Below are 288,358 nucleotides of genomic sequence, written 5' to 3'. Positions count from 1 at the left end.
CTTCACTCAGTTGTTAAGGTGCTATTCTTATTCCCATGCACACAACTACCGAAAAAAAAAGGCCTTATTAACCCTTTCCAAACCACAACTCTTGGCATTATCTGAGATGTCTCTGAACTCTGGTTACATGATTAAATTCATTGTCTAAGTGATGCATGCACAGTGCATGACTGGTTAATGGTCAACTTTCAATTGCCTGGGTCATGTATCATCAATTTCAGTTTAGTCCCTTTAAAAGTAATGGTCATTTTAGTAATTTCACTCCCAATTGTCATTCTTTCATATGTCAGACATCTTACGAGATCAATCTTTTATGAACAGCTTGTTCCTCTTTACATAAGAACATTAATTTATATTTCAACATAGGTTTAACTATTTCCTAGACCTTAACCAGGATGAGATAGCACATTAAGCAATTTGTGTGTCTGTCATGTTGTGTCACCTTCTAGCAATTAATTATCACCCTGAATGTTCCAAATGATACATCCAAAAGGATCAAACAGCTACAAGACTACAGAACTCATGAAGCAAATTCTAAAGTTATGCAAACATAAACATGTCCATAAGTTTGTTATATATTTTGTAACAAACTAAACTATTCAAAAACAAAACTTGTGCATTTAATTAAAAGTTGTCCTCGCTACACAAATCTATGTTTACATTAGCCTGAGCCCTAAAACAATAAAACTATTAACCTTGCTTTTGATCTGAGTTAAGTAATTCCTTTATTACAGAGACATTTTTAACAAGTAACCACACTCAAATAGTCTGTAATGCAATTCCTCACTTGCTTAATCAAGTCAGAATGATTAATTATTGAGAAATGGTTTAGCCCTCCAAAAATCTATCACATTTCTAAATTTGCCCAGTTCTGATGAAAGGTCACACATTTGAAATATTAACCCTGTTTGTCTCTCCACAGACTCGGCCAAACATTTTTCTGTAGTTGTTTACTTTATATGTACAGTATCCACAGTTTTATGCTTTTGTGTCCAGATGGGAATAGCTCCGTCTGTGCAGTAGCACCAGAATATAAAAGCATTTGCATGAAGTTCCTTTGCATGAAGTTTCTTTCTGGAACTAAGGTAGAGCCAGAGTGCTTTTACAGCCAATTAAATGCTTTCAAGTGTGGTCATTGGTGGAAACATGGGAGCAATTTGTGCAGAGTATGAATCTATAGAACAGACGTGTGGAGCTGAATTGGTGTCCCCTTTTCTTTATTCCTATAAAACATTATGAGATAAATGTTTTAGTGATGTTACTGAAGCAGTAAATATTGAACAAGATGTTGCTTGTTTTCTTCAAATAAGGAATAACAAAGCAGCTTAATAAACTCGTGGAGAGGAAGGTTTTACCTTGTCTATAAATCACTGAACACAGCAAGCATTTCAAATTAATTAAAACCATAAGTATATCACAAAAGACATATGAATAGAATTTTAGTAAGTCAGCTGAAATTCTGCAATAGATGGAAACAACTAGTTTTAAAAGAGGCTCTAATTAAACATTGTCCTATATATTTTCACTGCAGTTAGATATATCAACATGTATGGAAGTAAAATAAACCAAAATCAAGAAAGGCAGAAGATATTCTCGGTTAAAGGTTACTTTACTGACATAGAATTTCCTTGCCTGCAAAATGTGCTGTTGTCCTAGTCCTCTTATTTTACCTTCTTTATAAAATGGGCTACTCAGATTTTTGTGGGTGAGACAATGCATAAAGTCAATTCTCAGTTTTCTCTTAACTGGAGTTACCTTTAATTCAGCTACTGATTAAGAAATGTCATAATCAAGTTCTGAAACAATAATTCAAGCTTATTGCCTGTAGAAACCAAATATAAGACTCCTCAGGTAAGCAAGTACAAGCCTGTGACCCAACTTAGCTATTACCCAGTTAATGGTGAAATCTGGTCAGGACTTCAACCAATAGTGGTCTATCACTCAAAGGTGGGGTGGAGGTGGGGTGTTCTCCAGGATTTGATCCTTGCACAGTGTTGTCCTTCAAAGTTTTGCTGTTGAGTTGTTCTGGTGTTCAATTCTTACGCAGATTTTCATCCTTCGGTCTCTGAGGTGATATATTGTTTTTTTCAAAAGTCCTTTCATCCAAATTACTGGAAGCTGCTGCCTTATATAAAGTCATTTCTTTGTTTCGTTACATTTGCCCTTAACTGTCTGCTTGAAGACACAGCTTTCCTGTAGTTAACTCCTTAAATCCTTGTCTTTTGTGGTGATAAAGCATTGAGTTTATCAAACAGGTGTCAGAGCAGTTTTGTTTTGTAATCGCGCCAAGACATGGCTAATTGCCTGAGTCTCTGTGTCACAGCTTGTCTTTGTTCCTTAATCGATTCTTCTCGACAGAGTTATTGCTATATGTAATAGTTTATCTTTTGTTGATTCATTCAGTCCATGAAAATTAATTAAAGTTCTGGAAGTCTACATTAGCATGATTCCACCTCTGTTCATTATTCTTAATATGATGAACAAACACTAGTAATTGGCCATTTCCAACCACATCTCTTCGTAACCAAGTTGACATCGCTACACCATGTCCAATTTAATATGTACCATTTCATTACTTGGTACAGATATATGCAAACTAATTATCAATAAATGAAACACAGAAGAATGATCAGTAAATAAATCAAAACAATAATAAACATGCACAAAACTGGGGCAATAAGTATGCATTAGATTGAAGTTTTAAGATTATGTTTTAACAGATCTACACGATGTGAAATAAAACAAACCCACATGACTGTGGGTTAGATCCTCAAATCCAGCTGTCATCCCACCAAGAATGTTCTTTCATGTTTTTAACATCTTTCTTGATTGACTATTCTGCTGAACTTTAACATGTAGCTTATGTGCTTTTCTCAAAATACCTTTTCTAATAAGACAAGCCATTTCTCTAGCTAAATCCATCTCTTCAAAATTCACAGATTTTCAACATTATTCCTATACGCATGGGCATTTGAGGGTTAATGCAAAATGTCGAATCAGTGATGGGACAAGATAGGTTATGAAAATGATATTCTTTTAAAGATGTTGTGATATCGTATTATCCTTCACCTTCATATCCAACTCTGATTACGTTGTCTTGAGTGGTATTTAAAATTTTGAGAGTAGAATTACCTTAATTACTAGCCATTACAACTGGATTCAAAAATTGTACAGAGGAACCTCGATTATCCGAACACCTTGGGCAGGGAGTATTTTGTTTGGATAATAAAATGTTCGGATAATCGAATGCCGGATAACACAGTTTAGCCAAGCATCAGCATAGTGAGATCTTGTCTGGATAATCCGAAATTCAGATAATCGAATGCCAGATAATCAAGGATCCTCTGTAAATGGCTTGTCCAGTGTCTGAATGAGATAAGGACAAACAATAGTTTTTTTTCAGTCTGTTGGCATTCCTTATGTGCTGTATCTACAAGTCTTCCCCCCTCCCCTGCCCTTTTCTATCATATAAGTTAGAAACTCCTTAACTCTCATCTAGAGTGGTGTTCTGGATCACTCCAATATTTCATACTTGTGTAAAATTTAATGGTTTGTCACCTTTAGATATATCAATAATCCCCAATATAAGACCTATTCTGTTCCCTCCCATATATGAGTCATTTGTCTACACTTTTGTTAATCTCCTTAGCTCACAGGTAGTGATTTTAATTAAAGTTCCTGTCCCATCAGCTAATTTCCTTAATTTAGTGTCATCAACCCAAGTGGGAACTTGTCCCTTTTTCATCTGATTTATATTTTCTCCGTATTGATCCAATATTCAATTGCTATATATATTACAAAAGGTTGCATTTATTTCATGTTAACTGCTCTTTCCTGCTTCCTTTATTAGCTTGTTAATCACACCAGCATGTTATTCTAAGATGTCAACAATAATGAAATGCAGCACTGTTCATGATGTCACCTGCTTGACTACTAGTTTTAGTGTTATCATTCATTGTACCTTTAATTTGAGAAACTAATTGATTTAATCAATCATTTATAACACTGTAGAAATGCCTGCCACAAAGAATGTGTAACTCTCTTGATAAACAAAACTCTAACCAATTCCTTATAAATGCTAGTTAAAAGTATGGACACCATGATGGCAACTGATTACTTGAGAGATTCAGAATAACTGGCATCAATTCATGAGGGACATTTTCATACAATGCTTTACCTGTATTTCATATAAGTATCCCTCCTTGGGTCCTTCTTTTCCTGTGGAACACTCTATAGAGTTTTCAGTCACTTCTGATCTAAGTGCCAGTATGATCTTACATTCTGTGCAAATCATCAGTATAAATGTACGTGACTTCTGGGTTGCATGTCAAATTAAATCTTGATGTTGTAGGCAGAGGGATCTTCCAATCCTGTCAGTCTGCACATATCAATGTTTGGTTATGTATGCACTGGAACCCAAATGCTGCTGACTCCTTACCTCACTTGCAAAAGCGAAGCCACCAATACAATTCCAATAATTAGCTTCATAGTTTATCTAAAGCTCAAAAACAAAAGATCAGGGTAATTCCTGCTCTTATTTATAGTTTCTGTTTGTACAGATCTTTAATCTGAATTTTGTTCTTCCAAAATTTGTACTCATCAAACTTGTTCCCTGTGAAATATTCCATACAGACACTTTGACCAATTTGTTGCTCCAAATAAATTTAACTTGATGCTATTACTTTCTCAAAGAATTGCAGTTCGAACTTAGCTTTATTCCCTTTTCACTCCCTCTCGCTCCGTCTCTCTATCTCTCTCTCGGTCTTTCTCTTTCTCCGCCCGCACATAGCCCCGCTCCCCCCATCTCTGACACTCTCTCTCTCTTTCTAGATTCACAGGGTAATGGAAATCTTTGGGTTTAATGTCTGGCATTCGCTAACTTCCCATTCCAGCCTCTTTAAGTTGAAGATGTATTAGAAAAACATGTCACATTCCTTTGACACTCCAGGAGATAGGCCTTAGCCATTCTTGTGAACAACTCTTGAGTTTACCGACATCCTGAACTAACCCAGCTTCAAGTTCTGCCATTTGTTTGTCTCACCTTTCAGAACACCTTTTTAATCACCAATTGTGTGCTCATTTGTGTTACTGGATCTTCATTAAATCATTATCTTTAATTTGGGCTTGTACCAGACTGGTGTAGCTAGACACAGGGAACCTTTATCTGAGTATAGCAGAGGGGCATCGGGGTCAGGATTATGATCATATTCCCTGACCTGAACTGAACTGAATAACATACAGCTTCACCCTTCACCAATTCCCAATCAGAATCGCACCCTTCTTTTCCTAATTTTGGTATGGATCCCAAAGCACAGAGAAATCGTCTCTGGCTGGAAAGCTGAAACTTCTTTTTGGCATTTCATGTTGACATTTACAGTGATCAGCATTCTGCACTTATTGCTCAGGCTGCGTTTGATGCAGTAATTTTAGCGTTGCCTGGGGACCTTTACATTTACTTTCAAATTTCTTCATCCTGATTTCTGACTTTTGAACTTGTTTCTGTGCCTTCCCAGAATTTCTGTTTGCTGTCTCAAATTCACTTTGATCATTTAAGAAGTAAATTATCCTCGCCTGACCGTCAATCTCTAGGGATTTAACCTTTCCCTTTAACTCTGTGTTTGCCAACTGGAAAACAGCCCACAGCCCTTGCCTGACTAACAGTCTGTAGGGTATCAAGGTTCTGTTTTAGCTCTGCATTTTCTGACTTCAACTCACTTAGCTCAGCATTTCTCTGCTTGAACACATACTTGATATACCATGTTTCTGCAAACAGACAACAAACTCCCATTAGCCTGTCTTCTTGGGTGCACACTTTCCCACGGACTTACTGACTGACATGAACAAATGATCTGGTGTCCCGGGGCTCATAACATTACAAGCTTCCCAATACTGTATCAGATTGATTGTCTGCCATGATTTTAAAGCTATGTTCCAATGCTAAATTCAATAATACAAAAATTTATATGTTCCAATTAAATCTGAAAATTGTTGCTTCTATCCTCATTTGTTCTCTTGATTTCTTGGCTGTCACTTGGGGCAACTGCCCTCTTAATTTGAGCTCAGGCAGGATTTCTGAGAATACAAGGCTGGGAAGTTTGAATTCTGAGCAACTTAAAGTCACTTCCTACCAAAGCCCATCCAGGGATATCAATTGTTGTGGGTAAATGACCACAAGTTATCTTTAATTCAGCTACTTATTAAGAAATCTCACAGATAATCAAGTACTGAAACAATAATTCAAACTTTATTGCATGTAGCAACCAAATATTAGACCCCTCAAGTAAGTATGTATCAGATTGTGACCGAACTTAGCTATTACCTGGTTAATGGTGACATCCAGCCAGGACTTCAACCAATAGTGTTCTGCCACTGGTGGGGAGAGTCTCCAGCATTTGATCATTGCACAGTGTTGTTCTTCAAAGTTCTGTTGTTGAGTTATTCTGGTGTTTGAGTCTTATACACATTTTTGTCCTTTGTCTCTGATGCGATGTACTGATGATTTTTTTAAAATGTCATTTCATCCAATTACTGCAAATCTGCAGCTAGCTCCCGTATCAAGTAGTTCCTTTGTTTCCTGTTAGATCCGGCCTTCATTGTCAGTTCAAAGATGCAGCTTTCCTGTAGTTAACCCCTTAAATTCCTCCTTGCCTTTTGTGGTGATAAAGCATTCAGTTTATCAAGCAGGTGTCAGAACAGTTTAGTTTGCATAATCTTGCCAAGACTGTTTGAGCCTCTGTTACAGCTTGTCTTTGTTCCATAATAATTTCTTCCAAACAGAGTTATTTTATATATGATAGTTTATCTTTTAGTTGATTCATTCAGTCCATGAATAGTTATTAACATTCTGGAAGTCTATAATATCACAATGATCAGGTGCTCTGATTTTCTTTTACCATCTTTAAAACACAAGAGGCACCTTTAAAATGACAAGTCAACGAAATTCACAGAAAAAAATTGCAGGCATGAAATCACATTATAGAATAGTATGCAGAGTATTTTGGAACATTAATTACTCTATTCAATTAACCTTATGTTACTGTATTGGCTAAAGTTTTGGTTATCACTGTAGTTTGACATAAACCACAGAACTGCAGGAGTCCCTCAGGTAAATTGTAATCATTTAGAAATTCTAAGAAACCAAAAGAAAATCTGCTATGTATGACAACAAAGTTTTTATGGGAAAAGATAATTAATAGCATGAATTTTCCAAGGGGAATGACAATTACAGCCAGATTGAGACTGCACTTTTATTTTCTTCCTTGAGTTCTGAGCTCCACATGTCTAGTGAGGAATTCTGATCCTGGCTGATTCTGAAATGTGGAGTGTACTAAAATCATGCGGCAGGATAGTCGGGGGATGTGAGACCATATTCTTTTTTGCAACAGTCAGTGTGCTAGGTTCTGAGATTTCATTGTCCAGCAGCACAACCAGATACTTTAAGGTACTTTGAGGAATTAGGGTGGCAATCGGTTAAGGGGGTTAGATTGCCAAGTAAGCAATGGAGTACTAAGGGTAGGTTAGGATTGGGTGGTTGAGCTATAGATTTTTTCTGGAGGATTGGTGTCAAGTGTCAGAGGGGTGGAAAACATCAGATGCAGTGGGGGAGCCAAGGGTGGGGGTTCGTGAGTTGGGTCTGACTGGAATGTCGGGCTGTTGGGTCAGGCAAGAGTCATGTTTGGCAGTAATGCAGAGGGTTTGTTTCTGATGGGCAGATTGTTGCAAATGTTTGGTCCAACAAAGGGTGTTGTCATGACTGACGGAGGTTGGGCAGGGTGGAGGCACATTGGGCTGGATTGGATGTCAGCTCCGCTGGGGAGTGGGCCTTCGGTGTGACAGGGATGAAGGAGGTGTCAGTTGGGAAGAAGAGGGCTGATGGGTCTTTTCGATCTGGGAGAAATGAGGACTGCAGATGCTGGAGATCAGAATCGAAAAGTGTGGCAGTGGAAAAGCACAGCAGGTTAGGCAGAATCCGAGGAGCAGGAGAATTGATGTTTCGGGCATAATCCCTTTATCAGGAATGTGGGAGGGGAGAAGGGGATTGAGATAAATAGGGGATGGGGGTGGGCATGGGGGAAGGTAGCTGGGAAGATGATAGGTAGACGCGGGTCAGGGATGATAATGATAGGCCAGAGGGGAGGGTGGAGCGGATAGGTGGAAAGGGAGGTGGACAGGTAGGACAGGTCAAGAGGGCGGTGCCGAGTTGGAGGTTTGGATCTGGGATTAGATGGGGAGAGGGGAGATGAGGAAACTGCTGAAATCGATGTTGATGCCATGTGGTTGGAGGGTCCCAAGGTGTAAGATGAGGTGTTCTTCTTCTTGGCATCAGGTGGCTTGGATTTGGTGGTGGAGAAGGCCAGGACTTGCATGTCTTTGACAGAGTGAGAGGGGGATTGAAGTGGTTGACCACAGGGCGGTGGGGTTGTTTGGTGCGTGTGTCCGAGATGTTCCCTGGAATGTTCCACAAGTTGGCATCGTGTCTCCCCAAAGTAGAGGAGACTACATCGAGAACAATGGACACAGCAGGTGAGGTGTTTGGATTTGCAGGCAAATTGCTGCCGGATATAGAAGGATCCTTTGGAGCCTTGGATGGAGGTGAGGTGGATGGTGTGGGCACAGGTTTCACACCTCTTACAGTGGCAAGGGAAGGTGCCAGGAGTGGAGGGTGGGTTGGTGGGTGGCTTGGACCTAATGAGAGAGTCATGAAGGGAATGAAGGAATGCTGATAGCAGTGGGGAGGGAAATATATGTCTGGTGGTGGGGTCAGTTTGTAGGTGGTGGAAATGGTGGAGAATGTTGCACTGCATCTGGAGATTAGTGAGGTGGAAGGTGAGGACTGGGGGATTCTGTCCTTGTTGCACTTGAAGGGGGTTAGGTTCAAGGACAAAGGTGCAGGAACTGGACTAGATGTAATGGAGCGCATTGCTGACCACACGGGAGGGGAAATTGCAGTCCTTGAAATAGGAGGCCATCTGGAATGGAATTGCTCCTCACAGGAGCAGATATGGCAGAGGTGGAGGAATTGGGAGTAAGGGATCACCTTTTTACAGAGGGTTGGTGGGAGGAGGTGTAGTCCAGATAGCTGTGGAAGTCGGTGGGTTTGAAGTACATGTCTGTGTTGAGTCAGTCGCCGGAGATAGAGACAGAGAGGTCCAGGAAGGGGAGGGAGGTGTCCAAGATGGTCCAGGTGAACTTGAGATCAGGGTGGAAGGTGTTCGTGAAGTTGATGAACAATTCAACCTCATCATGCAAGCACAAATTGTCACCGATACAGTCATCAACCTAGCAGAGGAAAGGTTTGGGTGTGGGAGTGGGGTGTTGTTGCATGCTGCATTGGAGATCTCGCATGGTCCAGGCACACAACTCCAATCTGTGCTGCTCTGCTGACCACTGGAATATTTCTGTTTATAATTATTTTCTCACCATGTGAGAAGAAGGCATGGCTGTGTGGCACAATGGATTTACAATCTGACTGTTTCCAGGTGTTCCCTAAATCCCTCCTGAATAATATGTTATTTCCTCCCTCTCTCTACATGTTTGGAAAATAACTGTACAGTGGATTTCCCATGCACAGTACAAATTTTACATCAACCCAACTGATAATATCACCAAAGCAGTAAAAAGAAACAGCATGATATAAATGAATAACATTTGGAACCCAGCCATGTCACCGGTATGTTCAGGGCAGGGGTGGGAGGTGGGGCCCTCCATTTTTGTCAGGTGTGTTGCTTGCTTGTTCAGAGTTGTTTAAAAGACATTCCCTTTACCTCATCAAAATCAGTAAGGGAATCACGGATTATGTGGAAGAGGCAGGGAAATGGAGTTGAGGGTTTTCAGATCAGCCATGATCTCATTCAATGGCAGACTCAATGGGATCTCAATGTGGCCTTTGAGATAGGTCCAGACAGTTTAGAGGGTAAAAATAGGGCTGAAGTTTAAATGTGGTCTGCCGGGGAACACTGGATTACCAATAACATAGGCATCTCTTACTTTCAACTGGAGCTGAGAGAAAGCCCTTGGTTGGCACTGGCAGTGGGGCAGGAATATCAAGGGTGAACCTTTTCACCCACAACATAATTCAGGTGGTGGTGGTAGTGTTCTGACTCACCACTATCCTGCCTAATTAAATTGTCCTCCCACCTCCAAGCGCACTGCCTCAAGAAACCCAGGGTTTCCAATTGATGTTCAAGCCGAGCCTGGACAGATTTAATGTTAAATTATTTGCTAAAATTGGAAGTTTTTGCATGCTGCAAAGGTTTTTCTTGGCGCTGAATGTAGCTAAACCTACTGAGAAAGATGGATATCCAAGTCTTTCAAGAAATGAGCACATTCTCATAATTACTTGTGATCATTGAATTTGCAACGTTATTCAAACAATAAGAATATCTGGCAAAAGAAAGCCTACCTTACGGGAAGAGTTATTCATTTTACAATTTATAATTGAAACAGTGCAATTTGATGCATTCCTTGTATATGGTGCATTTTAATGGAGGAAAAGAAACAGTGAAAAATCATGATAATATGCAAACAAGTAATCTGATGAGAGTTAATTACTTTTCTTCCTGAGCAGTATTCATTAATCTACAAACACATGGGAATTCCAGAACAAAAGAGTGATGGACAGAGCCGGAGTGGTCACGGTTGATAATGACAAACATAATCAGGAGTTAACAACAACAGCTTGTAGCAGCTGAGCAATTAAATGGTTAAGAATCACCATGTGTTTGCTATCATCTAATTGGATATAATGGGACATCTGTCAGAGTATTGGTAATTTTATATCTACTAGGAATAAAGTAAATAAACATAGAAAATAGGAGCAAAAGTAGGCAATTTGACCTTTCAAACATTCAATGGCTGATCATCCAACTCAGCACCCATTCTCACTTTCTCCCAGTCTTTGATATCTAGTCATGGGAACTATTTCGAACTCCTTCTCCGAAACATTCAATGTTTTGGTCTCAACTATTTTCTGTGGCTGAGAATTCCAATGGTCTCACTCTCTAGATGAAGAATATCATAATTGGCCTATTCATTATCCTTAGACTGTAACCTTGGTCATTGGAACCATACTTCCCGAATAAAAAAAAACTGTCCCAAAGGGCTACTCTCTCTTGAGAGAGAGAGAGAAAGAAAAGGAGAGAGAGAGGAGAGAGAGAGAAGGACCTGCACTATTGGCATAACTCTACATTATAAACTAATCGTCCAACCAACTAAGTGAATTAACACCAGAGTATATCCAGGTCCAGTTCTTTTAGAATGTTATAGGTTTCTACGCTATCCCCTCTCATTCTAACAAACTCCAGTGAATACCATCCTCACTGATGCAGTTTCTCTTCATGTGCCAGGACTGCCATCCCAGGAGTCAGTCTGGTAAGTTTTCTTTGCACTCCTTCCTTTATGGTTCTGACGGCTAAAGGGATCAAAGGCTATGGGGAGAAAGCAGGAACCGGGTACGGAGTAGGATGATAAACCATGATCATATTAAATGGCTCGAAGGGGTGAACAACATAATCCCTTTTATTTTCTGTTTCGATGTATCAGAGACAGAACATCATTCCTCAGATAAGGAGACCAAAACTACACTCAATATTTCAGGTCTCACAAAGGTGTACAGTTGTAGTATATCCCTGCTCCTATACTCTTATTCTCTTGACAGGAAAACCAACATATCATTTGCTTTCTTTGCCGTCTGCTGCACCTGCATTCTTACTGTCAGTCACTGGGATACAAGCACACCCAGGTCTTGTTGTGCCTTCCCCTTTCCCAATCAATCAACATTGAGATAATAATCTGCCTTCCTGTTTTTGGTACCAAAATGGATAACCTCACATTTATATACTTCATCTGTCATGTGTTTGCCCATACACTCAAACTTGTCCAAATACATCTTGTTTACCTTTCTCCCTCTAACCAGCTTTGTGTCATCTTGGGGGATATTACAATTAGTTCCCTCATCTAAATCATTAACATATAGTAAATACATATATAAGTATTATTTTGATCAAGTATTAAGAAATGAGTTGAACACTAATAGTGAGAAATAAGGTTTCTCCCTACTCTTTGTAAAAGTAGAATACCAAATCTTTAGAATAACTGAAATACTTTAACTAAAAGTAGTTCTCAAGAAAATGTTCCTACAATGAATGTACAGGTAGGTATAATTGTGTGTATAATTGCTTTGAAGGACAATATGTCTAACCCCATTAGTTAGAAATAATGACTTATTTAATAAATTTTATTTAATCTGATAAATTCAAAAGTAGGTTCCACCATTAAATAGATAGTGTTTCAATTAAATTCATATTTTTAAAATTGTCTGTAGAATGCACAAGCATTGTCCTTTATTTTGTGGTGCTTTCATGTCAATAAATACCATTGCAACTTTGTTAATACTTCCCATCTAAATTTGCAATATCAACTGTCATGAGGTACTTGCAATGCCCAACCACTAGTTCTCTTTGTGGTGCCAAATTTCTGAAGTTTCTATGCGCTTTCCCCTCTCAGTTGCATTGTCACCTTGCCCTTTAAAAATAAACTTAATTAACAGACTGCTGACAGCAGATTAAAAATTCCAATGCTATTAGATTTAGTTTCCAACTTCAGAAGATTTATAAAACTATTACCATATTGGCTTCGAAATACTGCACAAAAATTATTTTAAGTGTAGATCTACTTGAAAATCTAGACCAAAATAATAATTAAAAGTATAGAGCAATAATTTGATAGCAGAAGTTGTGATATTTTCAACAATGCAACAATTTTTAATTTTTTGACTATTCATTCATAAGGAATGTAGGTAAAACTGGAAAGGTCAATATTTATTGACCATCCCTAATTGCTTGAGAAGGAGATGGTGAGTTATATGTGGTAGATGTGGATTTTGGAAGTACAGTCAAGAAGTTACACCATATAAAACAACAAAACAATATTGAAATATATATACTTTACTTAAATATTTTATATTACATTATAATGTAATCAGAGCAAGGTTACAACTGTATTTTCAATTGTCAGAATACTATATCTGGGTTAAATATTGAACATCAGTGTAATGTGACAACTTAATATAAGAAAGGAACTTGAAATACTTACTTATTTCCCAAGACATCTGAATCAATGAACCTGAGCCATGGTCATACAGTTGCTGAACATAATAAATTGTCAGATATACAGAAGTAAAAAAGTACATTGTGCTCCATTTGTGCAGTCCAAATGTTAAATCTTCACTCGAATTATACACTCATCTATCCATTATATAAGTGATCAAGGAAAAAAAAACAATATACACAGTTCTCTTTTTGCTTATATTTGGAAAACTCATCAATTGCCAAGCAAATAAAAGCTAACGAAAGAATTTATAATCTGCATCAAGGCTTTGACTTCTTTCTGGGGGGCAATTTTTTATGCATTTTAGCAATAAAGTTTCTAATAATCACAACCCTTTATTTGCATATATAATTAATATTCAGTTTCAAAAGAAATCACAATAACACTAAATTATTGCTGCTAAGCAAAGTACAGCAACTAAACAAACTGGGTAGATAACACAATATATTGGAAACTGCTTATAGATTAGATATTGTTAGCTTTGTTAGCATTGCTAGTATCAAATTATACACTTTAGGGAAATGAAAGCTAACAAGAAAAAGTTGGCTATTAAGAACATAAGACCTCATGGAGCCCTGAAGGATCCAAGCCTGAAATATAAGCCAGCAAAATATGTTTGCAAAATTTTGTTTCAGCAATAAATTGGAACATGGTGATTAATAACATAGAAGTGATGGTGACAATGGGTTTTATAGTCCCATCCCTATAACTGACTCTATCGCTTTGCTGAGAGAGCAATTGATTAAAAAAAATCAACTAACAAGATGGGAGGAAGGAGTTTCTCAGCTCAATCCAGTTAGTGGAACATTTACTTCAACAATGAATTTTAAATTTCTACATCAAAAGAAATTCAGCCCTCTAGCACGAGAGCTTCTCTTTTATTTTGTCCAATAAAGATTTCATCAGATGCTACAATTGTTCCACTGTCAATGGGATACACATTCCAAAGGCAATTGGTATGCTTCGTGAAAAATATATTCATAAGTTTAAAATAACCTATACTTACTATTTGATAATATTTCCTGTCTGTTTCACTGTGTTGATGACATTTTAAGAAAAATATCTTAAATTTGATATGGTAGATATTGATAATGCCTATATTAGATAGGAATTCCATTGTCTGCTAGTATAAGTACAAGTGTAATACGTAAATCCAGCCTACATTGCATTATAAAATTTAGAAACCCCAAAACAAAAATATAGTATTTGCATTTTCTATTATTCAAAATAAAATTCCATTTACTCTCTGAATATTTATATTTAATCAATCTTTTATTCTGAAAGATCATGTGTAACTTTTTCTCACTTAATAATATAACAAAAGCACTTGGGTCAACTAACTGTCAAACCTAATACTTTCACAAAGGAGGCAACTTTAACTGAAACAACCCAGCAGCAATGGGGTGAATTCAGATCAAGCACTCAATTTTCATCTTGCCCAATTTTATAATGAAGGTAACGGAGCAAAAAAATCAAACACATTCAAAACAGATATTCTACTCAATGCAATCATGTTTCTGGGGGTTAGGTTAGAATTGCTCTGCTGGTCTCAAAATAATTGTCTGAAAATTTCCAAGTTGTCTTTCTATTTACCTCATGAGACTAAAAGCCTTTGTCTACATATTGATATAACATAATTATAATAGCACATAGATTTTAGCTTGTATAAAGTTCAATAACAAGTTAATAATCTCATTTTACAAGTAATAAGCTTGAAATTGTGCATTTGCTTCTTTCACCAACAAAGCTGAACTCTTGACTGAGACAGAATTTCCAGTCACCAAAATAATGGAGATATGTGCAGCACCAGTCACAAATCTGAGCACTGACTAAAGTTGAGAAAACAATTTCTGTAGAATAAGTCAAAATAATAGGACTTAGAATAATTAAAATAACTAATGCAGGTGCCATTATACAATTCAACCACTGTCATAATCATTTATCATTATTATTGTCATATGATTGTCATTTGTGTTCAAAGATTTTCCTTTAAATGGTTTTGGATTTCTAACCATTTCCTAATTTCTTCCTCCCTCTTTGCATTCAGTGGTAATATTTGGCAGGCTAATTTCCTTAGATAGATAGATAGATATACAAAAATGAAAATCAACATACTGCACTCATCTGTGAGTGGAGTCATTTATAATAAATGCTCCAAAAGTAAAACAGAAAACTAGAATATTGCAAGTTCCAAAAGTTTAGTCAATGTTATCATCAGGTTTGTAGTTTGTCATGTCACAATCCAAACATATGGTACTAAGAGGTGGGAATGCATCATAATGTAATCATTGGAACTGCTCTGCTAAATAAACATCATTAGTGCCCATGAAAATTTGTATAATTTATTTTTTAAATATTGACCTTGTGATGCAAAGCAACCCATGAAGCAATATAGCTGCAAAATTTGACTCCTTAGTTTTCTAGTTCCATGTGTGTCATTTTGATTTGAATTAGACATCCAACTACACTTTTAGTTCAAGACTTAACAGGTGCCACGTGGTGAATGTGTTGGTATGCATGCATTCACCAGCAGTGTACAAGGTGGGAAGATAGCGGCATTCATCACTATATAACATACCTTTTAAAATAAAATTATGTGGTAGTGGCATCAGTGATAAGGCCAGACTTAATTGTATATCCCTAATAGCCCTCAAAAAAAGATGGAGGTCAACTGCCTTCTTGCATACAACTGTGTATTTTGCTAGCCATTTCAAGATGGCAGTTATGAGTTAATCACATTGTTATGGATCTGGAGTCACACATTGGCCAGACTGCTGCAGCACAGCAGATTTTTTTTAGTATCAAACATTACGAAGTGATCATCAATACTGGTTTGATCTCAACGTGTCTACGTCATTGCTGCAGGCCAATCCTGCTGTATAGCCACTACAGAACTCAACACAAGATCTGTTGATGGCCTGAAATTATTTTAAAATAATGGCAATTGATATAAGTGGTAAGTCAGACAAAGTTGCACCAATTCCATATCACTGTTAAATCCAGAGATCAGGAATTTGTTGTTAGAGTTCCCAGCTCCTCCAGAAGCTGCACAATACTATCTCACTGAAATATATTTTCAAATACATGAAGGACCTGAGCTTGTGATAATTATCCATTAGTTACTCACTAAACGTGCCAGATAAGTTAGTCCTGGGTCAATTAAACATAACTGTATGTTTAACAGGGTGGTTTAAATCTCAAATCAAATCTCTGGCACTGAAAATTAATAAAATCAGTGAGGAATCTCATGCCCTCAGACTTTAATTCTAAGCAGAATTTTTAAAAATATATATCTTTTATTTTTGGCCATTTTATTATTTTCCTTCTCTTGATGTCAATTTCTAAAAGATTTGACAATGAATTAAATGTATGCAAACTTTAATTCACTCTTTTAGATTCTGCATTCCTAAATAAGAACTGTTCAAGTAGTCAAGGAGAATGTAGTTGCTTGCCCTACTCAAAGAGGGTTAGGAACCGCTGTAGAGAGTAGTGCACTGATTTGGATTTCTAAATATCACACATTCTGATACAGTAGGCGATAAAATATCTGTATGCAAGTGCAAGTGTAATGAATGGCTAGCAATATTCATTGGTACCAGAATGTCAGAATCCAGGTCAATCCATTTTAGCGTTTTGGTTGAGAAATAAATGTAGGTCAGGAATCCAAAACATATTTTCTGCTCTCATTTGAATAGTGGTCTTCAAGACATGGTGCACCTAATATTGCAACACCCACTTTAGCACTGCATTTATATCTAGATCAATTCCATAGAGTGAGGTTTGACCTCAAGACTATTGACTTGCAAATCAGAATATTACTATGAGCACAGCTGATGTTATGGGAGATTGTTTTTTTCTCTGAAAGTATATACAAAATCTACTGGGAACAAGGTAAACAATGTTGAAAAATTTGGTGCCATTTTAGTCCATTCCCCACATCTTCACCAGAAACGTCACTGTGTGCTCCTTTCCCAGATGTCATGTGTATATTTTAATCTCTCCAGCACAAATTTATAAGATTTCCTAGGTCCTAAATGCTCATCCAATGCTTTTTAATGGCCTCCTTTCCCTACAGTAAGTCTTTCGACTAACTGAAGCTTAGTGCGTCCGCTGAGGTGTTCAGTTGGAATTTTTCTTCTGATATTTGGAGCATTTCAGCTATTTAAGATAACTTGCTGCAGTAGCGGCATTCTTACTGTAAATGGCCAAGACTGTGTACTTGGGGGGATACATCTGAATGTTAATAATGCCATTAATGCCCATGAATGAACTCCAACCCAGTAAATAGGTTGTAGTTGGGGAGAATAAGGAAGTGCAGTTGGAGATCCTGCTCTATCAGAACTCCAATTTGGTGAAGAATCCCACTCCTCAACCACTAATATATTTTACATGACCAGGTTATCAAAATTTGATTAATATATATAATTAAAATAATTAAGTTTGCTATATGTACAATAGCAAACAAGTAGCATACCTTCGAGTGATAATGTAATCAATTACGTAGCTCTTTCTTCCGTTCTTGGTCATTCTCCATTGGTTGTCCAATCTGTTGCAAGAGGTTTTGCTGGAAATACAGCTGAGGCAGTAGGTTGTGTATGATTTGTGCTATTGGATAGAATTACCAATGAAGAGGGTGTGTCAACAGTACAGAGCTGAATGTTTCTTCCTCCTGTCTGTGCAGGAGAGGTGGAAACTATAGAAACAGGGTTGGCAGAATAATCTGAAGGAAGTGAAGATAAATAATTTGAGCAATTACTAGAAGATAGAAAAGGAGAGGATCCGATATCAGATCTGGCAATACCAGCGGACCACAAACTTCCATTAGAATCTGCAAATATTGAATAAGAATCATTAGGGCACAGAACAGAAGGGAAGATTGAGATATTTGTTAAATTAGGGAGTGAAAGATTTTGAACATCGTATGGTCTAGGAAAAAAAGTTGAAGGAGGAATAATTGGAGACAAAGTATTAGTCTGAATTTGTGGAACTAATCTTTCTGTAGCAGGAATCCAGTATTGATTTGTTTCAAATGCAGCCTCGTTAACTCTGCTATTGTACATCATGTGACCTGCAGCTAGGGAGAAAAAAAACAACGTTCACTACAAATACTGTACAGTCAATTTTGAATACTCAATTTAAACATCTTGCATTTATGTCCCTATCCTCCTGACAGTCAAAATACCTCACAATTAGTGCCCCACTGTTGAATGTAACCATGACAAACCAGTATGCATACAGCTGACTGAATTATAAGCACAGGCAATGGTGCTGCCCAGTGGCTGAAAGTTAGGGGCAAGAACACCTCCGCTAGCTCGGAAAGTCACAAGCACACTTTGTGAGGATTGTCATACAACCTGTTTATCCAAAGTCATGGCTTCCACCTTCATTATGTCGAGTGTCCCACACCCAAAAACTGCCAGAGCACTGACCATAATTAGCCCCATCTAGGAGTTTAACTGGAGGGCAGACTTTACTGGGACCTGCCTATTTGACCTGGATGAAGCAGATTTGACGTGGGGAGAGTTGTCAAGGGTCCTGGGAAGCAATTGTCACTCCCCCTCCCAGCGTGCGATACAGTCACCAGGGTTTACTGAGGTGTGTTGACACCCCAGCCATTAGTGTAGTATCTTTCAATGGTGTGTTACAGATCACTCAAATATTGGGCTTAAAGAGAGCGTTTTTTTGAAATATGTGGGGAAAAAAAAGGTAATTAGCTCAAATAATCAACTATATTTTGCCACTCCTTTGCTTGCGAATTAAAATTAGAGAATCAAATTGATAGTTAATGTTAGTAATAAGATGAAATCCAACATGGTGAGGTCAGCAGTAGGTGCACAATAGAGTCATTTACTCAAGTTCTACATCCAAAAACATCATTTCTCTTGCATATTTCACTCAGGAAATAGCAATGAATAGCCAATTTGGCTATTCTGTGCTGTAGACTACATGGGCCATATAAGCCTGCTTCCACTCTTCTTCTCACTTTTTATTACAGTATCTTAAATCGATTTCTCTCTTGAGTACTTCTTAGTTTCTCCTTAAATGCACCTATGCTACTTGCCTCAACTACTCCTTGTGGTAATGTGCTTCATATTCTGACCACTCTTTGGGTGAAGAATTTTTTTCTTATTTTTACAACCGCTAATTTTGACATTTACTTCAAGCCGAATGGATTTTTGTACAGCTGCTCTCACAAACCCTTTCATTATCTTGGCGCCCTCTATCAAAACATCTTTCCTTTTTCTCGTGAAACGATTCCCAGCTCTCTTTTCACTTCCAGTATCACCTTCGCTAATCATTTTTTGTACTTTTGTAATGTGTCCATATTGTTTCCATGTTATCGAAAACAGAATGTGCATTGTACTCAGAATTTCACCTCCTGACCACTCATAATGCCAGCTCCATTTTCCCATGCCAATTCTCTCAGGCTTCTTATAGCCCACATGCTGACTCATGGCTATCCCATGCATACTCGCCCCACATACTTGATGTACAGAACAGGGGTACAGTAATTGTAACAAGTTAAGCTAGATAGACCCCCACAGCGTATGAGTTCCCTGATTGTGGCAGTTAATCTGGTCCAATCAGGGAGCCTTGGCTGACAGATAAGAACATAAGTGTCAGAGGTTCTGTTCATTCAGAGCTGGCTCTGAGGAAGCTGGACCAGGGCAAAGTACCATAATACGTGTAAATAAAGGGTGACTTGGTGATGGGATACCGGCCTCTGGAGTTATTTCAGTTGCAATGAGAGAGAAAAATACACTCTCTTAAAGAAATTCACTCATAACAGTAACCTTATGAGTTGGGGTAAGCATTTCTGGCATCATGCCATTATGTGGGAAGCTTGACTTGTTTGATTCTGCCATTGAAAATTGGGCCAGGCATATGGAAAACATGCATTTTTTTTTCTGGGCAAATGATATAGAACAGCCTTGATTATCCCAATTTCGGATTATCCGAACAAGATGTCAAGGTCCCGCTGCTTGGGTGAACTGTGTTATCCGAACATTTGATTATCTGAACAAAATACTCCCCGCCCGTGTCATTCAGATAATTGAGGTTGCCTTGTATTGGAGCAAATGAAAAGCAACGGGTAATTCTCCAGACAGCTTGTGGGCCCATAGCTTTTTCAGTTATTAGGAGCCTAACATTTTCTGAGGCACCAGGTACTGAAACATTCCAAAATTTCATGAATTTACAACTAAGGAATATACAATCCCAAGCCTCTGCTAATTCTGAGATGCTATCGGTTTTACTTGGCAGTTCGAGAACCAGGGGAATCAGTGTCGGGATTTTTGATGACATTAAGATGACTGGCAGAGGCTTGTAATTTTGATTTAACCCTTAATGAGATGTTGAGAGACTGTTTGGTATGTGAGATCAATGACGCGACCGTGCAAAAGTGCTTACTAACTGAAGCCCAACTGAACGTCAAACAGGCACTACAAATGGCTTTGTCATTAGAAAATGTGGCAAGTGGAGTATATAAGTTACAGGGCACGTTGATGGAGTGGACACCATCACTAGGCCAACTGCACTTAGGGGACACCACTTGACAGAATGCAATAGCATAGCCTCACTCAGGACACATCCTCAACAGAGGGACTTTAGGTCATCCCACAGCAAAATTCCAAAACAAAGTCAAGCCTCCACCAAACAGTTAACATTTTCTTCAGGATCCAAGTCAGCCAGTATTTGTTGCTACTGTGCAGACTCAAGACAGCAAAAGAGTCCCACGAAGCCTGAAATAAGTAAGAGAACTCTTAGGCCAGTATCCAGGAGAGTGCACACCCTGCAAAGTGCATCTATATATGGCTTGGAACAGCTAAATTGCTTAGTAACATTCAAATTAGACCAATCGGAGTAGACATGTAGTTAAATGGTCAGTCGGTTCCAATGAAGGTTTTGATTCTGTATCAGTGATCACAGAACCAGTTTTTAATAAAATTCACCATGGACTCCAAACCTGAAGCTTGCTTAAGGCCTTGACTAGACTGAGAACCTACAATCAGGGAATCTTTACAGATTAAAGATACAACTTCAGATCTAGTCTCTAATGAGAAGCAGCTGGTTCAGTTCAATTGTTCGACAAAGATTCAACTTGATTAGCTCAACATTTTTTTTGATTAGAAAATGGCTGCCTGAGTGAAGTCCTAATTGAATACCGGGTAGATTTTCAGGAAGGTCCAGGGACTATCAAAGGAGCCAAGGCCAACTTGCGCGTTGACTCGGAAGTAATTTCACGATTCAGCAAGGGCCGCTGTGTGTCATTTGCCACATGTGCAAAAGTAGAGGCAGAAATCAGGAGACTGGAAAGTGAAGGAATCATCTAACCAGTCCAGTTTGCAGAATGGGCAGCACTTGTTGCACTGATTGTGAAGTCTGATGGCTCAGTTTGCCTCTGTGGAGATTTTAAACAAATAGTAAATTATTTCTCACAGCTGCATAAATACTCACTCCCTCGCATGGATGATTTTTGTGCAAAACTGGCAGGAGGGTTGTCCTTCATGAAGCTGGTCATGAGCCATGCATCGCTGCAACTGTGGTTGGATGACAATTCCCAGAAGTATGCTACAACTAATACCCATAAGGGCTTGTACCAATATACGAGACTGCCATTTGGGGTATCATCAATCTGTCTCATTTTTCAGTAGACAATTCTCCCAGTGTCTGCGTGGGTTTTCTCCGGGTGCTCCGGTTTCCTCCCACAGTCCAAAGATGCGCAAGCAAGTGAATTGGCCATGCACTCTCTCGGATACTGGCCTAAGAGTTCTCTTACTTATTTCAGGCCTCGTGGGACTCTTTTGCCCATAGTGTTAGGTGCATTAGTCAGAGGGAAATGTGTCTGGGTGGGTTACTCTTGGGAGGGTTGTGTGGACGTTGGGTTGTAGGGCCTGTTTCCACACTGTAGGGAATCTGATCTAATCTAAAACATTTTACAAAGTCTACCCCAGGTCACCATTTATCTGGATGATGTGCTAACAACAAGGAAGACCAATAAAGAGCACTTAAAGAACTTGGACATCGTCCTCAGATATTTCTCCAAGGTGGGTGTGCACCTTACAAGAGAAAAATGTGTGTTCCAGACATCCCAAGTGATCTCCTTGGGCTATAGAATTGACAAAACTGGGTTACATCTGTTGGAAGATAAAGTGAGAGCAATCATAAGTGTCCTGTGTCCCATGTCTGTACCTGGGCTTCAGACTTTCCTTGGATCGGTGAATTAGAACATAGAACATAGAACATAGAACAGTACAGCACAGAACAGGCCCTTCAGCCCACGATGTTGTGCCGACCACTGATCCTCATGTATGCACCCTCAAATTTCTGTGACCATATGCATGTCCAGTAGTCTCTTAAATGTCACCAATGACCTCGCTTCCACAACTGCTGCTGGCAACGCATTCCATGCTCTCACAGTTCTCTGTGTAAAGAACCCGCCTCTGACATCCCCTCTATACTTTCCTCCAACCTGCTTAAAACTATGACCCCTCATGTTAGTCATTTTTGCCCTGGGAAATAGAGTCGATAGCCAGAGACTATCTATGCCTCTCATTATCTTGTATACCTCAATTAGGTCCCCTCTCTTCCTCCTTTTCTCCAATGAAAAAAGTCCGAGCTCAGTCAACCTCTCTTCATAAGATAAGCCCTCCAGTCCAGGCAGCATCCTGGTAAACCTCCTCTGAACCCTCTCCAAAGCATCCACATCTTTCCTATAATAGGGCGACCAGAACTGGACGCAGTATTCCAAGTGCGGTCTAACCAAAGTTTTATAGAACTGCAGCAAGACTTCACGACTCTTAAACTCAATCCCCCTGTTAATGAAAGCCAAAACACCATATGCTTTCTTAACAACCTTGTCCACTTGGGTGGCCATTTTAATGGATCTATGTACCTGCACACCAAGATCCCTCTGTTTCTCCATTCTGCCAAGAATCCTATCCTTAATCCTGTACTCAGCTTTCAAATTCAACCTTCCAAAATGCATCACCTTGCATTTATCCAGGTTGAACTCCATCTGCCACCTCTCAGCCCATCTCTGCATCCTGTCAATGTCCCGCTGTAGCCTACAACAGCCCTCTATACTGTCAATGACACCTCCAACCTTTGTCGTCTGCAAACTTGCTGACCCATCCTTCAATCCCCTCATTCAAGTCATTAATAAAAATTACAAACAGTCGAGGCCCAAGGACAGAGCCCTGTGGAACACCACTCACCACAGACTTCCAGACAGGATATTTTCCTTCTACGACCACTCGCTGTCTTCTGTTGGCCAGCCAATTCTGTATCGAGACAGCTATGTTCTCCTGTATCCCATTCCTCCTGACCTTCTGAATGAGCCTACCATGGGGAACTTTATCAAATGCCTTGCTGAAGTCCATATATACCACATCCACAGCTCGACCCTCATCAACTTTTCTAGTCACATCCTCAAAGAACTCGATAAGCTTTGTGAGGCATGACCTGCGCCTCACAAAGCCGTGTTAACTGCATTTAATCAAGCCATGCTCTTCCAGATGGTCATAAATCCTATCCCTCAGAATCCTTTCTAACACCTTGCAGATGACAGATGTGAGACTTACTGGTCTGTAATTGCCGGGGATTTCCCTATTTCCTTTCTTGAAGAGAGGAATTACATTTACCTCTCTCCAGTCCTCAGATACGACTCCAGTGGAGAGGGAGGATGCAAAGATCTTCGCAAGTGGTGAGGCAATTGTATTTCTCGTTTCACAAAGCATGCGAGGACAAATCTAGTCCGGGCCTGGCGATTTGTCAATCTTAATGTTTGACAAAATTTTCAGCACATCAGCTTCCTCTATCCCTATCCATTCCAGCATGCACAGCAGCTCTTCAAAGGTTTCATTTACTACAAAGTTCGATTCTTTCATAAAGACAGAAGCAAAAAACTCATTTAGGGCTTCCCCTACCTCCTCAGACTCCACACACAAATTCCCTATGCTATCCCTGATCGACCCTACTCTTTCTTTGACCATTCTCTTATTCCTCACATAAGTGTAAAATGCCTTTGTGTTCTCCCTAATCCATTCTGCCAAGCCTTTTTCGTGCTCCCTCCTGGCTCTCCTCAGACCATTTTTAAGCTCCTTCCTTGCCTGCCTGTAATCCTCTAGAGCTGAGCTTGACCCTAGCTTCCTCCACCTTATGTAAGCTACCTTTTTCCTTTTGACGAGAAGCTCCACCGCTCTCGTCATCCAAGGTTCCTTTATCCTATCACTTCTTGCCTGTCTCAGAGGGACATATTTATTCATCACTTGCAACAACTGTTCCTTAAACAGTCTCCACATGTCTATAGTGCCTTTACTATGGAACAATTGCTCCCAATCCCTGCTTCCTTAATCATGTCTAATCGCATCATAGTTTCCTCTTTCCCAATTAAATATCCTCCCATTTTTGCCTAATCCTGTCCTTCTCCATAGCTATGTAGAATGTGAGGCAGTTGTGGTCACTATCACCAAAATGCTCTCCCACCACAAGATCTGATACCTACCCCGGCTCGGTTTCAAGCACCAAGTCTAGAATGGCCTCTCCCCTCGTCGGCCTGTCAACATACTGAGTTATTATGTAAGGTTCATATATAATCAGGCCTCAATCCTGGCACCCTTACTTATGCTACTGAAAAAGGGTCCACTTTGAAAATAGTCGCATAGCTTTTAGGAAAGTGATGAAGCAGGTATTATCATCTAAGCAAGATCTGGTGCTGATATATGATGCCTCCCCGTATGATATCGGGATAGTATTGTCTGACAGATGGCCCAATGGAAAGAAACGCCCAATAGCGCATGCTTCCAAGACTTTGGCTGATGCAGAGCGCAAACACACCCAGATAAAGAAGGAAGGTTTGGCGGTCATCTTTGGTGTGAAGAAGTTCCACCAATACCTTCTGGACATAAATTTGTAATAACAGATCACAAACCCCTGCTGGGGCTACTCAAAAAGAATAAAGGCCGTGCTGTCGATAGCTTCAGGTTGAATTCAGTGGTGGGTTCTCATTCTAGGTGTGTAAAATTTCAATTTGGAACATTGTCCAGGAGGCCCAGTAGCAAATGAAGATGCCTTGAGCTGCCTTCCACTGGCAGATACACCACTGATGGTGCCACCACTGAAAGAGTCAGTTGTGGTTTTAAAGTTTCTGGACACCCTTCATATAAGCAGGAGCATCTCAGGTTCTGTTCACTCAGAGCTAGCTCTGAAGAAGCCGAAGCAGTGTCAAGCACCATGCACACGTCAATAAAGGGTGACTTGGTGACAGCCTACTAACCTCTGTGGCGTTATTTCAAGGTTCAAAGATCAGATATTTTAAACTTATCCTTTGAAAGGTTCCTTAATCCAAACTATAGTTCATGATTTCTCCACAATCCATGAACCACAATTCATGTAAAACAGCCCTGACTCTTTTCAAAATATGGTTGTCTGTGATATGCCAACCCCATAATCCATCCGGCCTTGTCAGGAGTGGAATAGTGTGGGCTCACTACCCTCACCCTTATCCTGACTCAGCAAAGTCAAAGTGAACAGAGGTTAGATTGCCAGAATTGGGTTCCATCCTCCAATTTTAAATAGTTCTGGAATTTTTCTCACTCCACAAAAAATCCAGGCCTTAATATCCAAGCAGTATGTGACACATTATTTGTCTACCAAACTATATCGCTTCACATTTACCTGTATTGAAATTCATTTCCAATGAACTGCCCATTCTTCAAATGTAATAATGTCTTAATAATTTATCACATTCTTCTTAATACTGACAACAACTTCCAATTTGGAATTGTCAATGGATTTTGAAATCATACTTCTTATTCATAATCTAAATCATTACTGTAAAGTGTAAACAACAGTGCATCCAGCATCAATCCTTGTGGGACCACACTGTTTTTTATTCCAATCCAAATAGTTACCCTTAACCTTTACTCTGTTTTGTTTTGTATTGTCTGGCTTTGGAAGGCCTTTTGAAAATCTAATAATATCACGTTGCCCTTATCTGCTCTTTAAATTCTGTGAAGTTAATAAATTCAGTCAAACATGACACTCCAAGCTGAAATTCATGCCAATTGCTCCTCGTTATTGCTTCTAGTTTCTAGCTTTTTCTCTTTTCGTTTTTGAGTAAACAAATTGGTCTACATTGATCAATATAGACTCCTTCCATGGTAAAGGTAAATTCACGACAGTCCCACCAAAACATAAGGCTGATCTCTCAAAAGAGAGAGATGACTGGTGGTGGTTTAACCAGAGGATCACACATCAGATGAGGGGAGGGGTTGAGAAGGAGATTTCCTTCATGGTAACCTCAGCCAGTATAGGAATTGAATCCATGCTGTTAGCATCACGCTACATCACAAACCAGCAGTTCAGTCAACTGAACTAACTGATAGTACACTGGACACAATGATTTTTAACTCCCTTTATAACAATGTGTATAATTAGAAAGTATTCATACCAACTGTACTGTAATTATTGAAATATTCATTTTCCATATATTGGTACGGAGCAAACTGTGCATTCAGTTTTACTTTTTCCGAAGAATCATCCATGAAGATACTCTTCCTGTAAAATAAACCAGAACACTAATTCAACACTAATTCATTACACTCCCTTTAGTAGCACACACTGTTCTGAAATCAATTATTAAACACTAAAATTAGCCTACAATGGGATAGTCTCCTAAAGCTGCTCTTCATTATCAGCATGACCCCAATCTCACACTGATTTATTTCATGAAAATCAGCCTACATCCATTTAAATTTAACCTTCCAAAACAAGCCAATGAAACTTCAGCTAATTGTGCATTAAACTGTCCAGAGCTATAAATTTAAATAAATAACAAACAATGTCACACTAACAATTTTGCAGCAACAAACTAAATGCCCTGCTAGAAATTCACATTCCATTCCCAAAGAAAATCATTATAGCACAAAGTTATTTTGATGTGCTGGCTAACTATCCTTAAAATATACTTTCTTTTATGATAAGAAGAATAGATTTGAACTTTACCAAATAAATTTACAAGTATTAAAGTATGTAGCAGTACCACTTTGTGGATACTTCTGCAAAGAATAGTTTCCAATCATGTTTACAAAATATCACACAGCAACTAATATGTTTAAATGTTTCTTACCTCGGTTTTAAACCAATCCTGGGTGGCAACTGATTTTGAGAATATTTATGATCATTTGGTTTCCATACATACTTACAATATCTTGTATTTGTCTGAAAGATTTGAATAATCTGAAATGTTAAAACATTCCACAAATTAATGTGCTATTTTGAGAATTAATATGTATATGAGTACCTGGACTCTTTTAAGTGATCTTTCATTAGTAGATGGGAAATGATTTATCAACTTCAAGCAAGAGAAGAATTATGCTAAGCCTATAACCTAGAAACCTCTTTGACTGATGTAATCTCATGAATGCTTTATGCAGTTATACGAAGCTTCCCTCTACAATATATTTAACTGGGGATATTAACCTATTCATCTTACACAGAGACTACACACCTTTTAAAATTGAAGAGACGTGAATTTAATGCAAACTTATATTAAAGCTTTCAAAGATTAACATTGCTCAATTTTTAGGTTTATATTTCTTTTTAACATCAGTGTAACCCTGTCAAGCCATTCTACAAATGATAAGTTATACATAAAATAAATGCAACTAAAACAAGTACAAATATACTGATGGCTAAATTATAAATAACCAAATTATTTCAGAATCATACAAAAAGTGACTATTGTATTCAGTACAAGTTATATTCCAACTGCACTGAGAAGTTAAGGTTTGATCTTGATATTGCCAAAACAGATTAATGGGTCAATAGGTGTATCCCTGCAGTGTATGGTGAGCTTTATTAGCAAGAGTGGAAAATGAAAGGGTGAAAGGATTGAGGCATGATTTTTCACTGGAAGTTTCCAATCAGTGTGGAGCAATTATCCACACAGCAAATTAAATACCAGAATATAGCTCAAGGACACTTTATAACAAGTCAAAGGAAGTTATATTAACCATTTATTCATCACTGCTGCAATCAAATGTGAATTGATGTGCACAATTTTCTCAACCTTTTTTTGAAAAAGGGTGCACCTGAAATAATTCAGAAGCATGACCAGGATAATCCAGGGATTCTCAGATATGAGAAAAGACTAGAGTGACCATAGAGTAACTTTGCAAATAATTATGATCCATTTTTTTGGTATTTGTAAGATTGCATTTCTGATTTGTAATTTATATTTACATATACATCTTATGACCATCTTCTTCTTAAACAGTCAGGATGGCGGATTACTTGTTTCCACTATCGGTCAATAGGTTCAGACATGGCTGTTAACTCCATCCAATGTATGATCTGCTGATCTTGCCATGTGTGGGCAGGTGGTGCTTGAAGCTTTAGCTAGATGGGTCATTTGGAAGTTTGTGTGCTGTTGTACATGAACATTGTGCACTGCATTTTAATTCCACTGTGTCCTCAGGATTGCATTGCTTTATTAAGCTTTCTTGGCTTGGTGTTTTGAAAGCTTTAGAAAGAAGCAGAGAACTAAGAATCTCAAAATCAACTAGCGTCAAGTGAGGTAAGATTCCCACGCAATTGTGCATAGGTGATTAAATTCCAAACAAAGCTGCTGATGTAGTCTTGATTAATACTTTCAGAAATAAATTAGATTAATACACATACAGAATACTATTAAAAAGGTTATATAGGTAGGTTTAAACCTGTGAAGTTATCATAACACCCAGATGAATCATCAGATTTTTTGCAGTTGGGGCTACAAGTAATAAAAAAAAATGCTTACAGACCAATAGACAGTGCCACTATGAGGATCTATAAATATTCTGAGGTTTGATTAAGAGTGACAATCTAGGAATATTCATGTGCAATCTTGCCACATGGAATCAATAATTTGTCTCAGGTTTTGTTACTCGAGTAACCTCAACACCGTCTGCCAATGCAGCATGGATAAGAAGATGAGCGACCTTTTCTCATTTTGAGTCATTTCCATTTTTCTGCTTTTCACAACTTAAAACATAATCTCAAGTCAAGTTTGAGTAAAAGTGACTATTTTTCCTGCAGAAATATTTCGTTTTAAGACATGGTCACAATGAATAGCCTGATGTGTCATTTTTATGCATTTGGTCACCAAAGTCTGTGTGAATGCGTCCAGGCAGTACAAACATGTCTCTCAGAAGGAGCATTGCTGTCAATATTTTCCAAAGGAAATTGAAAAAAAGATCTGTAGGCCCTAAGCATCTATTCGTAATGGACGTAAGAACTTTACCAAGCCCTATGAAGTGCCATTTTGATTCATGCCTTTGTTTCACTAATGAACCAGGAAATCTGTGCAGGAGGTACTCATTTAAAAATATATGTCTGAACTTGTCTCATTTTCTCTTATTCTTTTCAAAATTGATCATGTCCCAAATTGTGGAATCAAAATTTGGTTCTCAATAGGAGAAAAATCACTTGGAAAAGCAGAAAAAAAAACTTTCAGCGGAGAGATAAACAGGTAATCTCTGAAAAGAGCAGTTAAATTGACATGAGAATTATTGCAGCAGTATTCCATAGCTCCCATATAGTTTTCAAATGCCTTATAAAAAGATCAAGGCTAAAAAAACCTTCCTACCAGGAGAAAAGGTCTCAAGAGCATTTACAGCAGAATGTTTTTTAAGAATCCAAACAGTCAGTGTTTACACACAAGAACAGAAGTTGCTGGAAAAGCTCAGCAGGTCTAGCAGCATCTGTGAAGAGAGATCAGAGTTAATATCTTGGGTCCAGTGATCCTTCCTTAGAAGGGTCATTGGGCCAAAAAATAAGCCATGTCCTGCAAACACAGTATGAGATTATAAATGCTGTACCTTGTCTCTCCATCCTCTACATCATCCAAGAAAGGCAAACATTTCGTTTAAAAACATGTTGATGAATATGCATAGTTCAAGGGGAGAGGAAATCAATTGCATAACTTTGTGCAGCCTATCGGATATAACTATATGTAACGGGGGACTTCATATAGCCAAATATGGACTGGGATACTGATAATGTAATGGGCAGTGATGAGCAATTGTACCAAAATGTGTTCAGGAGCGTTTCCTACAGGAGTATAGTATCCAGTCTAACAAAGAAGGATGCATTGTTGGACCTGGTCCTTGGAAATGAGGTGGGCCAAGTGGATCATGTGTCAGAGAACATTTCGGAGACAGTGATCATTGTATCATAAGGTTCAGGATGGTGTTAGAGAACAATGTGCAACAATTCAGTGGGAAAACTCAATTGGTGAGGAGTTGACTTTAATGGGGCAAGAATGGAGCTGTGCAAAATTGACTGGAACAAGAGGGAGTGGTGGCGAAAATAGTAACTAACTAATGGACTACCTTCAAAGGGGATACAGTTTGGGTACAGTTATGGCATATTCCCTCAGATGGGAAAGGCGGGACAAACAAATCCTGGATAGGCTAAGTGAGTGGGCAAAGATCTAGCAAATGAAGCATAATGTGAGAAATGTGAAATCACTCATTTTAGTGGGAAGAATATAAAACAAGTATATTATCTAAGTGTTGATAGATTACAGAGCAAGCTACCCCTGGATGTCAAAGGAGATATAAAGTAACATTAAAAAGAAAAAGTGGGATTATGACAGGTATAAAGCAGAAATACAATTGAGAACCCAGGGGGATTACAGAAGGTATAGAGGGGAGGTGATAAAGCAAATTACAGAGGTGAAGCAGAATTATGAGAAAATATGAGCAGCAAACATGAAGGGGAGTCCCAGAGTTATCGGGGAGGCATATAAAGAAGGAGTTCAGAGTGATTAAAAAGAGGATTTACAGATGGACGCAGGGGCATAGCAAGAGGAGGATGCTGCTGAGGCCATAGTGACAGAGGAGGAATCTCTGTCACTAGAAGAATTCAAATTAGTAAGGAAGAAATCTTGGATAGATTGTTGGTGCTTAAAGTTGACAAGGCACCAGGACCGGATGAGATTGGAGAGAGTGCAGAGGTGATTTACAAGAATGATTCCAGGAATGTCAAACTGTAGCCATGAGGAGAGATTGAAGAAGTTGGGGCTGTTCTTCTTTAGAGAGAGGTCTGAGACAAGATTTGACAGAGGTTTTCAAATGTGTGGTGGGATAGGGTAGAAAGGGGGAAGCTATTCCTGCTTATACAAGGGAAGAAAACTAGAAAGCGTGGGTTTAAAGTGATGTGAGAAAAATCTTTTCAGTTATGATCTGAAATGGCCTGCCTAAAAGTACAGTAGACGCAGGTTGAATTGAACCACTGGTACGGGGAAAAGTCAGGGCACTGACACTAGACAAGGATGCCCATTTGAAGAGACAGACACAATGGGCCAAATGGCCTCCTTCTGTGCCATAACAATTCTGTGATTCTGTGATGAAATCTTGGATTATCTTGTGAATAGTGGCCAATAGGTGCCATTTCTAATGCCAGGTGCGATTACTCCTGTTTCACTGAGATGACTATCTTCAATCCACAATGACCAAGGACATGGTCAAGACTGCATTTGGAGTACAGTGCACAGTACTGATCACCATACTTAAGGAATGAATGTTTATTAGACTGATACCTGTAATGAGCAGATTGCTTCTAATGAAAGTCTAGACAGGCTGGACCTATATCCTCTGGAGTTTAAAGAGTCAGAGCTAACTTAATTCAATCATATAAGATCCTGAGGGAGTAGATGTCAAAAGGCTGTTTCCCTCTTGTGAGAGAATCTAGAACCAGGGATCATAGTTTAAGCGGAAGGGATTCCCCATTTAACACAGATGGGATTTTTTTTCTCTCTCTTATGACTGCAAGTCTTTAGAATTTGCTTGCTCAAAAGGCAGTGGAAGTAGAATGTTTAAATCTTTTAAAGCATACATTCTTGATTACTATGGGGATGGGAGATCATCAGGAATATGCAGAATATAGAGCTGAGTCATAGAGATGACACAGAACAGAAATAGACCCTTTGATCCAACTAATCCATGCCAAACAGGTATGCTAAACAAATCTAGTCCCATTTGCCAGCATTTGGCCCATATTCCTTTAAATCCTTCCTATTCATATCCCCATCCAGATGCCTTTTAAATGCTGGAATTGTACCAGCTCCACCACTTCCTCTGGCAGCTTATTTCATACATGTACCACCCTCTGCATGAAAAAGTAGCCCCTTAAGTTCCCTTAAAATCTTTCTCCTCTCACCTTAAACCTATGCCCTCTAGTTTGGGACTCACCACCCAGGGAAAGGATTTTGTCCATTTGACCTATCCATGCCCCTCATGATTCTATAAACCTTTATAAAGGTCACCCCTCAGCCTCTGACCCTCCAGGGAAAATAGCCCCAGCCTATTCAGCCTCTCTCTGTAGCTCAATCCCTGCAACCCTGACAACATCCTTGTAAATCTTGTCTGAACCCTTTCAAGTTTCACAACATCCTTCTGATAGCAGGAAGGTTAAAATCAGATCAGCCATGGTCATATTGAACGGCGGAATAAGCTCAAAAGGGATGAGTGGCCTACTCTTTTTCGTATGCATGTGACCTGGATTTGTATCCCACACAGTTGTACTTTACCTGCAGGGTTTTATGATTACAGATGACTTCAGCCTGTACTGTGAAAGATTAATGTAACTGCCACTGGAAAGGACTGTCATCATTCACAAGTAGAGCCTGTGTGTCCAGGCAAAAAAATGACACTACTTTACCCATGCTGACATGGTCAGAACCATTTTCTATTTCCAGTTTGTATTTATGAATTGTATTAATTTTGAAAGCAATGCTACTCAGGTTTGGTGGAGTGAGTCACAGGCTCAGCATGGTAATGAACAGGCCCCACCAAGCCTCTATGTTCCTTTCTTCCAATCACCCCCTATTTTACCCATCAGTTCTGATCCTCTACACATTCCAAAACACCTCTTTGAATTACAAGCCCATCTTTCAACGTTACCCCCTGTGCCACAGATCTACAGCTTAACCAGGTCAAACATCTCGCTGCGTTGTTCTCCAACCTCTCCCCCACCCAAGCAAAGCCAGGGTGCAAGCAGTCACTGTCCATGGAGCATGCCCTGAGATGCTGGTGACTTCTGCCCAAGATGGAGGGTTGGAGAAGCATGTGGTGAGGTTCACCCTCTGACTTTCATATTGAGGGTTGTTGGCCTTTGGTTTCTATCAAGTGGGTAGGAGAAAGGGAAACTTCATATCAGTGGGGTGAGATTAAGTAATAATGACATACTAATTCATGCAAATGGATGCAAATCAACCTCTTACTGTACACTATCAAGATTTTTGTTTCTCTGTTCAACACTTGGTTGGAAAATCAGCCTTTTTCTTCTCTATGTCACAGAGTTCTTTTCTGCCAGTCTCATCCTATTTTCCCAACTGAATCACCTTTGTTCAGGGGCTTGAAAAATTCCACCAGGTATGTTCTTCCTAACACAGAAATCGGATTATAGCTCACAATTTCAACATACAAATAAGGTAGTCCAATATTTCACAGTTACACACATAACTCTGTTTCACCATTGCTCATGAGTACACATCATGTTCTATTCAGAAGGAAAAAGCTTATTTGTTTATTACCACAAAGTTTCAAACACCTTTTTTAAAACCAAAATCAATTTTGTGACATTCCCAATATTTTGCTTTAATTATCAAACAAAGAACTTGAATTTAAAAAGCACCTGCATATTCTTCTTTTTTTCACCCCCTAATTTTCAATGTTTTTTTTTACCTGTGATATAACATTGCTTGGTATTCTACCATAAATATATCTCATATATTCCACAGTCATCTCCAGAATGGATGCCACATCAGTTCGTCTACCCTTCACATAAGGCAGCAGCATTCGTAACTGGTCACAGCAATCTTTAATGCGTTCCCTGATAGTAAATGCCAAAAACATTATGAATTCCTTCATTATTCCAATAAAAACATAAGAAAGACTTATTGAAATATGAGTCAAGGCCATTAGGCTTGAACTTTAATGTTCTCCTGCTGCCTTTATTGTAACTACATTTGGAATTGTCCAAGTGTTTAATTTTATATCCACACCTGATAGATGATTTCAAATGGTTATTATTCTTTAAATAAAGCTGATTTTTTTTTAACATAATTGTTTATTACTTATTTTTCATGATGCTGAGACTTGCCTTTTGCTCCCATTAACTTGAAATAAAATTCTGACAATGTCAAAAGTCTAAATGTAAGGTGTTTCACTTTCTACTTCAATTTTAACATCTCAAAGAACTTGTAGAACAACATCAAATGCTTCTAAATGGTGCTAAATCAATGAATAAATCATTGGCCATAATCCAGTGAACTAATTTTTCTGCACTATTGATATCACACTTACATGGGTTAGTTGTCTAGTCAGACATTTTCCCTTTTCAAAGATACATAAAGTCACTATGTTGGTAACACACTTCTCTCCAGGGTCTTCATTCTATTCAGTCAATAGCTATGTCCTTCAGATTGTGGATGACTGCATTGCCATTCTGGCTCTAAATAAAACATGACTCACAGGTGGTGACAGAGTCATAGAGATGTACAGCATGGAAAGGCAGACCCTTTCATCCAACTCGTCCATGGTGACCAGATATCCTAACCTAATCTAGTCCCATTTGCCAGCCTTTGGCCCATATCCCTCCAAACCTTTCCTATTCATAGACCCATCTAGATGCCTGTTAAATGTTGTAATTATAATCAGCCTCTACTACTTCTCTGGTTGGCATGCAAATGCTGGTTAACCTAGCAGTGTCCTTAGATCTCAGCAATAACCTGAAACTTGGTCATTTAAATCCACACAAAGTCCCAAGTTACAAATTAAAGCAAAGATATCTCAACCAGCAGACAAGGGCAGTATAACAGAGAATAAGCCATTTGTCATGTAGTCTCCAAATATTGTTTTGTTAAGTCACATCAGAATACAATTATTGTCAAACTATTCCATCCGAATGTGTGCTCTAGTATATGTATGATCACTGCAAGTCCCAATTCAAAGCAGAATGGAGAACTAACTGGCTAAGACTTCCACAATTAAACTATCTACCATCTACACCATTTTTTTTGTTTGTTTTCTTGCTCATTATCAAAATCTGCATTCCTATTCCCATTTTCCGTGCTAACTAAAGTGGTCACTGCATTCTTTCACTGCTATAATACTGGATAATTAACATCTTCATTATTGTGCACTTCATTATTTGCTATTGTCACCGCTAGCAGTCACTTTGCATGAATATCAGTTTAGGATTTCCCTATTCTCACAAATCCATGATCTTCTCCTTCTAGCCACTCCTAATTATTAATTCTATCTTCTACTTGCTTTTGAGTTCAAATATATACTTTGCCTTCCCAAGATACTGGTTCAAGTTTACCGACATCCAAATTATAGAAAATACATAAAACTACCTCTCCTGTCTTCTCCCTTTCCTGGACAACCTAAATGCCTATAATCCCTACGATGAGTATTGGATCAAATTTATTGTTATTTGATTAGTAATCCAGGGACCTGAACAAATAGTGTGCAGCCTTGAGTTCAAACCTGGTGAATCTGAATTCAATTAATTAAATCAATTTGGATTCTGAAAGTTAATAATAGTAGTTATGACCATGAAACTATTGGATTGTCTTAATAAAAAACACCTAGGGAAAAAATAAGCACCACCGCACTTAGGCGGTAGTGTGGGGGTTGGTAAATATAATAAAAAAGAAAAAAAAAGAAGGAAAAAAAAAGAAAAAAAGAAAAAACACCTAGTTCACCTCGAAAACAAATCTACTGGCCTTCCCCAGTTTGGCCCAGATGTGACACTGGACCCACAGCAATGTGGTTGACTTTTTAATGCCCTTTGAAATGCCAGGTAGGCCACTCAGCCATACCAAAGTGCTTGCAACTGTTGGAGGAGAAGGCACACCACCAACTTCTCAAGGTCAATCAGTGATGGGAAATGAATACTGACACCAACCTCCCGAGGATGAGTAAGAAGTGGAATCACAATTTATTTCTGACACGGACACTTCCAATTAATTTTAATTTAATCTTACATTCAACAAACAACCTGTTACCTTCTCATCCGTTCAATGTCACTATGTAATAATGCATCCACACAACGTTTCTTGCAGGTGGGTTCTGAGGATGGGGATTCGGGCAACTCTATTTCACGTAATGCACCATTTTCTTCAGATTCTGAGCTAAGTAAACACAAATGTTGTTGAATCAAATCACATTTCACTGTTTTTGCAGCCTCTTTACTGTTCTGAAAACAGACATTATTATTTAACTCAGTTTGACCAAGAAATTGAAATGAAGAGATGAAGGGCTTGACTTGTCAAATTAGTACCTTTATTCACCACAAAAAGGTCTGCACGAAATCTGCAATAGAGTTCAATGATCCTTCTTTGTAGCTTGTGTAATTTTCAAGAAGAGTAACCTCTAGGCCAGAGTTTAATCATCACCTGAAGTATGTTCCCATTCATGAAGAAAATAGTTCTACTTGGGGAAAGTCATTATTTTAAGTATTCATAGCGGAATTATTGTGATTCACATTCAAGCGATTAGATTTGATTAGTCGATTTGTTGTCACGCGTACTGATGGATTTATGTAAATCTCTTCCATAACTAGATTTTGGAATTCACTGTTTTTACATGAAAAATGATCTCATTTCAGTTCAACCAGGAATTACAAAATTGAGCTGAAACAGAAATAACCAAAATAAACCACAAATAATTAACCAAAATAAAATCACAAATAATTGTATGCAGAATATTCAAAGCATTCCAAGCAATAACTTTTGGACTGGATTCCTTGTGATCATGATTGCTTTCATGTTAGTTTTATCAATTTCTGAACTTGTAATATGAACTCACCTTCCAATTACAGTTGATACTAAATTATCTTTTACTAGTGTCTCATTCAATGAATCCATGTCTCTAAATCCACCAATGTTCTGCTGTAAAATAGAGAGCATAGTTTTCAAAATGGTATTGCAAGACACTGTGGAGCCATTCACTGCTCTTAAGAGAGATCACATTTCTTTAAGGAAAACTAGTGATAACTGAATTTCTACAGTGCAACTGCAACCTTACTGATAACAATTTGTCTCATCATTCAATACTTTCTTTAGAAAGGAAGTTGATAATTTAGGGGGTCTGATCATGAATAATAAGACGGTGGAAGTGGTGTTAAGAGGAAATCCAACAATGGAGAGGTAACAATGTGACAATCAAAACAAGGCATATTTAAGGAGATTGTAAGAGGCAGTGAGGGATGCTTCAGTTTGGCCACATTTTGGATAGGCCAACCTAACATGCTGTTCAAAGAAAAGAATTGTAGAATCCCTATAGTGTGGAAACAGGCCATTTGGCCCAACAAGTCTACACCGACCCTTCGAAGAGTATCCCACCCAGACCCATTCTCCTACCCTATATTTATCCCTGACTAATGCACCTAACCTACACATGCCTGAACACTATTGGCAATTTAGCATGGTCAACTCACCCAAACTGTGCATCTTTGTGACTGTGGGAGGAAATCGGAACACCCGGAGGAAACCTACACAGACACGGGAAAAATGTGCAAACTCCATACAGTCATCCAAGGCCAGAATCAAACCCAGGTCCTCGGCGCTGTGAGGCAGCAGTGCTAATCACTGAACCACCATGCTGCCCTATTCCTAGTGGTTAACTGGTAATACTGTGGAAGGGAACTGTTCCCAAGATTTGTAAACACTTAGGAAAGAACATTACTAGTCAAAACAAGGAAAAATGTTGGGTTTGGCAACATGGGGAAAGGAAAGTTTTCTTAGAATTAAATGAACTGAAAGCTTCTAGAAACAGCACAGTAATTATTCTTAATACTAATATCACAGGTTCAAACTTTTCTGTATTGCAAACTGATTCTACATATTCACATATTCATACATGCATATTTTTTTAAAAATTTTTAAACAATGACAAATACTTAAAGATCCTACTTTAGTACCATAGTTTGTTTATTATCAGAATTAGTTTTTACTGAAACTTATAACAGCAATCAGTACACAATGTCAGAAGTTTTACCAATAAATACATTCATTCAATCACCTTTATACAGGGCTTGATCCCATTGCACCAATATTAAAGAGGAAGGTAACTTTTTAAAAATTTTAATTTTTATTGGTCACTCCTGTTTGTGATACTGACCACCTGTCACCAGGTCCTCACCTCATCTGTGATATTGACTGCCAATCATAGAGTTATACAGTACGAAAACAAACCCATTCAGTCTAACCGGTCAATGCCAACCTTAATCCCAACCAGTCACACCTGGCAGTGCTTGGCCCATATCCTTCCAAGCATTTCTTATTCACGTACTCATCCAAATGTCTTTTAAATGTTGTAACTGTCCCTGCATCCACCACTTCGTTACGAAGTTCATTCCACATACAAACCACTCTTAAAAAGTTGTCCTGTCTTTTTTAATCTTTTGCCTCTCACCTTAAAAACATTCTTCCTCATCTTGAAAGCCCCAACCCTGAGGAAATGACACCTGTCATTCATCTTATGTATACCTCTCATGATTTTATAAACATCTACAAAGTTTCCCCTCAACCTCCTTTGATCCAATGAAAAAAGTCCCAGCCTATCCAACCTCTCCTTACAACTGAAATCCTCTATTCCCAGCAACATAGAGTCATAGAGATATACAGCACAGAAACAGACCTTTCGGTCCAACTCATCCATGCCGACCAGATATCACAAACTAATCTAGTCCCACCTGCCAGCACCCAGCCCATATGTCTTCCTATTCATATACCCATCCAGATGCCTTTTAAATGTTGTAGTCATACTAGCCTCCACCACTTCCTCTAGTAGCTCATTCCATACACCACACCCTGCGTGAAAAAGTTGTTCCTTAGATCTCTTTTATATCTTTCCTCTCTCACCCTCAACCTATGCTTTCTAGTTCTGGACTCCCCAACCCAGGGGAAAGACTTTGTCCAATTTTCCTATCCATGCCCCTCATGATTTTCTAAACCTCTATAAAGGTCACCCCTCAGCCTCCGACACTCCAGGTAAAACAGTCCCAGCCTATTCAACCTCTCCCTACAACTCAAATCCTCCAACCCTGGCAACATCCTTGTAAATCTTTTCTGAACCCTTTCAAGTTTCACAATATCCTTCCAACAGGAAGGAGACCAGAGTTGCATGCAATATTCTAAAAGTGGCCTGTACAGCCACAACATGACCTCCTAACTCCTATACTCAATACTCTGACCAATAAAGGAAAGCATACCAAATGTCTTCTTCACTCTTCTATCTACCTGCAACTCTACTTTCAAGGAGCTAGGAACCTGTACTCCAAGATCTTTGTTCAGCAACACTCCCTAGATGTTGGTAACTTTTTTCTGATCCCTCTCCAGCTTAATAATATCCTTCCAATAACAGGGTGACCAGAACTGGACACAATATTCCAGACGAGGCCTCACTAACATTCTGTACAACCTCAAAATGAAGTTGCAGAGTCCTCATAACACCCACTCCTCTGTGATATTGACTGCCTATTGCTGATTCCTCGCCTTGCCCGCTCCTCTCCACATTATTTTGTGCTGCAACCCAAAAAACAAACCTCTGTTCTGCAATCTCTTGGAAAAGGCACAAAAACCTGAACCAAATCTCCAAGCAATGTCGTGCAGAAATTTTTTTAAAATCTGGGGCACTCTCTCAGAGAATTACAAGCAAACAAAAATAGGGCATTATAATAACTATGAAGTAGAACATGTTCAACCTCCCACCTATAGCAATATGTCTAATGTTTTATTGGACTACTACAGTTGTATTTACTACACAAGTATATCAATTAGTCCAAGTATTGATAACCCCTCCTGATTGTCTAATATAGTGCTATGCTTCGTACATAATTGTTCATGGCCCATAACCTCTCCAATTTTAATATCCAAAACAACATTGACTAAGAAGATAATGAGGAGAAAGTGAGGACTGCAGATGCTGGAGATCAGAGCTGAAAATGTGTTGCTGGAAAAGCGCAGCAGGTCAGGCAGCAGCCTGACCTGCTGCACTTTTCCAGCAACACATTTTCAGCTAAGAAGATAATGAGGCAGAGATCAGAGAATGAGAGAAAGCTAACCAGTTAACATTTAAAAACTAACAGACAGAGTCTCTACAAGTAAAGTTGCCGTTGTCTGGCTGGACCATAGAACTGCTCTCTATGAGAGAGAAATGACTGGTGGTGGTTTAGCCTGAGGAGGAGGTTGTGACATGGTGTCAGGTCACATGTCAGCATGGATAAAGGATTGCTTAGCTAACAGGAAGCAAAGAGGTGGTATAAGTAGATCTTTTTCAAGTTGGTAAGCTGTAATTAGCAGAATGTCACAGGGAACAGTGCTGTAGCCTCAACTATTTACAATCTACATCAATAATTTGGATGACATGACGTATGGTAGCTAAATTTTGTGACAACACCAAAGATAGGTAGGAAATTAGGCTGTTAAGCCAAGACAGAGAGTTTGCAGAGGAATAAAGCCAGGTTAAGTGAGTTAGAAAAACTGAGGCAGCTGGACTATAACATACATAAATGTGAACTTGTCCATCCTGGCAGGTAGAACAGAAAAGCAGAATACTATTTAAGTGTAGAGAGATTGCAGGACTTAGTAGATCTGGGTATCCTGGCACATGAATTAAATGCAGATGCAGCAATTGATTAGGGAGGCAAATGAGATATTGTTGTTTATTGAAAGGGGAATAAATATAAAAATATGGAATTTTAACTGCAGCAACACATGGCTTTGGTGAGACCACATCTGGAGCACTGTGTACTGTTTTGATCTCCTTATATGAAAAGGCGTACAATTGTTTTAGATACAATTCAGAGAAGGTTGACTTGGCTCATTCATAGGAATAAAAGGTTTATCTTATGAAAAAAGGTTGAACAGTTTTGGTTTATATCTATTGGAGTTGAGAAGAATGAGAGATCTTGACAGAACTATAAAGATCTTGTGAAGACTGAATAGGATGGATACTAGGAGGATGCTCCCTCTTGTGGAGATGTTTAAAACTTTTGGACATTATTTAAGAGGTCTCCTTTTTAAGGGGAATTTATTTTCTCTCAGAGGGTTGTTACTGTTTGGGAATTCTCTTCTGAAGAAGATAATGGAGGCTGCTTCTTTATATTTATTTATTCAAAGCTGACTTAAATGAACAAAGTTAAGGATTATGGAATGCAGACTGGAATGTGGAGCTGAGACCACAACTTGATCAGACATCATCTTACTGAATGGTGGAGAAGGCTCAAAAGGGCCAGATTGTATACTCCTGTTCCCAAATGATATGTTCAAAGCAGACATAGCATATGTCCAACTACTTCTAGAATAACAGAACCCAGCTATCATAATATAAAAAGGCTCTTAAACTAGGGACGACTTTCAGTGACCTTCCTTATCAGGGTCTATGTATCATTCATCATAGGAAAGGACCAAAAATAAACTCAATATTGCATTTGAGAGCAAAGTAGAGAATCTGATGCAGAATACCAAAGTTCCATTGACTTTATACTGAAAATTGTTGTTGCTACAGATTCTCATTTAATCAGTGATGAACATCCATCTAGCACCAAAGACATCTGCCTGAATTTTTGGGCCTTGTGAAGCCCAAAGCAGCCCATTCAAACAGAAGGTTTCTAAGTGCAGATCATGATGAATCTGAAAACCCTTCACCAGTCCAACTTAATTCCAAAACAGTGGGATCAAATACAATCCTCTGTACTAGACTCCAGTACCAGACCAGTGGGATTGAACTCTGTCACCGGGGCTGTTTCTGAAAAAAAATTATGCTAAAATACATGATCACCTAGAATTAAAAACAAGCAGCCTGGTAGAAGGTCACATACTATTCCTCATCCCAATACCACCGCCCCCCCCCCCCCCCACCCCCCCACCCCACCCCCAACCCCTTTTATCTTTAAATAAACCCATCATGGATTTCTAAAGGAGAAATGTGCTGGGCCTTTTTGATGAGATAACAGAAAGGCTTGATGCAGTACAAATGAATTTCCAGAAGGCATTAAATCAATTCCACAGCACAAACTCATGAGGAAAGTCATAGATCATGGTATAAAAGGCACACTAGCAACATTGGCCAAGTGGTAGAAAACAGACAACAATGGTCAATGGATATTTTTCAGCCTGAGGGAAGGTTTGTAGTAGGGCTCCCCAGGGGTCAGTTTCCTAATATATATTAATGATTTGGGTCTTGGTGTGCAGGAGACAATTTTAAAGCGTGCATATGATATGAAACTTGGAAGAGTTATAAACTGTGAGGAAGACAGTGTGGACATTGACAGTGTGGACAGTTGGTGTGAGTGGACTGATAGGTGGCAGATGAGGTTCAGTGCTAAGAAGTGTGAGGTGGCATACTTTGAAGTCAATACTGGAGGTACAGTTCTAAAGATTTCTCATTTCAAGAATGAGAAGCTTCAATTGTAAGGATAAATGGAAGAATTGGGCAGTAGTCACCTGGGAGTGAAGGCAGCTAAGAGGAGATTTCACAGAGGTTTTCAAAATAATGAGCAGGCTGGATAAAGTAAATGGAGAGAAACTGTTCCTGTTTACACAAGGAACAAGAATGAGAGGGCTTAGATTTAAAGTGATGTGCAAAAGAAGCAAAGATGATGTGAGAGAAAAAAAATCAGTTTATAGTTAGGGTATGGAATGTACTGCCTGGAAATGCAGTGGATGCAGGTTCAATTGAGGCATTCAACAGGGCATTAGATAGAAATAATTTGCAATGGTTTGGAGAAAAGCAAGTGATTGGATCTAAAGAATTATGCTTGTTTTAAGAGCCAGTACAGGCATGATGGGCCAAATAGTCTCCTGTGGCACTATAACACATGTGATTGCGACAACATAACCATGTACAACCCAATACCAACAACATCTTTCTAGACATTTCAGAGAGATGGAGCCTGTATTCCTGATGAAGGACTTTTGCTCGAAATGTCAATTTTACTGCTCCTTGGATGCTGCCTGAACTGCTGTGCATTTCCAGCACCACTCTAATTTAGACTCTGGTTTCCAGCATCTGCAGTCATTGTTTTTCCCTAGACATTTCAGAGACTAAAGGTCTTTCAAGGTAAACTCAGCATTCTCCTATTGTCTACAAGCATAAATACCTTGTCCCTTGTTCCCAACAATCAAACCACACAACCTGACTGGAATTTAGAGTTCAGATAAGGTCACAAGACCCACTTCATTTGCACCAAATTTACAGTTACAGCCCAAAAATATAATAACATTACAAAACTTTAATATTGTAACACAACCACTGATAAGACAATGCAATACCAGATTAGTTGCAACAGCTCAACCCCTTCACAAAGTATGGTTTTGTTTGACAACAAATACCTCTGCAGAGTATGGAACAATTGTCTACTGTTGTGGTTTTTAACATATTTAGATTTAGACTAGATTACTTACAGTGATATAGGTTACAGATTAATGGTGTTTGACTTTTTTGGTTCAGGATAACCAAGGATTGAATTTTAGCTTAAGAAATGCAGAGATTGGAGTCTGAAGCAAATACAGTTTATTTCTTAGAAAGGAGTGTTATAAAGTTCAGGCAAAGGCACAGTTACCTCAGTAGTAAAGTTTAATTAGTGACACATCTAGACCAGGAGGATTGATTAAAAATCTACAGATTATCAGAAGCAGAGAAAGTTGAAGCTTTCAGTTTTCAGCGTATTCTTGTGAAAGTACTTATAATACACTGGAAAGAATGGGGAAAGTCAGTTAAGTCAAAGTTAAAGATTTGATATAGAGCAGCCATTTCTCTGGATTTGAGTTTCTGTGATGGGTAGTGTCAGCAGTCACAATGAGACTTTGTTTTGCTGTACATGTTAAGATCTTTCAAACTACAGTCGATATTTAAACAGGTTTTCTTGTGCAATAGACTTCTGTTTTAAAAGAAATTCATGTGTGATTAAGTTTCAGTAAATGACCATCAAATTACCTAATTTTTTTGGTTTAAAACTATCAAGTCAGCTTTCTGGAATCTGATGTATCTTGTAGAACCATGACCTAGGAGCATTACAGAGTAAATCATTTCTGGAGAAGAGTCATTGGGCTTGAAACACTTACTCGGTTTCTCACTCCACAAGTCTTGCCAGAGCTGTTCAGTTTTTCTAGCACTTTGTTTTATTTTCAATCACCTGTAGTACTTTACTTTTAAATAATTTTTTTTCAATTTCACCAAAATTTCACATATCTACACTGGCTAGCTATTAAAACTATTCATAAAGTCTGATCTATAGGAATTGAAATTTACAGGTTTGCTATAATTTGTCAAAGAACCATGATCTCAATCACCATCTAAAAAAGGACTCTGCATCCTGTGACTTGCACAGTCAAACAATTCAACTACAGTTGCCAGGAGAAATTATCTTAATGAGCATGCAGATGAACAAGAATAGTTCTCCTTGTTGGCTATTACACTGTACCTAGACAAAGAATTGCAATTACCAGCCTCATTTAAAGCCAGTTTTTAATTTATATATAGCTGTATATCTAAACTTGGGAAGGTGATGATTACAGAAATCTTTTCCCATTTGGTGCATTGAAAATCTTTTTTCACTATTCAAATTGCTCTGCATAATGAGTATATTTATCATTCCTGAAAGAATGCCTTCAAAACTGCTGTTACACAATCTCTTGTCTGGAACAACACTGACAAACAGAAACCTTAAAGTAATTTAAAGCCAAGTATTAAAAGTGGAAATAAACAATGGCCGATTAGGTAAAATGCCAGAAGACAATTAACATTATCAGAACATTCCTCTAACAATACGTCAATCCCTTCAAGAGAAAAGGAGGAAAGATGAAGAAAACATGTATATAGTATTTAAAATAGAATATTCTGTGCTCCTGCTTCACCCAAGTGTGTGGCTGGAATCTTAGTTTTCATTCATTGCTATGGATTTGTGGGATTTATGGAACAATGTTGTTTTCTGAAAGTGCCCATAGAATAGTGCCTTATATATGCACTCAGATACTGTTGTTAATATATTTGGATTTTATTCAAATATATGCATGAAAGAAAATGTATAGCTTACAATAATTACATTTTACCACCCACCCATATGGAAATCATACATGTTTCATTTTTTTCATGGTTTGAGATATGATTAAAAGCTAGTCTGGTTTTCTACTTGATTTACAGGAAAGAATGGATAGAAGTACCAAGGCATTCAAATCCATATCATTATGGGCGGCACGGTGGTTAGCACTGCTGCCTCACAGCGCCAGAGACCCGGGTTCAGTTCCCGCCTCAGGCGACTGACTGTGTGGAGTTTGCACGTTCTCCCCGTGTCTGCGTGGGTTTCCTCCGGGTGCTCCGGTTTCCTCCCACAGTCCAAAGATGTGCAGGTCAGGTGAATTGGCCATGCTAAATTGCCCTTAGTGTTAGGTTAGGGGTATGGGTGGGTTGCGCTTCGGCGGGGTGGTGTGGACTTGTTGGGCCGAAGGGCCTGTTTCCACACTGTAAGTAATCTAATTAATAACTGTGCTGAAAACTTAAACACCAGAGAGCATTTGAGATTTAAGGATGACAAGAAATATTAAAATACATTTTTAATAAGAAGCTTATATGGAATCTTTCAAAATCACTGGCCATCTCAAAACACTTTGCAGACAACTAAGCACTTTTAAAGTATTGTCACTGAGGTAATGCAAGAAATATGGCAGCTAATGGGAACACAGCAAGTTCCTAACAACAGTAATGGGAAAAATGACCTAAAAATCTGTTCATGATGTAAGAACAGAAAACACTGGAAATACTCTTGTCAGGCAGTAACTGTGAATAGAAAAACAGAGTTAATGTTACAGGTGGTTGAGCTTCTGCCTTTCTCAAATCTACACATACTGCCTGACCTGCTGACTATTTCCAGTATCGTTTTATTTCAAGATTTTCAGCATCCATGGTATTGTGCTTTTGCATTACTGATTGAGAGTTAAACATTGGCCAGGACATCAAACAAATGCTCTTTAAAAATAGCACCATGAGATGTTGAGATGTTTGAGAAGGCAGGCAGTTTCTCAGTTTAATGCCACAGCTGAAAGATGGCACTCCTCAATACGGCACTGAAACGTCTACACTGATTTTTGTACCAAAGTTCTGGAGGGAGACTTGACTCCCACAACCTTCTTTTTCGAAAGTGGGGATACTATGCAACGAGCCACAGACGCCTAAGATGAATTTATGAGAAATAGTATAACTTTAAGTTATAGACGCTCTGTTTACCAACCAAGAAATCAATGTATACCCTTATTTTAAACAACAAAGCATGGCTAACGTGATGCATCTGTTTAAATTATTACTGGAAAGAAAGCAAAGTGTCAGCACTGCTTGGGGGAAGCGGACGCCACTTTGTGGGCGAGGAAGGCAATCAACTTGGCAAGTTCCCTTGCACGTGAAAAACACAACCTTCTTGTCTGTTTTTAGTGCTGTCAGGAGACAGCACGGATTTCTGCTGGGGTAAATACCATTTCACTTGGTTAGCACTTAAAAAACGAGAAAACAAAATGTACGGGATATTAATTAGGAACATAAAAATGGCAAAAGTACATCATCTACATAGAAACCTTACATTACGCTTCCTCTAAGGCTGCTTACCACCACGTTAATCACGAGTGAACAATGAACAGGGAGGGGGGCCCCCTCGCAGTGAATATAGGGAGGGTGCTGGGATTTTAATTAGGTTGGGTAGAGGTTATTTTTAATTTTTTTTGTAAAATGTACGTTCAGCTCTGGTGCGTGAATGAGGTATGAAATCGAAAACAGCTGAGTTTTTGAAGATAAAAAAAAATTATGAAACATAGCGAGCAATTCAAAGTGAAGCGTAAATCTTCAAGAAATTAAGAGGCAGTCAAGAATAGGAGCTGATACTGTGAAATAGGTCGCCATGGAAGTTATAACATTCAGAATGTTCTTGTTGAAACACAGGCGTTGTTGACTTTCTATGGATACTTGGTTTAAAAGGTTACCGTGTAGCTTTTTTAAAAGTTTAATGATTGCATGGTTAGAATTCCGGATTGTTTTTCACATTCTGGCGCTAATTCAACTTCAGAAAGCACCTTCCTTCATGTCAGCTGTATCTCAGTGGAGTCTTGATCTACACCTAGAAACCTGAGCACAAAATCTGGATCAGAACTTCCTAAAAGGAGGATCAAGAAGGCTGTCTCCCTCGTACCTGATCGTCTTTGTAATAGGACAGCGGGAGTGGAAGTTTGGGAAGCAGTGATCTAATTTGAGGGTGAAGAACTGTGAACCTGTTAGAGGTGCTAACAAGTTAGCTGTTCAAGCAAGGTTTCCTCTATTCTGTAACGTGGATGTAAAAGGAAACCAAGACGAATACAACAGTACAGGCCCTTCCTTTGGCCCTCGATGTTGTGTCGACCTTTTGCCCCAGTTTAAAATCAAACTAATCTACATACTCTTCATTGTACTATCTTCCACGTGCCTATCCAAGAGTTGCTTAAATGTTGCTAATGTATCTGACTCTACTATCATTGCTGGTAGTGCATTCCATGCACCCACCACTCTGTGTAAAGGACCTACCTCTGACATCTCCCCAAGCCTTCCTCCAATCACCTTAAAATTATGTCCCCTCCTGATAGCCATTAATGCCCTGGCTGTTCACTGTACCTGTGCCTCTCAACAGCATATGCACCTCTGACAAAAGTAAGGGCTGGAGATTAGAGTCAAGAGTGGTGCTGGAAAAGCACAGCAGGTCAGGCAGCATCTGAGGAGCAGGAGAATTGACACTTTGGCAAAAGCCCTTCATCTCTATCAAGTCACCTCTCAGCCTCCTTCATGCCAGTGAGAAAAGCCCTAGCTCTCTCAACCTTTCTTCACGAGGTATGCCCTCCAGTCCAGGTGACATCCTGGTAAATCTCCTCTACACCCTCTAAAGCTTCCAAATCCTGCCTATAATGAGGCAACCCAGACCAGTCTCAAACTTCTCCCTAATGTCCTTGCTTATGTTTCTCCTTAAATTAACGTTTCAAGTACAATGTGTCTTGTCATGTTTGTTGGGAGTGTGCTGTGTGTGAATTGGCTGTTGTTACCTATAGTACAACACTGAATATATTTCAAAAAGTACTTTGCCTGAAAAGCATTTTTGATATGCTCTCAGATTGTGAAGGGTGCTGCATAAACGTATGTGTTTTTACTTTGCCTTTGCCAAATGCCAAAAATATTGAAAGAGTACTATGTTGTAATGGCTTTCAGTATTCTTTTCAAACCTAATTCATGGTGAGATTAAGAACATACAACAGAATAATTAACCTAATCTAATTACAGTTGTGTGAATGTTAATGAAATTGTAAATGATGGGTGGCTTTCCTGTAGGAGTTCTATTTGAAATTAGATCAAATCATATACCCATTTGATCGATATCTGTTTATACTGAATCAGTACAGTCAGTCGGTCAGGGGAAAGCTCAAACAGTAGGGCCCAAGGAAGATGCAGTAAAGTCATGTTCCTCCTTTTTAAGTGTGAATATTAATGTTTACTGACACTTAGCCATAATTCATTGTACATTAGAAACATTACAAATGTACAATCCAGGAAATGTTTTAGTCTTTAATGTGATTTATTTATACCATAAAATGCTTTGGGAGGAACAAAGCTAATCATATTATAGATGCCCTAATTATAATCTTTCCAAGTTCCCTAGTTACAGGAGTCATCTGTCTGGGTTGGAAAATTACAAGTCACACTTTTTAATAGTTGAAGATAAAATCTCCATAGTTTTACCAGAGCAGAGGGATGCTCTCTCATCAGAGAGAGGCCATGGTGGTTCTTTGACCTGAGGATCACCACACATGAGGGGAGAGGCTGGGAAGGAGAGTTATTCACAGTATCTTCAGCCAGCGTGAAAATTGAACCTAGCATCACTCTGCATTGCAAACCAGCTATCCAAGCTAATCAAACCCCTCAATTGAGGATAAATTTGAACAATTGCCTCAAATTGCATTAAGATATCGAAATGTTGACTTTTATCCCATCCTGTTTAATCCTAGGATTAATTTTACACTCCTTTTAATCTCTTATAATTGCAAGAAAATCATTCCAGTTGTCCTGATTTCTCATTATAGGCAGGTTATTTATGTCCTGATAACAAATGTCTCTAGTCTTAATTATACTGGAATTTCTAATCCTTATACCTACTCTGCCATCTATTATTAATTAAAGAATGGGTAAAGGACTTCAGGGGAGACCTGAAATTCCTGACAGGAGTGTAACAATCTACACAGGAAAGAAAACAGTAGAAAACCTCAGAATAAGAGAATAATTAAGTTGGAAAAATAAGCAAATTATAGATTTGAAATTAATTTAAAAAATTAAATAACATTGGTGTGATTATGAAATATTTAAATGTAATTATCTCTGTAATTTAGACATTAATTTCACATAAGAGGATACAACTAGTGTCATTCGGACGAGAACACACTCTTATTGATATGGATGTGTTGGTTGTCAACAGACTGTTCGAAAAACAGCTGAGAAATTTCTCATAAGAATGTCTGCATGCAGCTTATCGACAAAACAGTATTTTCTGTTATCACAATTTTTTGGTCAACAATTGTATCAATAATATCCATGACCATATTTACAATATGTAAACCATCATGCTGTAACTGCAAGCTCTTGCCATTGGTGGTGCACATCTACTGAAGGATCACTTAATATACTAAAACCAACTCCTGCTGAAATCTCTGGAGATTTTGCCATTTTGTTTATATATAAAACTAGAGTTTCATACAAATAAGACATTATATGTGACTTTAAAATTATGTCAAAAATATACGTCCTAATCCAAATTGCCCTCTGATTTGACTTCATCTGAAACCTATTCCTGTTTTGATTAGTTTAAACCCATGAGAGAGAAAAAAACCATCCTGCTGAACAGGAAAGGTACAAAGACCAACAAAGCAGCTCATAAGAGTTCCTGAAAGGTGTTATGAAAGGAAATTTGCTAGATAAATCAAAATCAATAAGAAGAAATTTTCTACTTAAAGGAAAAGCAAATAGTCAAGAGCAATGTTGGCACCATCGAGACTGAAAGTGGGGGTATTGTCAATAACCATGGAGAAATGGCAGAAATGATGAATAATTACTTTGCCTCTATATTTACAGTAGCAAAAGGTGACAGCTTGCCTGAGGTTCTGTGGAAATTAATTGTGGATTGGGAACAGACAAAATAAAATTGATGTAAGTAAAACATTGGTAATGAAATTCATAGAAATTAAAGAGTGACAAATCCATGGATCTGATAGTTTCCATCCGAGGGTGTTAAAGGAAGTAGGGGGTCACAATATAGATGTCCTAAATGTAATTGTTTAGAGTTCCCTTGTTACAGGAGTCATCCATCTAGGATGGAAAATTACAAGTCACACCTTTTTTTAAGAGGGGTTAGAGAGGAAAGCCAGAGACTTAAAGACCAGTTTGCCTAACATCTGTGATGGGGAAACTGTTGGAGTTTGTAATCAAGAATGGGGTAACTGAATACCTTGAAATTTCAGTTTATCAGGGAAAGTCAACATGGACTCATGACAGGTAAGTAATGCCTGACAAACCAGTTGAATTTTTTAAAGAGGTGACTGTGGCAGTGGACAGAGAAATGTCTGTAGATGTTGTTAATATAGACTTTCAGAAGGCATTTGATAAAGTCCCACATAAGAGACTGTTAACTAACCTAGAAACCAATGGAATTGGGTGTAAATTACTGACATAGCTGGGAAATTCATTTGAGTGGTAGGTGACAACATAGAGATAATGGGCAGGTACTCAAATTGTTCACATGTGACCAGTGGGGCTCCACAACGATCTGTGTTAGGGCCTCAGTTATTCACATAATTTATTAGTGATTTGGATAATAGCATATATCCAAATTTACTGAAGGCACAAAGTTAGGCAGCATTGTAGAGAGTCTGGGATAATTATCAATATTCTTTTGTAACTTCATGCTAAATGAATGGGCAAAACCACAACAGATGGAGATCAGTGTAAGCATATGTGGGGTTTTCCATTTTGGACCAAAAAAAAGATCAACTACTTTCCAGATGATTTTAACTACATTGGAAGTCCAATGATACTTGCGGGTTCAGGTGCATAGACCTTTAAACTGTTACGTACAGGTGCAGAAAGTAAAACTAATGGAATGCTGGCTTTTATGTCTAGGGGACTGGGATACAATGATGCAAAAGTTATGCTGCAGTTCTATTAAATCCTGATTAGACCCCACTTGAAGTACAGTGAGCAGATCTGGGAACCACACCTTAGGAAGAAATAGGTAGGTTGACAAGAATGATACCTGGACATCAGTGGTTAGATTTTGCGAAGAGATTACACAAGTTAGGGCTGTTGTCTCTGGAATGTAGGTTAAGGAGTGATCTGATTGATATCTTCAAGATACTAACAGGAATAGACAGTTTATCTAACCAATTTCCTCTTGTTGGGACTCTAGAACTAGCGGTATACTCCTGGAATTACAATCTCAGGAGAGATGCTAGGAATCATTTCTACAAATAAAGGGTAATAGATGCTTGGAACTCTCTTTGGATGCTGGATGTTGTTTATAGCTGTTAATTGTAAGTCTGAGTTATATAAATGTTGGTTAGCAAAGTATTAAGGGGTATGAGCCAAATGCAGATATGTGAAGTTAGGCCACAGATCAATTATGATCTCATTGAATAGTGAGTAAGCTTGAAGGGCTGAATGGTTTACTTCAGTTCCTGTGTTCCTATGACACTATCTATACAATTTAATGCAAGGTAATTCTCCTCAACTATGATGGTTAATTTCGCATTTGATCTTCAGTATGCAAAGGGAAGTGTTTACAAAAAATACTTAGAGTACTGTCTGCCTCTTTAACAATCTTTGTGAAATGATATTGTTATCGAGTGTGGCTAATCAGGAAGTATAGCTGCACCAGCTTGTGTTTTCACTACAAATGGGGTGATTTATCTCCAGCATCAGCAAGTCTTGTGTTTCTTAGACTAATGGCCTGATAACATTTCTCTCAAGTTATTAAAAGTGAACTCAGAAATTAAGTAGATCGTACTTGTCAACTATGCTCATCTGATTTTGTTTTTAAAAACCTGGGATAAATGTTAATAGGTCTGAAAACACAAAAGGTCCTACTCCACTGCCACTCCAACTTTCACCCAATGACCACTCTGCCTTTGATTCCAACTATCAGATTAACCACCATGAGACCAGGTTGATGACATAAAGTAGATGAGTACTTATGCCATTAGTAGCATAGTCATGCGACCTGCTAAGTGGGGACAGGAAATTTGGGCTGCTGTCAAGCACGAGTTTCTGGAGAGATGATTTAAAAATGTAGTGATTGCGGAGCAAAGGAAACCAGCCTTTCAAACAAATCCGAGGCCCATCTCTGCCAATCATGGTGAGTTATGTGAAACTCTGAAGATTATTCTTTAAATCGTATACAAGGGCAATGATAATGACAGAAACTTTGGTGTGACACAAAATTGCCAGTTCTGCCTCTTTTCTTCGTTACTGAAAACAGCAAGTGCAAGATTCCCCTGACCGCACTGCATGAGGAAAACCCAGTGCAGTTCCAAAAGGTGGACAATCTGCAGTGACCTGTTCTCCCTGAAAAACTTGGATTTGTAGCTATTCGTCCAAAGAACTGACTTTAGAGTTGAGGATAATGTAAGAAAGTTAACTGTGCTCATTAGCTGTCTTCCTGTTTGTCCTATGTAGTGTTTTGTGCAGTCCTTGCATGGGATTTTGTACACTACATTGGTTTAGCAAAAGGGAAGTACATCTCAGTCCATGTGACAGTGGGCTGCACAAAAGACTACATAGGACAAACAGGAAGACAGCTAACGATCCGTATCCATGAACACCGACTAGCCACGAAACGACACGACCAGCTATCCTTAGTAGCCATACACACAGATGACAAGCAACATGAATTCGACTGGGACAACACTACCATTATAGGGCAAGCCAAACAGAGAACAGCCAGGGAATTCCTAGAGGCACGGCACTCATCCACAGACTCTATCAACAAACACATCGACCTGGACCCAATATACCGGCCACTACAGCGGACAGCTGGAACCGACAACCGGAAGCGGCAGAGACAGGCCACTATAAATGCCGGAGGAAACAGCACAGAAGCGCTTCACAGGAGGCTCCCAAGCACTGAGGATGTCACCTAGACAGGGGACGAAACGTTTGCAAGACAAATTCCCAGCTCGGCGAACAGAACCACAACAACGAGCACCCGAGCTACAAATCTTCTCCCAAACTTTGAACCATAGAATAAATTTAGCTGTTGTTTTCATAGCTGCATAATGAGTTAGGTTGACTGTCACATGGACTGAGATGTACTTCTCTTGTTCTAACTGGCACTACTCACCTAATGGGACAATATCCTTTCATTAATGAGGCTGGAATCAATCATTTGTGGTATTTTAATGAACTTGTATCTATCCTTAGTCATCCTCTGATTCAAACTGTCACAGATGGCTGTTTGTATAGGGCTGCCCATTCACCTTGGAATAACCCTGTTCAAATATACCTTTGTTTCATTTAATGCTGAAACAGGCTGTTTAATTCTGTTTATCCCTGACAATGCCTTGTCAGCCATTTTGTGTGTTTCAAATACGGACAGCCCTTACATATCTACAGTTGCTATGCCGACAACTGAACCCCACATTTTCACTCTCCATCCCCAGCCCCAACCCCACACTTTACTGATCGCTGATGTTTTTGAAAGCTTAGCAAAAGTTGACAGCTTTATGTTTCATCAGGTGTTCTACCTGAAGTCTGAACTAGGAATAATAGGGTCTTAAACTAGTAAGAAATGCCTGTGGTATAAACGGTATAAACAATGTTCACTCAGTGAGTACATAGACTTCGAGGTCAATTGTTTGTCGAACAAATGACCTGGATTTTTTCAATAAAAGTAGGATAATGAAAATTAGTGCTCACAGGTCTTGTGGAACAAATTGAAAAAAAAAATTCAGGTATTTATGTATGCACAGTTAAACATGGAAACCTGGAAATTGCTACACAACTTAACTCTTCCTTCTACAAATAGGTACACACAGGCACCTTGCTTAGAGACTCTTCATTGAGATCTCTGTAAGGGATACACACCAATTCAGCACACTGATAAAATGTTAAGGTTAGTGCATTCCAATCTAACTAGATTTTTTTGAAGCTGTGACATGTCTTAATTCCTTCATTCTTAAATAGAATCTCTGGCTCTAAATTTTTGTTATGTGGAATCTCATTCTTTATGAATTTAATTATTGTTAGATTAGTTAGAGTCATAGAAAGTGTTCAGAACGGAAATAGATTCTTCAGTCCAACTCGTCCATGCCAACCTGATGTTTTTCTGTGTCTTTCTTGATTCTTTTTTCTTTGTCTGACTTACATTATTCTGTTATTTATTGATTGATTTAGATTCTGTATCTCAGTGTGGATTCTTGTATATAATTTAGGAGTCATACTGTTGCATGCCATGCTCATAATGTGACAGAACCCCTGTGTAGAGATCTGTACAAGAAGTGGTCTGTATTTACCATAATATGGTGCTTGAGTGCCAACATAAAGTATAGTAGTCCCCCTCCTCCCCCGCAGCCCGTGGGGGATATGTTCCAAGACCTACACAGAAACCCAAAACCACAGATAATCACAGACCCATTCATTTAAATGAATGGGAAACATATCCTTCGCAGCAGCCCCCTGGTCCCTGGTTCTGGAACGTTCCCTGTAATATGTTCGGATTGCAGCAAACCGTGGGTAACTGAAACCACGGAAACTGGACCCGCAAATATGGTGGCCGGCCTGTATAAAGAATGATAAATTTCATCCTGTTCCCACTGGCAGCAAATTCCTAGACATGACTCAATGTGTAGATTAATAAGAAACTATTTCACGACCACAGCTTATGAATGTTATCAAATAAAAACAAAGTGGTGAAGAAACTAAGCAGGAAGCAAGTGTGGAGAGAGAAATGGTTAACATTTTGAGTCTAATGACTCTTCTTCAGAACACTTTGGTTGGAAAAGACGCATCAATACTTTGGCCTTTTACACTTGCCCTTAGGGGAAAAGGTGAATTAGAATTTCATCTTTTTGCAGGATTTCTCTTTTTACAAAGAATTAATTTGAGTTAGGGCAAATAGTCTGAGGAAGGTATTGATTCGATTAGTTGAAGGTGCATACTTTCATGTGTCTTTATGTTAAATAAGTCCTTTTAGTATTTTACCAAGTAGAATTAGTACAGGTACACAATCCTTTATTCAAAATCCTTTGGGGCCATTTGTTTTTCAGAATTCGGAATTTTTCAGATTTTGAAATAAATGACATTTTAGTATGAAATAAAAAAGAAATGACCTAACAGCAGATGCATGTGTGCATAGTATGAGTGCTGAGACACAATTGACGCATGCCAGTGCTGGGCCACGCTGCCACGTCACATCTGAGTGACTTGGTTCGAGTGGGTGTGGAGTTGGGTCACCTGTTCGCACGCCAAAATGATGCTCCACACTCCACGGAAGAAACTTTGGATTTTGGAGTTTTTTGGATTTTGGATAAAGGATTGTGTATCTGTACAAGGTTATCGTAATGTTCAACCAATCATTCTACCTTTTGTACTATTCCTTTCCAATTCCCCTAAGCTCATGAGAGATCGAGAGTAACTTCTTCCTTTTCCATGCAAGCTTGGTTCATGAAGCTAAAAAAAATAGGCTTTGGTGAGTTTCACTTGATCAAAATTTACAATATCAGAAGAATACATCAATCAATCCGTAAACCTTTACCTGTAGGATTAGTGTGTAATTTATACGCTTAACAATAATTCATGGGCAGTAATACTATGAAAATAAATCTTTTCACTTGTATGCATTAAATCTAATTGACATGAAAACAGTTTTTTTTTACAGTTGACTTGGACAGTTTGGTAATATTCTTCATAGAAAAGGATTTGGTTGACTGGCAGGCACATAATTTACTTCAAGTATCACATTTTGGTACATCTTCAAACTGACAGATTTTTAAAATTTCAAATAACGTAGCTGTCAAGCTATTTGCTTACTTGCTGTTAGTTGTGTTACTTTCACTGTGATTGAACATTTGAATGTGCTATCGACAGGAAAATTGTGAAATCGGTTTGATAATGACAGCAGCACAAAATCTGGTTCAGTAAAGACTGTGGATTGAATTTCCACTCCAGTACACCAGATATATAGGCAGCATAAACTAGGGAGCTTTAAGCTACTAAGCTTTTGCACTTTTCTTTGTGCTTTAAGTATATCATCCCAAAATTTCTGTCCATGGAACAAATATTATTGTAAACTTGATGAAGGGAACTAATTTCCCAAAATTTAACGCCTTGTACTTTTTGTATAGTTGTACTTCATTCATAGTGAGACCTGTAGGATCAGACAGTGACTCTGAAGCTTTGGGACCAGCCTTAAAGATGTCTTTTGATCCTTTCTAACTTACTTATATTGTGTTTTCAGTGGATTTGATCTTCATTTTGTGGCCAGAATTTAATTTTTGCACTTGTACCATTCAAGAAAATGTGCTCGACAATGGAGACACTGTTTTTGGATACGATGGGCATTCCTTTTAGTAAATGGAGGAGAATGAAGAATTCCTAAGGCAAGAGCAAAGACAGATTTTACATGGAAGATGTGTCAAACACAAACATGGAATACCTTGTGCAACACTGGTCATTAACAAGGCTGGATTTTTGTGTCTTGGAGTTGGAATCGTCAGGAGTCACTTAAATATTGTTTTCTCTGAAGCAGATCTAAATATTCTGGATATAAAGAGGCCCACACAATCTTTACATGGGGAAGAATGAAGTTCAGGTTAAAGTCAGGCTGCAGATCTTCTGACGTTGGGATTGCCTTGTAACCAGCACTAGGAAGAATGTGTATTTCCTGGGCTCTGATATTCAACTGGACCAATGGAATCTGGAAACTTCACCTTGATTCAGACCTTGTGAACACTGAGTCAAGCCTGCTGAGATGTCAGCTACATTCAGACAGGTTAGTGTTAAATATTTTGATAATACTTTAAGTGTCATTTGATGCTGTATAAGTGAGATGACTTGATTTGGTTTATTTATCATCACTGTGCCGAAGTACAATGAAAAGCTTTGTTTACAAGTAGAAAAAACAAATCATAATGAGCATGGATATACAGATCATAGGGTGAAAAGAAAACTTAGAGGCGTATACATTACATCACACAGGGCATGTACTAGGCAAGATCAACATTAGCAAGTTAGAGAGTCTATTCATCAGTCTAATAATGGCAGTGAAGAAGCTGTTCCTGAATCTGCTGGTGCGTGTGTTCAAGCTTCTGTATATTCTGTCTGATTGAAGAGGTTGTAAGAGAGCTTTACTGGGCTGGGATGGGTCTTTGATGATGTTAGCAGCATTCCCACAGCAATGAACTGTGTAAGTAGAATCAATGGATAGAAGGTTGGCGTCCGTGATTGTCTGGGTTGTGCACACAATCTTCTCCTAGCTTTTTATGGTCCTGGACAGAGCAGTTGCCATACCAGGCTGTTATTTACCCAGCCACTTTGCTTTCAATGGTGCATCTGTAAAAGTTGGTGAAGGTCCTTATGGACATGCCAAATTTCCTGAGCCATCTGAGTAAGAAGAGGCATTGTTGTGTTTTCTTGACTATTGCATCTACATGGGAAGTCTAGGACAGGTTGTTGGTTATTGTTGATCCTAGGAACTTGATGATGTCCACCCTCTCAACCTCTACTTCGTTGATGTAGAGGAGGATGTGTTCTCCTCCTTTCTTTCTGAAGTCAATGACATGTTCTTTATTTTTACAGACCTTGAGAGAGAGGTTGTTCTCATTGCACCATGTTACCAAACCCTCTATCTCCTTTCTGTATTCTGACTCATCATTGTTCGATATCCATCCTACAATGGTAGTATTGTCAGCAAACTTGTAGATGGCATTCATTCAGAATTTGGCAACACAGTCATGGATGTATTACAGTGATTGATCATGAGGGTTTTATCTTGTAAAATTTAGCTGATCTACATTGTTCAAGTGTTGATTTGTTAGTACTTTTCCTATTTAGTAAAGTAATATGATAACTTAACACTGTTCCAGGTTTCTTTAGTTTTTATGATCTGAAGTGACTTAAACTCCATTGTATCATAGAGATACGCAGCATGAAAACAGACCCTTCAGTCCAAACAGTCCATGTTGACCATAATCCCAAACTAAACAAAGATCTCCTGCCAATGCTTGGTCCATATCCCTCCAAACATTTCTTATTCATACACCTATCTAAATGTCATAAATTTATAGAATCCCTATAGTCTGGAAACAGGCCATTTGGCCCAATGAATCCCCACCAAACTGCATCCCACCCAGACCCATCCCCCTACCCCTGTAACCATGCATGGCTAACCCACCTAGTCTGCACATTCCGAAACACTGTAGGCAACTTAGCATGGCCAATCTGTCTAACGTGCACATCTTTTAAAGCTGTAACTTGCATCTGCAACTTCCTCTAGAAGTTTGATCCAAGCATGAACCACTCTGTATATAAAAACACAAAGAATTTGCCTGTTTTGTCTTTTTTAAATCTTTCTTCCCTCACCTTAAAATATGCCCTACAGTCTTGAAATCTGCCACTCTAGGGAAAAGACACCTGCCATTCACCTTATCTTGACACTTCATGATTTTACACACCTCTATAAGGTCACTCCTCGACCTCCTATGCTCCAGTGGAAAAAGTCGCAGCCAATCTAGCCTCTCTTTATAAATCAAACTCTCCATTCCTAGCCACATCCTGGTAAATGTCTTCCACACCCTCTCCAGTTTAATAATAATGTTCCTGTAACAGGGCAACCAGAACTGGACGCTGTATTCCAGAAGAGGCCTCACCAACATCTTGTATAATCTCAACATAATGTCCCAACTCCTGTACAAAAGGTCTGATCATAGAGTCATAGAGATGTACAGCATGTAAACAGACTTTGCGGTCCATCTCGTCCATGCTGAAGGGTATGGACAAAATGGTTGAAGGGCCTCTTTCTCTGAAATACCTCAGCTGAAGGAATGAGAAACACCCAAGTTATTTATTGATCTAAATGATAGGTCCTTTGCATTGAAAGTTCCAAATGCAAAATTGCTTTGTAAAGCTGAAGAGCTAAATATTTGTACTTCTGATTTAAGTTACTTTAAGTTTGTTAAAAAGAAATTTCTACAATTAAAAATGGAGTGAGGCTGAGGAAATTGATAATAAATGTAAAATCAAAGCACCAGGCAGACGGCAAAAGAATCTAGGGAATTTGCTGTAGCTAGAGATGCAGTAAGATATTCTATAATAATAGTGCTGGTTGTCTTTTATATGTGAAGATAAGAGACTGCATTGGAGAAAAGGTCTGTCTTGCTGACCTCAATTATAACTTTTGGATTCAACAGTACTGCTCTCTTTCATTCGCAGTCACCACAAACCTTGTGATCCTGCTCAATGTCAAGTCATATGATCATGCAGCCCATGGGTCATAACAGTGAATGCCCATATCTCTTGATCTTACACATGACATCTCTATTCTGGAATCCAGACTAATGCACACACTCCCTCGTGAAGTGATCAAAGTTTATTTTTAACCAAATGACATTTGCAGTAAATTTTAATCTGTTTCTTTACATTCCTTGTAACAAAGAAAATAACAGACAATAACATACTATTCATATTAATGAGATAAAGTCCCTTTGCTGACTTGCAAATTTGAAACCTTTTAACATCATATCATAATGAACAGATTACATCAGTCTATCTTCAGAATTCTAGATTGTCCTGGAATATCCCAGCTGGGCAAGAAGCAAAAGTATTAAATCATCCCAGTTTTAGAAGTCCAAAATCAACTAGCCAATCAAAACTATTAGCAAAATTGTAATCCTTTTCCTTTGACTGTGGTCTAAATTCTCACAAGTTGTGCAGACGGTGCTGAGAAGCTGAATTCAGAAGTCCTGTCCACATTTGCAACAGACCCTAATGTTGCTAGCTGGCTAACTGGAGCAGTACATGCCTTACACAGAGAGAGAACCTGAACTCAGCAGAACCATATGAATTAAGCGCTGACACATTATAAACACAAATATTTTTCATAAGCTAAGTACTCAAAAAGATTTAAATCTTTTGAATCATCTTTCATGAAGGGCTTGTTTGTTTATCTTATTATTTTATAATGAAGTATGTAACATTTACAGCTTTTTTTGCTTCGTCTCTGGATAGCTCCTGAGGTCTGCTCGGGTGGATACTAGATGTATTAGTATGCGGAGGGCATAGGATTATGGTCATTAGTTGGCACTAAGTTGGCAAAGGAGTTAAAAGGGACCGGGGGCTAAAACTATGGGGATCATGAGTTGTTGCACAGGTCCTACAAGAATCCATGGGGGGAGGTTGGGGGGTGGAGGGTAGTTGGTGAGGAGTGGACTAGATATGGACATGGATTGACATGAGTTGGCAGGTATGGTAATGTAGAGTGTAGTGGTAGGGGGATGAGAGGGCCTAATTTTTAACTGTATAACTGTGGCAAGATTCCAGAAAATGAAGGGAGTTCTTTTACCCGGGCCAAGTCAGCATTCAGCAGCCCCTCCAATGTGTGTGTAGGGGAGAAGCTTAGGCTCAACACTAGCCTGTGCCTGCAATGAAGAAACATGACATTGCAGGCACTTTTTCCTCTGTGGCAAATCAGCAAGTCTCAACTCTACCTCATTGACTCAGGACTGAAAATCTAGGTCTGTGAGGACTAAGACAAACAAATTGTCCACTATCAAATTCCTGCTGAGTTCAAATGAATGAGTTCATTAAAATACAAATCAGGAATCATATCTGCGAACAAACCTAATTATTTCAACCTCGTGGTAATCAGGAAGCACTGTCCAGGATAAATTATTTGACTGCTTATCATTCACATCCAGTATTGTAGAGTCATAGGTTTATGTACAGCATGGAAGCAGATCTTTCAGTCCAACTCATTCATGCCAACCAGATATCCTAAATTAATCTAGTGCCAATTACCAGTATTTGGTGCCTATCCCTGTAAACTCTTCCTATTCATATACCCATACACGTGCCTTTTAAATGTTGAATTGTACCAGCCTGCACTTCCTCTGGAAGCTCATTCCATATACGCATCACCCTCTACCACTTAGGTCCCTTTTTATCTTTCCCCTCTCAGCTTAAACCTATGCCCTCTAGTTTTGGACTTGCCCACCCCAGGGAAAAGGCCTTGTCTATCTACCCCAGCAGTACCCCTCATGATTTTATAAACCTCTATAAAGTCACCCCTCAGCCTCTGACCCTCCAGGGAAGGAGCCCCAGCCCATTCAACCTTTCCATTTAGCTCAAACTCTCCAAACCTGGCAACGTCCTTGTAAATCTTCCAAAGGTATTCCAAAGGTGGCCTAACCAATGTCCTGTACAGTCACAACAATGACCTCCTAACTCCTGTACTCAATGCACTGACCAATAAAGTCAAGCATACCAAATGCCTTATTCATTATCCTGTTTATCTGGGGCCCCACTGTCAAGGAACTATGAACCTGCACTCCAAGATCTCTTTGTTCAGCAACATACCCAGGACCTTACCATTAAGTGTATAAGTCCTGCCCTGTGTTGCCTTTCCAAAATGCAGCACCATACATTTATCTTAATTAAACTCCCTCCGCCACCCCACAGTCCATTGGCCCATCAAGATCACTCGAACTATGAGGTAACCTTCTTTGCTGTCCACTACACCTCCAATTTTGGTGTCATATGCAAATATACTGACCATACCTATAAGTATCCTGAAGAGTTTAGTTCCTGAGGACCACATGTAATTAGCTAGCAATATGTTGAACAGAAATTACCCAAAATTCCATTTAGGGCACAATAGTCTCTAACATTCCCATTCACACTGCTAATGTTGATGCCGAATATTTAAGGGTCTTGAATATGCAGTTGAAGTATAAATTTATTGGAAAAAACTAAGATAGGCTAACATAAAATAAGCCTTTCATTCATGAAAACTGATTCAATTGTTTTCAATCTCTTCAGAGCCATGAATTAAATGCTGGAAAGTGGAATTAGACTGTATATTTATCAACTAGAATGAGCACGGTGCAACAAGTGGCTTTCTCTCCTGCTGTAAATTTCAGTGATTCTGGAGAACAAATGTTATTTTCTATTTCATAGAGACCGACATTGGTCGTCTGAGATTGATGGCTGTTGCTGCTTATTCAGGACATTAATAGACTGTTGATCATACTTGCTGCGATTGTCATGTATTACAGCTCACTTGCTTTTGCCACTGGGTCTCAAGACCTTTCTAACTGTGTTGCTTTTGACATTACATAGCTCAAGATTGGGTTTCAGTGTGTCCTTTCTTTGATTTAGTGCTTCTTTGAAAAATATCACATTGACTATAAACAAGTGCATGAGGGAATGCCAACAAGAACACAATTTAAAGTTTGCAGAAGGCTGAAGGAATACAGTGTTCTTTATTTTAGAAATGAAATTATGTCAGACCATAAGCAACAACCATTGTCTACTTTATGCTTGTTATTAAATTACAGAATCTTATAACATTAATGATTATACTTGGTTTGAATTAGAAACATTTGGAATTTCATTACATGCTGGTACAGATTACATTGCTGTGTTCTAAGATACAGGAATTGTAGATTCAAATCTTTATTTCTTGAAAAATGATTATCTCTTGTGTTCAAATGGCAGCTGAAGCACTCAGTTGCATCAAATAAGCAGCAGGGATCCTGCTTAGTGTTTGCCTCACAAATGAAACATTTATAAAAGTGATTACCTAATATCCTTCAGAAAGAAATCCGTATAATAACAACTCTGAAAAGGTTGATTGGAAATATCTATCTGACAGAATGCTAATTTAGCCAAAACTACAGAGCTACCAGCTTAGTAATAAGCAATTCACTTGAAAATGCACCTAGTAGAGTATTAACAAGTAAAAAATAGATTAAGCTCTGTTTGTAATCATCAAGTATCATCCTAACAGTGTGAGATCTGATCCCAAATTAAAGAAACTGCTAACTTGACATCACCAAGCACACAGACTATCAGGCTTGAACGATTTTGCAATCTAAACTCTGGGCATATCTACACACAACTTTGGTCAAGTTACCATTTACTTTCAGATCTATTTTCATCATATAGATTCCAGTCAATCCACTCTGTCCATTCCTAGACCTCAGGCTCTGGATGTATCCTCAAATTTGAATCACTTGCTGTGTATGAAATGTGCTATGATTCATTTCACCTCTTTCCACACTCCCCTCTTTAGTTAAAGGTATGCAGCACAATTATTCTAATTCCAGATTACAATATATTTCCCTTCTCTCTGCTTTATAATTTAAAGCAGAATTTTCAGCCATTCACCCGACATCTTAAACTTCTATAACAATCCATTCATCTACATGCATGTCTCTCCACCTTTTTAAAGCCTTATGGAAACAGAAACTGCAGGAGAAACTCAGGTTTGGCAGCATCTGTGGAAATGAAACAGTTTACATTTCTGGTTCAATGCCCTAGTTTATCCAGCAATTTTTGTTACAGATTTCTGATGCTTGCAGTTCTTCATTTTATTTTAACTTTTTGATTGTAATTTTGGTAATTTCTCTTGCTTCCCACTCCTACTTGGGTTTCATTCCAATTGTAAAATACCGTGGAGCATTTTGCTATTTTAATGATGCTATAGATCATTGTGGCAACACTTGGCTTAATGGTTAGAACTGCTGCCTCTCAGCACCAGATACCTAGTTCAATCCCACCCTCTAGTAAACAGCCATGTGGAGTTTGCATGTTGTCTCTATGTCTGTAAGAATTTTCTTCGGGTGCTCCGGTTTCTTCAAACTGTCCAAAGATGTGCAGGTAAGGTGGAATTGCCATTCTAAATTGTGTGTGGTGTCCAGGGGTGTGCAGGCTAGGTGGATTAGCCATGGGAAATGAAAGCCTACAGAGATTGGGTTTGTGTGGGGCAGAATGCTGTTTGGAGACATGATGAGCTGAAAGGCCTGCTTCCACATTATAAGGATTCCAAGTTCCTATAAGTTGTTGCTAAGGAGAGAGTGTATAATTTAAGAAGATATATACAGATTACTTGTGCAAAATTCTTATTGGTAAGCAATAAAACAAATCTTTAAATTATGGTAACTGAAAACTAAAGCAAGTTGAGGATTACGAGTGAAATGCAGGAAAGGAAGAAACAATTTTAAAAATAAATTGATAGAGAAAACAAAATTCAAATAATTAGTGGCAAGCAGGATAAATTAGACAATTTAACAGTGAATTTCTTATTAAATCCTGTGCCCAATATATCCATCAATTGTATATGGCAAAATGTACAGTCAGTCATCAAAAGGCCTTTCATGGGAGCATTAATAGATAAATTGGCATCAAACCACATGAAGAGATATAAGGGTAGATAATCAACAACTTAGTCAAAGTGGTGGATCTCAAGAAGTATGTGAAAGGAAGGGAGAGGGTGGTTGGGGAGGACATGAGTGAATGAACTGTTCAAATCCTTGGCATTTCAGGAGTATGACACTAAACTTTTTCCACACAATCCCATGTAAACATGAAGTAAAAAGGATATGGAAAACCCTAGAATCCATTATTAAAGAGGTAGAAGTAGTAAATTCAGACAATAACATTGAGGCAGAGTCAACATGGTTTTGTGAAAAGGAAGTTTTGTTTGACACATTTGTGAGAGTTCCTTTGAGGATGTAACAAGCTGTATGGATAAAAGTGTACCAGTAGGTGTAGTTTATTTGGATTTCCAAAAAGCATTTGATAAGGTGCCACAATTGATCACTACACAAGAGCTTATAGGATTGGGGGTGATATAATAGTATCTATAGAGGAATGGTTATCAGGAAACAGAATAAATGGATCAGTTTCAGGGTAGAAAAATGTGTTGCTGGAAAAGCGCAATCTGCTGCGCTTTTCCAGCAACACATTTTTCAGCTCTAATCTCCAGCATCTGCAGTCCTCACTTTCTCTCAGTTTCAGGGTAACAGACTTAGGATCAGTGCTGGAGCCTCAACTACTTATGATCTATATTTTTGTCATAATTCGGAGATGCTGGTGTTGGACTGGGGTGTACAAAGTTAAAAATCACACAACACCAGGTTATAGTCCAACAGGTTTAATTGGAAGCACTCTAGCTTTCGGAGTGACGCTCCTTTAATCACCTGATGAAGGAGCGTTGCTCCGAAAGCTAGTGTGCTTCCAATTAAACCTGTTGGACTATAACCTGGTATTTTGTGATTTTTAACTTTATATTTTTGTCGTGGGTGAAGGAATTGATTATTGTAGCTAAATTTGAAGACCCTATGAAAATAGATAGGAAAGAAAACTGTGCGAGAGTTATAAAGTCTACGTTCCCTCTAATATTGGACTATAACCTGGTATGTCATTTTTAACTTTGTACGCCCCAGTCCAACACCAGCATCTCCAAATTATTTCCTCTAATATGTTCTTGTTGTGGCAAGGAGCTCCAAATTCCATGCATAGTAACAACTTCCAAACCAGAGGCCAATGTATTTGCATGCCTCATGTGGACCCTCCAAATAAGTGCATAGCCTAAAGGCAACATTGAATATTAATTAAAGCAATGTGGGAAAATGTGAAATTGTCCACTTTTTAAAAGATATTATTTAAATGGATTGTGGAATGCTGTTACAGAGGCATTTAGGTATCTTGCGAATGATCACGTAAAACATGCAGGGAGGAAGCTGAATGCATTGTTGGCCATTTTTGGTATTTCAATAACTACAGTCTCATCTTGATGCCCAGGAGAACAGAGTACAAAAGTAAAGAAGTCTTACTGCAATGTACAGAACATTGACGAGGCTGCCACTTGGAGTATATACAATTTCTGTCTCCTTTCTTAACGAGAGATAATCTTTCACTGGAAGTAGTTCAGAGAAGATTTACTAGAGTACTTCATGATTGTCAAAGGAGTCATGGGTTATGGAGTGCAATAGGAAAGTGGAGCTAAGGCCAGTGGTAAGATCAGTGATTTTATTGAATAGTTAAGCAGGATCACCGAGCAGAATGGTTTACTCCACCTGCTTAGTCACGTAAGAACATGAGGGAGACATGTTAGCATCATGGTACTATCACTGGACTAAAGCCTTGGCATTTGGTCTGACAACATTGAATTACAGTGAAATTTGAACCCATTAATAAGTCGCCATTAAAATACAAATACATTTAAACCTAACAGGCCTGTCTAAGAAACTAGAAGTTATGCTGCGCCAGACAAAACAATATGATCTCTTGAAATATAGCCCCTAAATAATGACTCTGCAGGAATTCTATTACATTATCTAGTCCTTACTGTAAAAATCTACAATTGTTTTTCACAAGGAGCAAAATTGAAATGAAAAAATATCTGGATGCATATGGAAAGAACTCCATTTATATAGAACCCAGGATGCTGAAAAACTCCATTGTCATGTAATATGCCTCCGTAATATAAGGAAAGACAGCAGTCAGTTTACAAACAGCAAATTTCACAAGCAGCAGCTAATCTGGTTTTGAAGAGCAGTGTCCTAGAGATATACAACAAAAAAAGGCTGTTTTGGTAGTGTGGGTTGAGTCACAAATGTAAAACATAATTACAAGAATAATTCCTAGTTGTTCTTACAATTGTGTCATGGGACTATTTCTCATACACCCAAGAGGGAAAATACTGTCGTGGTTTAATATCCCAACTTCAGGATGGCAAATTCACCAGTGTCAAACCCCTTTGGTAGCAAATCTTTCTCGTGAGGTGTAATGACCTTCTAAATGAGAAGCAGGAATCCTGCTGCTCTGTTAAATCTTATTCACTCATTTATCAGCAGTCAATCCTGGGAAACTTTTTTTAAGGATAGAAATTTACTAACAAGTTCAGTTATGAATACAATAATTAAAAATGCATACATTAAATCAATCTATTAAATTTTACTGATGTACAAACTATTATTACTGATTCTACAAAACCAAATATCTCTAATTTAGATGAGCAACAATTAAATTAACCTAAAATTAGGATTTAAGTACTGTAAATAACAGGTTCTTCTGACACACAAATCACCATGTCTGATCCACAATAATATTCTAACGTCAGTGTTTCAATTTTGGAAGCTGTTTCAACGCTACAGTCTTTTTGATTGGTCCTTTCTTGAGATCCAAAATCCTTTCAGCAGTTGGCACGCTGTACTTTTCTCTAAAGGAAACATAATTGTCTGTTTGTTATTTGTCTAGGAAAAAAAATACTATATTCAACAGCTGCAAGAATTTAAAACAACTAGATTATCCAAAAAAAATCCATTGTTTAATGCATCATCCTTTTCATTTAAAAAATACTAAATAAAACTTAGAAAGCTATGATATCTATCTGCAGTGCTATTTCATATTTGATTTTTGCTTTGCACCCATGTACATCAACCAAGTATAACAGTGGAGTTTTCTTCGGTAATCCTTAGAATCTGTTCAAAGCTGCAATGCAAAGGAATGATGTGTGGTAACACATCAAAATGTAGTTGCTTTCCTATATTTTATCCTGCCTACAATGTAACTGGGCCTCCACCCTGAAGATAACATCAGTATGCAAATGGTAATGAGTCTCATTTTCCTCATTCTCGCTACTTAGAGCATGGGTACCCGAAGAAACCTAGCACTATGATCCCCAATTGAGTGGAACATCCACTAACGTCCTAACAACACCTCAAGGATCAATGCAAACAAGTCTCTATTTTTATTTCAACACTCCTTTTCAGATAATCAATGAGCCTTGAATATCAACGCTTGTTCTTACCTCAGTACATTTGTATACCTTCTGTGCAAACCCAAATAGCAAATTTTGAAGGCTGCAAAAAGGTCAAGGAGGGATAATGCAAGATAGTGAAACAGAGGGTTTCCTTTATGAGGAGAAAGTGAGGGCTGCAGATGCTGGAGATCAGAGTCTAGAGTGTGGTGCTGGAAAAGCACAGCAAGTCAGGCAGCATCCGAGGAGCAGGGTAATTGATGTTTCGGGCAAAAGCCCTTCATCAGGTATAATTTCCTTTATGACTTTGGTTAGGACTATTTCAATATTATGGGAAAAGCAGAAGTTGCAATAAAATGGTGAGTTAGTGGAAAGGTAGGAATGAAGCTGAGAGACAATATCTTGATGAATCTTAGAAAAGGGGGATATGGAATGTATTACTGAAGTACAGAGTTGGATGGCTATTTTTTGAAAAGAGAATGATAGGTTTGAAAGAGGTCAAGGCAGAGCCTGAGTAGAAGAGACTGGTTACAAGACAGGGGGCAGTTAGGAAATATCACTGGAAAAGGATGGAGGGATGACAGGACCATCTGAGATAATCTTGGAGAAAGTAAGAACTATGATGCAGGAGAAACTAGGATGAAACAGGGATCTGGGACAAAATTAAAAGGGGCAGGATGATTTAATTGAGAACAGTAACAACAGGAAAAACAGGAACAACAGGGATGGACAAAACTAATTGATAGTCTTAGACCTGATAATGAAGAAATTGATATCTTTATCCTCCAAGGTGTTTAATTTCTTTAAACAGAAAGAAAACCTATCAAAGTGTGCTGTGGTCAAACCATATTTGTGACTGAGTGCTGGCCAGTCATGGCCCAGGTACACTTGCATCCCATGGGTTTGAGGGTGTGGGGCTGGGATTCACACTGCAAGACAATGAAATGGAAAACAGTGACTAACTTGCTTTGGACAAATGTTTCAAAAGTAGAGGTGAAGGAATAGAGATGTATAGCATGGAAACAGACCCTTCGGGCCAACTTGTCCATGCTGACCAGATATGCGAACCCAATCTAGTCACACCTGCCAGCAGCTGGCCCATATCTCTCCAAACTCTTCCTATTCACATACCGATCCAGATGCCTTATAAATGTTGCAATTGTACTAGCCTCCACTACTTCCTGTATCAGCTCATTACATATGTGTACTACTCTCCATGTGAAAACGTTGCCCCTTAGTTCTGGACCACACACAAACACACACACCCCATCCACACTTTATCTTATCCATGCCCCTCATGATTTTATAAGCCTCTATAAGGTCCCTTCAGCCTCTGACGCTCCAGGGAAAACAGCCCGAGCCTATTCAGCCTCTCTCTATAGCTCAAATCATCCAACCCTGGCAACATCCTTGTAAATCTTTTCTTAACCCTTTCAAGTTTTACAACATCTTTCCGATAGGAAGGAGACCAGAATTGCACACAATATTTCAACAGTGGCCTAACCAATGTCCTGTAGAGCCGTAACGTGACCTCCCAACTCCTGTACACAATACTCTGACCAATAAAGGAAAGCATATCAAACTCCTTCACTATCCTATCTACCTGAAACTCCATTTTCAAGGAGTTACGAACCTGCACTGCAAGGTCTCTTTGTTCAGCAACACTTGTTAGGACCTTACCATTAAGTGTATAAGTCCTGCTAAGTTTTGCTTTCCCAAAATGCAGCACCTAATTTTTATCTGAATTAAACTCCATCTGCCACTTCTGAGTCCATTGGCTCATCTGATCAAGATCCCATTGTAATCTGAGGTAACCTTCTTCGCTGTTCACTACACCTCCAATTTTGGTGTCATCGGCAAACTTACTAACTATACCTCTTATGCTCACATCCAAATCATTTATATAAATGATGAAAAGTAGTGGATCCAGCACCAATCCTTGTGGCACTCCATTGGTCATTACTCTCGAGGACCTTCCTTATAAATTCCTGTTTAACTTCTGTAATCTCCTGTGGGAATCTCAACCTTTTCCCTTCCTATGTCATTGGTTCCAATGTGAACAATGACTTCCTGCTGGCCCCTGTCCCCCTTGAGAACATACTGCACCCTCTCTGAGACATCCTTGATCCTGGCACCAGGGAAGAAACATAACATTTTGATTTATCACTGCTGGCCACAGAGACATATGTCTGTACCACAGACTACAGAGCCCCCTAACATAATTGATCTCTTGGAACCCAATGTATCCCTCATTGCATTACGGCCAGTCTCAATACCAGAAACCTGGCTGTTCCCCTGAGAATTCATCACCCCCTACATTTTCCAAAACAACATACTTGTTTGAAATGAGGATAGCCACACAAGAATCCTGCACTGCCTGCCTACCTCTCTTACCTTTCCTGGAGTAAACCCATTTATGTGACTGTATCTGAGACTTTTTCCCCTTTCTATAACTGCCATTCCAAACATCGCCTTGCTCTTATAAATTCCTCATTGCTTCTAACTGTCTCTCCAACCAACAGTTGAGCAAAAGACTGCTGCAGAGAAACTGTAAATAGTTAAATGAAAAGCAGTTGAGAATGTGAAACTGCTGTGAGCAATTTGAGGAAGAATAGAGCTCACCCCCACCTTCAACGAGGGTATTTGGAAATAGCTAATTAAATGTTAGCCTAGCCAGCGATTCCCATGTTCTATGGAAAAATGAAGAAAATAGCCCTGTCATAGATCATCTGCCATTGGAACCTTCATCCATGCCTTTGTTACCTTGAGACTGGCTATTCCAATGCTGTACTGGCTAGCTCTAATTTCTGGAATTCTCACCTTACATCTCCCTGTCTCTCTAGCGCAATTCCATTCTTTAAGAGACTCTTTAAAACCTATCTCATTGAAGCTTTTGGATATCTGACCTAATGTCTTATTATACTTTTATAATGTTTCTGTGAAGCAGCACGCGATGTTTCATTGTTTTAAAAGTGATATACAAGTGTAGTCAGATACGGAGGTGCCGGTGTTGGACAGGGGTGCACAAAGTTAAAAAAACACACATTACTAGGTTATAGTCCAAGAGGTTTACTTGTGCTTCCAACTTGTGTTGTGATTTTTAACTATATAAGTGTAAGTAGGTGTTTATGAAGAATACTATTGGAACAATGGATTTAGTGAGGTTCATGGGATTGTTAGGAATTCTACTTCTAACTAGGCTGCAGTTCTGAGCAGTGGGCTGCCACCCTTGAAGGGACTGTGATTGTCATGGAGGTCTCTTAATTGCCACTGCCAAGAAAATGCCAACTGAAGTCCTGCCATTCATCCACATAGGGTCAGGTTTGCCATTTCAGAACCAATAGTAGAACATCCTGCCAGCCATGCTATCAGCTACCCTTGCCAACAACACTTCTAGGCTGGTCATTGGAATTGATTTAGCCTGCATTTTGAAAACAGATTGACAATGTAAACATACAGGTAATATTTACCATATTTACCTGAGGTGGGAGAGCAATTGCAATAATTGAACCAGCTTTGACATCCAAAATCTCTATAGTTCCCATCCTGCCTTTTTGGTAATTACTTTTAACTCTTCCACCACTATTCAGCTACCAGCACTGTGATTGTCAAAGTTGATGCTTGCTGCACCTCTTGTCTCCAAGAAAATATACTTATTAACTAAGAGAAATGGATAAAACACTTACTTCAAAATGTTCTTTTCTCTTGACCATTTTTCCTTTTGCTTCTTTGCTGTTTCAATTGATAAATTTGTCTGAAAATCATTAATTAGAAAAAAAAAATCAATGTTTTCAAAACTCCAAAGAAAGTTTGTTACAAAGTGATGGGAAATCAGGAGCTCGAGTAGTCAATTTGGCCCTTTGAGTCTGCCACTCCATTCAATTTGATCATGGCCGATCCTCTATCTCAAATCATATTCCCATTTTCTCCTTATACCTCTTGATGCCTTTAAAGACAAACCATTATATCTCTTCAATATATTCAGTGACTTGGCCTCCACAGTCTTGTGTGGTAGACAATTCCACATGTTCACTAAACTCCAAATGGAGAATCTTTTCCTCATCCCCATCCTAAATGACCAACCTTGAGGAAGAAGATATGACTTTCTTTTTAATTCATTTGTGGGATGTGGGTGTAGCTGGCTAGCCAGCAATTATTTCCCACCCCTAGTTGCTCGTGAGAAGGTGGTGGTGGGCTGCCGCCTTGAACCACTGCAGTCCACATTGGCTCCTGTCTTTTTAATTCCTCCCCCTGCCATTTGACTGCAATAAAGATTTTTACATTCTTTTTAGCAACCAGTTACATCATACTTCATTTAAACATAGTAGTTGTCAAAATAAGGAGCCAATTACAAGATTCATTTTGAGCAAAAGAGTAATTTTATTACTGACTAATCATAAGGATAAATAATAAAATGCAACATCAAACACATACAACTCGGGTATAAAGTTTAAAAAGGAGTGGTGACTAGTACAAAAAGGAAGAACATGAATAGGCAGTTTTAAAAGTCCTTTGAGTCCTTGCAGTATTAGATTTAAACCTGAGACCACAGTTGTTTAATTGATGTGTTGTACACGCAACAGAGACAAAATTTGTCAATATCCTTGTATTCCTGGTGGATGGATGTTTCTCCAGTTTACTTTATCACTGTGCACTATTTTGAGGGACTGGGACAGACCAAGTCTACCAGTTCTCCTGTTATCATTCATCTCTTCCTCTCCCTTTCTCTGCCTCCTGTTGAAATATAGCTCCTTTATGTATTCTACTGTCTGGCTTCATTTTTTTTTCTAAAGCTGGATAATCTGGTTGTAACTTTCATCCCAACCTATGACCATAAGATACAAGAGCAGAATTTGGTCTATCAATTCTGCTCGGTAATTTGATTTTGGCTGATATGTTTCTCAACCCCATTCTCCTGCTTTCCCTCCCATAAATATGATGGAAATCAAAATGTGAAGCACCTAGAAACCAAATATAGGAGCGTGTGACCAGTTTACTTCATTTTGATTACTTGTTAATTTCGTATTTAGACTAGGTCCTGCTTAGTGATAGTTTCACGAACTGGCTCAACTTGTGATCAAATGACCACTGTGGCCAATTAAGTCTGTTTTAAAATGAAAAGAAAAACTATTTTAGCTCAAAATGTCTCCAGTTTTAAAAGTCAGATGAATCTCAGTGCATATATGAAATGAGTTGTCAGAAGATGTGGTATTTCCTTTTTAATTATAAGGAGTTGGAGGGTATTTTATTTTTGTTCTGTCATTGGAACTATTCTTCCCATTTATCTCTGACCTGAGATTAATATCGTCTCACAAGTGCATCATATTTTAGAATTGTAGAATCCGTACAGCACAGAAAGAGGCCATTTGGCCCATCGAGTCTGCACAGACTCTCCAAAGAGCATTCTGCCCAAACCCAGCACCCACCTTCTCTCCATAACTCCACATTTTACCATGGTCAATCCACCTAGCCTACACATCTTTGGACTGTAGGAGAAAACCAGAGCACCTGGCAGGAACACATGCAGACACAGGAATAGCATGCAAATACCATACAGACAGTCACCAAAGGCTGGAATTGAAGCCGGGTCCATGGTGCTCTGAGACAGCAGTGCTAACCACTGAGCCATCAAAATTTTAATTTTGTCTTTCAAGTCTGATCAGTAAGAAACAGCAATCTGAGCTGCTGAATAGTTTATATTTTATAGATTTATCTCATTATGGTTATAAGAGTATGAAATCTGGTTTTCATGTTTTTCTTTTCAGTCTGAAAAGTGTCTGAAGCACTGAAACTCATTACCATGCTTATGAATTTCCAACCTGTTAATAAAATCTTCACATAGGTAGAATAAGGTAAATGCATTTCCTCCCACACACCCATACTTGCCTGCAGTGAGAAAGCAGAGTCACAAATTAAGAGCCCAGGCAAGAACCTCGAACTGCAGAAGGGGCACTGCTTGAATTAATTAATTAATTAATTACTATCATAAGATTTACCAACATATATCACAGGTAAGTTCCCTGCTATTTGTCCACACAATATTGTATTGACAAGTTTATCTGAAATTATTATAAAGCTGTCTAATCCACTGATCATCGTACTGCAGAGCTGGTTTGTATCTGTCATTGAAAGGTGATGTGGCTACAAACATCTGTTGTCACTTACATCACATTTGAGAGTCATCTCTATAAAGATCTTCTCTTTTTATTGTGGAATTTTATTGAAAAAGGAAAATAACTATTTTAAAACAAAGACTTATAGAAAGGAGTGTTGTACTTTTAAAAAGAGTTCCTGACACTCAGTATAAGTGCTGTTTACACTGCTATTTGTTCAAGCAATGGGGAAGTTACGACAGACAAGCAGGAGCCAGGGGGCATGCACAATGATGGATTCAGGTGGAAACACATAACTGCTCTGCGACTAGCAATAAAATGTCAATGACATCTTCTCCCTGCTGTGAGATTGGCTTTGGGTAGCTGATCAACGAGTGAGTTTGAATGTTTAACTAGAAGTCATTGGACTTCTGATAAGACTGTCCTTTCTCTTTAGTGAAAAAACACCATAAGCCTACAGCCAGCCAGTTTATTTCCCTCATCAGCTGTGGGTCAATAAGTAGTTCAGAGAGACTTCATAAGTTAGGACCATTTGCAAAGTGACTAAGAGGTTGATTGCTACAACCTTTGCCGTGACTATTGGCTCATACAGTGTGAACCCTACAATTGCAAGACAAAAAGAGAGCATGCAAGTGTTTGTCTTACTATTATGACTGCTTTAATGTTATGGTTACTGAATAGTAGTAGATTTTCATTCAGTAACAATGCATGTGTGATGTACATTAATCAGTGGCATATGAATGTAAGGCACTTTCTAACCTGTTATTGCAAGATGCTTAAATTCTGCCACAAGCCACATCTCACAGCACCTTATATACTGAAAACTGTGGTCGAAGAATTCTAATGCTTAAGAATGGTTTATAACTAATTTAGTACTTAAGTTTAAACTGAACTTTACTGTATTTGAATTTGTTTAATCAGGTTATTTTAAACTTGCCCATTTAAAGCAAAGTAATATGACTTTGAATAATGAACTAAATAGATAATGTTTCAGATGATTTTATGATATTGTTATTGTGCCTATTTAATCATGTTGATAATGTGAATACAACAAAAGGTACCAGAAATATTGGCTTGGATTTTGCAGCAGCAATGATGGTAATACTGTAAGCATTTTATTTTCTCATTGCTCCAGAACTGGTAGCAAACTAGGTGTCTGCATGAGTGCTGACATGAAAACATAGAACTCAAGAAGCTGCTGTCATTAATTCTATTTTTCGCTGTAGGGTGCACTGCTGAAGTCCCCAATAGACCTCAACAAACTGAAATCACTGAACTGGCAAGAACATGTTAATCTGACTATAAAAGTTATTAAAGATGTGACTTGTGAATGAGAGAGAACTAAATTTTAACAGCATATTAGATTCAAAATTACAAAACATCTGACCATAAAAAAATTAATTTTATCAAATGTAACTTTCTCCATTATGAAAAAACATACACTTTTTGAAAATATCTTGTGATACTTCAGCTTCTACCTTTTATAGTCAGGTTTAACTCTATCTGGTAAGATGTAATTAACATCGGAGGACAGTCAGTGCATTTTCTTTCTAGCTTGCTGTCGTGAGTTATCAAGCAGAGTCTGCTTGATAACATCACTTTTACCATGTACCTGAAGAGTCCCTTGAGTTGGCACCAAATTCAAATAAATGTCAGGATAGGGAAAATCCATGCCACACATGGCAAAATCTTTGTGGGCAGTTTTCTTTTAGACAAAGCAATGGCATTCACTGCTGATAGTTAGAATTGTGAAACCTGGTCCATTAAAAACAAAGTACATTCTTGAATTGCGATATTAAACTAGGACTTCTCTTCTGCATTTACTTTGGTATTAATTAATGCCATCTTGCTTAGTTCAGCCATTCCTAAAATAATTGTTTTCAGCAAAGTCCTCTAGAAATCTCCTCCTTGCTAACCATACTAGAAAGATGTACTTGCGCTGAATTTACAAAGTAATTATGCTTGGTGAATATTTGATAGACTTACTCCCAAGGAGATTAAAAAACTGTCATACTCAAAATAAATCATAGAAACACTACAGTGTGGAAACCAGCCATTTGGCCCAACAACTCCACACCGACCCCTCTGAAGAGTAACCCACCCAGACCCATTCCCCTACATTTCCCCATGACTAATGAACCTAACCAACACATCACTGAAACACAATGGGCAATTTAGCATGGCCAATCCACTTAACCTGCACATCTTTGGACTTTGGGAGGAAACCAGAGCACCTGGAGAAAACCCACGCAGACATGGGGAGAATGTGCAAACTCCCATGTCCCTAGTGCTGCGAGGCAAAAGTGCTAACCACTGAGCCACTGTGCTGCCACTTCTGAGGAAAAAAAATCCAGAAAATTTTGTACTCTTCACCAATTTTAGGAAATTGGACCACTTTAGGTGAATAATTACTTAATCCATCTCCTTGAACAGTTACGAGATAATTTTTCAGGTTCTGAAATTGCCACTCGTAATCTCTAGATTCATTAATATTCAGTACCATTTCCTCTGTTTCATTCTTCACATCTGTTCCTGGTTGGAACACATCTGAAACTTTGCCAGTAAGCATGACGTTAACCAATTTACAGCAAGAAGTTCAGAACTGATCCCATTTATTTTCCTAATGAATTTTCTGCTTTGTCTGTCTTTGGGTAGGAAGGAGTTAAATGGAAGCTAATCTCCTTGTAATTTATACAGCTAAGTAGCAATGGGACAAAACGTAATTAGTACCTTTCAGATGTGCAAGCATAATAATTAAAGCTACATGTTCCACAGATCTTTGACATCACACATTTTTATCTGTTTTAAAATAACGAATGTGTCAATCTATACTGTAGCTTCTTAAAACAAAACTTGCATTAAAAAAAGCTGAAAAATGAACACTGACCATAACTTTGCAGAAATTTGCTACTAGGTCAGTCCAACCTTGTTACATAACTACAATTTTGTCTACTTATATTTCTTTCCTGAACTATATAATTTTATGCACAAAAATTATCCCAGTAGAAGGCCTATTCCCACTTAAGGAATTTTAATGATGACAATTGTTGAAATTGCATTCTTTTGCAATTCCACCAGCAGAAAATAAGCTTTGACTTTATTCATCCTGCTTCATGTTTCTGTTCTTTTGTTTGAGGCTAACACTTGTATGTCGACATGTAGAGTTGAAATGTTTTTCTTTATTCCTTCATGATACATGAGTGTCACCGCCAAGGCCAACATTTGTTGCCCATCCTTAAATGCCCTTAAAGGTAATGGTGAGATGTCATTTTGAGTCACAGTAGTCCATCAAGGGTAGCTACACCCAAAGTGCTGTTAGAAAGGAATTTTAACCGCAGAGATGGCAATTTAGTTCTGATTGGCTTGGAGGTCAACTTGCATGTGTTCATGTTCCCATGCATTTTGCTGCCCTTATCCTTCTAGATGGTAGATGCTGCAGTACATCTTGTAGATAGTACACTCTACTGCCACCATACGAAGGAAATGGATGGGATGGGTGCTCAAACAGGCTGCTTTGTCCTGATTGATGTCAAACGTCTTGAGTTGTTGAAGCTGCATCACACTCCACACTCCTCATCTTGTAGATGGTGGATAATCTTTGGATGTCAGGAGCTGAGTTACTGAAATTCCCAGAATTGCCAGCTTTGACTTACTCTTGTGGCCATTGTTTGTATGATTAGTTCAATTATGTTTTTGATAAATGATGATACTGATGGTGGGGGCTTCAGGAATAGTAATACAATTGAATGACAAGGGAGATGAGCACATACTCTTTGGAGGTGGTTATTGCTGGACACCTATGCATCGTGATTGTTAATTGTCACTAATCAACCAAATGTGATAAGTCCATAACTAACTGCAAGTGGACATGGACTGCTTCATGTAAATGGACCGAAGATTGGACAATCGTTGTCAAATGTTCCAATTTCTGACCTCATGATGATAAGGTAATTGATGAAGAAGCTAAACATAATTGGGTCTAAGACAGTCCTCTTAGGAACCCATACAGTCTTGTGGCACAGTGGTATCACCACCTCTGGGCCAAGAGGCCTGGGTTCAGGTTCCACCAGCCCCAGAGGTATATCATAACAAGTTTGAGCGTTGATTTAAAAAAAATCTATGCTGAGGAACTCCTGCAATAATGTAACAGGCTGTGCTAAGTGGTCTCCACCAATTAGAACCATCTTTCTTTCTATGACATATGACTCTAACCAGTGGAGAGCTTCCTGCCTGGTTTCCCAATAACTACTTCAATTTTGCTTGGGCTCTTTGATGCCATATTCTATTAAATGCTACCTTGATGTTAAGCACAGTCACTTTCATCTCACCTTATGCTTACAATGCTGCAGTTCTGTGTTCTTTTCACAGAGGAATAATGCTATGATGTATGGGAAATAGAAAATTTCAAGAAGTAAAAGGATCATAAATGATCATGTCTTTATATTATTCCCACACAGCTGTAAACCACAGCCACTAAAATAGAGGTCTACAAAATACCTGAAAATGGACAGACATGTAAATTAATTTGAAATATGAAGTCTCTTGTTTTCAAGGAAAATTTCCTGGAGCAGGTTTCATAGTTCTCTTGGACAGCTACTCCATACAATTGTTGCTTCAAAATTAGTTTTATGGGATCGTTAACCCTTATCTGAACAGGGCCTTATTTGAATGTCTGACCCAAGACCCAAGGAGTGGCATGGTGGCTCAGTGGTTAGCATTGCTGCCTCACAGTACCATGGACATGTAATGCTGGTATTACATTTATCTTGATTGGGATGGGGAGTGAATGGATTTGATCATTTAAATAATCTATAATGGTATCACCCATGTCTAACATTTTAACCCCCTCTTGTAGAAGATCATGGGTCTAAGCCTGTCTTGAGCATCAAATCTAGATGACACCCCACTGTTGTACCGAGTGATGTTGCACTGTAGGGAATGTCAGCTCTTTATAGAAGAATCATAGAGACCCTACAGTGTGGAAGCAGGCCATTCAGCCATCAAATCCCTCTGAAGTGCATCCCACCAAGACCCCTTACCCTGTAACCCTGCATGTCCCCTGGCTAATCCACATAGACTGCATACTCCTGGACACTATGGGCAACTTAGCATGGTCAATCCACCTAAGCTGTGTATCTTTGGGCTGTGGAAGGAAGCCAGAGCACCTGGAGGAAAAACACACAGACACGGTGAGAATGGGCAAATTCCACACAGACAGTCGCCTGAAGGTGGCATCAAACACATGTCCATGGTACTGTGAGGCAGCAATGCTAACCACTGAGCCACCATGCCACTCCTTGGGTCTTGGGTCAGACATTCAAATAAGGCCCTGTTCAGATAAGGGTTAACGATCCCATAAAACTAATTTTGAAGGATATAGAGGATTCCCACCTGCTTTCCTGATCAATATTCAGCACCTAATGAACGACACTTAAAAATTAATCATTTCATCATTATTGCATTGTTGTTTGTTAGATCTTACTGTATCCAATTACTTGCATTTCAACAATCCTAAAATACATTATGGCTATGAAACATATGCTGAGGTCATGAAAGATTTAAGCTTAAGGAAGTGACCAGTCAATTTTATAATATAACTGTTACCAAAAAGACTAAGTTTAAGTCCAGTAGTGCGAGAGCTTTGTAGCGGTTACCACTGGGACTGCATGCAGACAGACCCATGAAAGAAGATTCCAGAATAAGGTCAATCAGGGTCTTCAGACAGGGGAGACTTTGCCCCAAATGAGCAAACTGCATCATCCCAAAGATAGTACCTTCCACCTTCCTGCCACTTTACAGACTTATAAAATAAAACCGAATGCCCACTCTTACCCAGCTTCCGATACCACCCATTTAAAAGCGTAGGCAGCATAAAATTGGGGTCAATTCAAGCTCAATTGTCCCTTTTAATAATTTATGATTTTGATTGATTAATTATTTTTATTGGGATGAATTTGGGGCAAGCACAAAGTTGCTGGCTGGAGTATCTGATCTGTATTAAAGTCTTACAGGGATGTGCAATATCCTGCTAACATTCTGAAGAAAGGTCACAGGATCTGAAACATCTAATAGTACTTTCTCTCCACAGATGCTGGTAGACCTGCTAAGTTTCTCCAGCAATTTCTGATTTTGTTTGTATTAACTAACATCCATCTGCTTATGATTTGACAACTTGTTGCTTAAACACAGACTGGATTAAAATGAGCTATTACCAAGGAGAAGAATTTACATGAGCAGCAACAAAAGGAAGTTCCAACATTGAACATATAGTATATTCAACATACTGCTGAGCTCATAGATCTAACCAAGCAGCACTGTAAAGGTTTCATTATCAAACAATATTTTTCTTAAATCAGGGAACGGATCAAACAAACTCTCTACAATAATTCTGAGCCCTAATGATGATTTTTCTTCTGTGGTTGTTTAAATATTCAGTTATTTTACAAAAACAGTTGAAACAAATACCATGGAACACATTGGAATTTCTTTTAAAGTACTGCATGGCTCTAATTTGTTCAACAAACAAAAATAAACTTACTTGTGCGATTTCTGTTAGGTATGTTCGACGTTCATCATTGGCTTTGTGATAGGCCTGGAGGAAATAGTTGTTGAAAAAGAGAATGACAATCAAGCTAACTAAATCACATAATCAGGGTTCAATATTATTTTAGCTTTATATTATCTAAGAGCAACTGCTGACTGGCCACTATTGTAGCAATTGCACTAATGGAAAAGTCATACGTGCTACAGGAAAATATGCTTCATCCTGTATCCTCAGGAATGTGGAAGCAGGAGTTGGCCTTTCATCCCTTCGAACCTGCTATGCCATTCAAACCTGGATCCCCAGAACATTACCTGGGTCTTTGGATTAATAGTCTAGCAGTTAGAATTCTAAAGATTAAACAAGAAATATTTGACACCAATAAAGCTTGGGTATAATTTTGAAGAATTGGAGAATATATAAAAAGGAGCAATTATCTAATTAGACCTCATTTATTTTAAAAATGAGAATTACCAAGGCTGAAGAATGTTGCAAAGTAAAGTACTTTTCTCAAATTAAGGTTGAATAAAAAGACCATTTAAAATCTCTTCCCTTAGAGATACTACCAACTCTGTTTGAAGTTTTACTGGAGAAAATAGTTTCAAGTCTCCTAGTATAAAAAGATCTGATTAGAATAAACAAGCATAATACTTTCATTATATATCTCATATTTATGCACTAATACATCATAGAGTCATACAGCATGGAAGCAGACCCTTCAGCCCAACTCATCCATACTAGTTTCATAAACTGAACTAGTCCCATATGCCTGCATTTGGCCAGTAGCCTTCTAAATCTTTCCTATTCATGTACCTGTCCAAATGTCTTTTAAATATTGTAACTGTACCTTCCTCTACCACGTCCTCTGGCAGCTTGTTTTATATATATATATACCATCCTCTTTTATCTAGGGTGAAGATGTCAAAAACTTGAGGGCATAGCTTTAAAGTGAGAGGGGAAAGATTTAAAAGGGGCCTGTAGGTGGCAAGGTGGCACAGTGGTTAGCACTTCTGCCTCACAGAGACCTGGGATCAATTCTCGCCTCAGGTGACTCTCTGTGTGGAGTTTGCATATTCGCCCCGTGTCTGCGTGGGTTTCCTCCGGGTGCTCCCACAATCTAAAAACGTGCAGGTTAGGTGAATTGGCCATGCTAAATTGTCCCTAGTGTTAGGTGTGGGGGAATGGGTCTGGGGGGTGGCGGGTCGGTGTGGACTTGTTGGGCTGAATGGCCTGTTTCCACACTGTAAGTAATCTAATCTCTGTGTGAAAAAGTTGACCCCCAGGCCCCTTTTAAATCTTTCCCCTCTCACTTTAGACTAATGCCTCTAGTTTTTGACATCTTCACCCTAGATAAAAGGCCTTGACTATTCACCTTATCTATGCCCTCATGACTTTTTAACCTCTATAAAGTAACCATTCAGCCTTCTACACACCAGGATAAAATGTCCTAGTTTATCCAACCTCTCCTTTTAACTGAAACCCTCCAGTCTCTGTATCATTCCAGTTTAATAACAGCCGTAACATGATATCCCAACTCCTTTACTCGATGCTCGGACTGATTAAGGCAAACGTACCAAAAGCCTTCTTCACCATCCTGTCTACCTATGATTCCACTTTGAAGGAATTATGTACCTTAGGTCTCTCTGTTTGACAACACACCTAAGGACCTTCCATTATCTGTGTAAATTCTGTCCTGATTTGTCTTCCTAAAATGAAACACCTCACGTTTAACTAAAGTCAACTCCATCTGCCATTCCTTGACCCATTGGCACAGCTGATCAAGATCCTGTTGCACTTTTTGATAACTTTCTTCACTGTCCACTATATCACCAATATCGGTACCATCTGCAAACTTACTAACTATACTTCCTATATTCTCATCCAAATTGTTGATATGAATAATGAACAATGATGGACCCAGCACCAATCCTTGCAGCATACTGCTGGTCACTGGCTTCCAGTCTGAACAACCCTCTACCACCACCTTCCGTCTCCTACTGTAAAGCTAATTTTGTATCCAATTGGTTAGCTCTCCCTGGATCCCATGTGATTTAACTTTACTAACCAGTCAACCACATGGAACCTTGTCAAAGCCTTTACTAAAGTCCAAGTAAACAATGACTACCACTCCTCCCTCATGAATCTTTTTGGTTACTTCTTTAAAAAACTCAGTCAAGTTTGTAAGACACAATTTCCCATGCACAAAGCCATGCTGACAATCCCTAATCAGTCCTTCTCTTTCCAAATGCATGTAGTTTCTGTCTCAGAATCCCTTCCAACAACTTACCCACTACTGATATCAGACTCACTGATCTGTTGTTTCCTTGCAACATTTCTGAAATAAAGGCACAACATTAGCCATCGTCCAGTCTTCCGGCACCTCACCTGTCGTTGTTAGTTACACAAATATCTCTGCTAGGCGCCCTACAATTTTGTCCCTAACTTCCCACAATATCTAAGGTTAGTTTCTTCTTATAGATAAGTTTGGTGTACAACATGAACATGTGCTTAAATACAGAATTTCTGGAAGAAATCTTTCATACTTCTCACCCTGAAATCCCTAATGATCTGGTCCCTGAGAATTAATATGACTTTCTCAGTTTCCTCTTTAAAATGAGGATTGAAATGGAATAAAATATCCGCACACGCTAACTTCACATTGGGTTTCAGTACCTTGTCCAAGTGAATGTTATCCGATGTTTAGTTTTTGATAGTTAGTTTGGAAATACAATTTAATTATATCTAAGAGAGCTGGATTCAAAACTAAACTAGTCTTGTCCTCATTTCTATTTGTGCTGCTTGGGACCACTTATACTTCAGCAATTGTGCAGCTGCAAACTGGAACGAACCTCTCCCAGCAAAAACTCACTCAGGTAAATTAAATCCATAGAGTCATCTTAGGCTCAATGCACCTCCTTAATGATGCAGCTACCCTGAGATATGCTTAACTTGAACTTTAGGTTAATTATCCCTGATTTACACATGTTTCCCTGATCTAATGAATTAAATGGGTTTTACAGCCTTTGAATTTGATGAGTGCATTTAAGCAATTTAGCTTCCAAAGCTCCGAATCAAATAATCCACCTGCATAGTCATGACGGCACTGTGGATACCTTGTCTCCAACTCTGCAAGCCCAGCAGCTCTACCACAGTAATTCCAGATCAGATTCTGATCATACCTTTTTAGCTGTTAACCTCTTAAAAGCAATATTACCCAAACTTTCAAATGTGATAACTGTCCATTGTTTCAATTGTATTTATCCTATTTTCTGCTTGAGCATGTTTTTCAGACTTGGTTGAAGCATTTTGTCTCGCACCCATCAGGACATGTCTAAGAATGATAATGTAAAAAGGGAAGAATATTTCATACCGTTGGAGAGGAGCGTACTGATTATTTATGATATTTCAATCAGGAATAATCTTTGGATGGTTTTTAGAAATCCAAAGGGAAAATCATTAAACATTTATACACTTTCTCAAAATCTTAATGGAGATAATTCAATGCAAGATGCAAACTCTTCTGACTAAGTACATCTCAAAACAAATATGTATAGAAAAAATGAGTTTGATTTCTATAATGTCCATATCACAGTAGGTAGAACCAACCAAAGTTATGTAACTGATCACTGAGTTTACCCATGAATGCTTTGTAGCTATTTGAAGCCTGAAGTACGAACCCATTTCTAACAACAGTTAATCAAAACCCCTCGTCTTCCTCAGACCTGATGAACTGATTCAAATTATAAATTTGTGTTAAGCATAGTAAAACTAGCACAATAGAGTTGATTTATATAACCTATTGAAATCATGCAATACTCCCTGCTAAATATAAACTTCCTACTAACAATGAGTTTGAGCATGTCAATATTCAATGTGTAGCGGTGCATTTATATAATTATGTAGATCAGTACCATACAACCTGTAGTTGATCACCACCCAAAACAATATGTCAAGTTGTTGCAGCTCAAACTTGAAAATAATATCAATTCTCATAATTTAGTACTGGGGCCTACAATCCTGTCATTTATTAAGACCTGCTGTTAGGAACTGGCTAATTGTTTAGGACTCGCTACTAGCTATGTTTAGGATGAATTCATTGGTCCAACTCATACAATTGTGAGCCATGTTTGTAATGAATCTGATCTGAACAGAGAACAAAAATATTACAGTGCACTTCAAGACTAAGAATAGAGCATCAGGAAATTTACCCTCTTTTTTTTTCCACTCAGGATAAATGAATATTGGTTTAATTAGGAGTCCAAATTGCCAAACAAAGGATGGAATACAAACCTTTGCTTCTTGTTCTATTCTCCATTCATAATTTTTCAGCTGGTTTTCAAGACTTTTCTTTTCTTTCTCCAGTTGCTTTACCAGTTGTTTCAGTAGACCCTGCAAAGGTTCAGCACAATATTTAAGGATACAATAACCAGCTGTTACTTTGTGGAAAAAGAGTTCAGTAATATTTGACCACAGTGCAAACTATTTTACTCAAATTTTATTTTATTATATGGCTGTAGATAAGAGAAAATCACAGGATGCTGTCAGAATTTACAAGCAAAATATTTTAATATTTCAGTGAAAGAAAATGAATAGTTGAGCGTTAAAAGGGATATATGACATTTGGATGGGCGAATTATTTCAATGCTAAATACCCTCTTCCTATTCTATTAGATATTATGGATGAGATTTATCTTTGAATAGAATTGTCACAACATTGTAAGTTTGAGCCATCAAGCCTATGATCAGTTAATGCTTGATAATGTGTCAGTCGGGAAATTACTCCATCGAGTCAACAGAAAATTGGCAGACAAGAATTTCAATGGTTCCAACTTTTCGGAATGATTTCACCATCGAGATTGAGATCAGTAAAACACAAAATTGGACTCCCATCTCCTCTGAATGTTTTCAGCACAGGAACCGGAATACGAAGCTCTGATGTTCTCACAATTCTGCTCAGGTGGTCTGCACATGGTACCTTTGGTATTCTTTCTCAAACGTGCAATATGGTTTATTTTGTTAAAGGCAAGTTTGGGGGAAAAAAAAGATTGCTGTCTTAGAAATGTCTGAAAGATAGGCACTATTGCACACTGACTGATGTGGCACTGCTGACATTACTCTGCAGGTGGGTAAGAGGAAAGAAACACCATGGTCTTACAGGGGCCAGGTCACCCTCAATAACCACTCTCAGCAGAGAGGGGAAGTAGTTGACCAAGAAGATCACCTCCAGGATCTGCACCAGACTATCTCGCAGTAATATCACAGAAATTCGAGTGATCTTATATGGGTGGTTGACACACTTTAAAAATATCACTGCATCTTGCTTCTTCATGCTTTGTTTTGGGAATGGTACTAGGATCCGCATGGTCCAATTGCATTAGCCATTTGGGTTATATGACATCAGGTTAGCGTTATTTTCATTTGTTTAGGTTCAATAAGTGTTTGCATCTACTTCTCCACGTTAATGGTGCACAGTGTGCAAGCTACAACGATACCAGCTCATGGCCTCAAACAGGCAAGCCTGTGTAGTACATGATTGAATTTCACGCTCAGCAACTGTTTCAGTTCAGATGCAAATCTTGAATTAACTAATATATAACATTCAATGGAAGCTAACTGAACATAAGAGCCATCTGGTAAATAATTATAAAATTGCTGAAGGCTTGAAGTATGCAAGTCAGAAATTAAATAATTCAAATTCAAGCATTTTTTTAACCAGCTAGGGGAAACTTAATACAACTCTGGAACAAAAGTGAGGTTTTCGTAGGGAGATTTCATACTCAAAACATGTTCTGCTTGCAAGAACTATTTAAATAAGAAACATTTATTTATGGAAAGTTTAGCAAAATTTATCCTTTTGAATGGTTTTGACATTTGCATATGTTCTTTAAATTGCTATTGATATCTTTCGAAGTAATTTATTCAGTGTGAGAATCAAAAGCTGTCTCAGTAAATACAGCATCTTATTTCTAAAACATCCAGCTTCCATCTGTTCCCTGACAGTCTTCAAACATTTACAAGAGATTCCTAAATATGTGGTTTGCTTAAAACCCTATTTGCTTAGCTCTTACCCATGAGGAACTCCCACAAAAATATAAACTAATTGAATGTTATAATCTCTTTATTGAGAATATGTACACATCCTATGTTCCTTTGGTATTTCAGACAGTAGTTTGCATTCAAGATTAAAATTTGTCATTTCCTTGCTTGAGCAATTGATGAGCAATTGGCACTTTATGCTGACAGGTCTTTGCATGAGGATAATTAAACCAACTGCATTAAGCTAAAAAGTGGGAATCAGCTTTCCTCCTTACCCTCTTCTCACTCAATGGCAATAAATATTTTTATTCATTTCTGCATTTGTTTAGCATGCAGTTATCTTCAATTAAAAAAAAGTTAACTACATCTAAATGAAGGATCCAGTTACAAGGCATTCTTAGTGAAAGAAAGAATTAAAAATGCAACAAATACACACAAAAACACATAATTAATTTCAAAAAGGGAAAGAATAGTCTGGTAGAGATATGACAAACAAAAGCAGTTTGTTTACTTCTTGTCTGGTCTCCCCAGCAATGGCAATTAACCTCTCACCGAAGCAGCAGTGGCCTCTGTTAACCTCCCATTGACTTTCAGTGAGGAGACCCTCTGAACTGACCATACCCCACACCCCTGACTGACTGACTGATGAGTGACCTGAACCCCAACTGTATAGCTCACCAACTGAATTGCCGCTACTCCCATCATTCAAGGGCTGGGAAGATTCTGCCCAGAGCTCATTGCATGGTTTAGTGCTGACTTGTCAAATGTCAGGAATTAACATAGAAAAGTGGGAAAAACAGTTGGGACAGATCCAGTGGTTGGCAAAGTTTAGAAATCTCTCAACAATTGAAAGGTGGAGAAATAAAATAGAGTCTGTTATTGTAGTATATTATTAGAAACTTTAATAGTAGGGTAAGCCAATTTCACTGCTTCAGGAGAATTGGAAAGTAATGATTGGGAATCCAAGAGCAAACCAACAGTTGCAAGAATCAATTCAATAAAACATCCAAGGAGGCCACAACACCGGTGACTATATATACTGTCCCTTTCTTTTGGGCGATTACTGCAGAGAAGGTGGTCACACTTAAATACTTCCATATTGGTTCGTTCCCCATATTCAAACTTTTTAGAGAGTGATTTAGAATGCCTTAAGGGTCATGACCAATATCCCTTCAAATCTAGTCCCCTCTCTCACAAGGGTTCACGTTTCACTCTGTATACACAAGTATAAACTCTTTTTAGATCTGTGAAAATAACAAGCAATCTGGTACCATGTCCTGGAGGCCGGACTAATGTCCCTTTTCACAGACATTACAATGAATATCTGGAGGTACACAGATCAGATTCTAGCGGTACAAACATGGAATAGTTACAACACAGAAGGAGCCACTCAGCCTGCTGAGCCTATGCTAGCTTTCGGTGAGAGATCCTATTCTCTAAAGTCAAACACCTCTAACAAACAATCTGTTTTTATATTATTCGTGAACCAGTCCCCAATAATACAACAGAAAAGGCTGTTGATTTTCTCCAAAGGTATCTGGTAAAGACCTTTGAATCCTAATAGAAAAATAAAAATTGAATATGACTGGTATCACAGTAACTCAGTGATTTAATCAGCTGCACAAATAAAGTACCACAGAGACCTGACTTGAGCATTTTGATGGGTTCAGGTCAAGTCACTATAACCTTACCAGACCATAGGGCGGCTGTCTCATTAGACAAGAGATACCTGGTGATGATTTAACCTGAGGGCCACCATACCTCCGGCAGGGGGAAGAAGTTAAGAAGGACAGTCCTTCATAGTAACCTCAGCCGGTGATGGGAATTGAACCCACACTGTTGGCATCACACTGCTTTTCAAACCAACCATGCAGCCAACTGAGCTAATCCTTTGGTGGATAGTAATATAAGTAACTACAGACTTCACTTGGTATCTCTATCCTATGGTTGCAATCAGATGTGACCACTGTTTCTGGAAATTGTTTAATCCTTACAATTCACATTAAATTTGCCATTATTTCTTTCATTTGGATATTTTCACGGAAACTCAACTACGACCACAATTCTACACAAATCTACTTTCACATTATTTTCCTACTCTTTCTGCAATTTTGAATGTTCACAAAGCATTTGGAGTAACTTCAAAAATCTCAGTGAAGATTCTCAAGTGGATAATGAGGCAGATGCTATTTCTGGTTAAGTCACAGCGGGCAATCTGTCTGTTGGAAAATGAATGCAGATGAGTAGAGTGTGGAAAGAATAATGGATAATGATTGAATGAAGACAATAAACTTTCTAGTTCTGAAAAAATATTTTTGGCATTATTATAAGAGTAAAATATTGGTCAAGCTGGCAGTGTGATATTTAGGAGTCACTTGTTTACACTGTACACATAAATACTTCAAAATAAAAAAGGTTAAATAAATGTGGAGCTAACCATCCTGCCCTTTTTGAATGATTAAATATGGAAACTAGCTAAACTTAGGCTTATTGCAACAGAATATTCAATCAGCAACCTTAACTCTGTTTCCAAAACAAATATTACTTTTGTTGCCTAAATCATCCACTTAGCTATCCAACATCTCTTACTCCAAGAACTGTGTTGACCCGAGCAGATGACTCAGAGCTGAAGAGTTGTTTACTACTGTAGCTGATTGGTTCTCACTAACTCAGCAGATTAGAACTGGAAACAAGTTACAGAGACACAGACATACAGAGGATAGACATGGTAGGGTGTGCTGTTATTCTCCCCAGCAGAATCCATCTAATCTCTGCAGTAAAACAAACCAATTTAAAGGTGAAGAAAACCAATTACCTGTCCTGCAGCAGTTGCTGTGAGCTGTGACTTTTGAATTGATAAATGAGAGACATTTTCCAAGTGAATCAGTCACTCTTCATATCTTACAACCGTATGTAAGTTTCCAGTGAAAGACAAGTGAACACTAAGGGCCTGGCTAGCCAAAGTGAGATTATCTCACCATCAGAATTGGGAAGTGAAAACACTTCCAGTTTTTCTACCTCCGCCAATAATCTGTGTCTGTGTGTGTGTGTGTGTGTGTGTGTACACAAAGCGGTAATAGTGTAATATGCCAATGGTTTTTATCCTTTTATTTGATATCGAAACTTAGTCCAGTTATTCTATCAACCTTGGCCTGAAAATCAGGTAAATTGGGATAATGTGCACATACCTTTGAAAAATAAACCTTGAAAATTGGATATGACTTTGGGAATAGTAGGGCTCAACTTATGGGGTGCTACCCTAATGCGTCATGACAGGACCTATTTTTCACCTTTTCCAAATGTTGTTCCATGGTGTCAGTATTGTACGTTTTCAAAGTAATACATCTAATAGCATACATTCAGAGATAAAAATCTGATAATAGTATCAGACAGTGTGGCTGATATGTAGCTTATCACCATCTACCTGTCTTGGACTCAGTAAACTTAAGACTCTTAAAGCCTGATCAATAATCAACATAAGGTAGACATATACTATTTTTCTAAAGAGAAACTAAATGTATCAGCATAAAAATAAAACAAAAAACTGCAGATGCTGGAGATCTGAACCAAAACAGAAATCGCTGGAGAAATACAGAAGGTCTGGCAGCATCCGTGGAGAGAAAGCAGCGTTAACATTTTACTTATGCTGAAGATGGGGGATGGTGGGGTGAGTGACTAGGTATAGACAGACCCGAGAGAGAGAAACAGATCTGAAAGGGGCAGACAGACAAGGAGATTATTGACAGTAGGCCAGAACAGAGAGAAACTGAATCATGAGAGCTAAAAGTAGGAGAGAATGGTTAGCTGCACAGTATGCAATACTTATAATGTGACTTGTTGATTAGAAAATATATAGAATAGTAATTCCTTTTAGGTTCTGTACTCAACAAGTAGATTTATCGGAGAGGTGGTTACCAGTCACTGAGGAGATACGAATGCAGTGTCTTTTAAACACTTTAGCTGTACCTACATCCACCACTTCCTCTAGTAGTTCATTCCAAGTATAACCACTCTCTGTGTAAAAAAGTTGCCCCTCTTGTCCTTTTTAAACCTTTCTCCTCTCACCATAAAAATATGCCCCTAGTTTGAACTCCCCCACCTTAAGGAAAGACCTTTGCTATTCACCTTATCAATGCCACTCATGATTTACTAAACCTCTATAAAATCACCCCACAACCTCCTATGTTCCAGTGAAAAAGAACCCCATAGTTTGTCTAATACTGAGGATATCACATGCCAGCCCTTTTCTTGAGCAAAAATAACGCACATTGCATCTTAGAATCAATAACCTAAAAGTTTCAGTAATCCTATATCTTTTATATTATGAAAATCTTTCCAGCAAATTCAACCTTAGAAACTTTAGAAGTATTTCCAATAAAGCACATAAGGGCTAAGTTGCCTCATTCTGTGCAATAGTGGCTCAGTTGGCAGAATCTTATCGACGTCTGAGTGACGTGGGATTTCTGGCAGAATTAGACAAGAAGTCTGGTGCATCCCTCTTGACATCAGAAGCAGCACACTCTCTCTTTTATAATTTTGTCAAGGAGTGGGGCAAATGTCTCACAAGGCAGAGGTGAGTTGCCAATTAACATTGATTCTAGTATGTGAAACTCCTAATTAATGCCTCAACAGCAGCACGGTGGCAGCGGCACAGTGGCTAGCACTGCTGCCTCACAGTGCCAGAGACCTGGGTTCAATTCCCGCCTCAGGCAACTGTCTGTGTGGAGTTTGCACATTCTCCCCGTATCTGCGTGGGTTTCCTCGTGCAGGCCAGGTGAATTGGCCATGCTAAATTGCCCCTAGTGTTAGGGGAATGGGTCTGGGTGGGTTGCCCTTCGGAGGGTCGGTGTGAACTTGTTGGGCCGAAGGGCCTGTTTCCACACTGTAAGTAATCTAAATCCTCCCACAGTCCAAAGATGTGCAGGCCAGGTGAATTGGCCATGCTAAATTGCCCATAGTGTTAGGTAAGGGGTAAATGTAGATGTAGGGGTATGGGTGGGTTATGCTTCGGCGGGGCGGTGTGGACTTGTTGGGCCGAAGGGCCTAATAATAATGGGCGGCACGGTGGCACAGTGGTTAGCATTGCTGCCTCACAGCGCCAGAGACCCGGGTTCAATTCCCGCCTCAGGTGACTGACTGTGTGGAGTTTGCACGTTCTCCCCGGGTCTGCGTGGGTTTCCTCCGGGTGCTCCGGTTTCCTCCCACAGACCAAAGATGTGCAAGTCAGGTGAATTGGTCATGCTAAATTGCCCGTAGTGTTAGGTAAGGGGTAGATGTAGATGTAGATGTAGGGGTATGGGTGGGTTACGCTTCGGCGGGGTGGTGTGGACTTGTTGGGCCAAAGGGCCTGTTTCCACACTGTAAGTAATCTAATCTAAACTTGACTCGTTAGCATGCAACTTGCTACCTTACCAAAAGAAAAGCCTGGTCACTTCTGAACAAAGGTCACATAACTCTGATTTCTCTCTACAAACGCTGCTTCGGTTTTCCAGCCAGTTCTGATTTTGTTTCTGATTTCCAACATCCCTTTTTAAATAAAGGTTCAGAAACCTTAACATGGAAGTCAGAGTGAGTGCCTGGCAAGTTCAGCTCACAGTTGGGTATGAAGGACCTCCATGTTTCTTAGGACTAAACAGCATTTCAGGGCATGGCCAGTTGCATATACCCCTCATCGATAGACATGGCATCATCTGACATTTATCAACCCATCATGACCACCATGGTACCTCTCCAAAACATTTGTAGGATGCTCAGCATGCAGAGATTTATTATCTATTATTGCAATGCTATTTCAAGAACGCTTTGCATTCAGGGACGGCTCACATTTGGTTGCAGAATTCCTACAGTGTGGAAAGGTGGCCATTCGGCCCATTGTGTCATGCACCAACCCTCTGAAGACCATTCCACCCCATCCTAGCCTATCCCCAAAACCCTGCATTTCCCATGGATAACCCACTTAACCTGCACATCCTGAGACACTAAGGAGAAACTTAGCACGGTCAATCCACTCAACCTGCATATCTTTGGACTGTGGTTAGAAACCGGAACACCAGTTTGTCAATTGTTTACAAAGTAGAAGGAAAATTCATATGCATCATGCCATTCCTAGTGAGTAGCTAGAAGCAAAGTAATGTTTTTCCCCCATTTTGTATATAATGGCCTTGAACTTAAAACAGTAAACCAAAATCAGGCATCAGTAATCACAGGTATTGCAATAATATCAATGGAAACAATTGAGATGCCTTAATTGCTGCAAGTGGAAAGATACTAGTTTCAAGTCTCTTCTTCAGAGGGGGGTGGAAGTATTCTGTACAATGTGGCTGGCCTCAGAAATTATTATTCTATTCTTCTTCAGTGTATTTTTTTTTAAATGTCTAGAACCGTATTTCCCTAGCAAGCCACAAATATTTAGCAGGACACAATTAAAGAATGCTGCAGAAGCCTATGAATATTCAAACCATTGTTCACTGATTATCTTTTCCAGACAATTTGGCATGGAGTTAAATTTTATTTAGATTTCAGAATATAAATCTGTGGCCATCAGAATTGATCCACTCTTAATGTATTAGATTACTGAGACTCATGTTAATTTTTGTTCATCTATTACTTGCCAAATAAACCTGCTATTACTCTATAATCATGACTCTTATTATGTTTAAGCAGGCAAGCTTGTCATTTATTTCAATATGACACACAAATATCCCTGTAGTATACTGGAAGATGGAAATGATGTAATTCTGACATTGGCACATCATACTACAAGACACCAAACTGGAAAGAGGCAGGTAGAGACAGAGGTTTTAGACATTATATCAGAGAGCATATTCAGTAACCTGTAATGTACAGTTGTAAATAAAGAACATTATGGTACTGAAGGAATTGAAAAACATTAGAAGTTGGTTAAGGAGTCAGCAATGTCTAGGCATGTATGTGTAGACCAGACCAGAGATACAGAGATATTGAACCATGCTTGTAGAAATATTAACCTATCTGTAAGAATAATAGGGTAGTTATGGTATGGGATTTTAACTTTCCAAACATAGACTGAGACTGCCATAGTGTTAAAAGTTTAGATGGAGAGGAATTTCTCAAGTATGTACAAGACAATTTTCTGATTCAGTATGTGGATGTACCTACTAGAGAAGTTGCAAAACTAGACCTACTCTTGGGAAATAAGGCAGGGCAGGTGACTCAGTGAGGGAGCACTTTGGGGCCAGCATTCGTTTTAAAATAGTGATGGAAAAGGATAGACCAGATCTAAAAGTTGAAGTTCTAAATTGGAGAAAGGCCAATTTTGATGGTATTAGGTAAGAACTTTCGAAAGCTGATTGGAAGCAGATGTTCGCAGGTAAAGGGATGGCTGGAAAATGGGAAGCCTTCAGAAATGAGATAACAAGAATCCAGAGAAAGTATATTCCTGTCAGGGTGAAAGGGAAGGCTGAAAGGTACAGGGAATGCTGGATGACTAAAGAAATTGAGGGTTTGGTTAAGAAACCGAAGGAAGCATATGTCAGGTATAGACAGGATAGATAGAGTGAATCCTTAGAAGAGTATAAAGAAAGTAGGAGTATACTTAAGAGGGAATTCAGGAGGGCAAAAAGGGGACATGAGATAGCTTTGGCAAATAGAATTAAGGAGAATCCAAACGGTTTTTACAAATATATTAAGGACAAAAGGATAACTAGGGAGAGAATAGGGCCCCTCAGAGATCAGCAAGGCGGCCTTTGTGTGGAGCCACAGAAAATGGGGGAGATACTGAATAAATATTTTGCCCCAGTATTTACTGTGGAAAAGGATATGGAAGATATAGACTGTAGGGAAATAGATGGTGACATCTTGCAAAATGTCCAGATTACAGAGGATGGAAACGGTTAAAAGTGGACAAATCTCCAGGACCTGATCAGGTGTACCTGAGAACCCTGTGGGAAGCTAGAGAAGTGATTGCTTGGCCTCTTGCTGAGATATTTGTATCATCGATAGTTACAGGTGAGGTGCTGGAAGACTGGAGGTTGGAAAACGTGGTGCCACTGTTTAAGAAGGGCGATAAAGACAAGTCAGGTAACTATAGACCGGTGAGCCTGACCTCAGTGGTGGGCAAGTTGTTGGGAGGGAATCCTGAGGGACAGGATGTACATGTATTTGGAAAGGCAAGGATTGATTCGGGGTAGTCAACATGGCTTTGTGCGTGGGAAATCATGTCTCACAAACTTGATTGAGGTTTTTGAAGTAACAAAGAAGATTGATGAGGGCAGAGCAGTAGATGTGATCTATATGGACTTCAGTAAGGCGTCCGACAAGGTTCCCCATGGGAGAGTGATTAGCAAGGTTAGATCTCATGGAATACAGGGAGAACTAGCCATTTGGATTAAGAACTGGCTCAAAGGTAGAAGACAGAGGGTGGTGGTGGAGTGTTGATTTTCAGACTCGAGGCCTGTGACCAGTGGAGTGCCACAAGGATCGGTGCTGGGTCCTCTACTTTTTGTCATTTACATAAATGATTTGGATGCGAGCATAAGAGGTACAGTTAGTAAGTTTGCAGATGACACTAAAATTGGGGGTGTAGTGGACAGCGAAGAGGGTTACCTCAGATTACAACAGGATCTGGACCAAATGGGCCAATGGGCTGAGAAGTGGCAGATGGAGTTTAATTCAGCTAAATGCGAGGTGCTGCATTTTGGGAAAGTAAATCTTAGCAGAACTTATACTCTTAATGGTAAGGTCCTAGGGAGTGTTGCTGAACAAAGAGACCTTGGAGTGCAGGTGCATAGCTCCTTGAAAGTGGAGTCGCAGGTAGATGGGATAGTGAAGAAGGCGTTTGGTATGCTTTCCTTTATTGGTCAGAGTATTGATTACAGGAGTTGGGAGATCATGTTGCAGCTGTACAGGACATTGGTTAGGCCACTGTTGGAATACTGCATGCAATTCTGGTCTCCTTCCTATTGGAAAGATGTTGTGAAACTTGAAAGGGTTCAGAAAAGATTTACAAGGATATTGCCAGGGTTGGAGGATCTGAGCTATAGGGAGAGGCTGAACAGGCTGGGGCTGTTTTCCCTGGAGCGTCGGAGGCTGAGAGGTGACCTTATAGAGGTTTACAAAATTATGAGGGGCATGGATAGGATAAATAGACAAAGTCTTTTCCCTGGTGTTGGGGAGTCCAGAACTAGAGGGCATAGGTTTAGGTTGAGAGGGTAAAGATATAAAAGAGACCTAAGGGGCAACTTTGAAATCAAAGAACTCACTGAAGTCAGTGTAGCACAGTAGTCATTTGGAATTACATTTTCAGTACAGACATTGCCATTGCTAGCCATTGAAAATGCAAAGAACCCATAATGAAGCAAGATGTGGAAGCTCTAGAAATATTAGTTTTAGCAGTACAGAACTGCAACAGGTTTGCATGCACAGGAGCAGTGACACGAAGTCAACATGTTTCTATATGTGCAAGTACAATTGCAGATGGTGCTCTGGTAAGCCAAAGCATGGCAGAAACTACCACAGAGTATGAGGCCTTAACTTATACATTTGATGCATACTTCAGCTCCAAAAATGTATTTATAGGAAGAGCAAGATTCAATCAACAATCTCAATGACAGGGAGAATTGATTTTTAACAGATTTGTACTGTACGTCTGGAGCCTTATAGGATGAATTATAGATTGCAATGTAGCTGGAACAGGGAACAAAAAAAGTCAGATTTCCTTCAATCTAAGAAGAATTTAACATTAGAAAGGATAAGCTGAAAAACTACTCAGGTAGAGATCAGGATCCACAATCAGAAAGCAAGCATTGACAGTATATGGGGATGTAAAAGGTTCGCAGTCTATCTCAGAGCATTGAGATTCCAGGTCAAGGTGGACCATACCCCAATTCTCATGTTATTAAGATTAAAGGAGATCTTAAAAATGTCACGGCAAATACAAAGAGTCAGGCTTACAACGATGAGATATGTTTATAATTGTCAGTGATTCCAGACGAAGGGCTTATGCCCGAAACGTTGATTCGCCTGCTCTTCGGATGCTGCCTGACCTGCTGTGCTTTTCCAGCACCACACTCTCGACTATAACAGTCAAGGTACAAATAAATGATTGATGCACTATCAAGAGCAGCAGTGGATCAAGCAAACATAGAAAGTTGGATCTAATTGAAGAAGTGGGCTCACATTCTACTGCAATTATCATTACCTGACCAGCAACTGAAAGAAAACTCAAAAAATGTTTGCAGCTCAGATAACAGATGAGGAGTTCTTAAAGTTAGACAACGCTGTCCGCAAAGGTGTCAAAATATTGTCCAGCAAATCAAATATTGAAAATCTGCCATAAGCAAAACAACTCTTGACAAAAGTGTGATATTTATTGATATGAACATAGAAAAGCTACACCAAAGTCATAAGAATCTATAAAGACATCATTGGGAACATGTAGGCATTACAAAATATATAGCAAGAGACCAAATCAGTATGGTGACTGGGCATTTTGAATAAAATTGTATATTTCATTTTGTCATTTCACAGGTGTGCCATAAATAGTCAGGGGACAATAGAGCCATCAATTTCCTCAGAAGGAAAGACCAGAAGATTTAGCAACCAATTTATTTGAATTCAAAGGGAAGATTCAGTTATTTTCAGTAGACTACTATTCTAAATAGATTCAAGTGGCAAGACTTCATTTATTTGCAGCAAATCCAGTAATCAGAGCATGAAATGAATTTCCGCTACAAATGCAGCGCAGGGGGCATGCTGGGTTAATGATGTCGAAGGGTGTGGTAGTGGGTGATAGCAAATGGGGAAAACTCTCCAAAAACTCAACACAATTTGTGTTTAGCCAAAAAAAGAAAGATACAGCCTCATATCCTATAGTTATACCCACGTGCTGTTATGACAGGAGTTCCAGGATTTTGACCAAGCGACAAAGAAAGTACAATATATTTAAGTATAGTATAAAGCTCCAAGTCAGGACAATGTGCGACTTGGAAGGGAATGTAGAGATGTTGGTGTTTCCACATGCCCGTTGGCCTTGTTCATGTAGGCAGTAGTGATTACAGGTTTGGAAGATGCCTTCAAAGGAGGCTTGATGAATTGCTACAATGTATCTTGTAGATGGTTCACACTGTTGTCACTGTACATTAGTAATGGAGGGAGTGAATATTTAAATTAATGGTATCAAGTAGACAGATTGCTTTGTTTTAGATGGTGTCAACCTGGTTAAATATTATTGAGTCTGCACTCAATGTAATTAAGGAGTATTCCATCACCCAGATTTTGAAAAGATTTTGAAGTACCCTGTGGTGAGTTACTTACAACTGAATTCCCAACCTCTGACTTGCTTTTATCAAAACGTTATTCATAGGATTGGGCATCACAGGATGGCCACATATATATCGCCCATCCCTAATTGTCCAGATGGTAGTTAGGAGTCAATCATTTTGCTATAGGTCCAGAGATACAAGTTCGGCCAAAACAAGAATAGCAGATTTTCTTCCCTTTTAGTCTTGTTAATTTTTGGTCAATGATGGTCCTCAACGTCTTGATAGTGAGGAATTCAGCATTGGTAATGTTTATGAATTTCAAGGATGGATGGTTAGCTGTTCCCTTATTGGAGATGGTTTTTGGCTGGCACTTGAGTAAGATGGATGGTACTTGCTACTTATGAGCCTAAACCTGAATGTTGTCCAGTGCTTGGAACATGCAGGCACACAATGAGGATTTCCAAACAGAACTGAATAAAATGCTACTCCTACCTAATAGTTCACTTCTGACCTAATAATAGAAGTTAATTAATGAAGGAGCTGACAGTGGCCACACATTGGCATTATCCTAAGGAACTTCAATGTTTTGAGGTTGTGAGGACTGGCCTCCAATAACCACATATTCCTTTAAACTAGGTATACCTCAAATCATTGGAGAGTTACCCCTGATTCTTACTGAATTATGGCTTCTTCACACATATTCAGTCAATTCCTACCTTTGTTGTCAATGACAACCACTCTCACTTCACCGTCAGGTAAAATATTGTTTGGCAGTTGTGAACAACTGTGTTAAACTTCACTTAGGTGGAGCTCAGGACTACCACTCTGGGACAACAGACTCTGCCAGAACACACTCAAGACATCTCCAGAGAAAGGCATGGGAGCCAGTGACTAAGGCAGCCAAATTCAGATGTCAACCTTCAGGAGTGCTGCCATAATGTTAATTATCTCATGGAGTGGGCACAGTTATTAAATATATCTTTAAATGGCATCTACAGGCAAATGCTTGCACATAGTTCAATGAACTATACTCTCATCAGCAAACAGGATTCTCATATCCACATTCACTCTCGCACTTAACAATGCTGTAAGTCTCACACCCATGTTTCGCAGGTTTCACATACTCCCAGTTGTTCAGTCAGCTATGACAGACATAACAAACAGATGCATTCAAATTGAATCACAGACACTGTCATTATTTGCAAGCTGCATGGTGAGATTGAGAACCGATTTCTGTCTCCACTCCTTTTCCTCACATGGGACTTTCTTCTTCTGCATTTTTGCTTTGAGATTCCTAAGAACTATCAGCTGGTTAGCCATTGCGGTCTCACAAAGGCAAAAGAATTAGGAGGAGAAATAGGCTACTTATCCCCTCAAACCTGCTCTACCATTAGATAAGATCATGGCTGAAATTATTGTGGCCTCATTTCCACTTTTCTTTCTGCTCCTCTTAACTCATGTCAATCAAAATCTAACTCAGCCATGAATATATTCACTGCTTCCACTGTTCACTGGGGATTCAGACTAACAATCTTCAGAGAGAAAAAAAAATCAACTTATCTCTGTGTTAACTGGGAGATCTATAATTTTTAAAACTGTGTCCCCTAGTTCTAGACTACTTTGGAATTCAAGACATCCCCTTAGCATGCCCCGTATCAAGTTCTGTCAGAATCTTATCTTTCAATATGGCTTCTCATTCTTCTCCACTTCAGTGGGCGTAGGCTCAACCTGTGCAAACTTTCCTCATATGATAATCCCTCATGTAGGGATCATCTAAGTGGACCTTCTCTGAACTGCTTCTCATGCAATAAGGAGACCAAAAACATACATTCTACTGCAGATGGAGTCTTACAAAGACTCTGTACAGTTGCAGCAATTGTTCCTTACTTTTATATTCCATTCCCCTTACAATAAATAACAACAATCCATTTGCATTCCTAATCACTTGCTGCAACTGCATGCCATTATTTTGAGATTCATACCAGGATTCCAAGCACTCATTGAATTTGGTAAAGAGCAAAAACAAATCTTCAGACTCGCCATTTGCCTAAACATTCACATCCATACAACCCCTTAACGGCAGCACTAGCTAGTACAATTCTTTAGGTCTCAACGCAATGGGATTCAGTTGCTTCTGAAAAACACTTCAGTTATCAATGAAATTGCCATTCTGTGTCCACCTCCATTCTAACTGGTTTATCATTCAGTAAAGGAGTGACCCACTCCTTGGTGGATCCAGCAATGTTTAATAACAGTATATTTAATAACAGCTCTTCTTCAAACTGAGGATCTCGGCTTTTTTCATGATGGCAGTGTATCATGTAGATTTTATTCCTACTTTCAGTTTCTGTACTTTTGCTGTGTGTTGTTCATATTTCTTCCTCAAGCATGCCCATTTTTGCCTCAGTCTCTTCATACTGTTTCTTTATGCCAGCAATTTGCCACTGCATAACTGTTTTTTCGACACCAATGGCAATTTGGAGTCTGCATTTGTACTTATCTCTCAGCTGCCCTTTTGCAAACTCTCGTGCTTGAGCTTAGCTATTGAGCTACCTTGGCTGCTAGTTCCATCAAGACAGCTATTTCTGGGGCTTCATTTAAGTCCAGGTTCCTTTCTGTTAGGAATTTCTTCTGGGTTGATTCACATCTTAAACCACACACCAGTTGGTCTCTGATAGCATCATTTAAGTTATCTCCAAATTCACTAAATTGTGTTAACTTCTTTAAAATTTCCACGAATTGGGAGGTGGATTCACCACCATTATGCTGGTTGTACCTGTGGTATCTGAACTGTTCAGTCGTCACCAATCATTTTGGTGAAAAATGGTTCTAGAATTCCTACTATTTCTTTTTAAGTTTTAGAAACTGGCTTCTCTGGCTAGACCAGGTTCCTCAGGAGCTTAAATGTTTTTTTTCCCCTACTTAATACTCAGGAATGCAGGGATGGCTATGTTTGCTTCAATGCGCTAGCTTGAACATGAAATCTTTCTGTGTAGGTGTTCCAGCTCTCTTTATTTTCACCATATGGTCTTATGGCATCAAAATTTCCTGCATTTGTTTAGAATGGGAAGGGCATGTGTAGTACAGTGTACCATTTACATTTTAGCACCACCTCACTTGCTCTTGTTCAAAACAAGATATACCTTAGTCTGCCTGTTTCTTTCAGAGTCTGCACTCCTAGTTCAAAACAATTCCCTCCATGTAGGATACTTGTTAATCATAGGGTTCCTTCAGAGTGGAGCATGTGGCAAGCTTCTTCTGCACTGCTCACCTGTTTCCTGGGGAGAATTCTTCTCTTTTCTACTGACTGTGTACCTGCTTCAGTACAGCAACAGCATCTTTTGTTTTTTTTTTCTTTTTATCAAATGACCTCAGAGACCTGTTGCAAGGATTACAATTCGTTTTATTTTGACAAATCTGTTGGTTGACCTAGTGAATCATTTTATCCTCATTGCCAGTTTTTTTTTTCTTGTTTAAGTTCCAGGAAGGACGAGGCAGTTGAAGCTTTAAAAGGAAATAATTCATTTCAAAGATGTTTCCTCAACAGGTAGCAAGGATAGACAGTTTACCATCCAAAATGGCCAGTAATGTCCTCATTCTGTTGTGATTAGATTCTTAAAGTGATACCATACTTGCAGAAAATGCACATTTACCCAACTTCACACATGGAAGTTATGCCAATTATGGTCATAGAAAATCTCCCAATTAATGTGTGGCATCCACAGAGCTGCACACTTCCAGTCTCTGATTTCTGATAACCAGGAAAGGTCTGGTTAAACAGAAGACAATGAAGTCCTCTCTCCTACACAATCTTTGTCACCTTCCTCGTGCAATCATGTATGATGAATGATGGTATGTTGGCAGTGCCACCAGCTTCCTCCTGCAAACATCTACTAGTGTGGAAAGTCAAAGCCATGGTCATCTTCAATTGGAAAGCCATCTTCAGCCATTCCTGAAGAAGGGCTGATGCCCGAAATGTCGATTCTCCTGTTCCTTGGTGCTGCCTGACCTGCTGCGCTTTTCCAGCAACACATTTTCAGCTCTGATCTCCAGCATCAGCAGTCCTCACTTTCTCCTGAAAGCCATCTTGTCTTGGTGAAACATAGCCATCTCAGTCACTGATCCTAGCTAAGGTGAAGGTAGGATAAGTGCTCTCCAACTACCCTATGTGGCCAGGGCTTTCAATTAGGAGTCCTCCTCCTGTTGGGCATGGCTTCCCTTTTCTGGCATCTACACTCAATGTTCTTATCAGCATGCAGCCAGAGATGGACTGCAGCCATGATGTCCATTAGAGCGAGGAAGTTTTCTGCCAACAGGCTTTCAAACATTTCTGAAAATATTGGAAATACCAGTCCATCACAACTGTCCTTCCTCCTTCAATTCTACTATCATTCATTCTGCAGCAACAGTCAAAAGGACCTCACTGAAAGTTTCAGCTTTTAAAAATGGGGTAGGGTACCCCCATAAAGCATTTAAAGAGAAGGTGATAACTGACGTGGACTAGGACAAAAATGTCAGATCAGGTACCAAATCTGCATTGGACACTGACAAATATCATAATACTGCCCACTCCACATGAATTTGGCAGACACAAGGCATGTCAGTGCTGGCACTCTTACAAACATGTGACTCGCAGAAGTAGATTATCTGCTATTTTTTTGGGTATGCTAGTTCCTGTAACTGTAATACCAGATTTGCTATGCAATTGAATTTTGCATCCTGTAACATTTAAAAATTCCATTGGGCCATTTGGCTTGGAGGTGGCTAAATTATTGTATAAACTGCAGGAGAATATTAAAGCAAAGGTGGAGAAAATTCTACATTGGAAAGGCAAGAACAAGTTTCTGGAAATTGTAACATTGAGAAAGATAAGTAAAATTGAAGTCAGCGATATGGTCGACAAAAGTTGCATTCTCACTCAAGAATTGGAAAACAGAAATTGTGGAACTGTTGAAAAAGAGATCATACAGTAGGGAGGAGCAAGATATACCAAGAGGAGGGAGAAAAAGATCCATTGTCATGAGTTTGATGGGGGCCAAGTCATTGTGGGAGAGGTGTTTTGAAAAAAATATAGATATGGTTTTTAGCAAGCAAACAATTTCTGTCACAACTCAATGAGAATGCAATACACTGATGTAAAAAGAAGATATTGAAACAAAAGAAAAGGACAAAAACAAATTCAGTTCTGCAAAGTGTAAGGTTGCTGTCACATACACAAAAGGAGAAGTCTACGATCACTGACATGATTGAAAATTTTATTGCAAAAAATATGTCTGTTGTTGATGAATGTGGCTTCACAGAAGCAGTTTAATCTGTTGCCAGGTTACAAATGCCATTAAGAAGCACTCTATAAATAACCTGCCAGACATATATGTCAATGTGAAAGAGAAACAGTACATTTTTCAAAAGAATTAAATGCCAAGTTTGACCATTGACAACTAAGCAGGTATTGCAGAGATCTTCACTAAATAGTGTTAATTTATTTGCTAATAAATGTTACTAATGCCATTTGCAGAACATCAGAGTAATAATGTAGCAGAATATTTCATGACATTCATGCAATAGACAGCAATGAGGTGGTTATAGGAAGAAAGGTCAGATTTTGTGTTTGACACTTCAATTGATAGGAACCCTGTCAATTTGGTCGCCATTTTTGTGTTTTCTTACAACATACCTACAAAATTACAGCCACATACAGGGCACCATCAGCAGCTATGAAATAAGATTAGGCATTTTAACAGCTCAACTGGCTACAGCCATGCAGTGAGAAACGAATCAATAATGTATTCCAACATACCTTGATTAAGTATGTTAAAAGCAAATGAAACAGCACATTGAGAGCATAATGGAATGGTTACTGGAACAATTTTATCTGTATTAGCAGCATTGTGTGAGCTGAGAGTCACCGGTTAAAGATGTTCATTTAGATTTGAAAAACGAACAATGAAAGTGCTGGAATCTTTGTTTGCTACATATGTATAGATCTGGAGGAAAATTTAGGTGGTCTGATTAGTAAGTTTGTGGATGACGCCAATATTAGCGGAGTTGCTGATAGTGAGGAGGATTGTTAAAGGATTCAATGGAATATCCATAAATTGCAGATTTGGGCAGAGAAGTGGTAGATGGAGTTTAATCTGGAAAATTTGCAAGGTAATGCATTTTCGAAGATCAAATTCAGGTGCGAATTACACAATAAATAGCAGAACCCTGAGCAGCATTGACATGCAGAAGGGTTTGGATATGCAGGTCCACAGATCCCTGAAAGGGGAAACACAGATGGATAAGGTGATCAAGAAGGCATACAGCACGCTTGCCTTCATCGGCCAGGGCATCGAATATAAATGCTGGCAACTTATGTTTCAACTGTATAAAATTTTAATTAAGCCACATTTGGAATATTGCATGTAGTTCTGGTCGCCATTACTAGAAGGACTAGAAGGGCGGCACGGTGGCACAGTGGTTAGCACTGCTGCCTCACAGCGCCTGAGACCCGGGTTCAATTCCCGCCTCAGGCGACTGACTGTGTGGAGTTTGCACGTTCTCCCCGTGTCTGCGTGGGTTTCCTCCGGGTGCTCCGGTTTCCTCCCACAGTCCAAAGATGTGCAGGCCAGGTGAATTGGCCATGCTAAATTGCCCATAGTGTTAGGTAAGGGGTAAATGTAGATGTAGGGGTATGGGTGGGTTACGCTTCGGCGGGGCGGTGTGGGCTTGTTGGGCCGAAGGGCCTGTTTCCACACTGTAAGTAATCTAATCTAATCTAAGGACATGGATGCTTCGGAGAAGATGCAAAGAAGATTTACCGGGATGTTGCCTGGTCTGTAGGACTTTAGTTATGAGGAGAAGTTGGATAAACTCTCACTTGTTTTCACCAGAAAAATGGAGGCTGAGGAGCAACCTAATAGAGGTCTACAAACATATAAGAGGCATAGGTCAGGTGAAATCAGAGCCTTTTTCCAGGGTGAAAAGGTCAACTACAAGAGGTCTCAGGTTGAAGGTGAGAGGGGAAAAAGTATAGGGGAGAAGTATGGGGGCAATATTTCACACAGAGGGTGGTGGGTGCCTAGAGCACACTGCCAGTGGAGGTGCTGGAAGCAGGCAAGTTAGCAATGTTTAAGGCGTATCTTGATAGACAAATGAACAGGAGGTGAACAGAAGGATAGAAACCGCATTTGGGCAATAAATAATGGGTCTGAATAAAGATTAGGAATTGGCGCAGGCTTGTTGGGCTGAAGGGCCTGTTTATGTGCTGTATTCCATTGAATTAAAAATCTTAAGGAGCAGGTTTTTTGTTGATTTTGGAGCGTTTGAATTTTTAGCTGTCTTATTCATAGCAAGACCTATAATGTTATGTCAACTCAGCTCCCAGCAGGACCTGTATCATGGTAACAAGGTGGAACGAGAATGAATTTAAAATAAATCAGAAAAGATGCACCAGTCCTTCAATCTAGTCTTCAGGGCTAATAATGTAACCTTATCAGACGAGCACACTTACATGGGCCAGTAACTTAGAAAACAAGAATTATTCTGTCCACAGTAATGTTACTGCCTAATTACTGTTTATGGATGATTTTTTTCTCTGGCAATCTTGCTTTTAGTGTGATTACCACAGTTCACACTGAATTAAACACAGCCATAAATAGAGTAATTCACAATGACATTCCAATTATTAAAGAATAGACATGACCAAATTAAAGCAGTTGTTTTCTGCATTACATGTTCTTTTAATCTGTGTGCAGTATAAGTCATTAAGTTTAAATGCTAATAGCATGCAAAACCTTCTTTAGCTTTATCACATTGACAATTCAACAAAGAATCACAATGTGAAGCACCATGAACTGAAACAAAGAAAGGACGAAAGTTCTATCTGAAAGACAATATTGCACTTTATTTAGAACAAGATAAAATACATTTTGCCCTCACGATATTGGCATTCCTTTTACCTCAATAAAGGCATACTCATTCACAGTTGCAATTTTTCTCAGCATTTTCACTGATATCGATTCTGCTCAAAAGCTGCAAAGGGAATAGCTGCCTGAGTTTCTTCATATCATCTTAGCAGATTCTGAATGTAATTAAAAAATAATTTCACACACTCATCATGTCCAAGCACATTGCTAAGTAATGAGAACATCAAGATCTACATATTTTCAGGTAGTGAAAGAACAACATGTATCTTACAGAGGCGCAATTTTATTTAGCTACAGGACTGTGACAGAGCAGAGCCTAATAGAATGTATTAATATATATTTTGAACATCATACAATGCTAAACCATACTCAAATCACATGTTTGATAGCATGCACTACTACACTGCATCACACAAATAATTCAAAGGCATGTCAGTGTCTATAAAGGTCAATAATGTACCTGCTGAACAAACACAGACATAGCAGGGAACGCTTTGCTGGTCAATCAAACCTACCCATCCTGACTGGAGCATTATGATAAGCCACATTTCACTCCCCTACAGCAAGATATTATTTCTAATCAGCCTGTTCAAAGATGTTACAATATACATCTGGAGTAGTTGCCCTACAGCTACCTAATTTCATTGAAGAGTAAAGATAGAGAAATATCTAATCCTTCCTTGTTTTATAAACTTTATCAGGTCATTACCAAGTCTGTACTGATGTAAAGTAAAATAACCCAAATTGTCACGCTTATCTGAGTAACTAAGGGTAATTTATGTTAGAAATTATTTGTGCAGTTCTCCATGGAATTCTCTCCAAGGCCAATATTACTCACCAACGTGGAAGAACTAAAACAAAGCCCAGTTCTTCAGATGTGATGTGGTCTAACCAATTATTTGTAGGTATGAGCAGTGGAGCTTTAAGAGATTACTCACAGGAGACACAGAATCATAAGAAAAGGAGGTCATTCAGCCCATTGTATCTGTCTCGCTCACTGAATGAGTAATTGATCAAATGCCATTCCTTCACATTCTATTCACAACTCTACACATTCTTTCCACTCTCTGTTAAAAATACTTTTCTTTTTGACTCAAAGCTGTCCTCAGGGAAATTGAGAAGAATTTTATTCAGAAAGTCTTAACGTTAACTAAAATACAAAACAAAAGCAAAAAGAATGCATAAAACTATTTAACACCTTGAGAAGGAAAACCAACAATAAGTGTATTGACATGGTCACTCCTTTGATTTGTAGTGTTTCCTGAAGTGAAATTACACTGTCATCAATTTATAACATTGGAAGTTTAAGTTTCTGAGTGATAATTGATCATCATACCTTCTTAGGATTCAGGTTTAATTATATTGACAATGACAATTTCATACTATTTTCTCTCGGTTCAACATGAAATATATTTAGGCAATATTGTGTAGTTACAATAAAAAATGCATACAAATTAGTAAACTTATTCAATGGATTAGAAAGTGGAGTTGAAATCACATCATGCAAACCAGATCCCATACTGAAATTTGACTTGATAGACCAACATTGTTTTGTTTTTGTTTTAATTAAGTGGAAACATAAGAACACAATGTTACAATCTTGGATTTAACAATAAAATGGAAGTTAATTTCATAAAATAAATGATAAAATAGAGTAAACCAAGAAAGAAAACTATTTCCACATAATATAAATTTAGAGATTTTAAACACATCGTAAATATAGCCTATTAATCCAAAACACTCCTTTAGAGATCACCAAAAAACCCTTGTACAGTATGAAACCAGAAAGAAATGAGTTTCTCTAACATGTGAATAGATTTAATGTAACCATAACTTCAACTCCCAATTTAGCCTCTTCCTGAAGCTTTCATACTTCTGAGTTGTAATGTTCTCAGTTTAAAATAACCTCTTCTGGGTTTTATCCAATTACTTCTAATGTGACACTATTTTCAAACTCCATATTCAGAGGTAATCTACTGTTAACAAATTTAATCTTCTCTCCTTCTCAGGAACAACAGCTTTACACATCAGTCTTTACCCAAAAGCTTTGACAGAACTGATCCAAACTAAAATTTAAAAAATTTCCTTCAATCTATGTATATTTTCCCAAAGCTTAAAAAAAGTTTAGAAATTTCTAAGAAATCCTGATGCACAATTGTTTATTTTGCTCTATCACAAACGCTCCTAATGTATACAAAAACCCATTATGTCTGAAAGTTGGATTCTAAAGTTATTTTAAAAGAAATCACAATGGCTACTGAAATACATTGACCCCTTTAGCTAGACAGAAAAAGAAATTCTACATCACTCATTCAAAATTCAAATATCTAAATTTAAAAATAAATTGTATTAAATATTTACATATAAAAATCATACACCTTACACCATAACTGATATGCAGCATTGTAAACTAGTGTACCTCATGATACACGTCCTCAGCACATGCCATCAATTGAGTTTAAGAACCTTTTGTACCATTAGCATTAGGCAGGAACAGACAATTCCAGCTATACAAGGAGAGATTATTAACTGGACTGATGCAATGCACAGTGTCTTTGATTGATAGCTATGCCTTTAAGGCAATATACCTTCAGTTGTCTGACTGAAAAGCACTTATTTCTTTTTGTAGCCAAATGAACAACATTAATAATATATCTGGCCTAAGATGATCTAAACTCAGCTGCAATGTGGTAGTCATCTATCTGAAACCACTTTGGATAATAATTCAAATATTTGATAGTCACATGCAGCATAAACAACAAGGCAATCTATTTCTAGTATCAGCAAAGGATCATGCAAATGAACTGCAATACAGATTTGTCACAAGTCCTTCAATGGTAAGTTATATTACACTGTTAACCCATCTACAGTACCTTAACCCATGAATGTTCATATATAGACAGAATACCAAGCAAGGTAAAATCCAGATCTCATAGGTTTTCTTGAATTGAAGTCAATGAGGGGAGTCCTCCATAATTACCATCCAGGGCATGGTTCATGATTTGTGATTAATCCGGGACAATTTGTTGCAAAACAAACAGCACACAAAGTTGAAATTGGCTGAATTGGAATTGGATGCAGAAACAATAAAGAGTGGGAAGGAGAGGAATGAAAATGGAGCAGATTTGCACACTGGGTGTTGCTAAGTTCTCTGACAGATCTTTGTATTTGCTGGAGGAGGAAGACAGGAGGGGAGATAGCCTCTACCTATAATGGGCCAGGATGTTCTCTATCCAAGCATTGATTGGAAGGTAGTAACATGAGATGTACATCATCTATCATTGGCAGCTGTCCTGCTAATGGACCTACGCAGTGTAATTTTAAGATCCTCATGAGATGTTAATGTCAGTGAATGCATCCTCAAATGTCATATCCTTACAAATGAATGACTAGATTCATACACAGCTCCAACCACCACCCCTTGTTTCAATGAACTGCCAATTACTCCATCCTGGATTAGTAGTGCTGGAAGAGCACAGCAGTTCAGGCAGCATCCAAGTAGCTTTGAAATCGACGTTTCAGGCAAAAGCCCTTCATCAGGAATAAAGGCAGTGAGCCTGAAGCATGGAGAGATAAGCTAGAGGAGGGTGGGGGTGAGGAGAAAGTAGCATAGAGTACAATGGGTGAGTGGAGGAGGTGATAGGTCAAGGAGGAGAGGGTGGAGTGGATAGGTGGAAAAGAAGATAGGCAGGTAGGACAAGTCTGGACAAGTTATGGGGACAGTTACTGAGCTGGAAGTTTAGAACTAGGGTGAGGGGGGGGCAGGGGAAATGAGGAAACTGTTGAAGTCCACATTGATGCCCTGGGGTTGAAGTGTTTCGAGGCGGAAGATGAGGCGTTCTTCCTCCAGGCGTCTGGTGGTAAGGGAGCGGCGGTGAAGGAGGCCCAGGACCTCCATGTCCTCAGCAGAGTGGGAGGGGGGGGTTGAAATGTTGGGCCACAGGGCGGTGTGGTTGATTGGTGCGGGTGTCCCGGAGATGTTCCCTAAAGCGCTCTGCTAGGAGGCGCCCAGTCTCCCCAATGTAGAGGAGACCACATCGGGAGCAACGGATACAATAAATGATATTAGTGGATGTGCAAGTAAAACTTTGATGGATGTGGAAGGCTCCTTTAGGGCCTTGGATAGAGGTGAGGGAGGAGGTGTGGGTGCAGGTTTTAGAGTTCCTGCGGTGGCAGAGGAAAGTGCCAGAATGGGAGGGTGGGTTGTAGGGGGGTGTGGACCTGACCAGGTAGTCACGGAGGGAACGGTCTTTGCGGAAGGCGGAAAGGGGTGAGGAGGGAAATATATCCCTGGTAGTGGGGTCTGTTTGGAGGTGGCGGAAATGTCGGCAGATGATTTGGTTTATGCGAAGGTTGGTAGGGTGGAAGGTGAGCACCAGGGGCGTTCTGTCCTTGTTACGGTTGGAGGGGTGGGGTCTGAGGGCGGAGGTGCGGGATGTAGACGAGATGCGTTGGAGGGCATCTTTAACCATGAGGAAAGGGAAATTGCAGTCTCTAAAGAAGGAGGACATCTGGTGTGTTCTGTGGTGGAACTGGTCCTCCTGGGAGCAGATCCGGTGGAGGCAGAGGAACTGGGAATACGGGATGGCATTTTTGCAAGAGGTAGGGTGGGAAGAGGTGTAATCCAGGTAGCTGTGGGAGTCGGTGGGTTTGTAAAAAATGTCAGTGTCAAGTCGGTCGTCATTAATGGAGATGGAGAAGTCCAGGAAGGGGAGAGAGGTGTCAGAGATGGTCCAGGTAAATTTAAGGTCAGGGTGGAATGTGTTGGTGAAGTTACTCCATCCTGCATAACTCATACTAATATTCTTCAACTGGTCACAACAAAGTTTAATTTTAAAAAGAGAAGTGATATTGCTAATTATAAAGTCAGATTATATATAAATCAGAAACAAGTCAGTCAAGTTCTTTAAGTACAGTACCAAATAAATAACTCTTTCATTATAAACAAAACTTACTCAAGGAAATATGTAAAGATAATTAACAAAAGGTTTAAACTGCAAATGCATAAACTAACTTTTAGATTCTGATTAGATTCTCTACAGTGTGGAAACAGGCCCTTCGGCCCAACAAGTCCACACTGCCCCTCCGAAGAGAAACCCACCCAAACCCCTTCCTCTACCCGATATTTACCTCTGACTAACACACCTAACACTGTGGGAGATTTAACATGGCCAATTCACTTGACCTGCACATCTTTGGATTGTGGGAGGAAACCAGAGCACCCGGAGGAAACCCATGCAGACGCAGGGAGAATGTGCAAACTCCACATAGACAGGCAGGAATCGAACCCAGGACAGGGCTAACCACTGAGCCACCATGCCGCCCTTTCTTCAAAACACACACACACACACTCTCCAAATCTGGGGGAGAAAAATCTAAACACTCTGCAGAGTTTTATCTCAAAAGTACTTCGGCAAGCTAACAATCAAATTCAGAAAAAGAACTATTTGCAGATAGTTCCAAACATTGGTCCGAAGACAAAGTCACTTTTCACAGAAGCTAGTTTGTACTGGGTGTCTTCCTGGGTGACTGAATTAATTTTTTTTGTAGACAGTGGTGTTGATTTCAAAGTTTTTTTTCAGGAATCCTTCACCAGTGATGAAGTAGTCCTCCACTGGCTTTCTAACTCACAAACTGTAATAAGAGGGGTTTCAGAGAAAAAGAGAGGACAAAAGTTGCTCCTGCAGCAAGTTGTCATAGATTTTCCATGTTCAAATCCATAATCTTTGTTCTCCCACAAACTAGGTCAGGACTCTCTGAAAGTGTTCCAGACTTTGTATGTCCATTCAAGCAGCATGTTCCTTACAAATGCAACACTGTCAGTTGTTGTAACAAGTGCCATGTGTCAAGGTAGTATTATTACAAATTCATATTTTAATTTAATTGATATTTTAATTAATGCCCTGTAATTATACTATTCATAATAATAGCCTCATCACCCTTGTATGTTTAGTAATAAAAGCCTTCCACATAAGCTGACAGCCTGTACACTCTGTAGATGTGGTATACCTCCAGTTACAGTTTGTGTTTTGAAATTTGTGATGTCTTTTACTACCTAAGAAGTACCTCAGAATTGAAAACTCAGGCATATACAGGGCAGGTACAGATTGGAGGATCAGCTAGTTGAGTTCTTGGGAGGTTTGTACATTCTCTCCGATACTTCAACTTCAACGTATGTCTTCCTGATGAAGTTTCTTGATGTGTTTGATGCCTTGCCAAATGAACCTTCTCCATTTTCAAAGTTCACAAACCTCACATGAGTCAGTGAGGATGTTGGACCCCTTCAGAGATTACTTCAGAAAGGCCCAAAAGCATTTCCTGTCATGATTATATTCCGGGTAGAGCAGTTGCTTTGCGAGTCTGGTATCAGACATACAAATTACATATCTTACCCAGTGGAGATGGCTTTAAGTGATTAGCAGCTTGATGCCATGCACATTGGCCTGGGAGGGAATGCTGTTATTGGACAGCCATTCTTGCCACAGGACTTGGAGGATTTTGCAAAGACATTGCTGCTAGAACTTCACCAGGCTTGAGGTGCCTGTTGTAGATTGTCTGGGTCTCCATAGCTTACGGGCGTGTAGGGATCACTGCTGCCCATTGAACTATGTCCTTAGTTTCAGGTTTGAGATCCTGAACCTCAAAAGTTCTTTTCCTAGTCAACTGAAAGCTCAGTTAGCACATTGGGTGATTATGAATCTTGTGGTCTATATTTGCCATTGTCAAGAGGATGCTTCCAATATATAGAAGCTGTCCACATTTTCCAGAAGTTTGCAATTGATCTTAGTTGATGGGGGAGATGTCATGCTATGGAAGCTGGCTGGAAGTGTTTACCATGTGTTTAATGAAAGGCTGATTTTCTCATTTGCTTCTGAGGAGTTGGCAGTGACCTGAAACTCAGTTTTTGAGCGAGCACATGCACTCCTGTTATCTACACTTTGGAATTCAATGACTGGAGTTGTGAGATTTTGGTTTTGGATTGAAGGTGGCAAAGGTTATCTCTATAGCTGTGATTTAATTTGCTGGTACTGTGATTCAGCGTTACAGACAGGAAGAGATGGTTGATGCAATAGCACAGCTTTGCTTGACCCCAGTGTTCAAGGATATAAGGTCTGTGATGGTTCCATTGGTAAGTGTTAAGGCTTTCATATTTCTGTAGATTGGACAGAGAATGTCAACAAATTTGTGAGGGCAGCTGAATTTGAGGAGGATACTCAATAAGGCTTCATGGTTGACGGAATGAAAGGCTTTTGTAAAGCTGAGAAAGGCCATGGGCAATGTCAGGTGTTTTTCTTTGCATTCTTGATGACTTTATTGTGCATTGAAGATCATGTCAATGGTGCTTCTCATTCAGAAAAACCCAGACTGTGACTCTGAGACAAATGTTTTAGCCACTGGCAGGAGCCAGTTGAGGAGGATCCTTGTAATGATCGTCTTAATGGCAGACAGCAGAGAGATTCTTCTGCAGTTACTTCATTGTTCAAAGCCGACATTCCTTGAGGCAACACAGGGATTCTCCACTGATGTTGAACAATATGTTATGCAAGTCTGAACTGATGAAGGTTGATACTCATCAGATATTTAATGACAGAGTCAGGAAGGACATGAATCTGTAGAAAGCTGTGCTGAACAAGGGACAGCTAACTCAAATTGAGTGCTCCTTTTGACAAAATATCCACAGCATACTACTTATCATTACCAAGATTCTGGTCCACCAGTGAAATAAGCACAAAAGTTCATATCCATGGTTCCTGACTCGACTATGACATCGTTTGAGCAAGGGACCATGTAGATGTCCACATCAGCCACCAATGACTGCTGAATTGACAAATCACCCATCTTGTCAGATACAGAACAATCTCGAATATCTGAACAAGACAGACAGGGAGTATTTTGTTCAGATAACTGATTGTTCAGATAACTGATCTAATTGTAAACAAAGGAAGCCATACCGGATGTTTAGATTTTGTTCAGATAATCCTATGTTCAGATAATTGATGTTTTGATAACTGAGGTTGTTCTGTACACCAGTTCCAAATGGCAGCAGCTGATGGATCATTGAGATTAATTAAATGGCCATTTGAGGGGGCACATGAGTAGAACCTTCCCGAAGTGAACAGGCTGCACACTGAGGCCAAAGTCCTTCAGAAACCTGGAGACAGGGCAAATGAGAGCATCTTTAGTTCACCCCAACCTGAAGTATGGAGCTCTCAGATACAGCCTATGAAACCTGACAGCTATCAATGTCAGGATCTGCCTATGGTCCTTATATCCAAGAATCAGCTAAGTTGAGAAGATTCTATCAACATTGTCTGATTTAAAAGGTTATAGAAAATATCATTTGAGATTTGTACCAGCTTGGCTCAAATTGAATTACTACCCTTTGGGCAATGTGTTAGCACCTGAGAGACAGCACTTAACTGAGAAGTCAATGACTCCATGAAAAGGAAGACACAGAGAAGAAGCCTAGTAAAATAGGATGTTACTAACCACATTAAGTTCGGAAAATTTCATCTTTTCTCTCCCGAGGATAATGACTTTATCTGGAACAATATATCATGATAATTGTCCTAAGGATCTTTAGATTAGGAGTCTCATTTCAAATCATCCAAGCTGTCCAGTAGAGTTTGCATTTAATAGAATATACATAAAAGTGCATGCATGCAGAGCCAAGCAAAGATATAACAAAGATTTTTGTAATGTCCTCTCTTCACCATTCTCAATCCATTTTTTTTTGTTTCTCCAAATGTGTAATCCCTTGAGTACAGACTATCACAAGTGGGACCGTACTATCACAAGAGGCAATGTCTTCAGGAGGGAGGGAACAGGAGAAAATTAGCTCAGATGTTTTTGCAGCACATCTTCCGGTTGACAGGAAATACCATTCAAGAACACAGAAAATTATGTCAGGAGTTAATAGTAACTCTGCATGGTTAGCACACTTGCTGCCAAAGGATGCTTTCACACCCACGCATAGGTCTGCAGGAAAGATTGATATGGAAATTGTGTCTAATTATTTTCTCATGAAATGGTAATTCTGGATCACCAGCTGTCCTCACATAAAAGTGACTCAGATACACAAAAAATCTCACACGGCAGATTCTAAAATAACACTAGGAATGAAGAAAAAATATGGTTAACCCTAATCTCACTGTGTTGGATGACGCAGTTTATTTGCCTAGAACTTTTATACCCGAAGAATTCTATAATTATCAATGAGATCATAATTACTAGCAAGGTTACATTTTTAAAACCGTATTTCATTTCCTTCCCCCCACGGACTGAAAAAGGATTGATCAGGGGTACAGATCGTTCTGCCATAATGCGATAGTTGTGTTCCTCTGCAACCTCATGCTATAGAAAATCGCACTATGGAAAAACTACTATAGAAAGTCACACTGTAGAAAATCGCTTTAGAAAATCGCTAAACCCATAGAGTAGAAAGTTTGCATTATCCAAACAACATCCACAATTCATCAATCGTGTTATAACCAATTTGCAGTGACAAAACACGCGTTATAGCAGAACGACGCATAGTTTTTAAGAGGGCACAGAGTTAAATACAACGGATGTCCAAAGAAGTTTGAGTGTACAGGAGCATAGCACTTTAAAATGCCATGAACAGGTGCAGAAGATAGTCAAGAAGGCAAATGGAATACTGACCGTCATACGTAAATAATTGGAGTATAAGGATACAGACGTTATGCCTCATTTATGCAAACCCCTAGTTAAAACTCACTTAGAATACTATAAGCAGATCTGGGCACCACACCTTATGTAGGATGTTTTAGCTCTGGAGGGACTTCAAAGCAAGTTCACAAGGATGATACCCGAACTTCAGCTGTTAAATTATAAGGGGAGTTTAGAAAATTAGGCCTTTATCCTCTAGATTTTAGTTACTTAAAAGGTGACTTAATTGAGGTTTTCAGGATATTAACAGCGAAAGACAGGGTAGACGATGATGAACTATTTCCACTGGTTGCAGATTCTAGAACCAGGGACACAGTCTAAGAATTAGGGTCAGGCCATTCAGGAGAGATGTTAGAAAACACTTATTTATGCAGAGAGTAGTGGAGATTTAGAACTCCCTTCCTCAAATAGTGGTCAATTCTAACTCAATTGTTAAATTTAAATCGGAGAGGGATAAATGTTTATTAAGAAAGAGCATCGAGGGACATGGGTCCAAGGCAGGCATACAGAAATAAGCCAAAGATCAGTCATGATCTTATTAATGATACAGCAAGCTTGATGGGTGGTGTGGCCAACTCTTATTCCTATGTTCCAAGAGTCTACTCTCTGTTCTTGACAGAAGAAAACTTGAAAGCTGTTTGATCGTTATGCAAATATAGGGTTCAGGTGTGAACAGATATTTGACAGTGACTAGCAAAACCAAAGATTACTTATATAATCATTCACTCATGGAGTGGTGAGAATTTGGAGCTTGCTGCCATGTAAAATGGTTGAGACAAATAGCATAGACACTTTTAAGGGGCAGCTTGATAAGTCAAAGGAATACAGTATGTTCATAAGATGAGACAGGCTGGGTTAGAGATGGTACATGTAATGTTTCATTGCAAGGCAGCTGAAATTCAGGTTCTAACAACTGGCATACTTCCGTCATGAAGTATCACTGTCTTTGTTTGTAAGAAAATTATCTGAACTCAGTATGCACCATTTTTGGATGCTCAGACATTCAGTGATGCTTGTGAGCATCAGGCTGCTCTCTCCCAGCATCATCTGTGTCCTTATCATCATCAAATGATGGGAACAGTGGAATCCCAAGAGGCAGAAGATCTATTATTCACTACAAGAAGCCCATTAAATTTTCAGAAAGTTTCTTACAAGAGCTTTAAATTCTCAGAAACTGTCATATCTATTTGGAGAAAACAAATCCTTGAATTGCAGAATCTCATTTCGCATGATCTTGCAGATCTCTTCCCGCCTGTGTGGCACCACCTTAATGGACTGCTACTTCCACTTTTCTACTGGCAGTAATTAACAGGGTTGGTAGGTGGGCAGAAACATAGAAATCATGGAGGTATTTAGTGACATACCACTGTTCATTTAACTGTTGGGAAAACTTGAGCAATTGTGCACATGGCCATAGCAAGTGCATAGTTCTGAGATAGAATTCTACAGTTACCAGAAAGGAAACTTTTCTTATTTATTTTTACTCTTGTACCTTATTTCAATAACTTTAATAATTTTCACTTCTCCAACAGTTTTAATGTAATAGAGCATCTCATGGCACTTCCCAATAGCATTAGAAAACAAAATATGACATTGCGTCCATAAGGAAATATTAAGGCATTTGACCTGATCCTAATTCAAATGTCACAAGGAGTTCAGATGTGAATTGTGTACTTGTGCATGAATCACAAAATACTTGCATCCAAGTTCACCAGGTAATAGGATAGGTAAAACAGATGTTGGCTTTTATTTTGAATAAAATGGGGTTGTAAAAATGCAGAGGTCTTGATAAAATTATACAATGCATTAGTCAGACCACAACTGAAATACTGTGAACAATTTTTGGTCCCCTTGATGAAGAAAATTTATTCTGGCACTAGAGGCAATCAAGGAAATGTTCAATAGGTTGATTCTACATATGAAAGGATTTCTTATGGGGAGATGTTGAGTAGGTTGGGCCTGCACTCAATGAAGTTTATAAGAATGAGAGATGACCTTATTAAAACATTCTTAGGGGGATTGACAGGGTAAATACAGACAGATTGTTTCACCTCTTGACAGAATCTGGGTCCAAAGGGCATAATCTTAAGAGTAAAGGGTCACTAATTGACAGAGATGAGGAGGGTTTTTTTTGTCTTTTTGAAGGTAGGAGAATATATGGAACTCTTTACCTCAAATGGCTGTCTAAGCTGTGTTATTAAGTATATATATGGCAGAGACATTCAGATTATTAATCAGTAAGAAATTCAATGGTTCTGGACAAAATTTAGGAAAGTCGAGTTAAAGATTATCAGATCAGCCTCATAATCTTATTGAATAGTGGTGCAGACTCAATGGATCGAATGACCTACTTCTGCTCCGGGTATCATGGGTTCAGAACAAGAGGTTACGGTTTCAGGATATGCACTAGGCCGTTCTGGACTGAGATGAAGAGAAGATACATCATTCAGAAGTTGCTGACCCTGTAGAATTTTCTACCACAGAAGGCTGTTGAGGTGAAGTCACTGAATATATTTAAGAAATAAATAGATTTCTAGAAGCTAGATTGTATCATGAATGTGGAGAGAGAACACGTGAGTATGGCATTGAGATACAGGAACAATCATGTTCATGTTGAATGACAGAAGGGGATCTATGCGCTGAGTGCCTACTCCTGCTCCTATTTTCTATGTTTCTAAAAATAATGAAGATATTGTTCTTTTTTTAATTCATTAATCCATGGGATGTGGACATTACTATCAAGGCTAGCATTTATTGGCCACATTTAACAGCCCTTTGGAAGGTAATTACCCTCTTGAACTACTGAGCTCTGTCTAGTTTTGTGCATCCACATTGACATTGAGGAAGAAATTCCAGAATTCTGATCTGTCAACAGTGAAGAAATGAAAATGTACTTCAAATTGAGGATGGCATGTGACTTTAGAAAGAACTTACAGGTGGCAATGTTGTCTAAACAACCTGAGCAAGATACTGCAATGCATCTTGTTGATGTCACCCACTGCAATCACAGACTGCCAAGGAGAAGTGTTGAAGGTAGTGGATGAGGTGCTAATCAAATGGGCCTAAACGTCCTGGAAAGCACTGAGTTTTTTTTTGTGACTTATATATTGCACTCATCCAGGCATGTTGCAAGTATTCTAGTCTATTCTATATTCCAGATGTGTGCCTTCTATTTGGTGGGGACAAACTTTGGGAGGCAGGGGGTTGCTTATTAACATCAGAGGTCCAGAACTGAATAAGCTGCTTACACAATGATGTGAAGACTGACCAAAGTCAAAAACGTCATTTTACTCACCACTGGCATCTCCTCATATGAACGTACCGAAGACAATCTGTCTATAAATAGAGTGAAAACAAGCATGTCTCAGGAATTACTTCACTTGTATTTTTATCTGGGCTTTGAAAGAAGATAAACAAAACAGAACTCTAAAATAATTTAAAGCAAAATAATTCAGTGATAAAATGATCAACTGATGTTTACTCTACTTGTATAAACAACCCACAGCATTTATTTATTTCTTTATTTTTGAAACTTTAATTCACAGAGGAACCTCGATTATCCAAATATCGATTATACAAATTTTGGATTATCCAAAGAAGATTTCAAGGTTCCACAAAAATGTTATATCAAAGAGGTAAGTGTATTCGATTTACCTATACTGAAGAACATGTGAAAACACTGGAAAAAAACAAAGAAACACAAACAGCTCAAGCATCAGCAACTGGATACTTTTTAAGTAAGGTTTGTTACACAGCCCTTTGCAAAAGTAATTGTTTTACAGTATTCCTGTCACTTTACCAGGCCATTCATTTAAAAAGATAGCAGAGAATGTAAATGCATGCGCAAGGTGGTGCTTGCAAAACTGAGTTCCTGGAAACTGACATGCTCTTGCAATCGTAGAAGCTGTTTGGGACCTTATTTAATGCTGGGATTTGATATACAGTATTTATGTGATGGTAAGTCCTTCTCATTTTAACCTGTAATTTGCAGACTGCAAGGATTAGTTTGTTTAAATGGTAGACTCATTAAAATTATAGACTTAAACAAATTCTCCAGTAGAGCACAGTGTTAGACCAGTATGGCTTCCCTTGTTTAAGGTAAAATTGATTATCTGAATAATCGATTATCCAAACAAAATAGTGCCTGCCCATCTCATTCAGGTAATCGAGGTTCCTCTGTAAATTCTAGTTTCCTTTTGATATAATGGATTTTACTACAACCTTCACCAATGTTCATTTTGTTAAACTCAATTGATCCAAAGCTATTTGATATTATGTACAGAAAATAAACAGCATTTTACAAAAGAAATTTAGGTATTAGTATTGTGTAAGTATTTACCTGTCGGATTGCCACGAATGTACTCCTTTTTCTCTTCCAACATTCTAATTTGTCTCTCTAGTTGTAAATTCAGCTCCTGTTGTGTTTCATATCGAGTCTTCCATTCATTTCCTAAAGAAGGATGGAAACAGAACTTTAAAAATAGCTCTTATTACATTTTCATGCTGTATTGTGTTCATAAAGTTATTTCTAAATTTTAAATAAAGTGTTTATGCCTGAAGTAAAGAATTCTGCATGATTAAAACTTTTCTTCTATGCTTTCCTTTATTTGTCAGAGTATTGAGTTCAGGAGTTGGGAGGTCATGTCGTGGCTGTACAGGACATTGGTTAGGCCACTGTTGGAGCATTGCGTGCAATTCTGGTCTCCTTCCTGTCGGAAGGATGTTGTGAAACTTGAAAGGGTTCAGAAAAGACTTACAAGGATGGTGCCAGGGTTGGAGGATTTGAGCTATAGGGAGAGGTTGAATAGGCTGGAGCTGTTTTCCCTGGAGCGTCAGAGGCTGAGGGGTGACCTTATAGAGGTTTATAAAATCATGAGGGGCATAGATAGGATAAACAGACAAGGTCATTTCCCTGGGGTGGGGGAGTCCAGAACTAGAGGGTATAGGTTTAGGGTGAGAATGGAAAAAATATAAAAGGGATATAAGGGGCAATTTTTTCACGCAGAGGGTAGTCCGCATATGGAACGAGCTGCCAGAGGAAGTGGTGCAGGCTGGTACAATTACAACAGTTAAAAGGTATCTGGATGGGTATATAAATAGGAAGGGTTTCGAGGGATATGGGCCAAGTGCTGGCAAATGGGACTAGATTAGGTTAGGATACCTGATCGGCATGGACAAGTTGAACTGAAGGGTCTGTTTCCGTGCTGTACATCTCCATGACTCTATTACATACCTTCGTCTTCAATACTGTCTAATCGCTCTTCCAGTTGAGACACTGTGTTTCGCAAATCAGTAGCAGAAAAGTCAAGCATGTCCCTGTTTAAGAAATAAAAGGTAATACACTAAAATCATATAAAATTATAGTAAAACCAAAGCAGATCCCTAGTGCTTGAGATGAGCTTCTAAAATTTGGATACAGTCATGAGATAAAAATCACTGTGGTTTCCACGCACTTAAAAGGGATTAATATTAACACCACTAGAAGAACTGTTTTTCGACATCCTTATGATACTGTTACACATCCTTATAGTAGTTACTAAAATGCTTCATGTGTAGTTATAATACAATGCGACAGTTTTTCCATTTCCATAACCTGGAATTGAACTGAGTGAATAAAGTCTTCCACATGAATACATTTTGCTATCCCAGTTTAATTCTGGTATTCCATGAAGTAACAGTACAAAACTGAAAATTCTTCAGAACCGAATCTCCAACCTGTGGTAAGGGAAAGTAAATGGTGATCTTCTAAAGCTAGAGGAAATATACACGGGAGGGCAGTCTAATTGGATTAAAAAGGGGTTACAATTTCAATTTAAAGCAATATCTGCTGTGGAAATATTCAATATTATCTGTTAAAGAAGGACTGTGATCCTTACGCGAAGGCGCACAAATTTCTGCTACCTCAAAATATCATTTTTTTTGAGAAGTTACAGAAGTAACAAAAACAAGAACAACAACTGAAATGTAGCAGAACAAGAACAATTGATGTCTTGTTATGTTGTTAATGTTACTGAGACACTGTATGCTATCAACTCAAAAACAAGCTGCCTGAATTCTTCAACTTAACCTCACACTCAATAATCCTGTTGAAAGTCTTAACTTTCAGTTCATTACTGCTCCATCTCATTGCTTCTTGCAACATAAAGGAGTGACCATTAATAGGTAGAATTAATTTTAAAATGAGAAATTCTGTTGAAAGCGAGTTTCAATAGAGTTTGAATTCTACCATGCCTTTTACATAAAAATATTCCAACACAAGTTATAAGGAATACACGGTGACCACTTCTGCTCAGGAAATCTGCAAAACAACCAGGCCTACACAGTGGCGTAAAACTATCACTTCATATCCGTTGATTCTAACATTAATACTTAGGAAGCTCTTCTAACTATATCCCAGTTCTTAGGCTGCCTGAAACTACAACAGCAGCATTGGTGTAGCAGTTTTTGCTTGAACCAACAGTCAAGATTTTTTTGTTGTCCGTATCCCAACCATATTTCCCTAGGCAGTCTAACCATGCTTAATGAGTCAGATTGGACATTAACTATAAAGTAGTACTGCAAATGCCGAGTCAATGATAAGTAAAACTAATTTTCTTTAACACCACCATTGCAATATAATCTTTTGATGTCTTTGAGGCTAGTATTAGCCACAGAGAAAATAGCAATATTTTACAGTTACATCAGGACAATTCGTGTGACACCTGTTTTGAATTGTTATAGCTGGTTCGGGTTATCATCTAATCCCTACAGTGTAGAAGCGGACTGTTAAGCATATCGAATCACACTGATGCTCTGAAGAACATCCCACCCAGACCCACCCACCTACCCTATCCCTGTAACCCTGCATTTTCCATGGCTAAACCACCTGCCCTGCACATCCTTGGACAGTATGGGAAACCGGAGCACGTGGAGAAACCTACACACACAGGGAGAATGTGCAAATTCCATACAGATAGTTGCCCAAGGATGGAATCAAACCCTGGTCCCTGCTGCTGTGAGGCAGCAGTGCTAACCACTGAACCACTACAACGCCCTGGACAGGTAGAGGTCCAGTCAAATGATCCAGACGTGACAGCTGCAGAATTTAAATTCAATTGATTAAGTGAATCTGGAATTAAAACTTTTGTTTTAAAATAGTGACTATGAAATGAAGCAGGAATTGCAGAGATCTCAGAAGTATAGGCATTATGGCAACTTCCAGATTACCTGACACAGACTTCTAAGATGTGGTATCAATGATCACAGATGACTTGCAATGTTCTCGCTAAGTTGTATCCCACAGCCACTCTGGTGATTTGTTCGCATGGCCATTCCGGTTGCAGCATTGACACCCGGTTTTGGAAGTCACTGCCTTACATGGACCTTGGGGGCCCGCAGAGCCGGTAACTAAATTAGAGGGACCACTAATGATCTATACGTAGATGGAATGCAATGTTGTTATAATCGTGTGTTATGAAACGATGCTCTCAACACAATGTGTTTACAGTCTATAGCGCCTTAAGCCTATGGGAAGCCAGCTGTGTTGACAAAGCTATGCCCAGGCTGCAGCACTGATCTTGTTACAGGAAAACAAGCTGAAGTGGTGTACCAGTCACAACCACATTGTAATAGCCTTCATACATTTGTGCGTTGAGAATTGAGAGATCCCACAGAGGTCTCCAGTGATTCCTTGGAAGGAACAAGTTGCATAAATATTTGGTACAGCTATCACCTTGACAGCCACGGGATGATCACCCATTCCTTCAGTGTGCACTATCTACGAGATGAACTGCAGCAATTCACCAAAAGTCTTGAGACAGTACTTTCCGAATGCATGATCACTCAGAAAGACAAGGGCAACAGATACATGAGAACATCACCTGCAAGTTCCCCTCCAAGCTACTCATCATCTTGACTTGGAAATCTATCAAAGTTCCTTCCATGTTGCTAGGTAAAAATCCTGGAATTCCTTCCTGAAGGGCATTGTGGGTCACCCCTTAACATACAGACTGCAGCAGTTAGAAGGCAGCTCACCACCACCTTCACAAGGGCAAACAAGGACAGGCAATAAATTGCTAGCCAATCAGCAAAACCCACATCCCACAAATTAATTTTTTTTAAAATTCTCAAATTTTACTCTAGCAGATGACAGTTTGACCATAAGAGCATGAGACAAAGAAGCAGAAGTTAGACCATTCAGCCCATTGAATCTGCTCCACCATTCAATTATGGGTCACAGGTTTCTCATCCTCATTCTCCTGCTTTCTCCCTGTAACTTTTGATTCACTTGACAGTCAAGAATCTAACTATCTCTGTTTTAAATATTCTCAATGACCTGGCCTCCACAACCTTCTGTGGCAGTGAATTCCATCGATTCATCACTCTCTGGCTGAAGAAGTTTCTCCTCATCTCCATTCTCAAGAGTCTTCCCTTTACTCTAAAGCTGTGCCCTCAGATCCTAGACTCTCCTGCTAATGGAAACATCTTCCCAACAACCACTCTGTCCAGGCTGTTCAGTCTTCTGTAAGTTTCAATTAGATCCTTCCTCATCCTTCTAAACTCCATCGAGTATAGACCCAGAGTTCTCAAAAGTTATTCATATGTTAAGACTTTCTTTCCTAGGATCATTCTTGTGAACCTCCCCCAGACTACTTCAGGGTCAGTATATCCTCCCTGATGTATGGGGCCCAAAATTGAGCACAAAACTCTAAATGGGTCTGACTCGAGCCTTATAAAGCCTTAGAAGTACATCCTTGCTTTTATATTCAAGTTCTCTTGAATACATGCCAACATTGCATTTGCCTTCCTAACGACCAACTCAACCACTGGGTTTACCTTAAGAGAATCCTGGACTAGAACTCCCTTAGTCCCGTTACACTTCAGAATTCTGAATTTGCTCCCTATTTAGAAAATAGTTCATACCTATATTCTTCCTATCAAAGTGCATGACCTCACACTTTCCCATGTTGTTCTCCATCTGCCAGTTCTTTGCCCACTCTCCAAACCTGTCTAAATCCTTCTGCAAGGTAAAAACAATAACTGCAGATGCCGGAAACCAAATTCTGGATTAGTGGTGCTGGAAGAGCACAGAAGTTCAGGCAGCAGCCAACGAGCAGCGAAATCGACATTTCGGGCCCTTCATCAGGAATAAGGGCTTTTGCCCAAAACGTCGATTTCGCTGCTCGTTGGATGCTGCCTGAACTGCTGTGCTCTTCGAGCACCACTAATCCATAAATCCTTCTGCAGCCTCCCTGCCTTCTCAATACTACACATCTCTCTACCTATCCTTGGATTATCTGCAAACTTAGCCAAAATGTCCTCAGTTCCTTCATCTCGATCGTTAATGTATAAGGTGAAAATTTGCGATCCCAACACTGAGCCTTATGGAACACCACCAGCCACCATCCTGAGAAGTATCCTTTTATCCCCTTTCTCTGCTTTCTTACAGACAGCTCATTTTCTATCCTTGTCTCTAACATTATAGGCTCTTATCTTACTCAGCAGCATCTTGTCAAAGGCATTCTGGAGGTCCAAGTAGGTAACATCCATTGGCTCTCCTTGTCCTAACCTACTTGTTACTTCCTCAAAGAATTCTAACAGATTTGTCAGGCATGATCTCCCCTTGATGAAACCATGCTGACTTTGCCTTATTTTCCCATGCACTTCCAAGTATTCAGAAACTTCATCCTTCACAATGGACTCCAAAATCTTACGAATAGCTGAGGTCAGGCTAGTTGGCCTGTAATTTCCCATCTTTTGTCTTAAACCCTTAGTAAATAGGGGGTTACATTAGCGATTTTTCAGTTCTCTGGGACCCTTGCTGACACCAGTGATTCCTGAAAGATCACCACTAATGCCTCCACTATCCCTTCAGCTGTCTCCTTAGAACTCTGGGGTGTGGTCCATCTGCTTCAGGTGATTTATCCACTTCAGACCTTCCAGTTTTTATAGCACCTTCTCCTTGGTGATGAGTTGCCTCATCCTCCCTTTAGTATACTTCCTTCTCCTCGTGATGAATTTTTGCTACGTCTCTCAAATTACTTACAGAAACTCCTGCCTTTGCTGTTTCAATGTCTTTCCTGCTCAGCTCCTCTCCCAGTCACTTCTGGTCAGCTTCTCCCTCTACAGTTGCCTTTATAAAACTGTAAAACTGTTACATCTGATTCCAGCTTTTTCCTCTCAAACTGCAGAGTAAATTCTATCATATTATGGTCACTGCCTTCTAAGGATTTCTTTACCTTAAGCTCCCTTATCAAGTCTGCCTCATTGCACATTACTAAATCCTGAATTGCTTGTTCCCTAGTGAGCTCCACCACAGGCTGCTCAAAAAAAGCCATCTCGTAGCCAATACACAAATTCTTTCTCTTGCAACACACCACCCACCTGATTTTCCTAGTCTACCTGCATCTTGAAGTTTCCCATGAATAACTGTAACCTTACACACTTTTTCTATCTCCCGGTGTATCTTGTACCCCACATCTGACTACTATTTGCAAGTTTGGACATAATTCCCATTATGTTTTTTTTTACCTTTGCAGTTCTTCAATTCTACCCACACAGGTTCTACATCATTTGGGCTCTACATCGTTTCTTGCTAGAAATGTAATTTCATTCCTTTTTAGTAAGGCAACTCCACTCCCTCTGACCACCTGCCTGTCTTTTTGATAGGATGTATGTTCAGCTCCAAGTCCTGATCCCCTTGCAGCCACATCATATCTGCCAATTTCGATCTGCACCACAAGCTCATTTAAATATTTTGTATACTGCATGCATACAGATTCAACACCTTTAGTCCTTATTTACTGTCCCGCTTCTCATTGTCATCCCTTTATCCGGTGTGCTTGAAGTTTGATTCGTAACCTCTCCAAATATTTTGTCCTATTGTGTTGTGGAGGCTTTAATAACATCTCCTGAGTTCTTCTCTCTGATGGTTTCCCAGCATCTACTCAGTCTGTAGGAACAAAGTGCCTTGCTCATCTGGAAGAGATGGCCTAGAGAACAATAGATTCTGTGCCTTCTATAGCTTCACTGCATCCTGAGAGCAACTTCAGTTACAATTTCTTTATAAGTTGTTTATTTGGCAGCTGAGCAAAGTTGCTGCTGCTCCTGGACTTGCAGGAGCATTTACTCTTCCTCGATTCCTCTCTGCCTTCATTGCACCATGCCCAGAGTGACAATTAACTATATTGTGGCGAGATCAATTTGTCAAAGTTCCAATAAAATTATGCTGGGAACATAGGAACACAGGAAAGTAGGAACAGATTCGGACATTCAGCCCATCAATTTGATTATGTGTGATTCAAGACTTTTATTCACCCTATCCCTATAATCCTGTAGGGGCCCCGGTAATCAGAAATCAATCTATCTTAAACAAACTCAAAGAGTGAGGCTCCACAACATTCTGAGTTAAATAAAAATCCTCATCCACACCGAAGTGGCATCCTGTTATTTTTAAATTGTGTCCCCTGGTTCTAGACTCCCTAACCAGAAGAAATATCGCACTTGTATCTCCCTGTCTATCCCTTGAAATATTTTCTAACTTTCAATGAGATCACTTCCCATTCTTCAAAGCTTTAGAGAGTACAGGCCCAGTGACTAAATACGTGGGATATAAATCCTGGCCACAAGCAGTCTTGACCATGTCTTTGATCTTTACAAGTTGATCATAGTCATCTCTGTGAAGCAGAAGTAATCAGAGATAACCTTAAAAAGTATCAACTATGGACCACAATTTACAAAGATCATTTAAGGTCTCACAGGCTGCACAAAGTACCAAGGTGATTCCCTCTCAACTTGGAATGTAATTATTTGCCTCAGTGGCTCACTGCCCAGACTGTAATAATATGGGATGCATGACCCTGACAGCCCGTGTGCGTTTGCTGTAACCCTTTAGGGACTTGGGGGTGGTGGGACGAGGTTTGGGGCTGCTGATGTCACCCATGGAGTACACTTATCCCAAGATACTGGGGACTGCTGTCCAAGATGTAAACCTGAAGGAGCAAGCAGAAAACTGCAGCTGACAGGTACCCACCGTGACTTTCATGTCGAGAATTATCATCGTCTGTTTTCCCTCATTACGAAAACCACTTTTATCTCTATGTTCAATATATCAGCTAACCTACTTAATGTAACTTACCTACTTGAATGGTAAGAAATTGCAGCACACTGCTCTTCAGAGGGACCTGGGTGTCCTCATGCATGAATCACAGAAGATTGGTCTGTAGGTGCAACAGGTAATTAAGAAGGCAAATATAATTTTGATCTTCATTGCTAAAGGGATTAAAAGCAGAGAGGTTATGTTGCAGCTGTACCAGGTGCTGGTGAGGCCACACTTGGAGTACTGCGTGCAGTTTTGATCTTCTTACTTGAGAAAGGACGTACTGGCACAAGAAGGGGGACAGAGAAGGTTCACTAGTTGATCTTGAGTTGAGAGGGTTGGTTTATGAGGAGAAACTGAGTAGACTGGGATTATATTCATTGGAATTTAGAAGAATGGAGGTGGGGGATCTTATAGAAACATGTAAGATTATGAAGGGAATAGATAAGATAGAAGCAGAAAGGATGTTTCCACTGATAGGTGAAACTAGGACAAGAGGGTATAGCCTCAAAATTAGGGGAAGCAGACTTAGGACTGAATTGAGAAGGAACTTCTTTACCCAGAAGGTTGTGATTCTTTGGAATTCCCTGCCCAGTGAAGTAGTTGAGGTTTCCTCAGTAAATGTTTTTAAAGCTAAGACAGATAACTATTTTAACAGCAAAGGAATTAAGAGTTATGGTAAGAGAGCAGGTAAGTGGAGCTGAGGTCACGAAGAGATCAGCCATGATCTTACTGAATGATGGAGTAGGCTCGAAGGACCAAATGGTCTGCTCCTGTTCCTAATTCTTATATTCTTGTATGACGTTCTTATGTAGCCTTTGTCAAAGATTTTAAATAATCTGTTTTCATGTTTTCAACTCCCAGAAAAATCTTAGCAACAGTCAAAGCCATTTTGAAATTCCAATCCATGTAATATATTCACAACAATTCCCAGTTTATTTTATCCACTACCTCAAAGATGACATTTCTTTCAATTCAAAATATTTCTATCCCATCGAAAACGTCCACAAGTGTTGTGATCACAGCTGCTGGTAATGCTGTATAACTCATTTCCCACAGTGAAACTCCATGGCAATGAGATGTCTAAAAATGATTATCCAACATTTTGAATTAAAAGCAGGGAACCTAATATTGATGTGTCAGTGCTAGAATTAGCTTAAAATCAGTTAGGAATCAAAAATCTTGAATTAGTAGTAACCAAGAAAGAAAGAGAAAAAGAAACAAATTACAGAGAGAAGAAAAAGAGAAAACAACAGATAGGACAAAGACAAACAAAAAATAAAAGAGTATAAAGTCTAAAGAGAAGTGCAATAGAAAGGGAGGAAGAACAAAGGAGGAGAGAACTGGAAGTAAGAAAGTTTTATTATTTGCAATTTGGTTACTACAAACAATGAACACATTCACAAGAGGTTGCCAATGTACTTTAACAAATAATGTTAATTGATTACATAAAATAAAAAAGAAAAACAAAATCATATATAAATCTGACAACTTGAAAAGATCTTACCATAAAAAGCCAAAGCAAGAATGCAACCTATTTTTCCCACCAATATCCTTTAAAGATTTTGAATGCCACTCAAGTATCATTACTATCTTCACTTTAAGATTTCTTCTTAATTGACAATGTCATAAACACTTTCCTTCAGTAAATTTCTGCATGTTCACCAAATGTGATTTTCTCTGTGGGGACACACTGATAAGAATAGTGCCCCTCAAAGATAAGCAAGGCCACTTATGTGTGGAACCACAGGAGACGGGGGAGATACTAAAAAAAGTATTTTGCATCAGTATTTACTGTGGAGAGGGATATGGAAGATAGAGAATGTGGGGCAATAAATAGCAACATCTTGAAAAATGTCCATATTACATAAGAGGTAATGCTGGACGTCTTAACACGCATAAAGGTGAATAAATCCCTGGGACAAGCTCAGGTGTACCCTAGAACTATGTGGGAAGCCAGTTAAGTGATTGCTGGGCCTCTTGCAGAGATAGTTGTATAATGGATAGCCACAGGTGAGGTGCCAGAAGACTGCAGGTTGGCTAACATGGGTGCCACTATTTAAGAAAGGTGGTAAGGAAAAGCCAGGGAACTGTAGCCCAGTGAACCTGACATCGGTGGTGGGCAAGTTGTTGCAGGGAATCCTGAGGGACAGAACTTACATGTATTTGGACAAGCAAGGACTGATTAGGGATAGTTACATGGCTTTGTGTGCACAAAATCATGTGTTACTAAATTAAATGAGTTTTTTGAAGCAGTAACAAAGAGGATTGAAGAGGACAGAGCAGTGGATGTGATCTATATGGACTTCAGTAAGGCATTCGACAAGGTTCCTCATGGTAGGTTGGTTAGCAAGGTTTGATCACATGGAATACAGGGAGAACTAGCCATTTGTTTACATAACTGGCTCGAAGGTAGAAGTAATGGTGAAGGGTTGCTTTTCAGCCTGGAGGCCTGTGACCAGCGGTGTGCCACGAGAATCGGTGCTGGGTCCACTGCTTTTGTCATTTATATAAATGATTTGGGTGTGAACATAGAAGGCATGATTTAGTTTTTGCAGATGACAACAAAATTGGAAGTATAGTGGACAGTGAAGAAGGTTACTTCAGAGTACAACAGGACCTTGATCAGATGGGCCAATGGGCCGAGGAGTGGCAGATGGAGTTTCATTTAAATAAATGTGAGGTGCTGCATTTTGGAAAGGCAAATCAAGCCAGGACTTATACACTTAATGGTAAGGTCCTGGGAAGTGTTACTGAACAAAGAGTCCTTGAAGTGCAGGTTCATACTTCCTTGAAAGTGGAGTCGCAGGTAGATGTGACATGAAAGAAGGCGTTTGATAAGAAGGTCTTTTCCCTCGGGTGAGGGAGTTCAAAACTAGAGGGCATAGGTTTAAGGTGAGAGGAGAAAGGTTTAAAAGGGACCTAAGCAGGAACCTTTTCACATAGAGGGTGTTGCGTGCATGGAATGAGCTGCCAGAGGAAGTGGTGGAGGCTAGTATGAATGCAACATTTAAAACGTATCTGGAAGGATATATGAATAGGAAGGGTTTAGAGGAATGTGAGCCAAGTGCTGGCAAATGGAACGAGATTATTTTAGGATATCTGGTCAGCATGAGCGAGTTGGAATGAAGGGTCTGTTTCCACACTGTACATGCTATGACCCTATGACTCTGACATTGGTGAATTTACTAAATATTTTCACTGAATTCTAAGAAAAATCTCAAGGTTTTGACTAGTTTTAAGCTGCTAAACGGCTATTCTGTTGGTATGGATCATTCCTTTGGACTGGACCTGTTTCTAGCCTCTGACATTTCTTTCAGTTGCAGTAAATTCAAAAGCTCAACTTTGTAAAAACCTCAGCAATTATCTCACCAGCAAGCTTGCCTGTTCATTTGGTCTAATCATGTGGTTTCTTTGAAATGCTGTTTTGACACACCATTAAAACAATTGACTTTCTGACCTTTAAACAAAAATCACTTTCAGAGAATTGAAGAACCTAAATCTATCTACCTTAGAAATCAAGTTCCAAAGTAATAACAAAATAGTGTAAAGCTTCATCACAACATAAAAGCTGAGCTTTTGATTAATCTAATAAGTCAGGTTCCAAAAAGTGAAGCGATTTTAATAAACTCCACTGTGGCTATGGTTTCCAATTCTGGGCACCTGTGAGATGTGAAGGCTTTGTTGAGGGTTCAATATGAAATTTACTAGAATGGCTGCAGGAATAAAGGATTTTAGAGAGGTTAAGATTGCTCTCCCAAGAACTAAGAAGCGCAAGGGGATTTATTGGCAATGTATCCAATAATGGAGGGTTTAGATAGAATAAATAGAAACTGTTTCCAGTGGATGAAGGACTGATATAAAACAGATGGTCCACATATCATTTTAATTAATGATAAGAAATGAGGACAATTTTTTACACAAATAGTGGTTAGGATTTGGAAAGTACTATCTCCCTGCAATTCATATGGACACAACTTCAAATTAGTGTTCCAAAGGAAATTGTACAATTACCTGGAGCAAAAAAAAGGGAAGGAATGATCTGGAGTCAGGGGTAATGGTAGGACTGACTAGCTTTTTCTTTGAAAGAACTGGTACAGATTTGATGACCTGAATGGCCACCTTCTGTACTGCACTATTCTGTTCTATTGATCCCAAAATGCTTTGAGAAGACACTTGGCAGAAGCTGTTGAGGCTTTAAAAGGGGAAGGGTAAGGGAGGAATTAAGGGCCCAGAAACAGATGAGACACCAGGGTTCATGATTCATTCCTCTGACTCTGTTAATGACCAGAAATTTACCTGGACAGCTACAGAAATGCAGTGGCTACATGAGCAAATCAGAGGTTGGAAATTCTGCAGTAAGTACCTCACTTACTGACCACAGCCTGACCCATCCCCTCACTAAAATCTGTCCACTATCTACAATGCATGAGAGAGGAATGCGATGGAATACTTTCCAATTGACTGGATTAGGGCAGTACCAACAGCATTCAGTAAGTACAACACGGTCCAAGTTAAATCAGGTAGGTTGATTGATTGGTATCCCACTGACCACATTAAACATTGAATCCCTCCACCAGCCAAGCATGGTGGCATTGGTATGTTTCATCTGTAAGATGCACTACAGTAATTCACCGAAGGCATTTGACAGCAAATTCCAAACCCTTAGCTTTTACTATTTATAAGAACACAGCTCAAGCACAGTAAACTTACAATCTACAAGCTCCACTCCAAGCCACACACTATCCTGACTTGGAAGTATATCACAGTTCTTTCATTGTTTCTGGTCAAAATTCTGGAACTGCTCTTCTAACAGCACTATAAACACCACCTTCTCAAGGGTAACTAAAGATGATAGTACCTAGGTCCATGAATGAAGGAAAAAGCTCAGATGCAATCATTTTAAAAAATCAAACCTATCATTAAATCTTCAGAAAAGGCATGTTTCACCAAGTCTTCTAGAATTTTATGGCTACGTGCTTGGAAATCTTAAACACACTATACACTGCATTCTGAAAGATGTATCTAGCCACACTCTTCAGTCAGCAGTGCGATCATTCTGGGAAAATATTCCAATTTAGCAGATTTGGTTTACTGATCACAGTCTTAGAATTTTGATTTGCAGTATAATGAATGCTTTGTTTATACAAATACATCATATATGATAGACATTAAACCAGGACATAAAAGAATTGCGGTGGATACATCAGCTTTATTGTAGTACCAGCAATTCTTTCAGACTGTTACACATGTTAAATCAGAGATTGCATTTTAGATTAGATTAGATTACTTACAGTGTGGAAACAGGCCCTTCAGCCCAACAAGTCCACACCGCCCCGCCGAAGCGCAACCCACCCATACCCCTACGTCTACCCCTTACCTACACTATGGACAATTTAGGATGGCCAATTCACCTGCACATCTTTGGACTGTGGGAGGAAACTGGAGCACCCGGAGGAAACCCACGCAGACACGAGGAGAACGTGCAAACTCCACACAGTCAGTTGCCTGAGGCGGGAATTGAACCCGGGTCTCTGGCGCTGTGAGGCAGCAGTGCTAACCACTGTGCCACCGTGCCGCCCATGGGTTCATTTATACCACGTAAAGTGCAGCCTACTATTCTGCTGTTAGGATGTAAATGTTCGGAGTCTGTTTCTTCCTCTAAGTATTACTTCAAAATTTGCACAAAACATTATCACCTGAAGTGTGATAAGTAACTTGTTTGACAGAAAGTGTGGGACTAGATGCAGTTTTATTACTTTAGACATGTAAAATAGTACTTTTTATGACTATAAAAAGAATTCTACATACACAATATAGTGTACTACTATATAGTCCAGTTTACCTGTGATGAAATTGTTCAGTTATGTACAATATTGCACTAAGCAAATAGTCTGTGACTGGGAACATTTATGACATACTCAATTCCAAGTTAGTTTTTCTTTGTATCAACATGTTTGGACATGTTATTGCACACCAATCCATCATGTCTTAAGGTGGTACTTGAACCTGACCTTCTGGTCCAGAGCAGGTTCATTCCCACTGCTCCACAAGACCTTACTTATCCACAAGGATTGGAGTGATAACATCAATTCTGCCCATCACTTGGAGAAGGGTTATTGCAAGGTTTTCAATAGGTCACTCATGACAGTTCGAAGTTCATTGAAGAGCAGTTAGAAAGATTGGGATTTAAAAGCCCCCACATGTGAACTGGTGTAGACAGGTTTTGGTGCATTGTATGGAAGCAACTGAATTAAACTGGTTTTCCATTGGCATCACAGTGAGTTTGGCTCCAAGAGCAGTTGGATAGCTTCGTGTTGTTAGAACACGGGCCACGTTATAAGGCAGTTAGATGTAGCAATCACAGCTTATGAAAAGTCTTGGAAGTTGTTCTGGCTCACAAGAAGCCAGGAGCCACTAATCAGTCAGTACAGTGAAGAGTGGGAGTGAAAAAGCCATTAAGTGTCTGCTTGATGCAGCTGGACAAGATGGGATTGCAAGAAAAAATATAAGGAAAGATTTCTTGAAGGCCAATAGTGAAAAATTGTAACTCCTTTTGAAGTTGACAGAGATTTGAAGACCTATCAGGTCATTGAGGTCTGGGAGACATTGGTGAGAATCAGCGGGATTGTTCTGAACACATTTGCTACTTGGTGTGCTCTGTGGGCGATGTATTTGCCTCTGGCGTGGTATTTTACCTAATGTGTCAATGTTTATGTTATCCTGCATAACATAAGGAAATTAGCATGATAATGAAGAATCCAATGGACATTTGTCATAGCTATATGCAAACGTTATATTCACAGCCACATTAACACTTCGGCTAACATGGAGCTATTAAGATTACAACTGAGCACTGTGCTTTCAATAGTATGTCATACTTCAAGTGATCTGAGATAAGATGCAGTCTGTGATCTTCACGTTCTTGCATCACATGCTATGATACCGTGATAATATCATGAGCAGATCTCTTAAATGTGGCTATTAAAGAATGAGTTCAGAATTAGGAAACATTATTTTAAAATTAGGGGTCACCCATTTAGGCCAGAGATGAAAGGCTATTCTTCTCTCATAGGATTGTGCAACTTTTGAAATCGGCCTCAGAATATGGTGGAGATAGGACATTGAATATTTTAAAGAAAGGTGGAGATAGATTTTTATTAGGAAAGAGAATCAATAGTTATCAAGGATAGATGAGAATGTGGAATTCAGAACACAAACAGTTCAATCATGATCGTTTTTGAATGTCTGAGCAAACATTAGATTAGATTAGATTCCCTACAGTATGGGAACAGGCCCTTCGGCCAACAAGTCCACACTGATCTTCCAAAGCGTAACCCACTGACACTCATTCCCATACCCAATATTTACCCCTGATTAATGCACCGAACATTATGGGCAATTTAGCATGGCCAATTCACCTAACTGCACATCGTTTGGATTGTGGGAGGAAAGCGGAGCACCTGGAGGAAACCCACGCAGACACAGGGAGAATGTGCAAACTCCACACAGTCACCCGAGGCAGGAAGCAAACCGGGTCCCTAGCACTGTGAGGCAGCAGTGCTAACCACTGAGTCACTGTGCCACCCATCATAAAGAGCTGAATGCCCTACATCTGCTTCTAGTTCATATTTCTGTATGTTTGCATAGTCTTGAAACAAAACAAACTCTCCAATTCTTCTATATCCTTTCCATATCATACATAATGCATACTTAATCAATGCCATAAAATTCACATTCACATAACAGGGTGTGCAAGTTTTGTTAATATACAATTGTTATGAAGTTGAAGGCTTGCACTATACCTTTAAGAAATTACAAGCACCCGTGTACAGTATATGACCAGATGGCAGTCTCAGAGTGTACTGGAAAATTGAAAATATGTAACATTTGGCTGTGAAACGGATACCTGAATTTTGATTGGATAAATTTGACTTGTTGTCAAAATAGCAATCAGTTTAAATTATGTCCCAGGGTACTAAACCCAATCACATTTAAATTTGTTGTTTTGACAGCATCGAACCAATGAGATAATCCAATGGTGGAGTATAAAAACGCAGGTATTTTGAAAATTGGAGAGAGAGCAACTGCCATTAGAAAGACCCAAGAAATTAGGAAACACTCTCTATCAAAGGTACCTTTCCATATGAAACATTCTCACAGTTAAAAGAAAGATAACCCAGGGAATTCAGCAGCTGGAAGAGTGAAGTCACAGAAGATGACAGTGGCTGTGAGCTTTTGAAATTAAGTTTATGTAATTTTAATGTGTCTTATTAGAACAGCATATTGTTAAAGATTTGAAGGCAGGTAATAAGCAGTTAAGAGAAAAGAAGGCGTAGGGTTGTGAATAGTTGTTGTTTAACGATCACTTTTAGAGTTAAAAAAGAAATTGATGTTATTTTCTTTAAATTGTGGAATTTGAGAGTTCTCTGTCACTCATTTTTAAACAGATTACAAGGCTAGGTGGGCTTTTCTGGATGTTTGCTTTAAGTAACAGAATGGTTCACTGTCGTGTTGCAAGACAATGAACAAATAAATAGCCACATAGTAGTACAGAACTTGAGTACTGCTGAAACAGAAAGAAATTCTGATCAAGGCTTTTTCATCTTACAATCATCTCGACAGATCACAACCACATCACCTTATAGGGAGAACCAACTTTGATATTGTGTTAGAGAAGAGTCCTGATTGATTAATTGGTAGAGGTGTTCATGTACCAATTCATAAGGATTGACAGTTAACTGCCAGGCTTTTTTAAAATTTTAAATCAGGTTGACTCACCTATTTTGAGTTGAGGCATGAATATGTTCTGTCTAAAAGGAAAATTATTAATGTGTAGCTTCTAGTACATGCAAATATGCCTGACTTGGTAATTCTTGCAAATTGTCCTAAGTACAAGATCTGAAAATGTGTTGCTGGAAAAGTACAGCAGGTCAGGCAGCATCCAAGGAACAGGAGAATCGACGTTTCGGGCATGAGCCCTTCAGGAATCCTGAAGAAGGGCTCATGCCCGAAACATCAATTCTCCTGTTCCTTGGATGCTGCCTGACCTGCTGTACTTTTCCAGCAACACATTTTCAGCTCTGATCTCCAGCATCTGCAGTCCTCACTTTCTCCTCGTAAGTACAAGGTGACAACATATGCCTTGCCTAACTGCAATCATTAAATACTGTAGTCAGAACTTATAAAAAAGATGACTTTTGCATTTGGAATCTATTTTTGAGGAGCATATATGTTCACATTTGTAAAATCTTTCATTAATAGTTTTACCTCTTTATGTCTGTTTCTATGCCTAAAAGTCATCCCAAGTCTCAAAGTCCACCTATAAAGTGAAAGCTATATAAAAAGAAATTCATGCCAGAACTGATTGCCACTAGATAGCGCACCCGGCTTGTCACCATGGATCCTGACGGGGAAGAATACACTGGGAACTGTTTCTTAACTCATGATATCCCAGGTTGAAACAAAAGTTGAATAGAAGAGCGGGAATGGTATCAGATATGGTTCAAAGTTGAGAAGCCGCATGATCCCAGGGGAAAGTCCCATTGCCCTCATACCGCATTTGCCTCTCCTGCTCCAACTCGTTGCTCAGCTGCTCGAGATCCAAGGAGTCCCCGCGCGCTTCCTCCATCCTGGCTCATGGCCCCACTTGTTACAGTGGTCACCGTGGAAACGCACCGTCATGTGACTCGCACCCGGAAGTCCCTTGCCTCCTCCCTTCTGGGTGAAGTGTACGGTCCCGCGCAATCTCTTTGGAGCTACCATGGACCGGGAGCTATTGTCCGATTCTGCGAAAGAGTATAACAGGATGAAAGTCAATATCGGTAAGAATGCATATTAAGGATCACAGTTATATAATGTTACGTTTCTCTTTCAGATAGTTTATCTGTAATATTTCCTATTCTCAAGAAGGGTTTAAGAATAATATCGACTGACTTTTGTTTATTTACATACATTGACTGATTGTTTTTTAACTTTTGCTTATAGGGTTCCAACATGTCAACATTTTACTTTCCTATAAATTATTCACTGTGAGGGACCTAAACTGGACAAGAAAATCCAAATGAGACCTAATCAAGCATGATTTTTGTCATGTTGTATTTACCTAAGCAATACATTCAATCAACATTTGTAATAACCCTGCATCATTGATCACAAATCTTTTCACAACTTGTGTACAATGATAGACGAGTCTGTCTCTTTAAACTTTACTTCATAACCTTATACAGGTTGTATTGGGCCTAGAAGATTCACCTATATTAAATATAGTCTACCAGATGTAGGCTTGTTTCCCTCATCATATTTAGGTGTCAGTTTTAGTCTGTTTACTCACCCAAAATAAACTCTCAACAACTTTTTGTTATGTCCTTGACCTTCCAGATAATTTCCTCAACACTTTTATGCAGATTATTTCAATTAGGGATTAGTGGTCCTAACACTGACTCTGTCCAGGTTCTATTTGTAACTCGTCACCAATCAATTTTCCAAATTTTTGCTTTCCAAAATGCAACCAATTCCCTAATCAAACCTGATATTGTCCTCAAATCACACAAGAGTCTCTCTTATAAATTAGCCTGTTGTATGCCACCTAGCATACAGAGAGTTGTCCAGGAGAGTACTTGTGTTTGGGCTCGGGTACCACCTGTCCCAAATGTGTGTCCTAACATTTCGAACAGGTTGATTTAAATACGTACAATATTGACTAGGTTACCTTCACCCATTGACCCAAGTAACTACAAACCAATTAGCCGTTCTTCAGTGGCAAAAATGTAAGAATCTATACAAAGGGTGTAATGACTGAAGACATGGAAAATAATGGATTAGGCAAAATCAGTGTGGACATGTGAAAGCAAAATCATCTCTGATTCTGGGGATTTCTGGAGGAGGACATAATGGATCATCCACTTAGCACATCAGACTGAAGATTGCTGCAAATGCTTAAGTCTGATCTCTTGCTGGGCTCTCTCCTCATCATGGATGGGGAAATTAATGAGCTGCTTCTTCCAGTTCATTGTTTAGTTGTCCACCGCTGATGACTGGTTGTGGCAGTACTGAGAACTTAGATCTGATCTGTTAGTTGTGAAAATAAAAACATGATGGGCTTTTAATTTCTCCCCAGTGGGTTTGGTGACTGACTTTATTGTCATTGGATGAAATGCTAATTTGAGTTTAACTGTCCATGTTGACTTGGCTGCTGATGGACCAATGACTGCTGTGGCCATTTTAAATGTATGTTTTGGACACTTATGATTATATCTGTCCATATTCAGTCCCAGGTATTAAACTGAACAACATAATTTTGAAATCACTAGTCCATATTTACATTATTATGATAGCAATCTAATAACTTTTATTGCATTTGCTGAGCTTGATACAAAATCCAGTTTTCTTAGTAACCTTTCATTTGGCTTTGCATGAGACTTTGGCTGTGTTATAATATGTCCCCATTAAAACAAATGAATGAGAAAGAAACCGAAGGAGATGATTAAGCCCCTTTAGCTTGCACTGCCATTCAATAAAATCATGATTAGTTTCCTTACAGTGTGTAAACAGGCCCTTCAGCCCAACAAGTCCACACCGACCCTCCGAAGAGTAACCCACCCAGACCCATTTTCCTTTAATGCACCTAACACTATGGGCAATTTAGAATGGCCAATTCACCTGACTGGCACATCTTTGGACTGTGGGAGGAAACCAGAGCACCTGGACGAAACTCGCACAGACACAGGGAGAATGTGCAAACTCCACACAGACAGTCACCAAAAGCTGGAATTGAACCTGGGTCCCTGGCGCTGTGAGGCAGCAGTGCTAACGACTGAGCCACTGTGCCACCCCTGTGCCATGGCTGATCTGTTTGTGTTCTGAATTCCACATTTCCATTTACCTGATAACTATTAGTTACCTTGCCAAACAATAATCTGTTCATCTTTCTTAAAAATATTCGATTACCCAACCTCCATCACATCCTGAGAAGGAGTTCCAAAGTCGAATAACCCTCAAGTTCACCTGCTTACTGATGGGGAGGGTGACCATTTTAATATTTCAAACATTGTTTTAAAACTTAATTCTGCACTTAGCCACAAGAGGAAACGTTTTTTTCTGTATCCACCTTATCAAGACCATTCAGGATCTTACACATTTTAATCAAGTCACCCTTCGTTCTCTAAACTCTAGTGAAAACCAGCCCAACCAGTTCAACCTATCCCCATAAGACAGGCATGACCAATGTTCCATGTATTGCTTTTCTGCTACGTCCAGTGCTATGCATCAGCATGCCAATCTGTATGCATGGGGCTTCCCAGGTGAACTGTGCAACTAAGAGATAACATTGACTATAATGTCCTTTTGTGTTGGGGTGTTCTGAGAAGTATGTGCTGTATGAGTGTTGATTGTGACGATGCTGCCCCTTTAACAAGGTAATGCTGTCCTTGGCTTTTTTTTCAGAGAAGTCGTAAAAGACACAGACTCCAAAAAGGGTTTCAGGGCCAATTTGATAATAGCTAACAGATACTGCCTCAGGCAGAAGACTTTCAAGTTAAAAATATTTGCCCAATGGAAGAGGAGTGGCCAGTTCTCCCAGCTCAGCTTTTCTGTGGTTTGGTTTGGTTTTTAGTAATAGAAACGTTCCTGGACCCAAAGATGCATGTCCCTGCTGATCTCTCTCTGACTTGTCTCCTGTAAGACCCTGTGTTTGATTTTACCTTTTGTGCCAAGTTATTCTGTATTCTGTTCTGGCCTGATCCATAACATGACCAATTGATCTGATTCAAGTCATTGCCATCACTTGTAAATGTCACTGTCCTGTTGTCTGAATTCAACTAATCCAGAGTTTCTTTTTCATTATCTGAGGCAGAGGCAGATAGGAGTGATTTCTTTACAGGAAAAAATAGTTTATTTTCATGTGATGATACAAATTTATGCAAAAGATATCTTTTGCTTTCCTGTTATCACCTTAAATTTCAGTCATTTTTTCCACGTTGCTATGTTTATAATTGGAGAGTTGAGGCTACAACAGGGAATAGGAGTTGAAATGTGTGGTACTGGAAGATTAGACAGCATTCGAGGAGCAGGAGAATCAATGTTTCGGGCATAAGCCTTTCATCAGGAATGTTGGGGGGGTGATGGGGGAAGGGGCTGAGAGATAAATAGGAAGGTGAGGGTGGTGCTGGGGAGCACGGTAGCTGGGAAGGCAATAGGTAGGTGGGGGGTGATGGTGATAGGTCAGAGGGGAAGGTGGAGCGGATAGATGGGAAGGAAGATGGACAGGTCAAGAGGGCGGTGCTGAGTTGGAGGGTTGGATCTGGGATAAAGTGGGGCGAGGGGGGATGAGGAAACTGGTGAAATTGACGTTGATGTCATGTGGTTGGAGGGTCCCCAAGGTGGAAGATGAGGACTTCTTCCTCCAGGCGTCAGGTGGCTAGGATTTGGTGGTGGAGGAAGCCCAGGACTTGCATATCCTTGGCAGAATGTAAGGGAGAATTGAAGTGGTCAGCCACAAGGTGTTGGGGTTGTTTGGTGAGTGTGTCCCAGAGATGTTCCCTGAAACATGCTGCGAGTAGGCGTCCTGTCTCCCCAATATAGAGGAGACCACATCAAGAGCAATGAATACAGTCGATGAGGTGTTTGGATGTGCGGGAAAATCTGTGCCGGATGTGGAAGTCTTCAGTCCATTTTAAGAAAGAAGCAGAAATAGTACTCACAACTTAAGCTCCAGAAACTGTCACTCCGCCAGCCAAGCTGTTCCTGTACAGCGACAATCCTGACGTTTACCCAACAGTGGAAAAATTGCCCAGGTATATTTCATGTACACAAAGCAGAATGATCTAGTCCAGCCAATTATTGCTTCATCTGTCTCCACTCATTTATCAATTAGTGATGCCCAGTTTGGCTTTTGCCAGCCAGAGCATCCCAGTTCCTGACCTCATTACAACCTTGGTTCAAATATGGATAAAAGAGCTGAATTCTAGAGGTGAAGTGAGAGTGAAAGGCCTTGATATCAAGGTCCCATTTTTCCAAGTGTGGCATCAAGAAACTCTAGCAAAACTGGAATAAATGGGAATCGGGGTGAACCCACTCTACTGGTTGTAGTCATATATCTGACACATAGGAAGACAGTTGTGGTTGTTGGAGGTCAGACATCTCTGTTCCAGCACATCTCTGCAGGAGTTCTTCATGGTAATGACCTAGGTCAACCCGTCTTTGGCTGCTTCGTCAATGACTTTCCCTCCATCAAAAGGTCAAAGAGGGGGGGAATGTTCACCAATGACTGTTCATCATTCATGACTCCACAGAAACTGAGCGAAAGTGAGGACTGCAGATGCTGGAGATCAGAGTCGAGAGTGTGGTGCTGGAAAAGCACAGCAGGTCAGGCAGCAATCCATGTCCAAATGCAGAAAGATTTGAACAATATCATTTGCCCTACACAAATGACAGTCAATGTTCATCTCTATTAAGAGATGATTTAACCATTGTCCCTTGATATTCAGTAATGTTGTTATTATTATTGAATCCCCCCCATTATCAACATCCTGGGGGTTACCATTGACCAAAAACAGAACTGGACTCACCATATAAACACAATGGCTACAAGCGCAGGTCAGAGACTGGGAATACTGCAGCAAGTAACATCCCTCCTGACTCCCTAATGCCTGTCCATCATCTACAAGGCATAAGTCAGGAGTATGATGGATGAGTGCAACAATGACAACACTCAAGAAGCTTGCCACTACCAAAGAGAAATCTGTCCACTTGTTCGTCATCACACCCACAAATATCCACCCCTTCCACTATAAATGATCAGGCGCAGCTGTGCGTACTACCTATAAGATACACACCTTCCAAACCCACAGCCACTTTTATCTAGAAGGACAAGAGCAGCAGATGTATGGGAATAACAGCACCTGCAAATTTCCTTCCAAGCTATTCACTACCCTGACTTTGAAATTTATCACTGTTCCTTCATTGTCATTTATCAAAATCCTAGAATTCCCTCCCTTAACAGCAATGTGGGTCTACCTACAACACATGGACTGCCAAGGTTCAAGAAAGTAGCTCACTACCATCTTCCATGAGTAAATTTTTTTAAAAGTCCAAACTGTTGTGCCTCTCTTGAATATGAATGCTATCAGAGTTCAAAAGGAAATCAACGTTTACAAAGCAACTTAGTATTTTTTTGAGTGAATTCCCTTAAGTAATGCCTAGTATGAGAGGTAACATTGTAATATGTAATTTTCATTCGTCTTCAGCTGATCTTTCTGAAGATGAACAATTGTTCTCTTTGCTCATTAAAATTACCTCATACTGAATACCCTATTCAGTACTCTTCTACGGTCTCAAACCTTTCTTCTGCAGTTAGACTTTGTTCTGATCATGAACCATTGGTGGAATTTCAATGCAGCAAATATTGAGACCTCCATTTAAAAGAGCAATTTAATGGAACATTGTTGCTCCTTTATTGAATTCCAAGAATTCAATTAAATGATAGAATCTGCAGTATTGAATGTGTGCCTTTTGTGATGTGATGTACGCCCTGCTGGGAATTATATTACAGGTACTTGACAAATAATGAATTCCATCCTGCATTTACTGCCCAAAATATTAGCTATGTTTGGTGCGGTCATTATATTGTTCTATGTACTAAATTACTTTAGTATAATATACACCTTCACCAAGCTGTTCTTCTGATAAATAAGTCTTACCTAGCACTTGTGTGGATACACAGTAAGTAGCAAACATGTCAAGTAAAACTTTTCATCCTGAGTTGACAGTCTCATAAAATCTTTACATGAGACATAATTATTACAAGGATCTCTCGCTCTCTCTTTCATGTTTGTAATTAACATAACACTGGCGTATTATATAAAAATGAGGACGTGGTGTAAAGACATTAAAATGGATACTGAATTATTCCCATATCTCCTGACCTAGTTATCTCCTGCCGCCTTAACTTCATCTGAAAATTGCAGTTTAATCTCCCTACTTAAACAAAGAAATGAGGAACAGAAGTAAGCCTTTGAGGCAATTCTTCAATTCAGTATATTCATGGCTGATTATCTTTTCCCCATACCTTTTAATCCCTTTAACCCTCAGAAAAATAGCTTCTAGTGGCAGACATTTCCACAGATTCATTACTCTTTGGGGCAGAAATTTCTCCTCATCTCAGTCCATTATCCTTAGACTGTGACTCCGGTTCATTGGAAACATCCTTCCTGTGTTTACCTTATTCTAGTTCTGATAGAATTTTATAGGTTTCTCTGAGATTCTTTCCCATCACTGCCCCATTCTTTTAAACTCCAGTGAGTATTGGACTATAAGACCATAAGATTTTAGGCGCAAAGTTAGACCATTCAATCTTTCAAGTCTGCTCTGCCACTTGAGCATGGCTGTAATGATTCTCAACCCTATTCTCTTGCCTCTTCCCATAACCCTTGATCCCTAACCAATCAAAAATCAATCTCTGTCTTAAATGCACTCAATGACTTGGCCTCCACAGCCTTCTGAAGTGACAAGATTCACCGTCCTCTGGCTGGAGAAATTCCTCTTCATCTCAGTTCTAAAACGTCGACCCTGAGGCTATGCCTTTCTTTGTAGATGTTGCTTTGAGATGCTTATGAAGTGTATGGAATTTTTTTGCTGCTTGTTATACTATCTTTTTCTAGACTAGTATGAAGCATTTGGAGGCAGCCATAGAAGTTGAAGACAAATCTTTAATGGAGTAAAGAGAGAAAATGCTGGAAAATCTCAGTAGGCCTGGCAGCATCTGTTAGGAAAGAAAAGAGCTGATATTTCGAGTCTAACTGACCCTTTGTCAAAGCTTTGACAAAGGGTCAGTTAAACTTGAAATGTCAGCTCTTTTTTCTCCTGACAGATGCTGCCAATCTGCTGAGATTTTCCAGCATTTTCTCTTTTGGTTTCAGATTCCAGCGTTCGCAGTAATTTGCTTTTATACTTTAATGGAGTCATCTTCTTACTGCAGCTACATGAACTTTTCACAGCATTTTAAAGAACTAAGATGGATGCTCCATCATGTGACACTGCATCACTTTCAGCGATGGCCTGACTATTCATATAACCACATATTTAAGTTATATCGTCCTAACCAATCCAGTTTTCTTCGTATCCCTGTCCTTCCATCTCAGAAAACAGTCAGATAAACCTTTGTTGCATGCTATCCATAGCTAGAACATTCTTCATCAGATGAGATCAAGGTATACACACAAGTGCGGTGTCACATTTATCAGAATGTATGAAATATAAGCTATACGGATAAACAATCTTTGAGCCTGCTCTACCAACCAGTACCATCACGGGTTTAGATTAGATTACAGCGTGGAAACAGGCCCTTCGGCCCAATAAGTCCACACTGATCCTCCGAAGAGCAACCCACCCAGACCCATTCACCTAACACTACGGGCAATTTAGCATGGCCAGTTCACCTGACCTGCACATCTTTGGACTGTGGGAGGAAACTGGAGCACCCGGAGAAAACCCACGCAGACACAGGGAGAATGTGCAAACACCACGCAGACTGTTGCCTGAGGCGGGAATTGAATCCAGGTCTCTGGCGCTTGAGGCAGCAGCGCTAACCACTGTGCCACCGTGCCGTGTTATCTTCCATTTCAACAGCTTAGGAGATTGATGAGCAATATTAAAGATTTTATACCAAATTTTAAAATTTCAAATACCTGTCTTTGCACTTACAGTGAAACTGCTGATGTAAAGTTGTTCTGTAATTAGACCATCTTCTCAGATGGGGTGCTCTAATACCTCTCCTCCAGAAGATTACACTTGGTTTAGCTTCCCCTTGTGTAATACAACCGAATATAGTAAGTATTATAGCTTTAAAGAAACTATATTGATATTATGTTATTTATATTGCAGAAAAACTTACTGAACAATCTTCTCAGTTGGCCATATATCAGAAAAAAATGGTGGAACACAATGCAGTACTTAAAAATCTCAGCCAGAATTTCAATCAGGTAATCTGAAACTGCAAATAGTTTTGTTTGGGCAGCCTTCCTATTTGGGGAACTAAATGTTAGCCACAAGTGATCCTGATCAGCTGCAGACCTTTTTTGTTCATTCGTTACTTCAACAATTTGCCTTGTCAAACTATTGGGCATAATGCTGCTATTTCTGACAACTGACATTTTGGAGTTATTTATAAAATAAATTATGAATCTAGCCTCAGCTATTCCTCGGTAAAAACAATGACTGCAGATGCTGGAAACCAGATTCTGGATTAGTGGTGCTGGAAGAGCACTGCAGTTCAGACAGCATCCAAGGAGCTTCGAAATCAACACACTATTTCAAACACTTCAAGAATTTATTTTTAAATGCCCACATTGCTGCCAGATAGAACTAGTACTGTGAACAAACTTCCATATTTCTGACTTTATTGGTCAACAACTAGTGAGACTGACCTAACCCTTGCTATTCCTCAGCTGAATCTAAAGGAATCTCAGTCGGACCATTTCTCTATTTAAATATTTGCACTGTGATACTATCTGTACTTAATACGACAACTCTTCCCTCATTTTCTATCTTATTCCACATGATTTTTTAAATATCTAAAAGCATTTATCAAATTTGAACATGCTTGAGACAGGGTACTTGCTATTTTATGATTTTCTAATTTAGTAATTTATACTTCTTTACTTGATAATTAACTTTCTCGTATGCATTTTATTCAGTAGGGTAAGGACTTTGACTGGACCAGCATTTGTTGCCCATTCCCCATTTCACCTTGAGAAGATGGTAGTAAGCTGCCTTCTTGAACCGTTGCAGTCCATTTAGTGTTGGTATGCCCACAATACTGTAAGGGAAGGAATTCTATAATTTTAATCCAGTGTCACTGAAGGAATGGTGATATTTCCAAGTAGAGATGATGAATTGCTTGGAGGTGATCTTTAAGGTGTTGGTGTTCCCATGTATCTGCTGCCCTCTAGATTGTAGTGGTTTTAGGTTTGGAAAAAGCAGTGTATGGTATCTTTGTGCATTTGTGCTGTGCATCTTGTAGCTGGTATGTACAGAAATATACTGTGTGTCATTGATGGAGACAAGGTTTTCAAAGTCAGCAAGTGAATTATTCGCCATGGGATTCCAGCCTCTAACCTGCTCTGTAGTGTATATATATGTATTTATATGGCAGATCCAGTTCAATTCCTGGTCAGTGGTAACCTTCAGGCTGTTAGTAGTGGGGGAGTTGGTGATGAAACTGCCGTTGAATGCCAAGGAGTAACTGTTATGATTGTCTCACAGTTGAAGATCATTATTGCCTGGAACTTGTGTGGTGCGAATGTTACTTTCCACTTGTGACTGCGCAAGCCTGAATATCAACCAGACCTTGACGCTTTAGGACATGGACGGCTTCAGTCTATGAGGAGTTATGAATGGTGCTGATCATTGTTGATCAGTGAATATCCCCATTTCTGACCTTATAATAGAGGGAGGGTTGCTGATGAAGCAACTGAAGATGTTTGGACCTGGTACACTGAAGAACTCCTGCAGAGATATCCTGGAGCTGAGATGGGTGAATCCTGACAACCACAACCACCTTCCTATGTGCCAATCAGTGGAGATTTTTCCCACCAATTCCTCAAAGTTCTCGTTTTGCTAGGTTTCCTTGATGCCACATTTAATCAATTGTGGCCATAATGTGTGGTGCAGTACTTGCTCTCTCCCATCGTCTAGAGTTCAACTCTTTTGTCCATGTTTGAACCAAAACTACGGTAAGGTTCAACATAAGAAGCCCTGGGATGAGTATCACTGAGGAAGTTGTTGCTGAGCAACTGCTGCTTGGTAAAAATGTTAATGACATCCATCATATTTTACTGATTATCGAGGGTAAATTAACCAAGCTGTATCTGGCTGGACTAGAACTGTCCTTTTTTTTTTCACATACTGGTCATATTTAGGCGATTTTGCCATGTAGATGTGAGTGTTGCAGCTGTACTGGAATAGCTTTTGGAGGGAGAGGGGAGGGGGGGGTTCACAACAAGATTTGGAACATGTCTATTATTTTGACCGAACACCAAGCTGCAGGTGGTGGTGCTTCTTTCCACCTGCTGCCCTTGTCCTTCTACATGGAAGTGATCGTGGGATGTCTGGAAAAGGCTGAAATGGATCATGTACTGACAGTTCTGGTTGAAGATTGGTCCGACCGCTGTATACCGCTTATGTGCTGATTTTCCCCCCCCAATCATCAAGGATGGAGATATTCTGGAGCATTCTCCTCCAGTGAGTTATTTAATTGACACAATTGTTTTTATACAACTGAATGTGGTAGAACTGCAGAGCTTGGATCTGATCTGTTCAGTTTGGAATCATTTAGTTCTATCACTTGTGCTTATGCTTCGGCACGCAGGTAGTCCTGTTTTCTAGCTTCACCAGGTTGATGCCTCATCTTTGCATATGCCTTGTTTTGTTCCTGACATACCCTCCTGCGCTCTTTGTTGAACCATCTCCTGTTTAATGATAATGCAAAAATGGGGGATATGCTGGGCCTTAGATTGCACATTTTGTTGGAGTAGAGTTCTGCTTCTACTAAAGGCCCATATTGTCTCATTAAAGTTCAGTTGTGGGTCTGGGTCTTTTCAAAATCTGTCCCTTTCTGCAGAGTGGTAATTCCACAGAACATGATGATAGGTAGGTATCCTTAAAGTGAATATTGGATTTCAATTCTACAAGGACTGTACAGTAACCTCTCTGACTAATACTGTCATGGATGTATAGCTCCGCAGCAGGCAGTATTGAGGCTGTTTCTGTACTATCTGATGTAGACCTGATCAAGCAGCAATATGCTTTAGGATTCAACCAGCTCAATCAGTATTGGTGGTGCTGAGCCAGTCCTGGTGATGGATGTTGAAGTCCCCAATCCAGAGTACAAATGTGTGTCTTTATCACCTCTGTGCTTCCTTCAAATGGTGCTCAATATGGATAAGTACTGCTTCATCAGCCAAGTGCTGGTGACACATGGTAATCAGCATGTTTCCTTTTCTATGTTTGAACTGATGCCATGAGAATTCATAGGATCCAGACTCAATGTTGATGATTACAAGACAACACCCTCATGACACGTCGCTATGCCACCTCTGGGTCTATTCTGTTGGTGATGGTATCTAGGACAAGGTCTCTAGGATAGAATTCCATCAGCACGATTGTCACGCTATTGTTGTTTTTGTTTCTGGTGCTATTGTTCAGTGTTCAGTTGTCTATCCCATTTCCTGTTTTTTAATCTCTTTTTATACAACCAACTGGCTTGCTAGGCCATTTCAGAGGCAGTTAAGAGTTAACCACATTGCTTAGGGTCTGATGCATTTAGACCAAACCAGGTAAGAACAGCAAATTTCCTTCCCTAAAGGCCACTTAGAAAATCAGATGAGTTTTTACAGCATCCAGAATGGTTTCATGGACATTATTAGACTTTTAACTCCAGATTATTTGTTTTAATTCAAATTCAACCATCTGCTATGGCTGGGATTTGAACACAGAAGACCACCTGCATCTCTGGATAACTAGTTCAGTGGCATTCCCACTATTCAATCACCTTCTGTAATTCCATATGAAGTCCTACAGGGATTATAGAATTCTGTGTTTAAACAGCACATTGCTTTGATCACTGTTTATTTCTGACTGGGTCTTTGAGCTTAGCAATTCAACTTGACTAACTTTTTTTTGATGTTTGCTCAGATGAAAAACAAAGTGGCTTATAAATTTTTCACAAGACTGACATATTTCAAAACAGTTGTAGGTGTAAGCTTGTTATTTCTTCATATTATTAAAACTTGAAGTAGACTTTTATAAATGGGAATACATTTGTTCACCTTTACAATTGCTTCACTTCAGCAATCTTGCTCACTTTTGTAAAAAATAACTGTCATTCTAATTTATCTTTCTTCTCAGTTTGGACATTAAACATTGACTGCCCAATATTTAGTATATCTCCTGATTACTTTGTTACTCAGGACTACATCTAGCAAAAGCTTTACTTCTGCTGCCATTTAGAATCAGAGAGTCATAGAGATGTACTGCATGGAAACAGACCCTTCGATCCAACTCGTCCATGCCGCCCAGATATCCCAACCCAATCTAGTCCCACCTGCCAGCACCCAGCCCATATCCCTCCAAACCCTTCCTTAAAAGATGCCTTTTAAATGTTGCAATTGTATTAGGCTCCACCACTTCCTCCGGCAGCTCATTCCATACACATACCACCCTCTGTGTGAAAACGTTGCCCCTTAGGTCTCTTTTATATCTTCCCTCTCTCACCCTAAACCTAGACTCCCCCAACCCAGGGAAGAGACTTTGTCTATTTATCCTATCCATGCCCCTCATAATTTATAAACCTCTATAAGGTCACTCCTCAGCCTCCAACGCTCCAGGGAAAACAGCCCCAACCTATTCAACCTCTCCCTATAGCTCAAATCCTCCAACCTTGGCAACATCCTTGTAAATCTTTTCTGAATCCTTTCAAGTTTCACACCTGCTTCAGGAAGGAAAACTGCACAATTTTTAGAAATTTCATTCCTGTTCTTAGTTTACTCCTCAGTCCTCATGAGAACAATACTATATGTTAATTATTCCTACTCCATTCTGAATCGTCAGACTTCCTATCTGGTACAGCCAGAATGGAATGAGTTATCTCTGTCAGTGTTGTATCATTCTGTGAATCCATTTCCTTTCAGCAGTTGGGTGGAGTGGTGGCTCTATACTACAGCCTTAATGATTACTGAATTTTTAGCATTCTTGCCAGAGCTAGAACGTTGTGAACTCAAGCTCTTCTTTGAGGAATTGTGTGCATAAATCTAGGCACAGGATATTCCTGTGTGGTACTATGGGAGTTCCAGGTGCCAACTATTTAATTAAGACTCCATCTACCCTCCTACAGATGTAAAAGATCCAACATAATTGTAAAGAGCAGCAGGAATGTCTGCCAATGTGTTAGCTTATTTTTGCTTCTCAATTAACACCTGTCTTTTTAACTTGTCCTTTTTTTGGAGGTAATATTTGTAGTTAAGATGCTAGTTGATCACACTTCAACATCCACCATCCTATTTAGATTTGGTGGATGTTTTTGGAGCTAGATGTCCTTCCAATTTATCCAGGCTGGGGACCAGTATTAATGCATGCTGGCTTGACTGTGCCAATGGCTGGGGTCCTCCATTGCTAACAAGCCCAAGAGGGGAACTTGACTCGGAGTATTCTGGTTTATAAACTGTGGTGATACTGTACAAGCTATAGTTCTTCCTTAACTATCACTTAAACCAAAACAAGTTCTGGTCGCCCTATTATAGAAAGAGTACAGAAAAGATTTACTAGGATGCTACCTGCACTGCAAGGTTTGAGCCGAAGGACCTGTTTCCATGCTGTGGACCTCTGACTCTGACTCTAAATGCTGGAGAATTTTAGCAGCAAGCCTAGCAACATCTGTGTAGAGAGAAACAAAGTTAATGTTTTAAATCCCAGTATAACTGTTCATTAGAACACGCTTAAGACTCCATCTCCCCTGTAATAGATGTAAACGTTTCAAACATTTGTTAACATGTTAGCAAAACCTGCCTGTCAACTAATGCCACTTCTCTATTTGCTTTTCTTTCTTTCAGGTAATATGAGGTCACTGGAATGCTGGTTGATCGTTCTTCAACATCAGCTATCCTATTTAATGTTGTGGTTGTTTATACAGCTGGATGTCTTTTGCAATATTAACTCTGTTTCTACCTCCACAGATGCTGCCAAACCTGTCATGTCACTAGCACTGTTTTTATTTCAGATTTCTGGCAGCTGCAATAATTTGCTTTTATATACTTCAAAGTTTGTTGCAGTGAGCAATTGAAACTGGCTATAAGGAGCCTTGAATATCAGGTTTAAATTTGCTCGCTGAGCTGGTAAATTTGTTCTCAGACGTTTCATCACCATGCTAGGTAACATCATCAGTGAGCCTCCAGAGAAACATTGATATTCTGTCCCGCTTGCTATTTATCTGTCTCAGTTTGTTGTGGTGGGTCATATCACTTCCGGTTCTGTTTCTGAGAGGTTGGTAAATGGGGTCCAAATCTACATTTGTTAATGGAGTTCAGATTTGAATGCCAGGCCTCTAGGGATATCCATGTGTGTCTTTGCCTGTCCCACGATAGATGTTTTGTTCCAGTCGAACTGGTGTCCTTCTTCGTCTGTGTGTATGGATAACAGGCGAAAGTGAGGACTGCAGATGCTGAAGATTAGAATCAAGAGTGTGGTGCTGGAAAAGTACAGCAGGTCAGGTAGCATCCGAGGAGCAGGAAAATCGACATTTCAGGCAAAAGCCCTTCATCTGGAATCAGATACCAATGATAGTTGGTCATATCTTTTTGGTGGCTAGTTGGTGCTATTATATATCCTGGTGGCTAGTTTCCTGTCTGTTTGTCCTTGCAGAGATTTTACATGTGACGTTCGTTCTGCTGGTTTTGGTACAGTGTCCTTTAAATTCATCAGGAGCTGTTTCAATGTTGTGGTAGGTTTATGGGCTACCATGATACCTAGGGGTCAGATTAGTCTGGTCGTCATCTCCAAGATGTTTTTGCATGGCAGGGTGGCTAGAGTCTCTGGGCGTGTTGTGTCTTTTTGTTTCCCAACACCCACAAATGCAAGTGCATCAGGATATTATTTAAACGAGCCACAATATACTGCAACACCAAGGAACTACAAGAAGCCGAGGAAAAACACTTATACAATGTATTCAGGAACAACAGGTACCCAGTAAGCTCAGTCCACCAATTCCCACACAACAGACCTAAACAAGAAGACTCAACACACCCAGAGACTCTAGCCACCCTGCCATACATCAAAGACATCTCAGAGATGACAACCAGATTACTCCAGCTCCTCGGCATCATGGTAGCCCACAAACCTACCATCTCGCTGAAACGGGTCCTGATGAATTTAAAAGACTCCGTACCAACAACCAGCAGGATATATACAAACCGTCATATACAAAATACTCTGTAAGAACTGCAGCAAACATTACATTGGACAAATGGGTAGGAAACTAGCCACCAAAAGACATGACCAACTATCACACGTATCCATACACACAAATGAAGGAGGATACAGTTTGACTGGCACAATACATCCAGCCTGGGACAAGCTAAACAAAGATACGCACGGGAATTCCTAGAGGCCTGACATTCAACCCCGAACTCCATTAACAAACATAGATTTACCCCATTTACCAACCTCTCAGAAACAGAATCGGAAATGATTCCACAACAAACCAAGACAGATAAATAGCAAGTGGGGTGGAACACCAATGCTTCACCAGAGGCTCACTGATGATGTTGCCTAGCATGGTGACAAAACGTCTGCGAGCAAATTTACAACTTGATCCACAACCCAAGTTACAAATCTTCTCCAAAATCTCAAGTCTTGTATAAATTGCTTTTCATTATTTATTATAGTTCTACAGCCATGCCTGTAGAATTGCCATGGCTGTAGAATTGCCATGACTTGTCTTTGTTATCAACCTATTAGATTTTTCCAATACTCTTTGTAGTCTGTCTTTTCTCCAATCCTCATTTGAGAATTGAGCCAAGAACTTCCATTGCATTGGTCCACATGTATCGATGAAATATTGCAGCTGACCAAGAGACTTGAACCTGAAGCTTCTGGCCCAGAGGTTGGGATGCTACCACTGTAGCAGATGATCTTGGCTCTCCATCCGAAAAGCTTAAGAATACTAATGTAACATGGAATAGTCTTACTCCGAGCATCTTTACATGAATGTGATCTTGTAAATGTAGTGCAGTTCAACAACTAAAGCAAACTAAGCTTTTATCTTTTTATAGGTACAGTTGAGACTGGAACGTGTAGCAGCCGTGAAGCCTGGTATCACAGGACTGAACCAGTAGTTTGTGGGAAAAATATTCCTTCAATGCAATGAGAACCAGCATTTACAATCTATTCAAGATTGTATTATTGAGATTTTGAGCATAGTTCTGTTTATTTAATGAGTGAACTTTTTTTCCCAATTTGTGTTACTCAATTGTGGGTTATTTTTCTCCATGAAATAAAGACGTGAATGTGTTGTTTTTTTTTCACATTTGTTTATTTAAATCAACTTCAGCATACACAGGTTATGAATAACTTTCCAATACTGTCTTATTCTTTCATGGGATGTAAATGCCAGTGGCAAGGATAGCATTTGTGCCTATCCTTTTGGATATAGAGGAGGAAAAACAATGTTCTATGAAAGGGGAAAAATATTAATAATACCGTACCACTTGAAGCAAGAGTGCAGAATACCTAACCAACATTTTGCATACACCTGAGATGTTATTGAATATTCCCTTCATTTGTTTTCACAAATACATTACAGACAAAAAGGTAACTAGGGAGAGAATAGGGCTCCTCAAAGATCAGCCAGGTGGCCTTTGTGTGGAGCCGCAGGGGATGGGACAGATACTAAAGGAGTATATTGCATCAGTATTTACTGTGGGAAAAGGACATGGAAAATATAGGGAAGTAGATGGTGACATCTTGAAAAATGTCCACATTACAGAGACGGAAGTGCTGGATGTCTTGAAATGCATAAAAGTGGATAAATCCCAAGGACCTGATCTGTGGGAATCTAGGGAAGGATTGCTGGGCCTCCTACTGAGATATTTGTATCATCGATAGTCACAGGTGAGGTGCCAGAAGACTGGAGATTGGCTAACGTGGTGCCAATGTTTAATAAAGGTGGTAAGAACAAGCCAGGGAACTATACTGAGCCTGACCTCAATGGTGGGCAAGTTGTTGGAGAGAATCCTGAGGGACAGGATGTACATGTATTTGGAAAGACAAGGACTGATTAGGGATAGTCAATGTGGCTTTGTGCATGGGAAATCGTGCTTCACAAACTTAATTGAGTTTTTTGAAGAAGTAACAAAGGATTGAGGAGGACAGAGCGGTAGATGTGATCTATATGGATTTCAGTAAGGCATTTGACAAGGTTCCATTTGGCAGACTGGTGAACAGTTGGATAGAGAACTGGCTATGGTAGAAGACAGAAGGTTGTTTTTCAGGCTGGAGACCTGGGACCAGTGGAGTGCCACAAGGATTGGTGCTGGGTCCACTACTTCTCATTTATATAAATGATTTGGATGTGAACATAAGAGGTGTAGTTAGTAACTTTGCTTATGACACCAAAATTGGAGGTGTAGTGGACAGCGAAAAGGTTACCTCAGAACGGGATCTTGATCAGATGAGCCAATGGACTGATAAGTGGAGATGGAATTTAATTTCGATAAATGTGAGGTGCAGCATTTTGGGAAAGCAAATCTTAGCAGGACTTATACACTTAATGGTAAGGTCCTTGGGAGTGTTGCTGAACACAAAGACCTTGGAGTGCAGGTTCATTGCTCCTTGAAAGTGGAGTCGCGGGTAGATAGGATAGTGAAGGCGGCATTTGGTATGGTTTTCTTTATTGGTCAGAGTATTGAGTACAGGGAGGTCATGCTGCGGCTGTACAGGACATTGGTTAGGCCACTGTTGGAATATTGCATGTAATTCTGGTCTTCTTCCTTTCGAAAAGATGTTGTGAAACTTGAAAGGATTCAGAAAAGATTTACAACAGTGTTGCCAGAGTTGGAGGATTTGCAATGTAGGGAGAGGCTGAACAGGCTGGGGCTGTTTTCTCTGGAGTGTCAGAGGCTGAGGGGTGATCTTAGAGGTTTATAAAATCATGAGGGGCATAAATAGGGTCAATAGACAAAGTCTTTTCCCTGGGGCGGGGAAAGTCTAGAACTAGAGAGCATAAGTTTAGGGTGAGGGGAAAGATATAAGGATACCTAAGGGGCAACATTGTCACCCAGAAGGTCGTACGTGAATGGAATGAGGTGCCAGAGGAAGTAGCGGAGGCTAGTACAATTGCAACATCCAAAAAGCATCTGGACAGATATATGAATAGGAAGGGTTTGGAGGGATATGAGCCAGGTGCTGGCAGGTGAGACTAGGTTGGATTTGGATAACTGGCCAGCGTGGTTGAGTTGGACTGAAGAGTCTGTTTTCCTGCTATACGTCTCTGATCCCTGTTTTTTAAAATTCACTCATGAGAGTGGACGTTGCCTGTCCTGCATTGCCCTGGAGGTGGAGAAGAGCTGGTTTATTGAATGGCTGTAGTCCATGTAGTGTAGATAGCGTAATTAGGGAGAGAATTCCAGCACTTTGAGCTAGTGGCAGCAAAGGAATATCAATACATTTCTTAGTCAGGATGGTGACCTGTTCAGTGGGGAACTTACAGGTGATGGCATTCCTGTATATCTGCTGACCTTAGCCTTCAAGATGGAAGTGGTTATGAATGTGGTGAATTTCTATAGTTTCTGATTGATAGTATACATTGTTACTAAGAGTTGATGGTGGAGAGAGTGGATGTAGTACCAAACAAGGTGGTGTCAAGCTCCTTTTATTGGTGGTGCACCCATCCAGGCAAGTGGAGAATGTTCCATTGTACTCCTGACTTAAGCCTTGCAGATGGAGATTTTGGGGAGGCAGAGGAGATGGCCCTGACAAACCAAACTGGGCTGCACTGAACAGGTTATTGCTGAGCAAATGCTGCTTGATAGCACTTGACACCTTCATTACTATCGCCAGAATGGCCTTTGCAGTAACCAGTGCTTTCAGCCCTTTCTTAATATCAAATAGATCAACAGTTGCTGAAGACTAGCATCTATGATGCTAGAGACCACTGCAAATGACCAAGATGGATCATCTACAGTATAGTTCTGGCCGAAGAGTGCTACAAAGAGCATCAGCCTTATCTGTTGCACTAATGTACTGGGCTCTTCCATAACAGATTACAGGGATACTTATGGAACCTTAAAGCGTTTAGTTGGTTATGAGAAATGAGCTAAAAGATTGATTAGTTACAATCTATTGAGAACTCATACTAATTTCCTTAACTTTTTATGGAAAAGAGTAAGTTGTTAATTTCACATTAAAGAGTTGCCCAATTTACAAACCCAATGATTGAAGTAGAATAATTAGTAAGCTAATTACAGAATTATACAAATATCTACACTTTAAGGCAGGTTAAAATTAAGGCACTTTAAATTCTCAACTTACTTTTCCTCAATTAAAGTAAAAAGAGATTCAAATAAAAGTTCATGCTACAAAAGCAGTTTTTTGTGTTTAATTAGTATCCCAAAAGGTGAAAGCAAAAAACATCCTTTCTATGTCAATTCCCAGCATAAAGTTAATTTAGATGTTATGTGCGCTTCATTCCAGAACCACTTTATTACATTTCATTACATATTCACAATTGGAAGTTACGAAATTAAATTGGGAAGCTCTCACAAAATTTAGTATTTGAAGCTTTCAAAAATTGCACAAGTGCCAACTGGGCTATCCGAAGGCCACTACTATACCTTTTGTCTTAATGTTGTGGTTTTAGTTACTGCTATTTAATTTTAGTATTGGTGCAGAAGCTATTCACTTTTCAAAACAAAAACACAACCCATAGATTAGGTACTGTTCTCCTATCTGCAATTTTCAACAGTGGGATGCTCTCCTGAGGGGCAAGTTCAATTGTAATCATACATTATCTAGATATTATTGGTAATATGATCACATTCTCCAAGCCAAGAAAATGTTACAGAATAGTGCAGCACAGGTTTTGTAAAAATAAAATGCAACATGGTTTCTTTAAGTTTGCATTAAATGTAGATTTAATTAATTATTTTCCCTTATACTGAGCTAATTTGGATGAATATGCTCATTTTCACTGTACAAAATATCATATCTTTCTCCTAAAATATCAGACCTTACAGGTGCCCAGTACCCAACTAAATTTTAAATCACCTCAGTCAATTATGGAAAGTAGCTGCTTGCATCCAAAAAAAAAGCTCATGCATATCCACACGCTAGGGAAACATTGGATGTGGGGGTTAAAAACAAAGCTTAAATTTCTATTTGAAAATTAACACTTCAATAGTTTGAGAACTCCAATGCAAGTTTACATCCAATGAAGTAAGCATTCCCATGTTTTACTATTTGTGTAATTATCCACTGTGCTGTTAAGAATGTGAATTCTGGCTTAACTAATTTAAAATGTAGTGTAGAAGAAAGTGAGACCTACAGAAATTAGGCAAGCAAGATGAAACACCTAATTACCCTTTCTACTGCCAACTACATTTTTTTTAAAAAACTCATTAGTCAGCAGAGCTAAAGGGTGAAAGTGCTGCATCCTTTGCACATTAAATGTCCATCCCAACATCTGAGAATAAAGACAATAAATTCACAAAAATCAATTTAGTTTACAGAACATAAAGTGCAATCGGTTCTTCATTCAAGATAAACTGCTGCTTGTCAGTTAAATAAAATCAAAACATAACCAATTCACACAACTTTCTCAGTGAAGAGGTCAACATTTAATATTCAAATCAACTGAATTCTTCAAGATCTTCTCAAAGATGAAACAGTTCACTTTTTGTCTTGCTTCCCCGGTTTTTCTTGTAATCGGTAGTCAACTAGAATCGCATTTCCAGTTTCTTTCGCAGTGCGTCGTGCCACAGCCTTGATACCCAAATGATCAATGTTAAAAGCGGTCACACCAACATTGATGGCAGAGTTCACAGCACTATCTGTAGCTTTCCCAGCAGCAGACCCATACCTTTATCAGAAAGGAGCATTTTGATAATTTCAAGAAGCAAAGCAGAAAAAAAATGCTAGATTATTGCCATGCTAACATTAATTCCACAGAATTAAATTTTATTCAAATTTTAAAAAGGTTCTCTTTCCTACATGCCAGCCAGTTTCTGGAACTTGATCAGATAAAGATTTAAATATATCTGCACATTACAAGTCAATTAACAATACCACAAGAAGCAACTATGACTGTATTAAAAGATACAGACAAACTAAAGTAACTCAGTTGGTGAGACAGAAGAGTGAAGGATCAGTTCTTTGATTAGTGGCTGGGACCCTCTAAGTGAGAGCTGCAAGAACAAAAAAACAAGAAGTGGGAGGAGAAGGACATTCATTCTTCTAATCCTGCCTTCCATTCCATAAGATCTTCGGTCTCAACAACCATTGAGCCAGCTTCTTATAACCCTCAACTCTAATATTTAAAGTTTGTTTACTTCCTCTTAAAATACTTTCGCTGATGTGAAGGGTGTGTTTCCATGTTGTATGAATCTATGATTCCATCTACCTTCCACAACTCTCTGGGATAGACAATTCCAAACATTTGTTATCTTCAAGAAATTCTTTGTCCCAGTGAGGCAACTTACGACCAATATACCATGATTTCTTTCTTATGTGAACCATGATAAGTAGATCCTTCCCCTCCCATTCTAAGCTTGAACTTTGGCGTCAATATAGCCTTTGGTTCTCTACCTTTGCTGCAGAGAACATAAGGGAATACTGCATATTATGATGTGTCAAGGAGAAAAAGCCTCTTCACTTGACAAGGCATATCAACATTGGCATTACCATGCTCTTCTGGCTGAGGTTAGGTAGCACAGCACAGGGATGAATTCTGGGATTATTTTGAAGTATAAATTGCACAGTGTGCTGGTGAGATTTTTCAGTTGACAATTAGATCTGGAGTAAGAATGCTAAAGCAGTAAGTCAATAAAAGATGACATCTGATTAACCCTCCTCTAAACTTGAGGAAGTGATGTCCCTTTTTTCCCATCATTGGTACCAAATTTCAAATACATTAAATACCAGTTTACACCATTGGCAAGATAAATTAAGTTAATGGTCAACGTGGATTTTTTTTTTATTAGTAATCTAATAATTTGTCAAATTTAATATGTGGGTAGACTGAATCCCCACAGAATACAGGCTCAGAGGAAAGAGAACTAACAATCAATAGGATATAGGAGAAATGAATCAGTCAACATGAACACACCTTAAATGATTCACAAAATGCTGATCAGGATGCATTGTCAGAAAAGGGAAAGCTAACTTAAAGTAATTAATTTCAAGTGAATCATGATTAAAGTGAATTAATTTGTTTTTGAAATGTAACTTGTGTTTCTGTAACAAAGTACAAAGCACAGTTATGAACAAAATAATGTACTGTTTTTGTAAATTGAATTTCTAATTAATTCTGCTTTAGATAAACAAGAACTTACTTATGTTTCACTGTGTGGACAGTCTCTGCTGCAACATTCTTGGCTATGCACTTTGCTGCACACTCTAAACCATTCCAAACAGTGGCAAATCCTGCAGGGTTTACAAAAAAACAACCAGCTTCAACTTACATGAATTGAGTATTCGCCTAGGAGATCACACAAGGTTGAGGCAGTCCTCAATTTCCAATCAATATCATTCAAGAATGTGAATACCTATCAATGGTTGAGTAAGAAAACAAGAAAATAAGAAAATAACAAACAGACCAACATCAGAGGAAGGTGCAAGTAGGGCCTTTGGGCTGACAAAGATTGCTGACAGAATGGAGCAAAAATACCACTAACACTTGAAGGGAAGGTGAAGGATTTTAAATGGGTTCATAAGAACATAGGAGTTAGGTGAAGCCTGTCAAATACTTTAGAAATGTAGGAGATTCAGAGAACAAGAAACCATTCACTACTAAACCTTCCTTTAACATCTTGAAGTTAGTTTAGAGGTTGGAGGAACAAAAGCTCAAATTGTTAATCATGCATTTTAGTACTAAGTAATAATAGTTCAATGAGGAAACAAATCTTTATGCAAGTGTCGCAATCTTTCACTCAGGAAAGCAGTGACAGATAGATCAAATAATTTTTACGTCTAAAAGTGGAAGAATTTTGCTGGCCAAAGAGAGTAAGAGGTTATGGAACTAAGGTGCATAACTGGACAGGACTTTGGTTAGGCCACAGCTGAAGCACTACATGCAATTCTGACCACCACACTGGAGGGGGTGCAGAACAGATTCACCAGGATGGAACAGTTTAGCTGAGAGAGGCTGGAAAAGATTGGGTTATTTTCTTTGAAGCAGAGAAGGCAGAGAGGGGACCTGTTTGAAGTGTATAACATTAAGGGGGATGGACAGGGCAAACAGGAAGCAGTGGTTCCACTTAAAAGGGTCAAATAACAAGAGGGCATTGGAAGCTGAAAGACAGGAGATTTTAGAGGGAGAGGGAGGAAAAAATGTTTTCACCTGGAAGGTGATGGGAATCTGGAATGCACTGCCGAGGAGTGTATTTGAGGCAGGAAACCTTGCCACTTAAAAAATGTACATGGATGAGAAATGTAATTACATTCAAGATTTGGGTCAAATGCTGTAAAGTGAGACTGGAATAGATTATGAGTTTTTTTTGTCAGAGTGGACTTGATGGTCCAAAGTTATCTTCTATACTGCATGGTTCTATGGTGACTAAATAGGAGTTAGGATATAATCAATACAACTTCTTTGAAGAGCTGTTTAATGTGGTAATACTATTCCAATTAACACCCTTTGGGCGCAGTTTCTGCTTCAGTACAAATTACATTCATCTGTATTGAATTGAACTGAATTGCATTGCCACCTACTGGCCCAGTTATCCACTAGATTGAAAACCTTCTGATTATGGTTGCACTGCTCCTTATTTGTCATGCTCAACGTCAAGGAGATCTCAGCTGGAATTCTGTCTTCAATTATGATCACCAAAGTAGAGCATAATTTACTCTTCAGAGTGCACACAAAATTCTGGGGTACCAACAATAAGAAACTTCAGCTTATCTTTGGGAAAAAAAGCAGATGTCGAAACACAGTCTTTCAATTCTGTCCAGTCATTCGCAGTAAATCATATAAATCCCACACAATCAGAAGTCAAATTTTATGGAGTCAAGAGTAACAAGGAAAGTGAATTAACCTTTTCATCTTGAGAATAACAAAGCTGTAGAGTAGGAACGGTTATTCAAGTGACCAATCTAGTTGCAACAAAGGTAAAATAGCAAACTGGATCAAAGTGTTTTCAGAAGTAGAAGCAAAGGATAATTGTTGATGAATCCTATTGTTTCCAAATGGGACCTACTAAGACTCTGGTTCCTTGTGGTATCATCAAATGATTGCCTTTAGAGGCTAATAGAAAATGGAGGATAGAAAAGAACAGCTTGGTTGATAACAACTTAGAAAAGTATACACCACAGGAGGATATCAACGGACTAGTCAGGTGGATTGAATACTGGCAAATGGAATTCAATGTGAAGAATGATGAAATGCAGTTGTGAAGCCTAACAATGTAGGAAACTAAAAAGTGTAGAGGAATGGAAGGAACTTTCAGTGTATATTCACAGAAGTGGCTAGACAGGAAAATACTTGGGTAACTTGCTTCTATTAACTATATGCAGAATAAGAGCTGAGAAGTAATGCTGGAATTCTACAAAGCACAAGTTAAGCCATAACTCTTTTCTTAGGGACACAGGAAGCTGAATGGAGACCTAATCAGTGATTAATATCATTAAAAGGATTGGAATATAATGAATAGGAAGGCTCTATCCTCTTGGTTAAGGGATTCAAATCGATGTCTCAAAAAAAAAACAGGCTTAGTGGGAATTCAAGGGAAATCTTTTCACTTGCATGGGGAATATGGATTAATCTGAATGGCTACTTATTGGCTGCTGTGAACACAGTGGACTGAATGGTCTCCTTCAATACAGTACATTCCATTTGTGTGAAGTGGGTGTTACTGCCTAGGCCAGTGTTTATTCTCAACCTTAATTACCCAGAGGACAGTTGATGACATGTGGGTCTCGAGTTACATGCAAGTAACTTAAAGCAGTTTCTTTCCTAAAGGATGAGTGAGCCAAATGGATTTTTTTGACAGTTGACAATGGTTTCATGATCATTACTCTATTTCAGACTTTTTTAAAAAATGAATTCTAAATTCCACCATCTACCATGGTTGCTTTTGAATCCAGGTCCTCAGAACATTCTGCTTCTCTAAATTAACAATCTAGCAACAATACCACTAGACCATAGTCTTAAACAAGTTGTGGTGTTTCTGGAAGAGCAGAGGGGTATATTGGGGTGATTAGAAAGCCTTGATGGATTAAACACCCTTTTTATGTACTTAAGTCATGTTCAGTTATCAAAGTTCTTCACTAATCCAAATAATGCATACCTGAATGGTTGTATAAATTAAGTTAGTATTCCATTTATTTGATTTCTGCACGTTTAACCAAAAAAATTGATTTAAAGAGATAGTGAATCAAACATGTTTAACTACTTGGAGAAGTGAAAGGAAGCCAAACAAAAATCAGCATGTACCTTGAACTCCACTTGCTGCCACCACCAGGGCTCCATCTAGATTCGCTTTTGAATTATTATCTTTCTTTATAGCTTCTGGAATCAGTTTACTTCCATGTTTCTTTACATGTGGAGCCAGCTCTTTTCCAACAGTACTAGCAACAGCACAAAGTCCATCCACTGAGAATTTAAAACAACATCCTTAACTTCACAAGTTCTGACAAATGCAACTAATCAATAAACTTGCAATAAGGAGCTTCAGTCTAACTTAAACACAGAAGTCTCAATGTTGAAACCTTATTTATAGTAAATCAAATAATAAAGACCAAACCCAAGGGAAAGCTGCAATCTGCTCTTTTTCCTCCATTTGTCATTATATTGCTCAGGCTGATGCCATGACATGATTCTCCTTTTGTTAGTTACAGCTCCATTGTGCCTTTAACAGAATTTAATTTTGTTTAGGTGGCTCCTGCCACATTTTTAAAAAAAAGCTGCAGGTGGAACATTCCCTGTATACTTAGTTACTTCTTTAAAACTGTCCCATTTGTATAGGTGACAATAGACCTGTAATTGCCACAAAATTGCATGGATCTTCTGGTCTAGCAATGGAGAAGCTTATGTCCATTACAACATTTAAAAAGACATCCTTAACTTTCTATTGGCTGCAGAAGCTTATTCTCCCAGCCACATGGAGTGAGAATAAGTGAGCTAAGTAAAAAATGTTAGCGTGCCACAGCTTCAGTCCTTTTTATTCAAGCTGCCTTTGATATTTCAATTCCAAAGTGTATGTACAGCTAAAATGCAATATGTGTTTATCATTTTTAAAATGAGATTTTTTTAAAGTATAGTTTTAATTCCAGCTTCCCACCCCACCACTCTCACCCTTATCTCTGCTCAAAAATACCTCCCATACAATCCCCATATGATCATTCCCAACTCCCATCCTATATGCCATAGTCATGCGATCATTTACTTAGATTAGATTACTTACAGTGTGGAAACAGACCCTTCGGCCCAACAAGTCCACACCGACCCGCCGAAGCGCAACCCACATAGACCCATTCCCCTACATTTACCTCTTCACCTAACACTACGGGCCAACGGCCAATTCACCTAACCTGCACATTTTTGGATTGTGGGAGGAAACCGGAGCATCCGGAGGAAACCCAAGCAGACACGGGGAGAATGTGCAAACTCCACACAGAGTCGCCAGATGCGGGAATCGAACCTGGGTCTCTGGAGCTGTGAGGCAGTCGTGCTAACCACTGTGCCACCCATAATTAATTCAGTTGAGTCTGCAAGAGACAGTTAACACTACACAGTATGTTGTCAATGATAGAATGTTAGACTGCTGTAAAGAAATACAGAAGTACATTTTCAAATTATATTGTGCAAACTAATTTTTCGTAAGAACACAATACAGCTCTATCTTGAGATCGTCACTTCCTGTGAGAAACATTCCTTCAATGTAATCTACTTTGTGTTATTTAGGCAACATGCTTAGGATTCTCTGGTTCAGTTCATCTGCAGGAATATATCAGGAAAAAAAATAAGCTCAGCTATTCCCCATTATCTATGCATTGGATACAGGGCAAGTTATTGCAAGTGTCTGGATCAAAGTTCATGTTAAAACTTTGAAGGTGGATTTTAGTTCTCGGAAGATCAAGTTAATTACAAGACTGGGTTATAGAGACAGTAGAGATACCAAAACAAAATACCCACAAGTCAGAATGGAAGAAATACAGCTATAAAACAGCAGGTGGGCTGATTTAGTTAAATAACTTTAAGATTGAATAACCTTATAAAGAGAATTTTTGGAGGAAAGTAGTAGTAACACAGAGTACAAAATGGTTATAAACCACATTATTAAGCCAACAGTAAATTTGGTGGTGTTTAATTCTTTCATATACAATAAATCTTGAGCTGGTTTTGGTTTTTAAAAAAAGAGAAATATTGTAGGGGTCAAATAACGTTTTTTCCCCCAAGGCCACCTTTGATTATGTCAAAGATCAAACTTTGATTTTATTTCTCATTCTTACTGACTCATTGATTAGGCGATACAATCACATAACAGTGCCTGTTGACAACTGGTAGAAAAGAAGATTTTGTAGAATTCATCAACGTTTTCATTAATTATAACCCTCCCTTAAACTTACAGCCAGAACATAAAGAAAGCATTGATTTTTGTGCATTAATTTCCACAGTGCTGAAATCAGTACAAAACAGACATAATTAGCAATAAAATACTTTTTCCAAAACAGCTGTTTCACTTCAACAAAGCCACTATTTTAATGCATCTTCCAGAGACGGTTGAGCTCACAGCTAATACATTTTCATTGTATATACACAAAGCTAAAAAGTCATCCAGGCACTGACTACCCTATTTGCTGCAGATCTGATATCAATCCCAGATTTAAATTTATCAATGAATAGTGCTACTTACAATAGTAGCCACTCTATTTCTCCTTCTCTATAGTAGATCCTGCACATATGCAGCCTTAGGCTAGAGATTCCACTTTATTTTGCAAGGAATTCATTATATCAATTTCAATTTTTTCCCTGGTTCACAGTTAGATGGGATTAATTTTTGCCTAATTTAAAACTATTTTCACTCTTTCAATCTCCTCCTCAATTTCAAAGTACCCATTTCTCATCCAGTCCTCCAAAGTTTAACCTTTAACAACATTGCAAGTTAGCCAAGACCATGCACAAACAGCAGGAATCCTTAAAAAAAAAAGTAATCCAAAAATATACTAACTGCTAATATCTACTGACATGCCATGGTCCCAAACCTGTAACAGCTGGGATGAGATGGTAGAGGAAAGTAGGGATGCCTGTGAAAGGGGAGGATGCCAATTTAATCCTCAAAAATTAACTCCAGATTTTGCAATACAGTAATGAGTGATCAAGAATCAGCCAGGTAAGCCATACCCAGTATTCAAAAAATGATGATTTAAAAGGAGTCTAGCAGTTGGAAATCCATGGCAATCATTGCTGTCTAGGAGCTTGTAATGCCAAAATCTTGCTGGCAACCCCAAAGTGAGTCATATCAACAGTTTGAGGAGCCTTTTTCTATTATTTAACCATTTTTAGATTCATAAGAAATCCCTTCCTAAGTGAATATTAAAATGTATTGGTTGTTAGCTTACCCAAGAACTGGCTGACTTTTACAGCCCCTCCCGTTGCTTGTCTAGCGACACTGAGTCCTTTTTCCACCGTTGGACTTATTTTTACAGGCTTATCTTCAGGCTGAATATGTGTTCTCAGTTTAGAAGCTCCTTTTTGGATTGCTTTACCAGTGAATTCAGCTCCCTTAACTAAACCCCAGCTCAACCAAGAGGCTCCTGAAAAACAAAGTTAAATTGTCAAAGTAGATTTTCCACCAAATTGCTCAACATATACTAACAAGTAACAAATTTAATTGTGATGCTTACAGAAATAGGTAATGCAATATCCTTCATCAGATAATCCTCTCCATATACATGCAGAGTATAAAACAACTATTCAAGCAGCTCCAGTCTAATTCTAAGGATAGATCTTGAAACCAGCTAGAACCATAACAGCAATTTCTTTTTGCATATTTACAAAATAAAACTTTATAACTTTAAAAATATAAAGTTATAAAAAAACAATATAATAAAAAAATTACAATATAACTACCAACCTACCATATAAAACAAAAAAAAACAAACCAAACACTCTGCAAAACACCATCAATAAATAAGTGACTAAAAAAAACACAGAAGAACAAAGAACACGAACAATGCTCCGTGCAAAGCTCCCAAACAAAAAAAAGGGACCATTGTATATGTATCCATATTAACTCGGGAGACTCCCTTCCAGGGCCCAGGGCTCAGCAAACCTAACCATCCTGATTAAACGAATGCCTTAGTTAAGATTGCAGACAAATGTGTGTCTAAATAACTCAAAAAGGGCTGCCACATCTTATAAAAAAAGGTCTGTTGTGTGGCACACCATATTTGAGAGAAAATCCAAGGAAATGTGCTCCATAATTAATCTTCGCCATCCCAGCAAGCCCGTCGTTCTCAGACACCCAATTCATTAAAATATTCTTCCGTGCACAGTAAGAATGAATATTGAATAGTTTCTTTCCATGCCTGTCAAAAGATGATAAATTAGATAGATCTAGGAGAGATGTCAGATCTACTTTATCTTCGGTCCTCAAAAGCCTCTCTATCGCTCCCACCAGAGCGCTCCAATAAACACGGAGTGTGTGGCATGTCCAGAAGCAAGGTGTAAGAGTACCTACACCTATATTATATTTGGGGCACATTGAAGATGCTTTTCTTTTTAAAGAAACTTCACCAGATGGTCCACTGCCAAATGAACCCTGTGCAGAACTTATAACTGCATTGCGTATGTCCTATTACAGATCAATATCTTTTGTGCGTTCTCCCATATGTCTTCCCATGTTTCAGAAGAGATCTCCACTCCTAGCTCTTGCTCAGAGACTTCACATAGCCAATTAATCTCCTGCCAGGCCCTACCACCCAGTAGGCGATAAAGAGTACTAACCAAGAGAGAGTGTGCTTGTGGCACACAGCAACAGCCTCTCTGTATCTAGCTTATATGGCTTAGTGAGAAGAGTAGTCTTCTTCTGGAAGAAATCACTAGCCTGAAAAAAGACAGAGAAGATCTCTACTGGGCAGCCCGTATTTGCGGCTCAATTGCTCGAAGGACATCATAACCTACCCCTCAAACAAGTCTTCCAAATGAGAAACTCCTCTCGCTGCCCATAGTTTGAACCCCGAGTCCATCATCTCTGATCAGAACCCCAGCATACCAACTGTGGGGGTGAGTGAAGTCTTAGATAAGCAACCCTCACTCTGACGCATTGCCCTCCACGCCTTGACCATATTAACAATAGGGTTCTGGCAGTGGTCCATGATTGTCCTCATCTTACCCATGAACAACAGGTTAACAAGAGGGCACCTTGCCTGGGAGGTCTCGATATCCAGCCACATTGAGCCTGGATTGTTACCTGCCCAATCGCACACAAAAGGACAGCAGAGAACTCAATTGATACCTCCTGATGTCTGAGAAATCAACTCCTTCCCATCCTTAAGGCAACTGCAATTAGTTTGATGAGGGGCCGCCTATGACGCCAAATGAAAGAACTAAAGCAACCCATAAGTTTCCACAATGTTGACCTGGGAAACATTATAGGGAGCATACTCATGGGATAAAGCAAATAAGGAAGAACATTCATCTTAATAAGGACTTTTCGGCCCAACCATGAAATTGGAAGAGTCTCCCATCTCTGGAGATCCCGTCTAATATTGTGAAAACAGGTGAACAACATTAGTTCAAAATAACCGATCAAACATGGGGGTAATAAAAATACCTAAATATTGGAAACCTGCCCACGACCACTTAAAAGGGAACCTAGGGCCCCTTCAACCTCTGGCACTTCCTTAAGGTCCCCTGAAAGCAGAGCCTCCAACTTTGCAAAGTTGATCTTATATCCTGAAATAGCTCCAAATGAATTAATACATTGTATCAGATAGGGTATGGAGGTCATCGGGTCCGATATAAACAGGAGGACATCTGCACACAGTGTATGCTTGTGTCCTCTCTATCCCAGTTCCGGAGTGGTTACGTGGACATTCTGACAAATGGCTTCTGCCAGCGGCTCCATCACCAACGTAATAAACAGTGAGGGGGCAGCCTTGACAACTACTCCTGCCAATTCTAAAGTTCCCAAACTTCACCCAGTTGACGACGACCACGACCAGAGAATGGCAATACAAAACCTCCCCCCACCTAGCAAAGGTCCCATCCAGCCCAAACCACTCTAAGACATAAGAGATACGACCGTTCCACCTGGTCACATGCTTTCCCTGCATCTAAGGAAATCACCAACCCCTGGATCAATTGTTGCTGACATGCTTGGACCATATTCAGCAACCTTCTAAGAGCTGGTCCTCTTTGACAATAATATCGACAGCATCTTCTCCAATCTCAGCACCAAAATCTTCAAATCTGAATGTAATAGATGGGTCTCTATGAATCACAATCCTCAGGAACCTCCCCCCTTCTTAAGGATATGGGGGGATATTAGTTTCTCTCAAAGATGGTGTTAGGCATTCATGCACATAGGAGTGATTGTACATTTCTAGGATCGGCCTTGACAGAATCCCGATAAACTCCTGATAAAACTCACCCGGAAGACCATCAAGGGCCAGGCGCTTTCCCACTCTGAAGTTGCCTAGCTGCCTCCCGCATTTCCTGAACTGTCAAGGGGGCATTAAGCCTGTTCCAAGGTTACCCCCGGGGAGCTCCAGGCTCTTAAAAAAAAAAAAGGTTTCTATTTTGACCCATCCATCCTCGTAACCTTCAGACCAATACAATTCAGTAAAAACTCTAAAAAGCCCAATTAATCTTTTTGGCATCATGTGCTGTCTCGAATTGCAGTAATGGATTGGAGAGCATGCTTTTTCCTAATCAAGATACACTAAATACTTCCTTGGCATATCCATATACACTAACAGTCTTTGTCTAACAAAAGTTAGAGGTTTGTGGAAGTACTGAACTCAGGACGGCCCGGGGGGCTATGTCCCACTATAGCTTGGTCACCGAAGGCTTCGCAAAATGTGCAGCCTTAGTGGCTTTCAGCCACGTCTCAAGTAGACACTGCTGTTCACCTTTGTCGTTTCTGACTAGCCAAATAGGAAATACCTAATCCCCTAGCAAAGGCCTTAATGGGCTCCCATAGCAGAGACATGCCTAAGTTGATAGTCAGAGACTCCTGAAACTCCCTCAAAAAGTATTCCATAAATTTTGAATCCTTGAGGAATAAAGGATCCACATGTCAGTTCAACTTAACGAACACCTTCCACGCTGGATCATCTCAAGACACCTCCCGCCCTTTCCTGGACCCCCAGTCTCTATTTCCAGTAACCAACTCAACACTGACATCTACTTCACACCTACCAACTCCCAGAGCTACCTGGACTACACTTCCCACCCACCCTCCTGTAAAAACACTATCCCCTACTCAGAATTGCTCTGCCTCATTTGCTCCCAAGAGGAGCAATTCCACTCCAGAGTATCCCAGATGCCCACACACTTAAAGGACCACAATCTCCACTCCCACATGATCAACACCGCCTTCCAGTGCATCTCCTCCACTTCCCATACCTCCTCAGCCCTTGAACCCTACCCCTCCAACCACAACAAGGATAGAACTCCCCCAGTCCTTACCTTCCACCCCACCAATCTCCAGATACAACGCATCATCCTCCGCTGTTTCAGCCACCTACACAGTCAGACACCAGTGATCTATTGCCCTCCCCATCTCTATCAAGTGTTCCACAGACACCATTCCCTCCGCAACTGGTTCATTAGGTCCACATCCTCCACCAACCCACCTTCCACTCCCAGCACCTGACGCCTAGAGGAAGAACACCTTATCTTCCACCTTGGGACCCTCCAACCACACTGCATCAATGTCGATTTCACCAGTTTCCTCATCTCCCCTGCCCCCATCTCATCCCAGATCCAACTCTCCAACTCAGCACTGCCCTCCTAATTGTCCCACAACTGTCCATTTCCTTCCCACCTCTCCACTCTACCCTATCACCCCCCCCACACCTGTATCTCCCCATCGCCTTCCAAACTACCTTCCTCTCAGCCCCAACCGCCCTATTTTTTTATCTCTCAGTTCCACCACTGCCACCCAACATTTCTGATGAATGTTGACTCTCACTATCCTCAGATTCTGCCTGACCTGTTGTGTTTTTCCAGCTCTACATCCAACATTGAAATTCAGAAGAATCAGTCAGCAACTCAAAAAGTTGTGAGCACTTTCAAAGTGCATTCCTAATGGTGACATACATATCTTTAACATGAACTGCTTACCAGTTAGAATTCCACGAGCCACTTTTCCACTCCACTCCGGTAGAACAGCATCTTGGTCTGTAGCTTGTAATTCATGGTGAATCGGAACAGTCTGGCTCAAATTAAGTTCTCCAGCTGAAGCTTCTGGATCCTACGAAATACATAAATAAATAGTAAAATGTAATTGAATTCACAGTACAAGATTGGCTGCTTATTAGCAGTCACTTAAAAGCTACCACCCAAATTGGTGTTTTCTTCCAGGATTATGTTTTATACAAAAGATTAATATTAGAGATTATAATCATCCAGGAATTTATGTATCCAAAAGATTCATAAATTAATTTGTTTATAGGGCATGAGTGTCACTGACTAGATCAGCATTTATTACCCAAGCCTAATTATCTGTAGGGCACTTAAGAGTTCATCACATTGAGAGAGTCTGGAGTATTACAGTCTTTGCGCAAATATAAATGCAAGTTAAAAAATGCATTCACACACAAACACGAGCATTCGTCCCTCATCTCCTATGTGAAGTTCTGTCTACTACATTGGAAACTGCCTTGGGTAGGATCACTTTGTTCGTGTAGGTCTATGACAATGTAAACTATTCAGATTCCAAATTTTGAACAATATACTGAAGTCTGAATAAACAAAGAAGATTTCAATCAAATTTATTCAAGAATGTCAATGCACATACATGTTTATTTAAAAAAAAAAGATCATTTTCTTGGGATTCTCATTAGACTGATTACCATATTCTTCATCAACTGCTCAATAGTCTGTAATTCGTTCTTATTCCCCCCCTTTCTCTTCTTCAGCTCAACGTTTAGCAGCAATGAGCATTCGAGCATTTTTACTGGCATTGTCAGAGTCAAGTTCAAACTGAAGATTAACTGGAATTTTTCTAGTCTATATGGTTATATTACCTCTTATCAATAAACCATTGGTTAGGACACGTCTTTTCTTTATCTACATTTGGTAAATTCAGTTTATGCCTGTGATATTCTTTACCCATTTAATCTACTTAGCGATGGCAACACTATCATTTTGCATCCTTTCCAATAATCAGATGGCAGTGCTAAGCTAGCTAATGTCAATTTTTAAAACATTCTCCAAACATTATCATTGTTAAAACTTCATTAATTGAATCAAGTGCTTGAAAGTTTGTCTGGAGTTTTTCTGCAGCCTCAAACTTTCAATCCCTGAAGTTACCTGGACCTTTAAATAAGTCATTTGTCTCAGCAAGTCTTCAAAGTGTTCTCTGTCCGATTGTGGCAGCTCAGAGGATAATACTACTCCAACGTAGACACCAGGATCTTGTGACATTATATCAGGAAACATGTAGACTCCATTGTGACACTGCAGTACAGGAGACTGGCTAGGTATAAGTGGATACACCCAGTCACAAACCTAACAACAAACAATATGAAAATTATTTTACATCCATCTACAAATTAATTCAAATAACATAATATTCACTCACTCCGTTTTTATATTACCATCTGTGCATGAAAGGCCTAATTACGCCAAGTTAAAATCAAACATTCAAGTTGATGCTTTACACTATTTGAAGTAAATGTTTAGCTCTAGTTTTGAAGCACAGTTATTAATGTCATGTAAGAAAATACAGCACTCAGTTTGTGCACAGCATCCTCCCACAAATTGCAATGAAATAAGTGACTAGATTATTTGCTTCAGGCACTAGTTTAGGAATAAATTGTAGCCAAAACACTGGAAGAACTCACCTGCTCCTCTGAGTAATGCCATGGGATCTTAAGACATCCATCCAAGGTAGGAAATTATTCTTAATTTAATGCCTCATCTGAAAACTAGTAATTCTGAGTGTAATATTCCCTCCCTGGAATCAGGGTACATTATATACTCAAGCCAGAGTAGACAAATGTTTCGACATTTAACTCAAAAGCAAGCACACTGCTACTGAGCCATGACAGACACTAGAATATTAAAATATCGTGCAAGGTACATTTGCACTGTAGAAAAAAACTTGCAGCTCTGATATGGTGTAAATGGTTCGCCCCCAACAAGCTGCAAAAGCTGCACGTGGAAGTGTGGGTACGTGAATCATAAAATTGACCAGACATTTTGAATACAAGGAGGCACATAGCAAGGCATTTAAGAAAGCAATGGCAGAATTCAGGGAAAAGTAGTTAGCCAAACGTTTCATCGACTAACAGTAGATTTGGCACTTGCTGAATGAGAACAAGAGTGGAGAAATTTGTAATTGGACTGAAAACAAAGAATTGTGTGGGACTTAAGGCTGGATTAGATTCCATAACTGAGTGAATAATGTTACAAACACAAGATATGGGATGTGGAAATTAAAACTCAAAGTTTGAGTAGTTTTAGTATCAGCAAGCAGCTACAAGAAAAATCTGGAAATAAAGTATGGTATTTGGGTGGCATGGTGGCTCAGTGGTTAGCACCGTTGGCACACAGCACCAAGGATCTGGGTTCATTTCCACCTTCAGGTGACTGTCCATGTGGAGTTTCTGTGGCTAAAGCCAAAAATGTTGAAGAGGAGAAAGGTTAACACGCATTATTCAATGTGAGACCAGCAGCCAAACAAGGCATTCATAGTTATAACATTTAGGATAACAGTGAAAAAGGAAAGCATGCACATGGAAGCTAACCACATACTAATAACTTTACTGAGCAACACAGAGATAGGATACGTGGGCTACAGTGAAGGAACCTGGAGACATACTATGTACATCAGTAAAAGTAAGCTCTCTCGAGATACATTGAGACCACAAGATGGAAGACTGGAGAGGTATCAGAAGTATGGATTGTTTCACATTGCTCATTTTACTCCCCAAAAAAATCCGTGTTAGTATAACAAGCTGCAGTTTAAAAAGCTAGTCAATGACACTGACCAAAGTTTAGGATGAATGGGTTTAAGAGTCCATGCAAGAAAGAGGCAGAGAAGAGCAGTTCGTGACTTAACCTGCACTGCCTGATAATCCATCTGATAAAGGAGAAAGACTGCAGCTATGATGTGAGGGTAGAAAATAGCACAGGAGATCACTCAAAGAAATATTGTCAAGGTTGTATTTTTAATTTATTCTGACTAGTTTGTGTTTAATATGTCACAAAATTCATTGGCTCAAGACAAATTTATGCATTAACCTTTTGAAAGGACAAACTCATTGAATGCCATTGGCACAGTGGAACATAATTATCAAATGAACAAGTCGTAAGTTCTGTAGATTTAGCGGAAAATCTCCTTGATTTTGGAGAAATTAGCTTTACACTAATTCTCATTGAAGCAAAGTGTTTTCAAAATCAAAGTTTGTTTGAATATTTTTTACTTTTAGCAAAGCTGTAAAAAGGTGGACATGGGGACAAAGACAATTTCCACATTTAATCCCTTAAACAGAGGCCAAATATTCAATATCCAAACATAGGAGTTAAATCTATTTAATGGTGCTTTATTATAAACCATTTCCTCTCAGCTTTCTAATTCCAGCTTAATGTTTAATAAAAAGATAGTTTGAATTTATAAAACTGAAAATTATAGGCTTTAATTTCTTCATAGGTTTTCTGTATCAGGCAATATGCATTCTTACAGCATTCTACTCTAGATTTAGCTTTCTTATACATTTGCTTGAACATTGACACAATGTTGGTGAAGAGACTGTCTTGCCCTTATTCCTTAATTTCTCGTGCTATCCACCACTTGCTTTTATTTACCTTCTGTAAAGTTTCCTAAAAGCAAAACAGAATATACTTGGTAAATGGCTCAAAGTTCTAGCCTTTGTTTTATTCTTCATCATACAAATCTCCTAAAAATAATTCAAAAATCCAAACTTCTTATATGATACAAGAATTCCATATTCCCTTCAAATCATTATCTTGCAAAAACGTTCTGAAGCGTGGTATAAATTGTGAAAAAAGATTACACATTTGGAACTACAAAATGTTAAATAAACTTTCTGCAATAAACTAAAAACATACCTGCAGAAAGGAAGGTGGCCGATTTTGTGCTGCACCAGCATCTGAATCAGAAAATGTCACAACACGGAGATATCCTGGATATGAGGGTGCACTCACTTGCCCATCAGGTGTTACATAGAATATCTGCACTCCTTGTTCAATTAAAATGAGCTCATATGCATCTACTCCAAGTGATTCCAATGGAGGAGGATGAGTGCTTTGTCCAATAGCATCACCGCCAATAACAGCAAATTCACCAGATTCAGTTCCATAGGAAATGGTCTTGTGTCCTTCCACAGCCTCAGGTGTGTATACAGGGGGCAACTCATTCAATACAGGTGGAACGTCTGGTGACAAACCAGCCGCTACATTCAAGGAGCTTCCATTGGTAGTTGGACTCACATTCATGGCAGAAGGTTGAGTGTCAGACTGAGTGCTTGTCAACGTTGAAAATTTCTCTTCACAAGGTATTGACACAACTGGATATAGTCTTGACTCCGCTTTTGAATTATCAGGTCCTGAAGTTTCAGAAAATTGGTTTGTTTGATTAGATACCACCGAGTTATCTTCATGCTCCAAAATAGATAACCTTGTTTGTATATTATTTAATGTTGCACTCATCTTATTTTGCATTTGACGGGCTTTGTCCCACTGGGGACCTGTACATTCTGGACTATTTGATGAAATAGTCAATCCTTTAATTAAATGGCTCTCTCCTTGCCTGTAATACTGCTTTGCAACTTCTTTTTGACCATATTCATCGGCAGTGAGCCCTTTATTAACAAAGGTAAATGCCTCTTTATATTCCTCCTTAATACGATTCAGACTTTCGGCTGCATTCATATTTGCAAGATGGCAGTGGTTCATACCTAAACAGAAATAAAGAAATACATCTAAAAGAAAATGTTTTGACAGACTTAAAACCAAACAAGCAGAACTGGAATGCAAGCACAACTTAAAGCAAATGCAGTGATCTTCCACGTTAGACCTGGAACGACTTTCCATATTTTCTTATTATAGCTCACAAGAATGCCACAAAGATACTCAGGTCAAATATATTACATACAATTCAACATACAAACAACAAGTATACAGAGTGAGATACTGTCCAAGCCGCAAAACCTTAACAATCACATAAAGCCAACAGAGTTATGGATTTATCAGAACATGGATGCTTGCCACCGTGGGCAGCACGGTGGCACAGTGGTTAGCACTGCTGCCTCACAGTGCCACAGACCTGGGTTCAATTCCCAGCTCAGGCGACTGACTGTGTGGAGTTTGCACGTTCTCCCTGTGTCTGCGTGGGTTTCCTCCGGGTCTCCGGTTTCCTCCCACAGTCCAAAGATGTGCAGGTCAGGGGAATTGGCCATGCTAAATTGCCCGTAGTGTTAGGTAAGGAGTAAATGTAGGGGTACGGGTGGGTTACGCTTCAGCGGGTTGGTGTGGACTTGTTGGGCCAAAGGGCCTGTTTCCACACTGTAATGTGGAAAATCTAATCTAATATCACTAAGAATGCCAATGAAGCAGTGTATGGGGGACTTCTCAAAGTTTATGAACTTCACTGATCACAATCCTAGAACTCACTACCTAAATCACATTGTAGGTGTACTGACATCAAATAGAGTCCAGCAGATCAAGGCAGCAGCTCACCACCATCTTTCAAGGTCAATTAGGGAGGAGCAATAAAAGCTGACCTAGTCAGCGATGCTCTCAGCCCATAAGTGAATCTGAATTTTTTTTAAAATCAAAAAGACTTAAACATATACGTTGAGTGGAAGTGCAAGCATCATATTGGCAAACGTATTAGGAGCTTGGGGAGAGGGGGACAATAGCTACTCAGTGGCAGACTATAACTCATTGTGATCACAGTGTTCTACAATTGGCGTCAGCATTTCCAGAGTCATTTTGTGTTTGAAACATTAACAGTGATCTCTCCACAGATGCTGCCAAACATGATGAGTTTCTCCAGTACTTTGTTTTATCATCAGTCATTTCTAAATATGATGCAAAGCTTAAAAACAAAGATTTAAAAGAGTCATACAAACTTGCTGGAGGCATTACATGAGATAGTATAACAGTGTAGATGGGAGCAGCATGTTGCAAAAGGGATATTACTAGATTAACTGAGTCAGCAAAACAATAGCAGAGAGACTTCAATTGTGGAAACACACAAGTTCATTTGCTTGGAGCCTGAGGAAAACAAGTCCAAAATTTTCTAAATGGTGAGAAGCTAGAAACCACAAATGGATGAACCAAACAATACTGTAAAAGGTTGAACAGATTTTTATGGATGATGCACAGTTTAAGTTTTCCTTAAGATTCAATACGCCATGAAGACGGTGAATAATCTGGTTCGACTTCAGAATTGCCAAGAAAAGAATGCTGAGAGCCTTCGTTTTGTGACGGGAAGTGAAGACAGCAGTTCAACATTCCCAGTATTTAGCTGAAAAACACATTAGCTCATGTGTCAGAAAAGCAGTCTCACATTGTGAAGATAATGTATTATGGGTTGAGAAGATGGTGGTGAAGTAGAGGAAAGTGGCACCAGCTTATGTATGGGACCTGATGTGCAGATTTCAAGCAACATTGCCAAAGTAGAATATTTCGATGAGAAATAGGAGGGCAGTGCATAGTCAGGAATAGATTCAAGAGAAAGACTCGAGAGGTAATAACGTAGGAGAAGACAGCACAGGTGATTGTCTGGTCACAGAAACAGAATGAGCTGCCATTCCCAACCAACTGAATAATGTAGAAAAAGAGTTTGTTTTTCAACTTGTCAAAGATTGCAGACAGGTCAAGAAGGACAAGGAAGGATTTGTGTCATGGTCATAATTAGATCAATGATTATTTTTGACTTTGAGAAGAGTTGTTTCAGTATGGTGGCATGATTAGTAACCTGTTTGGGTATATAATGACATCTCTGAACAGAATGATTCGAAAATATCTGCACACGCCAAAGTGGGTACAGGGCAAACAGTCCCGAGTGTATTTGTGCACAAGTTATTGAAAGAGGTAGACTAGCATTGGGTTTAATAATAGAGGCATGGCGTTCAAGAGCAAACAGGGTACGCTGAACTTGTTTAAGAGATTAGTTTTGCCTCAGCTGAAGTGCTAGGCACACACTTTAGTTATGATTTGGAGACTACTGGGTCCACTTTGGTTTGTCATTTGTATAAATGACTTGGATAAGAATATAAGAGACATGTGGATGATACAAAAATTGGTGATGCAGTGTTCAGTGAAGGTTATCCAAGATTACAAAAGTGACCTTGGTCAACTGAGTCAATGGACTGAGGAGAAGCAAATGGAGTTTAATTTGGATAAATGGGGGGGTATTGCATTTTGGTAAAACAAAGAAGGGAGGATTTACACAATTAAAATAAGGGCTTCGGGCAGTGTTGTAGAGTAGAGACCTCTAGGGGTTCGGGTACATAATTCTCTGACATTCACATCACAGGTAGAGAGGGTGGTCAAGTAGGCATTTAGCATGCTTGCCTTAATTGCTCAGAGCTTTGAGTATAGGCGTGAGATGTCGTGTTGAGATTGTACAGGATATCAGAGAGGCCTCTTCAGGAGTAGCGTGTCCAATTATGATCACCCCATTATCGGAGGGATATTATTAAACTGAAGAGGGTTCAGAAAAGATTTATCACAAAGTTGCCAGGAATGGAGGGTTTGAGGTCCAATAGTATGTCTAATGTTGTATGCCATGAAAACATTTTTACAAAACCAAAATCAACAAAATGGCCAATATGGATATATGCACTGATAATGCAATTCATGAAATTTGATCAGTGCTTGAAGCATACCATCACTACAAAAAATAAAAATATACAATAAAAGGATCAAGTTCATCTTTTTAAAGCTGCAAATCGTTTTTACAAGCAGCAGCACGGATTTCCTCTTTCATGCAGCATTATTAAACAATGTTTGGATTTTAATTCAGCTACATAAAGTACTACAAGGAATAACTGCAAAATGAAAGCACAATAGCTGATTGTGATATCTTATGAACAAAACATCATGTGATTAGGATTACTATGAAAAGCCACTATCCACAATGACTACTGTTGTTCACAATGTAACATTCTGTTCACAAAAGTATAAAGCATCTTAACTCTATTTGGCACCAAGCTATATTAAAGGGATACACCCTGGAGAATCTTCAATTTCAATTAGTTCTTTAAAAACAAAAGGCAGGATGGATGGGTTTCCAATCAGCTCATCAGCTTCTTGGCAGTTGAAGATATAGCAAGATATTTTAGTGGTTCAATCTTAACCCGCCATAGACTGTACTGATCACCGATTTTGAAATTCAGCTTTGGAGCTACCATGGAATAAATGTTGCAAACAAAATGCCAATATTCATCAATTAATCTTTTATAATATTTGAATTACTTATGGGCATTAGTTTACCCAAGAACACCAAGAAATTGAGTCAGCTAGACAACCCATCCCCTTGCATTTTAAACACCAATATATAATTTACCTACCTTACAGCTTTACATACCTATGTGATAACAAAACATTTCTTGTATGAACACACCAAAGTCCCTGTGAGCATTAACATTTGCAAGTTTTACATAATTTTTAAAAATCTACTTTCCTATCCTTCCTTCTAAATTAAAAACATTACATTTGTCTACACTTACTCCATCTGCCATCTTATTGCCCTCGTAATTAACCTGTTTATTTCTCTTTTCTGCATCTTTGAATCCCCCTCCCAGTTTACAAGGTAAGATTCAAATGTATCATCAGCTAGCATAGAACCATTAATTTTAATCTTTATCCAAGTCATTAATATAGGTAAGAAACAGCTGAGGCCCCAGCACTGATGCTTGCACTCTTCATGAATCACATTCCATCAACTCGAAAATGACCCTTCATCCCTACTCTGCTACCTGTCACGGTGGCACAGTGGTTAGCACTGCTGCCTCAAGCGCCAGAGACCTGGGTTCAATTCCCGCCTCAGGCGACTGACTGTGTGGAGTTTGCACATTCTCCCTGTGTCTGCGTGGGTTTCCTCCGGGTGCTCCGGTTTCCTCCCACAGTCCAAAGATGTGCAGGTCAGGTGAATTGGCCATACTAAATTGCCTGTAGTGTTAGGTAAGGGGTAAGTGTAGGGGTATGGGTGGGTTGCGCTTCGGCGGGGCAGTGTGGACTTGTTGGGCCGAAGGGCCTGTTTCCACACTGTAAGCAATCTAATCTAATCTAATCTGTCCATTAACCATTTCTCTATCCATGCCAATACAGTATTCCCAAATCCTCAATCCCCTTCCAGGAATGTAAACCTTTTGTGTGACACATTCTCGAACATCCTTTCAAAATCCAAGCATATTACATTTGCTGGTTTCCAGCTTCCAATCTGGTGAGACTACCTGAGAATTTAGGATGGTCATAACCAGTTCCTCCACTTTTCCCACAAGTGCTTCTTTTAGATACCTAGATTACAGGCCATCAAGACTCAATGTCAGATTTTAGTCTCAAGTTTCTATGATACATTTTCTCTGCTGATTTTAATTACCTCAAGTTCATGATTCTTTTTAAGCCTTCAGCTACCCATCGGAATCGTATCTTCTACTGTGATGGTAGATAAATTATTTGTTCAATATCACTGCCATTTCCATATTCATACCTTTTTCTGTTGGTCTCTAGCACTAAAGGGAGTGAACTACTTTTCTATTGGCAGACACATTTTATATGCTTAGCTTGTTGAATTCATGTTCTATTTTTTCCCTTTTTAAAATTCAAAAGTTGTACCAGCTTTTTATTGGTTTCTAAAACAGCCCCAACACACAAAATTCTTTGCCATATTATTTGCTATATAGTACTTTTAATCTATCAATTTCCTTAATAAGCCAGTGTTTATTTTGCTTTTCAATGGAATGCTCTTTTGTAGAAAATTTTGAATTGTTTGTTGAAATGGTTTCCATAGTGTATCAGTATACCTTTTACTCTATTAACCCCATCGACTTAACAAGTTTTCCCTCATAGTTACATTATGTTCAAGATCTGTTTGCAATTGAAGTATGAATTCTGTGCTAAACTTGAAAGTGACAATCACACTGGATCTTTTACTGAGATTACTAATTAAATGTGCCTTTTGCACCATGCTAGATCTAAAATAGATTTACCCCCTCGTCAATTTCACAATGTACTCTTCTGGGAAACTAACAAACTAATCTCCTTTGCCAATTTGATTGGCCCAGTCTAATGAAGCTTAAATTCCTGCACAAATATTTTAAACTTGCTTTGCTCAATTCCACAAAACCTAAACTTCAAGAGACTCGTTATTCAGCCAATCAACACTTCACTCACACTATTTATATTTATCTTTTTGGCACACTTAATTACCTGGAATTCTCTCTGCCTGTGCACTTACCTTTACTTCACCTGATGAAGCAGTGCTCCGAAAGCTTGTGATTTCAAATAAGCCCGTTGGGACTATAACCTAGTGTTGTGTGACTTCTGACCACATCAGAAATGTGAGGTGGAGATGCTGGAGAACACCAAGTTCCTGGAAGTCAGTAGGTCTGGTAACATCTATGAAGAGAAATCAAGAGTTACCATTTCAGGTCTGGTGAAAGGGTCACTGAACCCAAAATGTTAACTCTGATTTCTCTTTACAGATGTTGCCAGACCTGCAACTTCTGTTTTTGTTTCTGATCTACAGCCTCCACAGTAATTTCCGTTTTTATTAAGTTCCTGGGAGTCATGATCACCAACAATCTGTCCTGCTCCACCCATGTTGACACAATGATCAAAAAGGTACAGCATCATCTCTACGTCCTCAGGATGCTGAGGAAATTCAGCATGTCCACAAAAAGACTCTTGCTAATTTTTATAGATGCACCATAGAAAGCATCTTACCAGGACGCATCACAGTATGGTAAGGCAACTACTCTTCCCAAGACTGCGAGAAACTAAAGAGAGTCATGAACACAGCCCAGAACATCATGTAAACTCGCCTTCCATCCATTGACTCCACCTATATTTCCTGCTTTGGAGATGCCAGTGTTAGACTGGGATGCACAAAGTTAAAAATCACACAACAGGTTATCGTCCAACAGGTTTAAGGGAAAACACTAACTTTCGGAGCGCTGCTCCTTCATCAGGTGATTGTACTTTCCTCAAATAGTCATTGATATGAAAAATGACTCAATCTGCATACTTAGTGTATGTCTTTTTGATACCAGCTGTCGTCAGTGTTCCAAGAGTCAAAAATCCTCGTTTCCATACCAATGTTTGAGTCATTTGTTTAATTCACTAAACAACTTGATTCTATCCCAATTGATAGATGATTCAAGAATCCTGAGATGATCACTTTTGAACCTTTGCATTTGAATCCTAACTCCTCAAAATCTCAATGCCATCCTCAATAAGCCAGTTACCTTAGCTAGTCCCTCAAAAAAAAGTTAATTAAGTGTGCAGATTGAGTCTTTTTTCATATCAATGGCTATTTGAGGGAAGTACAATATAGAAAGCAAATTAAAGCTTTTCTTTCAAACCAGTCTCAAACGAATGGATCAAGTGTTAGAATTTAGAAAATCTAAGAACATTCCTTACAAACTTGCATATAGTGCTATTAGCAGCTTCATGCCAATTTACTAATTTTAAATGACCAACTGGGGCAGAGGACGTGCTTGTGGCACAGTGGTAAGTGTCACTGCCTCTAAGCTAGAAGGCCTGGTTTCAAGATCCACCTGTTCTAAAGGTATGGCATAACAACTGAACAATTTCTTAAAAAACATGTAAAGGACAACTGGTCTTTTCCAAAGCTCAGTCCATTGAAAGACAGATTAAGTTAGGACTGCAAATATTTTGGGCTTCTGCATTTGACAATTTTTTAAAAAACATTATTGCAGTTGCTATACATTAGTTAAAAACTTCTTGTGCAATCACAATTGGGTTGCTCTGTTGCAGATTTTCCTGCAAGCAGCTGTTCGTCCACTTTGACCAAACTCTTACCTCATCAAAAATCAACCTTCCACAACTCAATCTTCATTTCTGATCCATTTTAGTTCTTACTCATAATTAACTTCAACCTTCATGAATTATAGTCACTGTCACTGAAGTGCTCTCCGAGTGCCACACCCACCACTTGTTCATTTTGGTTTTTTAAACCTAGGTTCAATACCTCCCCACCTCTTGTAGGGCATCTAAAAAGCTCTCCTAGCTTGAGAATAACACTCCCGAAAGCATTTTAGTTTGTCTATCTCAGTTAATATTGAAGGAAGTTGAAATCTTTATTACCCAATTGTTTTTACACTTGAGACTTGCCTACAAATCCATCTTTCCATGTCGAGATTGTTTAGGGGCCTACAATACAACCCAGGCATTTACTGGTTTTTAAGTTGTACACATATTGCCTCATTGAGGAACCAACAATATCATTCCTCCTTACTGTGGCAATTGACTTTGATTAATATTGCAACACCTTTCCTACTTATCTTGTCTAATGATTCTGTATCCCAAAATAATGAAGTGCCAGCCCTTCCCCCTCATCCCTCAACCATGTCTCCAAGATAGCAACAATATCACAAGCCTATGCATTAAATCAACACCCTCAACTCATTTGTCTTACTTACAATAGCCCTTGCATTAAAATAAATGTAACCTAGCCTTGCCATACTCTTTTGCACCTGAATTTGATGATATTTGCATTGCCTTTTAGTCTAAATCAGTTCTCCTTCTGTTCTTGTCTGTCACCCCACTCTACTCCCTATCCCATCCCCTTGTTAAATAGGTTTAAACCTCCACCCACTGCACTGGCAAACTTTCCCACAAAGATGTTGATGCCATTTGTTTCAGATACAAACCAAACTTGTACAGGTACCATCTTCCCCAGAAACAAACCCAGTAATCTAAAGCCCTGCCTCCTGGCCCAACTTTTCAGCCATACATTCATCTATGCCATATTTATCCCTACACTCACTAGCAGGTAGCACCAGGAGTAACCCAAAAAGATTACAACCTTTGAAGTCCTGCTTTTTAATCTGCTACCTAGTTCCTGAAATAGTCATTGCAGGATTTCTATATCTTTAAGGCCTTCCTTAAAATCTACCTCTAACCAAGCTTTCAATCTTTTTCCAATAATATCTCTCAATGTTTTTGACCATTGACCTTGGGATGTCTGTCTACAGAAGAGAGGTTATTGTTTGTAATTTATATAAGTGATCTGGAGGAAAATATAGGCAGTCTGATTAGTAAGTTTGTGAATGACACCAAAAAGATTGGCAGAGTTGCATAGTGAGGAGGATTGTCAAAAGATATAGCAAAATACAGATTGGTTGCAGATTTGGGCAGAGAAATAGCATCTAAAGTTTAAGCCAGACAAATGCAAGGTGGTGCATTCTGGAAGATCAAATTGCAGATTGAATTATGCAATAAATGGCAGAATCATTAGGAGCATTGACATCGGGGGGATCTGGGTGTATAGTTCCACATATCCCTCAGAATGGCAGATGGATGAGATGGACAAGGCGGCATACAGCACACATGCCTTCATTGGCTGGGGCATTAAATATAAATGTTGGCAAATTACGTTATGACTGTGCACAACTTTAGTTCGGCCACATTTGGAACACTGCACACAGTTCTGATCTCCACACTATCAGAAGGAAGTGGCTGCTTAGCAGAAAGTGCAGACTAGGTTTACCAGGTCTGGAGGACTTTAATTATACGAAATTGGATAAACTCATTGTTTTCTCTGGAAAAGCAGAGCCTAAGGGGCGATCTGATAGAGATCGACAGAATTATGAGAGGGATAGAGAGGGTGGATATTCAAAGGCTTTTTCTCAGGATGGAAAGGTCAATTACAAGAGCGCACAGTTCAAGGGGAGAGGGGGAAGTATAGGGGTCAAGTGTGGGGAAACCTTTTCAGTTGGTGGGCTCCTGGAACACACTGCCAGTGAAGATCATGGAAGCAGGCACGTTAGCAACATTTAAGACATATGTTGATAGACACATGAACAGGAGGTGAACAGAGGAATAGAAACTGTGCACAGGCAATAAGTAGTGGGTCTGAATAAGGATTAGGAATCAGCACAGGCTTGGTGTTTCAAAGGACCTGTTCCTGTGATATACTGTATTGTAGAAATGCAAGTCAGAGTTAAATACTATAAACTGCACATCAATAAAGTGTAATGCTAATTTCTTGAAGGTTGAGTAATTTGCAAATAAAAAAAGCCAGTACACCATCATGGAGAGTCCAATGCAAATTCAATGACTCTCATACAGAAAAAAATTGTAAGATTTATCAACTTGCATTGCTTCACATTACCACAGAAGGCTGCCAAACACCCTTCCCACCTCAGCAATGCACTCTTCCAACCTCTTCCCTCAGACAGAAGATACAGCAGCTTGAATACATACCAATAGGTTCAAGAACAACTTCTTCCCTGCTGTTAAGAGACTGCATAATGGACCTCTCTAACCTGACAACCGGAAGCGGCAGATTCAAACCACTACAAATGCTGGAGGAAAGATCACAGACGCGCTTCACAGGAGGCTCCCGAGCACTGAGGATATCACCTAGACAGGGGACGAAATGTCTGCAACACAAATTCCCAGCTCAGCGAACAGAACCACAACAACGAGCACCCGAGCTACAAATCTTCTCACAAACTTTGAGGACCTCTCTAACTTCAAATAATGTTGATCTTGCTTTGTGCACCTTCTGTGCAGCCTTAACCTTGTAATCCCTTGCTGTGTCCATACAGCCTATAAGCAATATATCCTTGTTTTGTATGATCTGTTTGTACTGCTCACAAAACTTTTCACTGTACTTAGGTGCACATGACCACATTAAATCAAAAGCCTGATGATTAGAGGCTTGGATGCTAATCTAATCATGGAGTTTGAAATTATGAAGTGGTTTAATAGTGGAATGGGGGGGGGGGGGGCATTGTAAGTTATTTTTACTGTTAAGGGAATCTAGATCCTGGGGCAGCATAATTTAAAAATTACAGCTTGTCAACTTCAAGAATGCAAACAGGAAACGTTTACATCCTTTAAAAAAAAATCCTCAAAGAACTTTGGATGCTGGAAAAACCGAAACACACACAGAAGGGTCACTCGACCCGAAACGTTAACCCTGATTTCTCTCCACAAATGCTGCCAGACCTGCAGGGCTTTTCCAGCATTTTTAAAAAAAATTTCAAGCATCCTTGAAGACCTTTCAATTTTTAAACACAAACGGAACTTGCTTTGTGTATGTTTGGAAGAAGGGTCACGAGACCCGAATCATTACTTTCACTGCAGATAATACCAGGCGTTGAGTTTCTCCAGCGTTTTCAGTTTCTGGATTCTAACATTTGTATCCTCCTTCCGCACATGCCCGCGCGGTGTTGGGAGACCGGTTAGTCTTCCCAGCCCATCCTTCCCCTCCCCCCCCAAAGTTAGGCCAATAGAAAGTTTAGGATCAGTACCTTTTAAGGCTGCTCACGGGATGGGAGGAAAAGGTGAGTAAATGGGATACCGCAGCAAATTCCAGCCCGCACCCAACAGCCGCAAACTGTATCCAAACCGCAGCTAAACTTGTTCAAAAAGAAAAATAAAGAGCCATCCGCCTGCTCGGAGTAGAGATAGACATTAGTCCCCTCGGTGACCGCGTGACCCTCAGTCACATGGGCAGAGGACAAAGGTCATGCCGCGGTCACGTGCCCTTGCAGTCGTCTCCAGCAGCAACGAGGAGGCTACGGGCCCCATTTTAGGTGAAAAGGACGTTTGAAAACCGGACCGAATCGTTTCGATTTATTTTTTTTTTCGCGTGTGTCCGAATGCGACGTGACGTGTAAATGTAACCGAATGGGCCGCGTGTGATTCCAGTGACACCTGCCGCATCTGGGTTCGCAGCTCCTGGTCGACAAACCGGTCTTGGACAGCGGTCTGTAAACCAGCGGCCACAGGAATTATTGTGGTGCAGCGGTAGAGTCCCTGTCTCTGGGCCTAGGAGACCTGGGTTGTGACAATAGACAATAGGTGCATGAGTAGGCCATTCTGCCCTTCGAGCCTGCACCACCATTCAATATGATCATGGCTGATCATCCTTAATCAGTATCTTGTTCCTGCCTTATCTCCATAACCCTTGGTTCCACTATCCTTGAGAGCTCTATCCAACTCTTTCTTAAATGAATCCAGAGACTGGGCCTCCACTGCCCTCTGGGGCAGAGCATTCCACACAGCCACCACTCTCTGGGTGAAGAAGTTTCTCCTCATCTCTGTCCTAAATGGCCTACCCGGTATTTTTAAGCTGTATCCTCTGGTTCGGCACTCGCCCATCAGCGGAAACATGTTTCCTGCCTCCAGAGTGTCCAATCCTTTAATAATCTTATATGTCTCAAAAAGATCCCCTCTCAGTCTTCTAAACTCAAGGCTATACAAGCACAGTCGCTTCAGTCTTTCCGTGTAAGGCAATCCCACCATTCCAGGAATTGACCTCGTGAACTTATGCTGCACTCCCTCAATAGCCAGAATGTCTTTTCTCAAATGTGGAGACCAGAACTGTACACAGTACTCCAGGTGTGGTCTCACCAGGGCCCTGTACAGCTGCAGAAGAACCTCTTTGCTTCTATACTCAATTCCTCTTGTTATGAAGGCCAGCATGCTATTAGCCTTCTTTACTACCTGTTGTACCTGAATGCTTACCTTCATTGACTGGTGTGCAAGAACACCCAGATCGCTCTGTACTGTCCCTTTACCTAAATTGATTCCATTTAGGTAGTAATCTGCCTTCCTGTTCTTGCCACCAAAGTGGATAACCATACATTTATCCACATTAAACTGCATCTGCCATGCATCTGACCACTCACCTAACTTGTCCAGGTCACCCTGTAATCTCCTAACATCCTCATCACATTTCACCCTGCCACCCAGCTTAGTATCATCAGCAAATTTGCTAATGTTATTACTAATACCATCTTCTATATCATTACCAAATATTGTAAAAAGCTGCGGTCCCAGTACTGATCCCTGTAGTACCCCACTGGTCACTGCCTGCTGTTCCGAAATGGAGCCGTTTATCACTATGGGTTGAAATCCCATTTGTCTCAGAAGCCTGTGGAGATGATTTGGAGTTGGGGACTACATGTAGTGTGTTAAAATTTGCAGATGACACTAAGATGGATGGCAAAACAAAGTGTGCAGAGGACTGTGAAACTGCAGAGGAACGTAGACACTTTGAGTGAGTGGGGCAAACGTCTGGCAGATAAAATACAATGTTAATAAACGTGAGGTCATCCATTTTGGTAGGAGTAGCAGTAAAAAGGATTATTACTTGAATGGTAAAAAGTTGCAGCATGTTGCTATGCAGAATGATCTGGGTGCCCTTGTGCATGAATCACGGAAGGTTGGTCTGCAGGTACAGCAAGTAATTAGGAAGGCAAATTGAATTTTGCCCTTCATTGCTGAAGGGATTGAGTTTAAAAGCAGGGAGGTGATGTTGAAACTGAGGCCACACCTGGAACACTGTGTGCAATTTTGGTCTCCTAACTTGAGAAAGGATGTACTGGCACTGGAGGGGTTGCATAGGAGATTCACTAGGTTGATTCCGGAGTTGAGGGGGTTGGCTTATGTGGAGAGACTGAGTAGATTTGGACTATATTCTTTGGATTCCGGAAGAGTGAAGGGAGATTTTATAGAAACATATAAAATTATGAAGGAATAGATAAGATAGAAGTAGAGAGGATGTTTCCACTGGCAGGTGAAACTAGGACAAGAGGGCACAGCCTCAAGATTAGAGGAAGCAGATTTAGGACTGAATTGAAAAGGAACTTCTTCACCTCGAGGATTGTAAGTCTATGGAATTCCTTGCCCAGTAAAGTAGTTATTACTTAAATAAATGGTTTTAAAGCTAAGATTGATTTTTTTAAACAAAAAAGGAATAAAGGATATGGTGAGAGTGTGGATAAGTTGATCTGAGTCCACAAAAAGCCATGATCTTACTGAATGGCAGAGCATGCTCGAAGAGGCAGAGGGCCTACTCCTGCTCCTCGTTCTTATGTTCTTATGTGATAACATGTCTTAACATGTTGATTAGAAAATATAAGCCACTGTTTCAGACTCTTTGGGGATGAGGTTTCCATACCTTCACTTCTCTCTGTTTAAAACCAGTGTAAAGCAGCTGCCAAATCTCAACTACTAAATTGTTACCATGCAGAAGGAGGCCTTTTGCCCCAATAGCACCAGCTTTCAAATGAGCAACATTACCTGGTGCCAACACCTGCTTTTACCCCATAACCTTGGACATTATTTTTATCCAAATAGTTTTCCAATGCCGTTTTGAATGCCTCAAGTGAGCTGCCTCTGCTGCATTTCCATGTAGTGTATTCCAGACTGTTTACTGTATGAAAAAGTTGTTTTCTCAATCACATTTGCGCCTTTTCAAATAATTTTAAATCTGCGTCCTCTGGTTCTTGACTGAAGGGTAACTGACCCTCACTATCTATGCTATCAAGTTTGCTAATGATTTGTAAAAATTCTATCAGGCCTCCACTTAGCCATCTTTTTTCCAAGGAGAACATTTCAACTTTTTCAATCTGTCCTCATAATTGAAATTTCTCATAGATGGAACAAGTCTTGTTAATAGCTTCTGGAATTTCTTGAATGTACTCACATCACTCTTTTAAAGTAGCAGACTGAACTGTACACAATACCTAAGCAACAGAAAAGTGACCCTTCTGAAAACTCACATGCAAAGAAAGTGACTGGGCACAAAAATGTAGGAATATTTCCCACTTAAGAATGGAGAAGAAGTCTTGACATATATTACTATCTTTCTTGTTCTCTCGTTCCAGCAACCCAGTTTCATGAGGGGTTGGGAAATCAGTAAATGTGCAAAATAAAACTTTGCAGTTTTTCACCATCCCCTGCAACTTTGACTGCTTTCACATGTTTAAGGAATATGGACCTTTAATTTCTAATGCACCCTTTACCATTTTTTGCCATCCCATTATTTTTCCTTCTCTGTGTTCTATTATTGAACATTTTCATTTGCCTCTCAAGGCTTTGCTGTTGTATTTTAGAAATAAAAGGTCTGCCATTTCCAGTTGATGTATTTGAAGGTGGTGGGCTTTTATTCATATCTAGACTCCATGCATTGATCCTACATATTTGGGGAATAAAATAATGCTCTTCCCCACACACCTCAAGCATGTGACAGTTGTAACTGTTTTCAAGAAGAAAGGTAAGTCATTCTGTGAAAACAATGATGTTCTCTTGCCCATAGCAATGAAAATCCATACATATTCTCCTGAATCACTTATTGCATGTAGTTGAGGATATTTTATCATAGATACATTGTGACTTTATACTTTTCAGAGGAACTTCTGACATGGTCTTTAGTCCCAGACAAATCCAAGAAAAATGTTGAGAACAACATTCAGTGTCCTGAACTCAGTAAATCACAAGGCTGTATAGATTCTGCTCCAAAGATTTGAATGTCCAAGAAAATTTATCATAATATGAATATACAAACATATAAACAAGGAACAAGAATAAGTCACTTGACCCTTTGAACCTGGTTCATCGTTCAACAAGATCATGGCTAATCTGATTGTAACCGCAACTCCACATTCCTTCATATCCCCAAAAATCCTTCATTCCCATTGTAATCAAGAATCTATCTACTTCGCCGTGAAAATATTTAAAGATTCTGCATCCACTGCCTTTTGAGGAAAAGAATTGCAAATTTTCACAATCTTCTGAGAGAAAATGTTTTCTCTTAAATGAGCTACCCCTTATTTTTAAGCTATGACTCCTAGTTCTAGATTCTCCCACACTAGGAAATGTCCTTTCAACATCCACCTGGTCAAGTCCTCTCAGGACTTGTATGTTTCAACTAAGTCCCCCTTGTTCTTTAAACTCCAGAGGATAAGGGCCTAGCCTCTCTAACCTTTCTGCATTCTAGGTATTAGTCTAGTAAATCTTCGCTGTACTTCATTCAATACATTAATATCCTCTGTAAATACAGTGACCTGTACACAGTACTCCAGATGCAGTCTCACCAATGCCCAATATAACTGAAGCATGACTCCTCTACTCTTGTATTCAATTTCTCTCAAAAAAGAACATTTTATTAGCATTCTATTAACTGATTACTTGCCGTACCTGCAAACTAACCTTCTGTGAATCATGCACTAGGCACCCAGGTTTCTCTGCACTTCAGAGTTCTGCAACATCGCACCATTTAGATACTGCATTTTTTTTATTCTTTCTGTGAAAGTGGACAATTTCACACTTTTATAAATTGTACTCCACTTTGCGAGATCGTTTCCCACCCATCTAGCCTATCTATAGGTTTGCAAGCTTTGTAAGCTCTTTATGTCCTCTTTACTCACTTTCCTACCTATCTTTGTGTCATCAGCAAATGTAGCTACTATACCTTTGCTCCCTTGATCCAAATCAGTTTTATAAATTACAGTAATCTTCCATCTGCTTCATGAGGATATGACTGCAATTGTCTTCAGTGGGAGATCTGAAATAAATACCTCTGAAAACCATAGCTCCCAGCCCATTTACAATCTACCCAATAGATCTCTGATGTTAGTATTAAATACTATCAAGATAAAAATCTCTTTAAACTCAATTGTTTTCATGCCCAAACAAAACTGACCATCATAGACAAACGTGACAGTTTGTGGCTGACTACAGTTTCATTGCAAGCCATTTTCAATCTCCAATTCTGCATGCAAGAAACTCAGCTTGACCTTGAATGCAGCCAAGGTAATGCTCTTATCAACCCACAGTAAAATACATAATGAAGGAAATACTTTGGAATATATTGAGCGCTTCCCATATTTTGCCAGCCACCTTTTGCGTAAGGCCACCATTAATAAGGAGATCCACTACCACATCAGCTGAAACAAAAACAGAAGTGCTGGCGACTGCCACAAGTTAAGCAAGTAGCCCTGGACCTTGGAATGTGTAATCTGCAACACTCGGTCGGGTCAATTCCTTGGTCTGGAAGACCAACAAGTTTTGGGCAGACCAAAGAGCACCTTTCACCGAGTTGATGGTCTTCCAAGTGCAGTCAATATGTGTCTCGGTGTGCGTCCCAGAGAACAGACAGTAGCGCAGAGTCCCACGTCAAGGAGCTACTGGGGACGAACCTCAAAAACCATTGCATCTTTCTCGAAAGGACAGAGATGTGTGATAGTCTCAACCCCCGCCCCCCACAGCCACTTTCACAGCAGCATGCGGTGGCGCAGGCTGAATGGGCGGTCATAAAGGATCTCACAGGTGGTGCCCTTCTCACCACCAGCTAAGTGATGTCTTGGTGCTTGTTAGGAAGTTCTGGTGATGAGGAATTCTGCCAAATGACGTTGACAGTCTGCTTAGGAAACCATGTAACAGGATCCACCCTCTCCTTTTCCTCAGGGTCTCAAGGACACTACGTACTGACCACTTCCTGATGGACCTGTGATCAAAGGTGTTTTTCTGATCTATTCCAAATATCTTAATAATAACAGAAAGCAGGATCAGAGGAAGAAAGAAAGGTAGCACATCCTACTCTCCAGGTTCTACTATAAGGGACATTCTGCTCCATGTGCCCAAATACACTAGGTCAAGAATCAGCCTATTCAATCACATGAACACTCATGGCTGAAACTCACAACCCTAATACAAAGGTTGCCGATGATGACAACAACATAGAACAATCATAATACTGCAAATCATGATACTGCAAAATGAAAATTAAGTAATCTTCACTCAGGAAGTTTATGTTTGCAGTCCAGTAGAGGGCAGTTAAGTTATGCAATTTACAGAGGATAAAGGCTGACATTTGCAGCCATTTATGTGAATCGTATAGTGTCAATAATAATGATTATTGCCACATAGGCCTGAGCCTAGAACAAATTGAATATTATGAAAGAAAGTGATAAAGAGGAATGTGGGCATAGCCCAATCTACTCAGTATGTCCTGCATTTTCTACTTTTAGCTCAGATTTCCAGCAGCTGCAACACTTTGCTTTTGTATTGTGTTTAATTCACTTCCACTTTTCTTCGAGAAATGTGCATCATAAAGATGTGCTGTTCTTTTCTCCTTGATTTCTGTTTGTCTCTTCTATCTTTGTCTTTCTCCTTACCCTCCTTCACATATTTTTTTTAAAGATTTAATATATTTAATTTTGCCAGTCTGATGAAAGATCATCAATCTAAAATATTTCCCTTGCTACAGTCACTGCTGAAGCTGTTGTCACATGTCAAATTTCCACATCAGCAGTACTTTGATTTGTATTGAAGACAGATGTTGTTGATACTAATGCACAGTATGAAATAGCAGTCTTTTTAAATAATTACCTACTATCCATTTTCATAGTAGAGAGAGAACAAAGAGTAGCAATGCTACAAGAGAACCTAAAAGTAAAGCAAAAAGAAGGATTTCTTACAACAAAGAAAAATCATAAAACCTGCGAATGATACAGAATGATCCAACACATCTTGTATACCTAAAAAAGGAGCTCCAGTATAACCAGGACATTCATTTCCAAGTATTACTGGGTTTTGTTTTATTTGTTTTTCCATCTAGAAAGTAAAGCAAAACACAGAACAATAATGGAACTTATTATTGACAAGTATTCATTTTGGACTATTAGAAGATACAGGTGAGAAAACTGTAGATGCGCTGTCATAACATTTCAAAGTGCTCCAAAATTATTTCAAATTGCAAATGCACTCCTTAAAAATTAAGGAAGGGAGCACCAAATCTGATACGTACCTGTCAGTTTAATATCATTTGCCGGTAGTTATTTGAATTTTTCACGTGGGATACGGTAACCAAGCACTTGGACATGTAAGGACTGATAAAACAAGGTCCGTATGGATTTGTGACAGTTGCCAAATTTCTCTGTTTGCACCACTGCCTGACCTGAATTTATACTCTTCCATATATGGAGCTGTCAACCAATTATCCTGCACCAGCGTAGGCATTTTGTTCTACTGCAAGCTGATGCATTTTTATTGCAGCTACCCAATGCCTAGGTTGTCCTTATCGCTGAATAATTCGGAGCACTGATGTCAGCACTGAAACATGTGCAAGATGGGGCATGGTTTTTCAAAAGTCGAATTTGCAATTTTACATTTCCAGATGCTGCTTTTTGATGCCAGGTTAAGGTCAACAGTGTAAAGTTTACATAGCCTTGTGCGACCAGCCTGAGAAGTCATTTTGCCTGTGAGCCGACAAATGTGGCAGCTTATGTCATCTAGCATATGCCAATGAAAGCTAATTAAATTTGTGAACATCATGAAAAGATAGGTGGCACAACTGTCTTGCAGGGCTGTTAAATCTCGACTAATTAATGAGAAGGTGAACTTTGTCTACCATTTCACCCAACTAACAAAGTACTGCAAGTTCTTGGGAAAGGCAAAATGAAACGAGAAAAACAAAACTTACTTTCAGCAAAAACATTAAGAAATCCCATCATGGAATCTTCAGGCAGTCAACAATCTCGAGATGATAAACACCCATTAAAATACCATGACAAATGTACCTAATTGATATAAACATCTCCATGCTTAGACCCCAGTGCCTCTTACTTACTGAACTTGCCAGACCTTTAGTAAAAGTTTTGAAGATTCATGTTTACTTTTTCATTCAATTGAAAAAGCAACAAATATCTGAATAAAAGCTTTATAATTCAGTTATGTACAGGACCAAGAGAGTTCTGTGTCGTTGTAGGTGACAGTTTTTGGATTGGAAATTAATTCTAGGACCAATAGAATCAAAGAGTTGTTAAGGCTGTAGAAGGAGGTCATTCAGCCCATCATGTCTGCCCTGGCTCTCTAATCAAGCAATTCATCAAATTCCCTTCTTTTCTCAAAACTCTATACATTCTCCCCATTTTCAAGTAAGTATTTTTCTTTTATATTTTAACTCAAAATGAGATTTCAGGGAAAATTTTATTCAGAAATCTTTAAGTAAAACCAAACGAAAGCAATGCACATAATCACCTTATCAATAGTTTTTGAGTTCAGTCCTGATTTTGAGCACGAATGGTGGATTTCAGGTCAGATTCTTTGCGAACAAGCTGGTTTTCTGTCATTGTGAAAATGGAATGTCATTTTGATCTCAGGGACAGAAAGATATCATCAGTAATCCCATTTCTGGTTGATCATCTAATTTAATGTCTATTCTGTATGGTCAATACCTATCACCTTGCTGTTTCCTTCTGTTATTTAGTTGATAAGTCTTTTAGTTATTGGATATTAACATTGTTGTATTAAGCTCATATTCAATCAACTTTGACATTATTTCCTAACTCAGCATCTGAATCTTATGCTGATTATGTGTCCACCAATTTAAAATGTTTAGAAAAGTTTTGAAGGAGTTAATTCAAACTCTTCAATTAGGCAGATAGAACCAAGTTAAACAAATCTACATTATTTGAACAACTTTTTAAAAATTTACAGCATTCACTGATGTTGACTACCATTATCAGCTCCTTAGACACAGTCCAAACTATGGTAGTTAACCTTCTTGCTCCCATGCCACTCTAAGGGTAGTAATCTTTGAGAATGTAATTGACTCCTCAGCCTGTGGTAACTCTTTTATTTATCTGCAGTAACAGTGCCTCAGTGCTACATCTGCCCATGTGGATCTTTCTGCATTGTTTTTTAAGTAACTTTTATGTTGCAGCTACTTGCATCAATGCAATTCCAGGGAGGCAGTGCCCTAGTGGCATTATTGTTAGACTAGTAATCCAGGATATCCATTTCTGAAACGTTATCCTGAAATGTTAACTCTGATTTCTCTCAACACATGCTGCCAGACCTGCTGAGCTTTTTTTAGCAATTTCTGGTTTGTTTCTGATTTACAGCATCCACAATTCTTCAGGTTATTATTAATCCAGGAACTCCACTAATGTTCGAGGGGATTGAGTTTGGATCCTGCCATGGCAAATGATTAAATTTAAATTCAACGTAAAAACCTCTGGAATTAAGAATCTACTGATGACCATGAAACCGTTGTCAATTGTCGAAAAAACCTATCTGATTCACTGATGTCATTTAAGGAAAGAAATCTGCTATCCTTATCTGGTCTGGCCTCCATAGGACTCAAGACCTACAGCACTGTGGTTGACTCTCAATTGGCATCTGAAATAGCTTAGCTGTCCATTCAGTTGTACCAATTGCTACAAAGTCTCAAAGAAATGAAACCAGAAGAATTGCCTGCCATCAATCCAGACACCAGAAGAGATGACGGCAGAAACAGCCCTGTTGACCCTGCAAAGACTTCCTTACCAACATTTTGGGGCTAGTGCCAAAATTTGGAGAGCTGTCCAACAGACTAGTCAAGCAACGGTCTGACATAGTCATACTCCTGGAATCATACCTGACAGACAATGTCCCATTGTGCCTTTGCCATCCTCAGTGCTCCCTCCAAGTGTTGTTCAACATGGAGGAGTGCCAGTTCATCACCATCCCTGCATATGTCCTGTTCCACCACCAGGATAGACCCAGCAGAGGTGGACGCACAGTGGTATACAGTTGGGAGGGAGTTGCCCTGGGACTCCTCAACGTTGACTCCAGACTCCATGAAATCTCATGGGTTCAAGTTAAACATTGGCAAGGAAATCTCCTGTTGATTATCACATATCATCCTCCTTTCGTAATGAATCAGCACTCTTCTACGTTGAAAAATACTTGTGATGTTGGTGCCAGTATCCTTTAAACATTGTACCATTCAGGGGACTGACAGATTCAAGGGGCAGTAACATTCAAGTCCCATTGTTGATTCCTACATGTATCTTGCAAAATATTGAATGATAAGGGCAAAAAATATACTCTGGGTGGGGGATTTCAATTTCTACCACAAAAAGTGGCTCAGCAGCAGCACCATTGATTGAGTCCTAAAGGACTTAACTGCTAAACTGGGTGTGCAGCAGGTGATGAGAGAACCAATAAGAGGGATAAACATACCTGACCCCATCCTTATCAATCTGCCAGCTGCAGATGCATCTGTCCATGACAGTATAGGGGTAAGAGTGACCAATGCACAGTCCTTGTGGATACGAAGTCCCACCTTCATATTGAGAACAATCTCATTGTGTTGTATGGCACTATCACCATGCTAAATGGGACAGATTTCAAGCAGATCTAGCAAATCAAGACAGAGTATCCATGAAGTACTGTAGGCTAACAACAGCAGAATTGTACTGTAGCACAATCTGTAACCTCATAGCCTGACTTATCCCTCACTCAATCGTTACCATCAAGCCAGGAAATCAGTCTGATTCAATGGAGAGTGCAGGAGGGCATGCAGGAGTTCCTCAGGGTAGTGTCCTAATCCCAACTATCTTCAACTGCTTCATCAATAACCTTCCCTCCATCATAAGGTCAGAAGTGGGAATGTTCGCCAATGATTGTGCAATGTTCAGCACTATTTGCAGCTCCTCAGATACTGAAGAAGTCCATGTTCAAATGCAACAAGATCTGGACAATATCCTTGGGCTGACGAGTGTAAAGTAACATTTGCGCCACACAAATACTAGGCTATGACCATCCCCAATAAGAGACAATCTAGCCACCATCTCTTGACAAAGATTCACAAGCCTTTACTTTTGATTACTTTGAAACTCCATCAATAGCTGCAACATCATTGATTGTCTTGAAGGTCCATGTTTTCCTGGATTCTTGGAAACTGAAGTCCAGCACTTAGTCATGGACACACTCCAGCTTTTCATTTTTGAGTTCTTCTGATCTTGCACAGCTCCTAAGTTTTCTTTTAGAAGCCTGACTCCAACACATAACTGCCTATTAATTCCCAGAATTGCTTTCTAATAGCATAAAGTTACCCAATGCCTCTTGATCTCTTAGTGAGTTCTCAACTTCACAGACTCGATGCAGTTCAATTGACTCTTCAGCGGAACAGTCCTATTCTGCATGGATTGTTTCTGCCTTGGTTTGTCTTCAAATAACTGCGACCTAGAATTGCTCTTTGCTGATCCTTGAATTGTTTTGAGTGACCTATTGAAAATCTTGCAACAAGCTCACCCTGTTCCTAGGCAAAATTGAATGTAACTAATATTTTGCAAGATAAATGTAGGAATCAACTGCGGAACTTGAATGTTACTGCCGCTTGAATCTGTCAGTCCCCTGAATGGTACAATGTTTATAGGATACTGGCACCAACATCACAAAAACGTATTAAAAATATCATAATTGTACGAACATTCATGTTGCTTTTTCTGTAACTATTTGATACTATTGAGCAACTGCTTCGGATTCAAACACATTACTGTGGATTTGGAGTTACATAGTCAGAACAGACATGAAGGGCATTATTTAACCACATTGCTTTTCCAAAAATGTAATGACCATTCTTAATTTTTATTCCAGATTTATGCTTAGAAATTACATTCTATCAGCTGTGATGCTGCCATGTCTCCAGAGCATTATTCTGCTATTAGTCTGGGCTTCTGGAAACTACATTACTAGCACAGTAACATAGCTACTATATAACCATTTTCTTGGTTATGAATGAAGTGGCTTAAGAAATGGAAGAATTCATGTGGTCAGTTCAGATGACTATTTTATGTAATTGCACAAACTTTAATACATTTCTATTACATTTCTTATTAATTAGATTAACTGCAAGACTGCTGAAATTAAAGGCATAATGTAATATTTAAATAATAGGGAAAATATACATTTTATTGCAGGAAAATATTTTTATTGAAGACATTAAGTATTATTTTGTGTCTTTGAATTTCATTTAAAATATTTGCAATATACTAGATGGGATAATTTATTTTATTGTATTTAGATTAATATTTGATTTGAAAGTTGACTGTCGTGTTTTGACTTATTAAGCATTTAAAACCTCCCTTACACCTGCCCACAAAATCTTTACAGGCATTTGAGCAAAGACTTTTCCAATCCATTACAGTACTCGATTTGGTGTGACACTCTCTGCAGTGCATCTGCGCACAGGACAAGAAAAGGTAAAGCTCTTCAAATTGTTCGCAGAATCCTCAGTGGGATACACAAGGCTGAATTTTATCAGAGATAGCTTCAAAGGCAGAAGTGTCAAAACATGGTGGAGGTTAAATGGTTTGGCACTGCCCTGCCATTTTGCCAATAGTGAGGAAAGTGGTAAATTACCTTTCTGGCCAAAATGAGTTGAACAACTTACATAGCAATTTAAGGGTCTCATCCTGTTCTCAGTGGCCATTAAGCAGTCAATGTGGGGACAATACCAGGCAAATCTGAAAGAGCTCAGGTGGACTGCCCATTTTGGGAACAATTTGGCCTTAGGAGAAACGCCTTTGTGGCATATGAAATGAATTTCTGAAGAAATGAGAATCCACACTTAAAAAATTAAACCCAGAAGGGTTGTTTGACAGTAATTATCTCTGATAATGCCATTGAAAATCTGAATGCATCAGCCCTAATTTTTATTTTCTTGTGTCTTGAGTGGAGAACTAATGGCTTATTATCAGTATTCCCTCCAACTAGTATTGTTGTGCACACTGGCTTATTGAACAGTGTGATCTCATAAAACCATAAGAAATAGGAACAGGAGTAGGCCATTCAGCCACTCGAATCTGCAAGCAATTGAATAGGTTCAGGGCTGATCCAAAATTCCTCACGTCCACTTTCCTGCCCTCTCCCTGAAACCTTTGATTCTCTTACTGATCAAGAATCTATCACAGCCTAAAATATACACAAGAACTCTGTCCCCACAGCTCTGTGAACAGAAATTCTAAAAACTCAAAGTCCTCTGTGAGAAGAAATTCCTCCTCATCTCAGTCTTAAATTGATGCCCATTCATTCTAAGATTGTGCCCTCTGGTCCTAAACTCCCCCATGAGGATAAATATCCTCTCTGCATTTACCCTGTTAAGTAGCTTATGTTTCAGTAAGATCACCTCATTCTGTTTTAAGAATGATGGAAACCATGCATTAATTGTGTGCAACCTGTTCCTTCCTTGACACATGCCTTTTTGCTGTGTGGAATGCAACTTCTAGTAAACATTGGGTAGTATCCTAACTTCATGCTGTTGTATATAATTCAGTGTCGAGTCTATTAACATGATACTGTTGTAGCACATCCCCAGTCCAAATATTCTTGCATAAGCAGAGTTGAACTATCAAAGAAATTTATGTCATTTACTTAATTATAATCACGTATGTAACCATCACCATTATCCCTGTAGAAAAGTCCAGGTCAATCTCTTCCCCAACAATTTAAATGCCATTGTCTTATCCCCACCAGTTTTCATGTATGAAGAAGAATTCCACCCTCTTAGTTGGAACATTCAATGAAATAGCATGAGTTAAACAAAGTCATAAATCACATTGCACACTTAGAATGCTTGTTTGCAAAGGATGGTAAACCTAATGGGAAGGAAAGCATGTGTGAGCACTGAAAACAAGAACAACAAAAACCCCAGGTCCTGAACAGAGCTGAGACCCATTTAGAAAGGCTGCTGCCAGGATTCTACCTTACAAATTAGCTTATTAGTGAATTTGTAAATGTTTCATTACCGATTTAATTGTTTATTATTTTGATTTCTCAGGGTATATAGTACAAGGAGCTAACATTGTTTCCAGAGGAACTTGATAAATATTTATCCACGATCAGAGAATCACACATCATAGAAGGAGGCTATTTGGCCCACTGTGCAGATGGATGATCTGACTGGTACAATTTCCTGCTCTTTCTCCCTAGCCTTTATCCAGAAGACTGCTTCATATATCTGAGGGGTTGAAATTTGACATTGGAAATGGAATTAGACACTGCAAGATCATCAGTGAATATTTCATGCTTGACTTTAGGATGGAGGGAACATAATTGACAAAGTAGCTGAAGAATTTTGGGCCTATGCCATGACCATGAACACCTTTATTCAACCATATCCTGAGACTGAGATGATTGGTTTCTAACAAACACCATAATCTTTGTGCTAGATATGATTCCAACCAGTGGAGAAATGGTGACATAGTGACAATCTCATTAGACTAGAATCTAGAGCCCTAAATACTTGAAGCATATGGGCTCAAATCCTATCATGGTAACTGGGGGAAATTACATTTAATTTATTTTTAAAATAATTGGAATTGAAAGCTAGTCTCAGCAATGGTGACCACAAAGCTATCATCACTTGTGATAAAAACCTATCTGGTTCACTAATGTTATTTGGGGAAAGAACACTGTCCTCACCCAGTTTGTCCAACTGTGACTATAGTCTCACAGCATTGTAGTTGACTCATAACTGTTCTCTGTAGGCCTAGAAAGCCATTCAATTCAAGAACAATTGTGGATGGGCAATGTTGCAGCTGCCCATGACTAAAGTTGACTTACAATGGTCAGCTGGACCTGTTTAGCTGACATTAAATGGCAGAAAAGGCATTACCAGTTGCACATAGCAGACTTTCACAGCCAGACTTGTAGCGTCCATACAGGGTCACCAGATAAAATAATGAAAGGTCTCAGTGAGAAAAGATAGGGGAGTGTAGGCAGCGAGGCATCCCTGATAAGGGAGGCACAGACAAAAACATTTTCAGTAAATGAATGTAAAAGTTCCCTTGAATATAGAGTAGAAGGGGAAACTTGACCCACTTAGTTGAAACATTTTCAGGTAGTTGTAAATTGCATAAACAAGTACACACTATGGCATTAGTTTTAATATATTAAATATCAGGGAATTTAATTTGATTTCTGTAGACAGGCAGCTGTAAGCACGTAAGCATTTTTGGTATGGAGAAAAACCTTGAAAAACCTCTAGTAACAACCAGGAGAAAGTGAGGACTGCAGATGCTGGAGATCAGAGTTGAGAGTAGTGCTGGAAAAGCACAGTAGGTCAGGCAGCATCCAAGGAGCAGGAGAATCGATGTTTCGGGCATAAATCCTTCATCGGGAATTAGACCTTCCTGATGAAGGGCTCATGCCCGAAACGTTGATTCTCCTGCTTCTTGGATGCTGCCTGACCTGCTGTGCTTTTCCAGCAACGCACTCTTGACTCTAGTAACAACCAGCCTGAAGTTTGTAGTTTAGCAAGAACCAAAAGAAAAGTATGATGCCACAGTAAGCAAGCTCTTTATGTAATTGTTTCAGTATTGTGAGGTTGAAAATGCAGCTCACAGACGAACATAAAGGATTTATCTATGAGCAGTCAACCTTAGACAGTAAAAAAGAAGCCCATTTCATAAGCAGAGAAAATGAAGCGAGAAATGGTGTGAACAGACAACCCCCTAGGGAACAAAATAAGTATGGAAAATAAACAATTACAGCTTCATGACTCAGCAAACAGAAAACTGAAAGTGATTGAATTTCATCCTCATCAATGAAATTTGAATACGGTGTTATCTGGTTGGGAAAACTAATGTGAAAGGTATTTGAAGTAAAGACAGTGAGGCCTACCTGATAATCAGACTTCTGTTTTGAACCAACTTGCAGCTGCAAGGTAGAGATTGTGTTTGTTTGATCTCCAAAGACCAAGAGAGAGAGAGAAGGTGCTCCCCAATTTTTGTCAGCCTTGTCAAAGGATTATGACATCAGATGTAATTATATATAACTTCACATATAAATAACTTTATAATGAAACTGAAATTATACATATGATAGCAATTAGTAGAAATTAGTATCTTGTAAGAAGGTTAATAGAGAGTACAAATTACTTTACAGAATTTGATATTCATGATAAGCAAGTATCCAATCTATTGGCAATTAACATGATGCAGCTGGCAAATGTCTGGGAAGGATTGTAACTGTCAGTATTGGAATATGAATGAATGAGTTGCATTGTAAAATCACAAGGACTGGTGCTAAAGGTATATGGTAAACATAATGATATCATGGGAGGACCCAGGGCTGTTCATAGAGATGTCCATCTTTGATCGTGTGTTTACAGGATTGGATGTACAGATAACAATGGCGTCAATGTTGCATGTTATTATTGTAACGCAAAATGTATTAAAATGCTGTGGTAGAGCCAGAGTGTTCAGCGGAAACTGTTTCCAGAGATGTCTTCTACTCTATGTTGATAAACAGCTCTGAATAAAGATTGACTTGTGCTGCTAGACACAGGACTCAAGACTCCTCTTTGACATCTCACTCAACAGGCAAGAAACACTGTCCTTGCTGCATCCCATGAAAGACTTTTTAAAAGGTCGAGCAATTTCTACTGATTCCTATTGACCTCAATTTTGGTAGGGTTCCTTGATGCAATAGCCATTCAAATGCTGCTCACGTGCAATCACTCTTCTCACATTTGGAATTTGGTCAGTTTCTAAGTGTGAAATGTTTGTTGTTACTGAGAATGACTAAAGAGTTGAATACTGATGATGAAACAGATTAACAGCGTACCCAGTTATCATCTCAGGGAACATTTCAGAAATTTATAACAAAGTTTTTTTTTCCCCACATTCCTTTTATGAGAGGTTGCCAAAAACATCTTGAAATGTGATGCGCTCAGCTGGATTTTTGATTCCATGAACCTTTGAAAATGGCAGGTAATGTGGAAATGCTGTCACTTTCCAGCCAGTAGGGAAATAGGGCAGGCAGTAATTCTGACAGCACAAATTGGTCCATTAAAAATTATTGGACAGTTTAAGCAAGTACAATTCTTCAGTGCTGCATTGTGAGAGTCACAAATCTGTCCCAGAGCTCGAAATACTTCTCAAGGTATCCGAAAAGATATGATTATCTTGGGCAAAACTTCTTAGTGTTAAATTTTGAATGCAGTTGTCTTATTTCTGAGAATGGGTACTTGGTGCCAGGCCAAAGGAGTTGATGGAGTTTCAGGGGTGGTGGGAAATGGGCAGTGTTTTTATGAAAATGGACAAGCATGTCTGTCTGCCCCTATATGTGTATTCCTTGCTTTTGGTTGCCAAGTACAATACAGGACAGACTGTCAAACTCGCTGACTGCTGAATGTGTACTGAAGGAGACAAATTTTAAAAAAGGCAGGAAACATTCTGATATACAGGCAATAGAGGAAGACCAGCTACAATGTATAGGCAGTGCAAAGTGACAAGCCAGACTTGGCAAAGCCACCAGAAAATGCAGCTGGGGGAGGAGGAGGAGGAGATATTATCATGTGTGAAGTGTGTACCATCTCCAGATAACTTATTTCAACGTGTGCGAGGCAGCGCAATGAAAGTTCAAGATGTCAAGGGACATGGTTAGAAACACTGTTTCATGGTGGAGAAAGACCCTGCATCTCACTCAATCATTCCACCTGTCCTGCCTGTTGCACTTTGGCCCTCAATTTCTATGTAGCTGATCTCTGCAGCATCTCTCAACCAACCAACCACCCACCTGCCGGTACATCACAAATGTGACTGACACACCCTTTGACTTTCTCACAGATGCGGCATTTTAAATGAAGAGGACAACAGACTTTGTCTCCATAGCTAGCTTCCCAACAAGTTTAAGGAGTAATAAACTGTATCATGTCACTGTAAGGACACCAATGCAGCAGCTGGAGACGTTTGTGAACAGAATTTATTTTTCTGTATCAATATAGTCTGAATTGACAAAACTCTTATTCTAAGGCATTCACATCAGCCACAAATTCCCAGGATCGGTTGAAGGTTGGCTCTTGAGGTACTACAATCATCCATATGGAGATGGCTAGTTGCTCCCTTGAGGCAAAGGAGGACCTCAACAGTGAGGACTCCCATTGAAAATGTTATTGGTCATTGAAGTTGTAGTTCAGATGACTTGATTGCTCAGGAGGAACAACTCAGTACTCAACTAAACGCATGTAGAAGTAGTGATTATTTCCTGTATGTTCCATGATAAGATGCAGTGGGGGACATTAATATTAAAGGGCAAGAAACAGTCAAAAGAGCAATGTAATTGGACCAAATCAATAAGCACAAATCCAATGATTTGGAGATGCTGGAGAGATCCCCACCTAATGAAGGAGCTGTATTCCGAAAGCTAGTGCTTCCAAATAAATCTGTTGGACTATAACCTGGTGTTGTGTGATTTTTAACTTTGTATACAAATCCAACGACACTGATGAAGATGACATCAAGGAGGAGAATGACAATAAGAGACAGGCATTGTATAGTATAGTAGGAACATGTTTATACACTCAGCATGTTGCCAAGTGTAACATATCGTTAGTAGCAAATGATTATGATTATGTTTAACAGTAAGTTAACGACTGTCTCTAGCTTTAAGTTTAGCATTGTTGTGATAATTGTGACATGTCACAGCATATTCTAAGTACAAGCAGCAACTTGCAACCAACCCCAAATAAACAAATAAATAATCCTTTGTTCTGTTGATCTGGTTTGTTAGTGAATGAATTCAAAACTGTTTCCCACACAATAACTGTTTAGACATTAATCTAATAATCTTTTTTGTTACATATAGGCTTTTATATAATTGTTCCACAAACTAACTTAAGGAACAGTTATACAGCCATCAAAATTCCAATGGAATGTTCACGTGTGAATGTGCACAAATTAAGCAGAATGTAACCCTTTTATTTATATCCTGTAGTGGTATTTTACCTAACGAAAAGCTTTAGAGATGTTCTCAAACAAATGCTGAGCAAGTCAAACATCCCCATTAACTCATCAGAAACCTCGGCTTGTACCCAGTCAAGGTGGAGAAGGTTAATTCAGGAAGGCATCAAAACATATGGAGCAACAAAAAAAAAATTAAGGTGTCAGAGAGAGTGTACAAAGCTCCAAACAATTTACCCAACCCTCAAAAAACCACCTTACATATCTGTGGGAGAATCTGCTGACTACGCAATGAACGTACCAGCCATCTCAGAACCCATTAGACTGGAGTAGAGGGCAAGTTATCTTCAAACACAAAAGATGACTAGAAAGAAGGAGAAAAGCATTTTATCAATTAGCAATAGCATTACTGCATTCAGCCTGGTATTTCTGACCAATATTTGGTTTTGTAACGATTTACATAATATTTAAATTCAAAATTTTTCTTTAATCACTATCTTCTTGGATAGGAAATTATCACAAGTGTGTCTGGCTACAATTTTCTTTCCGTTTTATCTGAAGGTATTCAAGCACAAGAGCCCAATCTTGCCAATTTTAATGAGATTAGCTGTTGAAGAACTTCAAGAGTAACCTACTGTGATTTTCCTTCTTCCTTCGGTTCATCTTTTGTGACTAATCATTAAAGATAGAAGTATATCAGATTTGCAAAAAGATATATACAAACTTAATATAAACAAACTTCTGGTACTGACTTTGTTAAGTCACAATTTATTCCAAACCTGTCAATGTGAATATTACTATCAGAGCCAAAAACTCTCTGGGAGATATTGGGACAGCTGGGTTGAGATCTGGGAGCATCGAGTATGCCAGGTCACAGAACAATTTGGCAGCCAGCAGACAGTAACTCTCTTATCTAATTGCTCTGTGCTTTTCATCACCTGGCACTCCTAAAAACAATTAAATATTCAGTGCTGAAAAGAAACATTTCTTCATTTGTTTGACTGAATGCGTACATATTTGCAGAGGAGGAATATATTTTGTAAAGCTGAATGCATTATTGTGGCAATTTTAGGGCTAAAGATAATAGAAAAAAGTAAAATAAATGTAAACAGAGTAAATGGTCAGGAAAAGATTCAAATAAATTTCAAGTTAATGCCCCACGAGTGAGAAGGGGGTGGGGGGAGGAGGGAGTGATCTTGTAAATCTCCTCAGGTTCCCTATAAGCCATCTTCCCATTCAGCCTTCGCCTGTGTGCAATTTTAGGTGGCAGCCTAACTATTCACACTAATTGAATGTTCAATTGCCACTTCCTGCCGAGCCACAATGTTTTGGCTGACAGGTGGAGTTCAGGGACGTTCGGGGGAAGCCCAGCAGTATGACTATTTTGCCCAGGCAGATTACACTCCATTATTGGTCCCTTTTGAGACTGGGCACCCTACCCCAAGATCTGCTCACCTCCATCCCACCTGAAACTGCCATCTTAACCCCATTCCCCTCTCCCCAATGTCCCTGAGCCTCCCTTTTCGATCCCACCATGAAACATCATACTCACCTCCAACCGATGCTCTAGGACTTAGAATGTGAAGACTGCTTGGTGTGTCAGCAGTAGCTCTTGCTCCCAGCGGGTATTGCTGGGATTACAGAACTGCTAGCCAGCCCAGGGCTACCAAGCAGATTGGCCAGCAACTCTTTGAGTTAAGACTTCCTCATGTTTGAGAAGGGGACATACTGTCACCACCTCAGTAACATTCCCTACAGCATTGTATAGCTGTGTGATGGATGACACTGGTGAGTGATGTGTTCTCCGTCAATTTAAATGATGGAGTAGGAAAATCTGCTACCCACAGATTTCTGCCCAGCACTGTCTATTTATATATTGCTCGATTTTTATGCGGCAGTAGAGATAGATGAATTAAATTAATAAAGTTTAAATGCATTAGCATGTAATATTATATTAAGATATAATGTTTGTGTGCATAGATTTAAATATGTGCAAATATTTATTTAATATGTGTAAACCAATTGAATGGAAATTTTTCTAATGGTGATATGCATTGAAAAATATGTACTGAATTATTTTTGCATGTCACTTCCTTTGCTTCACAGAAGGTTGCATTTATTTTGGTGAATCTGTGTGAAATTAGCTATCCTGCATGAACTATCCCCATTTTAAACAAGTATGCTATTTTAGAAAATGTAGGGAATGATGGATTCTCAGAGGAATGTAGCACGAACAGCCAAGTTTCTTGTGACGAGACTGGCTCTAATGCAATGTGGGGTACTTCGGGTTCCAAGCAATCAATTGTGTTAGGGGACTCTCTAGTCTGAGGTACAGACAGATGTTTCTGTGGCCAGCAGTGAAAAATCAGAATGTGTAGCTTCCCTGGTGCCAGGATCAAGGATGTCTCAGAGAGGTTGCCGAATGTTCTTAAAGGCGACAGGGATCAGCAAGATTGGAACCACAATGGAACCAATGATGTAGGAAGGGAAAAGAATGAGATTCTGAAGGAACAATATAGAAAGTCAGGCAGGAATTTAAAAAAGGAGGTCCTTGAGGTAGTAATATCTGGATTTCTCCCGGTGCTACGAGCTAGTGAGGGTAGGAAGAGGAGGATAGAGCAGATGAGTGCATGGCTGAGGAGCTGGTTTGTGGGAGAAGGATTCACATTTTTGGATCATTGGAATCTCTTCTGGGGTAGAAGTGACCTGTACAAGAAGGATGGATTGCTCCTGAATTGCAAGGGGACAAATATACTGGCAGGGAAATTTGCTAGAGCTGCTCGGGAGGATTTAAGCTAGTAAGGTTGTGGGGGAGACCCAGGGAGATAGTGAGGAAAGAGATCAATCTGAGACTGGTACAGTTGAGAACAGAAGCAAGTCAAGCAGTCAGGGCAGGCAGGGACAAAGCAGAGAACAAGGTAGGACTGATAAATTAAACTGCACATATTTCAATGCAAAAGGCCTAACAGAGAAGGCAGATGAACTCAGGGCATGGTTAGGAACATGGGACTGGGATATCATAGCAATTATAGAAACGTGGCTCAGAGATGGACAGAACTGGCAGCTTAATGTTCCAGGATACAAATACTACAGGAAGGATAGAAAGGAAGGCAAGATAGGAGAGGGAGTGGAGTTTTTGATAAAGGATAACGTTACAGCTGTACTTGGGGAGGATATTCCCGGAAATACATCTGGGGAAGTTATTTGGATGGAATTGAGAAATAAGAAAGGGATGATCACCTTATTGGGATTGTATTACAGACCCCCTAATAGCAGGAAATTGAGAAACAAATTTGTAAGGAGATTTCAATAATTTGTAAAAATAATAGGGTGGTTATGGTAGGGGATTTTAACTTTCCAAACATAAACTGGGACTGCCATAGTGTTAAGGGTTTAGATGGAGAGGAATTTGTTAAGTGTGTACAAGAAAATGTTCTGATTCAGTATGTGGATGTACCTACTAGAGAAGGTGCAAAACTTGACCTACGCTTGGGAAATAAGGCAGGGCAGGTGAACTGAGATGTCAGTGGGGGACCACTTTGGGGCCAGTGACCATAATTCTATTAGTTTCAAAATAGTGATGGAAAAGGATAGACCAGATCTAAAAGTTGAAGTTCTAAATTAGAGGAAGACGAATTTTGATGGTATTAGGCAAGAACTTTCAAAAGCTGATTGGGGCAGATTTCACAGGTAAAGAGATAGCTGGTAAATGGGAAGCCTTCAGAAATGAGATAACGAGAGTCCGAGACAGTATATTCCTATGAGGGTGAAAGGAAAGGGTGGTAGGTAGAGGGAATGCTGGATGACTAGAGAAATTGAGAGTTTTGGTAAGAAAAAGGAAGCATATGTCAAGTATAGACAGCATAGATCAAGTGAACCCTTAGGTGTGTATAAAGGCAGTAAAAGTGTACTTAAGAAGGAAATCAGGAGGGCAAAAAGGGGACATGAGATAGCTTTGGCAAATAAGGTTAAGGAGAATCCGAAGGGTTTTTATAAATACGCTAAGGACAAAAGGGTAACTAGGGAGAGAATAGGGCCCCTCAAAAATTAACAAGGCGGCTTTTGTGTTGAACTGCAGGAGATGAGGGAGTTACTAAATGAGTATATGTTTACTGTGTGGAAGGACATGGAAGATATAGACTGTAGGGAAATACACGGTGACATCTTGAAAATGTCCATATTACAGAAGAGGAAGTGCTGGATGTCTTGAAACACATAAAGGTGGATAAATTCCCAGGATCTGGTCATGTGTACCCTAAAACTCTGTGGGAAGCTAGGGAACTGATTGCTTGCCCCCTTGCTGAGATATTTGTATCATCGATTGTCACAGGTGGGGTGCCAGAAGACTGGAGGTTGGCTAACATGGTACCACTATTTAAGAAAGATGGTAAGGACAAGCCAGGGAACTATAGACTGATGAGACTAACATCAGTTGTGGACAAGTTGTTGGAGGGAATCCTGAAGGACAGGATGTACATGTATTTGGAAAGTCAAGGACTGGAAAATCATGTCTCATGAATTTGACTGAGTGTTTTGAAGAAGTAACAAAGAGGATTGATGAGGGCAGAGTGGTGGGCGTGATCTATATGGACTTCAGTCAGGTGGTGAACAAGGTTCCCCACGGGAGACTTGTTAGCAAAATTAGATCTCAAGGAATACAGGGAGAACTAGCCATTTGGCTACAGAACTGGCTCGAAGGTGGAAGACAGAGGGTGGTAGTGGAAGATTGTTTTTCATACTGGAGGCCTGTGACCAGTGGAGTGCCACAAGGATCAGTGCTGGGTCCACTACTCTTCGTCATTTATATAAATGATTTGGATGTGAACATAGGAGTTATAGTTAGTAAGTTTGCAGCTGACACCAAAATTGGAGGTGTAGTGGACAGTGAAGAAGGTTACCTCAGATTACAACGGGATCTTGATCAGATGGGCCAATGGGCTGAGGAGTGGCAGATGGAGTTTAATTTAGATAAATGTGAGATGTTGCATTTTGGAAAGGCAAATCAGAGCAGAACCTATACACTTAATGGTTCATGGTTTCTTGAAAGTGGAGTTGCAGGTAGAGAGGATAGTGAAGAAGGCATTTGGTATGCTTTCCTTTAATGGTCAGAGTATTGAGTACAGGAGTTGGGAGGTCATGTTGCATCTGTACAGGACATTGGTTAGGCCACTTCTGGAATATTGTGTGCAATTCTCGTCTCCCTCCCATAGGAAGGATGCTGTGAAACTTGATAGGGTTCAGAAAAGATTTAAAAGGAGGTTGCCATGTTTGGAGGATCTGAGTTATAGGGAGAGGCTGAATAGGCTGGGGCTGTTTTCTTTGGAGCGTCAGAGGCTAAGGGGTGATATTATAGAGATTTATAAAATCATGAGGGGCATGGATAGGTTAAATAGATATGGTCTTTTTCCTGGGTTGGTAGAGTCCAGAACTAGAGGCCATTGGTTTATGGGGAGAGGGGAATGATTTATAAGGGATCTAAGGGGCAACGTTTTCACATAGAGGGTAGTATGTATATGGAATGAGCTGTCAGAGGAAGTGGTGGAAGCTAGTACAATTACAACCTTTAAAAGGCATCTAGATGGGTATATGAATACAAAGGGTTCAGTTGGATATGGGCCAAGTGTGGGCAAATGGTATTAGGTTAGGTTAGGTTAGGATGTCTGGTCGGCATGGATGAGTTGGTCGGAGTGTCTGTTTCTGTGTTGTTCATCTCTATGACTCTCAATAAAAATGTTCACTGTCTTTCTGGATTTCCCAAAGTGTAGAGTGCAGTTGATGGAATCCACATAATTAGTGTAAGCTGCTGCTATAAACATCCGCCTTAGAGAAAGAGTGACATGTTACACGTGTCATGTTTATGACTATTATATTTACTACTCTGCCATGATGAATATATCCTCATAAGTTCTGCCTTCCTTGAGCACTCTAAGAAATAATTAATAGAGAAGTTTGTTTTTATTTTTGTCCTCAGAGATAATGGTCTCTCCAAACATTTTCAGAAATCAACTGAGGAGTACCAAAACAAGATGCATGCCTCTATCAAATTTGTGAAAGAGTGATTTTTTTCCCCCAGGTTAACTTTATACAGTTTCTGTAATAGATCTGTAATAGTCATCATCCTAATAAAATGGAGGCTGGGATTGTTCAGTTGACATGCAAGGTGATTTCCTTTAGCACACAACTCATTATTAGTGTCCCCTTATTTACAGAGTCATGTGAAAAATTACTTAAGCAGATGGTCATTTTGGCCTCTATGAGATTATGGAAATCCTTTCAGCACAGGTCTGGAGTTTTAATGAAAACAAATGGCACTCATTGCCACTGCTGCTATCCTCCATGTGGCATTTGAGACACTTTTTTGAAGTTTATTTCATAGTACAAAACTATCTTTCCCTTTACTGCATTTTATCAGAAGCACCTAAAGATTGATCCAATTAGAATTGTGTGCTCCTTCTGCCTCCTTGAAATGTTCTACCTCCTTCTCGGGATTCCTGCTCCTTGAATGCTTCCTGACCTGCTGTGCTTTTCCAGCACTACATTCTCAACTCTAATCTCCAGCATCTGCAGTCCTCACTTTTGCACGGCTATTTAAGTCAGTTCAGTAAGCCAAGCATTTCTACTTACCTTCTGATCTCCTAACCAGCACCTACAATCATTAAGAATTTGTAACTTTTTTCTCTCTCACACCTGTATTATATCTTCAAACTGTTAATGGATGTTAAATGAGCTAACAAAACTGGAAAACATCCAATGGGGGAAAGATTATTGCATTGGAGCTGAAGATGCAGCTCAGAGGTGTGGTTACAAGAGTAAATTGCCACATGAAATTTCATAGCCACTGTGTTCATTGTTTCTTCTTAATGGGTGATTTTTGCACTTTGATTATCCTTTCACAATTTCACAAAAATGCTTTTCTTGCTTTCACTTCAATTTTCTCCTCAAATACTTGCACCAAAAGTGATTAAAACAAAAACATATCACAAAAATACATTTCAGAAAAAGTCATCATAGATAATCCTGCCTTAACAGATTGTCATCTACCATATACATCTAAGGATAACATTTATAACATTAAACAATGAACAGTTCATAAGAGGGTTCACCAACAGATCCATTTTATTATCCAGTTGCCACCACAATAGGTCAACACTTTCTACATTCAGTCAACATTGAGTATACTCCACCAGACTTGATCTTCTTAACTAAACAATTGCACTGCTATTCATAAAATTGATTCCTGTCTTTCAGAAAGAAATTTTGTATAAAATAATAAAGTAACAATGTTATATTCCTGAGAAATTAGCTAGTCATTGTTACTTTGCATTTTGAAAATGTAAAGATGTATACACAAACACTACGGTGTAGCTTATCATGTAGACATTTTGATAAGGAACCTGTAACTCAGAAGATAGCAAGAAGAATGTCACTCAAAAATAAATTGACTTCATAAATATTTGATTTACATAATTATTGTGCTCAAAATTGTAATGCATTTGAGTGTGCAACTGCATGCACAGTATGAAGAACCTATGAAAGTTTGACCTCGATGTTTCAAAGGTTTTATTATTTCATGAATAGATAAATATCTAATCATAAATAAAACCACCTCCAGCTATTGGTGTGGGCACCCACAGCAACCCTCAGGATCTTAATTAGAATTTAAGAGTAAGAACACCTGTCTCCATTCACCGTAATTGCTTAAACCAGGGTTAAAAACTTCAACTTGTGACTCAGATATCTGAATGGTGCCACTTGACCTGTAGCTTTCTCCATACCATATAGGTTTACACGTACATTATTGTGAAGTGTTGTTGTGGTGAGTTACTTGGCAAGGAATTAGCTGGTTATATTGTTGATGTGCTATGGTAAGGTATTAGCCTCTAGTCACATTCAAAATGCAAAGTTCATGAGGCTCAACTAATGCTCTGCGAGGTCATCCAGTTTTCTGAGCAAGGAGGCAGCACGGTGCTACTAGAATTGATCTTAAATTAGTGGAAAGTCTCCAAATTTGCAGACAACTGAAGCAAAGCTTCAGAACATTAGGAAGCTGTAATTATTGCAAGGAAACATGATAGCATCAGTCTAAATGAAATTGGAAAAGCAAAATGCCCTTGGGTCAAATGCATGTTTCCCACTGAGATGCTGAAAACTGAAGGAAGCTTTTGTTAACTGCCAGCATTGAAAACAAAGACCATGCAATCAAGTCATAGCTGAGGAACAGCTGTCACATTATTTAATACAACACTGGACAAATAACCTACTTTCCTGGGCAGTAATAATGTCTGACATTTATACATTGCTAACATCAATAATGATAGTTTCATGCTTCATACAAGCAGCTACGAAACTGTTTTATTTATCCATAGACATGATGAAAAAAGGTAACTAAACACATTAAGTACAAACAAAAAGCATATATGTTATAACTATTATAATAGAAAATATGTTTCAATACATCTATGCAGAACATGAATAAAGTAAGTTAACTCCCGATTCTAAACTGAACTCCAAATTGGAAAGATGAAGTTCGAAGGATTGTTTTCCCCAATCTCATAACAGTATTATTAGTAAAATTTCTCAGCATCAGACAAGAATCTACCCACAACATGGAAGTTGGTATTTCCAGGGAGACAGGGTCTGGCTAATTTACTGAATTATTGAAAGAGATTTTTTTCTCTATGCTGATGTATTTAACCTATCACAAGGTTGTGATAAGCTATATTTTTAATTCTTCTTCCCAAATCTTACTCTTTAAAATGACCACTATCCCATCATCCTCTTCATTTCTGGTGCTGCACAAAGTACTGAGAAAGAATGGAAGATGGAACTTCCTTCTGAAAGGCCATCACCTTGCATGCACTGAGTGCACCAGATTAATTTACAAAGGTGAACCATGTTCAGGTGCAAATGCACATCCCAGTGTGATTGAAAGAATTTGCTTGTGACACAAAGCTAGGTACAGTGGGGTCAAGATCAGGGAATCTGCAATGGCTCTTCTCAATTCCAAGTGATAAAGTTTAATTTAAATTTCATTTAAGGACTGGTTAGGCCACTGTTGGAATATTGCATGCAATTCTGGTCTCCTTCTTATCAGAAAGATGTTGTGAAACTTGAAAGGGTTCAGAAAAGATTTACAAGGATGTTGCCAGGGTTCGAGGATTTGAGCTATAGGGAGAGGCTGAACAGGCTGGGACTGTTTTTCCTGGAGCATCAGAGGCTGAGAGGTGACCTTATAATTATGAGGGGCATAGATAGGATAAAGAGACAAAGTCTTTTCCCTGGGGTTGGGGAGTCCTGAACTAGAGGGCATAGGTTTAGGGTGAGAGGGGAAAGATATAAAAGAGACCTAAGGGGCAACATTTTTCATGCAGAGGGTGGTACGTGAATGGAATGAGCTGCCGGAGGAAGTGGTGGAGGCTGGTATAATTGCAATACTTAAAAGGCATTTGGATGGGTATATGAATAGGAAGGGTTTGGAGGGATTTGGGCCAGGTACTGGCAAGTAGGACTAGATTGGGTTGGGACATCTGGTCAGCATGGACGGGTTGGACTGAAGGGTCTGTTTCCGTGCTGTACATCTCTATGATTCTATGACCGCCTGATAAGGCTGCATATGAAGCTAGTTGCAACCATCACAAATTATCTCAGCGCAAGGCTGTACTGTCTCAGGGCAACCCAAATTACATTTTGGAGTTCAAACAAGCTTTAGGATACATTTTTGCACATGTAATGTGTCAATGTCTTCTTTCAGTCTCGGCAAATGTTAGTTTTACTGATGCCAATATGGCAACCAACATACTTCAAATTTATAATGAGCACATGGTTTCTGCCTGTCTTGATTGGGGCTTAAAACAGATGTTGGGATTAGAGTGGTGCTGGAAAAGCACAACAGGACTGGCATCATCCGAGGAGCAGGAAAATCGACGTTTCGAGTACCCTCTATTCCTGATAAAGGGCTTTTGCCCGAAACGTCAATTTTCCTGCTCCTCGGATGCTGCTGGACCTGCTGTGCTTTTCCAGCATCACTCTAATCTAGACTCTGGTTTCCAGCATCTACAGTCCTTGTTTTTATCTAGTTAAAACAGAAGTTCACCATCAAGGGTATTTCTAAAACATTGTTTCTACACTACATTCATGGCAACTCATCTTTTCTGACTTTGTAAAAGCTTTTTTCTACCCATGTTTTTGTTATGGTTAACTCGTTTTGTCTCCCAGTGTTCAGTTTGCTTGTGGCAATTTATTGAGGGCTTCTATGCATTTTTAGGCCTTTCTATCGGGAATGGGGGGTTTGAGGATAAAAATCAGCTGGATAGGCTGGGATGTTTTTCACTGGAGCATAGGAGATTGAAGGCTGACCTTGTAGAGGTTTACAAAATCATGAAGGGCGTACATATGGTGAACAGCAAAGGTCTTTCCCTAAGGTGGGAGTTCAAAACTAGGGGGCTTTTTTTTTAAAAGTGAGAGGAAAAGATTTAAAAAGGACATGAGGAGCAACATTTTTATATAGAGAGTGATTAGTGTGTGGAATGAACTGCCAGAGGAAGTGGTGGAGGTAGTATAGTTACAATATTTAAAATAGATTAGCATCAGTACATGAATAGAAAACGTTTGGAAGGATATGGGTCAAATGCAGGCAGGTGAAACTAGTTTAGTTTGAGAAAATGGTCAGTATGGAATAGTCAGACTGAATGGTCAGTTTCTATACTGTATGACTCTATATAAAATGACAGCAGCTGAAATTACTGTGTCCTGTAGTTGAGTATCAACAATCTCAACATTGACAGTGTCAATACTTAAATCCAAGATGGCAGAGACAGGAACGACAACACTTGGCTCCTGAATGCAGGGTTTGGCTGGTCATGGGCTCATGCAACAGGTCCCACCGCATCCACATGGCTTTGTCATCATCTTTCCAGCTCGGTCATTTTTTTTTTGGTTTTGGTTGCCATGGACCTCCTGATTTCTTCCTATGAGAGGCCAGGGCCCCATGTATCTGTATCCTCACTCCAGCTCGACTGGCAGCACTGGAAGATGAGGCAGGACCCCAGCAGTCAACCCAGAGCCAGGACCTGTAATTTAATGTCCAGGGTCGGAAGCGCTGAGGGACCTGCACAGTGTGACCATCTCCAGCTCAGAGGCAATGAATGCAGAAGTGACCATGCCGTTGGCAGCAGAAAAGGGGTACATTTGCAGGACCCGGGGGAACACGTCCATCTGCAGCGAATGGAGGAGCAGAGAGGATGAAATCTACAGAGAGGGAAAAATGAACTTTTGAAGCCACTTCAGTTTTACTAATATAAATTTAATATTCAATATCTTACTATGAATACAATTTGTTCACTAATTTATTCTGTATTCTAAGATGACCCGGTGCATGGCAACATTATAGATCAGTCACTGTACCTAGGTAGAAGTGACAATATCAAATAAATCTAAATCTATAGTGGCAGCTGAATGCAGGCATTTGGGTAACTGTCCATTCACTGAAAACTAAGTTGTGTCAATGTTGGAACTTGAATGAAATAAAACTAAGTGCAATAAGACTTGCATGTAACTACATTTGGCAACATAACAACTGAATAAAAAGGTAGTGCAAGTATAATTTGGCTTCATAATTGTTTGAAATATTATGATGACTTTGTGGATCAATACTGGAGATCTTTGATTTTGAGTACTTTGTGTGGTACTCAGGTAGGATGAAATACAACTACAGGCTGATGACAATAAAATGACATGGAGGAGCTGACGTTGGACTGGGGTGGACAAAGTTACAAATCACACACACCAGATTATAGTCCAACAGGTTTTTTTTTGGAAGTACAAGCTTTCAGAGGGCTGCTCCTTCATCAGGTAGCTAGTGGGGCAGAATTATAGGACACAGAATTTATAGTAGAAGATCAACTGATGTGATGTATTGAACCAATCTAGATTGCTGTTAAGTCTTTATTCACTTAGAATGGGTTTCAGGTTTTGATTCATTAATATATAAATCCCCAAACTTCTTTCAAGTCACATTCCTCAGATAACTTAAAGTTTTATTAAAAAAAAGACAACATCTCAGCTCAGACAATGCATTAAAGGTGTGAGGTTAGAATCTATCTGTACTCCAAACTAGAATCAGACTGGTTATATTTCCAAAGTAGGAATTTATAAAATGTCGCATGGACTGACTGCCGACAGATTGTGTGCTTTTTGAACAAAATAGAATGTATCTGTGAACACAAATCTGCAATTGCAAATTCACCCCATAGATTTATGTGTGTGCACGAGTGAGGGAGAGAGAGAGTGTGTGTGTGTTGGGGGGGGGAGACGGAGAGAGTGTCTGACTGTGTGTGTGCATGTGTGCATGCTTGATAGAATGTGTGCGTGAGTGTGTGTGAGAGGCTGTGTGCATGAGTGTGAGTGAGAGTGTGGGCATGTGTGTGTCTGAGAGAGAGCATGTATATGAGTGTGATCATGTGTAACAATGTGTGTGTATGTGTGCTTATATGTGAGTGTGTGTGAGCGTGAGTGACTCCACTATACTATACACTCTCACACATGTAAGAACACATACACACACTCTTACACATGATCATACTCATGCAAACCCTCTCTCACACACACACACACACACACACATAAATCTATAAGGTGAATTAGCATTTACAGATTTGTATTCGCAGATAGATTCAATTTTGGTCAAAAAACACACAATCAGTAAGCAGTCAGTCCATGTGATTTTATAAATTCCTGCTTTGGAAATAGAACCAGTCTGACCCAAGTTTGGAACACAGATAGCCTCTAACCTCACAACTTTAATGCGTTGTCTGAACTGAGATGTCACTTTTTTTTTATAAAACCTTAAGTTATCTCGGGAATGTGACTTAGAGTCATAGAGATGTACAGCGTGCAAACAGACCCTTCGGTCCAACTCATCTATGCCGAACAGATATCCTAAATTAATCTAGTCCCATTTGTCAGCACTTGGCCCATATCCCTCTAAACCCTTCCTATTTATGTACCCACTCAGATGTCTTTTAAATGTTGTAATTGTACAACAGCCTCATACATACAGATAGATTCTAACCTCACACCTTTAATGCATTGTCTGAGCTGAGATGCCGTCTTTTTTTTTATAAAACTTTAAGTTATCTGAGGAATGTGACATTTCATACATGCACTACTCTTTGCGTGAAAATGTTGCCCCTTAGGTCCCTTTAAGTCTTTCCTCTTTCACCCTAAAACTATGCCCTCTAGTTCTGGACTCCTTCAATCCAGGGAAAAGACCATATCTATTTACCCTATCCATGCCCCTCATGATTTTATAAACCTCTATAAAGTCACCCCTCAGCGTCTGATGCTCCAGGGAAAACAGCCTCCCTCTATAGCTCCTCTTATAGTACAAACCCTCAAACCCTGGCTACATCCTTGTAAATCTTTTCTGAACCCTTTCAAGTTTCACAACATCTTTCCAATGGAGGGAGACCAGAATTGCACACAATATTCCAAAAGTGGCCTATCCAATATCCTGTACAACCACAACATGACCTCCCAACTCCTATAATGACCAATAAAGGAAAGCATACTAAACACCTTTTTACATATTGATAAATCAAAACCTTCAACCATTCCAAGTGATTAAAGACTTAACTGTAATCTAGGTTTGTTCATTACATCGCATCAGTTGTAAGACACTTTGATCTTTTACTATAAATTCTGTGTCCTATGATCCTGCCCCACCAGCTACCTGATGAAGGATCAGCACTCCAAAAGCTTGTATTTTAAAATAAATCTGTTGTACTATAACCTGCTATTTGGTCATTTTTAACTTTGTACAATAAAGTGGATTGAGAAAAGTGACTAAATCCCTACCTAATGTCAACTGTCAGGGTTTTAGCTCATTTCTTTGCATTTTACTGATTACCCATTATAAAACGTTAACAGGAATCCTAATTTTGTTGATGTAAACAATTATGATTTAAAAATCCTTATCCATCTTTCAAAATATATTGATCTAAATATTGCTGCAATAGACCATCTAACACCAAATGTCAATGGTTATACTTGTCTTGCACATTCGGGATCTTGACTTTGTTTGTGTGGTATTCTGCTGAAACTGCAACCTGCTGACAGTGCACTGAGGAAATTCTGAAAACGATTCAGTGTTAAATCAAGAACAGAAAGAGATATTCAAGAGGAAAATAGATTAAATGAAGAAAGATAAAGAAACAAAAAATGAAAAGTAGAATGAAATTAAACATTACATGTTTAAAATACACAACTTAAACCTAAAAAAAGTGTACACATCTGTAATACTTATTTTTCAAAGCCAGATAGTAATTAATTCTTATCATATCATTAATAGAGCATTTAGACTGCAACAGAGGAGATTTAGCTTTCTGAGGTGGGTTGAATTCATACAAAACAGCAACTTTCCACCATTGAATATATTTTACTGGGGAACCAGGCAGCAAGATATTGTTTTTAAGAATCAAACAGCACAATGCCAGAAATTAGATAACAACTTTTGGATATTTGATTTTACCTTCATATTTACTCCTTTATGAAATTGCCATACCATTTGCGCTCAAATAACATTAAGTACCTTTAGCCTCACAATTATTTGGAGAGGAAAATGTGAAAATATGAAACAGGAGTCACTGTTAGATATGTTTGCAGAGATTTGTTTTTGAAGATTTTCTTACTGACACACAGAGCTGCATTTAGATTTCATTTTCTCACAGGAAATGGAATTATATTTCATCAGAATAAAGACATGGGTTAATTATTTCACATATTCACACAGATATTTAGAACTACTTACTAGATCGGCAATATAACACAAATAATATTGCCGAGAAGTATTAGGATGTTTTTTTGGACGCCTCCACTTCCATCTTGCTGTTGGGATTGAAATATGGTTGGGGTAATATTAGCAAACTTTCCAGCAGCTGGCAGCACTGTCAGATGCTGCCTATGTGTCTCTTCTGGTGTTTTTCACAGACATCAATCATTGCTATAGAAATGCTGCACAATCAAACATTCACCCATTGCCTCCATATGTCACAAAAGACAAGCCAATAAAGTGCAACCGGACTCACAACGTTGTTCTGCGGCTACTAGAAGCTCTGCAACAGTTATGGCAAACTGTGCTGTTTGCCATTAAAGTTCCTCAAGAATAGTGATGGCACCTGTCTTTTTTTTGGCTAGGAGTGGATATCACTCAAGACAAATGGACTAAGCCACTTAAAAAGGAAACAGAATGAATATAGATACAGTATATAAGTAGTGATGGAGGAGGAATTATATAAAAACAGACTTAGAAAAACGCCAGAATGTAGGATTGATAAATATTACAGGCACAAGAGAAATGCTTAGTAACACAAATCAGTTACCTTTCATAAAACCATAATTCCTTCTAATGGATCTATCTATTGTTAGGCAGTTTAATGGTCTGCCAAACCTAAAGCTTTTATTAAGGCTTCAAAGATTAAATTTAATAGAGCATCATTTGTCACATGTGATGCAAACGTGATTTGTGGCTACCAATGTTGACTCAACTCTCATTAAGATGTTCCACCCACCAGGCACTTATTGTACAGCAAAGCATTAGTAATGAGGGAGACTGACATCCATCTGATCTGTTATCGTCAATGAAAAGAATACAATGGGGACAATTTGTTCTTTAAAATGATATATCATACTGTCTTGCATTGGAGCTTCATAGTATTGAATTACTTCGCTACAAAACTGAATTCCACTTGCAACAATAAAACCAGAAAACACATAAGAAAATAAAAGCATTAAGTGATTTCTTTTTGAAGACCTTTTGAATTCCCCAGAAACTGGGGAATATACTTTCATACAATCAAGTGGTGCATTGCAGGAAATAGGCACCTTACATACTCATCTAAAAGTTAAATTTCTGAGACCAGGTTATGAGGGCAGAAGTAAAGGATTGGCATGTACATGAGAGATACCTTTGAGGAGCTGAAATCCATGAGAATTGCCGATCTACAATAGGGACGTTCCCTCCATGTTTCCGAATTCCATACAAAATGGCTGTCTTGGGCTATCATTTGTGATAGTTAAAATGAAAAAATGGCAATTGTAAAAAGATTCATTGGATTATTCCTGTCAACGCTACTCACAAAGCCAGCACAGGGAATATGAAAAATGAAGTATTTTTAGGCCAAATATCAGAGGTCACTTAGACGCATAATATGGAACAAAACTACGGGGAGAATCTGATCGGGATCTCAATGATGTGAATTATGACAAGGTTGTGGCAGAGTTGGATGAGAAGTCCAGTGAGGTCTATCTCAACATCAGGAGCATCTCATGTAAGGTCAAGTAAATAGGGATTGATAGGAAGGGTGAGGGGAGTAACAAATTAAAAATATTATATATGAATGCAAGAAGCATTAGAAATAAGGTGGATGAGCTTATCTCGGTGGATAACCGAGACATGGCTTCAAGTGGACAGGGCCTGGGAAATGAATATTCAAGGCTATATGTGCTATCGTAAGGACAGACTGACAGGCAGAGGGGATGGGGTGGCCCTGTTGGTAAGGAATGATATTCAGTCCCTTGCGCAGGGCGACCGAGAATCAGGGGATGTAGAGTCAGTATGGATAGAGCTGAGAAATTCTAAGGGTAGAAAGACCCTAATGGGAGTTATCTACAGGCCCCCAAACAGTAGCCTGGATGTAGTGTGTAAGTTGAATAAGGAGCTGAAATTGGCCTGTCACAAAGATATTACTATAGTTGTTATGGGGGATTTCAACATGCAGGCAGACTGGGAGAGTCAGGATGGTACTGGACCCCAAGAAAGGGAGTTTGTGGAGTGCCTCTGAGATGGATTCTTAGAACAGCTTGTGCTGGTGCCTACCAGGGAGAAAGCAATTCCGGATCTGGTGATGTGCAACAAACCGATTTGATCAAGGAGCCATTAGGAGGTAGTGACCATAATACAATAAGCTTTTATCTGCAGTTTGAAAGGTAGAATCGGAAGTGACAATATTTCAGTTGAATAAGGGAATTATGGAGCTATGAGGGAGGAGCTGGCCAAAGTTCAATGGTGCAATACCCTAGCAGGGATGGCAGTGGAACAACAATGGCAGGTATTTCTGGGTATAATGCAGAAGATGCAGGATCAGTTCATTCCAAAAAGGAAGAAAGATCCTAAGGGGAGGCAGGGGTGACCGTGGCTGACGAGGGAAGTTAAGGACCATATAAAGACAAAAGGGAAAAAAGTATAACATAGCAAAGATGAGTGGGAAATCGGAGGACTGGGAAGCTTTTAAAGAACAACAGAGGATAATTAAAAAGGAAATATGCAAAGGAAAAATAAGGTACGAAGGTAAACTGGCCAAAAATACAAAGGAGGATAGTAAAGTTTTTTAGGTATATATGAAAAGAAAAAAAATGGTTAAGACTAAAATTGGGCCCTTGAAGACAGAAACAGGTGAATTTATTATGGGGATCAAAGAAATGGCAGAAGAGTTGAATTGATACTTTAGATCTGTCTTCACTGAGGAAGACACGAGCAATCTCCCAGATGTAATAGTGGCTGAAGGACCTGAACTGAAGGGAATTTATATTAGGTAGGAAATGGTGTTGGAGAGACTGTTAGGTCTGAAGGCTGATAAGTCCCTGGGACCCGATGGTCTGCATCCCAGGGTACTGAAGGAGGTGGCTCCAGAAATCGTGGATGCATTGGTGATCATTTTCCAATGTTCTATAGATTCAGGATCAGTTCCTGCGGATTGGAGGGTGGCTAATGTTGTCCCACTTTTTAAGAAAGGAGGGAGAGAGAAAACAGAGAACTATAGACCAGTTAGTCTGACCTCAGTGGTGGGAAAAATGTTGGAGTTAATTATAAAGGACGAAAGTACGACACATCTGGATAGCAGTAACAGGATAGGTCAGAGTCAGCATGGATTTATGAAGGGGAAATCATGCTTGACTAATCTTCTGGAATTCTTTGAGGATGTAACTCTGAAGATGGACAAGGGAGATCCAGTGGATGCAGTATACCTGGATTTTCAGAAAGCCTTTGATGAAATCCCACATAGGAGGTTAGTGAGAAAAATTAGGGCACATGGTATTAGGGGCAAAAAACTGACTTGGATTGGAAAATTGGTTGGCTGACAGGAAACAAAGAGTAGTGATAAACGGTTCCCTTTCGGAATGGCAGGCGGTGACCAGTGGTGTGCCGCAGGGATCAGTGCTGGGACCGCAGCTTTTTACAATGTACATTAATGATATAGATGAAGGTATTAAAAGTAATATTAGCAAATTTGCTGATGACACAAAGCTGGGTGGCAGGGTGAAACATGAGGAGGATGTTCGGAGAATACAGGGTGACCTGGACAGGCTAGGTGAGTGGACGGATGCATGGCAGATGCAGTTTAATGTGGATAAATGTGTGGTTATCCACTTTGGTGGCAAGAACAGGAAGGCAGATTACTATCTAAATGGAGTCAAATTAGGTATAGGGGCAGTACAATGAGATTTAGGTGTCCTTGTACATCAGTCAATGAAAGCAAGCATTCAGGTACAACAGGCAGTGAAGAAAGCTGGCCTTCATAACAAGAAGAATTGAGTTTAGAAGCAAAGAGGTCTTTCTGCAGTTGTACAGGGCCTTGGTGAGACCGCACCTGGAATATTTGGTCTCCAAATTTGAGGAAAGACATTCTGGCTATTGAGGGAGTGCAGCACAGGTTCACAAGGTCAATTCCCGAAATGGCAGGACCATCATATGCTGAAAGATTGGAGCGACTGGGCTTGTATACCCTTGAGTTTAGAAGGCTGAGAGGGGATCTGATTGAGACATATAAGATTATTAAAGGATTGGACACTCTGGAGGCAGGAAGCATGTTTCCGCTGATGGGTGAGTCCCGAACCAGAGGACACAGTTTAAAAATAAGGGGTAGGCCACTTAGAACAGAGTTGAGGAGAAACTTCTTATGCCAGAGAGTGGTGGGTGTATGGAATGCTCTGTCCCAGAAGACTGGAGGCCAAGTCTCTGGATACTTTCAAGAAAGAGTTGGATAGAGCTCTTAAGGATCAAGCGTTATGGGGATAAGGCAGGAACAGGATACTGATTAAGGATGATCAGCCACGATCATAATAAATGGTGGTGCTGGCTCAAAGGGCAGAATGGCCTACTGCTGCACATATTGTCTATTTATACCTTTTAGGATTTTGCAAGTAGAGAGAAGACTTCTGCATTGGGCAAGCTGCCAATTAGATGGGTTATAACTTGTTAAGTGCCTTATTGACATTGCAACTCACCTCATCAGCATGTAGCTTCTTATCTTACCAAACATGATAAACAAGTTAGATGCCGAGAAGTCTCAACATGGAAATCAGAATGAGTATCTGAAGACTTCAGCTCATCGCTGGCTGCAAGGAGACTCCACATTGATCAATGCCAAACACCATCTCAGGGTACTGTTACAATGCTGCTCCTTCAACAAGGTTGTGTTACCCTTGCAGGTTTTCATGTGTTGTACAAGGCAGAGCTGATGAAATGTCTAGGTTGATCAACTTTAAGAAGCTTTTAAGTTTTAAAAACAACACTTGTACAATGAAAGGGGAGTGGTCAGTTCTCCCAGCTCAGCTTTTCTCTGGTTTGGTTTAGGTTTTAGCAGCTGGCTGTTCAGTGCAAGCAATCAGTCAGTTTTGAGGCTACTGGTCAAAGAAACAGCTACATGGAAGAAGGTGTTCCATGCTGAATGTCTCTGCCATCTCTCTCTCTCCTGTAAGACACTGTTTGATTTTAGCGTTTTTGCCAAGTAGTGTTTATGGGGACTATTGCAGGAATTTGGATCAGCATCATTAAATTGGGATAGTCTGTTTGGTTTTCAGATAGGCTAAGTTAGTCTATATATATTCTGTTCTCTTTTGTGAGTGTTTCATTCAGTAACCTTGCAAATAAATTCTGTTTTGTTTAAAGCTGAGGGATTTTGACCAGCTGTATCACTCCTAGAATATCCACTTCACACTTTCTCAAAACAGCTAGCAAAGTTATGTTCTGGGCTACCTTCTTGAAATGTTTTAAGGGGGTTTAGCCTGATCCATAACAGTACAAACAACAGGCACCAACTCCTTTTCACAGATGTTGGTATCTGACATTTACCAAACTCTCCTATCATGCCACCTTGTTGATAGGCCACTCTGAAAGTACAGACCTGTTGTGCAGAGTGCATCAGCAATTAAATTAGAAAAACTAAAACAAGGACACACTGCAGTACGGATAGGCACCCACTCACCTCACGAACTGCACCAGGCTACATCTCGGGGCTGCTTGCTGGTTCCCTTAACATTCACTTATGTAGCGCCCACATAAATACTCACAGCAATCACATTGTGCCTTCCATTGCCATGCCATGTCTGTTAGCATTTTGGTGTCTCATCCAGAGCCTATGACACTCAGTACTTGGCACTGACATGCTCTTTTACACAGACAGGTTCCATGTCATGCTTATGGCAGAACATCTTGCTGTTCAGCACACTGAGAGGTCAGTTTAACACATACAGCATGTGCCATCTGCCTGTGTGGCAAACATAATGCATTTTTATTCAATCAAATGCCCATGTTGGAAATTTGGTAGGGGCCAGTCCTCAGTCCAGAAAAGGGGGAAGCCGCTATCAGTTAGGGAGTCAGAAGTCAATAAGACCATGAGATGTAGGAGCACATGTAGGACAGTTCAGCCCATTGAGTCCACTATTCCAATCCATGAGTTCATTATTATCTGACAATTCTAAATTCCACTTTTCTGCCTTTTCCTCATTACCCCTGATTCTTTTACTGATTAAACCCTTGTGTATCTCAGCCTTGAATATACTTAATGACCAAACCTCAACTGCCCTCTGCAGTAAAGAATTCCATGGACTCACAACCTTCTGAGAGAAGAAATTCCTCCTTTTCTCTGCCTTTGCTTTGGTTGTCGGAACTCAGGCATCCTAAGCTTTGGCTGGCCCAGCTGAGTTGGTTTTGGATAATCACGGCCTTGATGCTAATGCTATTGGCTCCTTCATGGATGGTGATATTAATACATCTGTTATCCCAAATGAATGCAATACTACGGTCACGGTTTAACGAGGGCTTAGTGTGACTAGGAGAAAGTAAGGACTGCAGATGCTGAAGAGTCAGAGTCGAAAAGTGTGGTGCTGGAAAAACACAGCAGGTCAGGCAGCATCCGAGGAGCAGGAGAGTCAACATTTTGGGCACAAGCTCTTCATCAGGAATGTGGAGGGGGAAGAGGGCTGAGAGATAAATAAGAGGGTGGGGGTGGAGCTGGGGGGTAAGGTAGCTGGGAGGTGTTAGCTGGATGCAGGTAATAGTGATAGGTTGGTGGTGAGGTTGAATCGATAGGTGGGGAAGGAAGATGGACAGGTAGGACAGGTCAAGAGGGAGGTGTCGAATTGGAGGATTGGATCTGGGATGAGATAGGGGGAGGGAAGATTTGGAGACTGGTGACGTTGACGGTCCCAAGGCAGAAGATGAGGTATTCTTCCTCCAGTTGTCGAGTGGCTTGGCTTGGCAGTGAAGGAGGCCCAGGGCTTGGATGTCCTTGGAACAGTGGGAGGGGGAGTTGAGGTGATCAGTGATGTGGCGGTGGGGTTGTTTGATGCGTGTGTCCCAGAGATGTTCCTTGAAATGCTACGCGAGTTGGCATCTTGTCTCACCGATGTAGAGGAGACCACATCAAGAGTATTAGACACAGTAGATGAGGTGGATGGATGTGCAGGAAAATCTCTGCTGGATATGAAAGTTCCTTTGGCGTTTTGGATGGAGGTGAGGGGGGAAGTGTGGGTGCAGGTTTTAAACCTCCTGTGGCAGCAAGGGAAGTTGCTGGCTGTGGAGGGTGTATTGGTGGGAGGCCTAATAAGGAAGTCCTTCACCATTTCTGCCACCTACAGCTACATTATCCTCCCTATTTCCACCACCTACAATCAGACTCCATCACCAAAGATCTTTCTCTCCCCACCCCTATCAGTGTGCCACAGAGCCTAGTCCTTCTATGATTCCCTCATTAGGAGGAGTCCAACACAAGAGGATACAGGCTATAGGTAAGAGGGGAATGATTTAAAGGGGACCTAAGAGCAACTTTTTCATGTAGAAGGTGGTGCATATATAGAATGAGTTGCCAGAGAAAGTGGTGGAGGCTGGTATAGTTACAACATGTAAAAGGCAACTGGTTGGGTATATGAATAGGAAAGGTTTAGAGGTATATGGACCAAATGCTGGCAAATGGGACTAGATTAATTTACGATATCTGGTCGGCATGGACAAGTTGGACTGAAGCATCTATTTCCATGCCGTACATCTCTAAATGCCACATGTGATAGAACTAAATCACTATCAGCAGGCAATAATGTGTTCATTTACTCCATCAATGCTCTTTCTTGCAAGTCCAAGTTTGAAGAATTCCTCTGGATGAAACTTAATTGGTTTCTCCCTCAGGTAAAGAAACCTACATCATTTGCCCAATTTATGACTTAAATTCAAGTCAAATATGACTTCTAATAACTTTCTAAATGTTTGGTAAACCATTCAATTGTAAATCAGAGGGAAATTGAAAAACAAACTTATAAGGAGATTTCAGCTAGCTGTAAGGATAATAGGGTGGTTATGGTAGGGGATTTTAACTTTCCAAACATTGACTGGCACTGCCATAGTGTTAAAGATTTAGATGGACAGGAATTTCTTAAGTGCATACAAGACAATTTTCTGATTCAGTATGTGGATATACCTAATACAGAAGGTGCAAAACGTGACCTACTCTTGGGAAATAAGGCAGGGCAGATGACTGAGGTGTCAGTGGGGGAGCACTTTGGGACCAGCGACCATATTTCTATTTGATTTAAAATAGTGATGGAAAAGGATAGGCCAGATCTAAAAGTTGAAGTTTAAAATTGGAGAAAGGCCAATTTTGACGGTATTAGGCAAGAACTTTCAAAAGCTGATTGGGGCAAATGGTTGCAGGTAAAGGGATGGCTGGAAAATGGGAAGCCTTCAGAAATGAGATAACGAGAATCCAGAGAAAGTATATTCTTGTCAGGGTGAAAGGGAAGGCTGGTAGGTATAGGGAATACTGGATGTCTAAAGAAATTGAGGGTTTGGTTCAGAAAAAGAAGGAAACATATGTAAGGTATGGACAGGATAGATCGAGTGAATCCTTAGAAGAGTATAAAGGAAGTAGGAGCATACTTAAGAGGGAAATCAGGACAGCAAAAAGGGGACATGAGAAAGCATTGGCAAATAGAATTAAGGAGAATCCAACGGGCTTTTAAAAATACATTAAGGACAAAAGGGCAACTAGAGAGAGAATAGGGCCCCCCAAAGATCAGCAAGGCGGCCTTTGTGTGGAGCCACAGAAAATGGGGGAGATACTAAATGAGTATTTTGCATCAGTATTTACTGTGGAAAAGGATATGGAAGATAATAGACTGTAGGGAAATAGATGGTGACATCTTGCAAAATGTCCAGATTACAGAGGAGGAAGTGCTGGATGTCTTGAAATGGGTAAAGATGGATAAATCCCCAGGACCTGATCAGGTGTACCTGAGAACTCTGTGGGAAGCTAGAAAAGTGATTGCTGGGCCTCTTGCTAAGATATTTGTATCATCGATAGTCACAGGTGAGGTGCCGGAAGACTGGAGATTGGCAAACATGGTGCCACTATTTAAGAAGGGTAGTAAGGACAAGCCCAGGAACTATAGACCAGTGAGCCTGACCTCGGCAAGTTGTTGGAGGGAATCCTGAGGGACAGGATGTACATGTATTTGGAAAGGCAAGGACTGATTCTGGATAGTCAACATGGCTTTGTGCGTGGGAAATCATGTCTCACAAACTTGATTGAGGTTTTTGTAGAAGTAACAAAGAAGATTGATGAGGGCAGAGTGGTAGATGTGATCTATATGGACTTCAGTAAGGCGTTTGACAAGGTTCCCCATGGGAGACTGGTTAGCAAGGTTAGATCTCATGGAATACAAGGAGAACTAGCCATTTGGATACAGAACTGGCTCAAAGGTAGAAGACAGAGGGTGGCGGTGGAGGGTAGTATTTCAGACTGGAGGCCTGTGACCAGTGGAGTGCCACAAGTATCGATGCTGGATCCTCTACTTTTTGTCATTTACATTAATGAGTTGGATGCAAGCATAAGAGGTACAGTTAATAAGTTTGCAGATGACATCAAAATTGGAGGATCAGTGGACAGCGAAGAGGGTTACCTCAGATTACAACAGGATCTGGACCAGAGGGGCCAATGGGCTGAGAAGTGGCAGATAGAGTTTAATTTAGATAAACATGAGGTGCTGCATTTTGGGAAAGCAAATCTTAGCAGGACTTATACATTTAATGGTGAAATCCTAGAGAGTGTTGCTGAACAAAGAGACCTTGGAGTGCAGGTTCATAGCTCCTTGAAAGTGGAGTCGCAGGTGGATAGGAGAGTGAAGAAGGCATTTGATATGCTTTCTTTTATTGGTCAGAGTATTGAGTACAGGAATTGTGAAGTCATGTTGCGGCTGTACAGGACATTGGGTAGGCCACTGTTGGAATATTGCGTGCAGTTCTGGTCTCCTTCCTATCGGAAAGATGTTGTGAAACTTGAAAGGGTTCAGAAAAGATTCAAAAGGATGTTGCCAGGGTTGGAGGATTTGAGCTATAGGGAGAGGCTGAACAGGCTGGGGCTGTTTTCCCTGGAGTGTTGGAAGCTGAGAGGTGACCTTATAGAGGTTTACAAAATTATGAGGGCCATGGATAGAGTAAATAGGTAAAGTCTTTTCCCTGGGGTTGGGGAGTCGAGAACTAGAGGTTTAGGGTGAGAGGGGGAAGATATAAAAGATACCAAAGGGACAAGTTTTTCACACAGAGGGTGGTACGGGTATGGAATGAGCTGCCAGAGGAAGTGGTGGAGGCTGGTACAACTGCAACTTTTAAGAGGCATTTGGATGGGTATGTGAATAGGAAGGGTTTGGAGGGATATGGGCCAGGTGCTGGCAGGTGGGACTAGATTGGGTTGGGATATCTGATCGGCATGGACAGGTTAGACAAAGGGTCTGTTTCCATGCTGTACATTTCTATGACTCTATGACTCTAAATCATGTTCAAGGATGGATAATAATCACCATCTTGAGATCATCATCCATCTTCCAAGAATAAAATGAAAGAAATACGTAGCTACCTCCTCATCATGTCAGTAACCAAAAATATGGAAAGGACATTGAAATTAGGTGAGAAAATTATGTCATAGACTTGAGCTAGTCCATGTTATGGTTTCATCATCACATAGCCCAATTTTGTCAGGATCAGGAAACCTCAATTCCGTTGTATGAAAGAGATCTATCCACTCTTAGAATGCCCTGCACAGTTACTCAAATATGCTCTTTTGGTAAAATTTATCAATTATTTATTGTTCTGGCAACAGCACATATTAATTACCTACATGTTAGATTTGGAGAATTCAATAATTTTGTAATGATTGGAATCAAGAGAGTTTATTAATCTGGTTGGAATACTTCATTAGTTATCTACAAGTTAGGGTTGATAAAATTCATCAATTGTTCAATAATTATAGACGCTATATGCTTATTTATATGAGAGATTTTCTCGACTTTTTGCATGTTAAGGTTAGGAAAACTTATCAACTATTTACAAGTCAGGTTTTACTAAATTAATTTTTAATTTGCAGGTTGAGTTTAGATTTGGGGCAGTTATTTTTAGTCACCCAGCTTTCCTTGATTTTACAGAGGCCTGCATATTATTTATTCAGACATATGGTAAAATGTCCATTGCAAAGGACAGCACTTATTAGCGACCTATTTATAAACCACCGCATATTGTGTTATACCTACCTTACACCACAGTGGTATTTTAAAACTTTTCTTGCTGATACAAAATGCTGTCAAATTCAATGTGCCCAAAAATGTTAAATCCCAACTCAAAATCCATAAGGCAACTGGAACAGATTTCCAAAGGATATGTTCTGCACAATAATCAAAAAGGGGAGAAAAGGGTTCGAAAATTGGTGTGGCATCATGGCACCTGTATTGTCGGGATTGCATTTACACTTGTTTTACCACAGTTTTTTTTCACGTTCTATGCAAATGATCTCTGCAGGAAACTTAGGAATAATTTTCCACCAACAAGATCAATGTAGGAAACAATTTTAAACTTTGGCAAGATTTCTGCAAAAATGAATCCTAAAAATTCTGAACTAAAGAGAAGGGCCTCTGGTTTTGCATTCTGAGGGTCAATTGTGACATACAGGCACGCTTTCAAATCCACTGTGATAGTGCCAGCATAAAACTTACCGCATGATCACTCAGCATTTACTATCTAAGTCCAGACTCTAGTCAGGTGGGCATGGGATATCAAAATCAACACAAAGATATTTTTTCTATTGTACTGGAAAAAGAGCAACAGTCCCTTGAAAACTGATAATGATTACACTGTTAATAGAATGATGAACATGTCACAAACTTTATTCCGTGTCAATATTTACTCACACTTTACTTCCAGATACCCCAAAGAAAATGAATCAAGAACAGGGACTCACCAAAATGAATATGTGCAGAATAACAGTACTGAGGAGAGTAGTTGGTCACAGAATAGAGAATACTGGAGAAATTCAGCAGGCCTGACAGCCTCGGTAAAGAGAGAAACAAAGTTAATGTAACAAAGTCTCTAGACATCCCTACCATCAAAATCTCTATCTGTTCCACCCCACTCAAACCTCTTCCACCCTTGTACCCCATCCTGATCTTTCACCCCCCTCCCCCCCTCCACCCCCATAATCCTGGTCATGTTCCTCTAAAATCTGTGCACAATGCTATTTAAGTTAACTCATAATGAGTATGTGATTGTGTCAGCAAATGCAGTCACTAATTTGTGAATTAGAAGGAGTAGTCATTTGTTCCTTCAAGTCTACTCTGTCATTCTGTGGGTGATCTGATTGTGGCATCAACTCCAATTCCCTGCCTAGTCCCAAAACCCTTCATGTGTTAGTCAAGAATCTATCTACCTCTGCCATCAAGGTTTTCAATGGCCCAGTTTTCACCACTGTCTGAGAAAGAGAATTACAGATTCATGGACCTCAGAGAAAACAAAACTCATTCTTGACACAAGGGTAGAGCCAGTGTTTGGGGAATGGGGCAGGAGGGTGGTGCAGTTGGTGGCCAGGGTACAGCTGGCACTCGGGGAGTGGGGGAGGGTGGTAGAGTTGGGGGTCATGGTACATCTCATACAATTGGGTTGGCAACACATTCTGGAAAGGTCTCTGGCAGCAGGGAATCAGATAGTTTTAACTTCTCGGGCAACTCCCACATCGGTCTAGCCTGTAGGTGTCTGCACCTTTCAATCATATCTCATTCCCAATGATTGGAGACCAGAATATTTGATCCATTTTTAAAGTACTTAACCTTCTGTATGGGATCAACTGATATCCCTGCAGGTCTTTAGTGAGCGTTATTGATTTGATTTATTGATTATTGTTGTCACATGGATGTTGCCAGAGTTGGAGGGTTTAGGCTATAGCGAGAGGCTGAATACACTGGGGCTGTTTTCCCTGGAGTATCAGAGGCCAAAGGGTGGCCTTGTAGAGGTTTATAAAATCATGAGGGGCATGGATAGGGTAAATATACAAGGCCTTTTCCCTGGTGTGGGGAAAGTCCAAAACCAGAGGGCTTAGGTTTAAGGTAAGAGGGGAAAGATTTAAAAGGGATCGAAGGGGCACTTTTCATACAGAGGGTGGTGCATGTAGGAATGAGCTGCCAGAGGAAGTGATGGAGGCTGGTACAATTACATTTAAAAGGCATCTCGGAAGGTAGGAAGAATTTAGAGGGATATGGGCCAAATGCTGGCAAATGGGACTAGTTTATTTAGGAATCTGGTCGGCATGGATGGGTTGGACCAAAGGGTCTGTTTCTGTGCAGTATGTCTGTATGATTCTATGTACTAAAGTGTTGTTTTGTATGCTGTGCAGGCAGATGTATTCATACAAAAGTGCATTAGGATAGCAGAACATTGTGACTGTAACACTGTATTCTGCACTAAGAAGGTGCAGAGAGAGAGATCAGAATTCACATTTGAGAGGTCTGTTCAAAAATCAGATAACAGCGGGAAATATGCTGTTCTTGAATCTATTCATATGCGTCCTCAAACTTTTATATCTTCTGGTCTTTAATTATGTTGGTTGTTTTTCCAAGGCAGTGGGAAATATAGATGGAGTCAATGGATGGAAGGCCAGTTTGTATGATGGACTGGGCTGTGTTCACCACTCTGTAGTTTCTTGCATTACAACTGAGCTAGGAGATGAAGACAGAGCAGCCACGGTTTGATTTGCGACATAAATTATGTTAGAAAGCAGTTAGTCCTTTTTTTTTAGATAGTGCCAAGACAGTCTCATCAAGCAATCATAAATCTTTCCTAGTTTGGAATTAAAAGTAATGAAGCTGAATCCTTGCTGCACTCACACTGAGGTGTTTGGGCGGATCCCAGCTGCTGGCCTGCCGAGGGATCAGGGGAAATGCAATGTGTGTAAGTTCGGGCTCCATAGTAACTGTCCCACGCTGAGAGAGAAAAGCGTGAGGTACTCGGCGTCCTTAGAAATTAAACGCAATCAGTTGGTGATTAATTACAGAACTCGGGCCCCAGAGTAAAGCAAAGGATCAACCTGGCAAAGGAATAGCCTGATACCGGGACTACGCTACTGGCTTTCGATCCGTTGCATTTTTATATTGTCGGTTTGCATTCAGTCCCTTTTATTGTTTGCATTCTCTTTTTAAAAAAAATTCGTCTGTCAACAGAATAATTTGCACGTGCAGCACTACAACATTTAGAAGATATCGATGTTAATATGTAAATAATAACGACAGGTAGCATATTGGAATGAACTCATACGTAAAGACGTCGATACTATCAATGCAGGCTCCAATAAAGTAACCATCATCTCCACGTTGTTCGAATCCAATACGCCATTTAAGGAAATACCAGGTGGAAAGAGGAACTGGAAGTCATTTTAATTTAAAATTCGCTGTTTTTTTTTAAAATAGGGATTTTGATGTGGCGTAGTGGGGAATAAAACTCACAAAATGCCCAATGAAAATATTGATTTTTTTAAAGCTTTCCAAAGTATCAGTCGGTAACAAAGTCAAGCTCTTTGCAGGCGGTATACTTCAATAATATCGAGAAATTTTCGTTAAAAAATAGGCACTCACATATAAAACCTATAGCAGAATCATTTAATGACAAAGATATAAATGAATACTTGAATAAGTATGTTGAATAAGCCCAGCTGATGGTCACACTGGACAAGTTAGACTCCAGCATGAAATTTTCTTTTTGTTTACCATTGAGGTTAGTGGATGAACTATTCTCAAGATACCGTCAATGTGCACTTAGCAATAGAACATAAGAGCTTATAACACAAAAGAGAAGCACAAATTATATATTATTATAGGAACTGTTGGAACAATCTCATCGCAAAACTTCATCTCTTTAATTAAAGCAACCACTACGGACATACAAACCTCAGTGCAGAGTCACCCCTGATCTCCTCGCTGAAAGCTGGCACTTGGACTTGGCTTCATTTCAGCAAATTGCTGTGCATTGACTAGATGTACCTTACTGCAGTAATGTCTGTCCACAAAACCCTTAAAACAAACTGCTAACGTTACATAACATAGAGTCCTATTTATAGGAAGGATATTATTAAACTAGAGAAGGTTCAGAAGAGATTTACCAGGGTGTTGCTAGTTATGAAAGGTTTGAGTTATAAAGAAAGGCTGGATACACTGGGAGTTTTTTTCACTGGAACATAGAGAGGTGTGTAAAATCAGGAGGGGTATAGATAGGGTAAATGGTAAGTGTATTTTCCCTAAGATGGAGGATTTCAAAACTAGGGGGCATATTTTTAAGGTGAGAGGAGCGAGGTTTAAAGACATGAGGGGCAAATTTTTTACAGAGAGATTTGTTCGTGTGTGGCAGTGGGCACAGTTACAATGTTTAAAAGACATTTAGATAAGTGCATGAATAGGAAAGGTTTGAAGGGATATGGGCCAGGAACAAGCACGTGGGACTAGTTTGGGATTATGTTTGGCATGGCCTGATAGGACCGGAGAGTCTGTTTCCATGCTGTTTGTAAGATATCTTCCTCTCTAACACCACCACAACGTTCGGCTTCTGGAGCTTTTTTCTCGCTGACTTCAACACAACTTAGGACTTCTCCGTACTCCTGACTACTTAGAAAGCGCTAGTAGCAGCATCTCAGCTCATATAGGCCTCTTTCCCCATGAATCTCTCTCGTTGTGGTGGTCTAAACACAAATCAGTAAACACCTTAGCAACTATGTCCTCTGATGGCTTGCAAATCATTTAACTGAAATCACATGACTTCTTGTAAATACTGTTTTGAATGCAATGTTCAAAGTGACTTTCTGGCCTTTTAAAAAAAGTCTGATAGTAGGACTGAAAACCTAAAATCCATTTTTCTTCAATTTTGGGACAGATGGCCCTACAGAATGTGAAAACAAAGGTTTTTGAGGGATTTTCTCCACATCGATGAAGACAGCAATAGTCTGATTCGTGGGATTGAATGGGTTTTGTCGAAAATTTGTACCAAATTTTAGCAGTGTGGCCGCTCCTCACACTGAATTATTGAAGAAGTACAGTAAGTTTCAGTGGATGGCAAAAGTCATTGGACAGTCTGAAAGCTGTGTTACCCACTGCCCCAGTATTAGCCACACCTAATTACTCAAAGCCATTCAAGGTGGCTATTGATGCAAGTGATGTGGTGTCAGTGCTGTACTCTTGCAAGAAGACGACAAGTTGATAGAAAGATCTATAGGATATTTCTGCAGAAATTGAACATTCATCAACAGAAATATTTGACAATTGAGAAGGAGACCTTGAGCTTGTGTTGGCATTACAGCATTTCAACATTTATGTTGCCAGGAATGTGTCTGAGACAATCATATATACTGATCATACCCCACTAAAGTTTTTGGAGATATTTAAGGACAAAAATTTCAGACTGTTTAGATGGAGCTTATTATTGCAGTTATTCAGTTTGAAAATTGTACACGGGGCAGGATGAGAAAACATAATTGCCGATGAATTGTTGTGACTTAGATGAAAAATGGAGGCATTCGGTGGCAGGAGTAAACGGGCTGAAATAGAATGTAGTTATGCATGTTTGCATGGTTATAATCAATGCAATCTATATGTATTGTAGTGTACTAACAGAGTAAGACTAAGGGGGTTTAAAATGAAGCCATCTTTGTATATTGACGGTTCTTTTTTTAAGGGGAGAGGTGTGACGATGCTGTGACGATGCTGCATTGGCGCCACCTCGCGCGGGAGCACGAGGTGGCGCCAATGCAGTCCCCAATGTAGCGGAGGAAGAGGTGGGGAGTAGTGCCGGTGTAATTACGGAAGATCAACTGTTCTACATAGCCAACAAAGAGACAGGCATAGCTGGGGCCCATACGTGTGCCCATGGCTACGCCTTTGGTCTGGAGAAAGTGAGAGGATTCAAAGGTGAAATTGTTAAGGGTGAGGACCAGTTCGGCCAAACGAATGAGAGTGTCAGTGGAAGGGTACTGTTGGGGACATCTGGAGAGGAAAAAACGGAGGGCTTGGAGGCCCTGGTCATGGCGGATGGAGGTGTAGAAGGATTGGATATCCATGGTGAAGATGAGGCGTTGGGGGCCGGGGAAACGGAAGTCTTGGAGGAGGTGGAGGGCGTGGGTGGTGTCTCGAACGTATGTGGGGAGTTTCTGGACTAGGGGGGATAGGACAGTGTCGAGGTAGATAGAGATGAGTTCAGTGGGGCAGGAGCAACACCAGCAACAATAATAATATGTTCAACTCTTTGAAATGGAATTTATATTCTTAATCTTGCAGCTTAAGGTTATTCAAAAACTTCCTTTGCTATTTTAAACAGTACTTTACACGTTGAAAATCAGAATGCATATATAATCAGGTAATGGATTCAAAAAATCTAAGACATATCACAATGGTCTTATTGAAATTAGTCTGATGTTTAAAATCATGTATAATTTGTTACTTCAGTAAAGCTCTATTTCAGATATACAATATTTCATTTGCTCATTTTACATTTGTGTAAGAATTTGGGTGAGTATTCAATTCCACTCAAACTCAGTAACTGCCCCATGTAATTTATACAATTGATAATTGATAGACTATTTACCTATTTTAGTGATTGGAAGCAATGTAAATATAAATCTGTAAGTTTTGAATGGAAGGCTGGCCATTTTTTAAAACCAACAATTCCCAAAATGACAACAGATCCACACAAATGGACATACATACATATAATTAAATGGCAAATTGAAGGCATAGTTGCCCATAGCTTCTAACTTCCATTCGAATTGATGAATATACAAAACTAAAACAAACTAGGGAAATATGACAAAGATTTTGCTGGAATTAAGGTATTTTCCTGTTATGTAATTAGTTGCAATACAGATGTTCTGATGATTAAATTGCATGCACTATCAAAGTTTACATTAGATTTGTGATATAAATTGAGGACTGAATGGTAAGTTGCTGAATGAATAGACTGATACATTTATATTGGACCTGAAAGGTAGTTGCTTATTCAAATTTCATATTCAGCCTATGTACAACAGCAAGGTATTTGCACTAATCCTGTATGAATGACCAATTATGACTCAACTGGAATAACTTGCCCACTTCTGGATGTCACATTTTAGGAAGGACATTGAAGTCTTGGGGATAGTGATGAGTGGGTCAACTAGAATTTTATCACGGTTGAGAGATTTAAGTTATTTGGAGAGACATCATAAAGTTGTGATTGTCCTTTTTTTAGAGAATTAACATTTAAGGAGAGATTTCACAAAGATGTTCAGACTTATGAGGCTTTTGATAGTGACTAAGGATAAACTAAGGATAACTGTTTCTAGTCACAGGAGAATCAGTAAACAAAAAATAAGATTTAAGATAATTGACAAAATAACCAGAAATAAAATGAGAAGAAAGTACTTTATGCAGCAAGACATAAAAGGGTAGCAGAAACAGAACTGATAGCAACATTCAGAATGAAATTGAAAGAAAGAAAAGACACTGGAGACAAAAAAAGGCACTACCCTGGAGACTAATTGGATGAGTCTTTCAAAGAGCTGGCATAGGTATAATTTGCTGAATGATCTCATACTGTGCTGTGTGAGTCTAAATTTGATAGTCTCAAAGACAGGCAATGCGCCAGTAATCTACACCTGTTACTTCCAAGTAGGCAACATGCCAACTTCTTGTTCCTGCTAATTAACATGATTGCAACCTTCAATCAGTGATAACATCACTCTTGAGTGGCTGTATATCTCAGCTGGGGCCCAAATTCCTGAGACGCTATACCTGGTTACAGGTAGCCAACATTGTTTAAAGCCAGATTGGCCCACTTAAAGGAGAGGTGCATTGTGGCTGGAGCAGGAGCTGGAAGGTTTTCTACAACAAGGAGACATATTCAGTATTTAAGGAGGAGGTAGATGGATTTTCAATTAATATATGTTGAAGGGGTATGGAGAGTGGGCAGGAGAATGGGGGAGTTGAAGTCGAAATGAGATCAGTCATGATCTTATTAAATGGCTGAGCAACCTCAAGGGGCTGAATTGCTTCCTCCTGCTCCTTATGTTCTTATGTAACAGCTTATGACCTGAGAAAGACAGAAAAATGGAGACCACACATTCTAAGGTTTTCCAACACCTTGATGCCTTGTTAGGTGAGGTTTAATCAAAGATACTTTGAGAATGCAGCGAGACTAGACATACCAGAGGTCTAGACATAAGAATATAAATGTGATGCCACAAAAAGGTTCAATAACCCCGTTAGTTCAGTAGGGGGAGGAGACATAGCGTGTTAGTGCAATAGGGGCATAGCATACTTTAGTGAAAAAAAACCAAGGCGCAGAGGTTCAGCCAACTCGAATTTCAAGGGAGTAAGTTGATGGCCTCTACTTTAATGCTCAGACTATTATAGGCAAGATAGATAATTGACTGAATGATTGATTGATTGATTGTCACGTGCACCAAGGTACAGTGAAAGGCATTGTTTACGAACAGTACAAGCAGATCTCAGTAACCAGGATGCACAGATCAAAAAAACTTAGACAGAGGCACGTAGGTTGCATTGCACAGGTCATGTGCTAGGTGAGCTCAGCGTAGGAAGTTCAGCATTATTTGAGGCTAGAGAGTCCATTCATCAGTCTAATAGTGGCCAGGAAGAAGCTGTTCCTGAAATTGATGGTGCATGTGTTCAGGCTTCTGTATCTTTTGCCTGACAGAAGAGATTGTAGGAGATCATAATGGGGTGTGATGGGTCTTTGATGATGTTGGCAGCCTTTCCATGGCAGCGTGCCATGTAAATGGAGTCCAAGGATGGAAGGTTGGTTTCTGTGATTGTCTGGGCTGTGCACACCATATCCTGTAGTTTCTTATAGTCCTGGGGAGAGCAGTTGCTATACCAGACCATTATTCCCAGACAGTTTACGCTCAATGGTGCAAGTGTAGAAGTTGGTGAAGGTGCTATGGACATGGCAAATTTCCTGAGTTGCCTGGGGGACATCCCAGGGGCTACTATTGACCAAAAGCTCAACTGGATTCATCACATAAACACTGTGGCTACAAGAGCAGATTAGATGCTAGGTATGCTGCAGTGAGTAACTCACCTCCTTACTCCCCAAATCCTGTCCACCATCTACAAAGCTCAAGTCAGGAGTGTGATGGAATACTCCCCACTTGCCTGGATAAGCATAGCTCCAACAACAATCAAGAAACGTGATGTCATCCAGAACAAAACAGCCCACTTGATTGGCACCACATCTACCCCCTCCACCAGTGATGCAGCAGTGTGAACTATCTACAAGACAAACTGCAGAAATTTACCAAAGATCCTTAGTCAGCACCTTCCAAATTCACAACCACTTCCATCTCGAAGGACAAGAGCGCAGATATATGGGGATATCACCACCTGCAAGTTCCCCTCCAAGTCACTCACCATCCTGACTTGGAAACATATTGCAGTTCCTTCAATGTTGCTGGGTCAAAATCCTGGAATTCCATCCCTAGTGGCATTGTGGGTCAACCTACAGCACATGCACTGCGGCAGTTCAAGAAGGCAGCTCTCTCCCACCTTCTCAAGGGCAACCAAGATCAGGCAATAAATGCTGGCCAGCCAGCAATACCCACATCCCACATTTGAATTTTAAAAAACGATCATGTGGTTCAGGGTAACTTGGGAAGTTGCACCTAAAGTTGGCTTAGCGGTAGGAGACATGAGGATCATGTTAGAAGAGTATCATGTGACTGGAGGCCGGGGTCCAGTGGTATACCACAGGGGAACAGCGTTGGGTCCTTGGTGTTCACGAAATGATTGAAAAGAAAATGTGGCTGGGATGATAAATATGTTTACAGATGACACAAAGATTGGCTGGCTGGTTGACAGTGAGCAAGAGGTCCTTATGTTAGGAGGATATAGATGGTTTGGACAGCTGGGCGGATCAGTGGCAGATAATTTAACCTTCCTTAGAATGATATGATGCACCTGGGAAGAAGTAACAAGAAAAGGGAGTGTTCAATGAATGGCAGGACACGAGCAAGCTCAGAGGAACAAAGGAATCTCGGGGTGTTTGTTTACAGATCCCTGAAGGTGGCAGGATAGGTTAATATGATAGTTAAGAAGACACATGGGATATTTTTCTTTATCAGTCATGGCATAGATTATGAGAGTAGGGTGACTATGTAGGAGCTTTATACGACTGTGGTTGGGCCATAGCTGGAGTATTGTGTGCAGTTCTGGGCACCACGCTATAAGAAGGATATAACTGAACTGGAGGGAGTACAAAGGAGATTCATCAGGAATCTGCCTAAGATGGAGCAAGTTAACCAAGAAGAGAGGCTGGATAAGCCAGGGTTGTTTCCTTAAGAGCAGAGAAGGCTGAAAGGGAACTGAATTGAGGTGTATAGGATGTTGGGGGTGCATGGACAGGGTGGTTAGTAACCAGCTGTTCCTTTTAGTTAAACTGTCGATTACAAGAGTCCATAATTTTAAGATGAAGACAGAAAGTTTAGAGGGGATTTGAGGAAAATTACTTTTACCCAGAGGCTGGACGGAATCTGGAATGCAGGGCCTGGGAGGGTACTTGAGGCAGGAAACTTCACGATGTCTAAAAGTTACTTAGAAGTTATTCATAACCTTCAAGGCTTTAGGCCAAGTACTGGAAAAGTGGGACTAGTGTAGATTTAAAGTAGTTTTTGTCAGTGCAGACCCGATGGGTCATAGGGCCTTTCCTACAATGTATGATTCCATGATTCCAAAAGTGGGAGAGATCAGGAAATGCATCTTTAAATGTCATTCACACCAGCTTCACTAATAACTTCAGACACTGCTCAATGCACCATAAGGCTCATTTTTATCAGTTGTGACTTACACCTATTATTCACATGTTCACCTCCCCTTAACATAAATTATACTTCTGCAAGCCCTGTGTCCATATTTTGCAGCTTGCACATACTGCTAGCTATTGAACCATGACAAAATGTGTCATCCAAATAGGTTGCACCATGATAAGAAGCACACTTGCTTCTCACCGATTGATAGTCACAACCATAGGTAGCAATAACTTACGGGCAGGGGATGTGTGACTTCATGTCCTAAGGAGACAGTGCTCACCATGATTGGAATAGTGAGAAATTAGTTTGTGTCCAGCCACAGAGCTAAGATACTGAAAGATAATTGTAGCTGTATATCTGATTCTCTTTCTCATATTGCACATTACTTTCATCCCGCGATCACCTCTATTTTGGAAGCTTCAGATGGTGTTTGACTCTCTAACTGTGCCCAGCCAGCACCACAACCATACAGTCGTGCAGTTCACCTTTCAGATTCCAAAGAACTGTAATCTAGTGAGGCAGTGTGGAAAAGCAAGAAAGCAACAAAGATATTGCTGGACATGGAAGGTTTGAGCCTGCATAGGCTGTGACTTTTTTCAATGGAGGGTAGGAAGTTGAGAAGTGATCCTATAGAGGTTTATAAAATTATGAGGGGTACAGCTGGGGTTAATGGTAGGTGTTGTTTCCCTAGGATGAGGAATTTCAAGACGAGGAGGCATATTTTTAAGGTGAGAGGAGAGACATTTAAAAAAGACATGAGGGGCAAGTCTTTTACACAGAAGATGGTTCACATGTGGAATGAACTTCCTGAGGAAGTGGTGGATGTGAACACAGTTATAAAGTTTAAAAGTCATTTGGATAAATATTTGAATAGGAAAGGTTTGGAGGGATATAGGCCACAAACAGGCAAGCGGGACTGGTTTAGGTTGGGATTATGTTTGGCTCTGTTTCCGTGTTGTATGACTCTATGAAGAGATACTGTCACTCACTCTCACAGCCACCAGCCCAAATACTACAAATTATACATACTTCAGGAAATAATTGAAGGGTGTGCATGTGATGAGTTACCAGGTACAAGAAACCTGCAGCAGGTAGTGTTTTTGAGAGGATGATGTTGTAGGTGGATTTTGCTGCAGAAGACTCAGCTGAGCATACTAATTTTCCAAACTATAGATGAAGCTTGAGTGATATTCACGTGGAATCTTTTACGGTACTGACAAGCCCACAGAAAACCTGTTTGAAATGTCAAGGAGCATGTAGGAGTCTGGAAATCAACTTTGTACAAGCTCTACATAGAACTCGTAGTATAGGATAAGTAGATGACATTAAAATTGTGGCGTTGCAGTTTAAGGTCAGATTTTCATTATGCAAACTGAGATAACTGCTATCATGGTTGTGGATACGAGTGTTAAGAGTGACTGGAAGGATATCACAGTATTCCAGCAATCTATTTGTCAAAGGATTGTTAAGATTATTGAGGCACTGCCCCAGGGGAGTGGCAGTGGTTCCAATTGGGACTGCCACTCACCCTGCTGTGTTTTTTTAATCCATTGTATGAGGGCATAGCTGGCTAGACCAATTGTCCTTCCTTAGTTGCCCTTAAGAAAGGTGTAGTGAGCTACCTTTTTGAACCAATGCAGTTCTTGCATTGTAAGGATACCCATAGTGCTGTTAGAAAGGGTGTTCTAGGATTTTGACCCAGTGACAGAGAAGGAGCAGCAATCTTGTTCCAAACCAGGATGGTGTGTGGCTTGGAGGGGGACTTGCAGATGGTGTTCCATGCATCTCCTTCCCTTGTACTTCTACATAATAGAAGTTACAGGTTTGGAAGGTGCTGTCAGAGGAGCTTTGATGAATTGCAATTTGTAATGCAATTTGTTAGTGGCATACATTGCTGCTACCATTTGTTGGTAGTGAAGGGAAGTGAATGTTTATGTTGGGGAATCAGGTGCCAATCAAGTGGTTTGCTTCGGCTTGGATGGTGTCAAGTTTCTTAAGCATTGTTGCAGCTATACGGATCCAGTTAAGCATGTAGTGTATTCCATCACACTGTGCCATGTAGATGGTGGACAAAAAAATTGGGAATCAGAAGGTGAGTTAGTCGCCATAAAATTCCAAGCTTCTCATCTGCTCGTGTGACCACACCATTTACGTTACTTATCCAGTTCAGTTTCTGGTCAATGGTAATTCCCAGGATGTTGATAGTTGGAGATTCAGTAATGATAATCTTACTGAACATGATGGAAGGAGATTAGATTCAATTTTGTTAGCAAGGGTCATTGTCTAGTTAGAAAGCACATGTACCATTTGTTCAACGACAGTGCAGTCAGAAAGTGATGTTTGAAGTTCCTGCCTGCTTTCCCCTTCTCAATCTCACTGAATAGCCACTGCATGATTGTGCAGCATACAGAAAATCAACATGAACCTTGACATCCACTCTGACAAATACTGCAGTGCTCTTCTAGTGAAACCCATGTAGTAGAAGTGCTGTTTAAGCAGCCCAGTGGACTGCTTTCATGTAACTTTCATTGATGCATGTTGTGCATACGGGAGTGGATTGTGGACTGGACTCATTTGCCATGCCATCAGCCCTTGTCGTTCAATGGCTATCCTTTTATTTGTCATGCTGGTTCAAATATAACTGACAGATTGGCTGCTATGGAATGAAAAGGCATCATGGTTGCTGCTGGAATGTTGGGCATTGATTTGCTGTGTGTGACCTCAACCCCAGCTTCACATTGAGGAAATATAACTCCTTTCAGTCAAGTTATATCTCAGCATTGACATGCACTCCCCAATGTTTGTATAAGCTACACCTTGGTGAATCCTGCAATCCTTGCAAAGCCGTATACCCACTCTGCTTGTTGCTCTCTGGCAAAATGAAATATTGTCAGTTCTTATAAATGAAGTATTTGTGAAATATGGAGCTGTGGATAGCAAACTACAAGTTATTGCAGGTACCTCCAGTTCCACACAGATAGATAAACGTTTTTTAGCTACAGTCATCTTCACAGCCAATGGCAATGTGATCCATATCCCGTACTGAGATTGAAATCTGCACCTACTGTAGCCACAATGGCAATGAGGACATCCTTTCTGAAGCCAAGATGTTTCATACATTGTTTGCCAGTGTGGTTCAGGTAGAGGAATAGGTCCCTTAACACCCTGCGCACATGAAGCCCTTTTTCCCTCCTCACTCTCTTAGCAGCTTTCCCTGGTCTTTGAGAATTCTGCACATTCTCCAAATGATACTGTATCACATGGGCATACCTAGTGTTACATCTATGTTTTTAAATAGCTAGTTTATGCAGAGGTCATGTAGTCTGGATTAAGTCTTTCAGCACCTGTCACACCATTCCATTGACCTGTCAGTCATTGATGATCCCTTCGCACAAGTAACAATGAGTGATGACTTCAAAGTTGTAGTGGACAAACCTTCACTTGGTGCAATGGGATTGCAGGTTTTTTTCATCTCACTTGTTGCATAATTGAATGTGGATTTTACTAGTACAATCACCAATGAAACTATTAGCACAAAATCAATTCCAGTTGGCTATGATTTACAGGAGCCATTGAGGATAACACAAAAAATAGATGGCCTCTGAAGGCCTAATCTGTGTGGATAAGATTTTAACCAAATAAAATCTCAATGTTTGTTTTAATCTGAGGACCCCCCCCAAGAAAGATAAATGTTGTACACATTCTGAAGAGAAATCACAGGACACAAAATGTTAACTCTGTTTTCTCTTCACAGATGCTGCCAAACCTGCTAGGTTTCTCCAGCAATTTCTGTTTTTGTTTGTTTCCGATTGTCAGCATCTGCTGTTGATTGTTTTATTATTAAGGTAAATGTTGCAGTCGATTTTTTCCAGAAGTTAAGTGGAGCTACACCTGTCAGTCTAATCACATCCTCAACAATCTTATTAACACCCAAACGGAGGGTTTATAAGATCATGTATTCAACCTATTAAGATACTGGACTTGCAAAATGTGGGAGTATCGGCAGTAGACAATTTAGTTTTATCAAAAGAGATGAATGAGGGAGCTAATTTTGTGGAAATGAAAACAGGTTTGACCAAGTATCATTAAATAAATGTTATAATTTAAGGATGAGAATTTTATCAGGGGAGATTCAGACATTTCAGTACAGAACAATGCCATTGCACCTGAAGCAATCAACAAAGATCAGACTTCACTAATCCAGTATTCTAGGAGGTTATGCCGATGGAAGTGAATATCTAAATATTGATTAGATTCCCTACTGTATGGAACAGGCCCTTCAGCCCAACAAGCCCACACCAACCCTCCGGAGAGTAACCCACTCAGACCCATTTCCCTCTGACCAATGCATCTAACACTATGGGCAATTCAGCATGGCCAATCTACCCAACCTGCACATCTTTGCTCTGTGGGAGGAAACCAGAGCACCCAGAGGAGACCCACGCAGACATGGGGAGAATATGCAAACTCAGCGCAGACAGTTGCCAGATGCTGGAATCGAACCCGGGTCCCTGGTGCTGTGAGGCTGCAGTGCTAACCACTGAGGCACTGTGCCACCCCTGAACCACTGTGCCGTCCCTTAAAAGTTGAGAGTCAAATGAAGGCAAAATGCTGCAAACACTGGTAATTGAAACAAACAGAATGCTGCTGAAATTCGTCAGGTTAGCAGCATCTGTGGAGAGAGAAACAGTTAAAGTTTCAAGACTTTTAGAACTCACCAGCGAGTTTCTGAAGAGTTTGTAGTCTGCTTAATGAGGAGGATAAACATTGTAGTTGTTTTTACTGGAAAAAAAGTGCAGCTACACCTGTCAGTCTATGTCCTAATAAAGCTATTGGGCACCCAAACAGTGCTGGAGTTTCTGCTTGAAGCTGCTGAGTTTCTCCACCATTTTCTATGTTTGTTAAAAGTTGAGAGTTTCCTACCGTGGGTGGCACAGTGGCACAGTGGTTAGCACTACTGCCTCACAGCGCCAGATACCCGGGTTCAATTCCTGGCTCAGGCGACTGACTGTGTGGAGTTTGCAAATTCTCCCCGTGTCTGCGTGGGTTTCCTCCGGGTGCTCCGGTTTCCTCCCACAGTCCAAAAATGTGCAGGTTAGGTGAATTGGCCATGCTAAATTGCCCCTAGTGTTAGGTGAAGGGGTAAATGTAGGGGAGTGGGTCTGGGTGGGTTGTACTTCGCCGCACCGTGTGGACTTGTTGGGCCTAAGGGCCTGTTTCCATACTGTAAGTAATCTAATCTACCCAACTATCCTTTCAGGTAATAATTCCCAGACTTCCACTATCCTCTCGGTGAAAAAAAAAGTTCAACTTTCCTCTTAACCTTCAACTACACCTTAAATCTCTGTCCACTACTCTTGACCCATTTATTAATGGGAGAAATGCACTTCTTATCCACCCTATCAATGCCCTTCATAATTCTATACACTTCAATTAGGACCCCTCACAACCTTCGCTTGCAGAGTACTTGGAAGTGCATTACAAGGTAGGACTGAGTCAGCTCAGTTTTGTCAAGGGTAGGTCATGCCTGACAATTCTGTTAGAATTTGTTGAGGAAGTAATGAGCAAGTTAAACAAAAGAAAGCCAGTAGACATGATCTATTTGGATCTCCAGAAGGCTTTTGACCAGCTGCTGGTCATGAGGCTGTTAAATATGATAAGAAGCCACAGTATTAGGGGCAAGATACTGGTATGGATAGAAAATTGGCTAACTGGCAGAAAGTATGGATAAAAGGGCCTTTTTCAGGATGGTAACAAGTGACTAGTAGAGTTCTGCTGAGGTCCTTGTTGGGACCACAATTATTCAGGTATACATTAATGATCTGGATGAAGGAACTGAGAGTATTCTTGCTAAGTTTGCAGTTGACACAAAGACACATGGAGGGACAGGTAGTGTTGAGGAAGTGGGGAGGTTGCAGAAGGACTTGGACAGATGGCAAAAAAGTAGCAGATAGAATATAATGTGAGAAAGTATTAGGTTTGGTACTTTGGAAGAAAGAATAGAGGCACAGATTATTTTCTAAATGGAGAAGGCTTCGGAAATCTGAAGCACAAAGGGGCTTGGGTGTCCAAATTCAGGTTTCTCTTTGGGCTGACATGTAGGTTCAGTTGGTAGTTAGGAAGGCAAACACAATGTTAGCATTAATTTCAAGAGGGCTAGGATACAAGAGCAAAGATGTACTTCTGAGGCTATATACGGCTCTCTTCAGACCGCATTTGGAATATTGTGAGCGGAGTTTGGTCCAATATATAAGGAAGGTTGTGCTTGTGTTTACAAAATGATCCCAGAGATGAGGACCTGTCATATGAAGAGTGGTAGAGAATTCTGGGATTGTACTCACAGTTTAGAGGGATGATGAGAGATCTGATTGAAAGTTACAGAATACTGAGAGGCCTGGATAGAGTGATCATGAAGAAGATGTTTCCACTAGTAGGAGAGACCAGGACTCAACAGAACAGCCTCAGGGTGAACTGAGATGAGGAAGAATTTCTTCAGCCAGTGGGTGGTTAATCTATGGACCTCATTACCACAGTGAGCTGCGGAGGCCAAGTCATCAAGTCTATTTAAGACATATGCCGATAAGTTCTTGAATGGTAAGGGGATTTAGGGTCACGGGAAGAAGACAGAAAAATAGCGTTGAAAAACGTGTCAGCCACTATCTAATGGTGAAGCAGACTCGATGGGTCGAATAGCCAACATCTGCTCCTACATCTTATGGTCATGAACGTTCAGAGGAAAACATCCCCAACCTGTCCAATTTTCCAGAATTTATTATTGCACATGATTTACAATCAGTGATGGTCATTGGTGTTGATTAACGATGTTTTAATTGTAATGTTAACCCGTACAGTTTGACGAATTAGATTTAATTTCACTTTTGTTGTGATGGATGATGGTTGAACAGTCACTTTATTTTATATTGAATTTTACGTTGCTGATTTTGATTTTATACTTTGGAATTCTCGGGGGATTAGCTATGGCAAGACTCGAAGCAAAAACTTTATTGTTAAACTTTTTGACCATAGAACTGATTTGGGGGAGGGTCGGTCTTCCTGCTGCTGAATGCATGTTCAGTTACCTGGAACGTCGACAAGTAGATTGCGTGAAGCGTTGGAGGCCTGGGTCCAAATCGATTGGCACCAAGACCAGCCGACTCTTCTAACACTCACTATGTCCAAAACGCTCGCCAATAAATAATCCAATGTGACTCACACTTGAAGTTGCACTATGCTACTTTGGACATCGAAATGCCCACCCTCACCACTCCGTCCATCACGCATTTTGCGCCCTATGATTCTGTGGAAAAAGTTGCCAGCCAATCTTTTGCACATTGTAACCGACCTCACACTCCAAGCTTGGAGCGGGAAGGAGCCATTTGCAAAAGTTCCAGTGGAGGCGCCGTGTAGGTTTAGGTAAGCAGATAACTATCACAGGAAAAGGACTCGGGTCTTATATTTTGGAGGAAAAAAAAACCGAAGCCCGCGGGGGAAAGTCTCCCCCAGTTTTCGGGCCGCGCCCTGCGGGGATCAGAATGTTGAGCGCTCGATTCTTTCCCAAAAATGCTACTTCGTTGTCGCCCTGGTAACACGCAGCCGCAGTACGCATGCGGAAATCAGGTGGCAGACGGTAGCGTGCTGCGTTACCATGGCACCGGGGAGCCGAAGCTCACGTGCGCTGGTAACGGAAGGTGATTGGAGGGATTCAATAGACGCGGGCTGATTGAAAGTAATTTGCTACATGATGAGAACAGAGAGAGCTCCTCCGCGCCTGGAGACCAATTAGAGCCATTCCACTATATAGGCTGGCTTTAGGCAAGCCCCAACTCATAAATGTGATCTGAGAGGCAATTGCTCAGAGCTGACCAGGCTACTGGGGGAAAAAAGTGTGCAGGTTTTTTTTGTTGGTGGTATCAAATCTTTGTTTGTAGCTAACATGTACAGGAGCAATGCTGCTGTCAAGCGCAATGCTAATCAAGAAAATCAACATCTTGTCCCGCAGATGGGCCCAGTTAGCCAAAAGCAGAGGACCGTTTTAGGGGTGCTAAACGAGAACGACCAGCAGAGGCGTTCGCTTTCTCAGGTAGTTTCTGTATTCACCAAATCCGTTATTCCTATATGTTTAACTATATTTGGGGCTGTATTATCTAAATATATCGTTCAAAGCTTATCTCGCCTTGCCGGAGCTCTCGAGTTATTTCAGCGAGTTTGCAAATTGCCTGACCTCGAATTTCTCTTTCCTCTTCTAACATGTTTTGTTAGGTTTCTGCGAAAGTTTGTGGTACAGTTGCAGTGGGGACTGATAATGGGTTCATTTCGGCAAAGATTTGCAGCACTCTCTCTGAATGTCCGGCTACTTTTGTGTCCAACCCGAACTTCCATATTTATATGGAGGATGAAGTCCAAGACGAAGTCGAAGTCTCTGAATGTAATCTAACCTCTGAACTCCAATCTAAACTTGGAGAAGTTGGTAACGTCTCCAAACCAGCGGACGACTATTGTCTGTTCTTAGATCTGAGTGAAGGTAACAGCAAGACGCGAGCTAGAATTTCGTATCGCCTGATACGAACTCTGAATCTTTTATTGTGTTGTCTTCTAACCGTAAATGTTTTACGTTACTGCATCCATTTTTTTTTCGCTACTACCACGATTAGGTTTAAAACTTTACCATTCGAGCACATAGTCTTAATTCTACCTCTGCTTAGAACACGTATAAAGCAACTCTGTTCCCTCAATTCAATTAGCTGTTGATGTTTTGTCACCTCTACAGTTTCGCCAATGTTAGTAGATTCATCCATGCGCTCGCAGCGTTCCCATGAAGATTCGCATGTACACGTAGATTACCTCGCTGTGGAAGGATATGCGGAAGACATCTATCGGTACCTCCGAGAAGCAGAAGTGAGTCACACAGCGGCACGAACTCTCTGGTTTAAGGAAATATAACTACTCTCTGCCGCTGGGTTTGGTCACAATACTTGCTCTCTTGGGTGGCTCGTCCTATTAGATTCCCTACAGTGTGGAAACAGGCCCTTCGGCCCAACCAGTCCACAGACCCATTTTCTCTCTAATGCGCCTAACAACTCTATGCAATTTAGCATGGCCAATTCTCCTAACCTGCACATCTTTGGACTGTGGGAGGTAACCCACGCAGACACTGCGAGAATGTGCAAACTCCACAGACCGTTGCCCAAGACTAGAATCGAATAAGGCAGCAGTGCTAATCACCGTGCCACCCCATTCCTGGGCTGTTTTAAAACTCGCCTTCTGCAGAAACTACTTTAAACAAGATTAACCTCATCATTGCAGCAGAATCCGGAATCCTTTTGGCCGCTTCCCTAGAATGCAACAATTGACTGGGGTAGTGGGAAAAATGTTCTACTGGTTGTCTAATGAGTTTGTGAAACTTTTTTTTGTTTGTTAACTCGTTTGTTAAACTGCAGTCAAGATTAGAGTGGCGCTGGGAAAGCACAGCAGGTCAGCTGCATCCGAGGAGCAGGAAAATCGACGTTTCGGGCAAATGTCCTTCAACAGCAATGCGGCTGGGAGCCTCGGGTGGAGAGAGAAACGGGAGGGGGTGGAGCTGGGGAAGATTGCTGACAGTGCAGTAGATAGAGGTGGGGTAAAAGTGATCGGGTGGAGCGGATAGGTGGGAAGGAAGATGGACAGTCATGAGGGTGGTGCTGAGCTGGGGAGGGGAACGAGGAAACTAGTGAAGCCCACACTGATGCCATGGGGTTGAAGGGTTCCAAGCAGAAGATGAGGTCTTCCTCCTCGATGTGTCAGGGGGTTAGGGAGTAGTAATGGAGGAGGCCCAGGGCCTCCTTTTCCTCAGCAGAGTGGGAGGGGGTGTTGCAATGTTTGGCCATTTGGCAGTGGGGTTCGTAGGTGTGAGTGTCCCCAAGATGTTCTCTGAAGCTCTGAGAAGGTGTCCTGTCTCTCCAATGTAGAGGAGACTGCATGGGAGCAATAAATATAATGGCGTGGAAGTGTAGGTGAAGCTTTGGATGTGGAAGGCTCCTTTTTTTGGGGGGGGGGAAAGAAGAGAAGGGGGTGGTATGGGTGCAAGTTTTGCAATTCCTGCAGTGGTAGGGGAAGGTGCCAGGAGGGGAGGGTGACCTGCATCAACTCAGCTGCAGGTGGACTCAATTAATATTCTGGGAGGACTAAATATTAGTCTAGATTTCAAAGCAAATACTGTATGGGCTTGTGACCTCTTCTCGAATGCTAATCTGCAGTAGAGGCTCTCTGCGGGATGATTTTTGTTTTCCCCACCATGACTTGTCACTTTTACAGTACAAATTTCCCATTCCAAACTGGGTGCTAACTCTAATGGTTTTTCAGGAGAAATGCAGACCGAAATTTGGGTACATGAAGAAGCAGCCGGACATAACCCACAGTATGCGCTCCATTCTCGTAGACTGGCTGGTTGAAGTTGGCGAGGAGTACAACTTGCAAACTGAAACGTTGTACTTGGCTATTAACTACCTGGACAGATTCCTGTCATGTATGTCAGTCCTGAGAGGAAAGCTGCAACTGGTGGGCACAGCAGCTATGCTGGTAGCATCGTAAGTCTTTCTGTTTTGTGTTTTTGTTCGGCTTTTATATGTGGAACTCCAATCAAAGGTTTTTGTCTCTTTTATTTTTGCACAAAAAGAAAATCGTGGTTCTAGGATCGCACAGTGATTTCGGGAATAAAGATTTTTTTAATATACTGATGAACGATCAACTTGTACACTTTCCCTAGGAAATATGAAGAAATCTATCCCCCCGAAATAGATGAGTTTGTCTACATAACAGATGACACCTACACTAAAAAACAGCTCCTGCGCATGGAACATCTCCTACTCAAGGTGTTGAGCTTTGACATGACCGTTCCAACGGTTAACCAGTTCCTAACGCAGTTTTTGAAGGAGGAAGGGATCGATGGACAAATGGGAAATTTAGCAATGGTATGTATCTTATTTCTGGGTTTAACTCCCAGGCTCCTGCAGGATGGCATTCGACTCGAACTGAGATTTGGAAAATTATTAATAATTGGTAGCTAATCTGAATAAAGTCCGAGCCAAGGTTTTCGCACCTCTGAGGCAGTTCATCCCTTGTTTTTAACATCCATCTATTCAAAGTGCATTGTCCAGCTCTTGACCCATAGCATTGTGTTCAATGGTGTTCACACGATTTAAATGTCATTGTTCTGTCTGTATCACGTCCTTTTTTAGGTTGCTATCAACCATTCTAGAGCATTTCCTCCTCCTGACTGCTAGCCATCCCACAAAGTAGTTGAATTGCTGCAGCTCAGGCAATATATTGGTGAAATCTCCTCTGCACCTTCTAGTGCAGTCACTTCCATCCATGGTTTGGCAACCAGAACTGCATGCAGTACCCAAGCTGTGGCTGAAATAACACTTCATATAGCTCCATCATAACCTCTTTTTGCTCATGTGTTTGACTAATAGACAAGTATCCCATATACCATCTTAACCACTTTTTGTCAACCTGTCCTGTTATCTGTATGTAAATCCACAAATTGAGGTCTCCTTGGTGCAGTGATGGTATCCTGCCTTTGGGATAAAGCCTATGGTGCAAGTCCCACCTACTCCAGAGATGGGCCTTCATATGATTTTCTCTGGCTCATTGCCACAGGAGTAGGAAGCCAGCAGTAATTACAATAGCTATAGTGCTACAAGTAACCCCCTGCCATTGACAGAAAAAATCAGTCTCTAGCCTTTGAACATTGTCCTCAAATGGCCTTCCTGACACAGTATGTCAAAGAGCTGAGAGGAGGCCACACTGGATCTGGTACATAGTGGTAGGTGAGCACTTTGGGGAGTGACCATAATTCAGTCCCTTTCCATTGCTAAACTAAAAGTGACAGGTATGTGCCACAGGGAAAGTGTTGTTGCTCTTCCCCATCAATTATAATGTGATTAGGCAAGACTAAGGCATAGAATTGGGTAGCAAAATGCAGGGGATGGGGACAATCCATGTGCAGCTGGTTTAAATAAGTGTCCTTGATATGTCCCTGTCAGGCAGGGAGGAGATAAGGTAAGGGTACCATGGTTTACTAAAGAAGTTGTATCTAAAGTGGAAGAGGGATGCTTGTGTGACGTTGAGATGAGATGGCTCAGATGAGGCGATTAAGATTTAGACTAACACAAGATTTTGCATTAAGAGCAAGGAGGGGATGTGAGCAATCTTTAGCAGGTAAAATAAAGGAGAACCCTAAAGTTTTCTATAGATGTGAGGAATAAAAGGACAAGTAGGGTAGGAATAGGGCCAAAGACAGGTGGGAAGTTGTGTAGACCCTGAGGTGATCAGAGGTGCTAAGTATTTCTCATCTTTCTCTACAATAGTCCTCCTTGAGGGAAGACTGATCTGGTCTATTAGACTAGAAAGGATTGAGGTTAAGGAGGTGTTATCTAACTTTGAGAATTGATAAGTCCCCTGGACCAGATGGGATTTATCCAAGGATTCCTTGGGAAGGTAGAGAGAAGATCTTTGCATCATCATTGTCTACAGGTTTAGTACTGGAAGATTGCAAATCTTGTGCCCTTGTTCAAGAATGGCAGGAGCGATTACCCAGGTAACTATATAGACAAATGCGTCTGTAAGGAAAGTTTTTTTTGTGGGGGGGGAAAGGATTATAAGAGGATTTATAATTGCTAGCAAGCAACAATTTGATTTGGAGATAGTGAACATTGTTTTGTCAAGGGCAGGTCATGTCTCTTCCCCCTATTTTTTTTTTTTTGAAGGTGACCAAGCATGTGGATGAGGGTAGGGCAGTTGACATGGCATATGTGGCCTTCAGTAAAGCTTTTTAAGGTTCCCACATGGTAGACCTTTGGAGAAAATGCAGAGGCATGGGATTAAAGGTGATTTTAGCAGTTTGGATTAGAAAATTGTCTTCTTACAGAAAGCCATGAGTGGTGGTTGATGGAAAATATTCAGCCTGGAGTCTGGTTACTAGTAGTGTGCCACAAGGATCTGTTTTGGGACCATTGCTGTTTGTCATTTTTATATATGACTTGGACACACCATAAGTGGTTGGGTTAGTAAGCTTGCAGATGACACTAAAGTCAGAATGGTGACCATGTGGAAGAATATTGAATTGGGCTGAGGTGTGCTAAATGGAGTTCAATGCAGATAAATGAGGTGATTCACTTTGGGAAGAATAACATGAAAGCAGAATACTGGGTCAATGGAAAGATTCTTGGTAGTGTGGATGTGCAGAAGGATCTTTGTGTCAATGTATATAAATCCCTGCAAGTTGCCACCCAGGTTGATAGTGCTGGTAAGGCATACAATGCATTGGGTTTTATTGGTAGAGGGTTTGAGTTCTGGAGCTGTGATGTCATGCTGCAACTATACAAAAGGCTTAATGCAGCCTAACTTGGAATATTGTGTACAGTTCTGGTCACATCCTATAGGAAGGATGTGGCAGCATTGGAAAAGGTTGAGTAGATTTACCAGGATGTTACCTAGTCTGGAGGGAAGGCCTTTTTAAGGAAAGGCTGAGGGACTTACTTGGGTCTGTTCTTGTTTGGAGAAGGCTGAGGGGATTTAATAGACAAGATGATCTGAGGATTAGATAGGATGGACAGTGAGTCTGGTTTTACCCCCTTAGGTTGATGGTTTTTACAAGGGGTGTCACCTCAAATTGAGGGGTGATGGATTTAAGACAGATGTCAAAGACCAGTTCTTGGTGGTAAGGGTGTGGAATACCCTACCTGCCAATATAGTTAACTCAGCCATATTAAGGGCATTTATGCAGTCCTTGGATAAGCATATTGATAGTGTGGGGGGTGGACTTAGATTAGTTTACAGATTGGTGTAACGAAGAGCATGTTCTGTGCCATATTCTGTATCCATCAATAACCAATCTTGACCCCCATGCTTGTTACCAATAATAGCCCAACACCACTATGCTCAAAGCAAGACAAAATCTAGGCAAATGGACTCCGCATTGAAGCTGAACTTTGCATGAGATCCCTTAAATGTCTGATCATGTGATTTTTCCCAGAGCTATTTGAATGAACCAAGGGGTATTTGTCTTGCTGATCCCAACCAAGATTGTTGGACATAGCCCTAATAATAGCATAGCTTCTTTACTTGGCAGACAGGTATGCTGACTTTGAGAAGGAAATTACATTTTGGGAATGACTTCTAATCACTACTTTGAATATTTCTGTTTTATTAAATGTCCATGTTTGTAATTGAGCTATTGAATAGGTGTTAGAATATTCTACCTGCATGTGTAGAAACTTTGTTAAACTTTATTTCATCTCCCCATTGTCCTGTCTCATGACACTGGCATGATGCAGTTACATAAGAACTGAACTAGTTCTGCAAATGTAACTAGGTCAGTATAAAAGCTTGTGATGTTCCAATGCTAAACCATTCCTAAGTCCACATTAGACTTGAGGCTCTTCTATACTTGTGAATACTGGAGGTATGGAGTAGACTATGTAAAACCCCTTGTCAGCTCCGTCTGCCTGGGAGAGAAGTGAGTTGGACGTGACAGATCATCATCTTGGTCATCTAACCAATTAAAAGAAACTAAGAAATCTGCAGATCCAAAATTTGATCCTCCACTAGTGGATCATTTGTGTCCTGTCTTAATTTTTAACAGCCCACTGTCCTCTAACAATCTGAAATGGATAGTGCACCTGCATTTAAGATCACTAAAGAATTTGGATTCAACATTGCCATTCATGGCATTGGTAATTGAGTGACTAAAGGGCAAATTAAACTCTGCATGGCTTTACTGCAACTTTATCTACAGTTAACATTGATTCTGAAACAAGAGAATGTTGTATTACTCCAAGTTCTGGCAATTGCACAACTCCAAAAATGCTGACCTAGAGCTTTGTGGTGGCTAATGTTTTATTCTGTGTCACACATTATCAAGGTAAATATCCATGCCTTTTGTGGAAATATTGGAAAAGCTTGAAGGAAACATTAGCTATTTATGGAAAAGGCAAGTGGGCCTCTGGATATTGATACTTGTGCAAGCCTAACCAGAGTAGCTGGATTTGGACAGTTCTGTCCAACGTAATTGGATGCTATTGTGGTGATATGGGTTGCTCAGTAACCTACTTTTACATTGTACACCTTGAATTCAAAGTGAACACTGATTTTTGGTGTTGAATGCAAGAGGCTAAAAGTTAGGATGGCACAAGTATGTTGCAGGTAAAGCTGGCTACCAACAGTCATCTGGAGCCCAGTTACAGAACTGTCATGCTAACTGGCTAATTTTTTTTCTCAGTACATAGCTGAACTGAGTCTATTAGAAGCTGATGTATGTTTGAGGTATGCACCCTCTCTAATGGCAGCAGCTGCATATTGTTTGGCAAACTACACAATCAACAATACATTTTGGGTAAGTATTTTTGTGCCACTAAATCCCACTTTAAAATGGAAATGTATAATGAGTGAATTGAAGGTTAATTTAAATAATAAATGCAGTTTGTTTACTCTGCAGAAGTATCAACTTCCCATCACCTTTTTAAAGCAGAAGGAAGACCACATACACTTTAAAAAAAAGTCATTAATTAACTGTCTAATCCGCAGTCCACTTGTATGACCAGCATACTACTCTACTACCATATACCTCTTGGACACTTAACAGGCCCTAAACCCATGAAGGATTCTTGTGTATGGTGACTCTTGCACCTGACATTAGTACTAAATCTTCCAAAGCTTTTTCTCTTCAGTTCTAATATTAAGGATAATACCTGAAAGATCCCTCACTGCACTGATCTTGCAGCAATTGAATGCCACTTTTTCTACCTAAATGTATGACTTTTTAGTTGAGTTAAACAATTAAATTGCTGAATCTCGAATTGACTTTATTTATACCTGTAAACTATAATTTGTAAGATAGTTACTGTCTATTTTGACAGCCTCCATCGCTTGCTACATTTACTGGATACTCATTGGTTGATATTGTACCTTGTCTGCATGATATGCATAAGACCTTTCTCCAAGCCAAATTCCAGCCACAACAAGCCATTAAAGAAAAATACAGGAGCTCCAAGTAAGTTGGGTTTTTAGAGTCAACATAAGCTTTCTTGGAAAACTGCATTCATTAAAATGGAAATGCTTCTCCTAGGTATCTGAGAACTTCTCTCATTGAGCCTCCAGCAACCTTGCCTCTGCATGCACTGATTTCAAGTGCCATTAAAGGATGAAAATTGAATGCTCGTCAGAAAAGTAAAGCACTAACATTATAAATGCCAAGAAGGACTGAATTGGTCATAAACACTTGAAGGACTGCTGCTAATTTAACTCATAGCTGACTGCTATTGGACTGACCTTATTTGATATGGTTTTAAGGTGCAATTTTTAAGCTACAGTATTAAGTTTTAATCTTTTATTTATAAGGAATTCCAAATAGTTTTATAAACTCAGTGGATAGTGATGGCTCAAATGTCATGTACTGCTTCATTAACCATTTTAAAATGCTATTTGCATTTCTCTCTGACTACAATGGAGGTGGGTTTGAGGAGTGAATGTTGTACTTTGCATTTGGACAACCAATAAAAGTGTTTTTAAAAAAAACTGGCCACTGCATCAGTTCCTTCCCCCTAAACATTGACCTGTTGGATATACCTGAACCAGTGGTGGGTCAAGGCTTGTAAATAAAATGGTGTCAAGATTTGAAGAGCTTTTGAGTGACAGGAGGATCAATATGTGTTCATGACTTGCATAACCATGTAATCTCCCACCATATCAGCCAAAACTTTTATTTTCAGCCATTTGTTATGATTTGAGCAATTTTTTTTTTAGTGGTCTTGGTCACAAATTATTATTAGGGTGTTTTTTAAGTACTGACTTCTAACTTGTTTAATTTTGTGCCATTCAAGAAATCTTTCTCTGAAAGACAGCAAAATAGTCATGCCATCCTACTGCATCTTTCACAACTGCAGGCTACCTGCAAAGAACTCTACAACCAAGAAAATGTTACTGTCATGTTTTCAATACTGCTGTTCAAATTACTTTTTGGGGGGGGAGAGGTTACAACAGTTTTCTGACTTGGTAATTTATTGAGGGGTCATAGAAATTGGACACTAATGATAACTGCCTTGTGTGAAATGGTCTAAACTTTAACAGCCATTAATTGTCTCATCCAAAAGAGTATCCTGACTAAAGTGCTCTGGTTTGGAGAACACCACCTCTTATCCACAGCTTAGCAGCTGCTGCCACCACTCCCTAGGACTTCCCCAGAATCATCTTAGTCATAAGTGACTGGAGTAACTTCTGGTTCCAAAGCAGAACTAACTTCTCAGTACAAACACCCAGGTCAGTAAAACCAGTGTTTTTAAAAGTCCACTCATCATGGTGGTGTAGCCATGAGGCTTTCCTCCACCTGCCTTTTTCAGTTTTAATGAATTATTGACACTAATTGAGTGATAACTCTCTCGATATTCACTACTGTGAAGTTTGACCATCCTTGACAAGTGAATACTTATTCAATCTTGTTCTACTTGTACTAAACAACCTTCCAAACTATCAATTTGCCAGTATTTTTGGCAATAATGAAAACTGAATACCTTTTTTTTGAGCCGCATCATCCAACTTTTTTAACTACACTGGGCTTCAAGGTTTTACAATTGCATTTAGCAAACTTTCTGCTGTGAAATATTTAACTCCAACAGTGACATTAAAACTAAAAATCACGAACTAAGATATTGTAACAATTCCAAATATTCTCCCACTTAAAGGAAATGACCTTAATTTACTCCACCTAACTAGATTCAGCTTTGCTTTATTCTAAATGGACTAGAAAAAGGACTTCCTTTTTTATGTACTTTTAACAAATCTTCATTCCTTGTTATGGTTTAATGATCATTGTTTCCTCTTATTGTAAATTTTGCTCTAAGCTGCCATGACAATGAAAAATCAAAACATTAAAATGCCTGGAGGAAATAATTAGTGGAACATTTTTTTTTCCAAGATCTTAGTGAAAGTGCTAAGATCAACACATTGAAAACCTGATCATTGCAAAATGTGACTGTTATTCTATGGCATAAGACATAGGAGTGGAAGTAAGGCCATTCAGCCCATTGAGTTCACTCCGCCATTCAATCATGGCTGCTGGGCACTTCAACTCCACTTAGCCGCATTCTCCCTGTAGCCCTTAATTCCCCGAGACAACAAGAATCTATCAATCTCTGCCTTGAAGACATTTAGCATCCCAGCCTCCACTGCACTCTGCGGCAATGAATTCCACAGGCCCACCACTCCCTGGCTGAAGAAATGTCCCTGCATTTCTGTTCTGAATTTACCCCCTCTAATTCTAAGGCTGTGTCCACGGGTCCTAGTCTCCTCACCTAACGGAAACAATTTCCTAGCATCCACCCTTTCCAAGCCATGTATTATCTTGTATGTCTCTAAGTCTCCCCTTAATCTTCTAAACTCCAATGAATACAATCCCAAGATCCTCAGCTGTTCCTCAATGTTAAGCCTACCATTCCAGGGATCATCAGTGTGAAGCATTGGATGCTATCAAAGCTATAGGACTGCAGAAATAGAGAAAACACTCATTCTAAACAGTGGAAGTATAGTCATTGAGGAATAACTATCTATAGTAATGAGGAAAATCTAGAATATAAAACCAAAAATAGCTAAAGATATTTGAAGAATCAGCTAAAAGTAAGAAACTTAAAATTGTAAGGATAGGTGGGGGTTTCCACTAAAACACAGGTAGTTGAGGTAAACCTTTTTGTCAAGGTTTATAAAATCATGACCAGTACAGATATGATGAACGGTAGGCTTATTTTTCCCTCTAGTGGAGGATTTTGGGACTAGGTGCCCTTTTTTTTAAAAAGGGGAGGAGAGATTTTAAGGATGGGGATTAATGGTACTTGTATGGCATGAACTTCCTGACAAATTGATGGATGCAGGTATGGTTACAAAGATGTTTTCATAAGTGTGAACAGGAAATGACATTACCCAAGGAAACCTAAACATAAATATAAGCACTGCTCATGTTTCCTGCTTTCTTTGCCTGGAGGCTCACTGAAGATGTTACCTAGTATGGTGACAAAACAGCTGAAAATGAACCTTCCAGCTCAGCAAGCAAACCTACACCCAGGAACGGTTGAGCGTATATGAGTTAAGTGCAGGCATGTGGGACTAGTTTAGTTTGGGCTCCACAGGTGTGTGAACAAGGTTGATTTTTCTTTGAGTTCTAGACTTCACTGTGCCTTTGGTCCAAAGAGCTGAATTCCAAGAGTATTACATGATTGTTAAATGCTGTTTTACTTGAAAGGATCGTCAAAGTATGGTGTCAGAGTCCAGCAAAATTAAAATTCATGTAATATTGGAAAAGATTTCCACTGTTTGATAGTGTTACTATAATTAAATTCACCAATTACAATATGCTGAATGGGTTATATGTTTGCATTCTTACAAACACCCATTCTGTTTGAACTTGGAGATTGGGAAAAAAAATTAATGGTAGTTTCATGGATGCCTCTTGTAAACATGTCGCCTAAGCTAAATGTTCCCATGAGTTGGGGAAGATGTTACATTTTTGTCAGGGAGGCTTACCACCATCTGCAAGTTTCCTTTCCAAGCCACTCACCATCCTGATATGGAAGTACATTACATTGCCATTCTTTCGGTATTGCCAGGTCAAAATCCTAAATCCCCTACTTAACTGTATTGGAGATGGATTGGAGCAGTCCAAAAGGGCAACATACCAATACCCTCTAAAGGGCAATTAGGGATGCACAATAAGTGTTGGCCTAGTCAATGGCACACAAATTTTATGAGAATTAGAAATTTAAAAAAACTTCTCTGAAGATCTCTCGCAGTGATTTCTGGAGCTGCGGTGACTAACCACCAACTATTACATCATTTTCCAATGTGCCCAGTATGACTCCAACCAGCACTCCTTGATCCGTAGTGACACCATGCTCAATTCTGAGGGGCAGCTGCTGGTCAGTCACTGAACAGATTTGTCAAGAATTTGCCAATGTATTTTCAATAAAAATATGAGTTTATTGGACAGTAAAGGAAAAAAAAATAACACTGTACAAGAACTAGTTGAAACTGTCTCACTGCGAATCAGAAATAAAGATTTAAATCCAAAATATCAACTTCAGTGAAAGTTTGCCCTGTTTCCATTTTAAAGTTCCTGTTCAGTAGGAATAGCTTTGCTTAGTTTCTTTCCAAAAAAAATCTATATTCACTCAATGCTATTTTCTTTAATTTATGTCTCTTTATGAGTCTTTTAAACACACTGCTCACAATGGCTCACTTACTCCTTATCATGTGTTCCTAAAATTTATGCATTCAACAGCCTTGTAAGATGTTTTATTAACTGACATCTCAAAGTTTTCTGTTCCTGGAGCTTTTTGCTTATTAACCTCTAGATAACTCGTTCTTACACCCTGACTGCTTTGGAGATTGCCTAACTGTACTGTCAAGATTACAGGCCTTTCTTTTCTGAATGATTTACCTCTCTCTCAGGAAGAAACTTGGCAGATACACACCTTTTGGATGGTTCTCTTCCTAAAACAAAATTTGTAGCTACTCTGTCTTTGTGTCACATGACACTGTGCAACAGTCAAGTTTTTTTGCTTCTACCTATGTTTTCTAAACTGAACTAAGAGTCACAGAATCATACAGTACAGAAAGAGGCCCTTCAATCCAACTGCAGTCCAGTTTAGGAAACCTGGTTGACCAGATTTGCCTGTGTTTGGCCTATATCCCTGTAAACCTTTTCTATCCACTTATTTCTCCAAATGTATTTTAGATGTTTTAATTATACCTGCCTCTACAAATTCCTCTAGCAGCTCGTTCCATATGCGGACTACCATTTGTATAAAAAGGTTGTCCCTCAGGTCCCTTTTTAAATTTTTTCCCTCTTACCTTAAACCTCTAGTTTTGGACACCCCTACCCTGGGGAACAGACCTTGGCTATTCACCTTATGATTTTATAAATCTCTACAAGATTATGCCATAGCCTCCAATGCTCCAAGGAAAATAGTCCCAGTCTATAAACTCCTTCTTATAGCTCAATCCTTCCAGACTTGATCTCCTGTAACAAAACCGTTCTGGCTGTTCTTGATGAATCTCTGCATCGCCAATTGCAGACTAATTCTTCCTTTGGAATTATTTCCCATAGTTTCCCCACTACTGAAGCTAGGCTGACTGGCTGGTCTGTAGTTTCTTGAACATTTTCACCCTAACATGGTGTGGTTTGAGAAGCTTTTCTGTCTCTCTGCAATCCCAGCATTGTTCTGGGACATAAGAAGCTTGAAAATTCCTTTCAAATAGTGGAGAGGGCAATGAAGCTTTTTGAAGCACTGCATTCCCCATTTGATGAAGGCTATAGGTGTCTGAGATGTAAACCTTCATTAGTTTCTGCAGTTACAAAGCCATTTGTTTCCAAAATGTTCAGGTCTTTTGTTAGAATATGCATACCATTGTGCACATAACTTCATGATATGTTGGGATCTGACATTTGTTTTTATCTTTTAACATACTATTGACCCAGTTCAATTAAAATTTACAAATATGAAATACAAAAAGAAAACTCAGGTCTGACTGACCTTGTTAAACACTTCGAAGGGGGATCCAAGATGGCGGCAACCCAGCAAGTCTGAGTCTAGAGTGCTCCTCCCAAGACTTAGGCAAAGTGAGTCACCCGTCACCACCATACTCACCAAATCATTTAAAATAGTTTTTACTTAATGTAATTAGTTGTTTAGTATTGAATTTAAACAATTTAATCTCCGGTAAAAATGACTAAAGGGAAGGGAGCCCGCAGCTCTTAGCAAGCAGGAACCCCTCCCCCACCCTCTCCAACTGCAGCAGAGGCGTCTGCAGCTGCCCCAGGGGACTTACCTACGGTGGCAAGCCTTGTGGAAATAATCTCCAAACTTGTTATGAAGATCGACGCTTTCATTGAAGAATCCCGAAGCCGATGGGACTCACTCTCGGTCGCACTGCAAAAGCATGACCGCAACATCAAGGAAATCGAGCGCCAAGTCGGAGGGGCAGAGCTAAAGGTCACGACCTCCAAAACTATAGCACAATCAAAAATCGAGGTTGTCGAAAAAATATTCGTTTGCTGGGCCTTCCCGAACGGGAAGAGGAAGGCCAGTTTACAGTGTTCCTCGAACAGTGGCTTCCACAGCTGTTAAATCTGGAGGCTGGATCAGGCCAGGTAAGGGTGGAAAGGGCCTACCGGCTTGCAATATGCAGGCCCTGCTCGAACCAGTGTCCCCGCCCTGTCCTGTTCCAGCTGCAAAGCTACAAGGAGAGGCAGATACTCTTAGAAGCCTCCAGAAATCTTGGAAAAAATCCCCAAGACATGATCTATAAAGGATACAAGATCATGTTATTCCAGGACTTTTCCCCAACTCTGGTCCGAAAGAGGAAGGCATTTGATGAGGTGAAGAAGTGTTTAAGGGACTTAAATATTCAATATTCCTTGTGCTACCCAGCGACACTATGCTTTAACCATGAAGGGTCCATGTATAACTTCGGATCGTCGGAAAAGGCCAAGGAATTTTTGGACTCTCTTAGATAAATTGTAAGAGTTAATTGATGTTGGTTTGCTTTCCCCCACTCTGGTTTACATCCCCCCTTTTTTAAAATATATTAATCCCTTTTTTTAACCTTACTGTTTAATATTATCTTGGGGGGGTGAGGAAAGGGATTTATTTATTTGTTCTCTACTTAACGATTTTCTCCCCTTTTTTTTAATTCTATACATACATAGGCTGGGGGTTATAGTTAATGTTGGAGGGGTGAGGTGGTTACCTTATCCTATTTTATCTTTGTCTCTAGGAGCGGAGTTGTTTTCCCTTGTTATTTTGTATTATTCTATTTAATTATTACTTGTTGAGGCTGTAATTTTATAGTTACATATGTTTATACATGGTATTAATATTGCCAAATATATCCAGGTGTTCACTGTTAACTGTAGCTCTGTAGTATATTTGAATTTTCTTCATCCTATTGAGGAGCGCCTGGGTCAAGAATGGGGCACTGGTTGGAAGAGAATATGATGGACTTTTGGAAAGGAACTGATACCCCCCGAGAACAAGGGGGAAAATCTCCATTTAAATACGTTTTATATTTTTTAAATTTAGAAATAGTTTTTTATTATACTGTTGTGAGTGTATTAGAGAGACTTTATTTTTGTGAATTTTATATGCTCTATGCTTGGGATGTTCTGGATAGGGTTTCCCCTCCCGAGGGGTCTCAGATTTGCCCGGACGATTATGGTTGATCAGTCGGTTAAGTGGTGCACCTGGAATGTCAAGGGGAGTAATTCACCAGTCAAAAGGAAGAAAATATTATCAAACCTCAAGAAAGAAAGGGTTGATATAGCTCTCCTACAGGAGACACACTTATTGGATAAAGAACACTTGAAATTACGACAGGATGGATTTGATCAGGCCTTTTTTTCTTCTTTTAGCTCAAAAAGCAGGGGAGTTGTTATTCTTATTCGGAAGAATTTCCCTTTTAAGATCCTAAATCAGATAAAAGACAAATCTGGACGATATATTCTGATTAAAGCCCTTATAAATGGAGAGGAATATGAGATTTTAAATTTGTATTGCCCCATGGCACATCCTTTTAAATTTATAACGGAAGCCTTCTCAAAATTGATGGCTCTCGGTGCTCGTCATACAATTATAGGGGGAGATTTTAATTGTATTATGGATCCGGAAATAGATAGGATTCCCAAGAGTACTGCAGGAGTATCTCCCCAATCTAGACAATTGGTGGATTTGAATAAAGAATTAGGACTAGTAGATGTATGGAGATGTCTTCATCCACAGGGCAGAGACTTTTCTTTTTACTCCAATCCACATAAATGCCATACCAGAATCGATATATTTTTTGCCCCCTCGATTTTTAAAAATTCCATATCATCCTATTTCCGATCACGCTGCTGTATATATGGAAATCAAGGCAAGGAACAATGAGACATCCCCCTGGCATTGGCGTATGGACCCCTTCCTGATGAAAGATAGTAAATTTGTAAAGTACTTCTCTCAAGAATTTAAAACTTTTTTAGAAATTAATTCAGGTACGGCTAGCAACCCATCAATGATGTGGGAGACCATTAAAGCTTACGTGCGAGGTTTGATCATCCCATACTCAGCGACCCAGAAAAAATTAAAGGGAGAACAACAGCCTCTGTATGTAGCTCGCTTAAAAGCGGCTGAAACAGCATACGCAGACAGACCTTCTATTATCAAATTGCAAAGGATTACGGCCCTTAGGACAGCTCTAAACACCACGCTTACCCAAACGGCTAAGAGGGATATATTATTTGCAAAACAAAGGTTATGTGAATTTGGCGATAAACCTGGTAGATACTTAGCATTTCTTGCAAAGAAAAAGAAGGCCCCTCAAACTATCACATCTATCAAGGAAAGTACGGGTATTTTGACTCATGATCATAAAAGGATTAACGTGATCTTTAGAAAATTTTATTCTGATTTATATAAATTGCAGGATTGTGAAGACAGGATTAGGAGAATTCAATCATTTTTTAAAAAAATCTGACCTTTCCAGACCTATTGGTCGTGGTCTTGAATGTTCCCCTAACAATCCAAGAAATACTTGACGCAATCAGGCAACTTCAGAGTGGTAAGGCACCTGGCCCAGATGGCTTTCAAGCTGAATTCTATAAAGAATTTACAGGAATATTGGCTGGTCCACTTATGGACATGTATAACTATTCATACAGTCAGGGCTGTCTCCCGCCTTCACTGGAAGAGGTGAATATCTCTCTTATCCTTAAAAAAAGGAAAGAACCCAGAAGATTGCGCATCATACAGACCAATATCCTTGCTAAATGTAGATTTTTAAATCCTCTCTAAAACATTAGCATTGAGGCTAGAAAGGGTATTGCCACATATTATAAAGGAGGATCGGACGGGGTTTATTAAGGGCCGTAGATCATCCAATAATGTCAGAAGGGTTTTGAATGTGATTCAAGCCTGCCATCAGGGAAAGATACCAGGAGTAGTAATCTCATTAGATGTGGAAAAGGCTTTCAACAGGGTTGAATGGTCATATTTGTTTTACACATCGGAAAGGTTTGGCATTGGAAAGATGTTTACCAAATGGGTCTCAACATTATATAGTAATCCCAAGGCAGTTGTGATTACCAATGGATTAGGCTCGGATAGCTTCAGTGTGGATAGGGGCTGCCATCAGGGATGTCCTCTTTTGCCATTGCTATTTACGCTAATAATTGAACCACTAGCAAAGCTATACGGCTGACCCTAATATAATGGCCCCAAGGATTGGTATAGGTAAACATAAAATTACCCTTTATGCAGATGATGTTCTTCTATTTCTCAGTAATCCTTTGATGTCCGTGCCTCACTTAATCCAAGTTATTAATACATTTAGTGTATTTTCAGGCTACAAAATTAATTTCTCAAAATCGGAGGCTATGCCAATGGGTGGACTTGCTAGTATATCCCACTTATTGGATGGATCCCACTTTCCCTGTCGGTGGTACCTGGAGGGTTTCTTACATTTAGGCATTTTTATTACCCTCGTATTTGGTCAGTTATACAAGGCTAACTTTGTGCATTTACTGGAAAGGATAAGGCAGGACCTCCAGCAATGGGGAGACCTTCCAATTTCCTGGCTGGGTAGAATAGCACTCATTAAAATGACTGCAGATGCTGAAAACCAAATACTGGATTAGTGGTGCTGGAAGAGCACAGCAGTTCAGGCAGCATCCAACGAGCAGCGAAATTGACGTTTCGGGCAAAAGCCCTTCATCAGGAATAAATGTCCTGCCCCGTCTCCTATACCATATGAGAATGCTTCCGGTGATGCTGCCGAGGCTGGCACTACGTAAATTATATGGCTGGTTGGGTTCCTTTATCTGGAATCATAGACGGCCCCTCATTCAGCTGAAGAAGCTACAGCTTCCACAGGCAAGGGGAGGATTGGATTTCCCAGATTTTAGGAAATATCAGTTAAGTTCCCTATTAAGTTACATAGCTGATTGGGTCTTGTCTGACCCGCAATCAGTCTGGCTGGACATAGAGGCTTCTCAAGTAAAATGCCCACTTATTAACCTTTTATTTTCAGCCAAGAAGAACATCATTACGGACCACTGTAAAAACCCTATAATAGTAAACACAATTAAAGTTTGGAATATCATGCGGCAAAATGAGGGCAACTCACATAAAACATCTCCCTATGCTCCGATAGTGAGCATGGGGATTTCAACCGGGGTTTACAGATGCCACTTTCAAACTCTGGAGATCCAAGGGTATCTCATGTTTAGGGGACCTATTTAAAGAAGGGGTCCTGATGTCTTTTGAACAGCTGTCTCAGAAATTTGGATTACCTAATGGAGACATCTTTCGATACTTCCAAATTCGAGATTACATACAGAAGAAGACTACGTTATTAGATAGTCTTTATAAATCAGATAGAGAACGTAGAGTGCTATGGCCAATGGGGGTATCTTCCGTCAGTACTATTTATCATTTATTACATGGTGAGGTATCGGGAGATATGGACAATCTGCTTAAAATGTGGGATCAGGATTTGGGATTAGAAATCTATATAGAAACGTGGAATGATATTTAGGAAAATGCCAGAAGAATTACTATCTGCAACAGAACTAGGGCTATTCAGCTGAAGATACTTCATGGGGCCCAGATAGCACCGGATCGATTGGCAAAATTTAAAGCAGGAGCATCTCTAATGTGTCCCAAATGTAAAAGAGAGGTGGGCACTCTTGTGGACCTGCTTATGGACCTGTCATAAGATCCGTAGATATTGGACTAAAGTAGCAAGTGCTCTGACAGAAATCTTAGGAACGGAAATTAGAATGGACCCTGTATCTCTCCTGTTGGGCTTTTCGAACTTACCCTCCCTGGATATGCACGGGAAGAGATTATTTTCTATTCTCTTTTTCTGTGCAAGGAAAAATATTTTGGTAAACTGGGTGGCTGAGGGCCCCCCTGGACTTTCAAATTGGCACAGATTAATTATGGAATGTATTCCCCTTGACTTCCTTACAAATATGGTGCACCAAAAGACCGCATTATTCCATAAAATATGACAGCCCTTCTTGAATTATATAAATGCAGATATTTCAGCCATCCTAACAAGGGCTTTTATTTAATTGAGATGGCGAACCTGGCTGGTCTGGGGCCCCTTGGGAGTGGAATCCCGCACGAATACGGGTTTTGTTACACTTGATGTTAATACATTTCGAGCATGTATCTCACTACCCAATTTCTGTGTTATTCATCGTTTTTTTTCTCTCTTATTTGAATAATGTAAGAGACTTAATTATACACTCTGGTTAGTTGTAGGTTAGATTAGTAGTTAGTTGAGTTTTGTTTTGTTTTTTCTTCCCTCGGTATTTTTCTTTTGATAAATTTTGGTTATTATTTATTTAAGATTTAATTGTATATCAATGTTTATACTTGGGGTTTTTTTATTTTGTAAACTTGTAAAAATATGTTAAATTTTCAATAAAAATATCTATAAAAAATACTTCGAAGAAGTAACAAAGACTAGACACAGGTAATGTAGTAGATATATTATACTTGGATTTTCCTAAGGCATTTGATAGGGCATCACACAGTGGACTGAGGACAAAATCGATAAATGCAAATGGGCAGCAAGTTGACGACAAAACAGAAAATATAGATTTCATGTTAAAGATAGTTACTCACATTGATAGAAAGTAGGAAGTGATATGCTACAGTGATCTATCTTGGGACCACTGCTTTTTGTCAGTTGTATAAATTATTTAGACTTAGGAGTCACAAGTACAATTTAAAATATTGATAAAGTTGTGACAAAATGTGAAATGTAAACACACAGAATAGCCATGTCAATGGTAAATTAATGTAAATATTCCTAAGTCTGAGGTGGTGTATCACGGCAGAAGGAATAATGAGGTCATATATTCCCAAGAAAATAAAAGTCAAATCATAAACTGCATCAATGCAAGGCCAGTATTTAAGGTAATTGGACATTAGATTATAATAAGATTTGTCAAGAAATATTATAAGATTGAAACTGAAGAAATAAATGGAAATAGAGAGATTCTACACAGATTTAGCAGTGTTAATAAGAGTAATATTACCCAACATAATTCCTGAAGTCTTGCCATAATTTTACAATCTACTGATCATAAATGACTATTGCTTTTATCGGAGTTGTTATTTGATTAACATACATTACTTTAAGAATAGTTTTGCCAGTCTCCAGATGAAATCAACTTCTGCATAAGATGTATGCAATCTATTGCTTGTACTTTGTGTTTTTTTGTTTCAGTGTAATTACAGCAAGTTACTACAATATGAGGCGGTTTATAATTCTAACAATATTCATTGTAGTTAAGTGTGCAAAAATATATAGTAGCAAATTCTCAAATGTTCCAGTACAAATCGTATAAAAGGAGATTACTGTGCCATTTTAATAAAATAATTGAATGATACAGTTCAAGGAGAGGCCAATCTGCTCACCATGCTCGTTGAAATAATCATCCAATTAGTCCTATTTGTCAGCCCGTTCCCTACAGCTGCCATTTTTTCCCCTGTCCATTGTTTATTCAAAATTATTATTGAATCAGCTTCCACTCCCCTTGCTACCTTGACTTTAGGGGTTATGAGAAGAGATTATACAAATTTGGCCTGCTTTCTCCAGAATTTAAAACATTATTGGGTGATGTGATTGAAGTATTTAAAATATTAACAGGAAAAGACAGGGTAGATAAAGATAAATTATTTCTACTGGTTGGAGATTCTAGAATTAGGGGTCATAGTCTGAGAATTAGGAAATATTCCTGCACACAAATGATTGTAGATGTTTGGAATCTCTTCCAAACTGATACAGGATGCTGGATCAGTTTTAAATCTGAGATAGATTTTATTTATTAAATAAAGGAATTCAAGGATATGGGTCAAAGGTCCATAAATGAAGGTAGGCCACAGATCACCAATCAACTCATTGAATGTTAGAACAGGTTCGGGGGACTGAATGGCCTGCTTCTGTTTCTATGTTCCTTGCAGTTTACAACACAGCATTGTATTATACACAATTCAATGGTTTAACTCATACAGGAAAGTAATGCCACATGCACTGATTTTGTTTGTGCTTGACACAATGTGAAAAATATTCCCCACTTATTCCACTTTTACAAAAGGGACAAATCCACTGTGGAGTGAATTAAATTTTCTTCCTGACTAAACCAGAAAATCACTCTTTAACTCAACATAAACACAAAGAAGCAATATTTTGAAGTACACATTTGTGCTAGACTACATTATTCTAGGAATACTATCAGATTTGTTTCTAACCTGACAATGTTTTAAGATTAAAATATATTCCGAAAAGTACAATTTTTTAAGCAATTATAAACATCGGGTGGCACAGTGGTTAGCACTGCTGCCTCACAGCACCAGGGTCCCAGGTTCGATTCCAGCCTTGGGCAATGGTCTGTGTGGAGTTTGCACATTCTCCCTGTGTCTGCGTGGGTTTCCTCCCACAGTCCAAAGATGTGCAGGTCAGGCGAAGTGGCCATGCTAAATTGCCCGTAGTGTTAGGTGCATTAGTCAGAGGGAAACGGGACTGGGTGGGTTACTCTTCAGCGGGTCGGTGTAAACTTGTTGGGCTGAAGGGCCGGTTTCCACACTGTAGAGAATCTAATCAGGACTATTTGACTGATAAATTCATTTTTGTCTATGTTCCACATTATTTCTAAGTCAGAATAATTTTTAAAATTGCACAGAACAGAGTAATTTTGGGTAGCTTTTTTTTAATTTTGAACTTTGGAATTAATATTTCTCTTTATTGTTCTTACTTAGCTTGCGAAAGCTGAGAAATGAGATGGCCTTAATGAAAGGCTATATACTTCCAGATTGGTGCTAGAACTCCCTGTGTTGCTTGTGCATTTAGGACAGGAGGAAATAGAACCAACAACATTCTTAAGCTTCTGAAATGTAATTAACAGAAATAAAATCAAAAAATCAATAAAATCCAAAAAGGCTAGCAAGCTTAGGAAAATCGACAGTTAAACAAAGATATTAGATAAGTGGATGGTAGATGATGAATCCGTGACATAATTGATGGGTGTTGGGTAGGATTCATCTATTGTTTGATTTCTAGAGTGTCCAGTGAGTGAATCAGTTGCTTTCTCAGCTGTAGCCATTTCAAATATTTACGATTAAAGGTAGAGTAGTTTTCGGATTTCCTGCAGAAGATCTAGAAGGTGGCTGTGAATTCTTTTTCCACAATTCCACTCAGTAATTAATGCACTGACATTTGTAAACAGAGCCACAGAAGAAGCCTAGTCTAGTGACAGAATAAAATGACCTTAGAGTCCAGTAGCACTGAGAAAAGAAAAACTTTACATAAAGCCACATTAAACTTGGTAATTAACACAAGAAACAGTTTTGAAGTAAATTAAACACTTAAACATTCATGGAGTGCTGCTCCGAAAATATAACCAATTACTAGCTAATAGTAAAACAATAAGACAAAGGATTCATCTTTTTAATTACTTTAGCTCTTAGTAATTGTTTTATTTAAAACTGTATGTGGCTCCTGTTTTCAGGAAGATGCAGCTTAGTGTGATGATGGAACATTACAGATATAGAAGCCTCTCTCACTATTGGAAAGATGTGACTGAAGTAGCTTCAAAATGACACTGGAAGTGGTGGCTTTCCATTGAACTGTGATTGCCAGCTCTTCTGATCCTTTGGAACATACTGACATTTTGTAAATGACTCCAGGCTTAACTGTAGTAACCTGCGCAATATACGAAAGCATTCCTTCCTGTGATTAGCAACATTGTCAAGGACTTTTCCAAGTTAATTAACGTGTGTTACACACTATTGCCATAAATCCTGCTCAAGAAAAATTCATGAGGCAATACAGAATGAAAATGTGAAAGATCTCTGGCACATCAAACCTAATCAGTCATGTATTTAAACAGAATTATGTTCCAAATTAAAAAGTAAACAAGCTTGTAACAACAAAATTAAAGTTTTAATAAGATATCTGGTTTGTAAAACAAAGTGGAACAATGTGCAAATCTGTTCTTTTGTATCCCTCAATATGGGATAATCTAAAAATATAAGAACAGGAGTAAACCATTCCACCTTTTGAGGCTGCTCTGCGAATTGTTCAGCAACCTGAACAGTCTAAAACTGTGGTAGGTATGTATCTGTAATATGTATTTCAGAAAATAAACAACTTATTAAAATGGATTGATTTTATTTTGTGAGATGTTAGATTTTAAAGGTATAAACAAAGATGGAGAGAAAATGGAAATACTCCATATCTGGGTGAAGTCTGGTATCCTTTGTTAATCTGACTTTTTCTTTGAACAGCACCTATTCACATTGCACCAATGATGATAGAGCCTTCATCCATCTTAGATTTACTCTGAAACTTTCTTCATGAACCTCTTCTGTCTTGTTTGTTGAAAGCTACCTCAAATATTATCTTTACAATTATATGATATTTCTTTCAATTAAGATTACAATTTAGCATTAGCTCTTTGAAGCAACACTAAATGTAAAAGATAACTACAATCTCTATTTGTTGCTTTATGTGGTTTTCTGCTGTGATATTTACAAAACTGAGACCATCAACATCTGAGAATGGTAGAAGACTCATCAACCAAAATTGATGAACCTCGATTATCTGAAGGACATGGGCAGGGAGAATTTCATTCGGATAATTGAATGCCGGATAATCGAATGATGGATAACACAGTTTAGCCAAGCATCAGGCCTGGCGACCTTGTTCGGATAATCCAAAATTCAGATAATCGAATGCCAGATAATCGAAGTTCCTCTGTACTTTAAATTGCAGTTTAAACATATAGCATCCAAGACACTTTGAAAACCCTCAAAAGGCTATTAACATCATTACTCAGCAAATCAAAACATTTTTATTAATAGACTTCACCCAGATATGGAGTATTTCCATTTTGGTCTGATGAGTCTTCTACCATTCTCAGATGCTGATGGTCTCAGTTTTCTAAATATCACTGCAGAAATTGTGTGTAGCAACAAAAATATAAGTACATGTATTAAAATCATCCATTGGCATGAGTTATACGTTGGCCAGGAAGTTGCAGTTGTATTGATGGTGAAACTAAGAGCATTCTGGCACCTGCAGTTACATGTGGAAATTGAGAATTTGCTATCAAGATATCTCTGCTCTTCCACAGGGTGCATTGTTGATTTCCATTATTGAGAACTTCATTTAGAAAACAATATATTGACATAAAGCTCTGTTTCTTGTCCTATTTTTCATATTGCAAGAAGCCTTGTAAATCTTATGCTTTGTTGAATGATTGTGAATTAGTGCATCATTCAAAACAATTACTGCTGTAAACATCATCCCAGATTTTATATATTTTATATAAATATATATATATATATATATATGTGTGTATGTGTGTGTGTAGTTCTTGGTAGTACAGAATTTTAAGTATTGCTGAAAAATGACACTTTGCTAAAGCTTTTAATCCTGCACTCATCAGGATAATTAACAAGAATACGAATTCAAGGAGAAAATTAATATTTATATTGCATGACAGAAAAGTGCTGATTGATTTGGCAAGTGGACTCAGAGATAGAAGCATTACCTATTAATGCTAATTAACAGTTAATTACCAATCTCTGAATAGATTTTACACCAGGCAGCATGTCCCAGATTGGTCAGCCCTGAAAAGTGAGTCAGCAAATGGATGCACATATTTTGTTGAGTTGAAAAAGGTGCATTACAATTAGTTGTAAACCTGTGTTCGATATTTGCTGAATAATCCCAAGTGTGTGAAGAATTATGTTGACAAACAATTTAAGACTGTAAGTCAGGCTCACGGTGTGATACACCCATATGCACTGGAAACTATATATATTTTATTAGAAGCAAAAGTAAAAATTATTGGAAAAGCTCACCCTGCAGCATCTGTGAAGAGAAATCAAAGTTAACATTTTGAGGAAGCTTTTCCAGCAATTTCTATTTTTGTTTCTGATTTACGGCATCCGCAGCTCTTTTGGGTTTATATCATTTGTTATGCTATTACTAAACAGGGCGCTGATCTTTGAAGAGAGCATGTAGACCATTCAGCTCATCAAATCTACTCTGGCATCCAATGAGATCATGATTAATCTGACAATTCACAATTCCAATTTCCAGCCCTTTCTCCCTTATCCTTGATTTCCTTACTGATTAAAAAATCTGGTGCCAGAATGAAATTAATTTGAGGAAGGATATTGCTAGATATTTGTGAGCAGCTTTTTTTGAGGACACAGTATCACAGCTCTCAAGATATGTGCCAATATATTTATAAATACATTGCAATGATGAGGATCTTGTTGTTCGCTTTTTTAATACAAAAAAACCCACAAACAACAGCATTTTGTCCCCGTCCTTCATTAATTGTTAATTTAAGCACCTCAATTGGTGATCGAGAAAGAAGGATGTTCACAAGTTTTCCTGGCTCGGACTTAATTGGGATCGAGGCAAAAAAGGCAGCAGGATCCATACTCGTCACCCTCCTGCATGATTAAATGTCCCCTACTTCCAAACTAGCTTTGGGGGAGGGCATTACATCCGGTCAATGTTTCCTCATGTGAGGGAATGTAGCGTATGTTTTCAGAATAAGGCTACTCTCCATTTAAAACTGAGAGGAGAAGTAATTTCTTCTCACAGCAGTCACGGATCTATGTAATTCTCTGCCCCATGCAGTGATGAAGATTGGCTTATTGAGGATATTCAAGATTGAGTCAGGCAGATTTCTGATCAACAAGGGAGTCAAGAGTTATGGGAGGGCAGGATACAGCAGCTAAGTGGAATTCTGGCCTTGACCAGCTTAGTCATGATCACATTAGAGGGAAAACTGATTTAAAATGAAAAAAAAAGAAAGTCTGAACATGTTTTGTGGCAAACAATTATTATATAAACACATTTTTATGATCTGCAGTGAAATGTAAATGCTTCTAGCCTACTTAAAATAGATAGAATTAGTAGTTTTCTCTTTGTTTGCATTCTATTATTGTCAAAGCTTTGGACCAATGCACATATATCAAATCAGCAAAGCTGCCTCAGCATTCAGTGCCATTATTGCATACAATAAAGATTGAAGCTGGTACTATTAACAAAATATAATCTTACTGGATTATACACGTGAAGTAAAGGACTATGGCAGGGCTTCACAAATTATTTTCCAACTTGACTCAATTTTAACTCATCACGACCTTCTCAGGGCAATTAAAGAAGAGCAACAAATGATGACCTTGCCAGTGTTGTCCTCACACTGATTATAAGAACTCTTGAAAATTAAGGTGACCCCAGCTACCAACAAAACAAAACAGCAATAAAGCAACAATGTAACATTCAGTGTATAATTATTAAAGTTTGCATACCACATATGATATACGTATGGAAATCTGTATTTGAAGTAAATTGTAAAAATATTGTTTTACTTACACAGCTAGGCTTCAGAAAAGTTCTCGATGTTCCCTGGTGACAGAAAATTCAGTGAAGCCCCTCCCCACACACATTGTAATCACTGCCCCAACCCACATATAGAATCCTCTTGTGAACCCTATTCCAAAACCTTCCTCCCTCTTCCTGGGAACACTTGGTGCTACTCCTCATGATGGACCTGCAGAACGTCAGGTTCAGGAACTCAGGTTCTTCTCCCTGTTAGATCTTCTGAGACCCAAGAAATTTCCACCCCTTATACACCTCTGATCACTACGATTCTATTAAGCATCCAGTAGTAGATTGCACTGCTTTGGCTGTATTGGAGGCTATTGCAGTCCAGGGAAAATGAAAGTCCATTAACAAAAAATCGCGACTCTGCTGCATATCAGAAATGTTTCATCCATGTTAAGGAACAGTGGAGGAGGATTCAACAATTTACTCCTGTTCCTAATTCTCATGGTGTTATATTACCATCATTCTCTTAGTTCATTTCAAAGATGAACTCAGACTGTAGCTCAGTGATTGTAGAATTGAAAGTACATTAAAACCAAACTGGTACAACGTATTATTTCGTGGACAGGACGATTGCAACCTATGCATTATTTCTACAGATGGAATAGGGATTTCTAGCAAACTTCAAGCAGAAAACAAATACAGATACTTCCTTGAATAGTGGCAGAAAATATAAAAATAACACTTATACATGATAAATTCTTTTTGAAAATACAGTATGTATTTTGTATTTCAATATATGTTAATTTGTAATGATGTTCATTCAACATGATACCGAGAAAAACACAAGATGTATTTCAAAACAACATGAACCCAATGAATTAATGCCCTGTTATTTCTGCCAGAGGTAAATATAATCAGATTAATTCTTCAGGGAAAGTGAAGAAAAAGTACATTTAACTAATGTCTGATCATCTGTTTTTATTTTGTAGATGACTTCAATGGTTAATTGGATCATAACATCTCAGGAACCATAATAGGGATATTAATGTCTTGCAGTCTGAGTGTTGCTAGGCTTTGATTGGCTCTGAAATGCTTGTTGAAAATATGAGTGAGCATGTCCGTAGCAGTTTCAAGGAGAAATTAGAGGATCGGCTCAAAGGACTTGATAATGAAAATCAGCCAGAACAACGCACAACAAAAGACTGGTTATATTCCATTTTCAAAAAATTCCTTGTGGGTATCTTTCTTCATGTATGTGAAGGAATATCAGCATTATGATTGAAATATCTTTGATGAGAGTTTCAAAGCATTTACAAATTTACATTGATATACCCTGATGGTGAACACTAGATCACCATCTGCTCCACAATCAGAATATTTCATAACCAACTTAATTCTTTTAGCAGTGAAAGCAAAATACTGTGGATGCTGGAAATCTGAAATAAAAACCAATTTGGCCTCCAGACTTTAACTGTTTCTCTCTTCACAGAGGCTGCCATACCTGTTGAGTTCCTCTAGTAATTTCTTGTTTTTTATTAATCCTTTAAGCCTCTGAGTTCAAAAAGGTGACATAGAAAGGAGGAGAGGAAAGGGGAAGGAAAGGAGTTGGCAAGAAGGAGAAAAGCATTAAGGAAAGGAAGGTGGTAAGGAAGCATGAAGAATGAATGAAAGAAGGGGTGAACGGAGATGGGGAGGAAGTTAAGGGGAAAGTGAAAAGAAAGAAGGAAAGAAAGATGGAGACAGAAGAAAGGGAAGGAAAACAGGAAAAGGAGAGAGAAAAGCTACGTAACATCTTTCATTAACTCAAGATGTCAAAAAGCATTTTACAACTAATGAAGTTATTTTGAAATGTAGTGAGATGTAGAAAATGTAGCATTCAATTGGCTGCCTCCTGGAATAGTCTATGCAATGATGCTTCTGTGCCTGCAGCATCACCTTAGCAAGATTATTTTGTGCTTAACAAAAATAATTCTAATTATACCACTCATTAAATCAACACAAGTAGCCACAACAGACCATATACTTAACTAGCATGCAAAAGGTCTGTTGGAAACCAATGTAAATCATAGGAACACTAACTGAACCCTAACAAAATTAGTTTTGCCATCAGCAGGTGGAGGCTCTCACGCAGACTAGACATGCCAAGAAATAGCATAGACCATCATCTTGCAAAATGAACTGTGCTCTTTTTTTCTCGTGGATTCTGCTGCTTTCAATTTAAAACTCGACTAGCCAGTGAGAGATAAAAATGTGGTCAGTGTATCAGTTATAAATGAGTTAGACTTCTGAGTAAAGCAATCAGAAGGAAAAGGAAATATTAAAATGAAAGAGAATAATCTGTTTTTATACCTCTATAAGCAATTTGTTTTTTTCACATTTCTTTCCCTTCTCCTATAATTTCACGTTTGTTTTTAAGCAATTATCAGGTCGTTTAAGTACCATTCTTTGGTTGCAGATGTGTTTCTTTGCTGTCGTTATATCCCCTGTTGTTTTCTGATTCTATCTAAATGCTTTTTTTTATTAGATTCCAACTGGTTTGCAGCATATAGCCCATCTATTTTTGCCTCTTATATAATCCTTTGACGCATATGATTATTACTACAATGGCTTGTCCAGGGTTAAGTTCAATAGAATGCTCAGCAAGGAACTCTGGAGCAAGCATGAGGATGGAGAATATTTGGCCAAAACAAAGCTTCGCTTTAAGAAATAATGGATTAACACCTGGCTAAGTCTGCTAACAATATGGTGCCAAAGGGATTCATTAATTATGATCAATTAAGTGTGAAATATTGATGAAAAATGTGTTCTAGGATTAATGTAAGCAACTGAAATTAATTAATGCCTGCATCTGCTGTGATATGCAATTTATGCAAAATCTGTTCATACTGCTTGTACACAGAAGTTTGAAGCAGCTACATGGATGATTCACAAGGAAAATAATTTGAGGAAATAATGTGGAGTCAAGCTATTATGAATTAAATGCTTGGCAATACTTATAAAGAATATAAAGTCTTTGTTGGATGATCACACTGGCTTTTGTGGAAAGCAGGAGTATTTTTAACATGTTGGGTAATCATTTCTTGACCTACAGCATTATATCAAATAATCATCACACTGTATTCACTCAAATGGAGTCTATAAGCAGAACATCTATGGAATAGAAAATACCTTAAGAATATAAGAATGCTCCTGAGAATTTGCCTGACAATGATACCCGTACTACCATTCTCACTGACACATGGTTTGCATTTTATACCTCACCTAATGCATTCCTGTGGCAGATAGGTACAAGCCAATAAGAACTGAAAAGCTGCTCATATGGAATAGACTACGTAACTGGGCTGTTAAAAGTGGGCTTTAAACAGATAAAGGGTAGTGAGTGGAATTCAATCCAGATAAATGTCAGGTGATGCACTTGGGCAGGACAATTAGGGCAAGGGAATACATGATGAATGGGAGGACCCTGGGAACCAGAAAGGAAGAGAGAGGGAAAAAAAAGTTCTGGATGCTAAAAATCCAAAACAAAATCAGAAATTGCTTCAAGAAGGATCAGAGGGATCTTGATATGCATCTACACTGGTTTTTTAAGGTATTAGGACAGATGAATAAAATGGTTAAGAATGTATACGGAATACTTGCCTTTATTAGTCAAAGCACTGAGTTTAAGCCAGCACTAGAGAGAGTGCAGTGGAAATTTACCAGCATGTTGCCTGGGTTGGAGAGTTTCAGTTATGAAGACAGATCAAACTGACTAGAGTTGCTCTTCTTACAGCAGTGAAGATTGAGAAGAGATATGATTTGAGATGGATAAAATTATGAGATGCAGAGATAGGTTAGACAGGAAGAAACTTTTCCCCTTGACACAGGGATCAATGACCAGGGAGCATAGACTTAAGGTAAGAGACAAAAGGTTTTGAGGTGATGTGAGGAAAAACATTTTCGCTTTCCATCACTTTACTTATGACTGAGAAGAAACTGATATGGCATTGACTGGAATGGATTTGTGTGTACAGGACATTCCTGGGTGATTTTCCAGTGTCGGATAGATATTAAGGTTATAGCTTGGTAAGGAGAGCAACAAGTTCTGGAGCACAACGTTTCAGCAACAGCACTGAAAACTTATCAGGGCTCATAGCCTTTGTATATTCAGTGCCTCCATTTGATCCAGATATCACATGGAATAAATCAAATTGGCAGAAGAAGCAGCCCTTTGGAGGAGGCTGGGATGGAATCAAGGACACTATCAAGATCAGAGTCAACTCCCGTTAAATTCATGGTCAGAAGCTAAAGTTGGAGAGGAAATCTTAATGACAGTAGCATGTTGGTTATGGCTGAGATGTAGATGTAAGGTCATCAGCCTCTCGTTGACACCCAGAGGGAGTTTAGAGAACAAAGCAAAGATCTTGGTCTTCATAGCAAAGCTGACTCTAAGAATGCAGGGGTCACAGTCTAACTCCCCTTTCTAGAAGAAGGTATACTCTCCATCTGCCTTCCTCATCTGCCCCTCCCCAATGAACTAGATTTTGCTAAGAGCAGTGATATCCATTTTGTGTCTTGCTAGTGCTTGGACACAAGGACTGTTATCTCACTGGGTACAATTTCCATGCCCTGTAAGTGGACAGGCACCTTTTCTAGCCACTTCTCCTTTCAGGGTGAGCATAGGATATCCTAAAGAGGTCTTGCTCATTCACTGAAACAGGTCCTGGAAGGTTCCCCTGTCTCAACACAGGTACCCAATGACCACCATGCATCCACTGTTGTCTGTGTGCCCCCAGATATCACAGCCTTGCCCCTGTCAATAATCCACCTTCCCTACAGGACTTCAGAAGAAAGGGATTAGGAGAGCTAAGAGAGGGCATGAAAAATCCTTGGCGGATAGGATCAAGGATAACCCCAAGGCATTTTATGCGTATGTGAGAAACCTGAGAATGACGAGAACGAGGGTAGGTCTGATCAAGGACAGTAGTGGGAGATTGTGTATTGAGTCGGAAGAGATAGGAGAGGTCTTGAACAAGTACTTCTCTTCAGTTTTTACGAACAAGAGGGACCGTATTGTTGAAGAGGAGAGTGTGAAACAGATTGGTAAGCTAGAAGAGATACTTGTTAGGAACGAAGATGTGTTGGACATTTTGAACAACTTGAGGATAGACAAGTCCCCCAGGCCTGACGGGATATATCCTAGGATTATGTGGGAAGCAAGAGAGGAAATTGCAGTACCGTTGGCAATGATCTTCTTGTCTTCACTGTCAACGGGGGTGGTACCAGGGGACTGGAGAGTAGCGAATGTTGTGCCCCTGTTCAAAAAAAGGAATAGGGATAACCCCGGGAATTACAGGCCAGTTAGTCTTACTTCTGTGGTAGGCAAAGTAATGGAAAGGGTACTGAGGGATAGGATTTATGAGTATCTGGAAAGACACGGCTTGATTAGGGACAGCCAGCACGGATTTGTGAAGGGTAGGTCTTTCCTTACAAGTCTTATTGAATTCTTTGAGGAGGTGACCAAGCATGTGGATGAGGGTAGAGCAGTGGATGTAGTGTACATGGATTTTAGTAAGGCATTTGATAAGGTTCCCCATGGTAGGCTTATGCGGAAAGTCAGGAGGCATGGGATAGAGGGAAATTTGGCCAATTGGATAGAAAACTGGCTAACCGGTCAAAGTCAGAGAGTGGTGGTAGATGGTAAATATTCAGCCTGGAGCCCAGTTACAAGTGGAGTTCCGCAGGGATCAGTTCTGGGTCCTCTGCTGTTTGAAATTTTTATTAATGACTTAGATGAGGGAGTCGAAGGGTGGGTCAGTAAATTTGCAGATGATACGAAGATAGGTGGAGTTGTGGACAGTGAGGAGGGCATTTGTCACTTGCAAAGGGACTCAGATATGATGCAGAGCTGGGCTGAGGAGTGGCAGATGGAGTTCAACCCTGCCAGGTGTGAGGTTGTCCATTTTGGAAGAACAAATAAGAATGCGGAATACAGGGTTAATGGTAGGGTTCTTAGTCAGGTGGAGGAACAGAGGGATCTTGGGGTCTATATACATAGATCTTTGAAAGTTGCCACTCAGGTGGATAGAGTTTGTAAGAAGGCCTATGGTGTATTATCGTTCATTAGCAGAGGGATTGAATTCAAGAGTCGTGAAGTGATGTTGCAGCTGTACAGGACTTTGGAGTCCTGTGTGCAGTTCTGGTCGCCTCACTTTAGGAAAGATGTGGAAGGTTTGGAGAGGGTGGAGAGAAGATTTACCAGGATGTTGCCTGGAATGGAGGATAGGTCGTACGAGGATAGGTTGAGAGTTCTCCGCCTTTTCACGTTGGAACGGCGAAGGATGAGGGGTGACTTGATAGAGGTTTATAAGATGATCAGAGGAATAGATAGAGTAGACAGTCAGAAACTTTTTCCCCGGGTACAACAGAGTGTTACAAGGGGACATAAATTTAAGGTGAAGGGTGGAAGGTATAGGGGAGATGTCAGGGGTGGGTTCTTTACCCAGAGAGTGGTGGGGGCATGGAATGCGCTGCCCATGGGAGTGGTAGAGTCAGATTCATTGGCGACCTTTAAGCGGCATTTGGATAGGTACATGGATGGGTGGTTAATCTAGGATAGAAGTTCGGCACAACATCGTGGGCCGAAGGGTCTGTTCTGTGCTGTATTGTTCCATGTTCTATGTTCATGTGATGACTTGTATTGGACATTGTTTACAGTGAAGATTCAAGTGTGCAGTTGGGTTCTGCATAATCTTAGCAGTTGATGGCTATCATAGATCAGGCCAGACCCCCTAAAAACATTTCAATAAAGTAACCCAGACCCTAACTTTGCTAGTTGCTTTAAGCAGGTGTGAGGTGGGTTATCCAGGAGGGATGTGATGCAGCTGGTCAAACCACTTAGTTTTAAACAAAACAATTTATTCACAAGATTACTGAATGAAACACATACAAAAGAGAACAGAATATAGAATAACTTTACCTATCTGAAAGCCCAACAGATTATCCCAGGTTAATTATGCTGTTCCAAATTCCTGCAACAATCCCCATAAATACTCCTTGGCAAAAAAGGTAAAATCAAACACAGGGTCTTACAGGGGACAGAGAGAGATGGCTTCATGAACTCCTCCTTGCATATAGCTGTTTCTTCAACCAGCAACCTTAATCTGACTGCCTGTTTTCAGTGAACAGCCAGACTGCTAAAATCAAGCCACACAAAACCAGAGAAAAGCTGAGCTGGGAGAACTGGCCACTCCCTTTTTATTGTCATAGAGATGTACAGCATGGAAAGAGATGCTTTGGTCCAACCCGTCCATGCCGACCAAATATCCCAACCCAATCTAGTCCCACCTGCCAGCACCCAGCCCATATCCCTCCAAACTCTTCCTATTCATATACCCATCCAAATGCCTCTTAAATGTTGCAATTGTACCAGCCTCCACCACATCCTCTAGCAGCTCATTCCATACACATACCACTCACTGAGTGAAACAGTTGCCCCTTAGGTCTCTTTTATATCATTCCTCTCTCACCCTAAACCTATGCCCTATAGTTCTGGACTCACCCACCCCAGGGAAAAGACTTTGTCTATTTATCCTATCCATGCCCCTCATGATTTTATAAACCTCTATAAGGTCACCCCTCAGCCTCGGACGCTCCAGGGCAAACAGCCCTAGCCTATTCAACCTCTCCCTGTAACTCAAATCCTCCAACTCTGGTAACTCTGGTAACCCTTGTAAATATTTTCTGAACACTTTCAAGTTTCCCAACATCTTTCCGTTAGGAAGGAGACCAGAAATGCTCGCAATATTCCAACAGTGGCCTACCCAATGTCCTGTTCAGCCGCAACATGACCTTGCAACTCTTATACTCAATACTCTGACCAATAAAAGAAAGCATACCAAACACCTTCTTCACTATCCTAGCTACCTGTGACTCCACTTTCAAGGAGCTATGAACCTGCATTCCAAAGTCTCTTTGTTCAGCAACACTCCCCAGGATCTTACCATTAAGTGTATAAGTCCTGCTAAGATTTGCTTTCCCAAAATGCAGCACCTCACATTTATTGAAATTAAACTCCATCTGCCACTTCTCAGCCCATTGGCCCATCTGATCAAGATCCTGTTGTAATCTGAGATAACCTTCTTCGCTGTCCACTACACCTCCAATTTTGGTGTCATCAGCAAACTTACTAAATTTACCTCTTATGCGCACATCCAAATTATTTATAGAAATGATGAAAAGTAGAGGACCCAGCACTGATCCTTATGGCACTCCACTGGTCACAGGCCTCCAGTCTGAAAAACAACCCTCCACCACCACCCTCTGTCATCTACCTTTGAGCCAGTTCTGTATCCAAATGGCAAGTTCTCCCTGTATTTCATGAGATCTAGCTTGCTAACCAGTATCACATGTGGAACCTTGTTGAATGACTTATCGAAGTCCATATAGATCACGTCCATCGTTCTGCCCTCATTTAATCCTCTTTGTTACTTCTTCAAAAACCTCAATCAAGTTTGTGAGACATGGTTCCCATGCACAAAGCCATTTGACTATCCTTAATCAGTCCTTGCCTTTCCAAATAGATGTACATCACGTCCCTCAGGATTCCCTCCAACAATGTGCCCACCACTGACGTCAGGCTCACTGGTCTATAGTTCCCTGGATTGTCCTTACCACCTTTCTTAAACAGTGGCACCACGTTAGCCAACCTCCAGTCTTCCGGCACCTCACCTGTGACTATCGATGATACACGTATCTCAGTAAGAGGCCCAACAATCATTTCCCTAGCTTCCCACAGAGTTCTAGGGTACAACTAATCAGGTCCTGGGGATTTATCCACTTTTATGCATTTTAAGACAACCAGCACTTCCTCCTCTGTAATACGGACATTATTCAAGATGTCACTGTGTATTTCTGTACTTTCTGTATCTTTCATGTCCTTTTCCACAGTAAACACTGATGCAAAATACTCGTTTAGTATCTCTCCTATCTCCTGTGGCTCCACACAAAGACCGCCTTGCTGATCTTTGAGGGGCCCTATTCTCTCGCTAATTACCCTTTTGTCCTTAATGTATTTGTAAAGACCCTTTGGATTCTCCTTAACCCTATTTGCCAAAGCTATCTCATGGCCCCTTTTTGCCCTCCTGCGTTCTCTCTTATGTATACTCCTACTGCCTTTATTCTAAGGATTAGAATACTCTTCTAAGGATTCACTCGATCTATCCTGTCTATACCTGACAAATGCTTCCTTCTTTTTTTAAATCAAATCCTCAGTTTCTTTAGTCATCCAGCATTCCCTATACCTACCAGCCTTTCCTTTCACCCTAACAGGAATATACTTTCTCTGGACTCTCGTTAACTCATTTCTGAAGGCTTCCCATTTCCCAGCCGTCCCTTTACCTGTAAACATCTGTGCCCAATCAGCTTTTGAAAGTTCGTGCTGAATACCGTCAAAATTGGCCTTTCTCCAATTTAGAACTTCAACTTTTAGATCTGGTCTATCCTTTTCCATCACTATTTTAAAACTAATAGATCTTTGGTCGCTGGCCCCAAAGTGCTCCCCCACTGACACCTCAGTCATCTGCCCTGCCTTATTTCCCAAGAGTAGGTCAAGTTTTGCACCTTCTCTAGAAGGTACATCCACATACTGAATCAGTACATGTGTTTTTTTTAAACTTGAAAGCATTCTCAAGTAGATCAACCCCAGGCATTTCAAAGTCTGGGTCTTTATGATATAGTGAAAGAGAAACCAAGAACAACCTAACCTTGTTAAAGGAGCATCATCATCACAATGGCTGAATTCAGCAGCAAGGCAAACCTTGAGAACTGGGCCATATCCACACTACAGCCTTCTTCTATCTTCACATTCTGTTTGGTCACAGCCTTGCTCCACTATTGAGGACTTCTTGACTTGTTCTTTGCTGGAACTAGCTCCTCAGCCTTGTTACCATGGGGGAGCTTGCATGAATGCATAGTCAAGATCATTGGAATAAACCGACAGACAACCATAGTGAGAAAATAGCAGAAATAAAACTTACGATATGTTAAATCTCATGTCCTTTACAGAAGGAAGTTGAATATCCTTCTGTAGTCTGGCCTAAGTGTGAATTCAGATCCACAGCAATGTGATTCACTTTTTACTTCCCTCTGGGCATTAATATAAGGGTACATCAGGTTTGGCAATGTCAACCATACCCAGGTGTTATAAACACGTTTTTAAAAAGCTCAGTTTCATTTTGGGATCTAACTTGTGCAGTGTTATGACCATCTGTAATTATAACAACCTTCCCTCTGTTACTGGCAATCACAAGCCAGTTGGCCACAATACAGCAACAAAAGCCAGTATGTCATAAAGTCAAAGGTCGCCGCTGTCCTTACAAACCATAAGCCTGCTTTTTTCATTAGAGAAAATGGCAACAAAATCTGAAGCAGGAGAGTTATGCCTCATGTTCTGTTCCCACTCTGGCATGAAAATCACTCCGCTAGATAAAGTGTTCTGAATTAAGGTTTCTGCTGATGGCAATGTCATGCTCTCAAAAGAATTGACATTTCACCTTTAACATTGACATCACTGCTCTGAGCTAGATACAAGTGGCAAGAGAAGGCCAACTTAAAGAGCAAGGTGATGGTTACACCTTCTTTTGGAAAAGCAAACCTGAGAAAGAATAAGAATGTGGGTTTGGGTTTGCCTCAACAAACAAACTGGTTGGACATCTCAACAAATCCCCCTGTGGGATAAGTGACAGACTCAGGATCCTATGGCTCACATTAGTCCAAAAGCAACACATCATAATTATCAGTGTCTACAACTGGACCCTCGATGCAACAGGTGAGTCAACAAAGGCATTTGACACTAACCTTGAACAATTACTGTCCCACATCCGCAAAGGAGACAAGTGCATTCTCCTCAGTGACTTTAATACAAGAGTCAAGAGGGATGCAAACCTTTGGCAAGGCATGTGAGGCAAGGTGGCGTACGAAAGACAAACTCTAATGATGGAGTCCTCCTCCTGATGAAGTGCCTAAGACATGGCTTCATCATAATAGATACCTCTTCCATCAGAGGAACAAGCACAACACCTCATTACAACACCCCTGCACTGGCACCTAATAGACTACATCATGGTTCAATTGAGACACTGCACAGATGTCCACATCAACTGTTCAATGACTGGAGTCAACAACTGGCGGCACGGTGGCACAGTGGTTAGCACTGCTGCCTCACAGCGCCGGAGACCCGGGTTCAGTTCCCGCCTCAGGCGACTGACTGTGTGGAGTTTGCACGTTCTCCCCGTGTCTGCGTGGGTTTCCTCCGGGTGCTCCGGTTTCCTCCCACAGTCCAAAGATGTGCAGGTCAGGTGCATTGGCCATGCTAAATTGCCCGTAGTGTTAGGTAAGGGGTTGATGTTGATGTAGATGTAGATGTAGATGTAGATGTAGGGGTATGGGTGGGTACGCTTCGGCGGGGCGGTGTGGACTTGTTGGGCCGAAGGGCCTGTTTCCACACTGTAAGTAATCTAATCTAATCTAAAAAAAACTGCTAGACCAACCACTGATTAATCCATTCTACTACCTCCACCAACATGTTCCCAAACCAGCAAAAGTAGAAAGAACTTTGCTGCAGGAGACTCAATGTTGCTGGCTGAAAGACCCAGAGAGGAAAGACCTACTCAGGGTGTGCCTCACAGTCAACCAGGCAATAACCAATGTGCCAGAGCCGAAGAGTATCTACAGAACCTGGTCCATAATAATAATCACCAGAATCAGCACCTGTGCGAAGACGGTCAGCCTCTCAACCAGGAAACACCAAGACTAGATCATCGAGAATGATCAGGAGATCCAAGATCCCACAGACCATAAAATGTAAGGTGTTTCTAAACTGGCAGCTCCACCAAAGCCTGAACAAGAAAAAGCAAGCCTACAGAGAACTGAAAGCCAAGATGCAACAAGGAACCTGTGACCAGAAGAATTGATGGTGTGTTGAAAGACACAGGATACTCAGCAACTCACCAACAACTATGATGTACTTTGCTTCTTCAGCACAATCAAAGCCATCTATGGTCAGAGTACCAAAGGACCTACTCCACTGAAACTGAGAGTTGCTCAAAGACTTAGAAGTAATCTAGAAGCTGGAGAGCACTTCAAGGTGTGGATTTGTTGGGCCGAAGGGCCTGTTTCCACACTGTAAGTAATCTAATCTATAAACCTTATTGAATGCATTGACTATGGTTTGTAGGTCACATGTGTACATATGCAAGCATTATTGGTATACTGAAGTTCAATGACAGAAGTTGGTGTGGTCATGGTACCGGCCTGGAGGCAATGGAGGTTGGACAGTTTCCTCTTGTATTGCAGGTTAGCTCCACTCTGCCTGGGAGTTACCTGGAGATAGGGTGGAGTTTTGGAGCAAAGAAGATGGTTAGTGCAATGATGCATGCTGTTTGACATCAATTTGCATTCATACTGTACTGGTTCTGTGGTAGATCTAGAGGTGAGGATCATGGCTTGCATGTTATCGTGAAGCAGGTGGAGAATGGTGATGGATTTTTA

General features: G+C 39.6%; 5 protein-coding genes and 1 long non-coding RNA gene across 9 annotated transcripts; 2 read left to right on the top strand and 4 right to left on the bottom strand.

The window, feature by feature from the left end:
- Positions 1–26,543: 26,543 nt before the first annotated feature.
- On the bottom strand, positions 26,544–37,030 carry LOC140481051 (spermatogenesis- and oogenesis-specific basic helix-loop-helix-containing protein 2-like). The gene is made up of 5 exons (XM_072576644.1): positions 36,972–37,030; positions 36,170–36,295; positions 33,840–33,987; positions 27,239–27,348; positions 26,544–26,667 (listed from the first exon to the last, which is right to left on the bottom strand). The coding sequence occupies exons 1-5, from the start codon at positions 37,028–37,030 to the stop codon at positions 26,544–26,546; spliced, it is 567 nt and encodes a 188-aa protein (XP_072432745.1).
- A 28,432-nt stretch (positions 37,031–65,462) lies between these two features.
- On the bottom strand, positions 65,463–137,248 carry ccdc169 (coiled-coil domain containing 169). Of its 2 annotated transcripts, XM_072577207.1 has the most exons (9): positions 137,129–137,175; positions 127,611–127,692; positions 120,729–120,811; positions 119,835–119,945; positions 118,791–118,831; positions 84,913–85,011; positions 80,620–80,673; positions 71,655–71,722; positions 65,463–67,428 (listed from the first exon to the last, which is right to left on the bottom strand). In XM_072577207.1, exons 3-9 carry the CDS (start codon positions 120,805–120,807, stop codon positions 67,326–67,328), a joined length of 555 nt encoding a protein of 184 aa, XP_072433308.1. In that variant the 5' UTR covers positions 120,808–120,811; positions 127,611–127,692; positions 137,129–137,175; the 3' UTR covers positions 65,463–67,325. The 2 variants fall into 2 exon arrangements, with proteins under 2 accessions (XP_072433308.1, XP_072433307.1); XM_072577206.1 differs by lacking the exon at positions 127,611–127,692 and having other exon boundaries at positions 137,129–137,248.
- Positions 119,052–257,900, top strand: ccna1 (cyclin A1). The gene is made up of 9 exons (XM_072577205.1): positions 119,052–119,130; positions 249,402–249,482; positions 249,662–249,923; positions 250,170–250,297; positions 251,741–251,964; positions 252,144–252,348; positions 256,662–256,775; positions 257,299–257,432; positions 257,508–257,900. Exons 2-9 carry the CDS (start codon positions 249,402–249,404, stop codon positions 257,584–257,586), a joined length of 1,227 nt encoding a protein of 408 aa, XP_072433306.1. The 5' UTR covers positions 119,052–119,130; the 3' UTR covers positions 257,587–257,900.
- LOC140481274 (uncharacterized) lies at positions 137,256–153,630 on the top strand. Its single transcript, XR_011961489.1, has 3 exons — positions 137,256–137,395; positions 145,452–145,549; positions 153,392–153,630. It is a non-coding gene; the product is annotated as an uncharacterized lncRNA (long non-coding RNA).
- sparta (spartin a) lies at positions 153,630–186,152 on the bottom strand. 3 transcript variants are annotated; one of them, XM_072577201.1, is made up of 8 exons: positions 185,985–186,152; positions 174,577–175,424; positions 171,814–172,011; positions 170,623–170,752; positions 165,891–166,085; positions 162,763–162,921; positions 159,665–159,755; positions 153,630–158,193 (listed from the first exon to the last, which is right to left on the bottom strand). In XM_072577201.1, the coding sequence occupies exons 2-8, from the start codon at positions 175,420–175,422 to the stop codon at positions 158,004–158,006; spliced, it is 1,809 nt and encodes a 602-aa protein (XP_072433302.1). In that variant the 5' UTR covers positions 175,423–175,424; positions 185,985–186,152; the 3' UTR covers positions 153,630–158,003. The 3 variants fall into 3 exon arrangements, with proteins under 3 accessions (XP_072433302.1, XP_072433305.1, XP_072433304.1); XM_072577204.1 differs by lacking the exon at positions 185,985–186,152 and adding an exon at positions 185,807–185,876; XM_072577203.1 differs by lacking the exon at positions 185,985–186,152 and adding an exon at positions 180,938–181,090.
- Positions 257,901–271,229: 13,329 nt separating the features above from the next.
- On the bottom strand, positions 271,230–271,577 carry LOC140480994 (serine-rich and transmembrane domain-containing protein 1). The gene is given in 1 exon segment (XM_072576604.1): positions 271,230–271,577. A coding segment is annotated over 1 exon segment (348 nt).
- Between the last annotated feature and the right edge of the window lie 16,781 nt (positions 271,578–288,358).

The sequence above is a fragment of the Chiloscyllium punctatum genome, chromosome 9, assembly GCF_047496795.1.
Source record: "Chiloscyllium punctatum isolate Juve2018m chromosome 9, sChiPun1.3, whole genome shotgun sequence".
In the NCBI taxonomy this organism is placed as follows: Eukaryota; Metazoa; Chordata; class Chondrichthyes; order Orectolobiformes; family Hemiscylliidae; genus Chiloscyllium; species Chiloscyllium punctatum.
Note: the sequence above shows the minus strand (reverse complement) of the source record. Positions and strands in the feature narration are given on the sequence as shown.

Coding starts and splice junctions, on each gene's coding strand:
- LOC140481051 (XM_072576644.1), bottom strand. CDS start 37,030: ATGGATTCATTGAATGAGACACTAGTAAAAGATAATTTAGTATCAACT. Junction 33,988..36,169: donor GACATTGAACGGATGAGAAG/GTAACAGGTTGT, acceptor ATTTACTATCAG/GGAACGCATTAAAGATTGCT. Junction 26,668..27,238: donor AGGATTGGTTTAAAACCGAG/GTAAGAAACATT, acceptor TTTATTTTACAG/GAAGAGTATCTTCATGGATG.
- ccna1 (XM_072577205.1), top strand. CDS start 249,402: ATGGGCCCAGTTAGCCAAAAGCAGAGGACCGTTTTAGGGGTGCTAAAC. Junction 249,483..249,661: donor AGAGGCGTTCGCTTTCTCAG/GTAGTTTCTGTA, acceptor ATGTTTTGTTAG/GTTTCTGCGAAAGTTTGTGG. Junction 250,298..251,740: donor GGTACCTCCGAGAAGCAGAA/GTGAGTCACACA, acceptor ATGGTTTTTCAG/GAGAAATGCAGACCGAAATT.
- sparta (XM_072577201.1), bottom strand. CDS start 175,422: ATGAACCACTGCCATCTTGCAAATATGAATGCAGCCGAAAGTCTGAAT. Junction 172,012..174,576: donor GGCCACCTTCCTTTCTGCAG/GTATGTTTTTAG, acceptor GTTTGTTGTTAG/GTTTGTGACTGGGTGTATCC. Junction 166,086..170,622: donor GGCTCGTGGAATTCTAACTG/GTAAGCAGTTCA, acceptor TTTGTTTTTCAG/GAGCCTCTTGGTTGAGCTGG.
- ccdc169 (XM_072577206.1), bottom strand. CDS start 137,202: ATGGAGGAAGCGCGCGGGGACTCCTTGGATCTCGAGCAGCTGAGCAAC. Junction 118,832..119,834: donor CATTCGTGGCAATCCGACAG/GTAAATACTTAC, acceptor CTCTATTTATAG/ACAGATTGTCTTCGGTACGT. Junction 67,429..71,654: donor AGAGAAAAGAACATTTTGAA/GTAAGTGTTTTA, acceptor TGTTTCCTTTAG/AGAAAAGTACAGCGTGCCAA.